General features: G+C 38.2%; 1 protein-coding gene, 1 long non-coding RNA gene and 1 pseudogene across 2 annotated transcripts; 2 read left to right on the forward strand and 1 right to left on the reverse strand.

Annotated features, from left to right (window-relative positions):
- Positions 1 to 31,380: 31,380 nt before the first annotated feature.
- Positions 31,381 to 123,231, reverse strand: PTPN12 (protein tyrosine phosphatase non-receptor type 12). Its single transcript, XM_090287305.1, has 18 exons — positions 123,065 to 123,231; positions 84,046 to 84,154; positions 75,476 to 75,552; positions 74,384 to 74,479; positions 73,326 to 73,364; positions 69,667 to 69,738; positions 65,864 to 65,923; positions 57,432 to 57,574; positions 54,798 to 54,864; positions 53,116 to 53,193; positions 52,933 to 53,031; positions 49,344 to 49,429; positions 41,579 to 42,561; positions 37,522 to 37,599; positions 36,173 to 36,240; positions 35,245 to 35,275; positions 32,248 to 32,346; positions 31,381 to 31,944 (listed from the first exon to the last, which is right to left on the reverse strand). Exons 1-18 carry the CDS (start codon positions 123,161 to 123,163, stop codon positions 31,883 to 31,885), a joined length of 2,346 nt encoding a protein of 781 aa, XP_090143431.1. The 5' UTR covers positions 123,164 to 123,231; the 3' UTR covers positions 31,381 to 31,882.
- On the forward strand, positions 37,672 to 37,806 carry LOC150001696 (small nucleolar RNA SNORA19; annotated as a pseudogene).
- Positions 123,232 to 123,824: 593 nt separating the features above from the next.
- On the forward strand, positions 123,825 to 217,545 carry LOC150001697 (uncharacterized). The gene is made up of 3 exons (XR_016512940.1): positions 123,825 to 123,921; positions 157,826 to 157,910; positions 217,323 to 217,545. It is a non-coding gene; the product is annotated as an uncharacterized LOC150001697 (long non-coding RNA).
- The last annotated feature ends 59,831 nt before the right edge of the window (positions 217,546 to 277,376 follow it).

Here is a 277,376-nt window from a genome sequence, read left to right on the forward strand (position 1 = left end):
TGGGCCATGTTTTTTTGTCTCCTCGTTTTGGCAGCCTCCCTGTGTTTGTTTCTATGTATTAGGTAGAGCTGCTAATACTCCCTCTCTTGGTAGTGTGGCCTAATGTAGTAGGTGTCCTGTAGGGTCCAGGGACACTGCCTCCTCTATTATCTTTCATGTGGACTGAGTATACCCTCTTGTAGTTTAGTCTTGATTGTTGTTGGAAGTTCAATGGGAGGGATTTACCCAGGCCAATCAGCTGCAAGGACTAGATGTGACCACTGACCACCAACCTCCAACCTGCAAGGGGGATCTGCTGTGCAGGGACAGGGTGGTGGTGCTTTGATGTGGTTTGTAGCTGTCCACTGGGTGCTCAAGCTCTGGGGTTTCCTGGATGGTGCATGCCCAGGTCAGCCCCAACCTGTGTTTTGTCCAGGGTCACTCTGTCTGGGCTATAGAACAATTTGAGATGTCTGTTACTTGTGCTGGGGTTTCCCAGGTGAAGCCAAGATGTGAATCAAGGCTGGCTGCAGCTAGTGCTGGGCCTGGGGCTACTTAGCAAGATGTACAGGGACTGGGAGCACAGTAAGGCCAGCTGTTGCTTCTGTGAGAGGATAGTAAGTTGTGAAGCCTAAGTAAAACCAGCCATTCATATGGAAAATCTGTTAACTGCTTTTGTGGGCCCCTAAGTAAGTAAGGTGGGACAGATTCTCACGATTGCCAAGGTGGGGCAAACATTGTTAGCCAGGTTGATGGAGGCTCAGATATGGCACCTGCCTGCCAGCTCTGTGGCTCTGTAAGGAGAGGGTTCTGAAAAGGGACAATGGCCTCTGCCCACCTTTCTGTGTGGGAGAAAGCTTTCCCCCAGTTCTTGTTTTGATGCCAGACATATCACTTCCTCCCTATATGCCACTGGTACCTTTCAAGCTGCTACCCTGTTGCCAGAGCTCAGAGGGAGGGAATCTGAGTATGTTTGTGTGTAGGTTCATTTTTTCTTTTAAGTGATTCTTTCTTTCTCTTTTTAGTATATTTAATTGAATACACTGTTACAGTTGTCCCCATTTCTTTTCTCTCTACTACCCTCAGCCCAGCACCCCGATCCCTCCAGCTATCCCACCCCGCTAGTTCATGTCCATGGGTCATTCATATAAGTTCTGTGGTTTACCCTCTCCTGTACTATTCTTAACATCCTCCTGTCTACTCTGCACCCACCAACTATGCTTCTTAATCCCTGCACCATTTCCCCCTTCTCCCTCTTCTCGCCCTTTCCCCTTGCCCCCTTCCAGATGACACCCCTCCAAATGCTCCCCATACTTATGATTCTGTTTCTGTGCTGGTTGTCTGCTTAGTTTCTTTTTGTTTTTGTTTTTGTTTTTATTCTTTTTTTTTGTCATTTTAATGTTCATAGTTTTGGTCTTTTTCAAAAAAATCCCTTTGACATTTCATATAATAATGGCTTGGTGATGCTGAACTCCTTTAGCTTTACCTTGTCTGGAAAGCACTTTATCTGCCCTTCCATTCTAAATGATAGCTTTGCTGGATAGTCATCTTGGTTGTAGGTCATTGCTTTTCATTACTTTGAATACTTCTTGCCAGTCCCTTCTTACTTGCAGTGTCTTTTGAGAAATCAGCTGATAGTCTTTTTTTTTTTTTTTTTAAGGTTTTATTTATTTTCAGAGAGGAGGGAGGGAGGGAGAGAGACAGAGAAACATTGATCGGTTGCCTCTCCCACACCCACAACCAGGGCCCCCAACCAGCGGCTCATCCCGCAGCCCAGGCATATGCCCTGACTAGAATGGAATTAGTGACCTTTTGATTCACGGGCCAGCACTCAGTCCACTGAGCCACATCAGCCAGGGCTCAGCTGATAGTCTTATAGGTACTCCTTTGTAGGTAACTCTCTTCTCTTGCGTCTTTAAGATTCTCTCTTTCTCTTTAACCTTTAGCATTTTAATTATGATGTCTTGGTGTGTTCCTCTTTGGGTCTAGCTTGTTTGGGACTCTCTGTGCTTCCTAGACTTGTATGTCTATTTCCTTTGCCAAATTAGAGAAGTTTCCTTTTATTCTTTTTTCACATAGGCTTTCAATTTCTTGCTCTTCCTTCTCTCTTTCTGGCACCCCTGTGATTCAGATGTTGGCATGTATAAAGTCCCAGAGGCTCCTAAGCCTCTCCTCTTTTTTTTCAGTTCTTGTTTCTTCTTTCTGTACTGGTTGACTATTTATTTCTTCCTTATGTTCCAATTCATTGAATTGAATACTGGTTTGATTCCTTTCACCATTGGTTTCATGTGAGTTTTCCTTCGTTTTACTTGGCATACCCTTCCTTTCTCCCCTAATGCATTTGTCATGCTTAATCACATCTGTCAAGTCTGTGAGCATCATTATCACCAGTGTTTTGAACTCTGCATCCATTAGATTAGCTATGTCCTCATTACTCAGTTCTCCCACTGGAACCTTGACCTGTCCCCCTTTTTGGGCCATACTTCTCTGTCTCCTCAACTTAGTAGCTTTCTGTGTTTGCCTCTGTGTCTTAGGTACAGCTGTCTCACCTGTTACGTTGTAAGGGGCGGAGCCTTTGGTATTCGTCAGTGTGGGGAAACCTGTTTCACCACGTTGTGGTGCTGTATGTGAGGGAGGAATCTGAGAGGGAACAGTGTCATTCGCCCAGCACTCTTCTCTTTTCCAGGCACTTAACCCACTTCTGGTACAAAACAAGCTAACTGTTGAAAGACCAGCATTTTCTTCCTCTGCCCCAACCCGCACTGGTTTTCATAGTCAGAAACGATGTGGCTCAATTTTTCCAGCGCCAGAACCATGAGCTGTGCGATCTGGTCTGGGGCTGGGATTGCTCCCCAGGTTTTCCTCCCTACTTTTAAAATGTATGAATATGCTTTTTGCCACAGCCACAGCCCCTGCGCCTCTGCCGCCACCACATCAAATACTCTCCACCTCTCCTGCCTGTCCGGCTCAGTATTTCTTCATTTCTTTGTTTGTTGAACTTCCATATAGTTTGATTTTCTGGAACTTCTGGTTGTTCATTTTAGTTTTGAGGTAGTTTTAAATTCCATCTTAGTTGTGCAGGAGACTCAGCATGTCTACCTATTCCTCCATCTTGGCTGGCCATGTGTGAGTTCTTTAAGAGGAACTGCTTGAGACTCAAGAAGTGTCTTCCACCAACTCAATCCCTGCTGGTTTTTGCAGCTAGAAGTTATTGGGACTTATCTTCTTGGCACTGGAATGCTGGGCTGGGTGGCCTTGTGGGGCTGGGACTCCTCACTCCCAAGATATCCCTCCAGAATATCCACCACACATGGATGTGCTCCATTTCTCCACCTCTCTTACGAATCTGGATGGATGTGGTTTCTTTAATCCGTAGGTGTCTGACTTCCATTCCACTTGATTTCTTATGGTTCTGAGTGATGGTTGTTGTATAATTTAGTTGTAATCTGATGTGCAAGGAGGAGAGCCATGTTTACCTATGCTGCCATCTTGACTGGAAGCCTAACAATTTCTTTACTAATTTAAATATGAGTGAAATGAGCAGAACATAGCACTGTCCATGTACACTCTAATAGGCTTAAAGGCAGTGGAAAAGGGAATGGGGTGGAGGAAGAAAAAGGAGAAAATCAGGAGGCTCTGACTTTCTCAGTCATGATGCAGAACTGAGCTGCGAGTCATGTGGGAGTAATTCAGTTCAAAGTTGAAGGCTCCTGAGCTTCATAGGGTCCCTCATCCTTCTTTGACCTTGAGGTAAGTTGTAATAAAGGACAGAGCAGCACCAAGCCCTGACACCAGGAGAGAATAATCATGTGGCCATATCACAAGCGAAGATGTTCATCTCTGGTATGATTCTGCCCAGCCTCCCTAGTCTCACCATGCCCATCAATTGTTCCTTCTTTTAAAGCCTAGGATGGAATGCTCAAAGTCCCCAGCAGAGGCAGAAATAGTTGGGTTTCCAATATTCATAAGTTAGAACAGTGATCCTCAAAAAATTTGTGTCTCTCTGGGAGAATTTGAAGCACTATGCATCTTATATAATTTGAAGTTAACATCCCAACATTTTTATCATGAATGTAAATATTTACTGGGAATGTAATTTCTTATGTAAATATTGATATTTAAAATAAAATTTACAGTTGAATGTATATTTTTAATCAGATAAATTCTATCCCACTTTGCTATGGAATTAGACTACAGAGGTACCACCAGACAGGGTTATTATTTAGCCTGCATTTTTTTCAGCAAAGTTTAAATATACTAAAGTATTTGAACAAGCACATAGTTGAGTCTCAATTGTTTGCCATGTCGTATGAATGAAATGATTTTTTCTGCATACTTTTAAAGGCTGCTATTATCTGATACTGGCTTGAACCATAAGGAAAAGTGCCAACCTGATCTCTGCACTCTCTTGTGCCTGCAGGAGATGTTAGCTGCACACTGCACCCCAGTCGTGCAGTGAATTAAACTGATTATATGTGGTTGTTTAGTAGTGTCCACTTAGAAATCAGATATCTAGTGTTGTGTAGCATCTTTTGTGAACACAAATATCCTGACTTTTTTTTTTTTTTCCTGAAATTTAAAATGTTCATGGCACAACAATGAAAAGTTTCTCCAGAAGGAAGGGAGGGAGGGAGGGAAGAAGGAAGGAAGGAAGGAAGGAACCTCTCCTATATCATCTTTTGGCTCTTTTTCATATCTTTTTAGTAAATTTAAAACAAGTTCCTTTGTCTCTAGAAAGATGGCTGCACAGGAAACTGATAGCACTAGTTGCCTCTAAGAAGGGGAACTGAGTGGCTGGGTCAATGTGAGAGAGAAACTTTTATTGTATAACCTCTTGTATCTATTGAATTTTAAGCCATCTGAATGCATTGCATATTCAATTTGAAAAAATAAGAGAGTTAACTAGTTAATTACGTAATAAAGAAAGACTCCTTGCCAGAATTTTAATAATATAGAGTTGTTTTGGCTTTCAGTCATTAAAACATTTCTCTAGTTCTTAAAGATTTATCCAATTAGCATACACAATAATAGCATAATTGCGACAAGGAAATTACCAGCAGGAAGACATCAAAATAGTATAATAAAGCCAGATTAGCAAAAATGGGGCCCAAACAAGAAACCAGACTCAGTGTATCCCAATTCTTTAAGAAATCTAAAGATTAGTACTCTGAACACCCAGAATGACACCTAGATTTCACAAGTTGAATATGTTACAAATATGCTATCATATTTGCTTTATCACTAATATTATTGGTTTTCAATAGGGGTCCAGCAGACCCCAATGTTATTATGAACTTGCTTTATCTTGTTAACAACTTCATCAGAATGTACTACCAGACTTATAAAACCCTATAGCATATTATTCTATGGCCAGAACTTCTGGTATAGTATCCTCAAAGATACAGCAGACCTGAGAATGCAAACTGCTTTTACAGTTTTGATCCAGGCCCTTTTATGGTGAATTAAAATCAAGAGAACTCAGCATTTACTGAATTGATCATTAACATTTGCCAGATGTATTGTAAGGAGGTGCTGTGGAACTGGCATAAGGGAAGGAAAAAATTTGGGCTCGTTGGAAGAGTTACATCTATTTATAATAAACCAGTAATCTAGTAAGTAAACTGTTTCTCTGAGTTCTGTGAGCCATCCTAGTAAATTAATTGAGCCCAAGGAGTGGGTTGTGGGAACCTCCAATGTATGTAGAGCCAGTTGGTCAGAAGTACAGGTGACTGGATCTGAAGTGGAGGAAAGTCTTGCAGGACTGAACCCTTAACTTCTTGGATCTGGTGCTGTCTCCAGGTAGGTAGTGTCAGAATTAAGCTGAATTGTAGGACACCCAGCTGTTCTCTGAGAATTGTTCATATGGAGAAGAACCCCACACACTGTAATTGGTGCCAGAATCATAATAAACAAGCAAATGGATGCAAGGTTCGGGTGCCAAAAAGAGGAATTAAGAATACTTAAATGAGATTTCTGTTAAAGTATATATGTCTAAATTAAAAACGAATTATTATCAGACTAATAGAAAAGCTTAAAAGTTAATGAAAGTAGTCAAACTTTGTGGTTTCATTTTTCTCCTTCTGCATTTAAGTGGTAAAGAGTATAAACTAGAGAATAAATATTTGTCTACATGCTTTGCATACAAAGATTTCCAAAAGGAGGATATACTTCAGAGAGGGAACTATGTTCACTGGACAAAGGAGGGAGAATATTTAATAGTTCATGACCATTCTGGAGAGAATCCTGTATCTCATGGTGGGGATTCATGGTGAATTCTCAGAGGCTAGAAAAGTTACTCACCATGCTTCCCCTATCCCCGACCCCTACACACACAGAATTGCCCTCATTCAGGAGACAAGAGACTTCACATCAGAACTCATTTCTGTTCTCACTAACTGGGTCCCAAAAAATACACCATTTTTTTCTCAAAAACATTCTTCATATTATACTGATCAAATGATTTTTACTTTTTAAATGCAGTCCATCAATACTTTCACTATTTTCAAAATTATTTCTATTTAAGTACAAAACTGAACTTGTTTTAATAATTATATATGTAGATTCCAGATTATAGGTGGCTCCACTCATAAATTCATTAAGAGGTTTTTAGTTCTCACAATAGGTAATTTCTACTTCCATAGTGCTAGTTTTTTGTGTTGTTTTGTGCTCTTAATCTCATGATTTAGCTTGTTTGTTTTAAACCTCAGACTTGAGAACCATCTCTTCACATACTTTTAGTTAATTGTTCATCTGCCTAAATGTCCTGCATTTGACAGAACATGCCCAGTTCTCTTAAGAACTTCTCATAGATCTAATTTTATAAACCTTTAATCAGTTGCTGTTCTCCTCTGAACAGTCTCCAAGTTTTTTCTCTTTATACATCCTGGCATGTAAGATTAAATATAATTTGTTCCAACTGAAGCCTGACCAATGCCAAACAAATCAAAAATAATTACTTCTCTCCTTTTTCACACATGCCTTAATACAATCCTATGAAGTATCTGTCTCTTATTTCAACATAGGGACTCATCCAGCTCAGCATCAACCTAATTGTCGGATTTTACCTGGCTTGGTTCAGGTATGGCTGTCTTAGCCAGTATTTCCATATTTGTTGCAATTCAGTAGCATATTAAAAATTAAATGTTAAGTCCATAAAAGGATTTTTCGCACATATTTTTCCTTTAAAGATTGTTTCATGAACAATTGGTATAAATGTGAACTTAGTGCTTGGGGACTCCAGAACTAAAGCTTGAATGATTCTGAGTATTTTTGTGATACAAACTGGAAAGGATTGAGATGGTTAGATACCAAGAGATTGCTGAAAACTATGGTATAAGCAGACTACCTTTGTTTCATCTTGTCACAGTTCAGTTGTAAGTGATTTCAGGTAACTTAAGCAAAGGGGAATTCATTAGAAAGATGTCAGAGGATATTCAGGTTAGATAACTATGCTTGGACACTAGCAAATACAAAGAGTACTCCAAAAAGCAGGAATCGCATTGGGACTGTTGCTAGTTAGTTCTAAACTGTGGACACTGATCTTAGGCACCGGGGAACAGGGGGATCCTAAAAGCAATAGACATAAGCAGCACCCTTCAGAACATTACAATCTAGGAGGGAAAGAAAGATACACAAATAATTAAATATAAAACCAAACGTTGACCTTACTATAAGGAAAAATGTTCTAAAAGCTGATTCCCAGTTGTCTCCTATTTATAGAGAAAATAGACATTCCCAATAACTCTCAGTATAAATTTGGTTGATGGTAAAGTGCATTTAGCCTATCTTTAACCAGTTCTCTTTCAACCTCTCCCCTCAGGTTCCATGATATTTCCAGTCTTGTAAATAACAAAATGAAAAGCACCAATCCTTAAAGATACAACACACAGCTTTACAAACATGATGGGCTATATAAAGCGCCCTTAATGCTTATTTCTTAGCCTTGCTCTAGGAAATTCTCACTTTCAGAGAATAACTCTTCTACATCACTCTTGGGTGTCCTCTCCTGCAGCACTCGCAACCTCTGTGAAATAATACAGTGGGGTGTCATATTTTGATATGAGGTGATCACAAGTAATTATTCAGAGTGGTGAGGGGGTTGTGTTATTAAAATGGATCTCAAGAACACAAAAATTATTCAAAATGGCAACAATGATAGGCTGTGGTTTATGTAGAACTCCTTGCATACCAGCTGTCATTTTACCCCTTTCTCTCTCAGGATATCATATTGGAATGCTAAACAGGTGTGTCTATGTACATGTACATACATATATAATTCAAAAAGGAAGAATGAATACTCAGAGGTTGTAGTATATGCCACATTACATGTTCTTTTTAAAATTATGGTAAAATGCCCATAACAAAATTTACCATTTTAACCATTTTTAAGTTTACAGTTCAGTGACATCAAGTACATTCACACTTTTGTGCAGCCATCACTAACATCTGCCTCCCAAACTTTTTCATCATCATCAGACTGAAACTCTTTATTTTATCAGTCAATTTTATTAACATCCCTTGAGAGAATTTGAGATACTTTGGGAGGCTGAAAATTGGAGAATACATGTTCTCTACCTGTCAATAGTTTTCTACTTGTTTATTTTCATGTCCAGAACCCACACAGGAAAAATGAATTTGTAGAAATATTATTTTATTTATTTATTGCATTATTTATTGCATTATAGAATCTTACTTTGGGGGAGAGTTGTTCACTGTCAAATTTCCAAAATGACTTTGGAAATTGACATCAAGTTTTTTATTAACATTTTTGCCATGGTAAGTACAATTTAAAAAAAAAAAAACCTATCATTTATCACCACTATTCTCAAAAAAGGACACCATTTTAAAAAAAATTTATTTACTTTTAGAGAGAAGGATAGGAAAGGAGAGAGGGAGAGAAACATCAATGTGTGACAGAAACATAAGTTGTCTGCCTCTCACATGCCCCAAACATGCACCTGGCCCTCAACCCAGGCATGTACCCTGACCAAGAATTGAACCAGCAACCTCTCGGTTTGTGGGACAATGCCCAAGCCACTGAGCCACACCAGTCAGAGCACAAAGAGTACATCTTAATACCAAATAAATAGGAAAGCAATAAAGATAGATAAAAAGGAAATTTACCTTTATAAAAATGTTGCTCACTGCATGTTTATTTATCTGAATGTACCAGTAAACTGGTGGAAACCAGGACATAGTGAAACATTCTGAGAAAGAGTAAATGAATACCTGGTCTCAGTCAACCACTTTCTACCAATATTCAATGCCTCTGATGGCTCATTTGGAAAGGTGCATTTTCTCTAGGTTACACTTATTTTTAAAAATTTTTTTCCTCACCTGACAACATTTTTTCATTGTTTTTATTTAGAGAGAGAGGAAGGGAGAGAGAGAAACATCAATTGGTTGCCTCCTGTACACACCCGGACAGGGGATCAAACATCTTGATTTTCATTGTTTTCTGAGACTCTGACCTAAAGAATTGCTACCTTCAATAGCATGAATCATTTGAGAAGAAGAGGGGTCAGTTTTTTTGTTTGTTTGTTTGTTTTTCTTTTACAATTAAAGTAGCTGTAAAAAAGATGAGTGGAGTTGTGAGGGTGAAGATGAAAGATGTGGCAGGCCTCTTGCTAGATTTCGTATTGAGTCTCTCACTCTAATTGATGCCATACTCCATGCAACTCCTTCCCTAGACCTTCCCCACTACATGACACTATAGACTAATGTACTTCCTAAGGCATTTTATGGCATTTTGAAGCCCTCCAGTGGCCAAATACTATACCTGAAAAAAAAAGTATTACACTGAATTGTTTAGGTGTGCATTGTACCCATCTTTGCAATGTACTTTGAAATGTGTCAGAAAATAAATGGATTAATGTGTGACTAGAGGGATGTGTAGTTGGTTACATATGTGATAAGACAAGTATAACAATGTTAAATGTAGAATTCAGGTGACAGGTGTGTGGGTCACAATATCATTTCAACTTCTCTGGGTTTGAACATCTATGTAATAAAATATTAAGTAAAAATCTCTGCTAGACTCTGATGATTTATACCTTGTAATTTTGTTAAGACAACATTTAAGCTATCTTTCAATAAAATTGTCTTCATTAATGGACATGGACTAATTTTTCTTAACATTAATTTTTAAATGTTTAAAAAGCACTTCTGTGTTTCTATTCAGAAAGTTTATACAACAGAAATATGAAATCACTGATTTGTTTAAAAAATGTTTATCTTCCTAGAACATCTATTTTACATACTCATAACTTGTTACCAAGTTAACTAGGTTCACTTTGTTTTTTTAAATCAGAGAGGCCATTGTTTGGCAATTGCTGACAATACTTTTTCTTAGAGGACATGCACTGACCGGAGTTGAATGCAGAGAACAAAATCCACCCTTACATAATTTAAGCCAAAAGGGATTTATTACATGGTATATTACAAATGGTTGGCAGGGATGAAGAAACAGCCCATAAGCTGAGCTTCAGGAATGACACAGATTCATGCCTTGTAGCTGGGCTGTCAAAGGACTGCTGCTCATGCCATGATCAGGAAGTCACTTGCTGAATGGGGAAGCAAGCCCACAGCCACGTCATCTTCAATATAAAACACCCCATCAGGAAGGATGCTTCATAACCTTCCTCTCTCCTCCACTCAATTTTGGATTCTTCACCATACTTGCTGTTACACATAAATGCCTCTAGTTGTAGAATTTAAATCACATCCATAATCCTAGCTGCAAAGAAGTTTGAAAATATGTTTTCAGCCATCCAGACACTAGAGCCCAGGAAGGTATGTTAAGAGAAGAATGGCATTAAATTGAAAGGCTGTTGGGAACTCTTAATGGACAGATCAGACTGACAATACCTGGATACACTCATCAACATTGCCACTGAGACTACTAGACATTATGACCCTAATGAAGGAGTGTAGTAGGAAGTAGATGGCAGCATCTATGAAGCATTTGTGCCCTGAACATCAAACTTGAATCTGAGGAAGCCTCCCAAATCAAATACCAAGTTTACAAGAAATAGAGGGATAGGGGCACATGTTAATACCACCACAGGGATGCAATTAGCAAAATCCAGAGCATGGGAAATTACAGAGCAAAGAACACAGTTTCTTCAAATAAATGGCAGAAACAAAAAAGGAGAGAAGAACCTAAAATTAGATTTAAGAGACCTATCAAGTAAATGCAGTGTGATCTTATATGGATTTTGATTCAAACAAATCAATTGTCAGAAATATTTTTGAGACTGTCAGGTAAATTTGAACATAACATGTACGTGAATAATTGATCATATTAAGTAATTACTGTTAATTTTTAGATGAGATAATGGTATTGTGATTATATCAACAATCATATCAGTCACAATAATCCCTTCAGATTGTTATACATTGTTTCTTTCATAATTTATGGCTCTGGATTTCATACTTGAGAGAAAGTTTATTGTGCTACACATTTTACAATGTTAAATAATGTAATCCTTGTAACAATTCCACATTAAAGATAAATTATAGTGTTCATTAGGGAAACACCGATTACAGCTTTTCTGAAAGTGGATAAAAACAAATGTCTCTTTTAAAGTACACTTGGTATGTCTAGGAAAGAACAAAGAGGCAGTCAGTCTTTCATGGAAGGAAGACCATCAGGCATCTTAGCTAATAAATAAGAAAAATTGTCAGATAATATGTCCTTTCAAGGAAGCAAATTTACATTTACTTTAGATTTAATAAAGTAAACATTAGATTCAATGTTCAAAGTGTTTTTAAAATGTTCCTTTGTCCTTGAAACAGCGAGAGGGCAGCTGTTGTCTCATTTCAAAGATAAGAAAAACCCACAGCACACCCCTAGCCAGAATGATATTAAGTGTGACAAGCACATTGAGTGGCATGATGTTACCAGACACACCCAAAGAGAGGACGCCTGGGCCCAAACTAGTTGGCCAAAATCTTAAATTTGCAGTTCTATGAATGGGCTTAGGATATGCGTTCTGAAATTTTGTTCTTGGGGGTGAAAAATATCTTAGATATTACAGTGGTTTGTGCTGCTCCAAGCCTAAACCCTATCCAGAAAAATCCTATTCCTTATTGCTGTCACGAGGGAGAATTTAAATGTAAAGTTTCCCCGTGTATATGTGGAGTGGGAGATGGATAATGAAAAAGTTTCAGAAACAGTAGCTTAGCCAAAGGATGTTTTATTTAGAATACAATGTTTTTGAATCATGTTTTCTCATTCTTGAAAATCATTACATTTACTTTTCAAATTAATTTTAACATTTTTTTTCTTAACCACATAGAGGTCATTTTTTTCCACCCAATTTCAAATGGCTTACAAAATCAAAATACTACCTTGTTTTTCTGAAAATGATCCACCAATGCCACTCTTTTCAAGGAAAATCATGGCATCTCTGTTTAAAACTGGTAATTAGTTGATTAAAGGGATGACTGGATAGCTCCCTTGGTGAACTGCAGCCCCAGTTGACTTAAGTTGTCTGTATCAAGTAAGCTTATTAACTGGTAACTGCTAGTCTCCACTAAACTTTGCACTTCATAAACAATATTTTTTAAATCCTCACCCAAGGGTATGTATTTTAAAATTGATTTTAGAGAAACATCAATGTACATGTCCCAACAGGGTATCAAACCCACAACCTTTCGGTGTATGGGACGACGCTCCAACCAACTAAGCCACCCAGCCAGGGCCTTCATACACTATCTTAAAACCTGTTTGTAAGTAACTATTTAGAATAATTGTCCTATACTTCTCAATACCATCCTCCTTGCTTATATGGAATTGCTGTAGGATTTTCTAGCTTGAACCTGACGATGTGAGATTATTATTTACCCTGAAACTGAACTCCCCTGAGACAATACCAGAAGTGCCACTTCTGCTTGTCTCTAAAGTTTATATGAAAGAAATTGAGTCTGAAAAATGTGCCTTCTTCACCCTTACTGAATGTTGCCTCTATTCAAATTATTTCGTTGCAACTAATGTCACCTAAGCCATGTTGTAAGCAGAACATTGGATCAGGCACTCAAGAAACTTGCAAACTAATGTGGAAGATACATTTTGTAAACAGTTAATTTCAAATGATGTGAAAAATTTGCTTAGAACACTAGAGCTAAGGAGATTTGATGGAAGGAACAATTGCTTCTGCCAGAAGTTAAGGGACTGGTGTATTGCAAAGTAGAAAGGCTTTATGAAGAAAGTACTACTGGCTAAAGGTCTTTGGAAGGTATGTAACTTCATATTTTTATATTTGAAGAAAGGGGTGAGAGCATTTCATGAAGTGATGGGTGTTGGGTGGGATCAAATGAACAAAGCACAAAGGTTAAAAATTCCAAGATGACCATAGCAGGGTAGTTCAATTGGTTAGTGTCATCCCCATACATAAAGGCTGTGGGTTCAGTCTCCACTCAGTACACATACAAGAAGCATGCAATGAATACATAAATAAATGGAACAACAAATCAATCTCTTCCTCTCTCTCACAAAAATCAAATTAAAAAAAATTTTTTTTTTTAATTAGAAATTCTGCCCTGACTGGTGTGGCTCAGTGGGTTAGGCATCATCCTGCAAAGTGGAAGGTCGCCAGTTCAATTCCTGGTCAAGGCACATGCCTGAGTTGTGGGCCAGGTCCCCAGTTAGGGGTGTGTGAGAGGCAACTGATGGGTGTTTCCTTTTTCTTTTTTTTTTTTTTTTTAAGTACAGTATTCCCTCACTTATCGCGGGTATTACTTATAGGTGAAAATCCGCGAAGTAGGAACTTACATTTACTTTAGTATTTATATATATTTTAAGGCTTTATAAACCCTTCCCACACACTTATAGTCAGTTCCCAGTCCCTTATTAACCTTTTTCACACTTTTATAAACACTACTTATGTTCTTAAACATATTCTACACTCTTAAACCTACATGACTTTAACAACATACGCATACAGTACCACAAAACCCCGTGATATAGCAAAAAATCTGTGATAAATAATTAAATATAATATCTTTAAAAATCGGGCAATACAGTGAGGCCGTGATAAGTGAACTGCGATATAGAGAGGGACTACTGTATATTCTATTGATTATGTTGTTACAGTAGTTCCAATTTTTTTCCCTTTTGCTCCCCTCTGCCCAGTACTCCCTTTTCCTCCAGCAATCCCATCCCTCTTAGTTCATATCCATGGGTTGTGCATATAAGTTCTTTGGCTTCACCCTTTCCTATATTATTTTTAACTTCCCCCTATTTTGTACCAACCGATTATGCTTCTTAGTCCCTGCACCATTTCCCCATTTCTCCCCCTTCCCTCTCCCATCTGATAACCCTCCAAATGGTCCCCATACCTATTATTCTGTTCTATTCTGGTTTGCTTAGTTGGATTTTGTTCTTATTTTTTAGATTCAGTTGTTGATACTTTTGAGTTTGTTGTCATTTTAGTGTTCATAGTTTTGATCTTCTTTTTCTTAAGTAAGTCCCTTTGACATTTCATATAATAATGGCTTGGTGATAATGAACTCCTTTAGCTTCACCTTGTCTGGGAAGCACTTCATCTGCCCTTCCATTCCAAATGATAGCTTTGCTGAATAGAGTAATCTTGGTTGTAGGTTGCTTTTCATCACATTGAATACTGCTTGCCAGTCCCGTCCTGCCTGCAAAGTGTCCTCTGAGAAATCAGCTGATAGTCCTATAGGTACCCCCACTGTAGGCAACTCTCTACCTCTCTCTTGCTGCCCCCAGGACTCTCTTTTTATCTTTCACCTTTGGCATCTCAATCATGATGCATCCTGGTGTGGGTCTCCTCTGGGTCCAGTTCACGCAGGACCCTCCGTGCTCCCCGGAACTGTATGTCCCATTTCTTTCACAAAATTTGGGAAGTTTTCCTCATTTTTTTAAATTCTTGCTTCCTCATTCTGCACTGGTTGACTGTTTTTTTCTTCCTTATGTTCCAAATCATTGATTTGAATCTTGGTTTCCTTCCCTTTACCATTGGTTTAGTGTGGATTTTCCTTCATTTCATTTAGCATAGCCTTCACTTCTTCTCTTGTGCGTTTGCCATACTCAAGCATATCTGTCAAGCCTGTGAGCATCTTTATCACCATTGTTTTGAATTCTGTGTCTGTTAGGTTGTCTATCTGCTCATCTGTTAGGTCGGCTATCTCCTTGTTGCTTAGTTCTTCCACTGGAACCTCGATCTGTTCCCCTTTTTGGGCCATACTTCTCTGTCTCCTCCTCCTGACAGGCTCCTGTGTTTGTTTGCCTTCGTGTTCCAGGTAGAGCTGTTGCTCCTGTTACGTTGTAAGGGGTGGTGCCTTAGGGATTCTTTAGTACAGGATGACCTGTTTCACCACCTTGTGGCGCTGTTTGTGGGGGAGGGGTTCGAGAGGGAACAATGCCGCCTGCCCAGCACTCGCCCCTTTTCCAGGCACCTCTCCCACTTCCGAACCAGACTGGCACCCCTCTAGCTGCTGCCCTGGCCAACGTTCCCAGAGTGGGTGGGTCTGCAGACACTGTAGGACCATGGGGGCCCTTTAAACAAGCAGACTCTGCTGAGACTGGAAGTTTCTGCCCCCACCCCAACCCCCACTGGTCTGCACAGTCAGAAGCAATGAGGCTTGATTTTCTCTGGTGCTGGGACCATGAACTGTGATGTCTGGTAAAGAGCTGAAAACACTCCCCAGGTGTCCCTCCTGACTTTAAAACGTGTGACTGCGCTCTCCGCCAGCCCGCTGCTGCCATCACCACCACACAGTGTCCTCTCCTCCACCCTGACTCCACTCCTCCTACCTGTCTTGATGAGTATTTCTTCTTTATATCTTTGTTTGCTGGACTTCCATGCAATTTGATTTTCTGTAACTTCTGATTGTTTCTAGTTTTGAGGTAGTTATATTCCTTCTTAGTTGTGTAGGGAGATGCAGCGTGTCTGTCTACGCCTCTATCTTGGCAGGAAGTTGGATATTTCTTTCCCTCCCTATTTCCCTCCCTTCCCTCTCTCTCTATAAGTAGATTTAAAAGATTAAAAATTTCAAGGTATATTTGGGGGCTACAGTTAAAGGTTAGGATAGAGGGCCCAGTGATAACACATGAGCTACACCTTGGATCTCAAAAACATCAAAGGCCTCCCTGGTTTCATGGTTACGTCCCTGGGAAGAATTACTTCAATGGAGCTGTTTTTTTAATTCATAATACCACCTAACCTCTCCACCCCCTTCGTCAGCAGAGAGGGATCAAAATTTCTTTGCATTGAAATCTTGGACAAGTTACTTAACCTCTCACTGTAGCCTGATTTTCTTATATATAAAATGGAGATTAAGTGAGCTACTTATATGGTCTTAGTATGAGTGTTTGTTACATAAACTTGTAGACAATGGATATGGCTCTATCAGAAATTCTCAATTGTTTTGAGGTGGGGAGAAAAAAAAAAGGAAGGAAGGATTTTAGATCTTTTTAGATCTGTGCTAACTCCCAACCATGGGCTTAGGACTTTTCACATTAAAAATTATGTATATCATTATAGCCTTAAAGAAGGTAAGTGCTAAAATGACTACTAGTATGCCCTTTTAATTTAGAGGTCAGGTAAATACTTTTCAGCCCTATGAGCTGTTTACAGAGTGTTATTAAATAAGTGAGTACATTTCTAATTATTTAAGGTTTGATGTAAGATTTTGGAAATTCTTTGACTTTTAGCTATAGCCTTCTCACATTTTCAGTGTTCATCACCAACTATATGTTATAAAAGGGAAAAGAGGGCACAGGGCCAGTTTTTATACTTGTGGACAATGGGAAAATGTAAGTAGAGGGGAAAAATGCAGAATCTACATTAAATATTTGTAGATTTAACTCACAATATTTTGTTCTCCATTATTGTATTTCAGTATTGCCACATAATAAACTACATGAAACAGAATGGCTTCCAAACAGCACTATTATTTCTCACAGTTCTGGGAATTAGGAGAAGCTGGATGCTTCTCTCCCACATGGTGTTGGCTGTTGCTGTCTCCATGTACTTTCTCCTCATTCTCTCATGTTCAGCAGTTTAGCCTGAGCTTCTTTACATTCGAGCAGGGTACCAGACAGAATCAGCCCAGAAACACATCTGCTGCATTTTACTGGTCAAAGCAAGGCCTGAGGCCAACTCACATATTAATGGTGGGAAAACAGATGCCACCTCCATCACAGGAGCTGCAAAATATTGTGGCCATGATTTCCAACCTACTAAAGTAGCTGACCAAGTTAACTGTAAAATTAACGTGACCCAAGTTGGAAAAATTCCAGATTTTGACTCTTTCCCACACAATGCTTTTCCATGTTCTTAGAAATTACCCTACTTACTGATGGATAGGGAGTAAACAGGGAGGAAAAGGATGCAGATGGCCTTCGTTTTCAAGCTGCGTGTTTTAAAGCCTGTGAATGACATTTCACTTATGTAGTCATTTAATGAGCACAAATTTCTTGCCTGCTAAAGCCTACTCACCTTGCTTCCCTGAAATCTAGAGGCATATAGTAGGGTCAGCACTTAAACACAAGGATTTTGGAATAGGAGCTAGGTTTGAATGGTGACTTTGCTACTTTGTGTGACTTTACCTAAAGTCTGGTGTGACTTTAAATTACCTAAAGTCTGTATTCCTCAGGTTCATCCATTAAACGGGAATATATATACCTGGCAAGGTTTTTGTGAAGCTTAAGTAAGATATGTGTTCAGAGATCAGCAGTGTCTGGTACATGGTAAACATTCAGCAAGGTTAATAATTTTCATTAGGACTTCTGGCCAAGAGGAGTTGTAGGTAGAAATGCTGTGTTTCCCTCCAAAACTACCTCAAAACTGGAGACAAACAGAAGTTCCAGAAAATCAAGCTGCAAAGATATAAAGAAGAAATACTCATCCAGAGAGATAGGAGGGATGGAGCCGGGGCAGAAAGGAAGTGGTGTGGTGGCGGCAGCAGCAGCAGTGGCAGTGGCAGGCTAGCAGAAAGCACAGTAACACATTTTTAAAAAGTAGGGAGGGACACTGGAAACTGCCAGTCTCTCAGCAGAGTCCATCTATTTAGACAAATAACTAAGGCTCCACTCCTAAGGCTCTGCCCCTTACAACATAACAGGTGCTACAACTCTACCTAAGACACAGAGGCAAACAAACACAGGAGCCTGTCAAGATGAGGAGACAGAGAAGTATAGCCCAAAAGGGAGAACAGATCAAGGTTCCAGTGGGAGAACTAAATGACGAGGAGAAAAACAAGGAAAACTTCCCAAATCTGGTGATGAAAATAGACATACAAGTTCAGGAAGCACAGACAGTGCCAAACAAGCAAGACCGAAAGAGGACCATACCGAGACATATCATAATTAAAATGCCAAAGGTTCAAGATAAAGAGAGAATCTTAAAAGCAGCAAGGGAAAAGAAGAGTTAGCTACAAAGGGGTTCCTATCAGATGATTTCTCAAAAGAAACTTTGCAGGCAAGAAGGGACTGTCAAAGAAGTATTCAAAGCGATGAAAAGCAGAGACCTACAACCAACATTACTCTATCCAGCAAAACTATCATTTAGAGTAGAAGAGCAGATAAAGTGCTTCCCAGACAAGGTAAAGCTAAATGAGTTCATCAACACCAAGCCATTATCATATGAAATGTTAAAGGAACTTATTTAGGGAAATGAAGATCAAAACTATGAACATTAAAATGACAACAAACTCACAACTATGAACAACAGAATCTAAAAAATAAGAACAAAAACAAACTAAGCAAACAACCAGAATAGGAACAGAATCATAGGTTTGGGTAGCATTTGGAGGGTTATCAGCTGGGAGGGGAAAGGGGGAGAAATGGGGAAATGGTGCAGGGATTAAGAAGCATAATTGGTAGGTACAAAATAGACAGGGGGGAGTTAAGAATAACATAGGAAAGGGTGAAGCCAAAGAACTTATATACACAACCCATGGATATGAACTAAGTGGCGTGGGATTGCTGGAAGGAAGTGGGGTACTGGGCAGAGGGGAGCCAAGGGAAAAGAAATTGGGACAACTATAACAGCATAATCAATAAAATGTACTTAAAAATGAATTATTTTTATTAAATAGATCTGAGTCTGTATGAAGATACATTGATGCCTTAAGATTTGATTCACTGATGCCTCCTGCAAATTGAGGTGCATAGAATTTGGGATGTTCACAAACACTCTCACAGTGAAGCCACCCAGGAAAGTTTCTGGGCTATTAGCTTTTTGAGTTTTCATGAAGACCTTTCTTGATTTTTTTTTTCCCATCAATTTCCTTGGTTTACTTTATACCCCCTTCTAGTAGAATGGGGAAGAGTTCAATAATGTTCCGGCCAGTACAACTGCAGAAATAAAAGCTATCATTATTTGCAATCCTTAAAGATTCCAACTTTCAAAAATTCTTGCTCCAAAATTCCAATGAATCCAAATGAAAGTAAAGCCAAAATGTAAAATTTTTATGTATAAATTTCAATTTGTTATTGAAATTAATATTAACAGAGGGAATAACATTAAAATGGACAACTCACTTTAGCTTGAAAAGATGCTAAGATAACTTTGTTATTCTGAATGGAACTAGGAAATTTCCTGTAAGCTGCATTTCACCTTTCTTGAACAAATGTGTCTCTATAATTTTTTTTAGATTTTTTTTTTGAGAAAGGAGAGGCAGGAAGGGAGAGTGGGAGAGAAGAAAGAGAAACATTAATTTGTTGTTCCACTTATTTATGTATTTATTGGCTGATTCTCTTATGTGCCCTGACCAGGATCGAACCCATAACCTTGGTATATCAGGACAATGTTCTAATGAACTGAGCTACCTGGCCATGGCCTAAAAATGTTTTTCTAATGTTAATCTCAGCTAAATCTCCACATCTTTCAAATTATGAGACATTATGTAATATCCATAGCTTGGTATTTAAAAATTTTTGCATAAAAGTTGCACAAAAATGTACTTTTGTACCTATTTTAAATACAATGAGAAATGCTAAATTCTTAGATTTTATACTTCATAATTACTTGAATTTATAGTATATAAAGCTAAAATTTACAAGGCATAGTAAAAATTCCCAGATGTATAAACTGTACATTTATGTACTTATTAAACATAATCCTACTGAAGAATTTTTTTAAATAATTTTTATTTTTTATCCTTACCTGAGGACATTTTTCATTGCTTTTAGAGGAAAGGAAGAGAGGAACATCGATTAGCTTGGTTGCCTCCCATGTGTCTGGACCGGTGATCAAACCCTCAATGTAGGTATGTGCCCTGACTGGGAATTAAACCCTAGATCTTTCAGTTACAGAAGAACACTCCAACGGAGCCACATCAGTCAGGGGTACTGAACAATTTTTTAAGAATTTTTATTTATTGATTTGAGAGAGAGGTCTATCTGTTGTTCCACTTAGTTGTGCATTCATTGGTGGCTTCTTGCATGTGCCCTGGGCAAAGTTCGAACCTGCAACCTTGGTTTAACAGGACATGCTCGAACCTACTGAATTATCTAGCCAAGGCTACTAAAGAATTTTTTATGAGAAAAACATAATATTGGGGGTGGGGATCCACAAAATGGGTGAAGAGGGTCAAAAAGTACAATCTTCCAGTTGTAAAATAAGTCATAGGGATGTAAAGCATGGTGAATATAATTAATATAATTAATAATACTGGATTGCATATTTAAAAGTTGCTGAAAGTGGATTTCTAAAGTTCTCATTGCAAAAAAAAAAAATCATTACTATGGAAAAAAATTTAATGTTGATTTAAAAAAGAAAAAACTATTTTAAGAAGAAATAGAACTTTTTAAATATTTGACTTTTTGGGAATACAATCTACGAGTAGGTAAAGAATATATTCTTGCTGAAATATTGGCAAGAGTTCTCAAGTTATAAATCTTATTATATTAGATCATAACAGTGCATATGCCATGTTATGTCTAAAAATGTAAAATGACTGGAATCTTTGGAATTCTCTTCCCCCACTAATTCAACAAAGCCCAGATATGTTATAGTTTAGAACACAGAGACACATCTTGAATTACCCAAGCATAGCTGCTTTTCACTGGGTAAACTGTTTTCGATCTACATATTGGTCATTTACATCTTACAAGATTTGTGCACCTCAAAGACAAATAGCAGAGAAAACAGATTACAGTAAATCTGTTAAGGGTACCATTTATATTCAAAACTAGATGTACTTTGCACTTTTAAGATACTACGCAGGGCTTCTTACTGAGTGAAGATGTGCCATAATCTAGGTTAAAAAGCCTTTGCAATTTTCTGTCTGCCTGAATGAAAATATGAGCTTATGGCCTTTGAGAGCTGTGTAACAAAGACCCAAAATTGGAGAACAGAGTATTTAAAAACTGAAATTCACACCTCATCATTTAAAAAGCTATTAATAGAATCTGAATCTTGGTATTTAAAATAACATCACTAAAAGCAGGTAATTAGGAGATAGCTGTGTAAGAAAAAAAATCAAGAACTTTCCCAAAACTAGCACAATGATTTATTTCATTTAATCCTGTAGTTAGGATTAATCTAGAATGATTTCATAGACTGAAATCCAGAATAACAAATACATATTTGAATAAAAATATTAGAATACATTTTAAGGACAAATATATAATTAAAATATCATTCTCCACTTGACTTTCTCTCAAAAACTTCAGATTGCAAATTGCATTTTTATTGTTCCTCTTCACATTTAGCACTAAATGGTCTCTTTTTAATTATGGAAAAGTTCTAAATATATATACATGGTAGATGTCTTCAGAACAGAGCCAAATATTCAGTTTGGAAACTATGGCTATATTCTTGGCAAAGTATCACAATTAATGGATGTTTTTGATATTCTGTGCTGTAAGCTGGCTCCAGGAGCAGCGACAAGTATAACAACCTATTAAGCTTAACTCCATGAGTGTATTTATGTGGGTACCTTAAAGCATGTCAAGAGGTATTGTTTGAAAATACAAACACTTAATAGAAGGATGGTTAGGAATACAGATCAAAATCAAGTATAGACTAGCTACCTTAACATGTGCTATAATCTTGACTTCTACTGACATTTACGTTCTACCGTGTCAGAGCCATGTTTAAGAAAATATTTATAATCATAATTCTACTTTGTACGTTTAGCTGCTTTTAAAAGTATACATATATATACCAATATTTTTTACTAAATAGCATGTTCACTTCTTTCAAAGGGGCAAGTGTAGTAGAGCAGAAAATTCAAGTGCATTGATAAATTTAAAGGGTACAGTATAGACACAAAGAGAGATTTGTTTGCTGACTTGATTGGAATCAGGACAAGTTCAAGGGTTTAATTGAAGAAATAACATTTGAACTAATTCTTGATAGATGTGTCAGGCTTACCAGGACAAAAGAGAAGAAGTGTTCAAGATAGATGATATAGTATGAGTAAGGTGAGGGGCTGAAGAAACTTTTAAATGGATACTTATGGCTGGAACACGGGTGTAAACGCAAAGGCTAGAGGTTAGCAGCAGACAGATCTTGGATGGCGGTCTTGTATGATCTAAGTTCAGACTTGCTCCTGTGGGTGTGGTTCTCCAATTTAAGTATGCACCAAAATCACCACCTATGGTACTTGTCCTTAACACATATTCCTCAGCCCCATTCTAAATCATGTCCACACAAGCACCCTAAATTTTAAGGATGCTCCTTAAATAATTCTAGTTCAGAACCTGGGCCACATTTTGAAGAAATATTACCACAGGCAATAAATAACCACAAACATTGTTTGGGAAGTAACAATTAGAAGTGATGAGCAGATCAGAAACTACTGTGCAGAACAAACCAATGACTGGCAAGGGCAATGAAAGGAAGATGATGCCATTTCCCAAGACAGGCCATAGTGCCCACGGTTAACCTATGCCATGATTTTACAAACAGAAATGTTAATTTTACCATATTACTGTAAAACCTCATTTAAATATCTCCTTGAGATTTTGGCACACTCACGGTTTCATTCTTGTCTGTATTAATGCTGTAATGTTGATCTCCAGTCTGGACGTTTCTTCTGAAATTCAAATCTACTGAGGACTGATCACCTCCTGAGTGCTGGGTGTACCAGGTATCTAAAACTCACCATATTCTCCAGCAAAGCAGAACTAAAGATCATAAGTGATCATTTGCTAGTTTTTTTGTGTTTATGCGAATGAACAGGATAAATTAAAAATGGACTTAATGCAGTTCCTTTAATGACAAGGAGAGTAATCTTAAGGAGAAAAATCATGGTTCAAGGAAAATCACAATGCTCAGTGGTAGACTATAAAGTAGTGCGGCCAACTGTCTTTAAAGTTTCTTTTCATTTAAAATTTGTTTTCATTTGAAAGTTAAACTATGTCTGTGGTATCATCAAAGATGTTTAATTTACAGGCAAGAAGAACGTCAAATGCCTTGCAACTGAATGTCTTTCCAATAAGACAGTCTTAAAGGTTTAAAGACTTGTTTGTTGGTTATGTTACATAAATTAACATGTGTTTTCTGTTTTCAAAGGGCATAAGCCTATGATCTCATTACCTGAGTGATTGTCTGTATGTATAGGCCTCACTTAATCCTATCTGCATTGCTGCATACTGACACTCAACAGTTTGGCTGAACTAAGTGGCTGGGTTGGTGAAGTATGGGGTGATCTGTGGGCTTCACTTTAAAACTGGTTTCTCTTTTCTATCCTAATTGCTTAAGACAGAAAGGTCCCAGAGGTCTGAGGTGGGGGAAAACCAAAAATATTTCCCTCAGCCCTAACTAAGTATAATGGGCAAAAGGGTTTTGGACAGGTGAGATGTGCCTAGTACACCTTCCTCCAAAGAAGCCCTTTTTTTCCCTAATGTGGGACATTGAGAAATTAATACCTGCCTTTTGTCATCTAGTGGTTATGGATTGAATGATGTCTTTTAACCCCACTGCTAAATCTGTTGCCCCCAGAATACAACAAGAATGCCAGCCTGTTCAATCAAGCACGCCGTTGTCTGGGAACAGCCAACTGACCTGGAGTCTGCACGATCCTTCCCCATGTGGGAAGGCCATCCTCCCCTCCACACCCTCACTCTTATTAAGGATTTCTGGACCCAAAGATAGGTAGGACGACGACCATGTCCAGCTTGAAGCAGGTAGAGGAGCTTGAGACCTTAACCCATTGTCCTTTATAAGATTATAAAGGGTCTTTTCTCTGAGAGGGAGGGGTTGTTATTTTTTATTGTTAAAATAATTAATTAATTATTTTTTAAAAAAGAAGAATATATGAAAGGGTAAAGCCAGAGAACTTGTATGTACTATCCATGGGCATAGACTTGGGGGGGGGGGTTGCTGGGGGAGGGGTAATGCTGGGCAGAGGGGAGCAAAGGGGAAAAAATTGGAACTATTGTAACAATATAATCAATAAAATATACTTAAAATAAAAAGTAAAAATAAAATAAAAATGGAGATCACAAAAAAAAAAAAAAGAAGTAAAACTCACCTTATTCAATATTGAGATTTCCCTTTCCAAGCCTGAATCCTGGAAACTAAGAGACCCTCCCTCTCTCTCATATCCATCTGCATACCTAAATAGGACCTATTATAATCAGTGTCAGAAGAAAAAAGATAAATTTGTAAGCAGTAAAACCCTTCACACTTAAGAATTTAACATTCAGGACTTCCGGCCAAGATGGAGGTGTAGACAGACACGCTGTGCCTCCCTTCACAACTAAGAAGGAATATAACTACCTCAAAACTAGAAACAACCAGAAGTTCCAAAAAATCCAACTACATGGAAGTCCAGCAAACAAAGATATAAAAGAAAAAATATTCAGACAGGAGGGGCAGAGATGGGACAGAGAGGACACAGTGTGGTCACTGTAGCAGCGGTGGGACAGCAGAAAGCAGTCACACGTTTTAAAAAGTCAGGGGGGACACCTGGGTAGCATTTCCAGCTCCTCACTGGACCTCGAAGCTCACTGTCCCAGCACTGGGGAAAATCAAGCCTCATTTCTTCTGACTGTACAGACCAGTGAGGGTTGGGGTGGAGTCAGAAACTGCCAGTCTCAGCAGAGTTCGCTTGTTTAAAGGGCCTCCACGGTCCTACAGTGTCTGCAGACCCACCCACCTTGGGAACGATGGTTTGAGCAGCAGCTAGAGGGGCACCAGTCCGGTACGGAAGTGGGAGAGGTGCCTAGAAAGGGGCAAGTGCTGGGCAGGTGGCATTGTTCCCTCTCAAACCCCTCCCCCACATACAGCGCCACAATGTGGTGAAACAGGCCACCCTGTACTAAAGAATCCCTAATTCTCCACCCCTTACAACGTAACAGGAGCAACAGCTCTACCTGGGAAGCTGAAGCAAACAAACACAGGAGCCTGTCAAAATGAGGAGACAAAGAAGTATGGCACAAAAGGGGGAACGGATCAAGGTTCCAGTGGAAGAACTAAGCAACAAGGAGATAGCTGACCTAACAGATGAGCAGATAGACAACCTAACAGACACAGAATTCAAAACAATGGTGATAAAAGATGCTCACAGGCTTGACAGATATGCTTGAGTATGGCAAACGCATAAGAGAAGTGAAAGCTATGCTAAGTGAAATAAAGGAAAATTCACACAAAACCAATGGCAAAGGGAAGGAAACCAGGGTTCAAATCAATGATTTGGAATATGAGGATGAAAAAAACAGTCAACCAGTGCAGAATGAGGAAACAAGAATTGTAAAAAATGAAGAAAACTTCCCAAATTTTGTGAAGGAGATGGATATACAGGTCCGGGAAGCACGGAGGGTCCCGCGCGAACTGGACCCAGAAAGGACCACACCAGGATGCATCATGATTGAGATGCCAAAGGTGAAAGATAAAAAGAGAGTCCTGGGGGCAGCAAAAGAGAGGTGGAGAGTTGCCTACAGGGGGGTGCCTATAGGACTATCAGCTGATTTCTCAGAGGACACTTTGCAGGCAGGACGGGACTGGCAAGCAGTATTCAATGTGATGAAAGGCAACCTCCAACCAGGATTACTGTATCCAGCAAAGCTATCATTTGGAATGGAAGGGCAGATGAAGTGCTTACCAGACAAGGTGAAGCTAAAGGAGTTCATCATCACCAAGCCATTATTATATGAAACGTCAAAGGGACTTAAGAAAAAGATCAAAATTATGGATATTAAAATGACAACAAACTCAAAAGTATCAACAACTGAATCTAAAAAATAAGAACAAAATCCAACTAAGCAAACCAGAATACGAACAGAATCATAGGTATGGGGATCATTTGGAGGGTTATCAGCTGGGAGGGGAAAGGGGGAGAAATGGGGAAATGGTGCAGGGACTAAGAAGCATAATCGGTTGGTACAAAATAGACGGGGGGATGTTAGGAATAATATAGGAAAGGGTGAAGCCAAAGAACTTATATGCACGACCCATGGACATGAACTAAGAGGGGTGGGATGGCTGGAGGGAAGTGGGGTACTGGGCAGAGGGGAGCCATGGGAAAAAAAAGTAGGACTACTGTAACAATATAATCAATAAAATATGCTTAAAAAACAAAAAAACGAATTTAACATTCAGTTTTAACAAGTGACCCTAGGGGTTCAGAACATATAGTGTGTAATCTCACTTAGGCAAAAATCATAACCACATACCCTATGAGGCTCTTATACGTGAACAAGTCACTTAGCTGTAACTGAGCCTAGCTCAGCACTGAAATTAAAGATGGCTTTATTGCTCTGTTTATCAATATATGGAAAAAAATGTCCATAAAGTGAAAAATACTTTAGTGAAAGTACTATTTGTGGAAAATTGCTTCCAAAAGAAAGCTAACTGGTATTATTATGATGGAAAAATTAAGATTTAAAGATCCTTAAAGCCTTACCTAAAAGGTAGAGGTTTTGGACAAAGTGGCAGGATGAATTTGGCAGCAGCGTATCTCGTATATGAATGAGCTTACTACATGCTTTTCATAAAAAAATAAAAATGAAGGACTTTTTGTTCCACTGTTCCAGGCAATATAAAAATTAATCATTGGGAGAAAGCTAAAGCTGGAAATAAGAATTTTAATATATCATAAAGATTAACAATGGAATAAAATTTAAAAATCTAGACAACTCACAAATCAATGGATACCTAAAATATAGACAACCTACATAACAAGTAGAGAAAACATTAGTCAAAGTAAAAAAAATCTTTAGATAAAAACAAAATTTTTTAAAGATTCTAGAAAATTGTAGAATATCTTTGTGACTTTGGATGAGAAGCCTTCTAAGAGAAGATACCAAAAAGCATTCATTATAAAAGACTGATAAATTGGACTAAGTTTAATATAGAAACTTATAAAAAAATAATAAAGCAGCATTAATAGCATTAAAATGAAAATCATAGGCAAACCCAAAAGGATTAAAATGTAGGATATGTAAATAACTCCAACAAATCACTAGGACAAAAAAACTGAAAAGAAAACCAAGTGCAAAACTGCCAGATTACATATGCATATTCAGTTTTAATAGATACTGCCACACAGTAGCTGCTTGAGACTTGAACTGGTAGTTCAGAAAAGAGAATATCCACATAGTCATAAGCACATTAAAATGTGCTCAACTTCAGTCATGAGGTAAATACATATTCAGATCTTAATGCCAGACCACTGTGTACACATTTGAATGGCTAACATGAAAATTGCAATACCAGTGTTAGAAAGGATATGTAACTGTCAGAACCACTTTAATCCAAAAATTCCACTCCCTGATACATACCAGACAAATCGATGAATATTAAGTGCACTGAATAGTTAACTAAGAATGTTCACAGAAGCATAATTTATAATATTCCCAAACCAGAATCCCAAATGTCTATTAATATCAGAGTGGACAAGTTGTGATATATTCATCCAATGCAAAGCTCCATAGCAATGAAAATCCAACTGCTGGACTTCCGGCCAAGATGGAAGCCTACTCTGACATGCTCCATCTCCCTCCACAACTAAGAAGGAATACAAGTACTGCAAAACCATAAATAACCAGGATTTCCAGAAAATAAAGCTACATGCTAGTCCAACGTGTGAAGTTACAAAGAAGTGGTGTTCATGTTGATGGGTAGGAGGGGCGAAGACAGGGCGGAGAGGTCAAGCTGTGCTGGCAGCGGTGACGGCGGTAAGCACAGACACCCGTATTTAAGGGGAGGCAAGAAGTGCATGGGGAGCACCCCCAGCTGCAGACCAAACCTGTCAACTTGCAATTCCAACACCGGGAAAGGCAGACCCCAGTTACCTTGGACTGTGAGGGCTGGAGGGGGTGGGGACAGAGGAGGAGGCTCCCATTCTCTCAGTGGAGAGTGAACGACAGGAATCCATCTTGGACCCCCACCCCCACACAAAACACCACAGCATGGTGAGAAGGGTTGCCCAGTAGCAACATGTGCACGGGGCCTCGCCCCCTATAGTATAGGAGGTGTGACAGCCCCACCCAGGAAGCAAAGGTAAATACAAAATTGTCAGAATGGCACAGATCATGGTAGAGATACCAGTGATGCAGTTGACCAGCCAGCAAATATCTAATCTAACGCATCAGCAGATAGGAAATCTTTCTGAGGCACTGTTCAGAGCTTTGGTTATATGAATACTTATAGACCTAACAGCTGATCTTAAACAAGACTGGTAAGGAATGAAGGTTAGTCCTGCTGAAATGAATGAAAACACATACGAAACTAGTGGTGAGGGAAAGGAAAAACCAGGGATCAAATCAACAAATCAGAACATAGGGAAGGAACAGTCAATCAGGGCAGAAAGAGGAAACGAAAAGTGAGAAAAATGAGGAGGCTCAGAAACCTATGGGAAAGCTATAAGCAGGCCAAGATCTGAATCATAGGGTTGCCAGAAGGTGAAGAGGAAGAACTAAAAATTGAAAAATTATGTGAAAAAATAATGAAGCAGAATTTCCCTAACTTGAAGAAGGAAATAAGACTTACAGGTCCAAGAAGCACAGAGAATTCCAAAAAAAACTGGACCCAGGGAGAACCATACCAAGACACATTATAATCAAAATGGCAAAAATTAAGGAAAAAGATCTTAAAAACAGCAAGAGAGAAGAGAATTACATACAAAGGGGTCCCAATAAGACTATCAGCTGATTTCTCAAAAGGAACTCTGCAGGCAAGAAGGGACTGGCAAGAAATATTTGAAGTAATGAAAAGTAAAAACCTACAACCACGATTACTCTATCCAGCAAAGCTGTCATTCAGAATAGAAGGACAGAGAAAGTGCTTACAAGACAAAGTAAAACTGAAGGAGTTCATCAAATCCAAACCACTATTATATGAAATGTTAAAGGGACTTGTCTAGGAGAAAAAGGGTCAAAACTATGAATATTAAAATGAAAACTGTATCAACAATCAACAACAGAATCTAGGGAATCAAAACAAAGGCAAACTAAGTAGGCAACAAGAGTGGGAAGAGAATTATAGGTATGGGGAACATTTGGGGGGAAGGTCAGCAGGGAGGGGGGAGAGGGCAAAGGGGAAAGGGAGGGAGATGGTGCAGGGAATTAAGCAGCATAGTAGGAGGGGACAGGAAGATGTTGAAAAGAACTATATGCACAACCAATGGGCATGGATTACTGGAGGGATGTGGGACCACTGGGTAGAGGGGAACAAAGGGAAAAGAATTGGGACACTAAGCAGTCAATAAAGCATGGTAAAAAAAAAAAAAGAAAATCAAATTAATATACATATAACAACAAATTTCAGAAGTCCAAGAGGGGACCTCACTAGTGACTCATTTGTTCCATTGCCTGACCTAGACGTTGATCACAAAGAGGCGTGTATATGTTGTCATGATTTTTGCACCCTTCTGTGTGGGGAACGGCTCTTTGTGGTTTAGGGAATTGTAGCCCCGGCCCGAGCTTAACGTGCCCTTTAAGTCTCAACAATGGGCGCATGGGAGACATACCCGAAAACCAGAGGGTTTCTGTGGAGATTGGATTCAAAGAATATTAATATGCTTTAGAACTTGCTCTGCTTTCCTTTATCTTATAATTAAGTATAAACAATCTCTAACGGAGTATTTGAAACCTTGTACCTAGTGCCAATGTGGGGTCGAAATGTTTAATAGACCCTAGCACAGATTATTTGTTGTACCTGCTGTACTGGAACTTGTAATCAGTTATTGTTAATTATGAATGTTGATCTTGTATCTCCCATGGTATCCTTCTCAATAAAAAGCATGAGGGACAAAGGTCTAGCTGCTGTTCTCCACTAGAGAGGCAATCACCTTCCTTCCCCCAGACATAAAGAAGTGTCCTGGGTAAAAGTTTGTTCCGCCATGGTCACGAAGCCTCTGCTGGACAGAGCAACTTCCAAATGAGCCTAGGGTGTGTGAGGCACCTCCGCCATACTTCTGAATACATTATACTTCAATAAAGGCATTCCAAAAGCAACCTGTTCCCAATAAAAATTCTTTACAAATGATTTTAGTATCATATTACACAAATTATCAAGTGTGTGAAGGGGCTACGTATTTTTCAGTTAATTTGTTTAAATTTTATTAGGAGAATGAATATGCTATTAAGGTGTTTTCTCTCTTGTGAATGTCCAAGGTCTGTTGTATTCACATTTCCTTATGACCAAAAATATGAAAAAAAATAGGTAATTTTAAGGGATCAACATGAGAACCATTTTGGCTTTAAAAATATATTGACATGAAATTGTATTTTCTCCTCCACAATGATCATCCTTCTACTCATGTAAGGTTTCTCTATCTCACTTTATTTAGTCTTGTCTTCCCCCTTTTGTATGCAGAAGGAAAATATAGATGTCCACTAACTTTAATCCATGATGTCACAATTCAAACTTGGTTCTTATGGATGGGACCTGTGTTTCAGTAGTGCGATGGAAAGAAACCAGTTTCCATTCCCTAACCTCACATCTGTTTGGTGTTTTACCAGTACCTTAGTAAGCGGTAATGCCCAGGGCTGACTCAATGATAAGCATTAAAATTAGTATTACAATAACAATGCCATGTGTTTGCAGAAGATGCTCCCTCTTCTTTAATTAACAGATTAAACCCCATTCACACTCATGACTTTAAGATAAGACTGAGCCAGCAGCAAAGCAGATAATAAGTCTAATTTCCTAGAAATAAGAAACTGAAAAACCAAGACAAGCAAGCACTGTAAAATTGTTTCTTTTTTTAATGGCTGGTCAAATATCCTGAAACATACATATATTTTGATAGTATTCTAATCCCAGTTGAGTTCAAATATTAAAGTAACACACACGAGCTAAGAGAATTCAATATTGTTCCAAGGCACTTACTGAATCTCCATGACTAGATGAAAACAAGGACAATTAGGATAGACAATTAGACAGTATATAATATAAAAATAACTTTTTGCTTACAATTTACAAAATGTATTATTATTACAATCTTTGATCTCTGATAACCTGCAATGCTGGCAGAATCCAGCAATTTTAAAATTCAGAAACTATTTTCTAAAACTTCAGGGCAAATAATTTACAAATAAGGTACACAAAGATTTAGACCATGCAGAAATTTCTTACACCTTCTGTTAATATTTTATGACTCCAACTTTATCAAATTATATACCTACTTGCCCTGCACATATACAAAATAATGCATACATGATAAAACATTAGCAAAAGAGTAGTCCTTAAACTCAGTTTATCATAAAAGTATTACTGTATTAACACGTCTACAAGCAGCGTGTAACAGGGTTAAGAGACATTAAGGCAATAATACTTGAAGTTACAAAAGAAACCATATGTAATACTTTATTGTAAGTGTAGTATAAGGCAGGTAGATGCTCCCAGCAAAAAATGGTAAGGTAACAATCTACACTGCTGTTAGTCCCACATTTTTAAGATGGAATACTATTAATCTGGCTTTCAGTGGCACTTAAATTTTCCAGTATAATTTGAAGCATTTTTGGCTCCCTGAATCATGTCCATTCTGAAGGTGGATCTCTTGGTCCTTTGGGTTTTCCACAGCGATTACCAAAGCCTATAATCAAAACACCACAATAATTGGTTAGTGTTCAGAAGTCTTTTTATATTGTAAAAACCATGTCAGACTCCTTATTTTCTATAACAAATAAACTTCCATATGGGAATTTAGAATTTAAATTAAACAAAACTATAAACACAAACCAATTTCAATGTTAGGAGGGGTAGCTCATTTAAGAAACTAAATAAATCACAGCACAAAGCTTGATAAACTTTGCCTTAAGAAAATCCTGGAATGATGGCAAATGACCTTTTCTCATTCTTGCCAGCATTAACTACATAATTCAAGTTCTGAATTTACCAGTATCTGTGGCTTTTGTTGGACTTTCTGGTATTTGATCTTTCTTGGTACTGGAAGAAGGTGGACATTCTGTACAAGTCTCTGTGTGAATACCTCCTGCTGGATGATACAAAATGCAAAACAAAGTCACTGTTAATTACCTTATTTGTAGCATCATATGTAGAATCCTCTAATTGTTTTAATGTGGACAGTAAGTTTTCTCCCTGGGGCATCATGATTTTAGAGGCTCAGATAAATATAAATGCTAGGGTAATGAGCACAGGAAATCATAAGGTGTTCTCGAGGGCACCTAGAAATTTGCAGTAAGTACTTCTGCAATGTAAAGATTCTCCTTATGCTCTTACTTTATTAATAATCCTTGATCTTGCCCTGACTGGTATGGCTCAGTGGGTTAGGCGTTGTCCCGCTAACCGAAAGGTCTCGCCAGTTCAATTCCCGGTTCAGTGCACATGCCTGGGTTGCAGGCTAGGTCCCTGGTTGGGGGCATGTGAGAGGCAACAGATCGATGTTTCTATCGCACATCGATGTTTCTCTCCCTCTTTTTGCCCTCCCTTCCCCTCTCTCTCTAAAAAAAAAAAAAATATATATATATATTTTTAAAAAAACTGCATCTCAGCATTTTTCCTTAACGTAGTTTTATACTGTGTGCTAATAATTGTAAGTGAAATGCCCTTATATGGAAATAAATGGCAAGCAAATTCATAGTTAAATAATGAACTATTTATCCCTAAAAGTTATAATTCTTTTCTTTTAAAGTTTTATGTTAATTTACATTCTTAATTACAATGTATACAATTAGTTAACAAAAGAAATTAACTGCTATAAATGCTTTCACAACCTTTATCACATCCCCTACACCTCTGTAATAAGCTTTTTTTGAAACTTGGAGTACAAGTCAAATGATATATATATATATTTTTTTATTTTGGTTTTCCAGTTACAGTTGTCCCCTTTTCAAATGATATTTTAATGTATGTTAACTCCTTTCAGGTTTCTCTTCCTTCTCTATTCAATCTAGATACCATCCTCCATCACTCTAGTCACACTCACAATTATCTTCAACTTTATGATCCTTGACCTTAGGTGCTTAGAATCTAGACAGAGGTCAACAAACTTTTCCTGTAAAAGGCTAGAGTAAATATTTTAGAGAGCAAGCTACACACAGTCCTGTCACATATTCTTCATTGATTTTTGTTTCTTTGTTTTGGTTTTTAAACAACTCTTTAAAAATGTTAAAATCATTTGTTCAGATCAAAGGCAGGACAAGAACAAAAGTCAATGGCATGATTAGGCCTATAGAATACAGTTTGCCAACCCCTGGACTAGTAGTAGGGGACCCAGAAAAGTACATGAATTATTATAGTACTATGGTAAGTTTTATAATAAAATTATATGTAGGATGCAGTAGGGACAGAGAAGAGAGGCATGTAGGTGAACTAGTGGTGGTGAGGTATTCAGGGCTGGCTTCTAGAAGAAAATGATGATTTAAAGGCCTCAATTTTCTCAGTAAAGTAAAGGTCATCTACAGAGTAAGTTAATGGGATTGATGATTTTAGAAATAAAGATTTGGACAATTCAGGTACCAACTAGAGCATATAAGATAACCAAGCAAAGCTGAGAGCCCAACTGTGAATGAAGACCCAGAATTATAGGCTCAGTCGATAAAACTGAGTGATGTTCCCAGCTGTACTCAGTGAGCTCAAGACATAAAATAAAATGCTATTGGAAAAAGGAACAAGAAAGTTGAGGATAATTGTGATGGAGGATGTTACCTAGATTAGACAAAGAAGGAACAGAAGCTAGAAAGGAGTTAACATATTAAGAAAATAAAAAATCCAGGGAACCAGCCAGAGCAGCAGTAGTAGTAATATAAAAAAGGTAGTAATAATAGCATTGCTACCATCTGAGTACCTATTATATGCCAGGCACAGTATCTGATACTCTATATATGTGATTCCATTTCAGAGAAGAAAAATGAGGGTCAAACAGATCAGGTAACTTGGGCAAAGCCACATAGTAAATAAAATGGCAAAATGGGATTCCAGTCCAGGTTTAAAGCTTTTGCTCTTTTACTCATAAAACGTTGTCTCCAAAAAGTAAATATAGAGTAATACTTGAAATGGAGCCCTATTAGGCAAAGATCCAGAGAGAGAAGCTGAAGCAGAATGGAGGATAAAGGCAGAGATGATAGATTAATTGAGGGAATTACGTAGGCTAGGATCTTTGATGAGCTGCTTACATGGTCACTGATTTATAAGCATTAACAATAATCTGACCTATTTTAGCATAATAGTAAAAGTAATGTGGTAGGAAAAAATTTTAACTTGGCATTATAACACTCGGTTGAGCTACATAATCTTATTGGTCATGACAAATGCGTAAGTCCTGCCCTGGCTGGTGTGGCTCAGTGGATTGAGCACCGGCCTGCGAACCAAAACATTACCAATTTGGTTCCCAATAAGGGGACAGCCTGGGTTGCAGGCCAGGTCCCCAGTTGGGGGCGTGTGAGAGGCAACCCATGGATGTTTCTCTCCCTTTCTCCCTGCTTTTCCCTCTAAAAAAAAAGAAAAGAAAAAAAAAATTTTCTAAAAAAATGTTTAAGTCCTAAAAGATTTCCAAGACAATCAATTTTTAGGGACACAATTCAATCACCTAGATTAATATGGGGCATTTATTCAGATCATTGTCAGATGTAGATTCTAAATGTTTTGATAAACAACGTAAGATAAAATACAGAGAAATACTTGTAAAATAATTTGTTTCCTACCAGCCAATAACTAATGATAATAAATGCTGTTATTTTCAAGATCAATAATAATCTCCAGAATAGTAATTAATTTGGAAGAATTATACTATATAATTCAGGTTCTAGAAGAGGTGTCCTATATATTTTCACATACAGAAAGAATGAAATAACTAGCATATACCATACGACATTCTAGTTTATGAAAATTAATTTATATAATCTATAGCAAAAAGGAACAAAATCTAACTTACCACATTTTTCCCTTCCAGAGGTTATCAAGCCCTATAAAAAAAAGACATTTAATAGCTTTATGAACAAATACAGAAAATTCTGTTTGAGTACAGACCACATGAAATCAAGATTTATCAAGATAGTGTCAAAGGAAAAGAAAACAATGATGTTTTCAACTAGACTTAAAATTTTTTAATGTATGGTATTTTATATCGTGAGTAAAAAGATTTAAAAAATCCCTTTTTCATTCTGGATAAAAACTGAAAATGCAGGAGCTACTACACAAAGAATATGCACACTTCTACATTTTGCCAGTCTTTCACCATATTTATCCAAGTATGATATCATGGATTATAAACATACCATAATTATAGGTTATCACTATTTTATGACAAAGTATACCAGTATTTTTTTAATCATTTGCAAGATGTACCCCAATTTCAGGGATATTAAAATATGGGAGAAATATGAATATTAATGTTGACAAAAAATGATTATTTTCCATGGCTAAAATACTTAGCTACCAACACATTTCCTGAATGTGAAAGGAAACCTTATGTGACCAGAAAAAACCGAAGAGAGATATTACATACGTACCGAGTATTATAATGGAAGGAGAAAAATCTAGGAAAGTACTACGATCCTGAAAAGTATAACTAGAGTTCCATTCATACCTCCAGAATGATTTGGAACATGGCATAATTTACAAATTTCAAAAGCAGCTTGGGAAAATAACATTCTTAAGTAATATCATGGTCATATGTAGACCATGCTGCCCTTTAAAAAAATTCCGATCTCACATTTCATCTGAAATGTAGCAGAAGAGATACTGATAAAAAATACATTTAATAGTCTTAAGCTAGCAGCTATTATAACAAACAACTGTAAGATAAATTAACAAAAGAGCAAATATATTAAACTCTAGCTATTCAATCCCAAAGGACTCACTTCATATTTTTTTTGTTCAGACTCTTCCTGACATTGAAGTTCACTCCATTCAGGTCTTACAGGTATACCTGAGAAAAAGGAAATCTTACAATTAAAATTAACATATTTACTTCTTGAAATTTCTTGCATTAGATAATATATAAGACATTCTATAGATTTTTAGAAACTATCCCTTTCATAACTTTTTTTATCAATTTAAGTATATTCCTTTAAGTTTCCTTTCTTAAACTTTAAAAAATTCAGTCATCAATTTATTATAAATTCACTATAATCTAGAGATCTGACAGACTTAGAATTTAATATAGTATATAGCTTCAATGTTTTTAACAATTCATTTTTTTAAGATTTTTAAAATTTTATTTTTAGAGGGGAAGGGAGGGAGGTAAGAAAGGGAGAGAAAACAGCGAAACATCAATCGGTTGCCTCTTGCACACCCCCACCTGGAGACCTGGCCCTAAACCTAGGCAAGTGTCCTGACCAAAAATCAAACCAGCGACCTTTCAGTTCGTTCGTAGGCCAGTACTTAATCCCTGAGCCACTCCAGTCAGGGTAACGTTCTTAAAATCAGTTAAAATAAATAAAATATTGGGGAAATTTAATTCAGATAAGAATAGTGATCACCTCCACAGAGCATGAGACACTGTAAATATATTAAAGCTGTTTCTGTACTCAGAGAAATATATTATCAGGGATTTGAATTATGATCCCCTTTCCCAGTTCTCACTGATATTCTTGTGGCCTTAAGTGTCCTTCAATAACAACACAAATTAAATGTTTACTTACCTGAACTAGCACAAAGTGAACCAATCAATGTCTTTTCATAATGGATAAAAGACATCAAACTGCAAATTCATTTGTAATTGCATTTAACTGCATTATAGCATCTAACATAAATGCAACTGTTTTAGTTATCTTAGGAAGTAACATAGAAGTAACAATACCCTTTTTAATTATTTATTTGTTGTTTTGTTTACTTATTTATTTTTAGAGAGAGGGGAAAGGAGAAAGAGAGGAAGAGAATCATCACTGTGTGGTTGCCTCTCACTTGCGCCCCCAACTGGGGGCCTGACGTGCAACCAAATCATGTGCCCTGACTGGGAATTGAACCAGCAACACACTTGGCTTGCAGGCCGACGCTCAATCCACTGAGCCACAGCAGCCAGGGCTTATAACAGTACCCTTTTTAGAAGTACTTTTCATACAAGGAATTAAAAACATTTGCCAATATCAATTCAAACCTGTTTTTAATTTAATTATGCAATTTAACAGCAACTAAATTAAAATCAGCCGTGTTTTTCAGTTTCAATTAGAGTATGAAGTATTTTTGTGAAAGTTGAAGAGATACTCACTATGTTCACTTGCTAATACAAAAGATTCAGGAGTTCTTTCAGGGAGAGGAGGAGGTAAATCTTCACTAACAGCAACATCTATATTAAATACATAAAACGTAGACAACTTATGAACTTGTTTAAAAATGCTGACTCATTAAAAACGATCTGGTGCTTTCATTGCCCTGCTTTCTCGTGTGTGTGAGCATATGTGAGCGGTGTTATTTCTTATGTGCTATACAAATAGCTGAAGGTTAATTAACAGCATGACTAAATAGTAATGTTGCCAGTCTCCTTCAAACAAATAATTTTATAAAAAGTGTTCAGATGCACTAGGTAGCAGGTCTTTTTCTGCAAATAAGTAATCAGTTTGAGGTTTTCTATTTTCTGAAACTATAAAAAGATGATGCTTTAAAAAAATAGTAGAAGTGATGGTTTAAAGCACAGGATTCGATGTTGAGAGCCTTGCAGTGGAATGCCAATTCCAGCAATGTACTGTCAACATAGATACTCTGAATTTCAACTTCTTTTCTTTGAAAAATGGGCAGTTTCTACTTCCCATGGTTGTATGAGACTACACGTAAAAATTGCTTAATAAATGAGTATTTAGTAAAAAAAAAAAAAAAAGATCCTGTTATCTAAACAAAATAAGAACTCTTTCTTGACATTCTAAAATTCACTGCCGTTATCTGAAAGTTTTTTTTAATGCAAAAAATAAACAAGAAATCCTCATCACTTGACTTGTCAAGAATGACTAGGCCTATTGAGCAAATGAAAATGAAATCCCTCACAGTGAGAAAATGACTCTCCCACACTTTCCCAACACTCAGCAAACATTATCACACTGTCCTCTGAGTCTGGGGGAAGTCTCCAGAAAAGCCAGCAAGTGACTTCTTTACTGGGTATGCTGATGATGTTTTGAGTCCACAAAGGAAAGCTTTGTCATTCAGTGTAAGCCAGTGTTTCCCAAACTAGAATCAAGTGCTTAACTCCTTTCATGAGTTTTGCCACACTTGGTACCATCTGTCCTCTTGACTTTTTAAATTCCACTTGTTTTTAAGTTAACTATGTAAAATTCAGTCGTTTTTTTAAAAAAATGACTAAAATAACAGACTTGAAGAACTAGCTATTTTTCTACTACACATAAAAATATTATGTTTTTTTGAATGTCCATTCATTTATTGACTAAAACCTTCTGAACAGTGGCACATGACTATGAGAATACTGACTGAAGCCATATAAAAGCTTTTCAATAAAACAAAATTAATTCTTAGGAAGCAGAATACATTAAGCCTCACCAACCCTATTATGGCATAGAGTGAATGAGTGTACTAGATCTTTTGAGGCTTCAATGGAAGGGTAGAGAAAGAAAAAAAGGATACAATTTCACGTGGGGACTCTTAGGACAGTGAAGATGAGGTAAAGAAGGGGAAATGTGAGGATTCTGTTATTATTTTGTCTCAGCCTTGGCAATTTTAAGAAAATCTTGCCATGATACTTCGCTATTTTACCACATCTGAGAGGCTATTAAAGGGAGTGAAAATAAAGTAAAGCATTTCCAATTTTCAAGCATGGGCCAGATATGATTGCTACTGTCCATTCAACACTTACTTAGCTGAAAATACAAGAAAATGAGAGTTCATCGTCCTGTTGAGAAAAAAGTTCCAGTCCAATACTTAGTTAACAGTTTGAGCCATCCTCCTCCTTTCCCTTGCCCTTTTGTAACTAACAGCTCACAGTGATGAAGAGATGGCTGTTAGAACGAAGGGATGCATAATCGTGGCATAGGGTGCCATTTCCTAATTAAGTGAATAAACCAGGAAGGGCACTCTTCTATGTTTTCATTATCAAGTATCTTTCAGAAACTTTATACCTATTCTCTCTTAAAGCCTTTTTTTATTTTAAAACCGTGGCCCTTGCTTTTAAACTGCATGCTTCTCCCTCGATTTCTCTGGATTGCCTTTCCTATGTTATAAACTTGTTTCAGAGGTTATTCAACCAAAGACACCACATTTTACATAGGCTTTTGCAAATCATACCTTATGGGGGCTTAGTGTAGCCAAGTTTAAGAAATTTTTCAGTACAGTCAGTTTTAAAATCAAAATCCATAGCCAGGAATTTCTGTCAGGCAGTAACTTATGTCAAAGGTTATTTTAGGTATCAAAACAAAATAAATATGTTTAACTTCCTAACAAAAACCTTTTCTTGAGCCAATGTCTCATCTAAAAGATAAATAATAATATTAAGAATAGAACTTGTAGTTCATTGCTGCACAGAACACTTACACAGGAAAACCTTCAGTTAACACCAAAGTCATTTAGCATAGTCAGGACAAGGTGAAAAGAAACAGAAATCACATTTACATTTATCTTTGCTTTCAAATACAAATAAAATAAAAAGCAGAAGTAAGCTGATAATACAGTAGGGTGCTTTCAACTATCCTTGTATAGTATGTGGCATTTTAAAGGAACTCAGTTTTTCTATTACCACCAAGACTGGACATGTGGCAATAAATTTAAGGAACACATAATATGCATCCTTCCTACTCTCACCAAATTCGATTTCTAGTAATCATTTTAAAAAATACTATTCCTAGGCCCAAGATTCATGCCTGATATGGGGGAGGCGGGGGCGGGGAGCCCAAATGAAAATTTCTTGTCTACCCATTTTTTTCTTCATTAGTTAAAATTTGAAAATTATTTTTAAAACTCTTAAGTGGAGAAAGAAAAAGATATTAACAATTTTAAATTGTGGCAAACTGATAAAGTAATATATTTATTGTGGTATCCATTATCTTCTGAAGATCCTTCAAACAAAACACAGGAGAATTAAGAATATAGAAAATCCTATAAATTTAGGAAACTAGCTTAGACTCTCATCCATTCATCAGATACGTTCTCAAAATAAAAAATGCAGTATGTATAAGTTAGGGAAAATGAAGGCACCACAGTATGGGTGGTATTTATTGAATCAGAAAAAGAAAACCACCTTTCAAGTTCACAGTACTTATTTGCCCACACATTATAAAAAACAGTCTACATGTGTTACTGGCAAAGTTCACTGACAAGTAAATGGCCACTGATAATCTATCAGTAAAGAGCTTTCATGTTTATGCATTTGCTCTCAGTTTTTTTGTCTGTTCAAGAAGGCAGCCAATGAGTATTTTTAGCAGATTAAAGATTTTCAAGTACCAATAATACATCTTAGGAACTGAGTGCATGCATTATCTTGAAATACTAAGACTGCTTAATTAAATAGCAGCAGTGATGACTAGATACAGAAATAGTCCACTCACTACTGATTGGATTAAAATTCACATAATTCTGCTGAGTAGTTGCAATATTACTTTTTGGTTAAACCCAGGATTGAAAGCAGCCTCTTCTTCAAGCACTTATGAATAAAATTAAAAAAAAAAAAAAATTTGTGGGGGGTGGGTAGTGAAAAGAGCATAAAAAAGATAACAAAATAAGTCTTTTTTATAAACATGAGTGGAATTAAACAGCCAATCAAGCCATTCTACCATATTTGTGCCACTGTTACTGCAAGCAATCATTCTTCTTAAATTATTTCTATTAGTGAGATGAAAAAAAAATTTTTTTTTAAAGAGTTTGTTTACTTTTTAGAGAGAGGAGAAGGGAGGAAGAGACTAAGAGAAACATCTATCAGTTGTTGTCTCTCACACGCCCCCAACTGGGGACTGGCCTTCAACCCAGGCAAATGCTCTGACTGGGAACCAGTGACATTTCAGTTCCCAGGTCAGTGCTCAACTCACTGAACCACACTAGCCAAAGCCAGTCAGATAAATTTCTGACCCATATAAAGTACTAAAGGCTATCCCATAGAAGAGAAATTTTGCAGTTACAACAAGTGAAACATTTTGAAAACAGAAAACCCAGCAACGCAAAGTGATCAAATTAAGGTAATAAGTTTACTTAAAAATTTTTTTAATCCAAAACAATGAAATTTTGCTGTAGGTTCTAAAGTACGGAATGAAACAGAATGAATTAATACAGCTAAAGTGCTTAAAACAGTGACTGGCACATAGGAAAAATAGATAAGTGTTAGATACAATTATTACCTTTTTCAGCACCTGAATGTATTGTTCCTGCTATATCATGCCTAGCAATGGACATTGGCAATACTTTCCTTGTGGAAATGCTTTCAGTACTAGTGGCAGCAGAAACTGTGGCACTTGCTGTTGAAATATTAGTTTTATTCTTGGGCACAGCATCATCACAGTTTCTTTCATCCGCGTCTGAGTCTGAGTCATCCGAGTGCAGAGGATTAGTAAAACTGAGGGGTGCTCCGAATACAGGTGAATTGCTATGATGATCCACAAGATCATGGCTTTCAACTTGTATTGTGGGGTTTGGTGTTAAATTCACAGTTTTCATTGTTTGACAGTGGGTATCTGAGGATTTTCCTTCAGATGAATCAGGCACAGGTAGGGTATTTTCAGGTCCATGAAATGACCACACTACGTTTCCTTTCTCATCAAGAGGCAAGCGGTCTGGCCTAGGAGGTGTGTCTGAATTCTTCTGTGATTCTCCTGATGGAATAACTGGAGCTTTATTTGACTGTGATCCACTGCAGTCCACACAAGAATTCTGAGAATTATCATCAACTTTTGGAGCCCCTGAATTCAATTCCTGTGACTTAGAGATTTTATCTGTTATACAAGGTGAAGCAGATTTAAGTTTAATTGCATGTCCCCTATTCAAGAGTGTGTTCCCATCAAAACTTTTTGGTCCCTCTTGGAGAGGGACCTTCTTAATTTCAAAACTTAAATTTCGCTCTAGTTTTTTATCTATCTGTTCAATAGTTGATTCATTTTTCCCTGGAAATTCTGTTGATTTATTATAATTTCTGTTGAGGTCTGTTGAATGTTGTTCTGATGAAACCATGTGCAACACTGGCTTTGGATGGTATCTGTCATTGTCCTGCCACACAGAAGTGACTGTTGGAAAAGCTGAAGGGGGAGAAGGTGTCAAGATGGGTGGCACTGGGTGAGGTTCTGGCGGCTGCAGTATTTCTTCCTTCGCATCCCCTTCTACAAGGCAACTGAAAAACAAAATTAACAAAAGGCTATTATATGAATGTTCATCCTTTAAAAAATAAGTTGATAGGTAACAATTATGTAGTTAAATATTATGTAGAGTCTGTGGTTATGAACAAAAATTATAATTTGTCAAACTAAAAAAAAAAAAAATGTTTAACAAGGTAACACATGTACACTGTTTAAAAAGTGAAATCCAAGAATTTTAATGCAAAACAGCAGCCCCTCACACAACCCTTCAGGTACCCAGACATCAACTTTTCAAGGTTTTTTAATAGCTATTTCTGAGATTTACCTTCATCTCAAAATATTTCAAAATGCATAAAATGTTTTATTGATCTAGTTCATACGTTCTCTATTGCCTTCCTACTATGTCTTCTCCATCTTCCCAACACTGTAATATTATTTTTGTTTAGTTCAATCTTACTAGTTATTACTCATACCAGTGATACCATCATTTTATATCTCCTATACAAGTTCTTGTTTTCCACTAATAATTGCTTTTTGTTTCTGAAGACTTGGTTCTCTATGTATCATCAGTAATTCAGCCCTTCTTATAACTTACCTGCAGATTTGTACACCTCCTCTCAATTAGTCAAGTTCACCAGATAACATCAACACCACAGGCATCCCTCTTAGAAACTTCAGGCCTCCTGCTCTAGTGTGGGATACTGACTCCTTAGGTCACCAGAGCTATTGTTCTCTCCTGTGACAGACTCCTCTTTCCCAGGTCCCATCTTCCTTTTTCTAGGTACAGTCCCTTGTTCTAGTGGGTTTTATCCTCTAGTTGCTTCTTAAGAACTCTATGTAGTCCCCAGTTGGTATGGCTCAGCTAGCTAGAGCATTGTCCAATACACCAAAAGGCTGGGGGCTCGATTCCATACCAGGGAATATACCTAGGTTGTAGAGAGTATGGGACAAACTGACAACCAATCAATGTTTCTATCCCTCCATCTTCCTGTCTCCCTAAAATCAATAAACAAAGAACTATATATAGAAGACAAATTTGTTGACTTTGTATATTTAAGTATTTGTTTTCAAGGTTATTCATTTTTTTTGAAAAGGTATATAATTCTAGATTAGAAATCATTTTCCTTCAGAATTTTATAATTCTGATTCCTGTTTCTTTGAATGTGCATTTGTGTTTTTCTCTTGGAGCTCTCAGGTTCTTCTTTTTTTATTCTTATGTTCTATAACCTCATGTAACTTTTTAAAAAATCCACTGCATTACAATTTTTAAATCCATTATATTGGGAACTTTCTATATTAAAATGTGTTTTATTACTAGAAAATTTTGTACCCTGGCTGGTTTGGCTCAGTGGATTGAGCGTCGGCCTGCGAGCTAAGTGTCGCTGGTTCGATCTTCCAGTCAGGGTACATCAGAGAAGGAAAACTCTGACTCCAAAAAACCTCCGCTGCCTTGCGGCATACCTCTTCAGGGGAAAGGCTAAGGGAGTAAACCCCGACAGAAAATCCGGAGCCGGAGTCCCTAAGGCGGTTTGACGTTGTAGTCAACACCGGCAACTCCTGCGGCGCACCTGAAGCCAAGCTGTATTGACTCCGTCTTTCCCTTGGACCCTTCAGCTGCGAAGAGAGGGGGGGTCTGCTGCATGGGCAACAGCAGACCCTCCATATCACCCTGCCCAGGCTCTGTAGCTTCAGCTTCACTGGAGAGGACACCCCAGCGTCATCGCAAGATGTCGATTCAACACGGGAGGAGACAGATACCGTGTCACTCCCGAGTCGGACTGCACAGCCATTCTCAGCGGTGCAGATAGACTCTTAAGAAGCTACACCATCGTCTCTCGAGACGGACGGCTGCCGACGACGACTAGAAAATTTTGTTATTTCTTTGCTAACTTTTTACCTCTGGTCTCCTTCCAGACTACTACTACTACTACTACTACTACTACTACTACTACTACTACTACTATTATTTAAGAGATCTACTGGTTTGATTCTTCCCTCTCCAATTTTATCTCTTTCTATTTGTTCATAGTCATGGGCAATTTCCTTATCTTCCAACTTTCGTTTTTTAAATTTATGCTATATTTTAAATTTCCAAAAGCTTATATTTTACTAACCTGTTCTTAGTTCATGGAATCATTATTTCCTAATGAATGAAAAAAATGGACATTTGTTCCCCCCATCTTTCTTCTACTGTGTATTGTCTCCATTTCCTCAAAGTTCCCTTTTCTTGCTTATCTGAGGTTGTCTTTCATGTTAAGGGGCTTTGTCAAATGTCTGATCATTCCTGGTTTGATTCACTCTGTCAAGTGCATGATGGCCTAACCACTATGCTATGCCTCTGAGGCTAATGCGGAACAGTGTATTACTGAAAAAAATGTACACACAAAAAATTAATCTCTTAAATTCCACCTTGAAAAAAGAATAAAATATTAAAAATAACTGGAAGATGTTGTATGTATGTATTAAGGGGGAGGGCTTGTGGCTTAGTGATCGTCTTATAGCATGGGAACTGAAGATAACAGCCCCTGCAATATCACCGATAGGCCACAACCATCAATAATAGCTTTCCTCTCTTGGGCTGGTTAGTTTTTTAAGAAGGGAATTCTGTGAACACCAGAAGTGGCTACCAGTATTCTGGAGGTGAAATAAAAGCTAGGAGAGCAAGGGGGCTAGAGGACCTCATCAGTCAGCATGCAGATTCCTGTTCTGAATAAGACCCCACCATCAGTTGGACCTGATGTCCTTGAACCTAGAGATTCCCTGGTTCAACCACTCCAAAGTAAATCCTTCCCACTGTGTGCCCAGGTATGGGAGAAGCAGTCATTTGTCTGCTCAATTTGATGGAAGGAATATGGGCTTCTAAATCCTCTTTATAAGAGACATTCAAGTACTTGTCTTGTTTTCAGTCCCATCCTACACAACAGCTTAGGGGGGACCTCCAATTTCTGGGCCCTTCTGGAAGGTTCTTTGAAGAGAATCATTTTGCTTTTTATTTGTTTTCCTACCTACAGGAAAGCAAGTTTCAGCTTTCTTTGTTCTGTTAGGTCCCTTTTTATTGATAATTGCGCTCTTTACTTTCCAATCTTTTGCCAATATCTCATTTGATGCCGTCTCTGTTCCAATTTTGTTTTTTCTTTAATCTTTGCATTTTTTACATTTCTTCACTATAATTTTAGGAAGTTTAGAAAGGAACCAGGTCAGTGATCATACTGCCTTATTTAACCAATGATCTTATAAATGCTTTTAGAAGCAGTAGTCTATGCATGATATTGATACGTACATAGTAAATATTCTTTACTACTTGCATTTTTAAATATAGCTTTATTGAAGTATAGTTGATATTTAAAAAATGACATACTTGATTTATATAATTTGATGAATTTGGACACATATACCCATAATATTATCACCATAATCAAGATTAAAAACATATCCATGACCTCCGAAAGTTTCCTTGTGTCCTTTGTAGCTACTCAAATTTGCTAATTATACTGACAGGTTATTTTCCTTTATCTTTCCTTATTTTAAGTTTGGTTTAAACAAGTCTTAGAACACTTTTATAGTACTTGTATGTGCACAAAAATAAGCCCAGTCACAAAAAATAATATGCTACCTACAGATTTACCACTATGTTATCTAACATTCATATTTTCACTAGATATTCTGATGTAAAAAAATTCCAGAGAAGAGATGCAATATTATTTGCATCATTCTGTTCTTAATTTCATCTGTTCTGAGGAAGGCATTATTCACTTCTCAAAAACAAAACAAAATACGCAGGACCTATTACATGATAAGCATTATATAAGTACCAGAAAAAGACAAAGCAGTGAACACAATAGTCTGGGTCCCTAAGGAGTACAGAGAAATATGAAAAATAAGGCTAAAAAGGTAGGATGAAGCCGTACTATAAAGGCCTAGAATTTGACAGTTAAGAAGTTTGGACTTTATAATAGAAAATTTATGTTTAATTTGTTTGACCAAGTCTTAAAACGAGTAACTCTGTAACTTTTGTTTCAAATTGTTTTATAGAAACTCATAAAATTACTTTCCTTTTAATAATATATGTTGGATTCCACATAGGATGGAAGGATTATGGCGGTGAAAGAAATGACAAGCAAAAATTTAGAACACTTCAAAACCAAAAAATGTATCCTTTCTTCCAGAGTAATACCATACAATAAAAACAAACAAAAAGAAGTACTGGACAATAAAAACAAACAAATAGAAGTATTGGACTGGAAGACAGATTTGTGTTTTCAGGTAACTCAGCCTATGCAGGCCAACTCTTTTGGGTCAGCTATATTAATATCCAATTAAGAAAGATGCTCTACTTGTGTTTAACCTTAATTTCTTCATTTTATTATGTATTCTGACCTCTACCAATACTTAAAATTACATCTGAGATCAAAGGTATTTTCTAATTATGAAAAGGAACAACACAAGAATTAAGAAAAGATTAAAGCACAAAAATTAAGAGAATGACAGTAAGCATGAATAAACATGCATTTTGCGCCAAAATCTATTCTTATGTATCTTAATGGAAGCCAGTTTAGAATAATTTAACTAGAACTTTAAAAATTGTAAGTAGTCAAATAAATCAATCTTGTCCTTTGTGGTTTCTTTTATCCTTTTATTATATCCCCATCTACAAGTTATTCAAACATTAAATTATACTGTTTTCAACGATACGACCTTTTGTATTTAATTTATTTAACTATATGAAACTTACTTTGGTATTTGGTGTGATAGAAGGATCTAAATATATTTTCTTCCAAATGATTAATATTATTATAATATGGCAATAACTAATCCCTTTATTTTTCCCTATTTAGTATACATTAAATTAATTCACAACAGTATCTATTCATTGTTTATTCAACTCCATCAACTGATATATTCTTATACCACTAACAAACTGTTTTAAATATTTATAATGTTTTATAATTTTTTAAAGGGTTGGTTCTCGCTCATAACTATTTTCATTCAATATTTTCTTTGGAATTTTTGCCTCTGTATTTATCCAAATCGACATGAACATTATACTTTCAAGTTCAGAAAAGATCTCCTTGGGATTCTGATGAGAACTGCATCAAATAAGAACTGATATTTTAAATATCATTGAAATAAACTAAATAACTTAACTTTTCCAACCAAAAACATTTACTTTTTCAGGAATGCAAATACATTTCAACTTCAAGTTATTTCCAGATACTTGATATTTTGAAAGGGATTGTTCTTTTAACCTTTTCTTCCCCTATCTAGCTGAACTACAGAACCATTGTTGTTGGAGGTAGAAAACCATACAAATCACAGATTTCAGTGTACAACTGGGAAACCTCTACATTGGCTAAATCACAAAAAACAAATTAGAAAATATTAGGGTAGCAAAATATTTCTTAATTTAATTTACAGCCAGTACAGTTTCTTTTAGGATTTCTATGTGGGACAAAATAGTTAAGAGAACAGTTTTAACTGACTATCTTCCATAAGAGATTAAAATTCCAATTTCAGTAGATACCATAGTGGAAATCAAACAGAAAAGAACTATTGGGAAGTGTTATTAACGCAGTTATTATCCTGAGCATTTTACATGCCGAGTATTAAACCCATCTACATAGGCTTCCTGATCTTCCTTAGAGAAGCACTACAGAGCATTGCAGAGACTGTAACAACTACATCTTGCCTTAGTTATTGAGGACAGCTGTAGTCTTTTTCTTTTTTAAAGAGGAATGGTCTTGTTAAGGTACAGTGACTCAATGCCACGGCCCAACCCTATTCACTCACCCAACCTAAGTCAACTTCTATCAAGTTTGTCAGGGGAAAGAACTGGTGAGTCCTATATAAAAGAAGTCTTATTCTGAGGAAAGGTCAATCAATTTGGGCAGGTATGTGCTCAAGATAAGACACTATATGAGTCATTCTCATAGTTTTATTATAGATCTCCTACTGTGCTTCCTTTAAAAAATTATTCAGTAACTTGATCGTAACTTCACATACTTTATTTCACTTAATCTGTAGGACAATACTTAAACAGAAAACCCCCAAGGATCAAATAAGCTAAGTGACTTACTCATGGCTTCAAAGCTAGCAAATGGCTGAAAAGGATTTGATACTAAATCTTTCTGATTATCTATACTACCACATAACTTACCTAGCAGTATATGCTGATTTTAACTATTATAAATGAACTTGGTAGTAACTATGTATGGTGCGAGGTGGGTAATACAATTTTCCAGGGAATCGGGGACCACTTCGCAAATTATATAAGTGTGTAACCACTATGCTGTACACCTGCAACTAATAATATTGAATACCAACTGTAACTGAAAAAAAAAGAGCTTAGTATTAAAGAAAATCTAGAGTAATAAACTCATCTTTGTTAGTAATGTTATGAAACATCTTCACATAACTTCTTCAATTTGGCAATCATACTATCTGTAGAGTCATTAAGAGAAATTGTAATCATTAGGATATTAAAAATTATAGTTGTATGACATACCAAAACATGAGCTATAGTCAATTCATGGTTACACTCACTGTTCTTATACAGTATACTACTGAAATTTTCTCAAAGTGAAACAAAATTTATGTAGCACACCAGTACAAATTAGTTGCCATCTAGGCCCATAACAGCCTGAAGGCGCCTGATCTCATCTGATCTCGGAAACAAATTAGTTGCCATACTTTTGCTATATCCTAAACAAAAGAATGATCAAAGTTATAAAGAAAATTTAGATATATTCAAAATTTGTTTTTTTAATTAGCAGTGAGTAAAAGAAAAGTATCCTTTCAAAGAAAGTACAACAGACAGTACCTGCGTGTCCTTGGTGGTTTTGGAGGAGGAGAATCTTGTTTGTCAGAATCTATGGAGCTGACCATATTTTCAGTGTTAATTTCATTCTGCCAAGAAAGAAAAAATACTTCTTTTAAGTGAGAAGAAAAATAATTTTCTTTCTGCATATTTTTAATAAATTGTTTCGGGGCTTTAGATTTTTTTCAAATAATACCAATTTTTGCCTAGTAACAAAGTAGGCCTTATATATTTTCTATATTATAGCCTGAGGAACTATCAAAACCCAGTCCATCTCCAGTTACTAAAAAATCAGTTGTGTACAACAGCATTTGAACATATTTCAAATGTAGATTTTCCTGGTTTCGGAGTATGCACGCGCACACATGAAGAAAAAAGGAACAGGTGGTGGAAAGGATGTGGAGCAAGGGGAACCTTTGTGCACTACTACTAGGAATATAGATTGGTGCAACCACTGGGGAAAGCAGTATGGAGGGTCCTCAAAAAATTCAAAATAGATATACCATATGATCTGGCAATTCTACTTCTTGGTATTTTACCCAAGGAAAGGATACACTAATTCAAAGATATATGCACTCCCATATTCACTGCATCCTCCTCTATAATAGCCAAGACAAAGAAGCAACCTATGTTGTTAATCACTGGATGGATAAAGTAAATGCGCTCTATACATACATTAGAATACTATTCAGCCATTAAAAAGAAATCTTGCTATTTGCAACAATATGGATGGATCCTGATGGAATTAATACTAAGTGAAACAAATCAGACAAAGAAAGACAAATACTATATGATTTCACTTACATGTGGAACCTAAAAACAAAAAGACAAAACCAACCTCAAAGATATAGAAAACGGATTGGCGATTGCCAGAGGCAGGGGTGCGAGGTAAGCAAAAGTGGGTGAAAGGGGTCAAAAGGTGAAAACTTCCAGTTATAAAAGTAAGTAATGGAATGGAATGTATACTTGGTGACTACAGTTAAAGATACTGTATTATATATTTGAAAGTTCTTAAGAATAAATCTTATAAGTTCTCATCAGCAGAGAAAAAAAATCTGTAACTATGTGGTAATGGATGTTTATTTACTAGACTTATTTGGTGATCATTTCACAACATATAAAAATATCAAATCACTATCTTGTACACCTGAAATACAATGTTATATGTAGATTATACATCCATAAAAAATTGAAAATAATTTTTATATGATTAAAAATGCAACGGTTAGAATATTTTTTACTTCTATATAGTAAGGAAACGAGAGTCTAGAACATCTATATTTCCAACCCTGACCAGTGTGGCTCTGTGGACTGGGCAAAGAAAAAGTAAAAGGTCACTGGTTCAATTCCTGATCAGGGCACATGCCCGGGTTGCAGGTTTGGTCCCCAGTGGGGATATAGCCAATCAATGTTTCCCTCTCACATCGATGTTTCTCTCTCTCTCTCTCCCTCCCTCCCTTCCCCTTGCTCTAAAAAATATATATAAATAAAATAAAAATTTTTTAAAACTTATATTTCTGAAGTACAAAAACCTTACTTTGGAATTAATATTGCATTTATGGGAAGAAAAAAAGGTACATTTTTCAATTAAAGTTTAAAGAAAAATGCACAGCCTACTTAGCTTTTGAAATAAATCTCAATTTAGGAAAGATTATGCACAATAATATATTAGCATTCTATAAAATATCTGGCTACATTCAGCACAGGTTTTAACAAGCTTTAAATAAAGTGAAGGGAAAAAGTAATGGCAGTGTATGAGGCCTAGCTGCATGATCATTCCTGTGTTAATAAAGGAAATAAGAATGAGTTCACATAAATGAATCTTAAAAATCTGAAATTATCACTTGGCTAATAAAGGAAATACACATTCCCTAATACTCATTGATCAATTTTAGACTGTCTTAACACATTGAAATCAGTATTTGATAACAAATCTCTCATTTGTAAAACTAAGAAATTTCAAGCAAATAGTATGGGAAATTGCCTAAACCATGTAAAGAAGGAAAAGAAAAACAAAGGTTACAAATTTTGCAACTAATTTCCTCATTTTACTTCAATTATTTGAACTAAGTTGATTTATCATGTAATAGTTGTCTTAGGTACAGTAATAAAGATATAAAGAAATTTAACTAATAATTAGTCCAATATCTTTAAGGACAAGGTGATTATATATAGAAAAGAAATATGAGAATTAGTTAGAAAACAGAGGCAGAAATGAGAATAATATAAGCATATACATTTTTATCAGGTCATAAGTTTGAATATTCAATAAAATCCCTTTTCCTAAAATTTTATCTTTAACTTATAGTTCACACATAATATATTAGTTTCAGGTATACAACATAATATTAAGACATTTAGATACCTTACAAAGTGATCGCCATAATAATTCTAATAACCATCTGTAACCACACAGTTATTACAATATTATTGACTATATTCCCTATGCTGCACATTACATCCCTGTGACACACTGTATAACTGACAGTCTGTACTTTTTAATCCCCCCCCTTCACCTTTCCACCCATCTCCCAACCCCCCTCCACCATCTTGATTCTATCCTTTCTCCAATAAGACCTTTTAAAGCTAAAATGACATTGAACTAAATTGTGCCAAAAGGGGACTTAATTGTGGCCCTACAGTTCTACTTAATTAATAAACATGTACAAAATAACTACAAAACTTTACATCATCATGACCAAGAACAAAATAAAATTCATGTAGAATAAATTTACAATTATTTAGGTGGAGGTGACAGGAAAAGGACAGAGAACTGTGAAGGAAAAGGGGGCTGGCTACCTGGCAGACCAGACAAGCTCAGGGGACACCTGGCAGGCCTAACAGACTCGTTAACTGAAGCTAACATGGGATGTTTTGATCATAAAAATTCTAACTGAATACGTTATAATGGGAAGTCGGGTAGTAGGCCTATGTGATACATTAATCTTAACTTGAACAAGCCTTACACATTGTTTTTGTGTATCTAGGATAACAAACTTAAAATGTCACAATGATCTCTTCTCTAGACTTCCAGAGAGAAATACACGGGGCAAGACAACCCCAACATTCCTTATTGTTATTTTTTTCTGCACACCTCTGTAAACTACATTTGCTGAATGTTAACTATCATGCACCCACCTATGTAAAAGAAATATGTACCTCTCCATTTTGCTTTTTATCCAATCCTGGAGATTTCCCTGCTTTACTTTCTCCCACCTCCTTAACCTACCACTCTCAGCCTTGGCTCAAATACTCTTTAAGCCTTTCTTTAGGTTTGGAAAAACTTTTCTGGAACAATGCAGCTAATTACACTTGAAATAATAAATAATAATATGATTTTTGACCTAAGAACTACTTTCCCAACTATATTTTATTTAGAATATGATTTAACTTGTATTGGAGTCATTAAATAACCATCCTAATTGAGTGTCAAATAGGTAAAAGGGAGTTAACAAAGTCAAGGTTAAATAAAAATAAGAACAACTACAGACAGTCTCATGTAGATAAAATACAAGATTACAATTAAAAAGCTAAATATTACATCTTGGTAAAAAGTAAAATTTTCTAAAATTAATAGGCCAAGAACACCTACCACTCCATCGGCAATTTTTTGGACCCCATGAATTTCATACAGTTGTAGCTGTTTTTCAAATAGTTGGGCGATAGCTCTATGAACAAGCTCATATTGCTCCTATTAGAGAGATGAAATAAGGTAAAACATTAAAAAAAGGCACTTATAAAAATATAGTTTATACAGTAAAACAAACAACTATACCTTAGTTTGTACCGCAGAATGCCTTTGTGTTCTCATTTCTTGTATTAAATTAAATACATTAAACTCCTCTGGTATTTTCTAGAACAAAGAATGTAATTCATGAACTCTGAATAATTGTTCAGAAAAACATTAAACAGTCTTTGAAATATACAGACTCTATAAACATAATAGTTTAAATTTATTCTATAGGCCTATGTTTCCTAGGTTGGCTACAAAAGGATGAGCTAAGAGAGATACGTAAAAATAATTAGGTATCTCAGCTACATCTCTGGAAACAGATTATCCTAGACAATTCTCTTGTACATCTGTAATTAGAACTACTTCAACAGGCAACCCTGACATGAGCAGACTTGAAATTCAGGCAACTTCTGTCACAGGGAAGAGGGCATTCTGAAAAGAAGAGAAACTGCCAGGGGTTTACTGGAGCAGTATAAAAAAATACAAAGGTAGAAACAGATTTCAATCATGTTTCTGAGGCAAAACTATTAGACTTTGGGGATCAATAAGAGTACTTTGGAGAGGTAAAGAAAATAAGAGTTAAGAACAATTCCCAGATTTATTGCTGGGGAGCCATTAAAAACATCAAAAGATTTTTAGATCAAGTCCTAACATAAGGCCCAAGACTATATATACTATATTAAGCCAAACTAAGTCAAATGGGGATTATGTTCAAAATACACAATGTTGAGACGATAAGATTATTTTGCTTGCTGGCATTTATTTAAGTGCCTCTTTCCACCTCAATTTTTATGTTATCATGTGATACTATCCTACTTGAATTTTACTCACTTAAAACTTTCAGTTGATTATTATGAGATGATTACAGTTTTGAGGAATACAAAAATAAAATCTAATCTCTGGGTTTCTGAGAAACTTCAAAATTTATTCCCTAGCAAAATAAAAAATAGCAAAAACGTAGGGGGAAAAATAATAGAGAAAAAAAAGACAAAAAAGAAACTAAGTATTTTTTTAATCCTATTTTATACGAGACATAAATTGACACATTCATAGGAACTATACAACTTTGAGGGATTAAGTTTCTCCGTAATGCACAGAAAATGAACACATTATAGAACCAACAAATGAACCAAATCTGGACACAATAAAGAGGATTGTGTTTTTCAAATCCTCCAGTACCAAACAATCTCTTTTAAAACAGTAGTGGTAACAGCAGCAATAGTAATAAAATCTAACACTGAACTGAGTACTTGCTACATGCCACACATAATTCTGAAGAACTTTACAATGGTTAACTTATTTAATTCTTATGAATTATTAGTATTATGAGATTAAGTAATTTGACCCAGATCCCACAGCTAGTAAAGGACAGAACCAAAATATTAATCTGGGCAGTTTAGCTCCAGAGCCAGCATTTAACCACTATACTATGTTTCTAGTTAGGCATAAACATTTACTGAATTGATTTGGAAAAGCCAATGCAGAATAGGTGTTCACCTAGAAAATAATGTGTGACAACATGTTTACCTTGCTGCCCAGTGCATTATTACAAGGTAATATGAATAATTTATACATTTTCACTAACTTGTATTATCTGATAGCAAACCTACTTCTAAAATAAGAACATATATAACAAAACATATGCTGCAATTTACTGAAATTGTTCATTATATTTGAAAATTACAAATCAGTTGGACATACTATTATATAAAAATTATTCTCACCCCAGCTTTTAGTAAATTCCACGTATAATCTATGGCACAAATGGCACCTGTTCTTCCACAGCCTGCACTATAAATACAAAGTTTAAAATTTTTTTTTTAATTTTTGTAATTAAAATACTATAAAATTAAACACATTAATATTTAGAAGCAAAAAAAAATTGACAAAATTCTACTTATTGTACTTAAGGTACTCTATGTACATGGCAAACATTCTTATCATTAGTATTCATATTTTGTTTTTAAATTTAAAGAATGTCCAACAGTAAGTGACTCATAGAATACCTAGGAGCCTTTACTGTGGAATGTCACTGATGCACCTCTTATCTCCTGAAGAACTAATAGAACCTGGCAAATGTACAATAAAATACCATCTGGAGAATGTACAGTAAAATACCACAAGTTTTTTTTATTTTAAAACATAACAAAAATATTTTAGAGCAACTGTTTCTCAATTAATTAGAAGGAGGCAATATGCACCTCAGGACTGAGAGTCACTATTAATTAAAAATGTTACTGACATCACTAGAATAAGTTTTTAGGCAGAGAGTAGTTGAGCATTTTTTTAATGTGTACTTTAAAATTTTAGAAGTACTGTAAACACATAATCTAGAAAGTCCTGATAAAATAATTATAAGAAAATTAGTATGACTTTTAAAAAGCTCTTAGTAATGACAAATAATATTAGTTTTAAACTGATAAATTTGTCAAATTCACACATTTCTAAAACATTTCTAGAATTTTAGAGTCAAGAACATCTAGAGGTAAATAATACTTAAAATTTGACACCTAAACGGGTGTCAGGGACAGGGAATGAGACAAATTCAATAGAAAGTTTAGAAACAGATCTGAGTATTTATTACACAATGGTGGATTCTCCAATCAAAGGGGAAAGACTAGACCACTCAAAGAAAGGGTGCAGGAAAGGAAGCTAACAACGGAGAGCAAAAATCAAATTTTTACCTCATTCCTTAATCATAAAAAATTACAAATGAATTTTAAAACATTACAAAAAAACCTATGAAGTGCTAAAAGTATACAGGTAAAACGTTAAGCACTGCTGTGTTAGGGAAGGACTTTCTACACATATCTCATAAATGAAGAGATTCATATCTCTGACTACCTAACAATTTAAAACTTAGACATCGCAAAACAAGCAGAATAAAAACCATGAAAAAAAAACCTTGACTATAAGTTAACATCCTCAATATATAAATAATTCATAATGTATAATTATTAAGATAAATGACTACAACTTATAAAATAATTGGCAACATCTATGAACAAGCAATTCACAAAAACATAAATGACACCCCCAAATAAGCTTGCCTGTCACAGACATTAAAACAAACAAAAAGTATTGGGGTGACTAGGGAAACAGGCAGCACCACAAACTGGCAGTGGTAGGACTAATTATAATGAACATGAACTTTATGAATAACATATATAAAAATATGTATTAAAAGCATTAAGAATTTAGCCCTGGCTGGTGTTGCTCAGTGGATTGAGTGCCAGGCTGCAAACTGAAAGGTCGCCAGTTCTATTCCCAGTCAGGGCACATGCCTGGGTTGACTGCCAGGAGGCATGTAAAAGGCAACCACACAGTGATGCTTCTTTCCCTCTTTCTCCTTCCCTTCCCCCTTTCTAAAAAAATTAATTAAAAACATCTTTTTTTTTTTTAAAAAAAGCATTAAAAATTTAGTATCATTTTAGATGTCAAAACTTCTGAAATAATTATAGATGTGTTCAAAGTTTTGCCAAAGATTGGCCACTGAACATTTAAACTGCTGTTTATAATTTCAACTAACTTGTAAAGTCAAATAATTCATTTATCTTTTAATTCTACAATGAAATATGGTTTTGCTTTTCAATCACTCAATTACTTCATTAAAAGTTCAACTAACCATGGAATTAACTAAAGGAAAATATTTTTTAAGTAACCAAGTTGTTAACTGGTTGTTTCCATCTCCATCAACAAGTCACCTTTTCTGGTCCATAAATAAAAAAGCAGCCCTTTCACTTCACTAATGTAGGCATTACAGCTAGATAAACTGAGTAAACTATCTTCGTGTTCCATCTCCACATTAAAAAAAAAAAAAAAATCTTTTAACTAGTGAATTAACCCATAAGTCTCCAAGTCACTTAAAGAGGCAAATTGATAGCAGTTTTATGAAGTAAGTACTATGAATATACATCTTTTAAAAAATCTGATGTAGCCCTGGCGGGGGTGGCTCAGATAGTTGGAACATCACTGTGTGAACTGAAGGATCATGGGTTCAATCCCCAGCTAGCAAGTGCAAGAGGCAACCGATTGGTGTTTCTCCCCCTCTCCTCTTCCCTACCCTTCTCTCTAAAATCAATCAGCATGTCCTCAGGTGAGGATTAAAAACAAACTCAAAAGCCCTCTGTCCAAGACCTAGCTTTATAAATATTTGCTTTAAAAAAAATCTATGTAAATTAAAGATTAAGAGAAGAAAAACTGCCTCAGGATTCAGGGAGCTTTAATGATGTGAAAACCCATATAATTACCTAATGAAAATATAAAAATTAGGTTTCAAAAAGCGATGTATCTATCATCCATATTCTAACACCAGCTATACTCCAAAGTATTTAAAAATATGGAAAATTCTTCTGTACCTGCAATGGATACAAATAGGAACATCTTCATGTTCTTGGTATTTCCTCATTAAGCTTATCATATCCAGAATAGAATCAAATGATGAGGGAACATCATGGTCTGGCCAGTTCACATAATGAAACTGATAAAGCCTCCGAGATTCCTTCAAGAGTAACAAAAATTCAATAATTATGAAAATACATTTGCAAATTTTAAACATATAAAAAAGCTGAATCTCACTTTACTGCTGTCTCTAAGAATAGTTATGTGGTATTCAGTATTACATTTTAAAAAATGATATTCCACATTTATTGATTCTCACATACCTAATATTGATCGAAGGGGTTCATTCATGTGTAACAATTTATTTTATCCCCATGTAAAGCCATAAGGAAGGTACTGTTTTAACTATCTTCATTTCGTAGGTAAGAAAACTGAGACAGAATGATTAAATAACTTACCTAATATTTCATAAAGAGACCAATAGAGGATCTGAACTCAGGCAATCTTACATTAAGAACATGCTCTTTAACCATTAAACTATATATACTATGAAATTAATCTACAGCATTAAATGGATGAGCAATATGCCATAAGCACTATGTTGGAATCTACTGTAATTAGAAGACTAATATAATAAACTGAAAAACAAAATTAGAAATGAACATGTCCAACCCCAAGCCTGTTCGTCTTATTTCAGATCAGTATGGTGTGGGGAACCCCATTACCTGACACTTTCAGGTGATCTGTGAGTTTTGTTTTGTTTGCCAACATTTATATTTTGCTTTTAAAAATTTATTTTTTTCCCTGGCTGCTGTGGCTCAGTGGATTGAGCATCGGCCTGCGAGCCAAGTGTTGCTGGTTCGATTCTGAGTCAGGGCACATTACTAGGTTGCATGTCACGTCCCCAGTTGGGGGCGTGAGTGAGAGGCAACCACACAGTGATGCTTCTCTCCCTCTCTTTCTCCTTTCCCCTCTCTCTAAAAATAAACAAATAAATTATAAAAAAAAGTCTTAAAAAAATAATAAAAATTTATTTTTTAAGTACATTTTATTGATTATGCTGTTAAAGTTGTCCCAATTTCTTTTCCCTTTGATACCTTCCACCCAGCACCCCCTTCCCTTTAGCAAAACCACCCCCTTAGTTCATGTCCATGGATCAGGCATATAAGTTCCTTGGTTTCACCCTTTCCTGTATTATTCTTAACACCCCCTGTCTATCTTGTACCAACCAATTATGCTTTTTAATCCCTGCACCATTTCCCCATTTCTTCCCTTTCCCCCTCCCAGCTGATAATACTCCAAATGATCCCCATACCTATGATTCTGTTCCTATTTCTTGGTTGTTTGCTTAGTTTATTTTAGTTTTTGGTGTTTTTTGTTGTGTTTTTTGTTCTGTTGTTGTTATTTGTGAATTTGTCATCATTTTAATATTCATAGTTTTCATCTTTTCTTAAATAAGGCCCTTTAACATTTCCTATAATATGGGCTTGGTGATGATGAACTCCTTTAGCTTTACCTCGTCTGGGAAGCACTTTACCTGTCCCTCCATTCTAAATGATAGCTTTGCTGGATAGAGTAATCTTGGTTGTAGGTCTGTGCTTTTCATCACTTTGAATACTTCTTGCCTGCAAAGTTTCTTTTGAGAAATCAGCTGATAGGAACCCCTTTGTAGGTAACTCTCTTCTTCTTCCTTGCTCCTTTTAAGATTCTCTCTTTATCCTGAACCTTTAGCATTTTAATTATGATGTGTTTGATGTGGTTGTCTTTGGGTCTAGCTTGTTTGGCACTGTCTGTGCTTCCTGAACTTGTATGTCTATTTCCGTCACCAAATTTGGAAAGTTTTCATTCATTTTTTTTTTCACAGAAGTTTTCAATTTCTTGCTCTTCCCCTTCTCCTCCTGGCACCCTTATGATTCAGATGTTGGCACATTTAAAGTTGTCCCAGAGGTTCCGAAGCCTCTCCTCCTCATTTTTTTCAATTTTTGTTTCCGCCATTTTGAATTTTTAAATTTTCTCCGTATGTTCCAAGTCATTGATTTGAACTCCGTTTTCCTTCCCTTCACCACTGGTTTTTTGTTGATTTTCCTTTGTTTCACTTAGCTTAGCCTTCATTTCTTCCCTTCTGTGTCTGCCATACTCAAGCATATCTATCACGTCTGTGAGCATCTTTATCACCAGCGTTTTGAACTCCGCATCTGTTAGGTTGGCTATTTCCTCGTTGCTTAGTTCTCCCACTGGAACCTTGATCTGTTCCCTCTTTTGGGTCATATTTTCTCTATCTCCTCATCCTGACAGCTTTCTTTGTTTGCCTCTGTGTCTTAGGCAGAGCTGTTGCACTTTGTACATTTTAAAGGGCGAGCCTTAGGTATTCGTCAGTATGGGATCTATGAGTTTTAAACTGTTTTCATCATAATACTAAGGTGTTATTTGCCTTTGTCCATCTCATTCCCTCGTATGTGTACAGAAGAGTCTTCCCAAGAGTATATGACATAATGACATCATCACTTGGACAACTAACAGAATATATGCTTATGTATTCCTGTTTTTAAAGAAAATGTTTCAGACTTTCAGTCAAGACGGTGGCATAGGTAAACATGGCTCGCTTCCTCACACAACCACATCAAAATTACAACCAAAATATAGAACCAACATCACTCAGAACCATCAGGAATTGAGTTGAAAGGAAGTATGACAACTACAGAATTTTAGAAACCACACCCATCCAGACTGGTAGGATGGGCAGAGGCGCAGAACAGGCTGGTAATCACATCCACTTGTGGTGGATAACAACTCGGGAGGGATATCTCAGGAGCGAGGAGTCCCGACCCCACACCAGGCACCCTCTAGCCCAGGGTTGCAGTGCCAAGAAGGTAAGTCCCCACAATTCTGACTGCAAAAACCAGTGGGGATTGAGCCCATGAAAGAAACTTCCAGAGTCCCAAGCAGTTCCTCTAAAGGAACCCACACACAGACTTACTTGGAGCTCCAGCATTGGGATATCAGTTTGAAAGGCACCAGTAGCATACAGGGAGAAACTGTAGTGTCTGGAATCAAGACAAGAGCTGGGGGATAGCATTCTACCAGACAGAAAGGTGGGCAGAGGCCACTGTTTCTTTTGTCTCTTTTCTGACCCTGCCTCCAGAGAGCCACAGAGCCAGCAGATTGGTGCCATAACTGAGACTCCAGTAACTTGGCTAACATTGTTTGCCCTGCCATGGAGATCCCCTGAGGCCCTGCCCAAGCCAACTTGGGACCCACGTAAGCCATTAACAGTGGCTTTTCCAGTTGGCTCATGCTTCGCAACTTCTTAAATCCTTTCAAGCAAGCAACAGTGAGCCCGTAGCCCACACACCTCTTGCTAAGGGGCCACAGGCCCAGCACTAGCAGTAGCCAGCCTGGATTCACAACTTGGCTTTGCTTGGGAAATGCCAAGTACAGCACAAGTAGCAGCTAACTGCAGCTTGCTTTGTAGCTCATGCAGGATGGCCCCAGGCAGAACAGATTGGAGCTGCCTTTGACCTGCTCCACCCAGGAAACCTCAGTCTGCACAACCAGTGGACAGCTACAGACCATGTTGGAGCATCCACTAACCTGCGCCTGCATAGAGGGCAGAGGTTGGTAGTCTGTGGTCATGTCCAGTCTTTGCAGCTGACTGGCCTGGGTAAATCCCTCTGATTGATCTCCCAACAGCAATCAAGGCTCAACTGCAAGAGAAGGGTGTACTTGGCCCCACAAAGGGGGTACCCCAAGTAGCCAGCTCGAGTAATAGGGGAGGCTGTGCCACAGAACCTTACAGGACACCTACTACATTAAGCCATGCTACTAAGACAGGAAGTCATGGCAGCCCTTCCTAATACCTAGAAACAAACACAGGGAGGCTGCCACAATGAGGAGAAAAAGAAATATGGTCCACATGAAAGAGCAGATCAAAACTCCAGGAAAAGAACTAAACAAGTTAAACAATCTATCAGATACAGAGTTCAAAACATTGGTTATAAGGATGCTCAGGATCTTAGTGAAGATCTTAACAGCATAAAAAGATCCAGTCAGAAACAAAGGATTCACTAATTGAAATAAAGAACAATTTATAGAGGAAAACAACAGCAGAGTGGATGAAGCTGAGAATCAAATCAATGATATGATATATAAGGAAGCAAAAACAACTACAGTAGTCTCTCTATATCGCGGCCTCACTGTATCGCAGGATTTTTAAAAATATTATGTTAATTTATCACAGGTTTTTTGATATATTGTGAAATTTTGTAGTACCGTATATGTATTTTGTTCAAGTTACATAGGTTTAAGAGTGTAGAATATGTTTAAGAATATAAGTAGTGTTTATAAAAGCGTGGAAAAGGTTAATAAAGGTGTGGGAAAGGTTAATAAGGGATTGGGAACGGTTTATAAGTGTGTGGGAATGGTTTATAAAGCCTTAAAATATATATAAATACTAAAACAAATGTAAGGTTCCTACTTCGCGGATTTTCATCTATTGCAGGGGGTGGGGGTGGTATCTAGAACATAATACCCGCAATAAGTGAGGGAATACTGTAATCAGAACAAGAAGAAGAGAAAAAAAATCCAAAAAAGCAAGGTCAGTGTAAGCAGCCTCTGGGACAACTACGAGCATTCCAACATTAGCATCATAGGGGTGCCAGAGAAGAGAAAGAGGAAAAAACAGAAAATCAATTTGAAAAAATAATGAATGAAGACTTTGCTAATTTGGTGATGGAAATAGACATGCAAGTCCAGCAGAGGCCCATTCCAAGACACATATAATAAAAATGCCAAAGGTTAAAAATAAAGAGAGAATCTTAAAAGCAGCAAGAGAAAAGCAGTTAGTGACCTAAAGGGAAGTCCCCATAAGACTGTCAGTTGATTTTTCAGAGGATACTTTACAGGAAATTAGGGATTGGCAAGAAGTATTCAAAATGATGAAAAGCAAGGACCTACAACCAAGATTGCTCTATCTAGCAAAGCTGTCATTTAGAATGGAAGGGCAGATAAACTGCTTTCCAGACAAGGTAAGGCTAAACGAGTTCATCACCAAATCATTATTATGAAATGTTGATGGGACTTATTTAAGAAAAAGATCAATACTATGAACATTAAAATGGCAATAGATATATAACTATCAACAACTGAATCTAAAAACAAACTAAACAAGCACAACAGAAACAGAATCATAGATACGGAGAACACTGGGATGGTGGTCAGTGGGGAGGGGCATCTGGGAGAATGGGGAAAAAGGTGAAGGTATTAAGAAGTACAAACTGATAGTTACAGAATAGGCAGGGGGATGGTAAGAGCAAGTATACAAAATGGAGTTGACAAAGAACTTACATGCATGACCCATGGACATGAACAAAGGAGGGGAGATGCATCGCCAGGAGTGGGGGGTGCTGGGTGGAGGAGGGCAAATTCAGAAAAATTGGAACAACTGTAATAGCATAATCAATAAAAATAAAATGAAATAATAATTTTTAAATAAAAATAAAGAAAATGTCTCTATAATAAACATCAAAATATATAATTCACATAGACAAAAGCTCTTTGGAATCCTCAATGATTTTTAAGAATGTAACAGTCCTGCTATCAAAATACTTAAAAGATTGGTTATTCTAGGTGTGTAACAGAAGGAGCTTCTGTTCTGAATCCAGGTTAAAACTGTATTTAAATTCTATTTCTGCCATTTACTGAGTAACTTTACGTAAGCTACTTAACTTCTTAAAGACTCTATATTTTCATCTATGTGCAATGAAGAAAACATCTACCACAATAAAGTTAGGAGAGTTGAAATGCCTGACACACTACTGAAATTTAATAACGTACCTATTATTATTACTGTAAGTTAAGAAATAGCAACCAAAGTATAATAAATGACAACTTGATTATTAGTCAAGTCAGGGGGTGCAGTAAGAGTACTGAAACCATGTCTTCTTATAAACAGTAAGGTAGAAGTTGCAAGTATGTTTACAAATGCACTAATAGGGGAAGAAGAATGAACTTCATGGACCAGTTAAATTACAGATAATAACATTAAAATACATTAAGATAATTAAAAGAATAGAAATTGAGGAAGAGGTTGACAAGCATTCTATAACGTCCATTAGGTTTTTCTTTTATTTCTTCCTAGACAAATTATCACTTTATATAGCTCTGAAACACTGAAATCAAGGGCTTCAAGTGAAATCAATATGTATCTGTAGAACTTCCGACCAAGAAGGAGGCCTAGAAAGACACGCTCCGTCTCACTCCACAACTAAGAAGGAATACGATTACTGCAAAACCATATATAATCACAAGTTCCAGAAAATAAAGCTACATGGAAGTCCAACGTATGAAGTTATAAAGAAGTGGTGCTCGTCCAGACGAGTAGGAGGGGCAAAACCAGGGCGGAGAGGCCAAGCTGTGCTGGTGGGGACAGCGGCGGGATGGCAATAAGCACAGATACCCGTATTTAAGGGGAAGTGACAAGTGCCTGGGGAGCACCCCCCCACCCCCAGCTGCAGAACAAACCCATCAGCTCACAATTCCAACGCTGGGGAAGGCAGACTCCCATTGCCTTAGTCTGTGAGGGCCGAAGGGGGTGAGGATGGAGGAGGAGGAGGCTCCCGGTCTCTCAGCGGAGAGTGAATGGCAAGAATCCATCTTGGACCCCCGCCCCCAAACAAAACACCACAGCGTGGTGAGAAGGTTCCCCCGTAGTGAGAAGTACACAGGGCTCCTCCCCCTGTAGCGTAGGAGGTGTGACAGCCCCTCCTAGGAAGCGAAGGTAAACACGAAACTGTCAGGATGGCACAGATCATGATAGAGATCCCGGTGATGCAGATGACCAGATAGCAAATATCTAATCTAACGGATCAGCAGATAGGAAATCTTTCTGAGGTACAGTTCAGAGCTTTGGTTATAGGAATGCTTACAGACCTAACAGCAGATCTTAACAAGATGGGGAAGAAATGAAGGCTAGTCCTGCTGAAATGAATGAAAACACATATGAAACTAGTGATGAGGGAAAGAAAACCAGGGATCAAATCAACAAATCAGAACATAGGGAAGGGACAGTCAACCAGTGCAGAAAGAGGAAACAATAAGTGAGGAAAATGAGAGGCTCAGAAACCTATGGGAAAGCTATAAGCAGGCCAAGATCTGAATCATACGGTTGCCAGAAGGTGAAGAGGAAGAACTAAAAATTGAAAAATTATGTGAAAAAATAATGAAGCAGAACTTCCCTAACTTGGGGAAGGAAATAGACTTACAGGTCCAGGAAGCACAGGGAGTTCCAAAAAACTGGACCCAGGGAGAACCACGCCGAGACACATTAGAATCAAAATGTCAAAAATTAAGGATAAAGAGAGAATCTTAAAAACAGCAAGAGAGAAGAGAATTACATACAAAGGGGTCCCAATAAGACTATCAGCTGATTTCTCAAAAGAGATTCTGCAGACAAGAAGGGACTGGCAAGAAATATTCAAAGTAATGAAAAGCAAAAAGCTACAACCACGATTACTCTATCCAGCAAAGTTGTCGTTCAGAATTGAAGGGCAGAGAAAGTGCTTCCAGGACAAAGTAAATCTGAAGGAATTCATCAGATCCAAACCACTGTTAATATGAAATGTTAAAGGTACTTGTCTAGGAGAAAGAGGGTCAAAACTATGAACATTAAAATGAAAATTATCACAACAACCAAGAACAGAAGCTAGGGAATCAAAACAAAGGCAAACCAAGTAGGTAACGAGAGTGGGTAAAGAATTATAAGTATGGGGGACATTTTGCGAGGAGGTCAGCAGAGAGGGGGAAGGGGGAAAAGGGAGGGAGATGGTGCAGGAATTAAGAAGCATAGTAGGAGGCAGCAGCGGAGCAACGGAGATAGGAAGATGTTGACAAGAACTACATGCACAACCAATGGCCAACTAAGTGGGGGGGGGGACAACGGGAGCGACGGGGTCACTTGGTGGAGGGGAACAAAGGGAAAAGAAATTGGGATAACTGTAACAGCATAATCAATAAAGCATATAAGAAAAAAAGAAAGAAATCAATATGTATCTAAATGACCTAGCTTTGATGGTAGTTATGTCCTTTCTACAATATTATAAACTGTGAAAGTGAGTAATAATCATCTAAACAATGCTATAATCTGCTATTGTAATATAAGAAGTGTTTGCAGCAAAGAAACCAACTATTCCAAATACAGTAAATTTAATTTCGAGACAGCTGTTCTAAGTTAAAATTTATATTACTATTATTTATATCACATTACCTAATTTGATAAACATAAGGCTCAAGATACTTAATGCTCAAGATACTAAAGGAAACATTATACTAATTTTCATTACTGTACATAACTAAAAAAATATAAGACTCTTTTTAACTACGTTAAGATAGTATACTATTTATGTCTTCTCTTTAAAAATTACCCTTAAAAATTATCTCAATGAAAAATACTTACACTGTGAAATTCAAGTAAGAGTGTCCTAATGAAGTAGTCTGTCCTTGCTTGTTCAGATTCCTAAATAAAGTGGAACACTTGTGAGCCAGTGACAACATTAAAACAAAAACAAATACAGTACACAGCAAAAACAAACAACAACTTCGTATTTAAAGTCCACAATATAAAATCAACATTTAAAATTCCTGGTGTACTTGGTAATTAAAAAAACAACCATTCTAAAATTCATGGATCTAGGTTTTATTTGTGTGTGTGTATTTTCTTACGTTTACTTTTTCACCTGTCAATGAAAGGGGAACTTTATTGAGTCCCCAGAAGGCCACTATGTGTGCTGAGGAGGTGACAGAGGGGCCTTATTTAACCTTCTTGAGGTGCAGGTCGGTGTGTTCACACTTTTTTTTGGTAGTTGACAGTGCAGGGGTATAGGCAAGTGTGACACATGCGGCAGATCATCTTGTTGCAGTTGCACTTCTGAGCAACCTGGCAGAGGAAAGGCTCAAATATGCCACACTGCAGAGTCCCACCAAATGCAGGGTGGACTCTTTCTGAATGTTATAGTCTGTAGCCATCCTCTAGCTTTGTGCCTGCAAAAATAAGATGCTGCTGGTCATGAGGGATGCCCTCTTTATCTTATATTTTAACTTTGGCATTCTCATTGGTATCACTGAACTCAACCACAAGGGTGATGGTCTTGTCAGTCTTCACAAAGATCTGCATCTCTATCTGCTGGGGATGCTGCTCTGCCGCCTCGTTGAAGAGAAAGTGGGTGGCAGTGTACACGTATCTTTAAACATAAGTGTCTTTTAACCAATTACTTAGCTAAGAGTCTATCATCCAATAAAAGTCACCATTATCACCAGAATCATGTAATAGAAATAATACAAACAAAATGTAACTTCTTAGTACCTACCACCACCTTCAACTACTTCATCTTTCCATAGAGCTCGATTTTCCCTATTTAACACTCAACTCTCAGTTAACTGGATGCCAAATGGAGAAGAAGATACACTCAAAAATTCCCAAACTGTTATTCTGATTAAGGATAACATAACCACTTTAAAAGTCTTTTACTGTCATTTGTCCAAGTACTAGTATAAAGCCTCTAGGTCACCTTGTGCCTGAGCAATCTATTCTTTACTTTAGTAGTTAAAACCGAAGATAGTCTAGGACAATGATTGTCAAGAACAACATACTGTTTTCTTAATTTAAAAAATCCAATATTTTTTGCTGCTTTAATTTTTAAAATCATGCTAATTTATTTTAAACTTCTCAAATAACATTAAGGGAAAAGTATGTTTTTTACTTTTATCCAAAATGAGTATGGATGAAAACATTGGCCCAAGACTTAATTTTCTCTTGCCTATAAAGAGTGAGCTAATATCTATTTTTGGATTTGCAGGCCATAAGTTTATCTACTCAAACTTTGCTGTTGTGATAGGCAAGTATGTAAATTAATGAGTCTGGTTGTATTCTAACAAAACGTTATTTAATAAAAAAGCAGTGGGCTCCTTACCCATGGATACTGTGCCATCATCCGTTCTAAGTGGTTTGCATGCAGCAACACAATTAACTGAGCTCTGGCTAGCCAGCCAGTCTCCCCACTTTAACAAACACTTTACCTTTCTCATCCCCAAACCAAGAGAGCACACCTCATGCTGTCCTCCTCAGTCTCAAACATTCCAATTGCCAAGTAACCAAATCATTTATTATGGTTTTTTCCACCAACTTGCTATTTCTAAATTTGATTTTTGTTTACACCAGTGTTGACAAATCCTAAGTTGTCTGAATCAACTACAAGACATACAAATTACCTTTCATTTTTAAATCGTGTAAAAAAATTTTGCTTCTTCAGTAAGAATCAATCCCAATGCTGACAAATAAAACCAGCTGTTATTAATCAAATCAAATCTCATCAAGAGGACTTCTTCATTATATTTTAGTTCAAATGAAAAACCACCCCCCCAGAAATAAATTTTTTTCAAATTATAAATTCTTTCTTTTCTCTATTCATTATTCTAAGTTGTTTACTATTCCTGATCTACTGTTCAAAAATTTCAAGTTTTGTTGAATGTTAACAAGCATTATGTATTTTCACTTGAGTTTTATCTTATCACATTTAAACCCGCAAATGTTTGAAACAACCACACCGCACAGAACTAGGTTTCCTGGAGCATCCTTTAATATTACAGAACACTTCTTAGGTTGGTTGAGGTCCCGGGAAGGTGTTCCCTCACAGAAGTAGACAATGAAATGCAGTGTGATTTTTTAAATGTTTATATTTAACCCACAAATAATTCGTTCTAACCAGGACTTTATACAGAGTATTAACTGCTTATTAAATCTAGGCAGTTGAACTCTGAATTACAGTTAATATTACAAAAACACACTGTATTCATAAAGGAGATTGTGTAACACAAGTTGAGTCCTTTTCTGTATCAAACAAGGAAGCACTAAGCTTTGAGTATGCATCAGAGGAATTCATAAATTTTAAGTACAAGTAAGTCATAAAATTATGGACTTCATTCACCAATGACAAGTAAAATCACAGAAATTGTTTTTCACTTAACCCATGGAAAACAAAACCAAAAACAATTCTGAGATGGAGAATGTGATGGTTAACTTTATGTGTCTTGGCTAGGCAACTGAGTAGTCAGTATCAAATGACTGATATTTGGTCAAACAGTATTCTTGATATTACTGTGAGGGTACTTTTGGGAAAGATTAATTGGATCAGTGGACTTTGAGTACAGCAGATTGCCCTCTACAATACAGGTGGACCATATCTAATTAGTCAAGGACTAAATAGGACGAAGGACCAGTGTCCCCCAAGTAAGAGAATTCTCCAGCCAACTGCTTCCATCTGCAACATCAATTCTTCCTGGTTCTACAACAGACTGTCTTTGAACTGGGACTGAGCATTAGCTTCTGGGTCTCTAACTTGCCCACCCACGCTGCAGATTTTGGACTTGCCAGCCTCATAATAATGTGAGCCAATTCCATATAATTAATCTGTTTCTCTCTACATATACACATACTATTGATTCTGTTTCTCTGGAAAACCTCAACTAACGTAGGTTATTTAATTGTTATGTCTGCTCAATCATGGGTCTTTTGGGTTGAGTAAATAAGAACATACATTTCCTTCAGGTGATTAAGAAAGATGCCATCATGTGTAACCCAAAGCAAACTGTGGTTTTTATTTTAAAGCTCACTTATATTTTACCTTTTGTTTTTCTTTCAGTTTTTGATATTTAACACATGTTTTCAAATTTGTGCTGGGAACTTCAATTTACAAGAGCTCATTAAATAATTATATATTTTAAGTTTCTTATCAAATTGTCTGCCATAAAAGATCAATCTTCACGCCTAGGATGGCAATTCTAAAAGCCTTCTTTGTACAATACACAATTTGAACATTCTGGAGAACATGACAGATATGAAAGATGAACATGATAAACTACACTTTAGTCATCAAGGCTTTCAAATATATTACTCAAAGCAGTTACTCCCTTTATGCATAAACTCTTACTATCAACTTATATACAAAGTCAAACACAATTAACATAATAAGGTACAAGTGATTTGTGTATTTATGAAGTCATTCTCAAAGCTTCTAATTTTTAAAGCAGCATGAAAGCAAACATTATTAATATTTGTTTAGTATAATTAAGTACAGATTTACAATGGAAACATTGAGTGTCTGGCTTATATAAAAAAGGGTTCATACCATATTATAATTTAATTACTCATCAGTCTAGCATGCCAATTTTCTGATTAAATAATGTACATAAAAAGTTACTTACACAAGAAATTTTAAATGGTGCAAATGTTATAGGGTCTTCTCCATACAAAGGCCAATAGCGCTCGCATTTTTTCTGTTGTCCAAAAAAAGTAAATAAAATAAGCAATTCATGGGATAGTTTTTCTTGAACTTTTATAAATATTCTGTGTCCTAGTGTTCAGCTTGTTGTTCCCTCCCAGAAAACAGAAAAATTGCCATCAGTAAGCAAGGATCTGAGAGAGCTCAAATTTATCCAATCATTCTTAAAGATGGGCTACTGTTTCCTCTCTAAGATTGATCATAAGAACATTATTAACAAATGCTTCTAGGAAAAACAAAAAGTGCCTGGTACAAGATCCATTTAGAATGAAACGTTGCCAGTTAAGTTTCAAAGCCTATAAAATGACAATCTCTATAATATCTGGCAGAATTCTCATTAAGTGTAAAATCTGTGGCAGAATGGAAAGAACATTCTATTTGGTACCAAAAGAATTTCACGAGAACTAATTTTCCTGTTTAACTGATCTTTAGTTCCTTTACCTGAAAAAAATGGAAATGTAATCCTTATCTTAACATGATTGTTGAGAGTACTAAATAACAGTATATTTCAAATATTCTATTGATGGTAAAAAATACCTCATCAATATAAGCATAATGTGTAATTTAAACTATCCATTTTTACTTGAAATTACAGAAAGTGTAACCAGCTTCCTGACTTATATGTCTATTTCCTTCACCAAATTGAATACGTTTTCTTTTATTATTCTGTCAAGTAAGTTTTCAATTTCTTGCTCTTCCCCTTCTCCTTCTAGCATCCCTATGATTCAGATGTTCGCACTTTTGGAGATGTCCCAGAGTCTTCTTATTCCCTCCTTGTTTTTTTTGAATTCTTGTTTCTTCATTCTATACTGGTTGTTTATTTCTTCCTATGTTCCAATCCATTGATTTGAACCCTGGCTTCTTTCCCTTCAGTATTGGTTCTGTGGGGATTTCTTTTTAGTTCAGTTAGTGTAGCCTTCACTTATTCCCTTATGTGTCTGCATACTCAATAATTTCTTGATTATCCTTATCACCAGTGTTTTGAACTATGCGTCGGATAGGTTGGCTATCTCCTTTTCACTTAGTTCCCTTTCTGGATTTTTGATCTGCTCCCTCACCTGGGCCACATTTCCCTGTCTCAACTTGACAGCCTCCCTGTGTTTGCCTAGAGGCACTACGAAGACCTGCCATAGTTACAGGGTAAGGGATGTATTCATGAGTGCAGGTCTACTCGTTCCATCATTTTGTGGCGCTGAATGTGGGGGAGGGGTCAGAGGGAACAATGCTGCTTGCTTGGCACTTGCCCTTTTCCAGTCACTTCACATACTTCCCCTATGCGACTGGCCCCTCTAGCTGCTGCCCTGGTGATGGTTCCCACAGTGGGTGGGATTGCGGACATTCTACGACAATGGGGGCCCTCTAAACAGACTCTCGGAAATAGGCAGTTTCTTCCTCCGCCCCTATCCTGCTGGTTTTCACAGCCAGAAGTTATGAGGCTTTACTTTCCCAGTGCTGGAACCGTGAGCTGCATGATCGAGCTGTTCCCCAGTTGTCTCTCCTGGCTTTTATCCCCGACATGTGAATGCGCGAGTGATTGTTTCGCAAGCTGAACCTGCTGCCCTGCCACTGCCATCTCATTTCTGCCACACCACGTCCTCTCCACCTTGGCTCCATCCCTCCTATCCGTTTGGATAAATATGTCTTCTCTAAATCTTTGGTTGTGGGACTTGATGCAGTTCAATTTTCTGGCAGTCATGGTTGTTTTTTGTTTTGTTTTTTTTCTGTTTTGAGACAGATGTAATCCTTATGTTGTGCAAGGAGGGAAAGCATGTCTACCAGTCTCCATCTTGGCAGCAAGTCTCAAATATAGTAAGCAGAATCTTTACCAATGGGCTGGATTAACCCTAAACTGGCAATCCCGCTCAGAAGGCAAGAAAGTGGAACTGTCTAGTGTGTTACTTTGGCTTAGTGCAATACTATTAATACTTTATAAGGCTTAAAACTACAAACCTCATCCTCCAGAAGTTTATAGAAAATAATAATTAAGTTATTTTTGAGGATTTTTTGGTCTTCTACCTGCTAAAGTTCTAACATCGTGAAACAGACAGAAATAAGTTATATAATTTAGTAAGAATTGAAGCTGTGTGATTAACATACTGCTGCAACTGAGTAAGGATTATATTAATATTTATAATCCAGTTATAAACTAATGGCTACTGATACAAAAAACTGTGTGTTAAACATCAATACATGCATAACCTATAATCACAGATCATTTATATTAGAGGTGAGTAAAATGGACAGTTCTCTGTACCAATGGTCAAAAATGCTACTACAGTTTAGGTTTGTTTGATTTCATTATTTATGCTCTTTCCACTATCCACTGGGTCACATTCTAAGTCAAGATTTAAGTCAAGGTTATCAAACAAATTAACAAGCCCCAACTCATCGACAACTTCTAACAAAACACTATCAGTCACAAAATCTTTAGTTTCAAAATATTCTGCACTCAATACAACTTAATTTTTCATCAAGTATAATCACTGATGTATAAGGGGAGCTTATTAACAGAATGAAAAGAAAAATAAGCCATAAACCTTAATAGTAACTTTAGAAACTGTCAGGAGAGTAAAATTTAAATTTCCTAAGATAATTGATTAATAATGGTACTGAACTATATACTAACAGCACTTAAACAGGTAAGTTAACAATTTCTGTCTATGTAATTTCTAATTTCAGAAAATGTTTATTTTCTGTCCAGTATTACTGAATACTTCCACTAATAGTTAAAAAAAAATTGGTTTGGGAGGAATTACAAAAACTACCAGTTAAAATAAGCTTTTCCACTGATTTATATATTATTACATCTCACATAACTGAAAGTGTACTACCTTGCTTTTGCAACACATTCTTTACTGAAAATATTTTTAATCAAAATTTTTACAACAAAATAATTTTTACCTTAATGAACATTAGTATAAGGAAACCTCAAATTCCCACGTAACTTGTTTTCAGAGTTTGATCTGTGCATCGCATTTATAGAAGACCACACATTAATTTTATTTAGTACCTATTCTATAAATATATTATCACCTCCAATAATGAAAACACAATAGTTGCCACAGGAGACCAAAAGGATTTGAAACTAATTTCACATGTACAGGGCATAAAAATACCATTATCAAAAATTTCAGATTAAAGGATTTCCTTTGAAGACTGCATAAACAAACAAAAAAATTTAGTGGTACTTCCAGGCAGAGAAATCAAAATATTCAAGTTATAAATTTATAATAATTAATCAAAATTATTTTATTTAACTCATGTTCATTGCTCAATTCTATTTCTATTTTTGAAATACCTCTCCACTTCAGTTCATAAACAGTATTTTACTTAAAGCACCATTAAATATTTGAAGACTACTAAAGAAGAATAAAAATTATTTTCAGTATATAATAAAATGTATTTATATTTTGTTCCTTTCATCCAGTAAAAGCAATAGAGAACACACACACAAATAAGAAGCATCTGCTTCAACTACAAGGGCTCAGAATATAATAAAAGACAAAGAATATATATCCTTAGAAATAAAGTGACAAAGTAAATACTCCATAAATATCTTTAACTGTTAATACACATACATACCCTTCCCATCTCAAATTCTCGACAGGCCATTACGATAATCTAAAAAGAAGTGGGGATGGGGTAAGAGTAAGAATTAAACACAATTTTATCTTTTTAATGAAATGCAGACTTCAAGAATTAATTTTTACTCAGAAAAACCAGTTGCCTCCTGTACATGGCCCAACCAGGCAACCAAAGTAGTTTTAATATGAAAAGCAGAAAGACTATACTTTCAGGGATCATTTATATAGTTTGTTAATATGAAAAATATGAATTAAAAGAAATTTTCAAAATCACACTTTCTAAACAAGGGCTATATAGCAACAAATTAAATTTTATGAATCTTACAGATTTACTTATGACTTGAAATTACATTTAATAAAATATAAAGGTTGAATGCATTTAACTTTTTTTTTTTAATCCTCACTCAAGATTATGTTTTTACTGATTTTTTTTGAGAGCCTAAGGGGTAGAAGGGAGAGGAAGGGAGGGAGACAGACAGAGACAGAGACACAGAGACAGAAAGAAAGAAACACAGATCTGGTGCCTCCTCTCCAGCCCTGACTGGGAATGGAAACCTCAAGCTATGTGCCCTGATCAGGGATCATATCCACAACCTTCTTCTTCTCTTTTTGCTGTACAGCATGATGCTTCAACCAACTAAGCCACCAGACCAGGGTCATTTAACTGTCTTTCAATATAAGGTTATTCCATTTGCTTCCCCACTCCAACATTTTTTAATATAATGCAAAGTTGTATAACTGCCATCTGTATTCTATTATTAGTATTTCACTATACTTAATTTATTACATAACTATCCCTCTATCCATCTATCAATCCATCTTGTTTGGTAGCTGTCTTACTAGTTACTGACAGAGGGCAAGATTTAAAGTGTTATCACACTCTCTTCTTAATTTAGTGAAACATCCTATAATCTATTTCTGACTTCTTAGTAAACATCAGCTATGATTAAGATATCATTATGGGTATGAAGTGTTTCCATTCCTTATTCACTAAAACATCCTATGTCATTACCTGTAATACCTGTCAAAATAGATTATGAAAAGTAAATTACTTACTACAACATTGTACTCCCATATCATCCTCCAAAAATCTATTACTGTGTTTGCTAAAGGTCCTTGGGTTGCCACGTATGCTTTTGGCCCATAAACACCCTAAAATGGTTAAAAGCAAATTTCATTATGATTACTAAAATATTTCCTTACATAAATGTTAAGGTTTCAGTTAAAAACTAGAACTTCAACAAATGTCCTTTTATAAACACTTAACTACATCTGAAAGAGGAAATCACCCATGTATTAGATTTTTTTTAACCTATTTGTTTTGGGTTTTGTAATAAAATTGACTTTGTCGGAAAAAAAATAGGTTTTTATTGGAAACCACTACTACTCAGTGTTGACATATAAAAAATTATTTTTACCACATAACTCTTACCACTCTAATACTTTTATCAACAAAATATTGTATTAAAATGTTTCTATACATACCATATATAACTAAAATTATACCGTCATATAGATTCAAAAACACAGAAGAGCTTAAAAGTCTTTTATTTAACCAAAAAGCAGTTTGAATTTCTTTCTATTGATAATCAGGTAAAAACTTAACTGCTTTTTGATCAAAGAGTATATTCAATCTTGAATTTTGAGTCGCTACTTGAAATGGTAACAATTGCCAAAGTTTTAAATATAAGTTTATGTTCTATAATTTTAAGTCAGTATTACACACTAATTCCAGCACTGCTAATTTATCCTATGAGATTTTTCAAAAGAATAACAATGTTCGCTGCAATATTACCATTAAGAAAAACTGGAAATAACCTGTATGATTTTAACAACAGGTAATGACCATGTATATCTATCTGTGTACATAAACTCAAAGGGACAACAGAAAAGATGATCTAGCAACAAGTGAAGTGTTAATGTTAAGTCTTCAACGTGGAAGAAGAAAACTATCTCCACCATCATGAAACTCTTTATGAATAAGGACACTGTAAGGGAAAGCACATAAAAATGTGTCAGGGCTATGATTCTATTTTTATTTCTTTTGCTGTTGGTATCATGTTTAGGAAATTTAAAATAATCTAATAAACTAGTATGTAGGAAGACATTAAGAATGGCAGAAAAACACCATTCAAAGTTAATACATACCTTAATAAAATTTGCATTGATATAGTCTGAATCTTGAGATGGAGTCTTCAGAGTCAACTTAACGCGGCTGTGATCAACTACAAGATAATAAAAACGGATTCCACAACTTATGTCCTGTTGGCAGACAGGTGTTTTCTAATGAACCATAAGTGAGATTAAATAAATAAAAAATGTTTACTTTGAAAAACAATAAAAATTGACCCTAGGTATCAGAAGGATATTTTCCAACATCATACTGACAGGAAGTCATTCTTTAAAAACAAAAATCTGATGATGTAAAGCTGCGTTTTAAAGATGCAATTAGTATAATCTCAGAAGCTCTTTGAACATACAAATTCCTGGGCTTCATCCCTTATTTACTAGACAAGAATCTGGGGTTTAAATCTCTGCAGTTTTTAACAAGCGTATAACATGGTGAGCACTAACTACTAATACACACGCCCATTCACAAAAATATTATTAGAAAATCTAACTTTCATATTACACAAAAAATTATAAAAATTAAGTAAATTGTGACAACGAATTAAGATGATATGTAAAGTGCATAATACTGCACTTGGCCAGTACTGTTTATTATTAGGTAATGTCTACATAGGAAAAAAATAATCTTACAGTAAAGTCCAAAAATATAAGAATTTTTCAGATTATGTATTTTATTTTTAAAATGAAAATAATGTGACTTCTTAAAATTAAATCTTAAAAGATATAAAATGAAAAATAATCTTCCCCTGTCCTTGAATTCTAGAGCTCTTTCCCAACAAAGATACTATATTAAGGTTCTTTTTTCCCCTTCCAACAGTAATTTTTACGCATATAGCTACATATTTTGGAAAACTGCAGAAATGCAATCGTAATACAAAAGTTGTTGTGTATCTGTCACTTTTTCAACCTCTAGTCAAAGTATCTCAAAGTCAGAGACTTTGCACAATAGTTGGTTCACCACTGGATCCTCAGTAAATGTTTCTGGGGATTGTGACCTAAATAATAACAGTGGCTCCCAAATGACAGTCAAGACTGGTGCTAGGCTGCTGCAAACAGACTGGGAATTTAAAAGAATTTTTATGATGGAAAATTTTAAGCATATGCAAACATATAATAATATAATGAATTCCTGTATATCCATTACCAGGCTTCAATAATTATTAATGTTTTTCCAGTCCTATTTCATCTACCTCTAATCATATAACAGCTGGGTGCTAGAGAAAGCAAACTAAAACACAAGATCCCTGAATCCCATACTGCAATAAGTTTGATTCAGCAACTTCAAGATGCAGCACAGAAGTGGCTTAAAAAAACAAAAAAACAAAAACCACTTCTGAAGCGCAGGCAGATTTTGTAGTCACTACTTTATATTTACAACCTTAGTATATTATTGGGAATTTGAAAATTAGTATTATGCTGCTTATATCACATATCATTATGTATATTTTAACATTCTTCACTGGTGCTCCTATTAGGCATAAAAATGAGTAGAGAGAAAATAAAGACTAAAAAGAAATGAAAACAATCATTTCTTTCCATACAGTTTTGCTGACTGCTTTACACTCCCAAGGGCACAACTCCAAATAGATAAAAATCAGTGCTGAATACCCAAGGGGCTCTTTAAAACTCCAAGTTTTTTTCTTTTTCAACAAATGTTAACAACCTATGACAACAAAAGGAAATAGATAAGATTGTTACCAAGGAAAGAAAAACCACCTGGTGACAGAATCCAGGTCTAAGAAATAAAAGGATCTCCATAATTAACATTAGATAAGCAGAGTACCCTGATCCATCACTCCTGAAAACTAGCCAGCTCAATTTTAGCTTTCTCAACACACAAAGCACAGGCATCCTTGACACAAGGAGTGCCTAGAAATTTCCTAATCCTGGTACTGAATTCAATGTTCTAGTAAAAAATAAATCAAACATCTAAGATAGGTCCAGAAAAAACTAATTGATCTTTGAAGAGTGAAGAAACTACTTTTAATTGATCAAAAGTAGGATGTCTGCTCTTGCCACTTCAACATTATACCAGAGGTTCTAGCCAGTGCAGTAAGGCAGAGACATTCACATTGAGAAGTAGCACAACTGTCATTATTTGCAGATTATCATGATTCTGTATGTAAAAAATTCTTAAGGATCCACAGAAAAATACTAAACTAATAAATGAGTTCAGGAAGATCTCTAGATTAAAAAAACAAAACAAAACACCAATATACAAATATAAATTGTATTTCTATACACACTTGACCCTTGAACACTAACTGCCCCCATACAGTCAAAACTTCATTTACAACTTTCGACTCCCCCAAAACTTAAGTTGTCCCTTGGTATCTGAGAGATTGATACCTGGACCCCAGCCTTGAGGTGACTACCAAAATCTGCAGATGCTCAAGAACCCTGACACAGAGCAGTGCATAGCTGGCCCTCTAAACCCATGAACTACTAACTTCAAATAGAAAATACTAGTTAATGACAAAATTCATGTATAATTGGACCTAAGTGATTCAAACTTGTGTCTTCAAGGGTGAACTTCACTAGTAAAAAAGAATTTGAAAATAAAATTAAAATAATTTCATTTACAATAGCTTAAGAATAAAAAAAAAAAGACTTCCGGTTAAGATGCAGGCCCAGGTAAACATGCTTTGCCTCCTCACAACTAGAGCAAAATTTACGACTAGACTACAAAACAACCATCACCCAAATTCATCAGAAAAATTGAGCTATATGGAAGTCCAACAACTAGGTATGTAAAGAAGCCACATTCATCCAGACAAGTAGGAGTGGTGGCAATGCAGAGAGGCACAGAGTGGTGTGGAGACATGGAACATGTGGTGGATAAAAATTGGGAGGGATACCTAAGGAGCGAGGGACCCTAGCCCCAGACCAGACCACCCAGCCCAGGGTTCTAGTTCCAGTGCCAGGAAGATAAGTCCCCATAACTTCTGGCTGTAAAAAAACAATAGGGGGCCCTGGCTGGTGTGACTCAAGAGGACTGAGCACTGGCCTGCAAATCAAAGGATCGCCTGTAAGATTCCCAGTCAGGACACATGCCTGGATTGCGGGCCAGTTCCCCAGTTGAGGGTGTAGGGGTTGCAGCAATAGAAGAAACTGCAGGATTCTCAGAAGCCTCCACTTAAAGGGCCCACAACAGATTTAAGACTTATGCAGACTCACTCTCTCTGGGCTACAGCCCAGAGAAGGCGGCAGCAAGAGGTGCACCAGTGGCATATGGAGAGAAACTGAAGTGTCTGGCTTCAAGGCAAGTGCTGGAGGATGGCTCCCTTCCAGATAAAACTCCAGAGGCTAGCAGTGATATTGTCCCCTTTCTCAGCCCTCCCCCACACAGAGCCACAGAGTGCTGACACCATATCAGAGACTCCATCGACCTCGTTCACACCGAGTTGCACCACCCTGGTGATTACCTAAGGCTCCACTCCAACCAACTTACTGCTGCCTCACTGGTGTGCTTTTCTACAACAGGCCACACTACTAAGACAGGTAGTCTAAGCAGCTCTACAGTAATACATAGAAACGGGGAGGCTGCCAAAATGAGGAGACAAAGAAATATGGCCCAACTGAAAGAACAGAACCAAACTCCAGAAAAAGAACTAAACAAAATGGAAATAAGCAATCTATCAGATGCGGAGTTCAAAACACTGATTATTAGGATGTTCAAGGAACTCATTGGGTACTTAACGACATGAAAAGGACCCAGGCAGAAATGAAAATTACACTAAGTGAAATAAAGATTGATTTACAGGGAACCAACAATGGAGTGGATGAAGCCGAGAATCAAATCAATGATTTGGAACATTGGAAAAAAAAATTCAATCAGAATAGCTAGAAGGAAAAAGAATTAAAATAAATGAGTTTAGGCTAAGGAGCCTCTGGAACAGCCTCAAATGTACCAACATTCGAATCATAGGGATGCCGGATGGAGAAGAGAAAAGCCAGAAATTGAAAAACGTAAGTATTTGAAAAAATAATGAAAGAAAATGTCCCTAATTCGCTGAAGGAAATAGACATACAAGCCCAGGAAGCACAGAGATTCCCAAACAAGATGGACACAAAAACCAACCAAGACACATCATAATTAAAAACGCCAGAAGTTAAAGATAGAATCTTGAAAGCAGCAAGAGAAAAGCAGGTGGTTAACTACAAAGGAGTTCCCATAAGTCTGTCAGCTGATTTCTCAAAGCACACCTTGTAAAGTAGAAGGGATTGGCAAGAAGTATTCAAAGTGATGAAAAGCAAGGACCTACAATCTAGATTACTCTATCCAGCGAAGTTATCATTTAGAATGGAGGGGCAGATAAAATGCTTCCCAGACAAGGTAAAGCTAAAGGAGTTCATCATCACCAAGCCATTATTATACGAAACGTTAAAGGGACTTATTTAAGAAAAAGACCAAACCAAGAACATTAAAATGGCAAAAAAATCATAACTATCAATAAATGAATCTAAAAACCAAACTAAGCAAACAAGCATAACAAGAACAGAATCATAGATAGGGAGATCATTTGGAGGGTCACCTGCTGGGAGGAGGAAGGAGGAGCACGGGAGAAAAGGTTCGGGGATTAAGGAGTACAAACTGATGGGTACAAAATAGATGGGGATCTTAAGAACGGTACAGGAAATGAAGTACCCGAAGAATTTATATGCATGACACATGGACATGAACTAAGGCGGGAGTGGGATTACTGGAGGGAATGGGGGTACTGGGTGGATGGGGGCAAAAGGGGAAGAACTCGGACAATTGTAACAGCATAATCAATAAAATATATCTAAAAAATAAAAAAAGTAATATGAGTTGTATACTGAAAATCATAAAACATTACTTAGAGAAATTAAAGAAAATCTTAAGAAATGAAGAGGCATTCCATGTTCATATCAGAGATTGAAAGAGTCAATATGCTCTAAGATGATACTTCCCAAATTGATCTATAAATTCCTACTGAGATTTTTGCAGAAATTGACAAGCTGATCCTACAATTTATACTGAGATGCGAAAGACTCAAAAGAACCAAACTAGTTTCAAAAAATAAGAACACAGATGGAGGACTTACATTTCTTGCTTAAAATTTACTATATAGCTTTATAGTAATCAAAACAGTGTAATACTGGTTTAAGAATAGGTCAACAGAATAGAATTTAATGTATGGCTCAAATGATATCCAACAAAGGCACCAAGGTGACTCAATGGAGAAACAATAGTCTTTTCAACAAATGATACTAGAACAATCCCACATGCACAGATTATTTCAGTCCCTGACTTCATACCATATTAAGGAAAAATGTTTTTACAAATCATTTATCTAAAAAAAAAAAATTTGTATCTAGGATATATAAACAACTTCTTCAACTCAATTGTATTAAAAAATCAAATTTTTAAAAAGTACTAATAATTTAAGACACTTCTCATCAAAAAAGATACACAAGTGCCTAAAAGAACATGAAAAGATGCTCAACATCATTAGTCATTAGAGAAAAGCAAATTAGAACCATAATGAGATACCTCTTACAAATCTACCACCAGAATAACTATAATCAAAAAGACAGTAACAAGTGTTGGCAGAGATGTAGAGAAACTGGAACTTTCATATATTGTTCATAGGAAAGTAAAATGGAACACAGCTACTTTGAAAATCAGTATATCAGTTTCTTAATCAAAAGCTTCTATAGACCCAAAAATTCCATTCCTGGGTACCTAGCCAAGAGAAACAAAACCATACGTGCATATAAAAATCTGTATGGAAATGTTTATAATAGCATTGTTCATAATGCTCTTCAACTGGCAAATGGTTAAACAAAATGTGATATAACCATGCAGGAATATTACTGTAAAATAAGAAGAAATGAGCTACTACTAATATATGTTAATGCTAAATGAAAAAGCCAGCCACAAGAAACTACATACTATGTAATTATATTTATATGAAATTTCCGGAAAAGAAAAAGCTATTGAGACATAAAGCAGAGTAGTGGCCGCCCGGGGCCAAAGATTTTAAGTTGGCATAAATGCTCTTTTGGGGTTGGTGAAAATGTTCTAAAATTGTATTATGTTGATAATTGCATAACTCTATAAATTTAGTAAAAATCATTGAATTGTGCACTTACAATGGGTAAGTTTTATGACATGTAAATTATATCTGAATACAGCTATTTAAAAAATACCGTATCTACAAGTACTGGACATGCTAAACATGCAAAAAGAATTGATGACTTAACATTATTCTTATGACAGTAAGTAAACACATATCTTTAAGTACAATTGCTTTTAATGTAATTTTCTAAATTAAAGTGACTTAGAAATTTATTGGAAACGGACTTATCAAATGTTACATAATTTAAAGGAAAAAAGGCACTGCCACTCTGACTATAGCATAGTGATTAGCTCAGGCTCTATGGCAAGGTTTCTCAACCCCAGCACTATTGACATTTTGGCCTCAGATAATTTTTTTTATGGGGAGGCTATGGCCTCTGTATTGTAAAGGAAGTAGAAGCATCCCTGCCCTCTACCCATAGATGCCAGTAGTAGTCTGCCTACTGCACATCCAGTTTTCACAACCAAAATGTCACCAGACGTTACTAAATGACCCTTCAATGGCAAAATCACACTAGTTGAGAACAATGTTATGGATACAAACTGCCTGTGTTTAAATTCTCATTCACTCTACTAGCTGTATGACAAGCTATTTAACTTCCCTGTCTCAGGTTCTCATCTGCAAACTGGCATATTATAGTATTTACCTCATAGTTTTGTTGTGATGATTATGGCCAATAATCCATTTACTAGAGAAATAGGCAAGCAATACAAAATCAGAACTTTTATTTTTCATAGGGCCTATTTAAAAACACACCACTGACATCCCTCTCTATTCAAAATCATGAAGCTTCCCCATTCCATTCTCAGCTTTTTCTATGCTCCTACTATATTTTATCAATATAGCACTGCCCTGGCTTCTGTGGCTCAATGGACTGAGCGTCGGCCTGCCAACCAAGTGTCACTGGTTCAATTCTGAGTCAGGGCACATGACTAGGTTGCACGTCAGGTCCCCAGTTGGGGGCGCCAAGTGAGAGGCAACTACACAGTGATGTTTCTCTCCCTCTCTTTCTCCTTTTCCCTAGCTCTAAAAATAAATAAATTATTTTTAAAAATTAAAAAAAAAAATAGCACTAATCACCATTTGACAGACCACGTATGTTATTTGTATTCATTATCCAACAATACCTTGACCCTTTCATTCCTTGTAACATTTTAATGAAACTTACAAAAAACATGCAAAAACCTTGACTTTTTAACAAAACTATACTTTTCCTGTGAATTCTAAGGAAGGGCACTCTTTCTCATTTAATGAAATTCTAAAGTGCTAGTTCTAATAGTCTCTTTGTCTTGCTAATTACCTTAGCTCAGAATGGGCAGGAGGTTTTGCCATTCTTTTTTCTGCAGTGTCCCCAGTGAATGGTACACAATCCAAGTATTTTGTAAAATCAGTTAATGAAACACAATTTATGAAAACAGAAACCTAGAGCTGTTTAAGATTTATTTCCCCAGATGACAGACAAAGGTGGAGAAACTGTCTTTATAAGACCTGACTATGTGTATTAATTCCAGAACACAGTAAGAGTATTTCAACATTATCTGGAAGGAAAGGGGAGTGAATTTCCCAAAAGTTTAATGAGTGGTTACTATGCTATTTAAGAATATAATTACATTACTATTACCAAAATATAATGCTATCTGTACAGTGAGGCAAAAGTAGGTTTATGGTGGTGAATATGAGAAACATGAGTTTACTCTTGTATTATTATTTGTTAATTATTGTTTTATTTTTCACAAACTGTAAGCCTACTTTTGTACCACCCTGTATAATGCATATTCTCAGAGAGAAATAAGTAGACTGCTGAGAACAGCAGACATACAGGAATGAATTTAGTGTTTAACAAATCAACAAAGGTTCTTATTGTGAACAGACAAAAGATAAAAGTTAATATTTATTTTACCATTTTAAAAAATGTATTTTGTTTTATCAAGTTATCTGTCTATATTATTTTATTTATTTATTTTTCAGAGAGCGGGAAAGAAAGGGAGAAGGAAAGGGAGAAAACCATCGATGTGTGAGAGAAACATTGATCGGTTGCCTCTCTTACGCCCCCAACTGGGGACCTGGTCTGCAACCTAGGCATATACCCTGACCTTGAATCAAACCAGAGATTTTAGCAACTTGGCACTCAACCCATTGAGCCACACCAGCCAGGGCTATATTATTTTATTTTAATAAAATAACTTTGAACAGAGAATCCAAAAAAAGACATTCTTACTTGGGTTTTTCTGTATTTCAACATAAGTTAATATCAGAGTAATTGTGATGCTTAAAGAAAAATTAAACAATAAAAAAACAACAAAAATTACTATCAGAAGGGAAAACAAGAGGCACAATTACAAATCATTAATTTACAGTGTACTTTTAAGAAGTTAATTACTACCTCCTTAACAAGCAAACTCATCAGAAAGACTAAAGCTAGTGTAGGCTACAAACTGCTGATTAGCATTTCCGTTTCAATGGAGGGCATTTCAAACTTACATGGCAGTATGTCCTTATATCGGTTCTTTTTAACGTTTTCTTCTTTTTCTCCAGTGGCTGTGGGATAAATCTTTTCTGTTCTATATTTGGTAGACAATCTTCTTAATCGCTTAAAATATTAAAAAAAGAAGAAAATTCAAGTTTAGAAAAATATTATTTTCAAAATTTTAATAATTTACAAATAGTTCTTCGTTAACTTCTGCTAAACCCAATTCCTCGCAACTCATTTTCCTGTTTTTCTAAACTCACAGTATCTCCCTTCCTTTTAAAAATTAACCCCAAGGATGATTTGCTTTTACTAAGTACAAACATAAGATTAATATTCCAAATAGCAGTGAAACAAAGACAACTAGAACAAAAAAAATTTTATTTAAAGAAATCACATAAACTGAGTCAGAATATTTAACTCAGTCCTTAAGTTGCTCAGGTAATTTTTGTGTTTTAACAAGGAGTCCCCAAAACCAAGTTTTAAAACCATGCTTAAAAGATTACGTAAATTTTCCTTATTGTCTTAAACCTTGAGCACCCATGATATGCCAAGCTCCTTCTAAAGCATAAGCTAAAAGACACCACAAAACAAAGTTCTTTCACATATTAAATTGGAAATGTCCAACAAAGACCAATTCTGCTTATTCACTGCATTACAGAAGTGGTTTGTGAGTTAGTGACAAATTCTTACCACATATGGCAGTAGGGATGTTCTTTGGGCTGGAATATTTCTGCATGTCTGTAATACACTTCCTGCTTTCAGAAGCACTGAAAGTCAGCATTGTGAATTGTTTTAATTCACTACTCAACTACATTGCTGAAATTTAATTTCAAAGGAGCCTACTTTCTTCAAGGCTTAAAGACACATTGAAGGCATTCTGGTTTAACTATTCAACAAATTAGTAAATACAAATGAAATGAAAAAGTAGTCTAGTAACCATTTAACTTTTTCACCATTTTTATTTTTGTTACCCATGATGCTGACATTTAAGCAACTAAAACTATTGTGTCTATATATTTTAAAAATCAGATAGAATTTTAATTGAAGATTCTTAACTTCTTATTATGATATACTTTTAACACATAGCACTTGAAATAATCTTACAAATAGAATATATAAAATACTGAGTCTTTTGGTTTTCTTTGAAAAACTAATTAAACTTAATCACCACAATCTTTGAGCCCTAAAACAAGAATACATGTTTTTTTCAAGATGAAAAGACTTACTATAAATCTTGTTCTACATTGGTACAATGCCAAATTAAATAAAATCCCCCACATTTACAATGCTACTTCCTGTGGTTAAGTTTTCAAAGTGTATTAAGGGGAAAAACTGTACTTAAAAAAGAAACAGACCACCGTGGCCCGTGGCCCGGTAGCTCAGTTGGTTACAGTATGGCCCTGATATGCCAAGGTTGCCGTGGTTCAATTTCCAGTCAGGGAATTTACAGGCATCAACCAATAAATTCATACATAATTGGAACAACAAACCGGTGTTTCTCTCACTCTCTTCCTCCCCCTGCACCTTTCAAATCAATAATTAAAATAAAATAAAAAATTTAAATACATGGACTATTAGTGACCACATGGGAAAACCAGAACTTCATTAAATGCCAGTAGAAAAGAAGATTTTAGCATAACCCCTAAGGAAGGTAATTTGGAGATTACAAATAAATGTAACTCCTAAATATACTTTTATAAAATTTGTCCTCTAGACAAATGGCGCACACACAATGATGTTTGCACAAAGTTACTTATTGCAACATTGTTTATAAAAGAAAAATGCAAACAAGCAAAAAAGTATCTATTACTAACTAATTTGTTTCATTCATACAACCAAATATGATATTGTTGAAAAGACAATGAAGAAGCTCTTTATATACGTATATGGAAATAACTCTAAAATGCATATTAAGTGTAAAACTCAGGAAACACTACAGTGTATATACTACTATTAGCGTTACAAAGAATAAAAATTTATTTGCATTTGCTTGTAGATGTGCATAAAATATCTGAAGAGAAACTATTAACAAAGGTTGTGGGTATGAGAAATGGGTAGCTATAGGAAATGGATGGGAAAGAAACATTACTGTATGTCCTTTCATACCTTTTGGATTATATAAATGTATTGTCTATTCAAAAAATTACATGTTAAAAAGATTTTCATTTTTCAGATACTTATAGTATCTTAAGGCATTACAGAACATTGTATGTGAATGTGACTTTATAAAGTATATCAATGTGAACAGTTGCAGGAACACAGGAGGTAAAGGAATGTAACTTAAGTAACTTATGAATAAAAGAAGCATATATGACTACAAAGGAAAAGGAAAGAAAAACTAGTTATAAAATGTGAATGTACTTCTGGAATACCTGTACTCACTCCAAGCCTTTCTTCTTTTACATGACAAATTATGTTAATTGAGAAATGTGCAAAAAAGTTTTTATGTAAAATGACTTTTCATTTCTCATATAATGAACACTCTGGTGCACAAGTATCTAATCTGAGTATAAATTGTTATATACCCGCTTTTTTAAAAAACCTAGCACAGAATGGAATGCTAGTCAAGCTTCTGATGAATGTTCTATTTTTTAAAAATTTACTTACGTACTTAGAATTTTTCATATCCATCAGATACTAATCTTTAATATAGTATAAATAAGATAAAGGTGGTCCATTAAACATAAAAATTTTGTACTTAAAAAACAATAATCATGACATAAAATTAATTCTTCCCAACTGTATTTAAAAAATATCCTCAAGTAGGGACTTATTTCCTAACAACAAAGTCAATTTTATAGTTAGCTGCTGAAGTTAACTAGTTCTGCCACTTTCTAGCTGTATGACTGACCATATTTAACTTGTGTCTCACCTTCTGTAATACAAAGATAATACCTATACCCCTATATTTAGCAAACAGCCTAGCACCAAAAAATGGGCACAATAAATGTTAGCTGTTATTACTAAATCAATTACTGAAACTTTTTAAATGTCATTTACCAGTACACATTTATTTTATTTCTTTAAAACCTTTCCTACTCAGAGATCAAAAAGAGTCACATATCCTGGGCTAATTTGTTTGCCTGGGAGTGTTAAGTATTTTAAAGCATGCTTCATTCATATTATCAAATTTGAGCATACTCCAGAATCACCTTGAGGGCTTGTTAAAGCTTAGATTTCAGGGCCCCCAACTCAAGTTTCTGATTTAGTAAGTTGGGGTACAGTCTGCGAATTTGTATTTTTTAAATAAGTTCCCGGGTGATACTGTTGTTGCTGTCTGAAAAACACACTTTCAGCACCAGTAGTATAAGGTATAGATTCAAGAGGAAGGATGTTGTAATTAGTTGCATGGAGGAAAGAAGGTTGATTTTCAACAATGTTTAGATTCCTCTGTATTTTATGTACAACCTGGCAGAATCAAATAATTTTGAAAAAATGACTAGGCGTTTTTCTCAGGAAGTGGAGAATGGATTAAGTATAAAGAAGGAAAATTAATTAACAACAAAATAAAGGACAGGGGAAGAGATTGTGGTTTGGCAGTGAGAGCAAAAAACAAAACAAACAACAACAACAAAAAAATGCACTACAAACAAAAAGATCATAAATAGAATAATTAAAAGGTTTTTCTAAGTCTCTTAAAACATCAGCATAATACAACACTGTATGGACCTGGTAGCACTGACACCAGCAACATGTAACTAAAACAAACAACATAAAAAGGTGCTTTCAAAATTCCACTTTAAAATTTCCCCACGATAATGATCTTTCAGTGTTTTTGTGTATGCTTTTTCTTTGTTGCTTAGTGGTCACTCTACTTACATACCCCCAAATCTTATCCATCTTTTTAAGTCTTAGCTTCTTTGGAATTTCTCATCCCACTGATGCAAAAATAAGCTTTCTCTTTTGAGTTCACTTTAGACTTTATATGAACTCTTAAAACACCAACTTATTCTATGTATTTATGATGTGAGACTATGTCTTTCTTCCCTTACTAATCTCTCAACTCTGTGATTACAATATTATTGTCAGGTTAATATTTATAATTCCCTGTACCCTGGAGCATATTAAATGCTTATATGTTAAATAAATTAATCTTAAAACAAGATTTTAATACTAGCCTATATAAAAACAGATGCATAGGTACAGTGAACAGAATGACAGTTTTCAGAGGAAAGGGAAGTTTAGGGGCCGGGTAAGAAATGTGAAGGGATTAAGAAGTACAAATTGGTAGTTACAGAATAGTCACAGAGATGTACATTACAGCACAGGAAATATAATCAATAACATCATGATAGCTATGCATGGGATCAGGAAGGTACTTGAAAGCAAAGGGAGGGACCATTCTATAAATTATTGGGTTAGCCAAAAGAGTCTGTTTAGTTTTTTCCATATAATAAAGGACACATTTTTCATTTTCACCAATAACTTTAGAGTATGGCAGCTATCTCCTGTGTGATATAACACCCAATTGTTCTCAATTAATGTTAACTTCATCTGGTTTACCCAACCATGGAGCATCATCCAGTGAGAAATCTCCAGCACAAAACTTCACAAACCACTTCTGACATGTTCAGTCAGTCCTAGTCACAGCACCTTTTCATACACTGTACAAATCATTCTTTTGCATTTCAGTTGCATTTTTACTTTTGAAATAATAAAGCATAATACACCAAAAATGTCGCATATTTTCTTCCATTTTCAATATTAAACTGGCTATAAAAAAATCCACCAATTTTCATGTTTTTTTAAAATGCACACTGATATGACAGTTGTCATAATACAATCTAACAAAACTGTTTCAAATGAAGTTAAAGACAATTAAGTACTACTAGAGCCATCTTACAGAAAAAACCAAATGAACTTTTTAGCCAACCCAATACATGATTTTCTAACCACCTTGCTTCATATCTGAAACTAATATAGAGTAACAGTGAATGTAAACTGTAATTGAAAATAAAAAAATTAAAGACATTTTGAATTCATTCTACCTTTAAAATCTTCAAAAAAAAAAAAATTACATAAACTCCTTAAATAATTTCATTCACATCTCAGAGTTTCTGTTCTAAAAGACAAGTATAATCATTTTTATTTTAGTCCCACAATGAAAAATCTTCAAATGGGTCTGTCACTCCAAGATAAACTACCAATTCCTTAGTTTAATTATAGCATATTTTGAATGCTGCCTGTCCAATTTCCTACCTTCTTTTTTTGTAACACTCTCTTACTTCACCCATTAGAATCACCACCACCACCACAAGAAACCCTTCAACCCTTTACACACCAGTTTCACAATTTTTACTCCTGTGGATGCATCAACAGTAGGACTCTGGCTAAAGTGTTATTTCCTTTCTGAAGCCTTTCTTGATCTGTCGCTGTTCCTTCTTAACCACTTCTCAGCCTCCAGCACTGAGTAATCAATAACAGATTGCTCTATTACCACTTGTGATAAGTATTTCAGTAATTATCTCACCCACTACACTATATAACCGAAGGCAAACTCTGGATTATCTTATTGGACTTTATAGATAAATATCTAATGCAATGCAAATCACACTAAAAATGGATAAATTCAAGAATTATTTGAGCCTTTTCAGGTAAAGTCATAGCCCCTATATTAGACAAGTCTCTAATATTAGAATTTTGATGCAAACAAAAATTGAGTTTAATATTCAGTTTTAAAACTCCAAGTTATTTTATTTTCACCATGTCTCTTAAAACAAGTTTTATTCCTCTAAATTCTAAATCAATAAGCAGGTTCTCAACGGCCTCTAAAAGTCACACACAACATGATGATCTTTAAGATACCCTTTGTCAGTCAAGATTTGAGTTCTTTAGAAGGGCAGAACAGTTTCACTGTTTATCTAAGGACCAAAGCTAAGGAGAACATGTGTGATGTGTGTTGAATCTCTCTAAATTGCTGTCTAACTTGTCCACTGGGTGTCTCATGGGCATCATAAATCTCCAAACAGTACCACTATTCAACAGTTATTCAAGTCTAAAAGCTGGGACTCATACTTGAGTCATTCCTTTAACTCCCCTCATCCCAGATATCTAATCCATCAGCAACCTGTGTTACTTCCACCAGTAAAATATATCTAATTCTCTTCACAGTCACTGAACAAACTTAGAATTCAGAATACATTTAGACAGGAACAAGTATTAAATTTAATTGTTGGCTAGATTTTAAATCAGAGTAATTAAGAAAACAAATGGATACAAAAAGTAATAGTGCTAAAATGGAAATTAAGCCAACTCAAATTCTTTTTGGAATAAAATGGGATATAAAGAAATTAAATATTGGAGCTCAAGACTCCTCATGCTGTTATTTTGTCCACACACCACTGCCCCAAATTCTTCAAAGTCAAAACATTTAAAAAACTGTATGAGTTTCCTAATACTTTTAGTAAATATGTACACAATATACAACTCCTAGAACTATAACTTAAAGTGAAATAAAAACATAATTACTTTAAGCTTAAAAGTTACACTCTAGCAAAATATAACAGTAACTAAACCATAAAATGGTACTGCTTTTGCTTCTGTTCTGAAAATTTTCTGAGGCAATCACTAACAAACTCGTCTGCAATTTTAAAAGGTAGGGGGTTTGGCACATAGTTGGCACTCAATAATAACTGTGAAATGAATAAATTAATCTGATTTGATACCTAAAATATGTACTTGTGTACTTGTCCTACATCACAAAAGCCATTCTAGCTAATACTAGTCAGTAAGTTAACCCTACCAAGTTGCATTACGTATCAAATAAAAATAAATTTTTAAAACCCAAATAAAAGTAAGAGCAGCAAGTAGTAAAATCAGAGTATAATTTCTACCAAAAGCATACTATCTCTAACTGGCTGTTCTTAAATCTTTACAAACATCTTTACATAAAAATACACATACCTCTAATAATGTTACAAGCAACTAAAACAGCCAAAGGGTCTCTCAACTATCCAATTGCAATGACCACCTTTAATTGCAAAATATGCAAACCTCCTTTCAAAATTTATCTTATCTTTGCTCACACCTTACCTACTTCTGCATGACAGACTAACTTGTCTGCCATTCTTTTTCAGAAATGCATAGTTATAAAGCTAAGTCAGGACTGATGTTAAAAGGACATAATTTGAAGTAAACAGAGGCCAGTATTATATTATAGGTCTGTGGGTACAAAACGATTTTATTCTTTGTTTACATTGATTTTGATGCTTCAGTTATTTTCCTAGTAGAGTGCCAAGCAAACTCTTTGCTTTCATCTAGCTCAATACAGAAATCATCTTGCTGAAACATTTCCTGACTAGTACTTATACCAACCACCCCCATCTTCCACTTCCTCAGAAACTGCTTCCTCATCCCTACCCACAGCTCTTCAAATAATCTCTAATCAAGGACATATCCCAATGTATTGAGTTGGCCAAAAAGTCCATTCCTTCTTCCATATGATGGCTCTAGTAGTGCTTAGTTGTCTTTGACTTTATTCAAAACAATTTTGTTAAGATTGTACTGTGACTCATATCAGAGTGCATTAAAAAGAAACTTAACAAAATTGGTGAATTTTTTGTGTAGCCATTTTAATACTGAAGATGGAATATTATGCTTTATTTTTGGCATATTATGCTTTATTATTTCAAGAAAGGTAAAAACTCAACTGAAATGCAAAAAAAAGATTTGTGCACTGCATGGAGAAGGTGCTATGACTAATCAAATGTGTCAAAAGTGGCTTGCGAAGTTTCTTGGTACTATTGACAACCTGGCAAAATAATTCTTTGCTGTGGGGCTGTCTTATGCATTGGAAGATGTTTAGCAGCACTCCTGGCCTCTACTCACTAGAAAACAATAGCAGGAAATAGCCAACCTACTCGATATATCCAAATCAATAGTTACTAATGAAGATAAAAAAATGTGTCTTATTTTACAGAAAAAACTAAACGGACTTTTTAGCCAACCCAATACAATAATTATTCATATATGCACATATACTATCCCTGACAGAACATGAATTCCCTGAAGATGCAGACCCTATCTTCTTTTTCTATCAATACCAGCTAGTGGCCAGCATAACCCATGACAAATAGTAGAGTGTATAACTGTTTACGTCTTCTCAGGTGTTAAATGTTCAGTTCAGAGAAAACAGATGCAAATGAGAACCAGTATACTTAAGAAATTATTTCCTCTCCCCTCTTATACTTCATTACTACTTCACAGTGGGACTGCTTTGAGTCAGAGAAGCTGGAGTTCAACTCCATCAATTACTTGAGAAGGAGATCTCAACAGAGCAATTTCATAACCCTCCCTGAAAGCCTGTAGCATTAGACCTTAATTTGGAGAATTTGTTTCTAAATAAAACTTTGTGCTACAGACTTTATATTAAAAAAATAAATATGGAGAAGCATAAAAATTAAAAGAAAAAGGGGTATTATACAAATTTCACAATAAGCTTTAATTGATTTTTTTTTTTTCAACAGCCTAGACAACAAGCAAATGCTTTATTTTTTTAAAGGAAAGGGCCCTATTTTCTGATTGGAAAAGAAAGTATTTCTGTATAGTGTTTTCTCAAGGTCAAAATAAGTTAGGAGGTGTAATCCAAGTTTATCTTCTCTACCTCCATGCTATATAATGGAAATAAAACAGAATCCCATATGAATTAAGAGAGCAATGAAAATGTTCTGTCATATATATTTATTTTAGTGAAATGAAGATATTTAATAGCAAAAAGAAGTGTTCCCAGGTTTGATTATTTCATTTGTTTCTACTCACAAAGCCATCACCTTTTCTTTCATCCATTTCTTCATCATCTTTATCTAATGCCCCTCTAACCACTTAACTAATGAAACCACTGGTTCTACATTTCCCAGGTCAATCCCAATACAGTAGTCCCTCTCTATATCACTCTTCACTTATCGCGGCCTCACTGTATCGCGGGCTATTTTTTTTTTTATTATATTTAATTATTTATCGCGGATTTTTCACTATAAGGTTAATAAGGGATTAGGAACAGTTTATAAGTGTGAGGGAAGGGTTTATAAAGCCTTAAAATATATATAAATACTAAAATATATCTAAGGTTCCTACTTCGCGGATTTTCACCTATCGCGGGGCGGTTTAGAACATAATACCCGTGGTAAGTGAGGGAATACTGTATTTTGTCCTGGTGTCCCCCCTGCAAATTGCTCAGAAATTCCAAAACCTGGGTATTAAAACACTGGCTCCTGGCTATGCCACCCTTCATCTGGTTTTGTGTCTTGACTTAAGAACACAAGATTTCTGTAGTCTGCTTTTAGTCTTCAGTCTCCATTGCCAAACCCAGACTCTCTAAGTATTCCAAAGCAATCCATTACTAATCTCATTCTGTAATGTTTAATATAAACACACAGTACAATTGAGAATACTGAGTTCCAGCTTTAACACATTAAGCTACAATAATATCAACTGTCCAACTACAAAAGAAAACAAAGACCCCCAACAGTATGAATGCATAATTCATATTTATCTTTGCAAAAACAAATACAGCACAAGAGTCACCTTTGCAGTTTAAGAGAGCTCAATGCATATATATTTTCCACTCTATGGAAATAACTTATCTATTACAAGGCCAAAATGCCACAAAGCTGTGGTCAACAGACCAAACTTTTAAAAAGTAACACTTCCTGGTGAACCATTAACTTCCAAACCCCCTGAAAATTTCATTCTGAAAGTACCTTTACGAAGTCGCCGCTAATCTCCAAAAGGCATGTAAATCTCAAAAACTTCAATTTGTTTATGGTTATTTTTATTCATACCGGTTTTTTATTTTTTTAAACACAGATGAGTACTTAACTCCTTTCTTAGATTCCATGAAACAACTGTCTCTTAACTCTTCTCTTACCTGCTAATGAGTCATTTCTGGTTCCTCTTCTTCCTAGCCTCTAAATGGATGTATTCTCTGGAACGGCTCTCAGATTTTTGTCCTTAAAAGTTTCTCTCCTCCCTGTTGTGCCTTTAACTATTACATTTCTGAATATCCCAAAATCTCTACTTCTAGTCCTGAATTTTCAGTTCCAGTTACATATTCAAACTGCTTACTGGACATATCAACAACAATTAAACCTAAATAGATAAAAATAAATACCTCATTTTTCAAATGCTTCTATGTCCCTTTTTATTTTCACGATACCTCTGCCCTCCTTATCCAATCAGGCTTAAAATCTCCTACAGTTTTGGACTTTCCCCCCTTATCTGTACACTTGCGAGTGTAGTTGAGTCCACTTCAGTAAACATCTCCCAAATCTGGCCCTTACATTTTAGTCCCACTGGCAAAGAATGAAGATCACAGGTAACAATTTTCTTTCCTGCAATAACATTGTTATTTGAATTACAAATAAAAAAAATTTAAGAAATGCTCTGAATGACGGAAAAAGGGGGGAAATTTGGTGGGCACAAGAAAAACAATACTATAAATTAATGAATGTATGTCAAGCAGTAGAGAGAAATGCATTTGTTCATTAAAACATGAATGTAAATACCCTACAAAACACCTAGCATAGAGCTTGCCTTTAAATATGTAAAAACTGAGATGACTATATAAGATTTATGAATAGCCCAGGCTGTTGAGTGCCGGCCTCCGAACAAAAGGGTCGTTGGTTCAATTCCCAGTCAGCGTACGTGCGTGGGCTGAGGGGTGCTCCCCAGTTGGGGGCGTGCAAGAGACAACGGCACATCAATGTTTCTCTCCCTCTCTTTTCCCCTCTCTCTAAAAATAAAATAAATGAAGTCTTAACAAAAGGTTTATGAATAGATGAGGAATTTTAAAAATTCTTTTCCAATTACACTTGACATACATTATATTACTTTTAGGTATACAACATACTGATTACATTTTATATACCTTACACAGTGAGGTATATAAAGCCTAGTACCCATCGGACACCATACATAGTTATAATGGTATTATTGATATATTCCTTATGTACAGATAGGAATGTAAGGGAAAATTTCAATTAGCTGCCTCAGATTAGCTGAATTGTTCTTGAAATTAAAAGATACCAAAATACATATGTACATTCAAATACCATGTAAATTTTTTGTTCTTAAAGACCATTAAAAAAAAAAAAAAAGGAACATTTTAATCTGTTTTGGTGTACCCTAAGATTTGATGCTATACCTGAGTAGGACACTTAAGATAACATCACTCATTACCAGCTCCAGTTCCTGTTTCAAAACTCAAACACCAATATTTAACTGTATATTGTAAGTCTATTTAGATTGCATTAGACAAAATAAATCACGGGCCAAATTCTAGAATGGTAAATTGTCATTAATGTCCTCCCTAACCTTTGCATTATCAATCTACACAGAGACCACATTTAAGTTTTGCTATATATCCAAAAGCTTGAAAGTTACTTAGCAAACCAGACTAACTTCATAGGCTATCTTTTTGTACCTTCCCATTCCAACTTCCCAAGTCTAGTAACACATAAGGCATTACAATTAAGGGATATGTTGTGCCATTTTTTCTATCAATGCATAAAAATGCTCTTTCTTTCTTTAATACAAGGTATTTATATCTTTAAGATTAAAAAAATAAAGGTAATAAAGAATCTACTTTAACACATTACCATTTTTCAAAAAGAAAGAGACCAAGCAGAGATAAAATCGAGTTAGGCTGCCAAACTTTTGTTTGCAGAAATAAGTTTTAAATTTTTATTAGAAACAGAATTTGGCAAGTCCTCAAAAGGTTAAATATAGTTACCACATAACCTAGCATTTCCATTCCTAGATATATATATATATATACCCAAGAGAACTGAAAATATATAGCCACCCAAAAACTTACACACAAATGTTCACAGCAGCATTATTCATTAAGAGCCAAAAAGCAGAAACAACTTAAGTGTCCATCAACTGATGAATGAATAAACAGAAGGTGATATATTCACATAATGGAATATTATTTGAATATATAAAATGAAATAAAGTACTAACACATACTCAACAGAATCTTGAAAACATTATGCTAAGTGAAAGAAGTCAAACACAAAAAGCACGTATTACGTGATTCCATTCATATGGAATATCCAGAACAGGCAAATCCATGGAGACAAAGTGATTTGCAGAGTGTTGGATAGAGGAGTAAATGAGATGTGACTGGTAAGGCGTACAAGACTTCTTTTGGAGGTTATAAAAATGTTCTGAATTAACATAGAGATGATAGATGCCAAACTTTGTAACTATCCAAAAAAAACCCAATGAGATGAATATTTTAAAGAGGTGAATATTATGGTATCTGAATTAATCTCAATAAATGTGAACTTATCTCAATATTTCTTAACATGTTGGGAGACATTGTTAATAGTATTCATTGACAGCTTCAGAACAGACCGATCAAGGCATATTAAGTCTCCAACCCTGTAATAAAGAATATCCATCCATCTCTAATTATTACTCAGCCTCTGATCCTTACTGTCAACCCACCCATTTGGACATTAATATCACAGAGCCAAACATAACAAAACTGGAGAATCTGATCTAAATAGGAATAACATGAGGAAATTACAAATGAACAGTTAGGTCTATTAGAAAATTTCCCCTGAACTTGACATATAACTTTAGCAGAAAAGGACAGGTAAGCATGATGAATAGGAAACATAAAAGTATATAGTTTTTAACATGAGGTGATGCCCAAACCACAGTAATAAAGCTAGACAACTAACTTGGAAGACTAGATATTTAAAAGAGGGAGACAATAGACAGAAAATGCAAGGGAAGGGATGAGGAGAAATAACTGATAAGTCATTGGCTTAAAGTTTAAATTCTGCAACCTCTATAACTCTAACACAAGACCAGGAGGGAAACTTAAAAATAAAAGAATTAAACGCAAACCTGGGTAATTAAGCAAATATGTGTTCTTAAAGTTTTAGTATATTTCTCTGAAGAAATGAATTGCAGGTTATTTTTGATAACAACCATTTAGATTCTTTGCAAAAATATATTTCATTCTAACAGTGTTGGACTTGGTCCTAAAAGGCTGGGTCACACTTCTACAAAGATACGTGCACCCCCAGTTACGAAGAGCATGATTTTGTCTTCAAATATCTCTTTGTAATAATGATAAGCAGTGCTCCTCTTTCTTACATGTAAAAATCAAGCAAACAAAAGCTCAAACCTCAATCATAATAAAAACTAGTACCTACTTGCCTATATACCATCAAGATTTGCACAATATTTTAAATGAAAACACAAACTTATGATAGAAGAAATACATAACTAAAAATAATGTATAAATATAATCTTGAATGGGTTTCTAAATTGTTTCTTAAAAGATAGTTTAAATCTGTCAATCAAAACAAGTGAAGATTTTAAATAAAAGATGTGGCATATTTTGACAACTTTCAAAGCCATGGTCAAACTCATTAAAGAGAATTTACCAATACTCTGTGCAGCAGAAACTTTACCGAGATACACAGAAGATAACGTCAATTTGTACAGCAACCTTGAAGGAAAAATTATAAGTAACTCACACTTCAGCTGATTGTGAGACCTACTAATTAAAATGGAATTATGAAGCCACATTAACTGTCCTAGAAGATGAGAGCATTTTACTTTGAAAATGAATCACAACTCTTGTTTTATCATGATTATTCAACTTTTATAAACTGGTACTTCTTTGTGTTAAAGATGGATATGTAGAAACACTGATATAAAGAACTACAACTCAACCACAACAAACAACAATTAAAAATGGGCAAAGCACTTGAGTAGATACTACTCCAGAGATATACAAATGGCCAACAAATATATGAAAAGATCATTAATAAACAGGGAAATCAAACCTATACAACAAAGTATCACCTGGCACTCATTACGATGGCTACTATTAAAAAGACAAAACAAAGCAAAAACAAAAACAAGTATTGGTGAGGATGTGGAGAAACTGGCGGACTGTGGGTGGAAATATAAAATGGTGCAGCCACTATGGAAAAATACTATGTCAGTTCCTGAAATATTAAAACTTGAATTATAATTCTATTTCTGGGTATATATGTAAAGAATCGAAAATAAGGTCTCCAACAGATAGATATGTATACACTCACATTCACAGCAACATTATTCACAATAGCCAAGAGGTGAAAGCAACTTAAGTGCCCATTGATGGACCAATGGAAAAACAAATGTGGTTTATATACAGTGTAATATTATTCAACCTTAAAAAGGAGGGAAATTTTGACACATGCTACAACATGGATGAACCTTGTTGAAATAAGCCAACCACAAAAAGACAAAGTGTATGATTCCACTTAAATGAAGTATCTAGAGTAGCCAGAGTCACAGAGATAACAAGTAGAATGGTGGTTGCCTGGAGCTGGGAAGAAGAGGGGAAGGGGACTTGTTTAATGGGTACAGAGTTTCAGTTCTGCAAGATGATAAGTTCTAGAGATTGGTTGTACAACAATGTACATAATATTGAACTGTATACTTATAAATGATTTAAGATGATTAAGCTTTGTTATACACATTTTACTGTTACAGAAACAGGGGAGTCCAAAAACAAACCCCAGAGTTTGCAGCTGGGAGATAGGGAAAAGGAAGCAGCTTTCAGGATGCCTTTGCGTGCCTGGAGCTGGTGGCTGGAAACTTTGTTGCACAAAGATCTGCTTTGAAACTTCTAAGGCTCATGAAGATGGGAGGAGTCTTGGACTGTGGGATGGTACGGAAGAAGCAGACAGAGCTGACAGAGCTTACAGAACTTAGGTAAGGTTCTGTGAATGGTCAGAAGTGTTTGCAACACCCACTGCGTCAGGGGACGTCAGGGGATGCAGTCAGGGATATATAAGCAGCTGCAGACATTTTAGCTCGCTGGCTCTCATGGGCTCCCTCCATGTGGCTTGGAGGAGGTCTCTCCAGGCTGCTTAAGAGGTTCTTTTTTTTTTTTTTTTTTTTTTTTTCAGATTTAATGTGTTTTATTGATTAAAATATTACATTTGTGCCACTTTCCCTTCCCTCTGCTCCCCTCCACCCGGTGGCCCCCTCCCTCCAGTTGTCCCCCCCTTTTAGATTATGTCCATTAGTTGTGCATACAGTTCCTCCCAACCTCTCTCCGTCTATTCCATTCCCTCCTACCATGATCCCCAATTCCTATATCATCTCCCTCCCTCTCCCCACTCCCCCTCCCTGTTGACCTCCCCCCACTATGCTTCCCTTACCCACAGTTCCTTTTCCACTCTCGTTGCCTGTTTCGTTTGCCTTTGTTTCATCTCCCTAGCTTCTGTTTTTTAGACCAGTCCCTTTAACTTCTCATATAACAGTGGTTTGGATCTAATGAACTCTTTCAGTTTTATTTTGTCCTGGAAACACTTTCTCTGTCCTTCTATTCTGAATGACAATTTCGCTGGATAGAGTATTCGTGGTTGTAGGTTTTGGATTTTCATTACTTTGAATATTTCTTGCCAGTCCCTTCTTGCTTGTAGGGTTTCCCTTGAGAAGTCAGCTGATAGTCTAATTGGGACCCCTTTGTACATAATTCTTTTCTTCTCTCTTGCTGCTTTTAAGATTCTCTCTTTATCTTTAATTTTTGACATTTTGATTATAATGTGTCTTGGAGTGGTTCTCCCTGGGTCCAGTCTCTTGGGAACTCTCCTTGCTTCCTGGACCTGCAAGTCTATTCCCTTCCCCAAGTCTGGGAAGTTCTCCTTTATTATATTTTCACTCAATTTTTCAAGTTCTAGTTCATCTTCCTCATTCTCTGGCAAACCAATGATTCTTATGTTGGGCCTTTTATAGCTGTCCCAGAGGTTTCTGATCCTCTCTTTGTTGCTTCCTATTTCCTCTCGTTGCATTGGTTGACTGCTTGTTCCTTCTCCATATTCCAGTTTGTTGAAATGAACTCTGGATTCCTCACCATCTGTCTCGTACGTGGTTTTGTTCCTTTCGTTATGAAAGTTTTTCGCTTCTTTCATATCTTTTTCCTGCTCTTTTGTGAATTCTGTAAGCCACCTGATAACAATGGCCCAGAACTGAGCCTCTGACAGGTTTCTTATCTGTTCATCTGTCAGGTTCTCTATCTGCTGCCTGGTGAGCTGCACCACCGGGATCTCTATATTTGTCTGCCACATTTTGACAGATGCGTTTTGTTTTCCTGGGCTGGCTGTCGGGGGCGGTGCCTGTGTAAGCGTCACAAATCAGCGACCTATTTCGCAGCCCTGTGGTGCTTTCTGTGGGGGCGGGGGTCCAAGATGGATTCACACAGTTATTCAGCTAGGAGACCGGGATCCGTCCTCCCGCCCCCCTGGGCCTCACTGTTCAAGGCGATGCTGCGGCTGCTCCCCAGCGCCGGAGTCGCGCACGCCAGGGGCTTGATTGGAGTCGAGCACGCCAGGGGCTTGATTGCCTCCGGGCTTTTTCGCTGCCCCGCCGCTCCGCAAACAGCTTTGCCTTCTTTAACTCTTACCTGCCCAAATGGCACCGCTGGTTTATAACTTCATATGTTGGGCTTCCGTGTAGCTTTATTTTCTGGAATGTCTAGTTATCCTTTGTTTTGAAGTAGTTGTATTCCTCTCTGGTTGTAGAGGGAGACCTAGCGTGTCCGTCTAAGCCTCCATCTTGGCCGGAAGTCCCTTAAGAGGTTCTTGCCATGCGGTTTTGAGAAGGAGAGGAGATCCACACAGTCTGCAGGAAGAGGGAGTTTACAAGGAGGCTGAGAATCCAGGCGGTTCTGCATTGAGAGCTGGAGGGCACCACAGCACAGAACGGACCTCCCCAATCAGAATTGAGTGATTGGCAGCTACTGGGGTAAAGCTGAACTGTGCCTAGGAAGTAGGGAAATGGTGTTTCTGACCTTCCTAAGACTGGCCAGATCTGGGAGGGGGAGGCAGAACTATGTGCAAATAAACAATTCTTTTTCTTTTCACCAAACTCTGGTATTGAGTTATAATTCTGGCAGCGGGCAATCGGCCCCTAACTAAACAGCCCGTGGGTTCTGTTTCAATCGGAGCAGCCCAGGGGTTCTGTTACATCACCAAATTAAAATTCCTTTTAAAAAAGAAAACTAAGGCCAGTGTAGTTGTTTATATAGAAATGAAATGTCTTGTCCAGTATAGTAAGAAAGGGAAACTAGCTGATTGTGAGTGCCATTAAAGTATCTCAGATTACCGGGCGACTCAATGTTCATACAAAATTATATAGCTCTTTTCTACTCAAGAATTAACGGGTTTTTTTTTTAAATCTACTTTTTCAGTTTGCTGACATCTGGGGTCCAGACATTTACAATAAAAGGAAAAAACTAAGATTGAATTATCTCCTTCATGAGGATGACTGATCTCATCACTTTCTCCTAAACTATCCTGTATGCCAGCTACTCTTTTTAGGTGCTACAAATATAGTGAACAGGACAAAATCCCTGTCTTCATGTAGCATACACCCCAAAAGCACATGCTAGTCATAAGTATTTTTCATTCCTACTTCTTATATCTTTTGTTTATACATTTTACCCTATCACTACTAGCACTGCTGCCACCGAAGATTATAATTCCTTGTCTGCCAAAGATAATCTTTTATATTTCTCTTTATTCCCCACAGTACTTAGTGTCTTCCATGCATCATACATTCAATAAAGCATGGCAAATCTTTTAGACATAATGGGCACTGATAGCCACATCCAGAACATCATAGTCAATGAATTGGCACCCTACAATCACATTTACAACACTCTCAATTCAATAAATTGAGATAATAGTTTGTATAACTGGAGAGTATGAACTTAAAATGCTACTTGAAATTTGATCTTTGTGGTTTACCAACATACTGACATATGTTTGAAACTGATAGTGAAGTAAATACTCCTTTTCCTAAATAACATAACTTTGGTTTTGATTCACTTCTTTATTTCCTGCAATGTCACCAAGGAAAGCTTTCAACTTTATCAGAGGAAAAAAGTGCTAAATAAATGAGTCAGATAATGCACACATTAATAAAAAATAAAATAAAAACCTTAGATATGAGGTATGTATGTGCCTATGTATACACACACACACAATTTAAACATAATGTTATTGATAAATGTTTTAAAATTTATTTAAGCAATGCATGCAGATGCTAAAAATGTTCAAACCACATCAAAAACTTGTGTATTGAATTCACAAGACTACTTTCAGGTTTGATGATTCAAGTGTAAGACTCACAGCACCAGACATATAGTCATATTCATGGCTATGATTATTACAGCTGAAGAACACAAAACAAAGGCAGCAAAGAGAAAGGTGCATGAGGCCAAGTCAGAAGAAACTAGGCACAAGCTTTCAAGAACCCTCTACTGGAGTCACATAGGACCCACTTAATTTCTCTAGCAATGAGTTACGACAACACCTGTGAATACTGTCTACAAGAAAGATCATTAGAGATTCAGTGTCCAGTTTTTTATTGGGGGTTGGTAACATCAGCACTCTCTGCCTAGAAAAATCAAAATTCTGGACTCCCAGAAGGAAGATAGGTTTTCTTCATAAACCATATTTGTACAGTCAAGGCACAGTGACTGACTCATATCAAACACCAGCCAAGGCCAATATTGCAAAAAGGCCTAAGGATAACAGTCCCAGGCTTGCTCTTTTCTGCACCCAATTGTACAATGAAAATAGTAACCCTCCTTCCATCCTCCTGTCCTTTAAAAGTAGTCATGCTGTTTCATAAAAATTGCTGCAATTAACACAGTTGGACATTCTACTTTTATGCACATATGCAAACATTTTAAAAGATACCTAGAAGTTGACATGCTAGATCAAAGAATATGCACATTATCAAGCCTATTTATTATAAGTGGCCAAACTGCCTTTCAAAAGACTTCACCAATTTACCTTCTATCAACAGATCGAAAACATGTTTTTTTTATACCCTTGCTAACATTTGCTATTATTAATTTCTAAATTGCCATGATTAACAACTTTTGAATTTTACCAAACTTGGTGGAATCAGGTAGACTCCACCAAAAGTTAATGATGGACCCAAAAATTAATGATGGTTATTTGTATTTGCATTTCTCTCATTATAGAAGAGGCTGGTGACTTTCCTTCCTGTATCTAGTAATTGCATTTTTCATACTTCTCTTTATCAGTCATACCATGTGCTCATTATTCTATTTGAGTGTTCTTTTTATCGATAAATAGAGGTTACCTACGTATTTTAGGCAGTAATCCTCCATCTGTTAAAGTGTGTTGAAAATATTTTATCTTAATCTACTGCTCATCTTTGCATTTCTTTGTATTACAGATTTTCATTATTAAGATCACATCTGATCTTTATTATGTTTGTGCTTTAAGTATGTCAGAAGAAAAAGCACTCTAATTCAGACTAACTTTGACCTCAGATGTTTCACCAGCCCCTTTATATTGGCATACTTTCTCCCTCTAGGCATCTATTTCATAAAAAAATTTACCCAAATATGTTGGCTATTTCTTTTTTGAACTTGTTTATTTTAAAATAAAATGAAGAAATCTTATGATTCGGCTACCATTTTATATTACAAAGAGAAGTCTTAGACAAGTGACATTCCCTTGCACCGCTTTGTGAAATGACAATTTTTAGGGACCTGCTAATTTATAATAAGATGAAGTCATTAGCATGACAATACTTGACTGTAAGCTTGGCTTCTTCCATACAACACTGCTTATTTTCTTAATACTTAATATGTAATGTGGGTTTATACTGGCAATCTCTATGATTATATTATTTTACAGCAGGTCCCCTATAAGCAAATAACATTAATTATTTAAATTATTCTACTGCCAGGAATATTTCATGTATGAGAAAGACCAAATCAACTTTTACCTGTGAAAAACTGACTTAGCATTTATTCTTGTTTATTGTCTTAATACTTATAAATTCACCAACAGCCCTACTATATTAGTTATTCCTATAAATATTCTTTTTGATGCTCTTGTTTAATTAATGCTACTACAAACTGCTGTTCCCTTCTGGGCTCATTTTGAAAGTCCATTCTTATGAAGCATTCCATGACTCCCATAACAGTATGTGAATTTTCCCTTTTAAGAATCTACATTGCACAACAATGTGAATGCACTTAATGTCACTGAACTGGACACTTAAAAGTGGTTAAAATGGTAAGTTTTGTTATGTACATTTTAGCACAATAAAGAAATTGCAACAACCAAAAGAAAAAGAATCCTCATGGAATTGTGTCCCATGGTATTGTGTTCAGTTTTGCATTTGTTATTTACCTGCATCTTTTATTTCTCCATCTCTACTGAAAATTCCCTCAAGAAAGGGGTCATATAAGCCCCACTGTCATGCAAATGGATTGAATTTACCATAAAACTCAGAATAACTCATTCTCTTTGAAATGAAGCAAACTCAGGATAATTCTATGTGTAAGAAATATAGGTGACCATTTAACATGTTTTTACAACTTTAGCAGATAAAAAAGGAGCCTGTACAAATTACTTTTACATACTAAATTAGTGCAAGTGTACTCAACAAAAGTCCCTGGCTGGTTTGGCTCAGTGGATTGAGCGTCGGCCTGCGAGCTAAGTGTCGCTGGTTCGATCTTCCAGTCAGGGTACATCAGAGAAGGAAAACTCTGACTCCAAAAAACCTCCGCTGCCTTGCGGCATACCTCTTCAGGGGAAAGGCTAGGGGAGTAAACCCCGACAGAAAATCCGGAGCCGGAGTCCCTAAGGCGGTTTGACGTTGTAGTCAACACCGGCAACTCCTGCAGCGCACCTGAAGCCAAGCTGTATTGACTCCGTCTTTCCCTTGGATCCTTCAGCTGCGAAGAGAGGGGGGGTCTGCTGCATGGGCAACAGCAGACCCTCCATATCACCCTGCCCAGGCTCTGTAGCTTCAGCTTCACTGGAGAGGACACTCCAGCGTCATCGCAAGATGTCGATTCAACACGGGAGGAGACAGATACCGTGTCACTCCCGAGTCGGACTGCACAGCCATTCTCGGCGGTGCAGGCTGTGCAGATAGACTCTTAAGAAGCTACACTCATCGTCTCTCGAGACGGACGGCTGCCGACGACGACGACTCAACAAAAAATTGGTGTTAAGTAACCACTTATTTCAACCATTTTCTCCCCAACAGCCCCTCCCACTCCTCAGCCCTGGTTAGGAATGATCATGCCACTGGTATCCATAATGACTGCACTGAAAGAGGTAGCAAAATATAATAGTTAATATCATCAGTTTTACAGTCACAATAGTTCTGCCAACTCAATACCAATGTGACCTTGGGTAAATTCAGTTTCCTAATCTGTAAAAACAGGACGTAGATTAATTAGTCTTTGGATCCAATGTAAAGGGACAGTTTTTACAGAGTTTATTATATAAACAAGGTATACAGTATTATACATACACGATTATTTGTGCTATCTGTTAAACATACTTTGTAAGCATATTACAATGATTAATTTATTTAACAAAATTTACAAAACACCTCTTATGTGGTCAACTGGCTATGTTCCAAAAATATAAAGACAAGACAGGCTACTGGACCTTTGTAAAGCCACTAAAGACCTTACAATCTAGTAATATAAATAGAAAATTATATATAGACAAGGTAAATATGTCATACCTTTACTCGGTCAAACCCAGTTTATTTTATCAATAGTTTTCATGTAATGATTACCACTCCCACCCTCCCCAAACTGGACCTTAAAAGGGAAGTTTTGTATGGTATTAACTGTTATAGGAGGTCTACCTTTCCCAATGCCCCCCACCAAGATGAAGGGGAACCTTGGCAACTGTTTCCTCATCTATAACATGGACACAATATCTTGCTCAACAGGTCGCAGTTGAAAGTACGAGAGTTCATTAGGCACAAACTAGCACCAACTCAACATTTGTACGGTTTTCTAATCGATTCCGTAATCTCAGGGCTTTAAGCCAGCTCCAGTAGCAGTGGAAGACAACGCTGCTTTAGAGGTAGAGGGCAAGGTAAACAGCAACACAAGGGTGGCACCACAGAGGGCAATAATGGGAGAAAGGATTCAAGGTTAAGAGAGAAGAAAATAATAAATCAAATTGATAGATTAGCTTATTGACCTGTCCTTACTCCCTTCCCCAACTTCTCTTTTCCATAAAATGACCATCGCACGTTTACTTTTCAGGACAAATCATATATACAATAGGATTTCATGCATAGTGGTAATTCTCCCACTGATTTAAAAAAATAAAATATATTCTTACCTACTTACTGCCTAAAACTCTTAGTATTTTCCATTAAAAAAAATGTATATATATATATATATATATAATCTAGTTATAGGTTAACCCTGGCTGGTTTGGCTCAGTGGATTGAGCGTCGGCCTGCGAGCTAAGTGTCGCTGGTTCGATCTTCCAGTCAGGGCACATCAGAGAAGGAAAACTCTGACTCCAAAAAACCTCCGCTGCCTTGCGGCATACCTCTTCAGGGGAAAGGCTAAGGGAGTAAACCCCGACAGAAAATCCGGAGCCGGAGTCCCTAAGGCGGTTTGACGTTGTAGTCAACACCGGCAACTCCTGCAGCGCACCTGAAGCCAAGCTGTATTGACTCCGTCTTTCCCTTGGACCCTTCAGCTGCGAAGAGAGGGGGGGGTCTGCTGCATGGGCAACAGCAGACCCTCCATATCACCCTGCCCAGGCTCTGTAGCTTCAGCTTCACTGGAGAGGACACTCCAGCGTCATCGCAAGATGTCGATTCAACACGGGAGGAGACAGATACCGTGTCACTCCCGAGTTGGACTGCACAGCCATTCTCGGCGGTGCAGATAGACTCTTAAGAAGCTACACCATCGTCTCTTGAGACGGACGGCTGCCGACGACGACGATATATATATATATATAGCAAATTTGTTCTATCACTTTCTCAGTGCTTTTGGCAAGGTCACTCATGATTTCCACTGTCAGATCCAGATTTAAATCCAAATTCTCTTTGAAATTCCTCAGTCTTCCTGGCCTCTATACTACTATCCAGGTTCTGCTCCCAATTCTCTAGCACTGAGTTTATCATCATCAAGCAGACACCTAAATGTCCCCAATATTCTATATTTCTCTGTTATTTTCAGTATATACTTCTCATTTCAGAAATTTCATTATTCATGAGTTCAATGATCACCTATACACAAAAAAGTTAAAGATCTTTAAAGCCAACATGACACGGGCCTGAAATCTAAACTCAATGCAAACTCAATAATCTAAAATTGAACTTAGTTACCCAATCTTCAAATCCATCTTTCCTCCTGTATTTCTTATTGTATTACTATGCTATCATTTAGTGTCCATGTTAGCTTGGATAAGTTTTTCTTCACCCTCCAATATCACCAAGCTTTGTGAATGCTACTTCAGAACTGCCTTTCAAATTCATCTTTTTTCTTCATATTCATTGTCCTTGTCTTTATTTCCTCCTGCTTTAACTACTGTGATATCTTTTTCTAAACAGTCTCTGCTTCTGTCCTTACCCCTCTACATTTTCTCCTCCAAACAGCAGCCAAGGTGATCCTGTTAAAATGTAAACTATCATTATACCTAAGAGTGAAACCCGAAAGGTTCTCATCTCACGCAAGAGTAAAAGCCAACGGAGAACCTAGATGGTCTGCCAGACCTCCCAACCCTACTGCAAATTTATTACATCCTCACCCATTCTGCTCAAGCACACTGGCTTCCTTGATATTCCTTCAACACACTCAACTCAGACCCTTGGGCGCTCATTACTCTTTGCATCAGGAATACCCTTCTTGCAGATAACTAACTATACGGCTCATCCCCTCATTATTTCAAGTCTTGGTTCAATGTCTTAACCATTCTATGTAAAATATCCCTTTTATCTGACATATGGTAGACTGACCACAATAAAGCACATATCACAATAAAGTGAGTCACAAGTTTTTTGGTTTCCGAGTGCATATAAGAGTTATATTATACTATAATGTCCCCTGGCTGGTTTGGCTCAGTGGATTGAGCGTCGGCCTGTGAGCTAAGTGTCGCTGGTTCGATCTTCCAGTCAGGGTACATCAGAGAAGGAAAACTCTGACTCCAAAAAACCTCCGCTGCCTTGCGGCATACCTCTTCAGGGGAAAGGCTAAGGGAGTAAACCCCGACAGAAAATCCGGAGCCGGAGTCCCTAAGGCGGTTCTACGTTGTAGTCAACACCGGCAACTCCTGCGGCGCACCTGAAGCCAAGCTGTATTGACTCCGTCTTTCCCTTGGACCCTTCAGCTGCGAAGAGAGGGGGGGTCTGCTGCATGGGCAACAGCAGACCCTCCATATCACCCTGCCCAGGCTCTGTAGCTTCAGCTTCACTGGAGAGGACACTCCAGTGTCATCACAAGATGTCGATTCAACACGGGAGGAGACAGATACCGTGTCACTCCCGAGTTGGACTGCACAGCCATTCTCGGCGGTGCAGATAGACTCTTAAGAAGCTACACCATCGTCTCTCGAGACGGACGGCTGCCGACGAGGACGAGGTAGACTGATCATATTAACAGCCTATTTTTCAACCTTCCTTATATTAAAACTACATGTGACTTTGCAGTTCTTCTGACTTAAAAGGTGGAATCTAGTTCCCCACCCCTTATAGTTGAGGTGATGTTATATCCTAGTTTAGCGAACAGAGTGTGACAGAAGTGATAGTATGCTGGTTCCAAGTTTTGACAGCCATTGCCTATTTTTCCTTCACTTGCATCTCTGCCATAGGCAGGAGAATGTGCCACATAGCCTATTGGGGAATTAGAAACGCATGGAACAGGGAGGGACAAGCAACCCAGTCTTCTCAGCTACAGCCAAGCTAGATGCACTGATAGCCAGCTGACCCCCAGAAACATGAATGAACTCAGTTAAGATCAGTAAAGCTACCTAGTTGAAACCAAAACACGTAGTAATATTTATTATTTTATGCCACTAAGGTTTTGTGGTTTTTATACATTACTATGGTAACAGATAACTGATACACTCTACTTTTTCTCCTTCCTGTTTTCTTGTTCTCCATAGCATTTAATATCTGACCTATTATATACTTACTTGTCTATAAGGTTATTCTCTGATTCTTGCCAATAGAATGTTAAGCTCCATGGGGAGTTGCAGTCTTCAGTGTCTAGGATAATGTTTGGCACACAGTAGGCATTCGATAAATAATAATGAGCATGATAACTTAGTAAATTATTTGAATCTATTCATCTGTGTTAGATATCTTTTTAATCTACAGAAGCCATTAAAACTCAGAACGATACTTTTGAATCACTACTTCTCAAAAGTGTTAAAATCAAGAATTTTATAAAATGTTACAATTTTACTAAACAAATATGCTTTATGTGCCATTAATTTTGTTTTAATTTAGGAATATTATTTACACAGGCTTTATCTTATCCTATTCTAATTTTGGTATGTTTTATAATAATAAATTTCAGCATGGTAGTACAAGTATATACATAATTTATAAATCAATGAAACTATACTGAAAAGGTCTATGCTCAAAAGTTTTTACTGTGACCAAAGGTTTGGAGATCACTGGTTTGGAGCATAAAGTCAAAACTCCCAAGTTACCATCAGTGATATCTTTATGTAATTAAATATACTACACACAATTATTTTTTTCTCTATCACCAAAGAGGTCCAAATGAGAAAAAGAGCAAGGAGCTGCCTTTCCCCCTCACATTTATTTTACTACTTAATAACCTCAATCACTCTTTCTTCCTATCATCTATTTAGAATAACACCTGACAATACAATATGTCCTTTATTCATGTTATTATTAATTCTCACATTGCAAAATACTCCTGTTTTATGGATGAGGAAACTAAGATTGAGAGTATCTTAAGTAACTTACTCAAAATTACAGGGATAAAGTAATGATGGATCTATTCCAGATATAATTGTTGTGATCTACATCAACTAAGGTATCCAATACATACTATGTTAAACCCTCAACTTGCCAAAATCAAATATATCATCATAAAGATATGCTAGTTCTCTCTGGTCCTCTTTCCTGCCACTTACACATTCCTTCCTTAACCTCCTATAATTAAGATTCCCTCCCACCAGCATCAAAGATCATTTCTCTTCCCCACTCTTAGCTAAAACATATCTTAAAGATAAAGTAGCGACAGTCTAGTCAAATCCATGTTCTATTTTAAATAAAACCTTTTAAAAAATGTATTTATAGAGGGAAGGGGAAGAGAAAGAGGGAGAAAAACATCAATCAGTTGCCTCTCCCACACCCTCAACTAGGGACCTGGGCCACAACCCAGGCATGTGCCCTGACTAGGAATGGAGCTGGCGTCTCTCTGGTTTGCGAGATGATACCCAACCCACTTATCCAAACTAGTCAGGGTTAAACCTTCTTAACCAAGAAAAATAATAAATGGAAAGATCATTTTGGAACATATTAGATATGGCATAAACAACATGGTTTATAAATAATACAAAAACTGGGACATAAAGCAACAATAGAAAACTCAATGTATCGGTTATATATATTCATCCTATACTCTACATTAAGGTGCATTTTAAAATACTTTAAAAATAGCCCTGGCTGGTGTGGTTCAGTGGATTAAGTGCCAGCATGTGAACTGAAAGGTCGCTGGTTTGATCCCTGGTCAGGACACATGCCTGGGAGACAGGCCAGGTCCCAGGTTGGGGGCATGTTTGAGAGGCAAACATTCAATGTTTCTCACATCAATGTTTTCCTCCCTTTCTTTACCTCTCTCTAAAGATAAATAAAATCTTTAAAATACCAAGAAAACAAACTGCCACCCATCACAAAAATTTACGGGATGAGAAAACATCAATATTTTATTATTCTTTGAAAATCTTAAGTAGCATTAGAATAATTCATGCCACTATAGTCAATTTTACAAGATGAGTAATATTATTTCTTATTTCTAAATAGTTAAGTATTCAATTATATTTCTCTTAGGATCTAAGAACATCAAAAATAAGAAAGTATGCTATAACTGAGCCAATAATATTGGAAAGAGACCACAAAATAGCTGATACACCATGTTTAATGATGTATCAACATCAAGGGAAGAAAGGACTTAAAAAAAAAAAAAAAAAATAGTCAACAAGCCCTAGCAAGGTAACTCAGTTGGTTAGAGCATCATCCACATACGCCAAAGTTGCAGGTTCGATCCTCAGTCAGGGCATGTACAAGAAGCAACCAATGAATGCATAAATAAGTTGAACAACAAATCAATGCCCCCCCACAATCAATAAACATCCTTAGTCAAGGATTAAAAAAAATAAAATTGAAATTAAAAAATAAAAAGATTCTTCATACCAACCAAACCATACATTGTTAAGATGAAAAACTATGCCACAGTAACACATCAAAACACTTCTCACCAAAACATTCAGGAATGTAGAAGTCAATTTCATATTCATCTCAGAGAAGTAAGTTTTTTGCCCTTAGGGAATGCCTTCCTACTATTTGGGTACATGGACTTTCCATATTTTATTAGTGCCACCTTGTTCCTCTCATCTAAAACCCACAGTTCTTAACTATGTCTGAAATGCCTTTTATCCTAGTCCACCTGGCAAACTCTTCAAGAAGTCAGTTCAAATGGGGCCTCTTTGCTAAAACTATTCATGGTTTTTCAGGCAGATTTATGCTTTCCTGCCTCTATGGTTTCCATCTTAAATACATTTCCATCAGAGTAATATGCTGACATCTTACCCCCAACTGGGGACCTGGCCTGCAACCCAGGCATGTGCTCTGACTGGGAATCAAACCAGTAACCCATTGGTTTGCAGGCTGGTACTCAATCCACTCAGAGAAGGAAAACTCTGACTCCAAAAAACCTCCGCTGCCTTGCGGCATACCTCTTCTGGGGAAAGGCTAAGGGAGTAAACCCCGACAGAAAATCCGGAGCTGGAGTCCCTAAGGCGGTTTGACGTTGTAGTCAACACCGGCAACTCCTGCGGCGCACCTGAAGCCAAGCTGTATTGACTCCGTCTTTCCCTTGGACCCTTCAGCTGCGAAGAGAGGGGGGGTCTGCTGCATGGGCAACAGCAGACCCTCCATATCACCTTGCCCAGGCTCTGTAGCTTCAGCTTCACTGGAGAGGACACTCCAGCGTCATCGCAAGATGTCGATTCAACACGGGAGGAGACAGATACCGTGTCACTCCCGAGTCGGACTGCACAACCATTCTCGGCGGTGCAGATAGACTCTTAAGAAGCTACACCATCATCTCTCGAGACGGACGGCTGCCGACAACGACGACTCAATCCACTGAGTCATACCAGCCAGGGCCACATACATATTATCTTGATCTTGGTCCTTCCTGATAGGTATTGTATCTCTAATTTCCCTAGATAATCTGCTTGTATCATAGCAGGGTCAAGATAGAAATTAATTCCTGTAAGGCTACAAATGTTCGTTGTCTTTCTACTAGCATAGAGGTTTCAAGGTTTTTGGAACCCAAGCCCCTTGAGAACCTGAGAGCTATGAATATTCTCCACTCCAACTGACCCCACCCTAATGGGTTTACTGAACACACAAAATATTATGGATAAATGGAGAGGATTCACAGGCCTCCTGAAGCCCACCCACTGACCCCAGGAAAACTTCTAGAGAAAATGACTGTCCTACTTTCAATTGCCCCCTGGCTGGTTTGGCTCAGTGGATTGAGCGTCGGCCTGCGAGCTAAGTGTCGCTGGTTCGATCTTCCAGTCAGGGCACATCAGAGAAGGAAAACTCTGACTCCAAAAAACCTCCACTGCCTTGCGGCATACCTCTTCAGGGGAAAGGTAAGGGGGTAAACCCCGAAAGAAAATCCGGAGCCGGAGTCCCTAAGGCGGTTTGACATTGTAGTCAACACCGGCAACTCCTGCGGCGCACCTGAAGCCAAGCTGTATTGACTCCGTCTTTCCCTTGGACCCTTCAGCTGCGAAGAGAGGGGGGGTCTGCTGCATGGGCAACAGCAGACCCCCCATATCACCCTGCCCAGGCTCTGTAGCTTCAGCTTCACTGGAGAGGACACTCCAGCGTCATCGCAAGATGTTGATTCAACACGGGAGGAGACAGATACCGTGTCACTCCCGAGTGGGACTGCACAGCCATTCTCGGCGGTGCAGATAGACTCTTAAGAAGCTACACCATCCTCTCTCCAGACGGACGGCTGCCGACGACTTTCAATTGCCAGTTCTGAACACAATGCCTAGGCCATAGTGGACACTGAATGAATTATCTTTTGTATGAATGGTGGATGGTAGGAACCAAGGAAAGATAACAAGGGCACATTTTTGCATTCCTTTGGAGCCTACCAGGGTAGCTACTCAAATGTTAAATAGATTTTCAAGTGCAGATTACATTTAAAAAAAGTTGTTACAGGAAATGTAGATATTAGCATACATCCCAAAGCCTGAGATTAACTGGATCCACATTCCACATTCTCTAGGGAAAACTTTTAGAGTAACTATGTATATCTGCCATAAACCAGTTAAGCCAGTTCAGACACTAAAATACTGTACAAATGGAAACAAGATTTTTGTGTGATTTCAGAGGAAAGTAGATAATTGTCAAGATGTGACTGCATAAACATAAAATATTTAAATACTACAGAAAATATAAAATAAACTGGATTAAAATATTTATCCAAGACAGTGAGAACTACATTTTTGCTTCTGAGTTCTTTGTGAACATGGTAAAGTCATTCTAAATTTTTAGTTTTCTGATCTTCAAAGAATCAGTCTATAAAATAGAAAAGGTATGTTCAACAAGTATAGCACAGATAAGCAAGATTTAATTCATTCAGCAGGAATGCTCAAGGACAAGAAATAGCTTATTCCAAAAGTTAAGAGGAGATACATATTGCAGAGTACAGGAATTTTAACACTAGAAAGGTAACGTGACACTATATTAAGAAGGCTCTGGAATGCCAGGCTAAGAAGTATAGACTTTATCCCTATTGGCCTGTGATTCTGAACTAGGGCAAAACTTACAAAATTGGGGGTACAGAATAAAGAGAAACTGGGAAGACTGACAGGCGTATGCAGTATTCCCTCACTTATCATGGGTATTACATTCTAGACCCCCCCCGCCCCCGAGATAGGCGAAAATCCACAAAGTAGGAACCTTACATTTATTTTAGTATTTATAATTTAAGGCTTTATAAACTCTTCCCACACACTTATAAACAGTTCCCAGTCCCTTATTAACCTTTCCCACTCCCTTAACCTTTTCCACACTTTATAAACACTACTTATGTTCTTAAACATTCTACACTCTTAAACATATGTAACTTTAACATACATATACAGTACTGCAAAATAGTGAAAAATCCGCGATAATTAAATATAGTATTTTTAAAAATCCCACGATACACTGAGGCTGCGATAAGTGAACTGCAATATAGAGAAGGACTACTGTAATTACAATTGGAAAAAAAAAAAAGAAGAGCTTAGATCTGCTGCTTTGAGTTGGCTTAGGCACTTAAAATTTCAATTTAATGGTCAAAGGGAGCCTTGATGAGTTTTTTTAACATAATTTTTTAAATAATAAAAATAAAACCATGTTTCCAATATGGTCCTATATAAATGTGTTAAAGAAACAGAACTAAGCAGCAACACTGGGACTCAAACCCACATCTCCTGACTTTTCAACGATTAAGTTTTCCTTTATCCCACTGATGCCAACACTTGAAAGCAGTATTTTAGGAAAGTGAGTATGGATTGGATGAGGCAAGAAACTAGAGGCAAGGATAAAACAGATATTGCTATAGTCACTCCCCAAACTCTCAAGATACCACTATTTCTGAAGAGATGCCAATGACATGATATCTGACTTTGATTAAAACAATCTAAAACTAAAAGTTAAAAGTGAACACAAAAAAAGTAGACACTTTGTTAAAATTAATATTCTAAGATAATGTCCCCACAGTGTGACTCATGGGGTGGAGGATACACAAGTAGTCATTCTTAAGTCGTTCCCTGAATCCTTTACACACACCAACCAATGACAGAAAAATATGTATTAAAGTATTTTTCATATTTACATACAAGATATAACAATTAATAAAATATATTTAGAGTTTTATTGAATTCGGTTTAGTACTTTATCTTGTATTTTCTTTTTCAATGGACATTGAAAATACAAATACAGCTGCACAAGCACACCTGTAGGCACATAAAGGGGAAAAGCAGTTCTCACACTGACCTGAGAGAAAAGCCCCATGGACCATTTGAAGAATCTGCCTGAAAAATAAATTTGTATCCCAGCATTAAGATCACTACAATTTCTGCTCATGCAATGACCATTAATGCCTATTAAATGCCAGGCACTATATTAAGCAGTGGGGACACAGATAATGAAGTCTCAGTCTCTAGCCTTGTAGGCTTTCAGTCTGGGGAGGTAAAAAAAAGTAAATGTTTATCAATCTAATGAACTGAGTGCTACAGAAACACAGTAGTGTTTAAACACAGGAACAAAAACATTAATCTATATAAATGTTAATATTTTACTTTCATTTTCAAACTTTCAAAAACCTTTTCTAAATTAAATTTCAAGTATTGAAGGAAAAAAACTAGCAATATTCTAAAAGTAAATACAGGGAAAAATTATTTAAAATTAACGCGAGGTAAAGTTTTAGTGGCTGTTTCAGTGAGCCATGTCTGGAAAGTTACTTAAAAATTCCCTTCCATTTGTGTAGTTAGTTAAAATATATATCTGTTTGGCTGGACACCCATCAAAGAATGTATAAGGAAATCTTAACTAACCCTGTAGAACTGGGAAAGCACTAAGATTAGCTCAAATGCAGAGACTGGAAAATATAACCTATCACTCAAGCTTTGAAAGACACATGAAACATATAGCACCATTTATATAAACTTACTGAGATATTTTACAAACCTACAAGCCAACAGCAAGATACCACCTCACACTCACTAGAATGACTATAATCAAAGGCAGATAGTAACAAGTGCTAGTGAAGATGTAGAGAAATTGGTAGGAATAAAAAATGTGCTTCCTGGTGAAAATGCAAAATGTACAGCAGCTTTGGATAACAGTCTGGCAGTTCCTCAAAATGATAAACATAGAGTTGTCATATTACTCAGTAATTCTACTGCTAGGTTTATACCCAAGATAACTGAAAACATATCCTAAACAAAACCTATACAATAAATGTTCACCATAGTATTATTCATAAAATACAAAAATATTACATTTTGTATATTATAGAATTACAAAATATTCCAAAGAGTATAAATAACTCAAATGTTCATCACCAGATAAATGGATAAACAAAATGTGGTATATCCATTACAATATTATTTAGTCTTAAAAAGGAATGAAGTATTTTTGATCCAACAACATGGGTAAACCTTGAAATGAAAGCATTAAGTCAAAGAAGTAAAGTCACAAAAGAGGCCATGTGGTATGATTCCATTTATATGTCTAGAAGAAGCAATCAATGGAGACAGAAATTACATTAGTGGTTGCCTAGGGCTGGGGACAGGAGAAAGGGAGGAATGACTGCCCATGGGTATGCGGTTTCTTTAGTGGGGGAGAGAGGGACTGATAAAAATTATGGTGATGGTTGCACAATTTTGTATATATACTAAAAAATATGAAATTGTACAGCTTAAATTTATGAATTTTATGGTGAGTTATATCTCAATAGAGCTGTTATTTTTTAAAACACCTACAAGCCACAATATTCATAAGATCTTAATTTAGTTATTTTAAATAGTATTTTTTAATATAATTTACTCTTATACCCCAGTTTAGCCTTAGAAAAATGTCCATAAATCCTCTCTTCCCAATGTTTCACAAATGTAAGTACTATAATCCACACCTCTGCTGCATCCTGTTTTTTAAATACTCCACTGAGCCCACTCATTAAAAGTTTTGTTTTCACCTTCATAAGTGGAGAGAAAACTGGTTGTTAAGCTGAAATGGCCATATTTACTCATACTTTACGTGACATCTTTTATGGTTTTTTTATATACAAGTGTCTAACGTACATTAGATAGCTCTTAACTATGATCAGAATAAATCTACCTGTTTTAGATTAGACATGATAAAGCTTTAAAAGGCAAAAGAAAATGGCTGAAAACTAAAGGCCACAAACCCCTTTCCTTCCATCTTTAGTTATCTATAACTAAACGTATACTGAATAGATTAACTATATGAGAATATAGAGACCTTACTGACACAATAATTTGTTAGATGATGACCCTATATTTCAGTCTCTTACTTCAGCCTTGTAAAGAAGGTACACTTTTCTTCTTTTAAATATGAGAGAACTCAGGTATTTCATTTTCTGTTAAGTGTCCTGCCCAAGGTCTGGTAGCTGGCTAATGGCAGAGAAGGGAGTAAAACCCAGATCCGTCAAACATGAAAGTACTCCACGATTCATTACTCATATGTCTGTTGTGATCATTGCCTGCCATCTTGGAAAGAATACTAAAAGCTGAAGTAGGTAATATCAGTCCTGGATTTGCCACAAATCATCTGTTTAACCTTCGACATGTAAATAATCATCTCAGCCCCCCAGTATACACCATCTGGATACCTTAGTTTTCTCCTCTTTAAGAAGGGGCCACAACAGGCATGGACACGAATACACAATTCATACAACAGTTAATGACACCCTCACTAGTCATCAAGAAATTCACATTAAAACACAAGAAATTCAAATTAAAATAACGCACCAGTTTTCAAACATCAGATGATAAAAGATCAAGATAATTATTATATAAGCACTCATACATTATTGACAGTTGTATAAACTGGTACTTCTTAAAATAGTTATAAACATATATTAAATGTTTACATCCTTCTACCTAGTACTTACACACCTAGAAATATCTTATGCAATAACCCAAAATAAAGAAGTTTTATGTATTAATGTTCATTACAGAACTATGATATATAATAGCAGAAAATAAATGACCTAAACATTCAATCACAAGGAAATTGTTAAGTTACAAAAGTCTCCAAGTGAAATATTAGGTAGCCACTTAAAACTATTTTTACAAATGAAAAACACTAATCAAAATGTTAAGTTAAAAAAAATAAAAACAAGAATATTAAATGGTATATGTAGTATGGTCAGAAAAGTGTTAAAACATTAACAGAAGATGGAGGCATAGACAGACTTGCTGCGTCTCCTTCCACAACTAAGAAGGAATACAACTACCTCAAAACTAGAAACAACCAGAAGTTCCAGAAAATCAAACTACATGGAAGTCCAGCCAACAAAGATACAAAGAATAAATACTCATCCAGACAGGTAGGAGGGGCAGAGCCAGGGCAGAGAGGATAATTGTGTGGTGGCAGCAATAGCAGCAGCACTGCCAGGCCAGCAGAAAGCTCTGTCATGCCTTTTAAAGTCAGGAGGACACCTGGGGAGCGAGCATTCCTAGCTCCTCACTGGACCTCGCAGCTCACCGTCCCAGCACGAGGGAAAACGAAGCCTCATTGCTTCTGACTGTGCAGACCAGTGCGGGCTGGGGCGGAAGAAGAAACTGCTGGTCTCTCAACAGTCTGCTTGTTTAAAGGGTCCCCACAGTCCTAGAACATCTGCAGACCAACCCACTCTGGGAACGACGGCCAAGGCAGTAACTAGAGGGGCGCCAGTCCAGTGCAGAAATGGGAGGTGCCTGGAAAAGGGGCGGGTGTAGGGCAGGCGGCATTGTTCCCTCACGGCCCCCTCCCCCACATCCAGTGCCACAATGTGGTGAAACAGGTCGCCCACCCTGTACTGACGAATCTCTAAGGCACCGCCCCTCAAAACGTAACAGGAGCAACAGCTCTACCTGGGACACAGAGGCAAACAAACACAGGAGCCTGTCAGAATGAAGAGGTAGAAAAGTATGGCCCAAAAGGGGGACCGGATCAAGGTTCCAGTGGGAGAACTAAGCAACGAGGAGATAGCCAACCTCCCAGATGAGGAGATAAGACAACCTAACAGATGAAGAATTCAAAACACTGGTGATAAAGATGCTCACAGGCTTGACAGATATGCTTGAGTATGGCAAACGCATAAGGGAAGAAGTGAAGGCTATGCTAAGTGAAACGAAGAAAAATGCACATAAAACCAATGGTGAAAGGAAGGAAACCAGGGTTCAAATCAATGATTTGGAACATAAGGAAGAAAATAACAGTCAACCAGTGCAGAATGAGGAAGCAAGAATTTTAAAAAAGGAGGAAAAGTTCCCAAATTTTGCAAAAGAGATGGACATACAGGTCTGGGAAACACAGAGAGTCCCGGGAGAGCTGGACCCAGAGGGGACCACACCAGGACACATCATGACTGAGATGCCTAAGGTGAAAGATAAAGACAGAGCCCTGGGAGCAGCAAGAGAGTGGTGGAGAGTTGCCTATAGGGGGGTGCCTATAGGCCTATCAGCTGATTTCTCAGAGGACACTTTGCAGGCAGGATGGGACTGGCAAGCAGTATTCAATGTGATGAAAGGCAACCTGCAACCAGGATTACTCTATCCAGCAAAGCTATCACTTGGAATGGGAGGGCAGATGAAGTGCTTCCCAGACAAGGTAAAGCTAAAGGAGTTCATCATCACCAAGCCATTAATATATGAAATGTCAAAGGGACTTACTTAAGAAAAAGATCAAAACTATGAACACTAAAATGACAACAAACTCACAAGTAACAACAACTAAATCTTAAAAAATAAAAACAAAATCCAACTAAGCAAACCAGAATAGGAACAGAATCACAGGTATGGGGATCATTTGGGGGGTTATTAGCTGGATGGGGGTGGGGGGAAAATGGGGAAATGGTGCAGGAATTACAAAGCATACTCGATTGGTACAAAATAGACAGGGGTAAGTTAAGAATAATATAGTAAAGGGTGAAGCCAAAGAACTTATATGCACAACCCATGGACATGAACTAAGGGGGCGTGGGACTGCTGGAGAGAAGGGGGGTACTGGGCAGAGGGGAGCAAAGGGGAAAAAAATTGGGACTACCGTAACAACATAATCAATAAAATATACTTAAGCAAACATTAACAGACTAATAATACATGCCAACTGTACTGTAATATTCTAAAAAGAACTACACTTAACTATACATGTTTATAGATTCATGTCCAAAGTAAGATTAAATGAGTATATACAGTTCAAGTCTCTCTGCATAAATAAAAATGTCATAAAGATAAAAAAGATTTAAAACACAGCCTTTGGGTGATGGGATTACAACAGTGATTTTCAACCAGTATGCCAGAAGAACTTTTAAAACATGCAATACCTGACTACTTAGAGACACTGACCTCTTTTGCCTCCGACTGTCAAAAAAAAAAAAAAAAAGGCAACAGCTAACACAACAATAGCCATCGGTGTGAATGAATCAAAATTATACCTTCTCACCAAAGGGTTGCTGGTTTGATTCCCAGTCAGAGCACATGCCTGGGTTACAGGCCAGGTCCCCAATTGGGGGTATGTGGGAGGCAACCACACATGGATGTTTCTCTCCCTTTTTCTCCCTCCCTCTCCCTCTCTCTAAAAATAAACTTAGAAAATCTTTTTAAAAATTATACCTATTTTTGTAAGATCAGCAAAAAATATTTTTGGTGTACCCCAGAATTTTAGTAATTAGTTTATGTGTGCCATTAGATGAAAAAGGCTGAAAATCAATGACTGTATAGGAAGACTGGATAGAACGATGGGAAGGTAACAGTTTAGATGCCCATCCTATTTTTCTAAGAGTAGGGCATTATTATTATTCTATAGTTTCCAAATTTAAAATGATGAGCATTACTTTGTAATTCAACAGGGTTATTTACCTAGATTATATCTAAAGTTCAGTTCTAAATTGCTAAGATTTAAAAATGTATTTAATCCACATCAGAATTGAAAAACAACAGAACAGTTAGCTGATCTATTCACTTTCTATGGCAGAAGGTAGTTTCCCTCCAATTTTCTAGTCAAGGGAAAAGCAGTTCTGACTAGCAGCCTTAATTTTAGCTATTGCTTATCCATCACGGAACTTAAAAAGCAAATACTATACAAGAACGACGTTAGTCATCAAATCTCAAATGCAGAATCACCTAGCTATCCCTAGCTATTATGAAAGAAAAAAGAAACTGATTCAAGTCCTTGAGTAATGAAATCTCCAATAGGAACCGCTGGCTCATCCCTAAAGCATAAACTCTAGGGCGACTTCCATTGTACAGGAGTTCAGAGACTGGGCACCTGTGCTGATGGCCTGCATCACCGAACAATGCTCTTCCTGACTAGATATGCCCAGGGATAACAAAATGACTAGCATGCAAAGAACTAGCCAGAGACCACACCACCTATCCTTCCATAACCAAAATAAGACTGCGAAAGACTAGTTTTACATGTTTTAAACATCCTCAGTAAATAGTTTCTTCTATTTTTGTTAAGAGTAGTAAAACGGGGTTTCTATCCAATTATTGACACTATTCAAAAATACCAACAATAAAAATTTGCATTAAGGAAAATCTTCATCTTTTCTTTACCCTTCTCAGATCAAAAAGTAATTTTTCAAAAATTCATAGATTAAATATCAAGAGAAAAGGCTCAAAATAAGGTACAGATTATTTAAAACTATATTTTCCCACCTTCAAAAAATACTAACAAAACCTTACTCCTACCTTCTATTAACTAGTCTAGAAAGGCGGGAATCACAAGGCTCAACAACACTGTGGATCTATGTTATAAGCTGTTCATTTTAACACTAGCTTTACTACACTGAAATCTCTTTAAAACGTGAAAAAGTATTACAGTACTAAAAGTCACTTCACCTGCACCTTGTAAACCAGTTGTATCTTGAGGGAAACATTAACAATGTTTGCTGCTCACTAATTTTACATACATTAACTGTGTATACTTTTCACAATACAGAAATTCCGGGTTAAATGATTATTGTTGGGGTGGACCTTGCCCAGGAGCAAAACGTCCCCTAGCTTATTTCCCATTCCCAAATCCCGCCAAGGCTAAAAAGCAACCCACTTCCCCAAATCCCACTTCCTTTTCCATTCCCCAGACCTCCAGGGTTTCCAACGCCCGTCTTGCGCAACATCCGTAGGAGCAGCCGCCGCAACCACCGCCTCCTAAGCCGGGAAACAACCCTAAAGGAACACTGTCCAGCAGAAAATAAGGGGGGCGGGGGGCAATGAAGGAAGTCTACTTCTGGTCCCACGCCTTCGGATCTGACCCCCTCAAAGTGACGTTTCTAGAGAATTTCACGAACTAGACTTTTAACCTCGTTTCCAGCGCGCCAGCACAAGCAGAGGGCGGAAAGGGGGGGAGGGGAGGCTGAGAAGGTTATCTCCCAGTTCAGGGCTTCGGCCCGCACCGTCGCCTCCGCCCCACCAGGACTATTGTTCCCAAGTTCCCCACCCCCACCCCGGATAGGAAGTGATAGTCACATCCCCTCCGCCTTCGGCAATATCCCCTAGGGAGTCTGAAGGAGGTTTCCTTCAGTATAACCCTCCCCCTTCCACACATACACACACCCTCAACCTAGTCACTTTAACCCCGAACACCTTCTCAAACCTGCGTCTCAGGAGACAAGAAACTGGGCGAAAGTAAATGGGAATTAGCCAAACCACGAGAAACCTTATAGACAACCCTCTCCCAGTCGTTTGAGGTAACTGCGAACCCAGGAACAGCAGAAGCCCTACCTTGCATACTTATCAGACCAGTTTAAGCAAAGGGACCCCACAATTTAATGCCAACCTCAACACCCCCGTTCCCTCTGTCAGCCGCGATCTGCTCTCCTCCCACGGCAGAAACGCTACCTCAACCCTCCGAGGAAGGGCAGATTGGATGAAGAGGTGAGCAGAGACCTCACTCGCCTCCGGATGCCGGTACTAGAAACAATGGGTGGTCGCCGGCCGCGGTGCTGAGTGCGGGCTCGGCTCGGTGGCCGCTCCCTTTGCGCCCAGAGCGCCCGCGAACGCAAGAGGGGATAGGAGGCCGAGAGGAGGAGGAGGAGGAGGTCTCACCGGATCCCGGGGATGGTGCGCGCCCCTCCGCCCCTCTCATCGGTGCTGCACACAAAGCGCTGGCGGCCCGGTAAGGCGGCGGTACGCTCCGGTGCCGGTGAGAGAAGGCGACAACCGGGGAAGGACTCACCATGAAGTCCCGGGCGAAGTTGTCCTCCCCATTGTGGTCCGGACTCTTCATGGCCTCGACCCTCTGGATGAATTTCTTCAGGATCTCCACTTGCTCCATCCTCCCAAGTCCGCCCGGCTGCGGTCGCTGGCCCCCCCGCCGCCGCCCGCCTGCCCGGCGCAGAGCCCGCTCCGTCTTCCCCAGCTCGCTCCCCCCGGTCGTCCCCTCCCTCCCGACCCCCGCTAACCTTCGCCGCTCGCTCCTCCTCCTCACCGCCCAAGGCGGCGGCACCGGCCCGGCTCCCAACCCTACAACTTCCAGGCGCTGCCGCCGCTCTCCCACAGTGCGCGGCGACCCGCTGAGCCTAGCGCCAACCCCCAGCTTGCTCCATCCTCCTTCCCCGCCCTCCTCCTCCTCCCCCGGAGACGGAGGCGCCGCCACCGCCTCAGGAACACTGCTCTCCGCTCGCCTTACTCGCCTTCCCCACCCTCCCCTTCCCGCTTGCTCCTTTCCTCCCGTTCCCCACCAGCAGCCGCAGCCGCCTCTCCCCACCGGCGCGCCCCCGGCCGCCACCTAGACGCGCGGCCCAGAGCTGCGGCTCCGCCCCAGGCGCTACGCCACGCCGACCCGCCCCCGCCCGCTCAGTCTCCGGGCCGCTCCCCTCAGACTGCTCCGCCCGCCCCTGTCCGTCTAGGAATGGATGGAAGGGGCCTCGGCTGTTGGCTGGAGGACCTGACTCAACTTCCGGGGCGGGTCCCGACCAGGAAGCTCTTAGGTCTGGGGAGAGCTGGGTGGTGGCAGTTCGACTCTGAGCACGGCAAACCCTAGTCAGTCGGAGTAAGAGTTTAGTTGGAACTTGAGGGCTCACTGCGGACTAGGTGGGAAAAGCATATTTCTAGAGTGCTTCTGCGACGCCGCCAGCTACGCGTAGGCTGGGACTAAAGTCTGGGCGGGCCGGAGCCCAAGAGTGGAGGCGAAAGAGGGCGGTGGTGGGAAGAGGGCGGTGGTGGGAAGAGAGGCATTCTGGGAGCTGTAGTGAGGTTAGCTCCGCGTTCACAAACGGTGAGTCTTCTTGTTACTATTGGCTTTGTGACAGGATGGCAATTAGACTTTTAGAATGGCTACGGCTAAGAAAAATGAACTGCCTTTTGAATGAAAGAGTTTTTCCTTTATTGCAAATCGCCCCTGGAAAGTGTGACCCTGAGATTTGAAGTGCGTCCTAGTACTATTGATACATCCCACGCTTATGGTGGGGGCCCAAGTGTTAGCTGAATTTAAGGGAGTTGGTCTTATTGCCTTTTTGATTAGCTGTACTTTGAAACTGAGTAGACTTTTCTCCGTGAAATGGATTTTATAAATCTTTATACATCTTTTTAAGCCTAGTAATCAGAGAATATTTTAGTCTAATAAACCATTTTACAAAGAAAGTGGTTTGTCCAAGGTCCCCCAGCGTATTCTTAGCAGAGCCAAACAGAACTCAAATCCTTTTGCTTTCACTACACCATATTGGCTTTCACTGAGGAACATGAACTTGTGCTTATGTGACAGTAGCGAAGGATTTAATTCATGGACTTAATATGTACAACCATTTTTTACAGATCAGATTGGTCAAGGAATTTTATTAAATAGGTAATAGCAGTGGTAGGCCCCTTTCTCCATATGAAGGTTTAGGAATAAACTGGGGACTGGACTCCGGTTACCATTGAATACCTACCTGGCTAAGAATGCGAATGTGATATTGTAGGCAATGGGAGTCACCAAAGGTTTCTGAGTATAGAAGTAAAATTAGAAAAATATTAACTTGTCACTTCTGGATAGATTGTGAGTTCTTAAGGGGAGGAATATAATGAGAGTTATTGGAAGCCAATACATGAAGCAGCAAAAGCTGAAACTAAGGTCATAGTACTGCAACTAGAAAGACACAGATGGAGGTGAGAAACACTGAAAGAAGTCACAGATCTAGGTAACTGACTTAGCAAGAAAGAAGGTAGAATTTAAAATGACTGAAAAATAAATTCATTCATTCGTTCATTCATTCATTTCAAAAATGACTGAATTTACTGCATTGACATAGATCAGAAAGTTTGACAGAACACAAGACTGTGCCCAGACTATGCAAACCGAACTGTGACCTGTTGATTCCAGTTCAGGGTGTGCCTAGGTTGCCGGTTTGGTCCTTGGCCTGGGAGCATTGGTGAGGCAATCAACTGATGTTTCTCTCCCTATCTTTCTCCCTCCTTCCTCTCTCTAAAAATAAATAAAATATTTTTTGTTTTTTAAGAGTATGGTATGGGCAAATGAGGGCATTCATACACAGATGGTAAGAAAAATTGATACAACATCTTTGGAGGATTTTGGCCATAAATGTATTAAAATGGAAAAGTCATGCATGCTTTGACTGAAAATTTTATAGGTAATATCTATAGCTCTGTACAAACATAAATGTTTATTGCAGCCTTATTTGTAATGGCAAGAATGTAAACAACATACCTGCCTATCAAAAGGGCACTGGTTAAAAAAACAAAATCACTTGCATATAATTAAGCTCTATGAAGCTGCTTTAAAAAAAAAAATATATATATATATATATGTGTGTGTGTGTGTGTGTTGCTATAGAATAAGCCACAAGATCTAACTATTAAATGAGGAAAGCTAGGCACACATGTGTTTATCGTTTTCTTCCATTTATGTAAAATGGACTGTGGATAAAATGCTTCAACATACATAGAGGAACTTGACAATCTTTGGTAGAAAGGAGACAACTTTTACCATTCGTTACTTTTCCAGCAAAATTAAATCAATTTAATTTTTAAAAGTTTTAGACTTTCAGTCTGGATAAGAAGTATGGTAGTATCGTTCATAGAAATGTGAATAAAGGAAAAAAGAACAGATCTTGTTTGGGAGATTTTTTTTAACGGCAAAGGCTAAATTTCAAAAATTTCCACCTACTTACACCACAGTTCTCAAGGAACTTGACTGTCCTGACCAGCCTCAGCCATAGCCAAGGGTTTGGGCACTTGACCCAAGTTAATCAATCCATGTAGGCTGGCCAGCAACCTGTTGGCTGGTGTAGGAACATGATCTGGGCCAATCAATTCTCACTGTTAGGAATCTGAAGTAGGACACCTAGACAGAGTAAGTCATTAAGCTGCAAGGGCAAAAGCTAAATGCCATGGGGTAGAGTTAGGGATTTGGCAGGTTGAAGCCTTGTGGGAGAGTAGAAAGTAAGAAGAATCTGGTTAGTCAAGAAAGGAGTGTTAAGCAGACATGCAGAGATATGTAGAGATGTCATGATATAACCCATGTGACTGTGGGAGAGATGGGGAGAATCCCTGGAACTACTTGACTTCCTCATGACTTTCAGGACAGGTTTGGTTGACGTTTATTCCATAAATAAATTCTGCTTTTATTGAAACAGAATAGGGTAGTAATAACATGGGCTTTCAAGTGAGAGACATGCAGGTTCAAAAACCCATTCTATTTCTTACTCAAAGTCACTTAATTTCTCTAAGCCTCGGTTTTGTCTTCTAGGAAAGCTGTATGGTGCTGTCTTAACAAGATGGGTTTCACAATTAGCGTACTGCACACAGCACTTGCTCACAGAAAGCACAAAATAAGAATTGGTTAAACAGGCAAAGAATGAATGATTTCCAGACCTATTACTTTTTTACCTTTTCTCTCTTTAGGCTCATTCCCTACTCACTATCCTCCTGCACTCTGGGTAAGTACAGAAGGGATAAGAAAGCCAAATACCATTTTCAAAAACCTCTCTTATTAGTATTTTGTGAAGGTTTGAGTGGGAGTTTAATAATCAAAAAGAGGTTTCAGAATTACCTACCTGTTTCATATTCACAATATTCCTTCTTCCTCTAGCTCAGGTGAAAGTAATGCTTAATAGAAAGAAAACTTTAGCAGAATTTTAACAACTATTCTTCCATGAAAGCTACCGTTCTTACAGTTTTCATGGCATTACAACTGTTTGTGAGTTGTGTGTGTGTGTGTGTGTGTGTGTGTTTTTAACAACCTTGGGGAGTCATTTGGCATCATTGTCCTCATTAATAGATGAAAAACTAAATAAAACAGGAGTGAACATGACTAGCTCACTTGTGAAAAACAAATGTTGGACTCATGGCCAGAACCCACAGGTCCTGAGTTTCCAGCTTGTTGCATAAACCACTGAGTCACAAGGCTTTTATACCTGGTGTGATTTAAGTGAAACTACAGATGAGGATTCAAGCCTGAGATTCTCTCAAAGTAGTACTTCTAATATTAACTTGTCTTTTTACTCTACATACTTAGTGTTCTCTATATACTTCCAAAATAAAGGACTCATAACTGGGAAGTTATGGGAAAGTGAATAAGAAAGAAGGGAGAGAAATTCTTCTGTAATTTATTCCTGGTATCCCTTACTCCCTCATTCCTAAATGTAGTCACAACAAAAAAGCTGTTGAAAAAAAGTTTAATTTGTTAGTTTGTTATTGAAACGTGTTATCCAATAGATAGGACTCGGGGAATAAAGGACCATAATTTGTTTTCCAGGGCAGCATAACATTAAACATTTTTCTTAATTTTATTTTTGATTTTAGAGATTGGGGAAGGGAGGGAGAGAAACATTGAGGTGAGAGAGAGAGAAACATCGATTGGCTGCCTTTTCTGTACACACCCCAACTGGGGACTGAACCTGCAACCCAGGCATGTGCCCTGATCAGGAATCTAACTGGTGTCCTTTTGGTTTACAAGACGATGCCCAACCAATGGAGCTACACTGACAGGGGCTTTTTAAACTTTTTTTTTTTTTTTTTAATTTTAAGCATAACATTTTTAGAAGAAAGGCATTAAAAGTGGAGAGAAGTTTGGAAAAGATTAAAGTTCTTTAATACTATATATATATATATATATATATATATATATATATATATATATTTCAATTTTTTTTAAGTCAAAAGTTTACTTCGTTCTCAAGTAAAAGAGGTCCAGAAGCAAGCTATACATGGCAGATATGTAGGCTCCACAAAAACCCAATACTCAGACTCCTTCCATCCTTCTGCTCCATGATCCTTGACTTTCAACCTCAAGGGCACCTCATGGTCCAAGATGGATGCTGCTAGAGCTCCAGTCATCACATCTGTATTCTTGGGATTATATTTCTAAAGCTAATATGTCAGAGCTTTGTCATATAATACTCTTTGTTTATTTTCGTAAGTCTTCCCTAAGGAATGCAGGCCAGGTATTGTTATCTCCACCTTTCTTTATGCATTAGAATTTTAGTGAGGATAATAATGCCTAAGCTTAGAGAAATTAAGAGATTGACCAACATTATACAGATGACAGAACTAGGACCAAAACCCAGGAGGTTCTCCGCTCAATGAAAACTTTAGAGTGTCACACAACAAAGGTTAATTATTGAGGCATAATAATAAATACTGCAGGAAAATGTAGTAATTAAATCCTTCCTCTTCTCTTAATTTTCTATCATATTTCTTATGCTATTTCAGTTAGCACTCAAAGGAAAAATTAATATTTTATAAATAACTTTAAAGTCAAGTACTATCCAAGTGTTTAATTAGTGATCCATCAACATGGTGACATTTAGTTTCTGTATTCTGGAATAGATAATTAACAGTGCCTGTGAAATATGATTACACCATATAATTCATCCAGTATATTAATTGAGCTCAGACTCAGTTATCAGCAAAAAAAACCCAGAACAAAACAAGTAAAAAATTTCTTTCATTCAGTGACTGCTAATATTTTAGATTAAAAATAAATTGTAGATAAAAACAGATAATGTATGATCTCAGAATCTCTTTTAAAAAAATATCTCAGAAAAAGAGATCAAACTTCCGGCCAAGATGGAGGTGTAGGTAGACATGCTTTACCTCCTCACACAACCATAAGAAGGATTACATTAACCTCAAAAAAAAAAAAAAAAAAAAAAAAAAAAACCCAAAAACACAGAACTGCCAGAAAATCAAACTGTATGGAAATCTGACAGCCAAGGAATTAAGAATAAATATTCATCCTGATGAGTTGGAAGGGCAGAGACAGGGAGTAGGGTGGAGAGAACTTGATGTGGTGGAGGCGAGGTGGTGGCAGCAAGGCAGCAGTGGCGCTGGCAGAACAGGCAGTCCTGGTCACATTCATGCGTGGTGGATAAAAACCGGGAAGGATATCTGGGGAGCAATCCCTGCCCCTGACTAGACTGCACAGTTCACAGTTTCAGCACTGGGAAAATAAAGCCTTACTGCTTCTGTCTGAAAACCAGTGGGATTTGGGGCAGCAGAAGAAACTGCCCATCTCTCAGGAGAGTTTGTTTAGAGAGTCCCCATGGTCCTAGAACATATGCAAACCCACCCATTCTGGGAACCATCACCAGGGCAACAGCTAGAGGGGCACCAGTCGCATACAGGAAGTGGGTGAAGTGACTGGAAAAGGGGCAAATGCCAAACAAGCAGCACTCTTCCCTCTCTGACCTCTCCTCCACATAGTGCCACAAGGCAGTGAGTCTTGTTGCCCCACACTGACGAATACCTAAGGCTCCATCTCTTACAATGTAACAGATGCAACAGCTCTACCTAAGGCACAGAAGCAAACTGGGGAAGCTGTCAAGTTGAGGCGACAAAGTATGGTCCAAATGAAAGAACAGATTAAAACCCCAGAAAGGAAACTAAATTAAAAGAAGATAGCTAGCCTATCAGATGCAGAGTGAAAACACTGGTGATCAGGATGCTTAGAGAAATGATTGAGTACAGCCACAAAATAAAAGTGAAGGTTATACAAAGTGAAATAAAAATATAAAGGGAACCAACAGTGATGGGAAGGAAGCCAGGACTCAAATCAATGATTTGGAACAAAAGGATGAAATAAACAGTCACCCGGAACAGAAAGGAGAAACAAGAATTGAAAAAAAATGAGATGATTAGGAACCTTTGGGACAACTTTAAACCCACCAACATTCAAATCGTAGGGATGCCAGAAGAAGAGGAATAGTAAGAAATTAAAAACATTTGAAAAAACAATGAAAGAAAATGTTCCTAATTTGGTGAAAGAAATAGACATACAGGCCAGGAAGCAGAGAGTTCCAAACAATTTGGACCCTATGAGGACCACACCAAAACACATAATTAAAATGCCAAAGGTTAAAGAAAGAATCTTAAAAGCAGCAAAAGAAGAGCAGAGAGCTTCCTACAAAGGGGTGCCTATAAGACTGTCAGCTGATTTCTCAAAAGGAACTTTGCAGGCAAGAAGGGACTGGTAAGAAGTATTCAAGGTGATGGAAAGCAAGGACTTAAAACCAAGATTACTCTATCTGCATGGGCAACAGCAGACCCTCCATATCACCCTGCCCAGGCTCTGTAGCTTCAGTTTCACTTGAGAGGACACTCCAGCGTCATCGCAAGATGTCGACTCAACACGGGAGGAGACAGATACCGGTTATAAGCTCATCCAATTGGCGAAGGAAACGAGCGCCAGGGGTCTCCTCTGACGGTGGGAGAGGTCATCGCACCTCACTGGACAGCTACCGTCTCGCCATGGCTCGCCTGCCCCACTGGGTGCGTGGGGATCAGAGAGGCGCCTCTCGAAAAGTGGGCCACAAAACACCCGCACCAGTTAATTCCAAGTAAACAACAAGAAAGAAGCCTCCGGCTCTTCGCCTCGCTAGCTGGAACATCAGGACCATGTGCCCCGGACTTACTGCAGACCTTCCGTGGATCAAGGGTGCCAGGAAAACCGCTGTCATCGATAGGGAACTGGCACGACTAAACATCGACATTGCGGCTCTACAGGAGACCCGGTTGGCCGACAATGGAACTATCAGAGAAACCAACTACACCTTCTACTGGCAAGGGAAGTCTCCGGACCAACCAAGACAGCACGGTGTTGGGTTCGCTGTGAAGAACACGCTTGTTAACTCCATAGAGCCACCCACAGGAGGCACAGAGAGATTACTTACCCTCCGATTGTCAACAACTTTCGGCCCAGTCAGCATTCTTAGCGTGTATGCCCCAACCCTCTGCGCCACCACCGAAGAGAAAGAACAGTTCTACCATGCACTGGACGAAGCGTTATCCAAGATTCCCAGAAGTAACGCTCTCTATCTCCTTGGAGACTTCAACTCAAGAGTAGGAGCCGACCACATGGCCTGGCCCACCTGCCTTGGAAACTTTGGGAGAGGAAAGATCAATGAGAATGGTCAGCGACTGCTTGAGCTTGTGTCACCACGGCCTGTGCGTGACAAACACATTCTTCAAGTGCAAAGAGATCCACCAGGTGTCATGGAGGCACCCCCGCTCCCGCCATTGGCACCAGCTTGACCTCGTCATCACCAGAAGAACGGATATTGGCAGCACCCTCCTCACCCGCAGCTACCACAGTGCAGACTGCGACACGGACCATGCCCTCGTGGTAAGCAAGGTGCGCATAATGCCGAAGAGGTTGCACCACTCCAAGATGAAGGGTCGCCCACGCATCAACACCAGTTGTGCCAGCAACCCAGTTAAGACCCAGCAATTCATCAACAAGATGGAAGATGCACTCGGCGAGGGAGTGGCGGCAGATGACATTATCGAATCCAATTGGCCACGTCTCCGCGACGCCATATACAACTCCGCCATTATTGCTTACGGGAAGAAAGAGCGGAAGAACGCTGACTGGTACGAGGCTCACTGGGAAGAAATGGAACCCGTGATCGAGGCTAAGAGGAAGGCCCTACTGGCTTACAAGGTCACGCCCACTCCCAGTACACTTCAAGCTCTACGGGCTGCCAGGAACAAAGTCCAGAAGACCGCCCGCCACTGTGCCAACACCTATTGGCTAAACCTGTGCAGAAGCATTCAGGAAGCCGCCGATATAGGCAACGCACGAGGAATGTATGAGGGTATCAAGAAGGCAACAGGCCCAATCCCCTCCAAGATCGCCCCCCTTAAGTCCAAGACAGGTGAGGTCATCACTGACCAGGAACAGCAAATGCGGCGGTGGACCGAGCACTACCTCGAGCTGTACGCAACGAAGAACACCGTAACAGACACTGCTCTTAACGCCATCCCAGACCTACCAGTCATGGAGGAGCTAGACACCCCACCTACTGCGGCAGAGCTCAGCAAAGCCATCGACCGCCTTGCTTGCGGGAAAGCACCAGGAAGCGACAGAATCCCTCCAGAAATCCTAAAGAGCGGGAAACCAGTCCTGCTACAGCCGCTCCACCATCTACTCTGTCTCTGCTGGAAGGAGGGTTACATCCCCCAGGATATGAGAGACGCCAACATTATCACCATGTACAAGAACAAAGGAGACCGCAACAACTGCAACAACTACCGGGGCATCTCTCTCCTCAGCGTCGTCGGCAAAGTATTCGCCCGGGTCGCTCTTGCCCGCCTGCAGACCCTTGCTTCCCGCGTCTACCCAGAGTCCCAGTGTGGCTTCAGAGCTGGCCGATCAACAGTGGACATGATCTTCTCCCTACGCCAGCTGCAGGAGAAGTGTCACGAGCAGCATAAACCACTCTACCTCGCCTTTATCGACCTCACGAAGGTGTTTGATCTGGTCAGTCGAAGCGGACTCTTCAGCTTGCTACGGAAGATTGGCTGTCCACCACATCTGCTTGCTGTGGTCATGTCCTTTCACGACAACATGCACAGCACGGTGTCCTACAACGGCGCAACCTCTGAGGCCTTCCCAGTCAGCAGTGGAGTAAAGCAGGGCTGCGTCCTCGCGCCTACGCTGTTCGGAATCTTCTTCTCCATGCTCCTCCAATACGCCTTTAAGGACTGCAGCGAGGGTGTCTTCATTCACACCAGATCCGATGGCAAGCTCTACAACCTGGCCCGTCTACGAGCCAAGACCAAAGTCAAAGAGGTGCTCATCCGTGAGATGCTCTTCGCCGACGACGCAGCTTTGACATCACACTCCGAAGAGGGACTCCAGCAGCTAGTCACTTGCCTTTCCCACGCATGCAAGGAGTTCGGACTAGCCATCAGCCTGACGAAGACGAATGTTATGGCTCAAGGCACGGGGACTCCCCCATGCATCACCATCGACGGATACACCCTGGAGGTTGTCAACGACTTCACTTACCTCGGGTCCACCATCTCGAGCTCTCTGTCAGTCGACTTGGAGGTCAACCGGAGAATCGCCAGGGCAGCCACAGTTATGGCCAGACTGAACCGGCGAGCGTGGAACAATTCCAGCCTCACTGAGAAAACCAGACTGCGCATCTACCAAGCCTGTGTACTCAGCACTCTCCTCTATGGCAGCGAGACGTGGACCACCTACGCAAGGCACGAAAGGAAACTCAACAGCTTCCACATGAGGTGCCTGCGACGCGTCCTGCATGTCGCCTGGCAGGATAAGGTCCCCAACACCGAGGTGCTGAAGCGAGCCAATATGAGCAGTTTGCATGCAGTTCTTAGAGAGAGACGCCTCAGGTGGCTCGGCCATGTCAAAAGAATGGATGCAGGCCGTATTCCCAAAGACCTCCTCTACGGCGAGCTAGCAGAAGGCAAGAGGATGACAGGGCGCCCAAAACTGCGGTTCAAAGACATCTGCAAAAAGGACATGACACAATGCTCCATCAATCTCAACACATGGGAAGTTCAAGCAGACGACCGCCTAGCCTGGAGGCTCGCGGTCAGGCAAGGTACGTCACGCGCGGAGGCTGCGCGCAACGAGGAGGCGGTCCAGAAAAGATCGAGGCGGAAGCAGCGTCAGCAGCAGCAACAACAGCCATCTGCCTTCACCTGTACCAAGTGCGGCAGGGATTGTCACTCCCGAATCGGACTGCACAGCCATTCTCGGCGGTGCAGATAGACTCTCAGGAAGCTACGCCATCGTCTCTCGAGACGGACGGCTGCCGACGACGACGACGACTCTATCCAGCAAAGCTCATTTAGAATGGAAGGGGCAGATGAAGTGCTTCCCAGACAAGGTAAAGCTAAAGGAGTTCATCATCACCAAGCTCTTATTTTATGAAATGTTACAAAATAGACAGGGGGATGTTAAGGATAGTAAAGGAAATGGAGAAGCCAAAGAACTTATATACACAACCCATGGATATAAACTAAGGGGGGAGGATTGCTGGAAAGAGGGTGGTACCAGGTGGAAGGGGGCAAAGCGGAAAAACTTGGGACAACTGTAATAACAATCAATGAAACAAATAAATATAAATAAAAATCAGTCTGGGTCACTTTATGAAAAGGATCAGGCTTGGAGTTATCAGAGGCAGAGCTGAAAAGGGGCAGAATTAGAGAAAGATGATTAAAAGGTACAAACTTCTAGTTATAGGATAAATGAGTACCGGATGTAATGTACAACATGATGACTATAATCAAGATTGCTATGATTTATAAGAAAGTTATTAAAAGAGTACATTTTTAAGGCCTCATTACAAGGAGAAACACTTTTCTTCCTTTTTTATTGTATCTTTTGGATGATGGATGTTAGCTGAACCTACAGGGTTAGGCAAAAATAGGTTTACAGTTGTGAGTATGTGAAACAGTTTATTCTTGTATTACTATGTATTGTTGTATTGCTTTCCATATGAACAACTGTAAACCTACTTTTCCTAACTGTACTGTGGTAATAATTTCATAATATATATAAATCAAACTGTCATGCTGTGCACCTTAAACTTATACAGTGATACGTGCCAATTATTTCTCAATAAAAATGGAGGGAAAATAAGATTGTGATTTCACCTATACAAAATATCTAAAGTAGTCAAGTTCATAGAAACAAAGTAGAATGGTGGTTACCGGGGCAGAGGGGATAGGGGGGGAAAAGGCAGTTATTGTTTAATGGGTATAGATTTTCAGTTTTGCAAGAGAGAAAAGTTTTGGAGATCTGTTTCATAACAATGTGATTATACTTAACTTTGTTGAACTGCAGACTTAAAAGTGGTTAAAAGGTAAATTTTATGTGTTTTTACCACAGTATAAATCATCAGTTCTCAACCTGTGGGTTGCGACCCCTTTGGGGGTCGAATGACCCTTTCACAGGGGTCACCTAAGACCATTGGAAAACACACATATAATTACATATTGTTTTTGTGATTAATCACTATGCTTTAGTTATGGTTGGGGGTCACCACATCATGAGGAACTGTATTAAAGGGTCGCGGCATTAGGAAGGTTGAGAACCACTGATATAAATAAATTATATTGCTTGGGATGATAAAAAAGTACCAGGGATACATAGAGATGATGGTTGTACCACAATGTGAATAGATTTAATGTCACCGAACTGTATAATTAAAAATTGTTAAAATGGTAGATTTTATGTTAGGCATATCTTACCACAGCTTAAAAAATTGTATTTAAAATACCAATGTGATTTTAACTTTTTATTCCATTCACTATTCTGTAAAAAAACAAAAACAAAAAAACTTCCCATGTTTCTGCATAGGCCACTATAAAGTTAAGATTTCTTTGAGTTTCTTAGTTATTTACTCTAAGTCAAACATAAATAATCAGTATTGTTAGGGAGACATTCAAGTCTGAACTAAAATCTATAGAGAGAAATTTTATTTTCAAGACTTATCACATTATGCAGAAATCTTTTAATGCCCTTGGAATTCCACAAGACATCTTACATTGCATATTATGTTTCATTCAGTGAAATCATTAGATGATTGCCATGCCTTGTCAACAGTGACTGTCACATTTCAAGATGCCCATTTTGTAGTCATATTCAAGTTCATCCTGTAGTTGAAAATTTGTTTAAAGACATTTACTGTGAATAGCTAGTTACTCATTTTTCTTAAATTTCAACTAAAAAGCATTCAAGTTTTAAAATTATTTTTGAATTTCCTTTTAATGTTCTCTACCAGTTACTCTTTAAAAGTAAACTTTAAAAATACTTTGTTTTAAACTTTAAGGCATATATTTCCTTCCTTTTCAAAGAAGTAAGCTACATAATTTATCAAGGCAATTATTATCTACCCTTTACCAGTTTTTAAGTAGTTACATTATTTCAAAATTCTAGTGAATTATTTACTTATGTCTTTCTTTAATAGTGACTTGTCTCCTAGAGATGTTTCTTTTTTCTTTTCCTAGTTGACTGTTTGCTATTTAATGTTTCTTCAGTAAATTTCAATTTGTTCTTTCTCCAATTATCCCTGACTGATCTTTCTGTAGCATGTTACATAAAGACTATTTTAAGTATATTCATAATATGTCAAGAATCCAGTATCATATGTCATACAGACGGTACTATGCAATAGTTTTATTTCTGATTATCTATTTCGGAGACAATATTAATTATGCAGTGCTTTTAACAAGCTTTTTTACTTGTGTATTTGTGGGGTGGAGGGACAGATTTATGATTTCCACAAAAGCCCTCAAAGTTGCCCAAGCTGCCCTTTTTATTCATTCTTGCTGAACTCCCATGGCTCCTCAAGCCCTGCACCCTGCTTCCACATTCCTAGAGAAAATAGGAGTTACCAAGTTTCAACTCAGTTGCTCCCCTCTCCGAGTGAAATTTGGAAATCACAAATTTATCTCTGTATTTATTTGTTCTCTCCAATATTAAAGATTCTTAATCCTTTCTAAGGCCAATCCCTCCCCTAGTGACCCTCTCTATCCTTCTTTATACCTTCCTAGTCTTGCTGTATAAATATCTCCTTTCCTTTATCTATCTGCAGTCTTTCCCCCTCCACTGACTCCTCTCATCCTGCAGAATGCTCAAGACTCCCACAAGCTACTGCACAGGCCCATCTATTGTAACCTGCAACAGTTGACTACTGGCACATTTCTTTCAAAAGGACCTTCTTGCCAGATCTAATGACCTCTTAGTTTATAATCTTCTCTACTTTTCTGTGGCATTTGATCCTTTTCAATAAATACCCTTTCTTCTTGAATTCTCCCCTTTCTTAGTTCTAGTTTTAAATTGATGAAATTGACATAACATAAAATTAACATTTTAAAGTGAACAATTCATTGGCATTTAGTGCATTCAAAATGTGCAACTACCATCTCTATCTAATTCTAAAACATTTTCATGACCCCAGAAGGAAAGCCAATACCCATTAAGCAGTTGCTCCCTAGTCCTCCATCCACCCAACCCCTGGAAACTACCAATGTGTCTCCTGTCTCTATGGATTTACCTCTTCTGGGTATTTCATATAAATGGAATAAAAAATATATGACCTCATGAGTCTGGCCTCTTTCAGTTAGTATAGTTTTGTTTAATTCAAATCCTAATTAGATTTTTAGTAACAAAATATTACAGAGAGAATTGTGATGCCTTCCCTCCCTCTTCAGAAATAACTATTATCTTGGATATAGAATTTTTATTGTTCATGGTCAGTAGTATGTTGAGTGATGTCTCTTCTTTTTTAAAAAGATTATGGTAAAAACATGTAACATAAAATTTATCTTCTCAACCATTTAAAATGTACAGTTCAGTAGTGTTAAGTATATTCACATTTTTGTGAAACAGATCTCCAGAAGTTTTTCATCTTGCAAAACTGAAAATCTATACCCATTAAACAACAACTGCCCTTTTCCCCTTCTTTTCAAGACCTGGTAACCACCATGCTACTTTCTGTTCTGATGCATTTGATTACTTTAAATAGTTAATATAAATGGAATCATTATCTGTCTTTTTGTGACTGCCTTATTCCACTTAGCATAATACCCTAAAGGTTCCTACATGTTGTAGCATGTGACAGGATTTTCCTTCCTTTTACAGCTGAATAATAGTCTATTGTATGCATATACCACTTTTGTTTATCCATTCATTGATGGACATTTGGGCTGTTTCCAGCTTTTGGCTCTTGTGAATAGTGCTTCTATGAACTTGTGTGTACATGTATTTGGAGCAATTATTGCTAGGTCATATTCTATGTTTAACTTGTTGAGGAACCACCAAACTGTTTCTCCACAGTGGCTGCACCATTTTATATTCTCACCAGCCTTGTACAGGCTTCCAATTTCTCCATACCCTTGCTATTTTCCTTATTTAAAAAAAAAAAATTTGCCTTCTTAGTGGGTGTGAAGTGGTACTTCATGATGGTTTTGATTTGCATTTTCCAAAAGACTAATAATGTTGGGCATCTTTTCAAATATTTGTTGGCCATTTATATATCTTTGGAGAAATGTCTATTGAAGTCCTTTGCCCATTTTTTAATTGTGTTCTTTGTCTTTTTGTAGTTGAGTTGTAAGAGTTCTTTATATATTCTGGATACCAGACCCCTATCAGATATATGATTTGCCTATGTTTTTTCCCATTCTGTAGGTTGTCTTCTTTCGACTTAAAACTTTACTCTCTGCTCTTTTCCCTCCTGTCTCTCTTTCAAGTAGTAAATTTATTCGATAGGATAATTATAACCACACAGTACATTGTTAGGCACTGTGTCAGGTACTGACTGTAAAAATACAAATATTATTTACTCTCTAACACCTTTTTATTTCTTTTCTGTCTCCTATTTTTTTAATGTCTTAAGGTGATCATTTGGGGGGAATTATGTTGCCTTCCCTACCTCTTTTTGTCCCAGAAAAAAACGTCTATTTAACTTTCAGGGCCCAATCTGAACATCAGTCCTCTGGGAAAGGTTCTGTGAGTTCACCAGGCAGAATCGGTCACTCCTTCTTTTCTCGTATAGCACTTTATACATTTAACACAATATTATAGCCCTTACATTGCTTTATAATTGTATACATATCTAGGATGTGAGCTCCTTCATGTAGAGACCTTATCCCGATAGCTAAAAAATCTCTCCCAAGTACCTAGTAAAATCCTACACATAGCAGTTATTCAACAAATATTGAATGAATTACCATTCCCTGGACTTTTTAAACTTGTTATTATGGAAAATGTTAAATATATAAAAGAGTAGTAAAGTGAATCACCAGTACTCACTAATCAGCTTTGGCAATTATAAAAATAAGGCCCATCTTATCTTGTTCCATCTAAATTTCTTATACTCCCTCTTCTCACTGGATTATTTTGAAGCAAACCTCAGAAATCATTTCATGCTTAAATAGTTTTCTGCCATCTTAAGGGAAAGATTGAACATTAAATATAAAACTTTAGTGTTCCTGGGGTCAACTAACCAGAACCCTCAATTAACTGTCTTCCAGTTTTAAGAGTGCAAGACAAATCACAAGAAATTATCTGTGATCTCTCTTTAAAATTTTAATTTAGTAGGCACTAATCTTAAAACAAATCCAGCATAATCTCCTAAATTTCTACACTTACATAGTCTCTCAAATGACAAACTGATGTTCGTTACACTGAGCTTCAAGTATTGTAAGACCTAAATTGTCAAAGAAATAGCCAAGATAAAATATTTTACTTAGGCAAGAAGTATACTTTTTGTGGTAAAGTTACTTTTTTATTTAAAGATTCTCTCTTTACTTTTTTTAGAAGAGAGAATCTATTTTTTAAGATTTTATTTATTTACTTTTAGAGAGAGGGGGAGAGAGAAAGAAAGAGGAAGAGAAACATCAATGAGTGAGAGATACATCAATCGGTTGCCTCTCACATGCCACCAACTGGGGACCAGCCTGCTATCCAGGCATGTACCCTGACTAGGAATCAAATTGGTGACCTTTTGGTTTGCAGGCCAGCACTCAATCAACTGAGCCACACCAGCCAGGGCTAAAGTTTAAAAAAAAATTTTTTTTTTTGTTGAATTTCATTTCACCAGAAAATAATGCTTTATCATATTTAGATATAAAAATGACATAACTAGACCCCCAAAGTGGTTTTTAATTGCATTGAATAATGAAGTGAAATATTTCATTATGTATTTTACAGTGTTTATGTCTGAACATTTACATATTAAAATAGATATTATTTATTATAAATTACTTTCACATATAGGTTCAGGATTACATTGGTTCTTTTGAAGTTACGTATGTAGATAGGTTGATTATTTGTAAGTTTAATATCAGGATAGTAAGCGCAAAGTACAAAATATTTGTTATAAAAAAGCATTGGGCTTATTTATTAGAGAAGCACTGCCCTAAATATTTGAATTCTGTCCCTCTTTTCCTCTAGATTACCTCTCTGATTGGGTCCACTGTTTACTATTTATTCTTCTTGGCATTCCACTGGCTTTCCTGCTGTTCCGTGAAAGTGCCAGGCATATGCCCACCTCTGGACCTTTGTCTTCAGTTGCTGTTTGCTTCCTGTGCTGGAATGCTCTTCTATTGACTAACTGAATGATTCATTCCCTCCCTTCCTTCAGCTCTTGGCTGAAATGCCACCTTCTTGCTGAGGCTTTCCCTGGCCACCCTATCTAAAATTGTACCTCTATCCTACAGCACTCTTCATGTCTCGTGTCTCTTCCCTATTTTACTTCTCTTATAGAACTTTCTATTATCTGGGCAGGCTTTATATTTTATTCATTTGTATTTTTTTTTTTTCGTTGTTGTTGTTGTCTATTGATGTGCCCTCTACTCTTTTCCACCCACCACCACATTAATATGTAAATTTCATGGGGACAGCTGTAAAATGTGGGTTCGTACTGGTAAAAAAAAAAAAAAAAAAAAGTCCAGTTACCCAGCAAAGTGGTATTTGTTTTGATATGCTATGTAGTCAGCCCTGGGATTCCTTCTTGTCTTCCAGCCTAGTATATTGTATTGATTTCCCCATTGTTTAATCCTCTTTATAAAGACAGCAGCATCCCTAGAGTTTAGCATAGTGCCTAGCACATAGTAGATACTCAATAAATATTTGTTGAATTTATGAATCTCTTTAGAACTAAAGAGAAGTGTTTTTATGTGATTTTATCCAAAAGTTTGAAGATTTCTTTTTTTTTAACTTTTATATTAATAGGCTTTTCAAGAGAGTAGTACAAAGTATATCACCTGCAGAAGTGCCATTTATACTCCCTTACACTATAAAAGGTGGTTGATTCATAATTGGTTCTTTCAAGGTCCTACTGTATTCTTTTTCTTTTCCTAGAGAGTAATTCTTTTTAATTTTGATTTATTTATTGTTTTTTTTTTTCAGATTTAATGTGTTTTATTGATTAAAATATTACATTTGTGCCACTTTCCCTTCCCTCTGCTCCCCTCCACCCGGTGGCCCCCTCCCTCCAGTTGTCCCCCCCTTTTAGATTATGTCCATTAGTTGTGCATACAGTTCCTCCCAACCTCTCTCCGTCTATTCCATTCCCTCCTACCATGATCCCCAATTCCTATATCATCTCCCTCCCTCTCCCCACTCCCCCTCCCTGTTGACCTCCCCCCACTATGCTTCCCTTACCCACAGTTCCTTTTCCACTCTCGTTGCCTGTTTCGTTTGCCTTTGTTTCATCTCCCTAGCTTCTGTTTTTTAAACCAGTCCCTTTAACATCTCATATAACAGTGGTTTGGATCTAATGAACTCTTTCAGTTTTATTTTGTCCTGGAAACACTTTCTCTGTCCTTCTATTCTGAATGACAATTTCGCTGGATAGAGTATTCATGGTTGTAGGTTTTGGATTTTCATTATTTTGAATATTTCTTGCCAGTCCCTTCTTGCTTGTAGGGTTTCCCTTGAGAAGTCAGCTGATAGTCTAATTGGGACCCCTTTGTACATAATTCTTTTCTTCTCTCTTGCTGCTTTTAAGATTCTCTCTTTATCTTTAATTTTTGACATTTTGATTATAATGTGTCTTGGAGTGGTTCTCCCTGGGTCCAGTCTCTTGGGAACTCTCCTTGCTTCCTGGACCTGCAAGTCTATTCCCTTCCCCAAGTCTGGGAAGTTCTCCTTTATTATATTTTCACTCAATTTTTCAAGTTCTAGTTCATCTTCCTCATTCTCTGGCAAACCAATGATTCTTATGTTGGGCCTTTTATAGCTGTCCCAGAGGTTTCTGATCCTCTCATTGTTGCTTGCCATTTCCTCTCGCTGCATTGGTTGACTGCTTGTTCCTTCTCCATATTCCAGTTTGTTGAAATGAACTCTGGATTCCTCACCATCTGTCTCGTACGTGGTTTTGTTCCTTTCGTTATGAAAGTTTTTCGCTTCTTTCATATCTTTTTCCTGCTCTTTTGTGAATTCTGTAAGCCACCTGATAACAATGGCCCAGAACTGAGCCTCTGACAGGTTTCTTATCTGTTCATCTGTCAGGTTCTCTATCTGCTGCCTGGTGAGCTGCACCACCGGGATCTCTATATTTGTCTGCCACATTTTGACAGATGCGTTTTGTTTTCCTGGGCTGGCTGTCGGGGGCGGTGCCTGTGTAAGCGTCACAAATCAGCGACCTGCCGGCGCCTGCCTGTCCGCGACCTATTTCGCAGCCCTGTGGTGCTTTCTGTGGGGGCGGGGGTCCAAGATGGATTCACACAGTTATTCAGCTAGGAGACTGGGATCCGTCCTCCCGCCCCCCTGGGCCTCACTGTTCAAGGCGATGCTGCAGCTGCTCCCCAGCGCCGGAGTCGCGCACGCCAGGGGCTTGATTGCCTCCGGGCTTTTTCGCCGCCCCGCCCCGCCGCTCCGCAAACAGCTTTGCCTTCTTTAACTCTTACCTGCCCAAATGGCACCGCTGGTTTATAACTTCATATGTTGGACTTCCGTGTAGCTTTATTTTCTGGAATTTCTAGTTATCCTTTGTTTTGAAGTAGTTGTATTCCTCTCTGGTTGTAGAGGGAGACCTAGCATGTCCGTCTAAGCCTCCATCTTGGCCGGAAGTTCTATTTATTGTTTTTCTATTACAGTTGTCCCACTTTCCCCCATTTCTACCCCCCACCAAGCCCACCCCTTCTCCCACAGTAAAACCCCACCTCATTGTACATGTCCATGGGTTATTTATACTAGTTCCTTTACTAAACCCTTCCCTTACTTACCCTCCTCCTTTCCCTCCCCCCTCCCCCCTGGTAACTGTTAGTCTGTTCCTTGCTTACATCCCTCTGGTTCAATTTTCCATGTTTGTTTGTGTTGTTCATTAGTTTCCTATATAGGTGATATCATATGGTATTTGTCTTTCGTTGCCTGGCTTATTTCGCTAAGATAATTTTCTCTAGTTCCATCCCTATTATTGCAAATGGCAGGAGTTCCTTTTTTCTTTCTCCTGCATAGTATTCCATTGTGTAAGTGTACCAGTTTTTTGATCCACTCATCTACAGAGGGGCACTTAGGCTGCTTCTACCACTTGGCTATTGTAAATAGCACTGCTATGAACATAGGGCTGCATAAGTTCTTTTGAATTGGGGTATCAGGATTCTTTGGGTATACTCCTAGCAATGGAATCACTGGTTCAAAAGGCAGTTCCATTTTTAGATTTTTGAGAAGTTTCATACTGTTTTCCATAGTGGCTGCACCAGTCTGCATTCCCACCAACAGTGCACTAGGGTTCCCTTTTCTCCACATCCTCTCCAGCACTTGTTGTTTGTTGATTTGTCGTTAACAGCCATTCTGACTGGTGTAAAGTGGTATCTCATTGTGGTTTTAATTTGCATCTCTCTGATGGCTAGTGATGTTGAGCATTCTTTCATATGCTTATGGACCCTCTGTATGTCCTCTTTGGAGAAGTGTTTGTTCAGGTCCTTTGCCCATTTTTTAATTGGGTTGTCTGTCTTCTTGGTGTTGAGAAGTATAAGTTCTTTATATATTTTGGAGATCAGTACCTTGTCCGATGTTATCATTGGCAAATATGTTTTCCCATATGATTGGTTCCCTTTTCATCTTGCTGAGCAGAAACTCTTTAGTTTGATGTAGTCCCATTTGTTTATTCTTTCCTTTATTTCCCTTGCCTTAGGAGATATATTGGTGAAAATATTGATATGTGGGATATCTGAAATTTTCTTGTCTATGTTTTCCTCTAGGACTTTTATGGTGTCACGGCTTACATTTAAGTCTTTGATCCATCTTGAATTTATTCTCGTGTGTGGTGTAAGTTGGTGATCTAGTTTCATTTCTTTGGATGTCCCTGTCCAGTTCTCTCAGCACCATTTGTTGAAGAGGCTCTTCTCATACCATTTTATGTTCCTTCCCCCTTTGTTGAATATTAGTTGACCATACAGACCTGGGTTTATTTCTGGGCTCTCTGTTCTGTTCCATTGATCTATATGTCTGTTCTTATGCTACTACCAGGCTGTTTTGATTACAGTGGCCTTGTAGTATAGTTTGATGTCAGGTACTGTGATTCCTCCTACTGTGTTCTGTCTCAAGATTGTTGTGGCTATTCAGGGTCTTTTTTGGTTCCATATAACTTTTTGAAGTATTTGTTCTAGGTCTGTGAAATATGTCACTGCTATTTTAATAGGGATTGTTTGAATCTATAAATTGCTTTGGGTAGTATGGACATTTTAATGATGTTAATTCTTCCCATCCGTGAACATGGTATATGCTTCCATTTTTTTCTATCTTCCTTAATTTCTTTCTTCAGTGTTATGTAGTTTTACAAGTACAGGTCTTTTATCTCTTTTTTTTTTAAGTATATTTTATTGATTATATTGTTATAGTAGTTCCAATTTTTTCCCCTTTGCTCCCATCTGCCCAGCACTCCCCTCCCCACCAGCAATCCCACCCCACTTAGTTCGTGGGTCGTGTATATAAGTTCTTTGACTTCACCCTTTATTATATTATCTTTAACGTCCCCCTATCTCTTTTGTACCAACCATTATGCGTCTTAATCCTTGCACCATTTTCTCCTTTCTCCCACTCCCCTAAACAGCTGATAACCCTCCAAATGATCCCCATACCTATGATTCTGTTTCTACTCTGGTTTGCTTAGTTGGATTTTGTTTTTCTTCTTTAGATTCAGTTGTTGATAGTTGTGAGTTTGTTATTATTTTAATGTTCATAGTTTTTATCTTCTTTTTCTTAAGTCCTTTTGACATTTCATATAATAATGGCTTGGTGATGATGAGCTCCTTTAGCTTCACCTTGTCTGGGAACACTTCATCTGCCCTTCCATTCCAAATGATAGCTTTGCTGGATAGAGTAATCTTGGTTGTAGGTTGCTTTCCATCACATTGAATACTGCTTGCCAGTCCCTTTCTGCATGCAAAGTGTCCTCTGAGAAATCAGCTGATAGGCCTATAGGCACCCCCCTGTAGGCAACTCTCCGCCTCTCTCTTGCTGCCCCAAGGACTCTGTCTTTATCTTTCACCTTTGGCATCTCAATCATGATGCATCCTGGTGTGGTCCCCTTTGGGTCCAGCTCGCTCAGGACCCTCCATGCTTCCCAAACCTGTAGGTCCATCTCCTTCGCAAAATTTGGGAAGTTTTTCACATTGTTTTCAATTCTTGCTTCCTCATTCTGCACTGGTTGACTGGTTGTTGTTTTTTTTGTTGTTGTTGTTGTTTTTTCCTTATGTTCCAAATCATTGATTTGAACCCTGGTTTCCTTTTCTTCACTACTGGTTTTGTGTGCATTTTCCTTTGTTTCACTTAGCATAGCTTTCACTTCTTCCCTTATGCGTTTGCCATACTCAAGCATATCTGTCAAGCCTGTGAGCATCTTTATCACCAGTGTTTTGAATTCTGCGTCTGTTAAGTTGTCTATCTCCTCATCTGTGAGGTTGGCTATCTCCTCGTTGCTTAGTTCTCCCACTGGAACCTTGATCCATTCCCCCTTTTGGGCCATACTTCTCTGTCTCCTCATTCTGACAGGCTCCTGTGTTTGTTTGCCTCCGCATCCCAGGCAGAGATGTTGCTCCCGTTATGTTGTAAGGGGGGAGCCTTGGGGATTCGTCAGTATAGGGCGACCTGTTTCACCATGTTGTGGTGCTGTATGTGAGGGAGGGGTCCAAGAGGGAACACTGTCACCTGCCCAGCACTCGCCCCTTTTCCAGGCACCTCGCCCACTTCCGCACCAGACTGGTGCCCCTCTAGCTGCTGCCCTGGCCGTCATTCCCAGAGTGCGTGGGTCTGCAGACGTTCTAGGACCGTGGGGGCCCTTTAAACAATCGGACTCCGCACAGACCGGCAGTTTCTGATTCCTCCCCAACCCCCACTGGTCTGCACAATCAGAAGCAATGAGGCTTGATTTTCCCCGGTGCTAAGACCATGAACTGTGAGATCCGGTGAGGAGCTGGGAACGCTCCCCAGGTGTCCCTCCTGACTTTTTAAAACGTGTGACTGCACTTTCTGCCGGCCTGCTGCTGCTGCTGCTGCTGCTGCTGCTTCTGCTGCCACCGCTGCCACCACCACCACACCGCATCCTCTCCACCTTGGTTTCACCCCTCCTACCTGTCTGGATGAGTATTTCTTCTTTATATCTTTGTTTGTTAGACTTCCATGCAGTTTGATTTTCTGGTTGTTTCTAGTTTTGAGGTAGTTGTATCCCTTCTTAGTTGTGGAGGGAGACGCAGTGTGTCTGTCTATGCCTCCATCTTGGCTGAAAGTCTCTTTTATCTCTTTGGCCATGTTTATTCCTAGGTACTTTATTTTTCTTGTTGCTATAGTAAATGGGATATTTTTCCTAGTTTTTATCTCTGATATTTTATTGTTGGTGTACAAAAATGCCTTCGATTTCTGAATATTGACTTTGTACCCTACTATTTTTCTAAATTCACTTATGTCGATTAGTTTTTTAGTGGAGTCTAAAAATCTAAAACTAAAACTTTTTTTCCAATTTGTATGCCTTTTATTTCTTTCTTTTGTCTGATTGCTGTGGCTAGAACTTCTAAGACTATGTTGAATAGGAGTGGAGAGAGTGGTCATCCTTGTCTTGTTCCTGGTATCAGGGGGAATGCTTTCTTTTTTGTCCATTGAGTATGATGTTGGCTTCAGGTTTCTCATATATGGCTTTTATTATGTTGAGGTGTGCTCCCTCTATTCCCATTTTGTTGAGTGTTTTCATCATAAATGTGTGTTGTACTTTATCAAATGCTTTTTCAGCATATATTGACGTGACCATGTGATTTTTATCTTTCATTTTGTTTATTGGTGTATTACATTTATTGATTTGCAAATATTAAACCATCCTTGCATCTCTGAGATGAATCCCACTTGATTGTGGTGTATGATCTCTTTAATGTGTTGCTGGATTTGGTTTGCCAGTATTTTGTTGAGTATGTTAGCATCTATGTTCATCAGCAATATTGGCCTGTAGTTTTCTTTCTTTGTTGTGTCTTGACCTGGTTTTGAAATTAGGGTAATACGTAGTGGCTTCATAGAAAGAGTTTGGGAGTCTTGCCTCTTCTTGGACTTTTTGGAATACTTTGAGAAGGGTAGGTGTTAGTTCTTCCCTAAATGTTTTGTAAAATTCACCTGTGAAGCCGTCCAGTCCATGGCTTTTGTGTGCCGGGAGTTTTTTTTATTACAGTTTCAGTTTCACTCTTTGTTATCAATCTGTTCAGGCTTTGTGCTTTTTCTTGACTCAGTTTTGGAAGATTATATGTTTTAAGAAATTTGTCCATTTCATGTAGGTTGTCAAGTTTCTTGCCATACAGTTGTTTATAGTAATTTCTTATAATCCTTTGTATTTCTGTGATATTGGTTGTAATTTCTTCTCAATCACTTCTGATTTTGTCCATTTGGGTCCTCTCTCTATTTTTCTTGATGAGCCTGGCTAAAGGCTTGTCAATTTTGTTTATTTTTTTCAAAGAACCAGCTCCTAGTTTCATTGGTCTTTTGAATTGTTTGTTTAGTCTCTATGTCACTTAATTCTGCTCTGATCCTGATGATTTCCTTCCTTCTACTCGCTCTGGGTTTTGTTTTTTGTTTTCTTCTAGTTCTTGTAGCTGTAGTGTTAGATTTTTTATTTGGGATTCTTCTCTCCTTTTTAGGTAGGCCTGTATTGCTATGAACTTTCCTCTCAGGACTGCTTTTGCTATGTCCCTTTCTCTGCTGTCCTCATCAGACAGGTCACTCCCAGATGGTCTTCTCTGAGCCAACAGCGCCAAGACTCAACTCCTGCCAGTATCCAGATGTTAACTGAGAAGCTCTGTCCACAATTAGCATAAACTACAGACAGGTCTCGGGAGCAAGCAAGTGTAGCCTCCCCTCATTCCTCTGCCGTTTTCGATCTTCTTTTTTTTAAAAAAAAATTTATTTGTTTCTCTGTTTATTTATTTTTAGAGAGAGGGGGAAGGAGAAAAAGAGGGAGAGAAACAACACTGTGTGGTTGCCTCTCACTTGCTCCCCCAACTGGGGACCTGACATGCAACCTAGTCATGTGCCCTGACCGGGGATCGAACCAGTGACACTTGGCTCGCAGGTCGACACTCAATCCACTGAGCCACAGCAGCCATGGCTTTTTTTTAAAGTATATTTTATTGATTATGTTGTTACGTACTCCCAATTTTTTTTCCCTTTGCTCCCCTCCACCCAGTGCCCCTCTTCCCCTCCAGCAACCCCACCCCTCTTAGTTCACGTTCGTGGGTTGTGCATATAAGTTCTTTGGCTTCACCAGTTCCTATATTATTCTTAACTTCCCCCTGTCTATTTTGTACCAACCAATTATGCTTCTTAATCCTTGCATCATTTCCCCATTTTTCCCCTTTCCCCTCCCAGCTGGTAATGCTTCAAATGATCCCCATATCTATGATTCTGTTCCTATTCTGGTTTGCTTAGTTGGATTTTGTTCTTATTTTTTAGATTCAGTTGTTGATAGTTGTGAGTTTGTTGTCATTTTAATGTTCATAATTTTTATCTTCTTTTTCTTAAGTAAGTCCCTTTGACATTTCATATAATAGCTTGGTGATGATGAGCTCCTTTAGCTTCACCTTGTCTGGGAAGCACTTCATCTGCCCTTCCATTCCAAATGATAGCTTTGCTGGATAGAGTAATCTTGGTTGTAAGTCCTTGCTTTTTATCACCTTGAATACTTCTTGCTAGTCCCTTCTTGCCTGCAAAGTTTCTTTTGAGAAATCAGCTGATAGTCTTACAGGATCACCTTTGTAGGTAACTCTCTTTTTTTTCTCTTGATGTTGTTAAGATTCTCTCTTAATCTTAACCTTTGGCATTTTAATATGATGTGTCTTGGTGTGGTCCTTTTTTGGTCTAGCTTCTTTGGGACTCTCTGTCAGAGTTTCCTGAACTTGTATGTCTATTTCCTTTGCATAATATGGGGAGTTTTCCTTCATTATTTTCTAACATAATTTTTTAATTTCTTGCTCTTCCTTTTCTTCTGGCACCCCTATAGTTTGGATGTTGGCATGTTTAAAGTTGTCCCAGAGGTTCCTAAGCTTCTCCTCATTTTTTTCAATTTTTGTTTCCTCATTCTGTATTGGTTGACTGTTGTTTTCCTCCTTACATTCCAAATCATTGATTTGAACCTTGTTTTCCTTCCCTTCACTGTTGGTTTTGTGTGGATTTTCCTTCGTTTCATTTAGCATAGCTTTCACTTCTTCCCTTATGCGTTTCCCGTACTTAAGCATATCTGTCAAGCCTGTTAGCATTCACCAGTGTTTTGAACTCTGCATCTGTTATGTTGTCTATCTCTTCATTCATTAGGTTTGCTCTCTCCTCGTTGCTTAGTTCTCCCACTGGAACTTTGATCCGTTCCCCCTTTTGGGCAATACTTCTCTGTCTGGTCATCTTGACAGGCTCCTGTGTTTGTTTACCTCTGTGTCTTAGGTAGAGCTGTTTTTCCTGTTACATTGTAAGGGGCGGTGCCTTAGGTTTTCTCGTCAGTACAGGGAGACCTGTTTCACCATGTTGTGTCACCGTATGTGGGGGAGGGGTCTGAGAGGGAACAATGTCGCTTGCTCAGCACTCACCTCTTTTCCAGGCACTTCTCCCACTTTGTATGGGACTGGCACCTCTCTAGTTGTTGCCCTGGCTGTCGTTCCCAAAGTGGGTGGGGCTGTGGATGTTCTGGGACCATGGGGGCCCTTTAAACAAGCAAACTCTGCTGAGAAACTGCCTGTTTCTTCCACCACCCCAACCCCTACTGGTTTGCACACTCAGAAGCAATGAGGCTTGATTTTCCCTGGCACTGGGACCGTGAGCTATGCGGCTCATCAGGAACTGGAAATGCTCCTGAGTTGTCCCTCCTGACTTTTTAAAATGTGTCTCTGCACCTTCCAGCAGCCTGTCACTGCCACCACTGCTGCCACCACCACACTGCGTCCTCTCCTCCCCATCTCCGTCCACCCCTCTACCTGTTTGGATGAGTATTTCTTCTTTATATTTTTGTTTGTTGGACTTCCATGCATCTCGATTATCTGGAACTTCTGGTTGTCTCTAGTTTTGAGGTAGTCGTGTTCCTTCTTAAGTGTGGAGGGAGATGCAACATGTCTGTCTAGGCCTCCATCTTGGCCGGAAGTACCTATTTCTTGTATTATTTTCCATATGAAAAACTGTAAACCTAGTTTTGCCCAACTCTGTATTTATATAATAATAATGGCAATTGCTGTTATTATAATTCATGAACTTAAATGTACAAGAAATAATACATTTCTTTCTGTATAAGTTTAAATTCTATTTTGTGCCTCCAACCCCACCAGCTTGAAAGAAAAATTAAAAGCAATCCTTTAAGCATTCTCTTCTCCTTCAATTATGGTAGATTCTGGTATCTTACACATTGCCAAGTTGTCAGGTATTGGCATCTTGTTCAGGTAATCCAGAAATGCTGCTTGCTGCTGACACAGTTACCACCCCAGTTCTCTTGTGTGGTAACCAGCTTCCAAGAAGAGCACCCAGTGATCAGTACCCCCTTAGTTTCATGCCCTTGTGTAGCCTCCTCCAACATCATACCAGGGTTGGTCTGTGTGACAAATAGAATCCTTGCGGAGTGATGGTGTATGACTACTGAGAATAGGTCAAAACAAGACATTACCACCTCTGATTTGCTCTCTTGGATATTTCACGTTGGTGAAACCAGTCACCATGCTGCCAGGATACTCAACAGCCCGATGAAGGGTCCACACAGTGAGGATCTGAGGCCTCCTGCCAAAAGCCAGCACCAACTTGCCAGCACTGAGAATGAGCCATCTCAGAAGTGGATTCTCTAGCTCCAGTCAATATTCCGATGACTGCACTGATGGCTAATATTTTTTATTACAACCTCATGAGAAACTCTGAACCAGAACCATTCAGCTAAGCTGTTCCTGAATTTCTTACCCACAGAAACTATGTGAGATAATAAATGTTTATTGTTTTAAGTCACTAAGGTTTGGAGTGGTGATATGTCATAGAACAATACATAACTAATACAGCATGGCTCATTCAGGTCTAAACATTGTCTTTTGCTTACATGACACGTCAGAAACATAGGAATTCTGCTATTTCATCAGATATTGGAGTATAGGAATTATTGTGCAGTTGTCTGTGACCCTTTCCCCCCCTCAACACACCATGCAAGTATTTCTTTGCTAGAATTGTACCTTCCTAGTTTCTCAGCTCAGGAAGCAAAGCCTAACTTCCCACTTTTCCTAGAAACATAGACCTATTTGCAGACCTGCTGTCCTTTATCTACAACCTTCATCTTATTTTTTGTTTCTGTCTGTGGAAATCCTCCTCTACCTTTATGACCATAATATTTTGTACTTCAATTTTCTCGCCCTACCCAGGACATTTAGAAATAAAAGTTAGAAAACTTTCAACCTTATCTTTTTTTCTATCATGTTATAATCCCTTCCTTGAGACAGTGAACACATGGCTATCTTCTTGAATTCTGGGTGGTGGGTAAGGAAAGAGGAAAATGGAGGAAAGAAAAATTATAGGTAAATATCTCAAAATGCTATCATACTACTACAGTTATCAGTATGTGTTGAGTATGAACTCTGCACCAAACACTATACTGAATGCTTTAAATATTTTATCTCACTCAAACCTTACAATAATTTATGAAGTAAGTACAATTATACCCATTTTACAAATAAGGAGGTCAGTTGGAGAGAAGGATTAACTTGCCTGAGGTCTGAAAGCTTATAGGTGGCAAAGCTGGGACTCAACCAGGTATGTTTCACTGGGGAGCCCAGGCTTTTGATCATTATCATGGAGTTTATTTCCATGTGGTTGGGAAGGGGACAGGGTAGATCTAATGATGCTCTTCTTTGGCTCCATTTGTTCACATAAATGAGTATGCCAATTATAGCTAAGATTTATTTGTTCATTAAAACATTTCTGACAGTAGCTTTTACTTGGCGACACTTCTCAGGCAAGTATACCTACTCTGTGCACCTGAAAATTTAAAAACAGCAGTTCTAAAAGACTGTCTAAATCAAACATTTTATTTAGTTAAGTAAGTTGTCCATCCATCCATCAAATGTTTTCCAAGCGCCTGTGTGTGATGCTGGAGATACCACAGTGAGCTATATGTGTGTTTGAATGGTACAGACAAATAAACTACTAATTATAGCAGTGAAATAAACTATGTATCTAAAAAGTATATGAATTACATTTTCTGGAGTGCAGAAGAGAAACACTAATCTTAGCTTAGGTATGACGGAAAAATTCCCAGTGGTAACATTTCAGCCTTCGAGGATGAATAGGAGTTCACCACTAGGGCATTCTGGATAGGGGAAGTGACATGGGCAAAGGTGCTTGGCAATTTTGGAGAGCTTCACATAGTTGAGAATAACTGAACAGCACCATGGTTGCTTGTAGGGACCAGATAACGAAGAAGTTTGTTATACAATACTCTGGAGTAAAAAAGATTAAAACTCTACACCATGGGTGGAATCTTGCCCTTCTTTGGCAGTTTTTTTTTTTAAGTATACTTTATTGATTATGTTACAGTAGTTCCAATTTATTTCCCCTTTGCTCACCTCTGCCCACTTCCCTCCATCAATCTCAGCCCCCTTAGTTCATGTCCATGGGTCGTGCATATAAGTTCTTTGGCTTCACCCTTTCCTATATTATTCTTAACTTCCCCCTGTCTATTTTGTACCAACCAATTATGCTTCTTAATCCTTGCACAATTTCCCCATTTTTTCCCCTTTCCCCTCTCAGCTGGTAACCCTCCAAATAATCCCCATACCTATGATTCTGTTCCTATTCTTGTTTGCTTAGTTGGATTTTGTTCTTATTTTTTAGATTCAGTTGTTTATAGTTGTGAGTTTGTTGTCATTTTAGTGTTCATAATTTTTATCTTCTTTTTCTTAAGTCCCTTTGACACTTCATATAATAATAGCTTGGTGATGATGAGCTCCTTTAGCTTTACCTTGTCTGGGAAGCACTTCATCTGCCCTTCCATTCCAAATGATAGCTTTGCTGGATAGAGTAATCCTGGTTGCAGGTTGCCTTTCATCACATTGAATACTGCTTGCCAGTTCCTTCCTGCCTGCAAAGTGTCCTCTGAGAAATCAGCTGATAGTCCTATAGGCACCCCCCTGTAGGCAACTCTCTGCCTCTCTCTTGCTGCCCCCAGGACTCTCTTTTTATCTTTCACCTTTGGCATCTCAATCATGATGCATCCTGGTGTGGTGTCCTCTGGGTCCCTCTCGCCCAGGACCCTCTGTGCTTCCTGAACCTGTATGTCCATCTCTTTTGCAAAATTTGGGAAGTCTTCCTTATTTTTTTGCAATTCTTGTTTCCTCATTCTGCACTGGTTCACTGCTTTTTTCTTTCTTATGTTCCAAGTCATTGATTTGAATCCTGGTTTCCTTCCCTTCACCATTGGTTTTGTGTGCGTTTTTCTTTGTTTCACTTAGCATAGCCTTCGCTTCTTCTCTTATGCGTCTGCCATACTCAAGCATATCTGTCAAGCCTGTGAGCATCTTTTATCACCAGTGTTTTGAATTCTTCGTTTGTTAGGTTGTCTATCTCCTCATCTGTGAGGTTGGCTACCTCCTTGTCACTTAGTTCTCCCACTGGAACCTTGATCCATTCCCCTTTTCGGGCTATACTTCTGTGTCTCCTCATTCTGACAGGCTCCTGTGTTTGTTTGCCTCCGAGTCTCAGATAGAGCTGTTGCTCCTGTTACATTGTAAGGGGTGGAGCCTTAAGGATTCGTCAGTACAGGGCGACCTGTTTCACCACATTGTGGCGCTGTATGTGGGGGAGGAGTCTGAGAGGGGACACTGTCACCTGCCCAGCACTCGCCCCTTTTCCAGGCACCTCGTCTACTTCTGCACCGGACTGGTGCCCCTCTAGCTGCTGCCCTGGCCGTCGTTCCCAGGGTGGGTGGGTCTGTGGACGTTCTAGTTTTGTGGGGGCCCTTTAAACAAGCGGACTCTGCTGAGAGATCGGCAGTTTCTGCCTCTAACCCAACCCCTACCCGTCTGCACAGCCAGAAGCAATGAGGCTGACTTTCCCTGGTACTGAGGAGCTGGGAATAGTCCCCAGGTGTCCCTTCTAACTTTTTTAATGTGTGACTGTGCTTTCCACTGGCCTGCTGCTGCTGCTGCTCCTGCTGCTGGCACCACCACACCGCGTCCTCTCCACCCTGGCTCCATCCCTCTTGCCTGTCAGGATGAATATTTCTTCTTTATATCTTTGTTTGCTGGACTTCCACGCAGCCTGATCTTCTGGAACTTCTGGCCATTTCCAGCCTTTAGGTAGTTGTATTCCTTCCTAGCCATGGAGAGAGATGCAGCATGTCTGTCTATGCCTCCATCTTGGCTGGAAGTCGTATTCTCTTTCTTCTTGAATCCTCTTTGACAGTTTTTAAAATGTGAATGCCTTTAACCAGATATCTGCAGTTTTCTGTCTCCTCAAGCTACATTTCAATATTATATTTAGGATTCCTATTTACCCCTGTAGACATTTGAGTTTACTTCTTCTGCTACAGCAATGAGAAGCCACTAAAGAGCATTTTTAAGCAAGATAGCATTTGCTCTTTTAGAAAAGATCATTCTGGCTTATTGTGAAGGATGAATGGTGAGGCCACAAGCTTAAGTACAAGATTAAGAGACTTATTGTATGAGTAGTCTGAAGGAGGCAGAAAAGTCACTATTCCCAGGTTTCCGCTGGATGAATTGTAGTGCCACTTACCCAAAATAGAGAAAATGGAATGTTTTATTCTGTATGTTATATACAGAAAAATTCCTTGGAAAGGATTGTGGAGCACTTGCTAGAGTCCATTTCACATCTGTCAGGAGTACATAGATGAAGTTCACCTGGAGGCCTTTCAGAAGTGACAAAAATGTGCCAATAAATATTGTGATATATTTACTATGTCATAAATCAGGATACATTTAAGACATGTTGGAATGAATAAGAATATTCTCTTATATTGATGATAAGAATGAGACATAATGTTTAAAATGGAGACTATTCAGGAAAATCTGAGGTATATGATCATTGGATATAAAAATTACTTTGTCATCTCATCTGGGCTCCCTTTAATCAAAGGTCTCTTTGAATAAAAATACTGTCATTAGAATGTACATGTTTAAAAAGAAAGAACAAAAGAAAGAAACAAAAGAATGTACATGTTTAAATAAACATGGCTCAGTGACACCTAATCAATCTATAGATATTTACTTATTTTCATCTTAAAATAATTATTTAAAACTCCTCCTTACCAAAATCTCGAATATTGCCTGCAGAATTTTTTTTTATCAGATATATCTCTCCAGGCAAGGGAAACAAAAGAAAAAATAAATGGGGCCACATCAAACTGAAAAGTTTTTGTACAGCAAAGGAGACCATCAACAAAATAAAAAGACAACCCACAGAATGGGAGAAAATTTTCACAACCAGTACATCTGATAAGAGGTTAACATCCAAAATTTATAAAATACTTAAAAAATTCAACACCAAAAAAACAGGCAACCCAATTAAAAAATGGGCAAAGGGCCTGAACAGACACTTCTCCAAAGAGGACATATGGATGGCCAATAGACATATGAAAAGATTCTCAATGTCACTAATCATCAGAGAAATGCAAATTAAAACCACACTGAGATACCATCTCACACCTGTCAGAATGGCTATCATCAATAAATCAACAAACAAGTGGTGGTGAAGATGTGGAGAAAAGGGAACACTTCTGCACTGTTGGTGGGAATGCACATTGGTGCAGCCACTGTGGGAAGCAGTGTGGAGATACCTCAAAAAATTAAAAATGGATCTGCCTTTCGACTGAGCAGTCCCACTTCTGGGAATATATCTGAAGGAACCCAAAATGCTAATTCAAGAGAACATAAGTACCCCTATGTTCATTTAAGTGTTATTCACATCACCAAGATATGGAAGAAGCCCAAGGGGCCATGAGTAGGTGAGTGGATAAAACAACAGTGGGACATTTACACAATGGGATTCTACTTGGCTGTAAAAAAGAAAATTTTAGCCTTTGTGGTGGTATGGATGGAGCTAGAAAACATTATGCCAAGTGATATAAGCCAGTCAAAGAAAGACAGGTACAATATGATTCCACTCATATGTGAAATTTAATGAACAAAGTGATCTAACAAGCAAAACAGAGACAGACTCATAGATGGAGAGCAGATGACAGCTAGTGGGGGTGGGGAGATTAGGAGGCAGAGACTGAGCAAAAAAGAAAAAGGACTCATGACATGGACAACAGTGTGGTGATTCCTGGGTGAGGGGCAGGGGGAAGGGCATATGAGGGGACCAAATGGTAATGAAAAAGAATACAATAAAGATTAAATTTTAAAGAAACAGTAATTAGTTACAGGACCATACTCAGTTGGTGAAGGTTGCTGAGAAATATAGTCTCTTCCCTGGACCACCAAGGGATAAGTGAAAATCGGCGTTTCTATAGTCATAGAGGGAGGGACAATAAATATAGAAACCAGCTAACCATCTTTTCTACAGCCTCTAAACTTAAGGAAGCCTTGTTAATGTCACTATCCAAAATAAATGTATACTAAGAAGCAAGAAGATGATGTCAGAAAATAAATAAATAAGCCATATAAGTAACTGGCAAAGTTGTGGGCTCAGTCTCTCTTTCCAAAGCATATTTGTAGCCATTTCAAATGCAGGTGTGTGTGGACTATGACTACCTGGAGATCCTTGCCCTAACTAAAGGGAGCAGCTGACATTTCTCAACTCCAGGAGACATTGCCATGTGGAGACACTGCCACAGTGTTGCCAAACCTTCTATATTTGAAACCTCACAATTTTTCAATATTGGCTTAGTATTTTAAAAATACAGTGTGGGCCAAACAAAATGTTTCTGTGGGCTAAATTGATCCAAGTTTGTGACTGCTTATTTAGAGGAATGGATTAATTTCCTACCCTTCAGATAATCTCTCAGGAACATGCTTCTCTCAGCACATAAACATGTTCTAGTTGTTCTAGGTCAGAGGTGTGATTGACTTCCTCTTGCAAGAACAGAGTTGCTTAAATGACATGGGTGCCAAAAAGGAAGAGAAAATACTTTGTCTTCTAAATTTTCACGAAATAATCCGATGATCAACAGAACATTAGTTTTAGAGCTGGCTTCTCCCATGGTACACTTGGAAATGACCCAGAAGAGGCCTAGCTTATCACACTGAGGCTAAAAATCATCCAGTGACAGCACCCAGTAGGCACTTCCTCCTCATTTTTGTTCTTGCATTTTTATTTCTCACCAGCGATAATAATGCTTGGTTTTCTCTTACTTATATGTAGCTAATTCATAGTTCATAGATAGCTAATGGTGACTGGAAGAAGTTTTCAGCCCTAATTTTATTAGACCTAAAGAGTACTACTGAAATGTCTGCATGTGGATACATGGGTTTTCCAGTTCTTACATAGGGACTTCCACAGCTAAGCCCTTTTGATGCCCTTAGTCACTAAGACTAATTCAAGGATAATGGTCTCATACAGTGATCTTTATCAGGGTCTTCTCAAGACCAAGTATGTATAAAATTCATAGCTCCTGGACTGCCATGGTTAATATTTCCAGGTAACTTCAAATATCCAGTTTATCAAAGTCAAAGAGGATTAAAAACTTCAGAGACCACACCCAGAAATATTGCAGACTTATTTTGTTGTGGACTATAAAACAGAAAATGATTGTTTTTTTTCAATCCTCACCCAAGGATATGTCTCTATTGATTTTAGAAAGAGAAGAGCGGGGAGAAAGAGAGAAACATCAACCAGTTGGCTTCTGAACATCCTCCAACCGGGGATCGAACTCTCAACGTAGGTATGTGCCCTGGCCAGGGATCAAACCCACAACCTTTTGGTGTATGGGACTACACTCCAACCAACTGAGCTGCATGGCCAGGGCTGTTTGAGAAATTTTTAAAACTTAGATATAAAGCCATATGATTTACAGTGTTAATTTTAAAAAGGTGTGTTTGGAGTACATGACATTATATTAACAGTGTATGTATTTCTATTTGGAGCTGTTTGACATTGTATTAACCATGTATACTGCCACTACAGTATGTCAGTAGATTATATATAAATAAACACATACGTACCCCTAGCATTTGCCTCTGGTGACAGAGTATTGTTTATCAAGGTCAAACTTAAGCTTTAATATTATGTGCCTCGACATAATGTTGGCTTTAATTATAATAATTGCTAAGTTAAGAAAGAATAATATTGTTTGACAATGTATATTATTTACATATGTTCTTTGTAAAAAGATTTGAAGTCATTTAAAATGAAGTACAGAGGCATTTTTTAAAAAATATAAGAGAAAAAGGACAAAACCAGTTTATGAACAAGGTGATGGGAGTGGAAAGTTTAGGTATGGTGAATAATTAATCTGAAAACTTAAAGATGACGATGCTAAAACTGAGTAGAAAACTTAACTCTGGACTTCTTATTAAAAAAAAGGAGCTGTAAGTTACATAGTTCTTACTAAACACTAAAATGGAACATACTAATTGATCAGAAGAAACAAATATTGCCTACCATTGAATTCAGAGAACATTGTTCTCATTATGAAGGACAGTGAACAAAGTGTCATAAAATTGCGAATTTATGAAAGATGCCAAAATATTTCTCATATGGTTATTTCAACATAGGCCTTTTGCAGAAGTCTAAGAACATAATGTTAATAGGTTTCTATGAAGGCTGAAGACACGTAGATTAATTTTTTAATTTTGGGGTGATGGTAAATAATTACTATGCCTCTTAGAGTGTCCACTTAGTAAACAATGAAAAAAATATTGAAGAGAACATGTTTTAAGACTTACAAACTTTCTGAGATTTTTTGTTTTCATTAATTTAGCAAGTATTTACCAAATTCACAACATATATGTTTGTTCTATTATATACCCTAGAATGTTCACAAATGTCTCATCTTTAGATGGTTCTTAAGTATTGATATATGATGTGTATATCCCCTTGGTTCTAAGGGAAAATTATACTTTCTACCGATTCACTCTCTGATATGTATACCTATTCTGTATCTAATTATAGTTTTCATGAAATATATAGATAGTTAATTTACTCCTATAGTAAGGTAAGGATATGCAGTTTAAAAGAAAACAACTTCAAGAAAAATATTTGTGGGTCTAGTTTGGGCAGAAGGTTTTAAATTGTTAATAAACAATTAAAATAATAATGGGAAAGAGATTGAAAATACCCCAAAGAGTTCCAGGCCCTCACAAACATTTGTCTTGCTATTTGATGTAGCCATTTGTATTTCTGACAAAAGCAAGTGTTTCTGGTTAAGTTCCTATACATTTATTTTAAGCTTTGACTTCAGTAATACAGACAGCTAATATGTATGCCAAATGATTTAATCATAATGGGTGGTAAAAGATGAAAAAATCTTGTAATGCAAAGCCTGTGTCAAACTTCAAAGCATAAACCTAACAATTTTCTCTCCTTCTGTGCTTTATATTCATGGGAAATTGTGTGTGACATTAGTTTGAAACAGGTGAGAAGCCTCTCCAAAGACAAAAGAAAGGATGGGTTTAACCACCAAAGAGGGACATTGTGGGGCATTATTTTAGGCAATTTTTGTAGGTATTATGCGCATATGTTCTTAAGTCCTGTCCATGTCATCTCACAATGAAAGAACAGACGTGGGTTAAATAGCTTGCCCAACAAAGTGTACCTAGTGAGGATTGTAATGATGGCAATAACCTGAGGAAGCTGGTTTCAAAGAGGGTTAGGTAACCTGCCAGAAGTCCCACACTAAGGAGGTGGCAGAGCCAGGCTCTGACACCAGTACACAAGCAGCACTCTCAGTTTGGAGAGACCACAGAAATCTATAGTTTTAGAATTGAAAGAGACTTCACAGATCCTCCAGGTAATTCAATGCCCTCTAGCACACCAATTTTATATGAGAGGAACCAGAGGTACGATGATATTAATGTCCTTTCAAATGAGGATAAGGTGTGCAATTATTAGATTAATTTAATTCTTTGCCAGTACATCAAAGTCATTCACATTTTAATAAGTAAACAAGAGAACACTGTGATAATAATTGTTAACTTTTTTTGTGTGGAGAGAATCATCAGTGAACTAAATGAACAAAATCCAGGTGCTTGAACTTTCCTGTGCTCTCCACCCATACTTCTCCCCACCCCCTGTTTTCCACTCATATGCTTATAAACTTGTTCAGGGGAACAAGGAGAATGTAGGAAAATCATAACAGCATATTTTATGTGCATGAAATTCCCCCAAATTAGTCTACCAGTTTCTAATTGGAAGTACTTTATTACCTAAATCAATTAGGAGAGGTGGACTATTATTTAAAAAAATCAGTAGTTCTGAAAATCTGAACTGTAAGATGCTCCGGATTATCTGCTTATTAGATCTCTTGCAGAATAAATTTTTTTGTAATGTAATAAGTATGTATTTTTGCTTCGGATAGAAATAAATACTTTATTCATGAAGTTGCATTTTAAAAAAGGTAACAACTCCTTTACTTCTCATTCAAGCCAACCTGTTCTCCCTCAGTCTTGCTAGTCATATCCTGTTAGGAGTATGTGGTCCACAGATTCTTTCTATTAGAGAACTTTTTCCCATGCGAAAGCAAATGTCTTTCAGGATGGAAATTCTACATAGTCCTTCTCTGAGCAGCAGATTCCAGTGTTCACTCATAATCAGGAAGTTCATCTTTGCATCTACCATGTATGATTCCTACCACGTTTCTCTGGCTCTGCCTGCTGTGCTGGCTGGGACAAGCTGGATGGAAATTCACTCACCTGGGAAACTTCCCACACGCTCAAGGAGATCGTCGGCAGCCGTCCGTCTCGAGAGACGATGGTGTAGCTTCTTAAGAGTCTATCTGCACCGCCGAGAATGGCTGTGCAGTCCGACTCGGGAGTGACATGGTATCTGTCTCCTCCCGTGTTGAATCGACATCTTGCGATGAAGCTACAGAGCCTGGGCAGGGTGATACGGAGGGTCTGCTGTTGCCCATGCAGCAGACCCCGCCTCTCTTCGCAGCTGAAGGGTCCAAGGGAAAGACGGAGTCAATACAGCTTGGCTTCAGGTGCGCCGCAGGAGTTGCCGGTGTTGACTACAACGTCAAACCGCCTTAGGGACTCCGGCTCCGGATTTTCTGTCGGGGTTTACTCCCTTAGCCTTTCCCCTGAAGAGGTATGCCGCAAGGCAGCGGAGGTTTTTTGGAGTCAGAGTTTTCCTTCTCTGATGTGCCCTGACTGGAAGATCGAACCAGCGACACTTAGCTCGCAGGCCAACGCTCAATCCACTGAGCTAAACCAGCCAGGGTTACGCTCAAGGAGATAATGCTCAGTGAAGTGGCTGTTACCATGTGAGGTGCAGAACAAATTGTAATGTGCCCACTATGACTTTTAAGTGATAGTAATCCTCTAAAGCTCACCTCAGAATGGTCACCCCATTAAATCTCTGTACCCCAAATTATTCTCTCCCTATCTCTCCCTTTCCTATCAAAACAGCTACTTATTAGATATTGAGTGGAACAAAGTGATTATCTGATAAAATATGTTTCACTTAAGTATGGATAATTAAAAAGACAGCAGGCATTTACTTTTTAAAATAAGCACCTATTGATTAAGGAATAAAATGCTTGTTGCTGAAAGATCAGAAATTGGATCTAATATTACTTCCTTTCAGGCCTATGTAAAACAGAAATAGTAATAATAAAGTACTTAGCAGGTTGTATCCATGAAGCAAATGGTGTCTATTGTTATTAGATCCTGTAGTCCACATAGTCTTTGATTCTATAAATAATATTTCCATGGCCCTCTCTGAAAACTGTTTTGCTTTAATACTGTCCATATTAACAGCTCTGAAATATAGAGTAGACTAATAATCTCAGTTTTTGAAAATTTCTTTCTAAGTCTGATTGTATATCTTTTAAAGCTTTTAGTTTTTTTTTTTTCTTGGAATCTCTAATTAATTTGTAATATAGCTATAAAATTTTACTTTTTCAGTATTTCTATAAGACACATACATTTTAAAATGTGAACAGCCAAGTAACAGATGGTTACTAGACTTATTGTGGTGATCACTTCAAAAGGTATAAATGTCTAATCACCATGCTGTACACCTGAGACTAATATAATATTGTAACATGTGAGCTATAATTTTAAAATAAATTTTAAAAAATGTAAACAGCCAAAATAGAAACATTACTGTAACTAAGACCTAAGCAATACTGAGAACAAAGGAAGGATAGCTTCATGGTTAGTAATTTTACAATGTTGCTCATATATAACAATATCAGACATATTTTCAAATGTACTACTTTCCTGACTTGTGTTTAGAATGGGAATCACTCTAGTCCTCTATTCTTTTCTATTATTTCCTGATATATTAATACTTGTATAAAGCCCAGCCTGTGTCACCTTGTGCTTGAGCAGATTGGTTTTCTTCCCTAAAATAATTACTGGTATCCTGTAAAGTATCTTCTGTTCCTGTCCATTCTTTTTCCTCTTTTGTTAGAAATTTTAGTTTTAATGTAATTTCCCTAGATTATAGCCACCTCACCCTATTTGGAATTACTATTAGTTATCATAATTTAAATGATTAATGGAAGTACTAAATGTAATAGGGTTCAGTACTAATCCTTTAAGATGACCTTCATTGCCCAAGTCCCAATTAGCTATGATAATGTGATGGAAAGAAGGAAACACTGAAAAGGTGGAAAAATATTTGGAAAGGGAAAGAGGCCAGAATCAGAAATAAAGATCCAGAGTTCCAAATATTCAGAAAGAAAGGTATAGAGAAATAACAAGGCTAAATGGAAGAATGTGGAAAAGAATATAAAAAGTTCATGATAAACAGGGAGATGTATGGTAAATAAAGGTTCAATAAGTAAATAAAAAGTACAATATATACACCAAGTCTTAAAGTTGTTACACCAGATGTCCATTAATTCCAGTGCCTATTTTGAAATGTACTCTTAAGATAATTGTTAACATTTACCATTAGTGTTTAAAAAGTTCTATTCAAAAGTTAATCTACTTTTTATATGGAGCAGAATTTATAACATTTATATTTGTTTTTTACTAACATAGAAACGGAGAATTTTTATTTAAAAGAATTACAGTATGATGTGATAGAATAAGCAGGGGTTTGAGATTTAGGTAGATTTGAGTTCAAATATTGTCTTTTTTACTTACTACCGCTTAACCCAACGAGAATCACTGAAGTCTCTTGCTTCAGTTTCCTCAAGTGCAAAATGGAGCTGATATTAAAATATTTCAGGCCTGTAATAAAGTTTAGAAATAATGTACATAAAGTGTTTACAGGTAGCATGAATAAACTAAATCAAAGTTGAGTGGCTTAAAAATCTATGGTACATTTACACAATGGAATACCATGCAGCAGAAAGAAAGAAGGAACTCCTGCCGTTTGCGATAACATGGATGGAACTAGAGAGAATTATGCTTAGCGAAATAAGCCAGGCAACGAAAGAAAAATACCATATGATATTACCTAATACAGGAGACTAATGAACAACACAAACAAATGAACAAAATTGAACCAGAGACATGTAAACAAGGAACAGAGTAACAGTTATCAGGGGGGAGGGCAAGAAAGGGGGTAAGTAGGGGAAGGGTTTAGTAAAGGAACTAGTATAAATAACCCCCAGACATGGACAACGGGGTGGGGATTGCCTGTGGGAGAAGGGTTGGGCTGGGTGGGGTGAGCAATGGGGAAAAAAGTGGGACAACTGTAATAGAAAAACAATAAAAATAAATTTAATAAAACAAATAAATAAAAGCTATTTTTATTAGATTATGTAGCCCAGTTAGTCATTGATACAATAATTAATATTTCCTGCCTGGATGCTTGGCATTTCATTTAACAGCAGAGCCTGTATATTTTCTTATTTTGTGTATTTGGTATTTTGTCATTAAAATACAAAATATTAATAGTTAGAAAACAACCCACACAAAATAACTCTAAAATTTTATCTAATTATTTTCTTTTTGCATCCAGCAATTTATCTTGTTTTGCTAATGGACAGCACCTTAATCAAGTGATCAAGTTAACATCACTAATGGCATGTCCACTGAGGACACATCACTTATTAAGCATTCTTTCCAAAAATGCATACTTTGACCTAAAAATGAGGAAACTGCAAAAAATCCAAATTGGAGGATATTCTATAAAAACAAATGTTCTGTAGTCTTTTAAAAATGTCAAGGTCATGAAAGATAGGGGAAGGCTGGGAAACTTTCCAAATTAAAATAGATTAGATATGACAATTAAGTGCAATGAGTGATCCTGAACTGGACCCTGGATTAGGGGAAATTTTGCCATAAAGATCATTATTGGGAAATTGGTGACATTTTAATATGGACATTATATTAGATAATAATACATACTGTATTAATGTTAAAATTCTGTATGAGAATATCAAATACAAATAGATAGATAGATAGATAGATACAGACATAGCAATCACTAAAACAAATGTGACAAACTGTTAAAAATTGATAAAACTGGGTGAAGAGTATCCAGGAATTCTATGTCCTATTTTGCAATTCTTCCATAAATTTGAAATCATTTAAAAGTAAAACATTCAAAAAGATTTTATATTGTTTTATAGAAAGCAACTGATTTTTTTTTTTGATGCAACTAATTGACTTTTTAAGTAGAATTTATTTTCAAGTCTTATAAACCCAAACCGGCCATGTCTTCCCTTAACAACCTACTTAGATTAATTTATCTCATCATTGATTTGATTCTCAGTTAGAGCACATGCCTGGGTTGTGGACCAGGTCTCCAGGTGGGGGTGTGTGAGAGGCAAACAATCGATGTCTCTCTTCCTCCCTTTCTCCCTCCTCTCCCCTCTCTCTAAAAATAAATAAAAATAAAATAAAATAAAATTAATTTATCTCAATTGATGCCTTATTCTTATAAACGTGCTTAAAAGAAGTAATGAGAGTAATGAATTCTCTCTTGTTCTTTTAATGGATGGTTCCCCCAGGCAAATACAATACAAAGTTATGGATAGATCTGCATGTAAAAGTTTGCATTATTTATGTGAGCAGAATTGATGGTTCACTAGAAAGCAACAATTACAATGAACAGTTCCGAATTTCCATATACAAAAGTTGGACCTGGCAAATAAAAATTAACCTTCTTTGGGAAAAATAAAATTTCAACTTAGCACATTGATCATCAGAGAAAACTCTTAATATATACATTTTGAAAAATAATTTACAATATTTTAGATTTGTTTCCTCTGAGAATTTAAGAATGTGTCCCTCATATAACTCTGAAATCTGGAAACAAGATTAAGTCTGATTACTTGGTATTTAATATTTCAAAAGATAAAAGGGGGTCATGAATGTTTTACTTTTCCCTCTTTACTAGGAATGTGAAATTCTTTGTATATAACAATCAAAATATGCTGTTATCAAACAACATAGAAGTGGTACTGTTATTTGGAATTGCATCATTTCTATATTCTCAGCTTTGAGTGCATGTATTCAGTTTAGACTATATTTTTGGATTGTTTTAAAAAAATAAAAACTAAATTTTCTTTATAAAACTAGCAAAAAACCAATTGCTAATTTATGTCATATAGTCTTCAGCTGAGCATGGTCACAGGCTCCAAGAGGCCATGTGTGTCATGAGGTGGATGAGATCATTTCTATGTTGTGGAGGCTGAAGTACTTTTGTAAGTCCCTGGGTGGTCTGGCCGGATTTCCGGGTTGAGCTAGACCAGTCTTTTATGTCATGGGATACCTTGCCCAGTTTGTGCAATGTAATCATTAAAACCCAGCAAACCTGTTGCTCAACTACTTCAATTCTGTTCCTTCTGTATCCAAATTAGGTGATATCCACACAAACATGGTGCAACAGAATATTTGCCAGCTGATAAGGACTGTAAAAATTTCTGTGAACTTAGTAAATTTTAAAAAAAGTTTGAAAATATGCTCTTAGCTAGATGGGGCTTGGAAAACAAACTTTATTATCTAGATAAAATTCTGGTTCAACAAAGAACAGGTGAAATCAGTTGCACTAGTTCTTTACAGGTGGCTCTCCTTTTCTCCTGCCTACCCACCTGGGCTACCCACAAACTCCTTTATTTCTCATCCTAGGACCATGGCACAGGTGTGGTGTATGAAAGGCCATAGTTGCAGGGTTGTTTTTTTTTTTTTTCTTTCTTCATTTGCACTTTTATAGTGAAAAAAGTGTGTATTATATAAAACCATATGAAATTGTTATTTTCATTTATTTTCACCTAATACTTTGTGACTAATTTATTTAAATGTTAGTTCTCACCCTGTTACTGAAGAATTTAAGTCTTCCTTTAGTAGGGAAAAAAAAGTTTGCAGTTAGGGCTTTTGGATGACAGAATTTATTAATTTATTTATTGTTTTTAGGCCTTCTAATATTTTTAAAGTATATTTTATTGATTATGCTGTTACAGTTGTCCCAATTTTTTTCCCCTTTGATCCCCTCTGCCCAGTACCTCCCTTCTCTCCAGTAATCCTCCCTTCCCTTAGTTCAAGTCCATGGGTTATGCATATAGGTTCTTTGGCTTCTCCATTTCCTTTACTATCCTTAATGTCCCCCTGTCTATTTTGTACCTACAATTATGCTTATTACTCCCTGCACCATTTCCACATTTCTCCCTCTTCCCCCTCCCAGCTGATAGTCCTCCAAATGATCTCCTCACCTATGATTCTGTTCCTCTTCTGGTTCTTTGTTTAGTTTGTTCTTGCTTTTTAGATTTATTTGTTGATAGTCGTGAGTTTGTTGTCATTTTAATGTTCATAGCTTTGATCTTCTTTTTCTTTAATAAGTCCCTTTAACATTTCATATAATAGCTTGGTAATGATGAACTTTAGCTTTACCTTGTCTGGGAAGCACTTTATCTCCTCTTCCATTCTAAATGGTAGCTTTGCTGGATAGAGTAGTCTTGGTTGTAGGTCCTTACTTTTTACCACTTTGAATATTTCTTACCAGTCCCTTCATGCCTGCAAAGTTTCTTTTGAGAAATCAGCTAACAGTCTTATGGAAACTCCTTTGTAGTTAACTCTCTTTTCTCTTGCTGCTTTTAAGATTTTCTCTTTATCTTTAACCTTTAACATTTTAATTATGATGTGTCTTGGTGTGGTTCTCTTTGGATCTAGCTTGTTTGGGACTCTCTGTGCTTCCCGACTTGTATGTTTATTTCCTTCACCAAATTAGGGAAGTTTTCCTTCATTATTGTTTCAGTTAACTTTACAATTTCTTGCTCTTCCTCTTCTCCTCTGGCATTTCTATAATTCAGATATTGGTATGTTTGAAGTTGTCCCAGAGGTTCCTAAGCTTGTCCTTGTTTTTTTTTTTTTGTTTGTTTGTTTCTTCATTCTGTACTGGTTGACTGTTTATTTCTTCCTTATGTTCCAAATCGTTCATTTGAGTGGCTTCCTTCCCTTCACTATTGGTTTAATGTTGATTTTTCTTTATTTCACTTTGTGTAGCCTTCACTTCTTCCCTTATGTGTTTGCTGTACTCAATCATTTCTGTGAGTATTGTTATCATTTGTGTTTTGAACTCTGCATCTCTTAGGTTGGCTATCTCCTCATTTAGTTCTCCTCTTTTGGGCCATACTTCTCTGTCTCCTCAACTTGGCATGCTCCTGTATTTACCTCTTTGTCTTAGGTAGAGCTGTCACAGCTGTTATGTTGTAAGGGGCGGAGCTTTAGGTATTAGTGTTGGGCGACCCATTTCAACTTCTTCATGGTGCAGTATGAGGGGGAGGGGTCAGAAAGGGAACAATGCTGTGTGGTCTGGCCTGGGGCAGGGATCATTCCCCAGTGCCCCTTCTGACTTTTATAATGTATGACTGCCCATCCTATCAGCTGGCCACAGCCACTGCCTTGCTGCCTCAGCCACCACCGCCACACCATGTCCTCTTTGCCCCAGCTCCCCATCTCCACTTCTCCTGCCTGTCTGGGTGAGTATTACTTCTTTATATCTTTGTATGTTAGACTTCCATGCAGTTCAATGTTTTGGTAGTTCTGGTTGTTTTTTGTTTGGAGATAGTGCTTCTTTTGTAATGCTTCTTATGGTTTTACAAGGAGGTGAAGCATGTCTACCTACAAGTCTCCATCTTGGCCGGTGGAAATTTTAATTTAAAAAGATGAAAATAAATCACTAACATTTCTTTGGGCGGTTCTGTGTTGTAACTTTCCACTGGGAACATCAAAATTTTCAGAATTTCTTTACGAAAACTGCTATTGCATAATATTTTTCTTTTCTGCTTTATTCTATAATGTTTCAAGTCCACAACTACTTTGTTGCATTATGACGATATTTCAGAGTCTAAGCCATGTAAAGTTATATAAGTTATTAACTGTATTATTAACTGTATATACTAAAAAGATGATTACTGAAAGCCTAATATGTACAAGTCACTGTGTATCAACCTAATTGAGGACATACATACATATCTGAATAATTATAAAGTAGCCCCAGACATGCTGAAAGAGATCTACAATGAAATAACTAATTGTGCCAAAGAGAGTCAAGGAATGTGGTAATGTTTTATCAAGGTCTTAAAGGATGACTAGAGATTCTTCCAATGGGTCTACCCAGTTACAGGGAACATTCCAATGGGCATTCCAATTACAGGGAACATTGTTTGTAAAAGCAGGGAGGCCTGAAATGCAAGATAAATCCTGAAAGCAGCCTGGAATCACTGGAATTTGGGTACAAATATTAATATAAGTTTCTTTCACTGCTTGGCTGGCTCTCTCAGCTGCCTCTCACATTCTCCTCTTAGTTTCACTCCTGCTTCAGCTCCCAGTACAACAGAGCTCTTTTTCTCCCCCAGCACCTCTGGTCATTGAGTAGGTAATTTCTCAGCTACTTTATAAGCATCAGACTCCTTTCATAAAAGGGACACACCTTGTGCCTCATACTACTTTCTTTAATGAAACCAGTCACACCCAATCTGATTACTCCCCCTATTTATTGGGGTTTATTTTCCCAAAGACTTTTTTGACTGTTTTCAAGTCAAGTCCGTCTTGGAAGAGTGAAGACTTATCATCATTTAGGATAATTAAGGAATATATAGCAAATTCCAAAAATAACCCTGGGAAGTATTCCAAAAATGTTTTGACCAATGCTAGCATCACTTATAGATTTTTAAAATGATTCTTTGAAAGAACACTCATTTGCATGTGCAAATTATAGCATATTGTAAAATAGTTATATATTGTTAATTTTTAGGTGTGATAATGATATTGTACTTATTTCTTACAGTCATTTTTTGAGATACATACTGGAATAATAAGGTGACACAGTGTGGGATTTGCTTTAAATATTCCACTGGTGAGAGGAAAGGGCAGTGTGGGGAATAGATGGAATAACATTAGTGGATAGACATATGAGGTTCGTTGTACTAGTCTATTTTTGCATGTTTAAAATTTTCAATAATGAAAAGTCACTTTACATTATAGTCACATTTCATCTTGTCCTTGTAGGCAAGAAAGGAATAATCATTTTTAGAAATATAAAGGCACATAGAACACTTTAATGTCATCAGGTTATTAGCCCTCCATAGGTTGAGAGAATCTGAGTTCTTTATAAAACCTCTAATACCTTTTGCTGTAAAGAAATTTATATGTAAACAAATAGTTTTTTAAGTAAGTAGGCAATTAAACATGCAAATCTAACAATATATACTAAAAATTCTACTCTTTACCCCAAAGAGTGTACCACTTCTTATTTTTTAGCTTGTCATTCTCTTTTATTTTACAACACACTGCACTATGAATACTAATGAATAAATATTATCCAGTGTAATTGTAGTTATTTTCCTCCTGTTGGAATGCATCAAGTTATATTGATTTGTCTTCTTTATAGTGACCTCCTCTACATACTTCAAAAGTTTTTAGAAGAACTCTAGTAATTTTGGAACAATAAAGATCTTGTTAAAATCATGTCTTTCTTTAATTCAAATTGATTAGCCTGTAGAGTAGTTTATAGAATGGGATATTTTCAGCCCCTCTTCACCATGTAAAATGTTTTGTTATAGGAATGGTAAAATGACTTAATGGGTCCTCTTCTTCCTTAAATGAGCACACAGACTTCAGAGGACAGGGCAAGCTCACCAGGCTCAACTCACATTTGGACCTCAGAGAGTTGTTGGAGATGAACAATTACCACAGACAAGGTTGTGCTCTTCTTGTTTAAATTAATTCCAGACTCATATTATGTGAATTTTGTAGTAGTTCTCCCTGCTCCAAATCCAGCTTAATCAACACACTTTTAATTCTTAACTTTTTCATTTTATAAATCACCTCTACAAATTTTATTTTATTTATTTTTTTTATTATCTTTTTTTTAAATATATTTTATTGATTATGCTGTTACAGTAGTTCCAATTTTTTCCCCTTTACTCCCCTCCACCCAGTATCTCCCTCCCCCAGCATCCCCCCCCAAGTCCATACCCATGGTTCGTAAAAAATAACTATCCCTCCCTCTCAGATATTAAGACCCTTTGTAATCTTGTAAAGGACAATGGGCGAAGGTCTCAAGCTCCTCTAGCTGCTTCAAGCTGGACATGGTCGTCGTCCTACCTACCCTTGGGTCCAGAAATCCCTAATAAGAGTGGGGGTGTGGAGGGGAGGGTGGCCTTCCCACATGGGGAAGGATCATGCAGACTCCAGGTCAGTTGGCTGTCTCCGGACAACGGCGTGCTTGGTTTAGCAGGCTGGCATCCTTGTTGTGTTCTGGGGGCAACAGATTTGGCAAAAAGGGTTAAAAAGCATCATTCAATCCATAACTACTAGGTGGCAAAAGGCAGGGATTAATTTTTCATTGTTCCACATTAGGAGAAAAAAAAAAAAAAAAAAAAAAGGGCTTCTTTGGAGGAAGGTGTGCTAGGCACATCTCTCCTGTCCAAAACCCTTTTGCCCATTTTATTTAGTTTGGGCTGAGGGAAATAGTTTATGTTTCCCCCCTCTCAGACCTCTGGGCCCTTTCTGTCCAAGCCATTAGGATAGAAAAGAGAATTCAGTTTTAAAGTGAAGCCCACAGACCACCCCATTCTTCACCAACTCAACCATTTAGTTCAGCCAAACTGTTGAGTCTCCGGAGGCAGCGCTGCAGAGAGGATTAAGTGAGGCTTATGCGTACAGACAATCACTCAGGTAATGCGGTCATAGGCTTATGCCCTTTGAAAACAGAAAACACATGTTAATTTATGTAACATAACCAACAAAAAAGTCTCTAAATCTGTAAGACTGTCTTATTGGGAAGACATACAGTTGCAAGGCACTTGACATTCTACTTGCCTGCAACTTGAATCTCTTTGGTGATATCACAGATATGGTTTTTTTCCAGTACACTTTTCTTTTAGGTGAGTATTTTCCAGAATGTAACCTAAGGGCCATTTCTGTCCAAATTGCCTGGGATGCAGTGCCCTACCACAGACATTCTAGGTCAGAATCTCTGGAGGTGAGTCCTAGGAATGGGGCTCCAGTGCACATTAATAACCGGCATCTAAGCTTAAGAGGAAGTTTTCATTTGGCTATGGAATGGCAGGACCAAGAACAGTAAACCACTACTCTTCTCCTGCCAATCCCCTTCTTTAGAAGTGTATTTCCTCAAGTTGTAAAATGTGCATTGGTTAAATGACAGCTTCTTGTGCAAAAAGAAATTCTACATTTTTGGTGACATTTTAGAAATATTAAATACAAAAATATTCATCAGTTCTAGAAATGGTGACATTACATATTTTTTGCTAGTTGTTGCACTTGACAAGTCACTTAAATAGTAAGCTCTTTCGAAATACAGATTTAACCATAAAACTCATAGAACACACAGACAGTAAAATCTCTAACATTTCTTACAGAAATATTTTTTTCTGATATTTCACCTTTGGGCAAGGGAAACAAAAAGAAAACTAAACAAATGGGACTACATCAAACTGAAAAGTTTTTGCCAACAAAGGAAACCATCAAAAAATAAATAAAAAGCCCACTGAATAGGATAAAATATTCACCAATGATACATCCTATAAGGGGTTAATATCCAAAATTTGTAAATAACTCATACAACTCAACACCAAATTAATAAACATCCTATTTAAAAATGGGCAGAGGACATTCAAATGGCCAATAGACATATGAAAAGATGCTCACCATTACTAATCATCAGACAAATGCAATTATAACCACAATGAGATATCACCTCATAACTGTCAGAATGGCTTATCATCAATAAATCAACAAACTGCAAGTGTTGGTGAGGATGTGGAGAAAAGAGAACCCTTGTGCAAATTGATGCAGCCACATGGAAAACATATGGAGTTTCCTCAAAAAACTAAAAATGGAACTGTTTTATGACCCAGCAATTCGATTGCTGGCTATATAATCAAAGAAACCCCAAACACTAGTACAAAAGAATGTATACACCTCTATATTCTTCGTAACTTTATTTACAATAGCCAACATATGGAAGCAACCAAAGTTCCTATCAGGGATGAGTGGATAAAAAAGGCAGTGGCACATATATACAATGGAATACTACTCAGCTAGTAAAAAAATGAAATCTTATCATTTGTGACAGCATTAATGCACCTAGAGGGCATTATGCTAAGTGAAATAAGTCAGTCAGAGAAAGACAAATATCATATGGTTTCACTTATATGTGAAATGTAAAGAACAAAATACATGAACAAACAAACTTGAAATAGACTCATAGATATAGAAAACAGACTGATGGTTGAGGATATAGAAAACAGATTGATAGTTGCCAAAGAGAAGAGAGTTTGGGGGGCTAGGTGAAAGAGGTGAAGGGATTAAGAAGCACAAATTGGTAGTTAGAAAATAGTCACAGGAATGTAAAGTACAGCATAGGGAGTATAGTCAGTAATACTGTAATAACTATATATGGTGCCAGGTGAGTACTAAAAATATTGGGGAGAAAGTATATGATTGTCTACTATGCTGTACACCTAATACAAAACAATATTGAATGTAAACTGTCATTGAAAAATAAAAAAATACAGTTTTAAATGGTTAGTCATTCTTATTCTTTTAAAATTTAAAAAAAATTTTGAGTATTTTATGTCAATGAGGAGATACTACTTAGGCAAGTTGTGCTGTTTTAAGTAGCAGTCTTCAAACTATACCTCTATGATGGTATAGGAAGACTTTACAAGAACTATGAAGGCCAAGAAAGACTCTTAAGGAATCAAGATTCTGGATACTCAACTTCCCTTTGCACTCCTTAAAACTATTCTGAAAAAATAATGTATGGAGAGAGTACAAGAGGGCAAAAGTGGAGGCTCCTCCTGAGTTCCCATTCTCCCTTGGATGTACTGATAGTACAGCTACATATGGAGCAGTTCCCTCTGAAACAGACCCAAACACTAGTTGAGCAACTCCTACACATCAGGCATAGAAAATACCCACATCAAAACAGGTAAGAAAGGCTGAGACACACTCTCCCCATAAACCTCACTTCCAGCACAGCACCATACAATAAGGAGGGAACCTTCTCCCTTAGGAGTGAAGGGTTTGGACTCTATATTTAGTGCCTCAGCTTTTAGAATTCCCACTAAAATACCTAGCTCTGAAATTCAATGGATCCTGCTTCCAAGAGACCCACAAGATCATAGCAAGCAAACACAATACTGTCAATAAATGGTGTTGGGAAAATTGGGCAACCACATGCAAAAGAAGGAAATTGGATATCTATCTTACACCATATGCAAAAACCACTCAATGTGGATTAAAGATTTGACTATAAGACCTGAAACTAAAACTCCTAGAAGAAAACATGTGGGGGAGGGGGCGAGGGGAGGGAGGCAGTGAGCTCTCTGATATTGGTCTTAGCAGTGATTTTTTTTAATTTGACACCAAAAACAAAGGCAACAAAGGAAAAAATAAACAATGGGACTTCACCAAACTAAAATGTTTCTGCCCAGCAAAGGAAACCATTAACAAAATGAAAAGGCAACCTATGGCATGGGAGAAAATATTTGCTAACCACATATCCAGTAAAAGGTTATTATATAAAATATGCAGGGAACTCTTGCAACTCAATAGCAAAAAAAGGAAATAAGCCAATTTAAAAATAGGCAAAGGATCTGAATAAACTTTTTTTTTTTCAAGGACATACAAATGACCAACAGGTACATGGAAAGGTGCTCAACATCACTAATCAGCACAGAAATGTAAATCTAAACCACAGTGAAATATTACCTCACAACTATTAGAATGACTGTGCTCTAAAAGACAAGAGGTGAATGTTGATAACGATGTGGAAAAAAGAGAAGTCTTGTACACTACCAGTGGAAATGTAAATTGATGCAGCCATTTTATGTAATGGTTCCTCAAAAAATGAAAACTAGAACTACCACATAATCTAGCAATTCCACTTTTGGGTATATATCTGAAGGAAACAAAATTACTATCTTGAAGAGATATCTGAATGCCCATGTTCACTGCAGCATTATTCACAATAGCCAAAGTGTGGAAATAACCTAAGTGTCCAAAATCAGGTGAATGGATCAAGAAAATATGATACCTAAACACACGCAAACACACACACAAAATGGAATATTATTCAGCCTTTAAAAAGAAGGAAATCTTGTCATTTGCAACAACATGGATGAACTTGCAGGGCATTATGCTAAGTGAAATAATCCAGACAGAAAAAAGAAAACACTGCAAGGTGTCACTTATATGTGGAATCTAAAAAAAAGTCAAACACATAGAAACAGTAGAAAATAGTTCCATTGGCTAGGGGGTGAGGCAAATACAGAGAGGTTGATAAAAGGATACAAACTCTCAGTTATAGGATGAATAAGGTCTGAGGATCTAATGTATGATATGGTGACTAGAGTTGACAATACTGTATTGTATAATTGATATTTGTGAAGAAAGTAGAACTTAAATGTTCTCACCACCCTCCCCCACCAAAAAAGTAAATATGTGAGGTGATGAATGTATTCATTAACTTGATAGGATGAATTCTTTCACAATGTATACTTATATCAGATTATCACATTATACACTTTAAATATTTTATAATTGTATTTGTCAGTTATACATTGATGAAGCTGAAAAATAACTTAAAAAACCTGATCTGCTTGAGGATACAAAATTTCCACCTTTCTTTCATGCACCTCTTCCCCTTTATGTCATATTTTAAAGAAGAAGGACCTCGTTTTATGCTGATCTTTATATAGTGTATATTACCTTGTGGTAGAAAAAGCTCTGTAACCCACAGGATGATTAGAAACACAGCATAGGTATATTGGTATTGGTGTTGAGAAAGGAGTCACTTTATAAATGAGTAACAATTCCATTTGCTATTAGATGGTTTTCTATTTTGCTTTCAAAGATCTATCAAGTTTTCAACTGATTGAGCATTAAATGCAAATTTCGGTGTTAGGTTTCTCCATGATTTTTGGCATATGATTCTGACAGCGTGTAAAGGGATCAAGCAAAAAGAAAAAAGGACTCATGGACATGGACAACAGTGTGGTGATTGCAGTGGGGAGGGAGCAAAAGGGGGATAAATGGTAATGGAAAAAATACAATTAAAAATTAAAAATTAAAGAACTGAGGGCATTACTGTAACAAAACTATTCCAACCTACTTATTTACATGAACAAATTTTGCTCAACGTTTACATTAATAATAAAACACAAAAGGTAGGGGAATAAAACTGAGGTTAAACAGTCTCAATTTAGCCATAAATAATAAATAATTATACAAAATTGATACTTGACCTAATTTTAGCAAAAATTACATACTTGACCTAATTTTAGCAAAACCAGTCTTCATTCAGCTCATTACGAGAAACATTAAAACAAAAATTTGGTTTTTCTGTTTAATAATTACTTATCAAAATTTATAATGTATTCATGTTGCTTTTATCAATAGTATACTAATAGTGATTGAAATAATAACTTAATACAGAGTAATTTTTAAACACAGCTTTATGATCACCAAAAACTTTTAAATGAAATTTCAATGTATATGCCTTTCATTGTGATAATTAAAATAATATTGATGACTTTCAAGAATAAAAATGTCATATTAGGATGAAATTCTTTGGTAAAGCAGAATAGGAATCTGAATGTAAAGAGAGACAAGGAAAGATGCAAAATCTCTGATTATTAAAAAACAGCTTGTCCATATATTTTTAGAAAGTAGATGACATAATGTTTAGATTCTATGCGATATATTTTTTAAAGACAATATATTACACTGGGAGTTACATTCTTTGTAACTTATAATTTGGGATGAAAAGTTCTACATGTCAGCTTAATAATGTGCAAGAGGATAAAAAGCTTTACAAAATTCTTTTGAAAGTATTTGCAAGTAAAAAGTTTGAAGACCACTATTTTAGGAAACCCAGTCAGAGCTCAGTGTGTGGGAGGGACTAGAATGGGGAAAAACTGGCAGGGCTCCAGTTAGGAGACAATTGATTTCTTCCAGGTACAAAGAATTTGAAATAAATTAAGTCCATAGTCATGAAAATAAAGAGAAACAGACTGAAAGCAAAAGCTACTAAGAAATGAGAACTGTTAGTGTCAGCCCCTGCTTTATTTCATATTAAGTTTTAAATATTGACAAAACAGAATTTCCCAGTCCCAATTTGGTCCTTCCCTCTCTTCTTTCCCTCTCTTCCTCCTTCTTTCCTTCCCCTGCTATTTATCATTTTGCTAAGTCCTGGGACTTCTGAAACAGTTAACATCAATCTGGTCTCTGGCACCTGATAGCTTCCAGCCTAGTAGAGAAGCTTAGCGCTGAATATTGTGCTGAAAGAGATATCACATGTAGCCCACATTACTCCACCTCACTCCCCTTGTAATATGCTAGAGGATAAGGAGCTGAGGCTTCCATTTCCCAGACTTCCTCAGGTTCCACATGTGGCCCAGCGTCTCTGCCAAAGCAGACATATGAATGTCATGTTTTGAAGACAGAAGTGAGACAGAGGTGGCACTTCTGCTGTTTCCACTAGCAAGCAACGATGTGGAGGCTTTGGTTTTTCTATGGCAATATAGTAGAGGCCTCAAGATCTGGTACCTACTTCTGTGGGTGCCAGGGACATCCATTTTGATGGCATGGATCTGGACTGAGGCAATGTGTCTGGAGCCAACAGTTGGGACTGTTATTTCCTTATTCCCTGACTTTGTGGTTATTCCCCAGTTTTCTGACCATGGCACAGGCAATAATAGCTATCTTGATTGGCACATCTGGCAATCATTCCTGGAAGCTCAGGCTGGAGCCTGTTTCTCCAGGTATCGTAGCACCTAATTCATTATATTAAATCCCTTTGAGTTTAAATTAGTTAGAATGGCTTCTGTTATGGGCAGCCAAACTCTGCCTGACACAGATGAAGCCCATCATTCCTCCCAACCTCTTGTGTTGTTCTTAGGTCACTTTATTGCCAAACAGCTGTTATCCTATAGGCCAATGATAACTTGAATAGTACAACCCTAGATACAGTCTCTGGAACGACTTGTTCTGGTTGGTTTTCTCTTCGGTGAACTGGGTCTCTCCTGCCCAATCCTGGTGAAGATTGTTCATGAATATATCTAAATGGTGGCTTCAGACTATTGAAACCTTATATACTGTTTACTCTGTTTTTGTGCCTCTATGTTTCACCCACTTGCCTTAACTCTATTACTTCTTGTGCCCTATGAACAGGGTGCCTTACTTACCTAGCTTCTCCAGTTTGTCTTTTCTGCAATTGGGACATCTCCTTTAGAGTTCTGTTTAGTTGGCCTAAGAAGTTCCCTGGAGAGCTCATTTAAATTGCAGACTCCCCACTCCATGCTGATTCAGTAGGTCTTTGGTGTGGCTGTAAATCTGCATTTTTAACAAATGCAACAGGGCATTCTGACACATTGGCCTTATACTATACCTTGGCAACTCTCTGATGTCAGTGGTTGGGACAGAGTAGGTCTTTGCTCCTTCCTTCTTCCCTGTACTGTGGAGGATGAACAAAGAGAAAAGTTAAAGGTAGCCCCTAGGTTGTAAGTTTGGATGACTAGGATTATGATTGTAGCACTGGTTCAAACAGGCAACTTAATAAGGTAAACCAGCTTGTTGAGGAAATAATGAATTCCATTTGAGATATGTTGGTTTTGACATCCAAAAGAAGGTGATATATTGTTGGCAGTTTATAATGGATTTATGACTCAGCCCTGGAGGTTGGTTAATGGGATGGATTCTCTGTTGAGTGGACTTCAGAGAAGCATTGCTGTAAATAAATTATTTCTTCAATGTGGTGCAACTGTGGTATGTCCGGAAGATGACATACATGTATTGGTATCATTTCCAATATGACATGGAGTCAAATATATTTTGTATAAGAAGAAAAGTGAGAAGATTCATGGTAGGATAATCAGTATTATAGGTTGCCTGGGAGATGCCTACGGCTCAGCTCTTTCCCTTAGATGTCTCCCTCCCCTCTCCCTCGATCCTTCCTTCCCTTTTCTCCAGCCCATGGTAAATTGCTGTGGAAGAAAAATTACAAAGAATAAATATAACAAAAGAGAATAAAAACTAAAACTACAAATATTATTGTACATGTTTTAGTTGGCCACAAACTAGGCAGGGTAAAATAATGCTGTACTGCAACTGTCTTACAGGTCTTTGTGTAAAAGAAAACTCTAGACTCTTATTTCAATCTATTGTAAAAGATCTGTTTCTTCTCCAAGACTTAAAGCCATTGTTTTAGAGAGGCTTTGAAGCTCTTTTTTTCAAGTGAAATCTCATGCAGAAATAATATTTCAGAAATGTAACTGCACTTGATTTAGTTCAAATGTATACCATTTATTCTAACATTGTTGTTTAGCTTCATGAGAACAATATGGTTATTTTTATGGAGATAAAAATTTAAAACCAGGGTATATGGACAATGTTGTATGTGGGCAATTTTCTTTCCAAATATATTGATGAAATTCTGATTTATTCAAAAAAATAGTTCAAATGGAATAATTTTTAACATGTTTTGCAATCTTGGGATACTGTAAATAAACAGATATGGTACCAGAACCCTAATTCTGAAATTTACACTATAATGATATAACTTTGTCAGTGGGTCAGTCATAAATATTTATTAAACATTTAGTGTGTTCTAGATACTGAAATTATGTTAGAGAAGACAGACACCTGGAATTTAGCAGGGAAGACAGACACTAAACAAATAATTGTAAGTAATTATAAGTGCAAAAATTACAAATTGAAAGAAATTTTAAGTATGCTAGGAATGTGTGGCAGGAGACCTAACTTGTATAAAAGTGGTCAAAGATGTTTTTCCTAAGGAAATGATGTTTAAATTAAGAGATGAAAAGTGAATCGGCAAAGGGAAGGACAATGAAAAGTATTCCAGGCAGATATGCAAAGACCCAATGTCGGAGAGTATGTGATTTATTTGAGAAACTAAAGTCAGCATGGCTTTTACGCAGTGAAGCTGGAGAGACTGATGAACTGTGTTTTTAATGCCAGTACTATATTTACCTTCAACCCTCCACCATTTGACCTATAAACCAAGAAGTATTCCACCAAGAGGTGGAGAGGATGTCACAAAGAAAACCAATAACAGAAACTTAAAATTTGGGGCTGTCATGTCTAAACAAACAAAAAGCGACAGGCTGGGAATTAGCAAAAATTGGGGATGTATGCTTGCTGAGTGAGAGTATTGTACCTGGCCTGCATAGGGGGCCTGAAAGAAGCACCTGGGCACAGTCTCACAGGTAAAGATGAACTCTAGTCAGCTGTACGGAGCAGCCAGATATTTTACAGCACAGCCAGAAAGTGACACTGAAAAGCAGGCTGACCAGGAGGGTGCTGGTGAGGCAATGTACACACTGAGGGCAGCAAGTGTCTAGAAAAGGAGGGACAAGGGATCAGTGTATATTGAGGTGGAATTGGAATTCATCAGTTAACATTTCTTGTATCATCCTGACATATATATGTTAGGTATTTGGGCCTTATTTAAAAGGTAATGGGACTTTTGGCCAAGATGGAGGTATAGGTAGACACACTGCATCTTCTTCACAACTAAGATGGAATTTACAACCACTTCAAAACTAAAAAAACCCAGAAGGTCCAGAAAATCAAACTACCTGAAGTTCAACAAAAAAAGAAATAAAGAAGACACATTCAGCCAGACAGGTAGGAGAGGCGGAGCCATGACCGAGAAATGAAGTGTGGTGCTGTGGCAGTGGCTGCAGGAAAGCGCTTGACGGATGCAACTGGTGGTGCGGCTAGCAGCAGCTGTGGCTGGCAGCAGTGTAAATGACACAGGGACTATAGCTGTAGGAAAAAGCACAGCCATACATTTTAAACCTGGGAAGTGATCCCAGCACTAGAACAGACCGCACAGCTCACAGTTCCAGCACCAGGGAAAACAAAGCCTCATTGCTTCTGACTGTGAAAACCAGTGGGGGTTGGGGCGGAGGAAGAAACTGCTGGTCTCTCAGCAGAGTCTGCCTGTTTAAAGGGGCCCCAAAGTCCTAGAACATCTACAGACCCATCCACTCTGGGAACCACGGCCAGGCCAACAGCTAGGGAGGCACCAGTTCCATACAAGAAGGGGGAGAAGTGCCTGGAAAATGGGCGAGTGCAGGGCAAGCAGCATTGTTCCCTCTCAGACCCTCCCCCACATACAGTGCCACAATGTGGTGAAATGGGTCACCAGCACTGATGAATACCTAAGGTTCTGCCCCTTACAACATAACAGGTACAACAACTCTACCTAAGTCACAGATGCAAACACAGAAAGTTGTCAAGATGAGGAGACAGAGAAGTACAGCCCAAAAGGGGAGGTAGATCAAGATCAAGGTTCCAGTAGGGGAACTGAGCAAAAAGGAGATAGCCAATTTAACAGATACACAGTTCAAAGCACTGGTGATAATGATGCTCACAGATGTGACAGAAAAGATTAAACATGACAGGGAAGAAATGAAGGCGATACTAAGAGAAATGAAGAAAATCCACATGAAACTACTGGTGAAGAAAAGGAAACCAGGGTTCAAATCAACAAATTGGAACATAAGGAAGAAATAAACAGTCAACCAGTACAGAATGAGGCAATAAAAATTTTTAAAAATAAGGAGAGGCTTAGAAGCCTTTGGGATAACTTCAAACAGGCCAACATCTGAATCACAGGGGTGCCAGAAAGAGAAGAGGAAGAGCAAGAAATTGAAAAATTATGAGAAAAAATAATGAAGGAAAACTTTTCTAATTTGGTGAAGGAAATAGACATACAGATCCAGGAAGCGCAGAGAGTCCCAAACAAACTAGACCCAAAGAGAACCACACCAAGACACATCATAATTAAAATGCCAAAGGTTAAGATTAAGAGAGAATCTTCAAAGCATCAAGAGAAAAAAAAGAAGAGTTACCTACAAAGGGGCTCCTATAAGACTATCAGTTGATTTCTGAAAGGAAACTTCATAGTCAAGAAGGGACTGGCAGGAAATCAAAGTGATGAGAGGCAAAGACCTAGAGTACTCTGTCCAGCAAAGCTACCATTTAGAATGGAATGGCAGATAAAGTGCTTCCCTGACAAGGTAAAGCTAAAGGAGTACATCATCACAAAGCCATTATACAGGGGAACAATTTTTAACATAATTCATGTTGAGTTTGATTTTTCAGCTTTTTTAGACTTAAATAGGCATGCTGATTTCAAAACTGCAGTTAGTTTTCTTCTATCACATCAAGTTTTTCTGTACAGCTTATCTTAATGCAACTACTCTAGGCTGTATCGAGCCTGGATCGACGGAAGCACTAGTATCCTCCTATTGGATGGGAGCAAACCTCCCCTGAGTGGGGAGGGGTGGGGGACAACCTCAGAGACCAATGGCAGGTTTGTACTTGTCTAGACTATTCAGTTACACATGAGACAGTGTGGTGAGAGGTTGTGTGCTGCTCTATATTGTGAATCATATTCCGAAGTGTAGTCTGAGTTCTTGTCTGTATACAAGGAGTTAACAGAATTTATTCTTTTATTTACATACATACTTACTTCCTTTCCTTCAGATCATGTCTGCCTCTGCTATTTCTCATCGTAAGTGCCTAAACAACCATGATTTGTTTTGTTATATCTGTGGCAGCTTCACCATTCCCAGTCAAAGGACAAACATCAGCGCATTTGTCAGGCAAGCCTATTTTGCATATTTTAAAGTAAAACTTGATGATCAAGATAAGTCTTGGGCCCCTCACAAGGTGCGTCGAGAGACTTTACAGAAGTGGACGAAGGGAACATGTGATAAATTGCCATTTGGTATACCTATAATTTGGCGAGAACCCAGAGATCATTCAAGTGACTATTACTTTTGTTTAGTGATAACATCAGGATATAATAAGAAAAATAAATGTAAAATAGAGTATCCTAGTCTACCATCAGCTATACACCCAGTGCCTCATTCATCTGAAATCCCAGTGCCAGTTTTCATTGAACTACCCTCTTTCAAAAAACAGGAGTATGGTGAAGAACTACGTGACAGCAACAATGAAGATTTTGAAATTGAAGATGACTCAGTTCGTTAGGAATTTGATCAGCATTAGTTGAATGATTTGGCATGAGATTTGGGACTATCCAAAAGGCTTCAGAACTCCTAACATCAAGACTGCAAGAGAAAAACTTCCTTGAAAAAGGAGCGAAGGCATCCTACTTTCGATCAAGAGAAAGTACATTTCTGCAGTACTTTCAAAGTGATGGTGGCTTTGTGTATTGCCATAACATACATGGTTCAATGGAGGAATTAGGGATTCCAATCTATAATGTAACTGAATGGTGATTGTTCATCGACAGCTCAAAGCAGAACTTGAAGTGTGCCCTCCTCCACAATGGCAATTTATTTGGTGCAGCCCCAATTGACCATTCAGTTTATTTTCATGAAGAATATGAAGACAAAAAGAGAGTCATTGATCTGTTGCAATATCACAAGCACAATTGGATCACCTGTGTTGACCTTAAAATGGTCTGCTTCCTTCTTGGTCAGCAAAGTGGATACACCAAATATCCCTGTTTTCTGTGTATGTGGGCAACAGAGCTCGTGAGAAGCATTGGGTGGAGTAGAATTGGCCTCCAAGATCTGACCTCAAATCTGGTGATCCAAACATTCTACATGAGCCACTTGTTGACAGAAAGAACATTATATTCCCACCTCTGCACATAAAACTGGGTCTCATGAAGCAATTTGTTAAAGCTTTGCCAACTGAAGAAAACTGTTTCAAATATCTCATTTTGGCATTTCCTAGCTTGTCATTTGAAAAGATAAAATACCTTAATATGTATGTTTGGTAGAGAACTTTACTACTTGTACACAGTTTGACTTACAGTAAGAATATATAGCATTTATATGAATAAAATAACTCTAAATAAACAGTATATTCAGGTAATTTTCATTTATTTTCCTTTGTATGTACATTTTGTATGATTTGGGGGACAAAGGGAGGGTATCCTATACCTTAAAAAGTTGACGTGGTAGGGAAAAACTAGGTCATTTTTGGATTCAGATGCCAAAGTTAGTCAAAAACAAGTGTCAGGTCCAACTCAATGAAAATTGTGCTCCCCACTGTTATTATATGAAATGTTAAAGGGACTTAAGAAAAAGAAGATCAAAACTATGAACATTAAAATGACAATAAACACAACTATCAACAACAGAATTTAAAAAATAAAAACAAACTAAACACACAACCAGAGTGGGAACAGAATAATAGTTATGGAGAGCATGTGGAGGGGTGTCAGCTGGCAGGGAGAAGGGGGGAGAAGGAGGGAAATGGTGCAGGAATTAAGAGACTTAGTAGGAGGGTACAGAATAGACGGGGATATTAAGAGTAGTACAGGAAAGAGTAAAGTCAAAGAATTTATATGCATGACCCATGGACATGAACTAAGGGGGGTGGGACTGCTGGAGAGAGGCAGGGTGCTGGGTGAAGAGGAGCAAAGGGAAAAGAAATTGGGACAACTGTAACATCATAATCAAAACATACAAAAAATTGTAATGGAAAGCTACTGAAGGATTTTAAATGAAAACCTGACTTAATGATATCCCTCTAGCTGGGCATAAAGAATGGTTTGAAGGAAGTGGGACTGATCTAGAGGGAAAGCTGCTAGAAAGATATTGCCCTTGTCTACACAAGAGATAGTGGTAGTCTGTATATGGATGGTAGCAGTGGAGATAAAACAAAATGGACAGTTAATAGATATCTGTTTTAGTCTGCTCGAGCTGCCATAATAAATTATATAATAAAGGCTGTGTGGCTTAAAAAGCAGAAATTTATTTTCTCACAGTTGTGGAAGCTGGAAGTCTCAGATCAAGGTCCACTAGGGTGGGTTTAGTGAAAAACTCTCTTCCTGGCTTGCCGATGGCCATATCACATGGCAGATCTCTCTCTGTCTCTCTTCCTCTTCTTAAAAGGTCACAGTGCTGTGGGTTTAAGGCCCCAAACTTATGACCTCATTTAACTTTAATTGCCTCCTAAATCCCCTGTTTCCAGTTGCAGTCACAAAAAGGGTTAGTGATTCAACATACAAATTTTAGGGAACACAATTAGGAAAACTGCTTGATTGGATGTAAGGATGAGGTGGTAGAGGGTAAGGGAGTCAAGGATGACACATTTTTTTTTAAAGATTTTATTTTTTAAAATTATATTTTATTGATTATGCTGTTACAGCTGTCCCAATTTTCTTCCCTTTGCTCCCCTCCACCCAGTACCTCCTTCCCTCCAGGAGTCCCACCCCGCTTAGTTCATATACATGGATCATGCCTGTATGTTCTTTGGCTTCTCCCTTTCCTATACTATTCTTAACATCCCCCTGTCTGTCTTGTACCTACCAATTATGCTTCTTAATTTCTGCACCACTTCTCCCTTTCTCCCCCTTCCCCCTCCCAGCTGATAACGTCCCAAATGATCCCCATACTTATGATTCTGTTCCCACTCTAGTAGTCAGCTTAGTTTTTTTTTTAATTTTTAGATTCAGTTGTTGATAGTTGTGAGTTATCACTTTATTGTTTATAGTTTTGATCTTCTTTTTCTTAAATAAGTCCCTTTAACAGTTTATATAATAATGACTTGGTGATGATGAACTCCTTTTGCTTTACCTTGCCTAGGAAGCATCTTATCTTCCCTTCCATTCTAAATGATAGCTTTGCTGGATAGAGTAATCTTGGTTGTGAGTCCTTGCTTTTCATCACTTTGAATACTTCTTGCCAGTCTCATCTTGCCTGAAAAGTTTGTTTTGAGAAATCATCTGATAGTCTTATAGGAGCCTATTTGTAGGTAACTCTTCTTTTATCTTGATGCTTTTAAGATTCTCTCTTTATCTTTAACATTTGGCATTTTAATTATGATGTGTCTTGATGTGGTCCTCTTTGGGTCTAGCTTGTTTGGGAATCTCTGTGCTTCCTGGCCTTGTATGTCTTTTTCCTTCTCCAAATTAGGAAAGTTTTCCTTTATTATTTTTTCACATAATTTTTCAATTTCTTGCTCTTCTCCTTCTGGCACCCCTATGATTCAGATGTTGGCACATTTAAAGTGGTCCCAGAGGTTCTTAAGGCCCTCCTCATTATTTTGAATTCTTATTTCTTTATTCTGCACTGGTTGACTGTTTATTTCTTCCTTCTGTTCCAAATCATTGATATGAACCCCGGCTTCCTTCCCTTCCATTGGTTTTATGTGGATTTTTCTTTATCTCACTTAGCTTAGCCTTCTTTCTTCCTGTATGCATTTGCCATACTCAAGCATGTCTGTCAAGTGTGTGAACATTGTTGTCACCAGTGTTTTAAACTCTGCATCTGTTAGGTTGGCTATCTCCTTGTTGCTTAGTTCTCCCACTGGGACCTTCATCTGCTCCCTCTTTTGGGCCATACTTCTCTATCTCCTCAACTTGACAGGCTCTTGTGTTTGCCTGTGTATCTTAGGTAGAGCTGTTGCACCCATTATATTGTAAGGGGAGAAGCAAGGTAATCGTCATTGCAGGGCAACCTGTTTCACCACGTCATGGTGCTATATGTGCAGGATGGGTCTGAGATGGAACAATACCTCTTGCTCAGTACTTGCCCTTTTCCAGACATTTCTCCCCCTTTGCATATGGGACTGACACCCCTCTAGCTGTTGGCCTCATTGTGGTTTCTAGAGTGGATGGGTCTGTGGATGTTGTAGGACTGTGGGGACCCTCTAAACAAACAGACTCTGCTGAGAGACTGGCAGTTTGTTCCTCTGTCCCAACCCCTACTAGTTTTCCCCGTCAGAAGCAATGAGACTTTGTTTTCCCTGGCACTGGAACTGTGAGCTGTGCAGTCTGGTCTGGGGCTGGGATCACTCCCCAGGTGTCCCTCCCAACTTTTATAATGTGCGATTGCACTTTCCGCTGGCTGGCCATAACCACTGCCTTGCTGCTGCCACCACCGCCACACTGCATTCTCTCTGCCCCTTCTTCTCTCTTCCTACCTGTCTGGATGAATATTTCTTCCTTGTATCTTTGTTTGTTGGACTTCTATGCAGTTAAGTTTTCTGGTAGTTCTGGTTGTTTTTAGTTTTTAGGTGGCTGTATTTCTTCTCATTGTTGTGGAGAGTGGCGAAGCGTGTCTACCTATGACTCCATGTTGGACAGAAGTCAACACTTACATTTCTGGCTTGAGTAGAAATGATGGTGCAATTAATGGAGCTTGGGACCATGGAAGGTAGAGAATATTTGGGGGTGGGGGGGAATATCTGAACCTAATGTTAAACATGTTTATTTTAAAGTATCTATGAAATATAAAAAAAGGAAATTCTAAGTGGGTAGTTGGTTGCATGTATTTGAAATTCAGAAAAGACATATTGGTTACAGATGTAGATTTAGATCTCATCTGCCTAGTGATGGCCATTAAGGCTTCGAGTAGGTGAGAGTCCCTAGGGCAGTGTTTCTCAAACTTAAATGTGTATCAGAATCCTTTGGGTATCTTGTCAAAATGGATTGCTTGGTCCCTCCCCCAGAATTTCTGATGTCACTGTACTTCCAGAGGGTTATTAATATTTTAAGGCTTTTAAAATATAGTGGTAAATTACTTTATAGAGAGCTCAGAGCAACTTATATTTTTATCATTACTATGGAAAGGCCATCTCATTGAACCCTTTACGGCACTGAATCTTTTAACTTTTTTAATATTAGAGGCAAAAAGTAAACTCATTAAGGTTTTATTTTGCATAACTTTGGTTATCAGTGGGATGGTGAACTTTTTTCACATTTTAAAATGCTGTTTGTATGTCTTTTGGATATGAATTTTTAAAAGCATTGTTTTTACATATTTATATGTTAACACATTTATTCTTTGGCACCTTCCATACACCATTGCCTTTTTGAGCAGCATATTTGGGAGAAAATTCGCACTGATAAAATGTACACTAATGTGTGTGAATCATCACAATTAGGCAGGTCTTTAAAATTCACCTTTGTAAATATGATGAAAATACTATTGCTACTTTTCCAAGATGATTAATATGCAAATGTAGCCTATATAGTGCTAGAGATAATTTCCATATCTATGTAGTGTAAGTAAAACCAAGACCTTGTCATTCTGATTGATTTTAGGTTGTCCTATGGCCTTTTATGGGGTCAGGGGCCCAAAAATTCTTCCTCTTTTTCTAAATGTAGAACACACTTGACTAGTTCTGGTAAATTGGCCATGACCTAATGTTCCATCTTACACAATCCTGTTGCATGGGAAAACTAGCCCACATGCTCAGTTAGAGAACAGTGAAACTGCTGATGGCAAAACCAGATCCTGCTGAAGCTCAGCTGTCTTGTCTCTGTAGCTCTTTCAGTCAGCAATGTTAGATGACTTGAAATTATACTTCACTGTACGCTTCACACTTTATGACTCTTCTCTGGCCTGCAGCCTCCTTGTTAATTTATCATAGCATCTGCCTTGGCCCCCTGTCATCACTTCTTTTGGCATCTGACAATCTCAATGCTGTGGAGCTGGGATTAGGTCTGGTTTGATGGCTGTGAAGCAAGTGTTCCCACAGTCATCATCAAATTGCATTTCTTAAACACCCACCCTAGAGTTAGTTAATCACAGAGATACTTTCTGGGCTCTTTGAAGTGAAGGATAGCTATTATATTTTGAAAAAAAAAAAATGCCCAGAGACATAATCTGGCATCAGAGCAAGGCCAACTCTCTTCATATACAAAGGACATTGAATTTTACAATATATGTTTACTCTGAATGGAGATTTTGGGATCATCTACCTCTTCTTAAATTGGGGAAAGAGCAGAGCATGGAGAAATGGACTTGAACTTTGAGATTAGACAGACCAGTCTTCTGGCTGTGTGACCTTGAGCGACTTTCTTCATTTCTCAGAATTTGTCATTTCACTTGTGAAATGAGGTAATACATTTCTTACAGGACTGTTGTGAGAATGTGGAAACATGTAAAACATGTGGTGCTCAAATGTCAGTTCCCTTCCCTATTGACTATGAGTAGCCATCACTTTATGAAAAGAGTTGTCGGTACATGACTAGGATTCAGAAAGTAAGTCCTTTAATGAATAACCTGATTCTCGAAGAATAATGGCAAGGGCTTGAGTAACTGTTTTATTGCTTTGAACTTCCTTTGGCACAGGGCCCCACCAGCCCATATGATAATAAATATCACTGAGCAGCTAAGTGTTCCTCAATTGTAAGCACTTTCAACACAAATTTTTAAAAGAGAATGTAATGGCCAGAAGTCAAATAACTACAATAAATATTGCATATAAAGATCAAGATTCACAATAAATCCAAGGGCTCTTATATGTTATATCCTTAACATGACTATCTTCCCATTTCTTTTTACGTTTCATGATGGATGATGTGAGGAGACAAGGAACTAGAGATAGAGAATGTTCCTGTTTGGGGCTCCATTGAGAGCTTCTGATGCAATTTCTTGCCAAGGCTTCACTTTCTCTTTGCTGGAGATGTTTCACAATTATAGTAACACTATAATTAGAACTTCTGAAAATCACAAATTAGATAGAGGCTGGCTTTGCTTTAGAACCCATTGATGTAGAATGAGATGGAACACGTGATATATGCTGATTACCTGTCATCCATATCCACTTAGTAAAACAGAATCTCTAATCACTAAGCAAGACATGGTCAGCTTGGTTTCATTGCTGTGTTTACTCCAAAGAAAAAAATTCTTCTAAATTTAAAGAAAATTTCACTCTTTTGACGTTTCAGGTTATGTGTACACACAACCTCCAACCCCTTCTAGTTCACATTTAACAGATGTAATTATTTGAATGTCTTTTCCTTTAAGAATACTGAATAGAGATATGAAAATCAGAATTTATATAAACTATAGTGTAATTTAGAGACTGGGTATCCACTTTATGAAAAAGAGTTCCTTCTCTAGTTGAAACTACTCTGGTTCAACTAAGTTGCAGATAAGATCATGGAAAAGCCAGGCAGGGATGCTTGGGAAGAGCTCTGGTCTGGATTCTAGGGCTGTTACCAACCATTTTTGTCTTGTTGGTTATATCACATAATTCTCTGGTCTTCAGTTCTTTAATATTAGAGATTTGAGCAAGATAATCTCCATGTTGTCTTCTGTAAATTCAAGTTACAAGAATTCATCTAGTATCTAAACCAAGGCCCAAATTTCTGTCTTGGATGTTCTGAGTCACTTAAGGAATTGTTAACGGAGTCAGAAATTTCCCAAACTCTATTCTTCATAATTTTTTAATTCTACCATTAAGTGCCACTGGTAATAGAGTTATAAATATTTTATTATAAAAACAGCAATTTAACATTAAATTCAAGAGTATACATAGAAAAAATGGTTCCAGTTGAAAGTATGCTAATATGTTTCATATAATAATGAGCTTATTCAAGAAGCTTGCAATATCTTCTTGCATAATACTAGTGCAGTATTATGTTTTACAGCTTATATCTATAAAGTCTATTGAGCAGTGCCTTTCTTATTTGATTCAAATTTTGCAAGTGAACATTAGTGAGTACACTTACCTTCATGTCAAACCTATCATATTACTAGACTTGAGTCCTAAACTTAAATTCATATTGTACAGACTTCTGGCCAAGATGGAACCATAGGTAGACATGCTTCAGCTCCTCGCGCAACCATAAAAAGGGTCTCAACTTGTTACAGATACATAGGCGAGATTGAACACTCTGAAGCAGTGTATAAAGTAAGCAAAGTTTTATTAGCCAGCTGTCGGGCAGAGAACTTGTCTCTAACACACTCCGACGTACAATGGGGTCTAAACGCTGGGTTATATACTGGTAAAGTCCCTTTGTTTCTTCTTTGGCAGGAAACAGCCTTATGAAGAGGGGGGCTGGACAGGACTGTAGGAATGTCTTGGCAGTAACAGGAACAGAAATTCGCAAGGCTATAAGGTTATCTCTGGTGGCAGCATAGCTTTCCAGCCAGGGACGAATTCTTTGCGAAGCAAATTATCTTCAAAGGGCTAGATATCCTGTAAAGTATAACTTTCACAAATGTATAAACAAGACACAAGCAAACAAATGGAAGGTGATAGAGGCTGAGGTGCTTTTAGCTTGTATAAACAAGACATAAGCAAGCAAATGGAAGGTGATAAAGGCTGAGGTGCTTTTAGCTTGTAAGTTACCAATTGCTACAACACTCCTCCCTACATTCCTTTCCCCAAGGTTTTTAGCAAGTCCTTGCTACTTCTTGAAAAGAACATTTGAAGCCCCTACATATTTACATATTTAGCAGACCTCTGAAACTTTTTACAGGGAATATTTGGTGCCCCTACAAACTAATCTCAAAACAGAAAACAATCAGTACTGCCAGAAAATCGAACTGTATGGAAGTCCAATAACCAAGAATTCAAAGAATAAATATTCATCCAGAAGGATACGAAGGACGAGGATGGGGAGTCAGGGCAGAGAGGATGTGGTGTGGCAGCAGCAAGGTGGCATCAGCAAAGCAGCAGCAGCAGCGGCAGTGGTGGTAGCTGGAAGAATGGCTGGTCCTACTTTCATGTGTGGCAGATAAAAGCCAGGAGGGACACCTGGAGAATGATCTCAACTTCAGGCCAGACTGCATAGCCCAGGGTTCCAGTCATGAGAAAATAAAGCTTCATAGCTTCTAGCTGTGAAAATCAGTGGGGGTTGGGGTGGTGGAAAAACTGCCTGAGTCTCAGGAGAGTCCCTTTAGAGGACCCTCATGATCCTAGAATGTATGCAAGCCTACCCACTCTGGTAACCACTACCAGGGCAGCAGCTAGAGGGGTACAAGTCACATGCAGGAAGTGGGTGAAGTGACTGGAAAAGGGGCAAGTGCTGAGTAAGCAGCATTGTTTCCTCTCTGACCCCTGTCTCACATACAGTACCACAAAGCAGTGAAATAGGTTGCCCCCACGGATGAATACCTAAGTTTCCCCTCCTTACAACATAGTACATGCACCTAAACAGAAAGCCAAACTATCTCTACCTAATACACAGAAAAAAACACAGGGAAACTGCCAAATTGAGGAGACAAAGAAATATGACCCAAATGAAAAAACAAACCAAAACTCCAGAAAAAGAACCAAGTGAAACAGAGATATCCAACCTATCAGATGCAGAGTTCAAAACACTAGTGATAAGTATGCTCAGATAACTCACTGAGTATGGCAATATAAATAAATAAAGGAAGAAATGAAGGTTACACAAAGTGAAATAAATAAAAATATATAGGGAACCAATAGTGAAGGGAAGGAAGCCAGGATTCAGATCAATGATTTGGAACAAAAAGAAGAAATATACATTCAACCAGAACAGAAAGAAGAAACAAGAATGTAAAAAACTGAGAGGCTTAGATACCTCTGGGACAGCTTTAAATGTTCCAACATCTGAATCATAGAGGTGGCAGAAGGAGAGGAGGAAGAGCAAGAAATTGAAAACTTATTTGAAAAAATAATGAAAGAAAACTTCCCAAACTTGGACTTCTGACCAAGATGGAGGCATAGACAGATATGCTGTGTCTCCCTCCATGGCTAGGAAGGAATACAACTACCTCAAGTCTGGAAATGGCCAGAAGTTCCAGAAGATCAGGCTGCGTGGAAATCCAGCAAAAAAAGATATAAAGAAGAACTACTCATCCAGACAGGTAGGAGGGGTGGAGCCGGGGCGGAGAGGACACTGTGTGGTGGCGGCAGCAGCAGCAGGCCAGCAGAAAGCACAGTCACACGTTTTAAAAAGTCAGGAGGGACACCTGGGGAGTGTTCCCAGCTCCTCATGGTATCTTGCAGCTCACAGTCCCAGCACTGGGAAAAACCAAACCTCATTGCTTCTGACTGTGCAGACCAGTAGGAGTTGGTGTGGAGGCAAAAATTGCCGGTCTCTCAGCAGAGTTTGCTTGTTTAAGGACGGTCCTAGAACGTCTGCAGACCCACCCACTCTGGGAACGACGGCCAGGGCAGCAGCTAGAGGGGCGCCAGTCCAGTGCGTAAGTGAGAGAGATGCCTGGAAAAGGGGTGAGTGCTGGGCAGGTGCCATTGTTTCCTCTCAGACCCCTCTCCCACATACAGCGCCACAACATGGTGAAACAGGTTGCCCCGTACTGATGAACCCCTAAGGCTCCGCCCCTTACAATGTAACAGGAGCGACAGTTCTACCTCAGACACAGGCAAACAAACACAGGAGCCTGTCAGAATGAGGAGATAGAGAAGTATGGCCCAAAAGGGGGAACAAATCAATGTTCCAGTGGGAGAACTAAGCTATGAGGAGACAGCCAACCTAACAAACAAGGAGATAGGCAACCTAACAGATATAGAATTCAAAACACTGGTGATAAAGATGCTCACAGGTTTGACAGATATGCTTGAGTATGGCAAACGCGTAAGAGAAGAAGTGAAGGCTATGCTAAGTGAAACAAAGGAAAATGCATACAAAACCAATGGTGAAGCGAAGGAAACCAGGATTCAAATCAATGATTTGGAACATAAGGAAGAAAAAGCAGTCAACCAGTGCAGAATGAGGAAACAAGAATTGCAGAAAATGAGGAAAACATCCAAAATTTTGGGAAAGAGATGGACATACAGGTCTGGGAAGCATGCAGGGTCCCAGGTGAGCTGGACCCAGAGGGGACCACACCAGGACGCATCATTATTGAGATGCCAAAGGTGAAAGATAAAAAGAGAGTCCTGGGGGCAGCAAGAGAGGCAGAGAGTTGCCTACAGGGGTGTGCCTATAGGACTATCAGCTGATTTCTCAGAGGACACTTTGCAGGCAGGAAGGAACTGGCAAGCAGTATTCAATGTGATGAAAGGCAACCTCCAACCAGGATTACTGTATCCAGCAAAGCTATCATTTAGAATGGAAGGGCAGATGTAGTGCTTCCCAGACAAGGTAAAGCTAAAGGAGTTCATCATCACCAAGCCATTATTATATGAAATGCCAAAGGGACTTCTTTAGGAAAAAGATCAAAACTATGAACACTCAAATGACAACAAACTCGCAAGTATCAACAACTGAACCTAAAAAATTAAAACAAAATCCAACTAAGCAAACCAGAATAGGAACAGAATCACAGGTATGGGGATCATTTGGAGGGTTATTAGCTGGGAAGGGGGAGGTGGAGGAATGGGGATATGGTGCAGAAATTAAGAAGCATAATTGGTTGGTACAAAATAGACAGGGGGAAGTTAAGAATAATATAGGAAAGGGTGAAGCCAAAGAATTTATATGCACGACCCATAGACATGAAATAAGGGGGTTGGGATTTTTGGAGGGAAGGAAAATACTGAGTGGAGGGGAGCAAAGGGGAAAAAAAATTGAAACTACTGTAACGACATAATCAATAAAATATACTTAAAAAAAAAAAGAAAACTCCCCAAATTTGGCAAAGGAAATAGACATACAAGTCCAGGAAGCACATTGTCCCAAACAAGCTAGACCCAAAGAGGACCACAGCAAGACACAGCATAATTAAAATGCCCTAGGAATAAAGATTAGGAGAATTTTAATAGCAGCAAGAGAAAATAAGAGAGTTATCTGTAAAGGAGTTCCCATTAGACTGTTAGCTGATTTCTCAAATGAAACTTTGCAAGCAAGAAGAGGCTGGCAAGAAGTGTTCAAAGTGATGAAAAGCAAGGACTTGCAACCAAGACTACTCTATCTAGCAAAGCTACCATTTAGAATGGAAGGGCAGATGAACTGCTTCCTAGACAAGGTAAAGCCAAAGTTCATAATCACCTAGCCATTATAAACTGTTAAAGGGACCTATTTAAGACAAAGAAAATAAAAACTATGAACATTAAAATGACAACCAACTCACAAGTATCAACAACTGAATCTAAAAAACAAAAACAAACTAGACAAATAACTAGATCAGGAACAGAATCATTGATATGGAGATCATATGGAGGATTACCAGTGTGGAAAGGGAAGGGCGAGAATCAGGGAAAAGGTACAGAGGTTTAGAAGCATGATTAGTAGGAACAAAATAGACAGGGGAATGTTAAGAAAAGTAAAGAAAATGGAGAAGCCAAAGAACTTATACACACCAACCATGGACATAAACTAAGGGGGGGGGGCGTGGATTCTGGAGGGAAGGTGTGTACCGGGTGGAGGGGGTCAAAGGGAAAAATAATTGGACAACTGTGATAGCATAGTCAATAAAATATACTTAAAAAATTTATATTGCATTACAATTCCCTTGCCTTCTGATATATTTTATAGAAGGTTAGTAGAATTAACTACATTTTTGGACATGTAGGATATCTCTCATTATTTAAAACAATTTGGGGACCAAAACTCTACTAATCATAAGAATGGCTTTAAAAGTGACTCACCCAATTTGGTGGTCAGCCTATTTTTTAAAAGTTAGGTTTGAACGGAAAATTAAGAAAGTAAAGTACTATTAATAATGACAGAAGGTAGGCGTATAAACAAGTGTAGTAGATTGTGGTGACAGAGATGTGAAATTGCTGCAGTTCTAAAGAACCACATCCCCATTTTTTTTTTATCACCTTCTCAGCAAATAGTGGTTTTATGATTCGGAAAAAGATGTACTTGAGATAGACAAGACCATCGGCATCTTTTTCCCTCAAGAGAGTGAAAAGATTTCAATGTAAAATTTTAGGGCTTGAAAATAAGAATGAGTATTATTTCTTTTAATCCAACTTTTATACTGATTAAACATTTTCATAAGCATTTATAACGATCACAACCAAAGTCCTTCCTTTCTTACATCCAGGAAGTTATCAGGTCTTACTGACTCTATATCTTATATATCTCCAGTTGCACCATCTTTTCTCTGTCACTACCTAGATTGACACCATTATCACTTCTTACCTTGTTGACTCTACCAGCTCCCTGCTTCTTGCCTTGCTTCCAACATTGACTCTCTGCCAACAAATTGACCTTTTAAAACACAAATCTCATCATGGCCCTTTTCTGTTTAAAAGCCTTCAATGCATTCCCATTGTCTTGAGAATAAAATTCAAATTTTTAGCATGACATACAAGACTCTTTATGGTCTGACATTTGCTCTTGTGTTCAGTCTTATCTGTCACTCTCTTCCTCTCTCCAACTTTACTTATTGGTCATTAACTAAATTTTAGTTCTCTGAATTCACATTGCTTTCTCAGCACTCTTCTCTGAACATTTTAATCCTCTTACTTGGAATGGCTTTCCTCATTTCTTCTAGGAAACCCTTACTCACCCTTTAAGACTCAGCCATCATCTCCTTTCTTCATCTTTAATCACACTTCCAGTTTGGTGTTACACCAGTTTGTCCCCAGGCACATCTCACTGCATATTTCACTCTACTCTAAATTGGACTTCATCATTGCACTTGTCCATGTTTCTCTACACTGAGATCTCCTGGAGGGAAAGGACTGTGTTTTATTCATCCTTTGCTTTCAGCATTTATCATGATGCCTGGCACAGAGTGGGCATTCTGTAAATGTATTTTAAATAACCAATGCATAAATAATCCAGGAAAGAAAAGTTCAACATCGAACAACTTTAAAATGGGATTAATTATGAAAGTTTTGGGTTCAAATTGTTTTTAATGCTATTGGAGCTGCTGCAACCTGCAACTGAAATGCTCAAAAGAGTACAAAAATTCACAGTAAACATGATTTTCTACTTGACTAAAAAAACCCACATTAAAACAACAACCACCTTTCCTGATACTCTTTTATTTTACTTGGACAGAAAAGGCAATCTCCCCACCCCATAATTTAATAAATTCACAGTTTCCCTTCTCTCAAGCCATAGCTATCATTGGCATCTTAAATTTCTGTAATATTTTCAACTTCAGTTAAAACAGAAAAGATAATCATTGTTTACACCTCTTCAAACATTTCTGTAAAGTTATGAGAAATTTTACTAATATATTCACAATGTAATTCTGTGAAAAATGGAAGTTCCAAAACAATCTACTTTCATAGGGAGAAACAACAGGCAAAGCAAGGATGAATCTCCCTAAACTTGGGCATCCAGGAAATATTTCCTTATTTTTATATATGCCTGTCATTCTGTGAACTTAATTTTTATATAAGTCCCAGTAGAAAGGCTAGAATGAAAGGTGACAGAAACTTAATTGCAGTCAATTTGGACTTCTCTTTCCTTCTTGAAGTTTAGGGGTTGATATGGTCCTTGGATGTGAGAGGGGTGGAAAGAAGGGGTGTTTGGTCTTTACTCTCATTAGCTAACCAGCTATATTTCAAGTGTTTTTGTAATACATACATGAACAAATGACAGGGTAAAATATAGGCCACACCTGTAAAATACAGGCCACAACAACAGGCCACACCTGAAAATTATCTGAAATCGGCTATCGTAGACATTTGAGATACTGAAAGCAAAAGTGACAGCATACTGCTCTCTACAAGAACCAAGTGATCTATTTTATTATCTAAGCTCCATGCATTTCACATGAGCTCTGAGAACCTCAAACCAGTCTCAAATAAGTTAAAAATGTTATACAAGGTTAAGGCTTGTGATGAGTTATACACATTATACACATTAAAATATTGCATAAGGTTCTATGCATGTAACATTAGATTGAACGATAAAGTTAAAAGGAGGTGATTCTGTAGTTTTAAACACAAAGGAAAATAATAATGACTTTGAAGTACACAACAATTACAAACCCACTCAAGTACATATGTGTCAGGGTAGCTTTGTATATAACAATAGAAAAATACATGTTGAGATATTAACACTGATTGTTTCAGCAAGATCACTGGTGACTTGATACATTTTTCTTTTATTTTTTTATTTGCTAATTTCTATAATATGTATTTTTTTTAGAATAAAAGTAATTAAATTGCATTTTTAAGTTTTGCTTTTGAGGGTCTTGTTACTAAGACAGCAGGGTTGCATGTGTGCATGTGTGAGCACCTGATAAGTGTGAAGGTAACATGAGTGTACTAGGGAGAAACTCAAGTGATGATGAAAATACAGAGGGCAGGCAAGTAGTGTAGTTGAAAGAAGGCAGATAAAGCATAAAGGGCACACCTAGTCTCAAGGACACAGTTATTACTTATTGCCAGTTGACTGTTGCAATATAAGACACAGCTCTATATCAATTTTTCATAAGAAGCCAGATATCTAGATCTTTATGTAAAATTTTTAAATGTTGCAAATAAATTAAATCATCAATACTGTAGCTGCTAAACCAAAGGTGACTGCAGGACAGATGTAGATTCCAGGCAGCATACTTGGACTCCTGCTCAGAGCTGTTGGTTCATACTTTGATAAATTAGTTTACAGTGCTTCCCAATGTATTTGACACCAGGGCACGCATAATAATACGATAATATTTGTACAGTACACTGAAAGATGCTTCGTGTTACCTAGGGATATCTGAACTGTGGTCTCCTAATGCTAAGGTCTCAGTCCTACCCCCTGAATTATTAAGGAGCTATCTTGGGCATCCCTGTAACCCATTGTAATCCTTTGGCAGCACCCACTATGACATGTCCCACTCTGCATTAGAAAGCATGGAATAATATCTGGAGGAAATGACATGAACATAGCTTTTGTCGTTGGTAGGATAGGGAACAAATATGTGAAGAGAAATCCCAGGACAGGGAGAAGTATTTGGTGGGAGGTATGAAGGGTGGCTGGCTGGGCTGGACCACCTCAGTGAAGAACCTAATAAGTCCTGATCAGCTGGTGTTAAGTTCCTTAAAGACAAGGAGTGTAAAGGTTTTGTATCCTTGGGGCCTGCCACCAAGGCTGACATAGAAAGTCTTAAAAAATGTTTGTTGAACGAAGGAATGAATGAAATACAATCCCAGGATGGTAAGTCAGGAAGGAGAGGCCTTACCTCAAGTTTCTACAACTTTCTGAGGTTGGAAGGTAGTAGTAGTCCCTTATCTACCCCACCCATGCATATCTACTGCTCCTTCTTCCTACCCACCCCAACCCTGTTCCCTGAAGAATTTTTATTATCCCTCAAAAATTACTCTCAGGTTTATATTTTCTTTCCTCTCCCCACAACCCCCATTGGGTATGATGAGAGAAAGAAAAGGTAGTTAGTTTAAATCAACTAAGGGTGCACAGAGATTTCTAAGGGGAAGAGGACCTAAAGATAGATTTATTGGGTAGATATAGTTTCTGGATCTTCTACTCCCTTCATTCTACTTCAAACTGATCTGAAAATACCCTTGCTGTGTGCTTTCTCCTTTCTCACCTCCCGTAACATAACCCCCCCCACTGCCCCCCCTATAATGAAAGGAAGACCTTCCTCCCTCTCAGATATTATAGCAGCACATTGCACTACGGTGGAAGAACCTCTGAAGTGCCAGACAAGAAGATAATTTAAATTAATGGTGTCATCCCCTCCCCTCTTCATCCATTGCCCCACAGCTCTCTTCCATCTGGCAACCATCAAAACACTCTGTATCCATGATTCTCTGTTCTTATTTGCTTCATTTTTTTTAGATTCCTACTTTGATAGATATGTGTTTATTGCCTTTAGTTTTTTTCTTGTCTGGGGATTTCTTTATCTGCCCTTTGATTCTAAATGATAACTGGGTAGAGCAATCTTGGCTGTAGGTCCCTGCTTTTATGACTTTGAATATTTCTTGCCAATCCCTTCTAGCCTGCAAAATTTCTTTTGAGAAATCAGCTGGCAGTCTTATGGGAACTCCCCTGTAGGTAACTAACTGCTTTTCCCTTGCTGCTTTTAAGATTCCCTCTTTATTTTTAACCTTTGACATGTTACAAATAGGTAGCTACATAATAGCCATGGGGATGTAAAATACGTAGAGGAAATGGAGTAGCCAAAGAACTTATATGCATGAACCATGCACATTAACAATGGTATGGGGATTGCCTGAGGGAGGGGGCTACTAGTGGAGGGCGCAAAGGAAGAAAAATTGGGACAACTGTAATAGCATAATCAATAAAATATAATAAAAAAAATCATGTCCAATAGGGGGAAAAATTAATGATATAGACAGTGAGAGAGGGGGAATAATTATAATAATCCTTTTGAAACTCAGAAGGTTTTCAATTTCTTACTCTCAACAAAATTAAAGGAGTTAATTAAGTGGTCAGTCGGGGACTCATTAATTTTTAATGGTACATTAATTAGTATGTGGCTTTAGTTGTATAACTCCAAGAGGTTCAAATAATTGCAAGCTGTTGCTATAATAAAATTTTTTTCAGCCCTATTTTTTCACTTATATGAATACGTTTATTCAGAACTTACATTTAAAAAAAAAGAATGAAATGTATGTCTAAATTCTGGCAGTAAGTAATATTAACCCATATGTAACAGAACCCCTGGGCTGCTCCAATTGAAACAGAACCCACGGGCTGTTTAGTTAGGGGCCCGGTTGCCCGCCACCAGAATTATAACTCTCAATACCAGAGTTTAGTGAAAAGAAAAATAACTGTTTATTTAACAGTTATATAGATTTAGATTATTTGCGGATTTCTGCCATTAAGTCTTATGTTCTTTAAAACACCCACAAACACATAGTTCTGCCTCCCCCTACCAAACCAGGCTAGTTTTAGAAAAGTTAGAAATACAGTTTCCCTACTTCCTAGACACAGTTCAGCTTTACCGGTAGCTGCCAATCAATTCTGATTGGGGAGGTCTTTCTGTGTTGTGGTGCCTGCCAGCTTTCAATGCAGAACTGCGTGGATTCTCAGCCTCCTTATAAACTGCCTTCTCAAAGCCGCATGACGTTTCCCTCTCAAAACAGCATGGAGAACTTAGCTTCTTTAATCCGCATGGGGGGAGAGAGTGCCTTCTTCATGCAAACCGTGTGGATCTCCTCTCCTTCTCAAAACCTCATGGCAAGAGCCCCCACTAAAATGTCTGCAGCTGCTTTTTAAATCCCTGACTGTGTCCTCTGACACCGTGGGCACGGCAACCAGTTCTGACCATTCACAGAACCCTACGCAGGCTCTGTCCGCTCTTTCAGTACCATCTCACTGTCCAAGACCCATCCCATCTTCCTGGGCCTTGGAAATTTTTAAAGCCATTTGTGCAACAAAGTTACCAGCCACTAGCCCCAGGCATGCAAAGGTGTCCTAAAAGCTGCTTTTCTTTCCCCATCCCCCAGTGGCAATCTCTGGCTCTGGGGGTGTTTTTGGACACCCCCATTCTGTAACTCACAGATACATAAACTAATTGAAAAGAGACCCTATTATTTCACTAAAAGATACATTTACAATTAAATTTTAATTTTCTAAACCTAACATTTATTTAAATATATCAATTATGTTGTTTGATCAATTTTTTTAACTTAATAACTGTGGTGGTAATTAAATTCCTGAAGAAAAAAATAACAGCATTATAGAACCAGAGAATATGTCAATTTTTACGCATATTTTTATTGCAAAGAATTATGATAATCAAATATTTTCAAGCATCAAAATGTGGCATATTAGCATAAAATCTTTGGGGGAAATGTAATTGAAATATGAGTTCAAGGAGAATAAGAAGTGTTGAGAAATTTCAGCCAGTTAAAAAAGAACCTGCCCATGTATATTTTTTAAATGGATGATTGTGGGAATAAAAACTCTGTGGCATTTACATTCCTTGATCATATTTGAGTGGTATAATAGTTTAATTTTAAACACATCAATAACAATAATACACCAGAAATTATATTTTTGTCACTATTTAAACATGTGATGAAAAGGTTTAGATGCAAATTTAAAAATGTGTGAGGGAATATAAAGTTATTATATATTTTATATAATTTTCAAAATTATGTTAGAGAGCATGCAAGCAGAGTCTAAAGACCACTCGTTTAGGATCTGGCCTAGGACCAAATAAAATCCTATTTTCTTTCTTTATTGGTAAGATAGACTCCATTTTTAGAACTGTAATAATTGGTCTTATCTTTCACTTCTTCAGTGGAGCAGAAACGAAAGAATGCAGCAAGAAAACCTCAGTAATTAGCCGTTCCTCTGTAATAAGGAGAAAACAGCCAGGGTAATTAGCTTTAAATGACTTCTAAATGCAGATGATTCACAAACATAATTCTAGCCCAGATCTCTCCTCTGTGTTCTATTTACATTTCCAGCTACTTGTGACAGATCCACATGGTATCTTTTATGGGCAGTTTGCCAGTATCATGTTCAGTAATCCAATTGTGATACCATGATTCCCTTCCCCCAACCCAAAACTGGCTTATTTTCTTAATAAATAGTTCCTTCCTCAGCATTTAGGCACTGTGGACTCTTGCTCCTGTTGCTGTGGTGGCTGCCACCACTGATATACTGCTGGCTTGCTGGAGGCTGGAGCAGGAAAGAAAGAAGGAAAGGGAGATGAAATAACACAACTAGGTGATTTCTTCTGTTTTTCTCTGAGTGTTAGGGACCTCTTTCTTGCTCCTTGGGCTGTAACTGAATCCTTCCTCTGGAGCACGTTCTGTCCAGGCCCAGTTTCCACTTTCAGTTTCAGTCTGTCCTGAGTCCAGGCCAGGAGATACTGGAGGGGAAAGAAAATGGGAAACTCCCTGCTAGTTCAGCAGGACTTCAGGTTCTCATCTTCTTTTCTTATCTGCCTGCTGCGATTTCATTTTAGAGTAGTCATGCTTTCTGTCCATTTTATATCTGCATTCAGTGGGAAAGACAGGATAGTCAGCTTATCCGAAACTGGAAAACTCTGTATTCTGTATCTTAACTTCTTATTATAGGATAAGCATTTCCCATTTTTAAAAAGTAGCTAATGGGTGCATACTACACTCTTGATTGGACATTTAGGTTGTTTCCAGTTTCTCCCTATTTAAATCAATGATGGGTAGGAGAAATCAGGAAAATCTCTTTCTTTCTGGGTCCTAGGCCTTCCAAGCAAATTCCTATTATAATGAGACTTTCTCCTTTTCACCATCAGACTCTCTCTTAAATTAGCTGAATCTAGTAGGTGTTAAAGTTATAAGCAAGATTGAACAACTCTATTACAGTACAATGGTTTGAATTTAGGGGCAAATGTTGTTTTTGACCTCTAAGACTGTGACTGGCTTATAGCATTGTAACTTGAGGGTGCATGGGTGGTCCATTCCATTCATGCCTGGCCATTGTTGACAGTATCTGTGACTATCTGGATAGTCCCATAAATGTCAGAACCCTTTGGCTTTCTGTCTCTTTGGGACAACCTGGAATAATAGGATACAGGTCAGTGTGATGTGTTACACTTGCCGGAACCATGCTCTTCTGCAGGAATGAGGCAGACCCTGTGATCCTGCAGACTCATAGGCATCCAGATCCTTCCAGTGCCCTCCACTGTCGGTGTGCTCTTACAGCTTCGCTGGAGTGGTGAGCACTATAACCCTTAGTCTCTCTTGGGTAAGAACCCTCATCTTTCCACCCTGCTGAGTCTGCAGAGTGCTGGAGGTGGCCCAAAGCTTACTTTTTGTTCTATCAAATATCATATCATGAGTCTATATTCTTCATGTAAGGCCTTACTTGATTTGAGGAAAAAAAGTGAGATTTTACCTCCAACTTGGGTAGTAGGAAATTACTCTGATTTTCTTCTGTCAGGATTAATCTCTATATGGTTAGATTTCTCTCCAGAAAGATGGTACCAGTTTACGTGTCCACTAAAAAGATATTTAAATGCCTATTTTGCCTTGGCTAGTGTGGCTCAGTGGATAGAGTGCAGGCCTGCAAACCAAAGGGTTGCTGGTTTGATTCCCTGGTTGGGCACACACCTGTGTTGTGGGCCAGGTCCCCAGTTGAGGATGTGTGAGAGGCAACCAAATGATGTTTCTTTTCTTCTCTTTCTCCCTGCCTTCCTCTCTCTAGAAATAAAAATAAAATCTAAAAATAAATAAATAAATGAATGCCTGTTTTACTACAGCCTTACCAATAATTCTAATTTTTAATATTAATTAATTTGACAGATGAAAGATGGTGGTTTTTTATTTTAAATGTTTATTTTTTTAATTACCTGTGAAATGAAACATTTTTTCATGTTGACTGCTAGTGAATTTCCTCTCTTGTGAATTTTCTGTTCTTGTTCATTGCCCAGGTATTTCCCCATAGTTCTTAAGTGTTACATATTTAAAGATTTAATACTTTATATTTATGATATAGTATATGATATCATGATATGATATATGATAGAAAAACCAGAATGAAAATATAAAGAAATATAATGAAATGTTATTTGCTGGTTCTGAAATTTTGCTGCATTGTTTATTCTAGGTCTATATAAGAAAATGGTGGCAAAGTTTTCATTAATAACTGAAATTTAGAAAGGCTCCAAAGCTTAAATTAAGTTTTGCTCTTCCAACTAACCTTTTGATCAAACAGGTTCCAATGCTGTTCCCCTGCCCCGTCTGCCCTCTGGTGGAGGTGCTGAAGAGCAGGCCAGGAGATCAGACAAGCCATAAAGAGGAGTAGTACAAAAAGACTTAAGGTTTGCCTAAATGGCAAGCCGACCCCCAAATAATTAACGAGCCAGGTTTGGCTTAACAAACCCTTGTTCCTTGTTCTTTCTAACATTAAATGGGGTCGACAGAATTTACCATAGTTCTATTATTCTCAAGCTAGTACCTTTCCATGGGTATGACTTGCCATCTTTTGGTCTTGCTCACCTGATTATTTTTGCACAGGAAAAAAAATTTTCCCATAATTCTGTATCTGGAAAAGAACACAGGTTGGTATAGTATAAAGAGCAATGGACTGGGAAGAGAGGATTCTTTTCCCAGTTCTGGTACTTGCTAATTAGTTGGGTGGCCTTGGATAATTTCCTTAATCACTCTGAGCCTGGGTTTCTTCATCTGCAAATTAATAACAGTGATATTAATAGGTCTATTGTGAAGCTCAAATGAGATAATGGTAGTGAAATATTTTGTAAACAATAAACCTCTACAGATCTAGGGCAGCAATTTTCAACCTTTTTCATCCCATGGGACACATAAACTAAACTACTAAAATTCTGCAGCACACCAAAAATGTATTTTTTGCTGATTTGATTTAAAAAATAGGTACAATTTTGATTCATTCACTCCAGATGGCTGTTGTCATTTTTTAACTTGTGCCTGTGACTAAATAGTCAGGTATTGCATGTTTTAAAAATTCTTACAGCACACTAACTAAAAATAGCTGATCTAGTTTAATATTAATACAGAATTGACAACTCTTTCTGAATCAGTATTTAACTTGTCAGTTGCCTTTGTATTTTAAAATAGAAATAATCAGTATATCCTTTTAATCTTTAGCAAATAAACAGAGCCTTTGGTCTTAGAGCCACAGAAAAAGCAAATTACATGTCCTGATGTGACTCAAATCTCTATGTGTACTGTCTAGATTTCACTTTCATTTTTGTTTTAATTATAGCACTGAAAGAGTAGAAGGTTTAAAATAGTACCTTTCAGAACTAGTCATTATTTAGTAACTCTCCATTTCAAAAATATCGCTCATGTCTTTATAATAAATTATCTGTTTTTTTATTGTTACCTTGGCCTAAATATAAATTTATTGACATGATAATGACAATGATTTTTAGTCTTTTTTTAAAAACATTTTCTATATGCTGTAATAACTTAGAAGATTTAATTATTTAAACACATTAAATGTTTAAGTTTAAATGTTTAAATTAAATTGCACATACATTTTGTTATGTGTGGCTGAACATAAATGTGAAAACACATGGAATTATATAACCAGAACAGTTGAGAGTTCTGTGTTCCTTACCCTAGTATATTCACAATCTTTACCCCTGCCTCCCATCTCTAGTACGATGTACTAGAAGAAAAACAAAAAAAAAGTAGCTATCTGAAAAGAGATAAAACTATCAAATGTATCTGGTCCAAGTCACCATTATTCTTGCCTAGATATTGACAATAGCCACTTATCTGGTTTTCCTATTACCATCTGTCTGTTCTTGAAAGAACAGCCAGAATGATTCTGTTAAAACTCAAGACAGAAAATGTCACTTACATACTCAGAAACTTCCAATGGTCTTTACTTCTTAGTCTTCTTTTCCTGCTCACCCCCTTACTCCCTCAGTCTAGCCACACAGCCTCCCTGACCAGGTCCACTAAAGCCTTGCCCTGGAATGTACTTCCCTCAGATATCAGCATGAGTGGCTTCCTCACCTCCCTCAGGTCTATTCATCATTCCAGTGGTATCTTCCCAGTCACCTCTTTTAAAATTACAGCTCCAAAACGACCCTTATATTCCTTCCTTCCATATTATTTATCTTTTGTTTATTATCTATCTCCCTCTCTGGAATGTGAGCCCCAGAAGGGCAAAGGGTTTTGTCTGTTTTGTGAATGACTGTATCCTCAACATCCAGAAGAGTGGCTGCTTGGCTCAGAGTAAGTGCTCAGTAAATGTTTGCTAAATGAATTAATGAATGAAAGGATGAATAAAACAAGGATAAGTCATTGTCTTATATGATTTGCAACACTGTAAAAATTACAAAATTTTCATCATAATTTTTCAAAGAGCCACAACACTTTCGTTATCGTCTAGTGATGAGACCTATTTCTATAACATTCAAGGTATTAGTGTTCTCTTCTTCCACCCTCTCCTCCAAATATTTTGGTCATTCTATGTCTTGAGAATTAAGATCTCTATTAATTCATCACTCTCCTGTTTAGTGTGAGTATAATTGTGTACACCACTACTAGTTTGACATGAAAGGAGGAAAGAATTGAATAATGATGAAACATCTGTCCTTTGCTTTTTGACACTTATAATCTTCTGATGATCTTAGTATTGACCACCCATTATCTGACTTCTCTTTCTCTCCTGTTTCCAAAATGTAGGTATTATTAAAAAGATCTTGTTTGTATTTCTTCTCTTACTCTGCATGCTCTTGTGGCTTCTATTACCTACTTTTCTTAGATTACTTTCAAATTTGTAAACCCAATCCTGACATTTCTTATTGACTCCCAGTTCTACACTTCCCAGGCTGAGCATATCCATCTAGCCATCTTTCAAGTTCTTTATTTATTTATTTATTTTTTGAGTTCAGTTGAGTTTATTCACTATTAGTTTGGTATTTTAGTAAATCAAACCATTTTTAAAAACAGAAGAAATTATTGAAATCTTGACACTATCACAGGAACAGCAGAGGTGATTGGAATAACCTGAGAAGACTTAAAAGCTGAAAGACAGAGGAATGGTGGCAAAGGAGGATTTATCTTAATATAATGAAAATAATGGGTTTATGGAATAGAAGTCCTGCATTCCAGATCTTGATATACTACTAACTTACTATGTAATTCCTTAAGGGTCTTCTGAAAGTAAAACTTGAGATACCAGCTTAGGAAATTAATTTGGGAAGAGTAAGTCAGTTAACCTATTAGAAAGGCAGTTTCAGCCCCTTTTAAAAGGAAGGTCTTGGATAATTACATGATCTCTAAGCTATCTTCCAGTTCTAAAATTCTGTTATACGAGGGGCACCCTTCATATGACTGGCAGACAGTTCCCATCTGCTTCTTGATTTGGTAGGATGGCTTACGTAGCCTTGTTTTTGGTCTAACACAATTTAGATGAATCCTATGATACTATCAGGGCAACAACTGGCAGAGGAGAGAATCTGCAAAAATACCCAATGACTTCTTCAGTTAGGAGAGTTTCCTAAAGTTAGCAGCTGATAAAACGTAAATATGTTGGTCCTTTATGCATCTGTGTTTCTTCTTTTTTTCTCTTCCTAGATATCTCAGGTTTCTGATCACCATTTACCATCTCTCCCTCGGTTTTATTTATATTCTCCTTTTCCCTCAAGGTAAGAGTTTCTACAACCTAGGTTGCAGGTTAAATCCCTGGTCAGGCGTGTACAGGAGAAATCCAATTGATTTTTCTCTCTCACATCAATGTTTATCTCTCTCTTCCTCCCTTCTTCTCTTTCCTTTCATACCCTTTTCCTCAGTCTCCTTTGTTTCTTGTGACATAGAATCTCATTTGTCTGCTGTGCGTCCTTTTCCTCTTGCTCTCAGTTTATGAACACACTGGCTTCATCTTTTGATGGCAGGTGGAAAACTTGTCAAAATCCCAAAAACAGTGGAATTACCAAATTTAAAAATGATGAAACACTGCACAGATCATCTCTTAAAGGATATACAAAAAACTGATAACTCTCAATCTTTGAGAAATGTTTGACTAGAGGACAGCTATTAGAGGCAAACCTTATGCTGTGTTTTTGCACATGTGTGTATATAATCTTGAATGACTTAAAAAATTATGTTTATGTATTTTAAAGTCATGATTACTAACAATGATGCCTATTAACAAAGACTTCTTGGTATTTTGTAGCTTGTGTGTGGCAGATGGTGCTCAGAGCCTTCGTCTCTGGTTGCATCTTAGCTTTGGCTTTCCTAGGAAAAGCTAGTTGATGGGAGGACATCTCAGTATCTGACTAGTAAAACACACCACCACTTATTTTTGTAAATATGGCCAAAGGATGCCATAGTCCATCATTCCACTTTCTAAATATTCTAAATGTTAGGTTTACACAGTAGTACCAACTCAACATCCACAGAGTATTCAATTTTGTGAATGCCACATCTAACTCGAGTAAATCAGTTCCTTGTAATAATTGTGTTAACATTTTATTCTGAGAACTTCCTCAGGAATATAGGCCACATTTTCAGTGTTGTTCATTTAAAAATATTTGACAAGGGGGAATGGACTATTAATTTAAAATAATCCTTTTATTTTTATTTAAGTTACTATTCTTGACAGTACATTTTATTTAAATAACTAATCAGCTACTCTCTTTCCCAGAGACCTATTTTAATTTTAACAAGTGATGATGTTGCAGTATTTAGGTTTGTTGGTTTGTCATGTGCCGATTGTAAACAGGTACATTTTTATTCCTTCACAGAAGGGCTTTCCATATGCAATCTGTCCAGATGAGCACCACTTCTTTATAACTTCATATGTTGGACTTCCAGTTATTTCTCGAACTTCTGGTTATTGCTGGTTTTGCAGTAGTTGTATTCCTTCTTAGTTGTGGAGGGAGATGGAGCATGTCAATCTAGGCCTCCATCTTGGCCGGAAGTCTCCTGTGTTTGTTTGCTTCTGTGTCCCAGGCAGAGCTGTCGCTCCTACTATGTTGTAAGGGGCGGAGCCTTAGGTATTCGTCAGTAACGGGTGACCTGGTTCACCACATTGTGGCGCTATATGTGGGGCAGGGGTCTGAGAAGGAACCATGCCACTTGCCCAGCACTCACCCTTTTCTAGGCACTTCTCCCACTTCTGCACCGGACTGGCGCCCCTCCAGCTGCTGCCCTGGCCATCGTTCCCAGAGTGGGTGAGTCTGCGAATGTTCTAGGTCCATGGGGGCCCTTTAAGCAAGCGGACTCTGTTGAGACACTGGCAGTTTCTGCCTCTGTCTCAACCCCCACTGGTTTGCACAGTCAAAAGCAATGAGGCTTGATTTTCTCCGGAGCTGGGACAGTGAGCTGCTCTGGTGAGGACCTGGGAACGCTCCCTGGGTGTCCTTCCTGACTTTTTAAAACATGTAACTGCACTTTCCGCCGGCCTGCTGCTGTTGCCACTGCTGCCACCACCACACCGTGTCCTCTCCACCTGGGCTCCACCCCTCCTACCTGTCTGGATGAGTATTTCTTTTTTATATCCTTGTTTGCAGGACTTCCATGCACTTTGATTTTCTGGAACTTCTGGTTGTTTCTAGTTTTGAGGTAGTTGTATTCCTTTTTAGTTGTGGAGGGAGGCGCAGCGTGTCTGTCTACGCCTCCATCTTGGCTGGAAGTATCTCAAGTTCTTAAACCTCATATGTTTAAAACCAAATTTATGTTTTTTCATTTAAACTTGATCCTGTTTTAGTAATCCATTTCTGTTAATGATCCTGTTTTCTTTCAAGTTTGGAAATGTTTCCAATGTTCATGACTTTTTTCATATTATCAATTGTCAAGGCTTGCTGCTTATTCTTCTAGCATATCTTTTGATTAATCTTCTTCTTTGCCGTCAGAAGATTGAGAATGAGGCCTGAGGTTCTGCATTTCTGATATGCTTCTGAGTCAAGCTGATGTTGCTGGTCTGTTGACCACACCTTGAGTAGCAAGAGCCTATTCTAGGCTAACAGTGGCCACCTGAACCTAGTCTTCCACATCCTGTTCCATGGCCATCTCTATGAAAACTCAATTCTCTTTCAAAATAGAGACCTGATATTGCCCAATCTTGCTTTAAATGAGAATAGGTCTTCTCTATGTCATAGAAGATTTGGAAAGTTTATAGTCAGGAGATAGAAAATTCTGATTAGCCATAATGGTCAATTCACAAGTAATCATTAACACTTTAATGTATATTCTTTTGGTCACTTTTTTCTTTGCATTTAAATATATATTCAGATTATATCTGTATTTTTAAACCACAAAGAGATCACTTGTGTCTTTCTTTTGTTTCAACACACTTCGCTAAGTGTGTTGAATCCTCTGTTTATCAAGTAGGTTCTGCCCTGTCTATGTGATAAAAACTCACTGCCTGTTTTCTCAACCTCCCTCACATCTGGGAACTGGGGACCTGGTGCAGCCAAGCAGGTGTATCCTCTCTAGACTTTGATTCAGGAGCTGGTGACTCAAAGCAGCAGGAATGACGCAGAATCCATTCTGGCCAGGGGACATACGATGGCAGCTGCATCCGGTTTCCAGTGGCAGCAGAGACAGCTGTTCCATGGCAGTGTGCAGTGTCTAGCATCTGAGGACTTTGCAGTACAAACCTTGGGATCAGTGCTTGGAAGCTGCAGTGGTGACTTCACAGAACCAGCTCTGTGGAATGTTTCCGGCATAGTTCTTGCCCAGTGTTTTGTCTTCCCACCTTTACTTCTTAAATTCACTTAAAAGTTGACTTAATTTACTGTTAAAAATTCTAACAGTATGTAACTTAGTGCTTACTATCTAAGATATGTGTCCGGCAAATTTCAGAGTGCTTTATGTATATTACCTCGTTTGATTATTACAACCCTATATATGCATACTGGTATTATCATCATTTTATAGATGTTAAAACTGAGTTACAGAGGAGTTAGATTATTCGATCATGGTCACGTGACTGTAAATGATAGCTCTGAAATTTAAATCTAGTCAGTCTGATATAGTTCTTAAGAACCTTTACTGACACACGTACTGTTTTATAACCTAATTTTTTTCTTATACCAAAATTTCATGAGCATATTCATCTAAATATTTCAAGTAGCTATACAATATTTACTTATAAAGGTAATTCATAATTTATTTAACCAACTTGATATTATGGACATTAAGAACATTCTGGTTCTGGCTGGTGTGGCTCAGTGGATTGAGTGCTGGCCTGTGAACCAAAGGGTTTCTGCTTCGATTCCAAGTCAAGGCACATGTCTGGGTTGTGGGTCAGGCCCCCAGTATGGAACAAGCAAGAGGCAACAGATCGATGTATCTCTCATACATCAATGTTTCTCTTGCTCTCTTTTTCCTCCCTTCCCCTCACTCTAAATAAATAAATAAAATGTTTTAACAAAAAAGAGTATCCTGGTGGCTAAACTTAAAAAAAAAAAAAAAAACAAAAAACGACTGTTTCCTTGGAATTAGTTCCTAGAAGAAAAGTGCTTGGTCAAAGGGTATTCAGATGCCTTCCAGAAAGATTTTTCCAGTTTAAGCACCCATAAATATACTAGAGCAGCCTGCTTTCCTGATTTCCTTATTAGTATTGATTATTATCATTAAATTTTTTTGTTAAACTGAAAAAAATTTTTTTTAACCTAAAGTTCTTTAGACATTTAAAAACATATGTATTGGACATTTGTCAAAAGTTTTTTTGTGAATTGACTTCTCTATCAGCTATGGGATAGAGTTGAAACTCAGGAGGCAATGCAAAGCTCTTCCTACTCATCCCAACTACTTTTCTAACTAATTCACCTACAAATCCTAAACATTCATCCTCCTCACCATGTTAATTAATTTCTATAAGATTGAACCATATGAATGTGCTATTTTTGCAGGCCAAAAAATAGTTGACTATAGGCAATTTCATAGGGTTACCCCCATCTCTCCCAAGATATCCAGACAACTCTGGCCTCTTCTTTCCTTCTTGTTCCTTAAGAAAGTCTGTGCTCAGGATTTTGCCCTTTGTAAGAGGGCTTCTCTAACCAGGGAACTGGTTCAATTTCAAGATCCAAAGATGTAGAAGATCTGTTTGAGATTTTTCAGATGGAGAGTGGAATGTTATAATAAAAAAGACTGATAATAACAACTACTGGCAAGAATGTGAAGAAATTAGAATCTTCATCCCATTCCCACACTGTTGGCAGGAATGGAAAATGGTACAACCACTTTGGAAAAAAGTCTGGCAGTTCTTCAAATACTTAAACATAAAATTACCATAGAATTCAGCAATTCCACTCCTAGGTATATACCCAAGAGAAGAGAAAACATGTTTCCACAAGAGTTTATTTGTGAATGTTCATTGCAACATTATTCATAATAGCCAAAGAGTAGAATGTCTACTAGCTGATAAATGGATAAATGAGTGCACCATGTCCATGGAAGGGAATATTATTTAGCAATTAAAAGGAACGAAGTGTTGATATATACTACAACATGGATGAACCTTGAAAACATGCTAAGTGAAAGAAACCAGTCACCAAAAAACCCCAGATTATTGTTTGAGTTTATTTATATGAAATGTCCAGATAGGCAAATCTATAGAGACAGAAAGTTAGATTAGTGGTGCCTACAGTAATGCTTTCTTTTTGATTTAATAAAAATGTTCTAAAATTTATTGTGGTGATGGATATTCTAAAAGCCATTGAATTATACATGTTAAATTGGCGAATTATACAGTATGTGAATTATATGTCAACAAAGCTGTGAAAAAGAAAAAAGTTTTTGTTTTTGTTTTTTTTTTCATTTAATTTTCTCTCCTAGTACTTTCTCTGATGAGCTGGACATTCCCATGCCTAATTTCAGACTTGCTTTGCCCTTTAATTCTGCTTGATAGTGTCTGGGTCTGAGGCTTCTTCTCTTTTTGGTTTTGCCATTCTTGAAGATATAAACTTTATTATTCACACTGCTGAAGATGGTTTACCACCGTACCAACTGGGTCACCATTGCAGCCAGTGGGAAAAGTAAAAAGGGAAGCAGAAGGCCTTATGAAGCCTGACATGGTTGTTAGAAAGGTAAATAAAAGAGAAAGAAACCTGACCGTGTCCAGTATGGTTTAAGAATAGATTTGAGAATTTAAACTCTCCCTTAGGCAATGCTATGTTTTTCTAGGAAAGAATGGTCACTCTCTAGGAGGCCCCCATCCATCCTGTTTCTCTCCTTAAGAAGATGCCCTGGTGTAAATGGAAGAGAGATGTGGTTTATGTGTCCTCATTGATGAGGGATGAATTGGGGAGATTTGAGCAGGCATCAGACATAGAGCTGATCTTTTTCTAGAGCACTACATGAAAATCAGGGACAAGGAATTCCTTTGCCTTTGGGATTACTTTCATTTATTCAAGACAGTACTTATTCTGTTGAGCTAGTCACCAATTTTAACACTTTGCTCATGTTATGTTTAAAAAATAAATAAATTTAAGGAAACCATTTTAAAATTTAAAAAAAAAAATGTGGTTCTCATTGGACCACAGCATCAGCATCACCTGGGAATTTGTGGGAAATGCAAATTATTGAGTTCTACCCGGATCTACTGCATCAGAAATTCTATGGGTAAAGCTAAGCAACTGTTTTAACAACGTTTCAGGTGATTTTAGGCATGTTAAGGTTTGAGAACCACAGACTTAATGCAATTTACTGAAATGGGAAATTAGAATACATATTTGACTCATCTTTTCTCCTGGTCTCTCTTTCTCTCTCTCTTTCTCTCTCTCTCTCTCTCTCTCTCTCTCTCTCTCTCTCTCTCTCTCTCTCTCTATATATATATATATATATATATATATCCACAATCCCCTGAGACTAAAAGGAGTAAGCTTTTCTTTTACTTTCCCTAATGTAATATCCTATTTCTATAAAGCATCAACTTTGATATCAACATCACATAACAAATAAGCAAACAGACAATAAGCAAAACCTATGTGAATTGGAATTGGCCCTTTGGAGCTGCTTGTGGAGAGGAGAGGGAATTTGTAACATAGCATGAATTGCTGCATGATTCTGTTATGAATGACAGGAACTGAGTTTTACTTTTGCTTTTATGATGTACTTAATTTCCAGCCCCTGCCCCTGAACTGGCCATGATGTGGGTCCTATTCTCACAGCAGTAAGAGAAGAACACATTATTTTTCAAAGTATTATTGTGTTACCCAGTTACACTTATTTGCTTTTGCCAGGAGTCTACACTTAATCTTGATGAGAATGATGAAGACTGGCTGCCTGCTCTGATATGCTCCACAGAATGAAATAGTACTGGGCAACAAAAACAGAAATAGTCAATCATGGAGAATGTCTAATTCTAGCTGTTTCTATCCCAGCACCCTCAGTAAAGTACATAGTTTCCCCTGATTATAAAATAGAGATAATGTTCTGATTGCAACATTGCATGAAAAGGCATTTATTTTTATTCCTTCCTCTGTGTTGGAATAGTAATTTGTCTTGATTCCCAATGTAAGTTAGAATTTATACTGTCTGAATAGAAAAGATTTCAGTTTTCATTCAGTTAACAATAGTATGTTTCCATGGGAGTTGCCTAGTAAACAAAAAATGTGTGGAATGTTAAACTTTATAATTATTTAAAAGAAATAACTCTAGCCCTGGCCTGTGTGGCTTAGCAGGTTGGAACGTTGTCCAGTAACCAAAGGCTTCTAGGTTTGATGCCCAGTCGGACACATGCCTAGGTTGTGGTCTGATCCGTGGTCTGGGTGGGTACAGGAGGCAACCAGTTGATGTTTCTCTCACACATCAACATTTCTCTCTATCTTCCTGTCTTTCTAAAAGCAATTTAAAATAATTGAGGGGGGAAAAAAAGAACTCTAAATATGCTACATTAATATGATTATAAATTGGAAGTTGTCACTTTTGTGTATGGGTAATTTATATAGAAACAGGCATGATTCTTGCCTCCACCTCACCCATTTTCCATATCTGACCTTTTGAATAATCATTTTTAAAATGTAAGTTGCCTCACTCCCCTCTGTTTGGACTTTCCATTGTATTCAGAGTTATCTTCAATCTCCAGGGCTCTACAGGCGCTGCCCTTGCATTCTTTCCCAGTGTCAGCTCAGGCTTTCCCCCCTTGCTTGTATTGGCTTTCTTTCCATTTCTTGAAGGAATCAAATTGTTTTCTATTCCAGAGCTTTGGGGCATCCCCTTTGCCAGCACTGTCCTTTCTCTAAAGCTTCACGAGCTAAATTTTCACTTATTCTTTTTTTTTAATTTAAAATACGTTTTATTGATTATGCTGTTACAATTGTCCCCATTTCTTTTCCCTCTGCTCCCCTCCACCCAGTGACCCTCCCTCCAGTTGCCCCCCACCTTAGTCCATGCCCATTGGTTGTGCATATAGTTCTTCTCAACTTCTTCCTGTCTACTCCATTCCCTCCTACTATGCTTCTTAATTCCTGAATCATCTCCCTCCCTTTTCCCCCTTCCCCCTCTCTGCTGACCTCCCCTCAATATGTTCCACATACCTATATTTCTTTTTCCACTCTCATTGCCTACTTAGTTTGCTTTTGTTTTGATTCCATAGCTTCTGTTGTTGGTTGTTGTGATACAGTTTTCATTTTACTGTTCATAGTTTTGATCCTCCTTCTTCTAAACAACTCCCTTTAACAACTCATATAACAGTGGTTTGGATCTGATGAACTCCTTCAGTTTTACTTTGTCCTGGAACCACTTTCTCTGCCCTTCTATTTTGAATGACAGCTTCGCTGGATAGAGTAATCGTGATTGTATGTTTTTGCTTTTTATTGCTTTGAATATTTCTTGCCAGTCCTTTTTTGCCTGCAGGATCTCCTTTGAGAAGTCAGCTGATAGTCTAATTGGGACCCCTTTGTACGTAATTCTCTTCTTCTCGCTTGCTGCTTTTAAGATTCTCTCTTTATCTTTAATTTTTGACATTTTGATTATAATGTGTCTTGGTGTGGTTCTCCCTGGTCCAGTTTATTTGGAACTCTCTGTGCTTCCTGGACCTATAAGTCTATTCCTTTCCCCAAGTTAGGGGAGTTCTGCTTCATTATTTTTTCGCATATGTTTTCAATTTCTAGTTGTTCGTCTTTACCTTCTAGCAACCCTATAATTTGGCTGTTCATTTGTTTATAGCTGTCCCATAGGTTTCTGAGCCACGCCTCATATTCCTTACTTTTCGTTTCCTCTTTCTGCCCTGGTTGACTGTTTGTTTCTTCCCTATGTTTCGATTTGTTGATTTGATCCCTGGTTTTCCTTTCCTCACCACTTGTCTCGTATGTGTTTTTGTTCATTTCAGCATGACTAGCCTTCATTCCTGCCCCATCTTGTTCAATACCTTTTGTTAATACTGTAAACTGCCTTATGACTATAGCTCTGAACTAAGCCTCAGAAAGATTATCTATTTGTTCATTGGTAAATTCATGTATTTGCTTTTCGGTCAGCTTCATGGTTGGTATTTCAATCATGATTCCTGCCATCCTGACAGTTTTGTGTTTACTTTTGCTTCCTGGTCAGGGCTGTCACACCTCCTATGCTAACGGGGGCAGAGCCCCATGCACTCATCACTACTGGGTGACCCTTCTCGCCACACTATGGTGCTTTGTGTGTGGGGTGGGGTCCAAGATGGATTCCTGCCATTACTCTCTGCTGAGAGACCAGGAGCCTCCTCCTCCGTCCCGGTACCCTCTGGGCCTCACAGTCTGAGGCAATGGGGGTCTGCCTTACCTGGAGTTGGAATCATGAGCTGATGGGTTTAGTCTGCAGCCGGGGGTGGTCCCCAGGCGCTTTTCTCTTCCCCTTCAATATGGGCGTCTGTGCTTACTGCGGTCCGTTGCTGCAGCTGCTGCCACCAGCACAGCTTGACCTCTGAGCCCCGGCTTTGCTCCTCCCACCCGTCCAGATGAACACCACTTGTTTATAACATCATACATTGGACTTCCATGTAGCTTTATTTTCTGGAACTTCTGATTATTTCTGGTTTTGCAGTAGTTGTAGTCCTTCTTAGTTGTGGAGGGAGACAGAGTGTGTCAGTCTGAGCCTCCATCTTGGCTGGAAGTTCATATAATCTCACTTATTCTTAATTCACAGTGAAAAGTCTCTTCCTCAGAAAAGCTTAGTGTGAATTTAGGAGTTTTTCTTACTAATCCTGATTGTCACAGTTTATATTATGTATTAATTTTGTGTTTATTATTTATTGTCTAAATTAGATTATAAAGCTCTAACATCAGAGATCACATCCATTTTGTTTACCTCCCTATAATCAGTGCCTAGCATAGTGCATAGTACGTAGTAGGTATTCAATAAATATTTGATGACTGGATTACCAAATATCTCTTGGCAAAATGGACACTGTGGTTTGATATATATGTGATGAATTATAACTTATAATTTTAACATTACAATATATTGCATGTGATTGTTTACAAATGAGTTGAATTCCCAAATTTTCAAACTGGTTATTTGCTACTCAGATTACATTTCTTCATAGAAAAACTGTCTTTTTTGGTCCCGGCCTGTGCCTGCTGAAAATAAAAATTACAGATCTGCAAACTGACTCCCATCCATATATTAACATCCTTAGACATGGATTTACAACTCAAGATTCCTAGTTTACAGCTTCCACATAATTTTTAAAGATTCTTTTTGTGAATTTAAGTTAGAAATGATGTTTTAAAAAGATGATTTTTAGTTTTTTTCTTTCCCAATATCTCTTTCAGGATCTGAATGTTTGAAGAGGAACATTGCTGTAAAGTTGTGCTCAGCATAAGGGGATGCCTTAGTGCTGGAAAAAGGAAAGCTTCCAATTATAGTTTGGATGAGGTCTGTCAGCACACTGTGGTAACTTCTAGTGCAGAAATGTGTGTGTATATGTGGGTCTAGGGTCGAGGAGAGGGAGATCCTGTTTGGAGGAGGGGAATGACCCTGGAATCAGTCCCTTGTACACTAGAGTGTTCCTTGCTGTTTAGTCACAGTGGCAGCTGTTCAGCCCCAATGATTGTTGGAATGCTAGCTCTCAAAGACCTCATCAACAGCACCCAAGTGGCCACCCACAAGTGCAGATATATTTCTTAAAGGGTCCAATATTAGTAGGGCATTATAAGAACTATTATTTATTGCTGTTCTCTCTCCTTGAGGCCTCAGATCATATTCAAGTTTGCTTTCAAGCTCCCAGACCTAGAGAAGCATATTAAGTGGATAAAAATTTTCTGTCCAGAACAGGAATTTCCACTACAACACCCTGACAGGTGTTCCTCCAGCCTTTGTTTGAACACTCACCTCCTCAAAAACCAGCCTACTTCAAATTTGGACAGGTCTCGTTGTTACATATTTCACTTCCTTATACTGTAATGAAATCTGCCTCCCTGGACTTTCACCCCATTTGTCTTTGTTCTGCCCTCTGGAGCTATTCAGAATATGTCTAATCCTTCAACATGATAGTTCTTCAGTCATTTGAAGACAGCTGTCATATCTTCCCTCCTAAATTTTCTCTTTCGTAGGTAAAATAGTCTCAGATCTTTCAACCATACCTTTTATAAATAATGTAATATGTGGAAAATGTATGAGCAATAGCTCAAGGCAGACCTGGATTCTGTTAATTTGTTTATTGAATTATTTCATCTTTTTGCATTTATTTCCACTATCAAGTAGAATAAATATGATAAATCCTGCAAAGGAAAAGTGCATGGTTCAATGAGTGCATACACTAGGGAGGGATTTGACCACAACCAGAGAAGTCAGCTAAGGCTCTCTTAGAAAGTCAGTGTTAAACTAAGCTGATGGATGGGTATTAATTAATAAGGTGAAGAAGAAAGGATGTACTTTCCAGGCAGAAGGAGCAATATATACAAAGACCCTGTGGTGTGAGGGGTGTGTGATGGAGGCATCCTTATCCAATTGATCTTTAATTTCTGCACTTATGCAAACCTGGATTATAATAACTTTTCCCTTACTAAAGATCTGCTCTGGCCCTGGCTGATGTGGCTCAGTGGATTGAGTGCTGGCCTGTGAACAGAAAGGTCACTGGTTTGATTCCAGTCGGGGCACATGCCAGGGTTTCAGGCCCCGTCCCCAGTTGGGGCGGTGCAAGAGGCAACTGATCAGTGTTTCTCTTGCACATTGATGTTTTTCTTTCTCTCTCTCTTTCCCCCTCCTTTCCCCTCTCTCTAAAAATAAATAAATAAATAAATAAAAAGATCTGCTCTGAGGATCTATGAGATGGAGATGAATGTGGTTTTAAGTACCAAAGTCCTATGTTATTATTGAAAACAGAATGATCCATTAACCCAGTCAGGCTTGTTCCCTCACTGTTACACCAACAGGCATTCCTGTTTCTGTCCTTTCACTCTGTTCTTCCCTTCCTGGACAGGTCTCACCTTTTCTCTCTGTTCATCCAATCCTCACAACCTTTATTAGCTATTTCCAGTCCTAATTCCTCTGGAGACGCCCTTAGGCCCTCATGCTCAGATTCATTTCTGTAGTGTAATGGTTAAATGTAGGGCTTTATAGTTCCTGGTTTAAGTCTGGGTTTGATTACAGACTACCTGGTGGCCTTAGGCAAATTGCTTGATTTCTCGGACATTCAATTTCCTTATTTGTGCAAAAGGGGTAACAACACTAACTACTTTATTAAAGTGGTTGTGAGGATGAAGTGAGATAAATATATATATGAATCAGAGCCCTTACTACTTACTTCCTGGTCTTATACCTCCTCTGTGCCCACATCAGATGGCTCAATAATTCTTTCTAAGGCCTACTCTAAGGACAGAAGAGTAGGGAGGAAGCTAGTTTTTTGCTCCCAGGTATTTGGAAGTGTCTGGTACCTGACTTTCTACTGCACATCGGGCAGAAGTGCCCACACAGTGAGCCCAAATGCCTACAGGACCTCTGAGCTGCTCCCCAGCTGACTCAATATCTTACGACTCCCCAGGCTCACTGTAGCCTGACCAGCCCAGATTAGTGAAACTGCAGAAGACAAGTTACATTCATGTTTTAAATGGCAAGTAAAATCATTTTTCAGACTGTCATGCCCAAGGCTTTTCTGAATTAACAACTCTTTTGCAGAATCCTATTTCATAAATATATCTTGACAATTTTTGTAACAGGAAAAACAAATTATTTAATTCCCAAATAAACATATTTTTAAAGTACTTACATTCAAATGAGGTTAACTAGGTGAAATTCTAGTATTATCTTTTAAAAGATTGCAACCTGTATGTCAAGATTACAGGCAAGGTTGTAGTGGCAGTATATTGAATTTACATCTCAAAAAAGGGATGAAAATGTGCTAAATTGATTCAGTCCATTGATTTAGGATTCTTTATGTTCACAGACTGCAGACAATTGTCATTCAATATTGCAAGCGATGTTATTCTTTGTAGAATTAAAAGAATCTGCAAAATAGAAACTAAATCAATGTTGCATTTGCAATATAGAATATAATCTCTTATGAGAACTCTGCATTTATTTCATACTTCAGATGCTTCTCATGCTCTGCTAGGTCAGGGGCCATAAAAGATATATTAATGCATGCCTAGTTCTGCAATCCATAAAGCAAATTTAAACTCTCCTTTAACAGGAAAGTAAATGATTCGTATTTAGCTCTGGGATTAAGAACTGAAAATAGGCCATTCTGCGACATTCTCAGAGACATAGCACAGTTTAGGGTTTAAAGCTCAAAGAAAATCTATTTTAAAACAAATATTTCATTATGGACAGGTGTGTCCCACTAATGATGTCTTTATTTTCAGTTCCTCTCTACTGCAGTATAACTTTTCTTTCCTCCACCAACCACAGTTTTATCAGCTGAATTTTTTTGCCCTTCCCTTTGTTTTTGAAATGGAGCCTCCAGTCATGTTTACCTTGATTACTGTTTTGACAGATATTAAAACCAAGATCAATGTGTTTATTTTCCTGTTGCAACCTTTTTGACTATAAGTATAAAGTGTCACTGAAGCTCTCAATTCAGAAGCTGAAAATGTGTGTACAAAACACCATGATTCTGAAGAATTCAAAATTGGCCATTTAGCTTTCTCATAAAATTGGCCATGGTATGTTTTGTTCTATTCATTAGTTTTTCCTTGTTCCCTTTAATTCACCTTTATTTCCTTTGTTTTTATTTGTAGTCTCTTCCACCCCTACACTGATTTTTATATTGCAGATCACTTGAATGATACATAATGACATCAGTGTCCACAGCTTTTGTTTTTTTTTTTTGTTTTTTTTTAAATTGATTCTAGAGAGGGGGAAAGGGATGGAGAAAGAAAGGGAGAGAAACATGGCTGTGAGAGAGAAACATTGCCTCTTGCATGTGCCCAACTGGGGACCAAACCCACAACCCAGGCATGTGCCCTGACCAGGAGTCAGAATTGCCACTTTTTGATTTGAAGGACAACGCCCAACAAATTGAGCCGTACCAGCTGTGACAGTGTCCACAGTTTTAATACCTTTATCAAATCTAATATCTTTCATAAAAATTCAGGTACACCTCAGGGAACCAGAAGCTTACTAAATATTAACCTCATTTTATGGCTAAATCCCTCTTTTTCTGTTGCTCTACAACTTATTTTTATAAATTGCTCTTATTTTCTCATCAAGCATCATGATAAGAAATACAATTGAAGTTCCATTGTTTTCTTTTCATTACCCAAGATTTTATTTTAATAAATTAGAAAGGTTGAAATATCTGTGTAGTGAATATCCATATACCCACCCATACATATTCTACTATAAACATTTTATCATATTTGCTTTGCTACCCAACTATGCATTTATTTATTCCTTCATCCACCCATCAGCTCATCTTTATTTTTGATGCAATAAGTTTCAGATATAAGTATACTTCATCTCTAAAGGCTTCAGCATAGGTATCATTAACTAGAGTTCTATATTGTTTATAGTTTTTTTTTCTTTCATGCAATGTACCAATCTTAAACTTACCATTTGCTGAGTTTTGACCAATGTATACATCTGTATAGCCTAAACCCCTATCAAGACAGAGAACATTACTACCATATTCCAGCAAGTTTCCTCCTGCCTTTCTCCAGTTGACCCTCACCCACCTTACTCCTACCCCAGATAATCAGTGTTTTAATTTTTTTCTATATTTCATATTAGTTTTTCCTGTTCCACAACTTTATACAGATGGAATCGTAAAATGTATATCTTCATTCAGCACAATGTTGAGATTTATCCATATTGTTGGTGCACCAATAGTTCTTTTCTATTGCTGAGTGGCATTCTACTATGTGACTATAGCACAGTTGGTTTGCCTATTCTTTTACTGATAAACATCTGAGTGTTTTCCAGGTTTTTGACTATGATGAATAAAGCTGTTATGAGCTTTTTTGTACAAGTGTTTTTATGAATATGTGTTTTGCTTTCTTTTTGGTATTGAGGAGTGGAATTCCTGGGTCATAAGGTAGGTGTGCACTTGATATTTAAGAAAGTACCAGGCCTGGATTTCCAGCCAAGATGAAAGCATGGGTAGGCAACTAAGAAGGAATACAACTACCTCAAAACTGGAGGCAACCAGAAATTCCAGAAAATCAAGCTGCATAGAAGTCCAACAAACAAAGATAGGAAGAAGAAATACTCATCCAGACAGGAAAGAAGAGAGGAGGAGGGGCAGAGGGAACGTGGTGTAGTAGGCGGTGGTTGTGTGGCAGTTGCAGTGGCTGTGGCCTGCCGGTGGAAAGCACAGTCACACATTCAAATAAGAAGGAAGGGACACCTGAGGAGTGCTCCCAGCACCACACCAGACCACTCAGCTCATGTTCCAGCGCTGGGGAAAATAAAGCCTCATTGCTTCTGACTGTGCAATCCAGTGGGGTTTGGGGCGGTGGAAGAAATGCCAGTCTCTTGGCAGAGTCTGTTATTTTAGAGGGCCCATCATCCTAGAACATCTGCAGACCCACCGACTCTGGGAACCATGGCCAGGGCAACACCTAGAGAAGCACCAGTCCCACATGGGAAATGGGAGAAGTGCCTGAAAAAGGGATGAGTGCTGAGCAAGTGATATTGGTCCCTCTCTGACCCCTTCCCTACCTACAGCACCACAATGTGGTAAAACCGGTTGCCCTATACTGATGAATACCTAAGGCTCTGCCCCTTACAATATACCAGGTGTGACAGTTCTACCTAAGACACAGTGGCAAACACAGGAACCTGTCAAGTTGAGGAGACATAGAAGAATGGCTGAAAAGAGGGAACAGATCAAGGTTCCAGTGGGAGAACTAAGCGACAAAGAGATAGCCAATTTAACATACATAGAGTTCAAAACACTGGTGAAAATGATGCTCACACACTTGACAGACATGCTTGAGTATGGCAAACACATAAGGGAAGAAGTGAAGGCTATGCTAAGTGAAATAAAGGAAAATCCACACGAAATCAATGATGAAGGGAAGGAAACCAGGGTTCATATCAATGATTTGAAACATAAGGAAGAAATAAAAAACCAGTATAGAATAAAGAAACAAGAATTAAAAAAACAAACAAACAAACAAAGAAAACAAGAAGAAGCTTAGGAACCTCTGGGACAACTTTAAATGTGCCACTATCCAAATCATAGGGTGCCAGAAGGAGAAGAGGAGGAGCAAGAAATTGAAAAATTATGTGAAAAAATAATGAAGAAAAACTTCCCTAATTTGGCAAAGGAAATAAACATTCTAATCCAGGAAGCACAGAGAGTGCCAAACAAGCTAGACCCAAAAAGGACCGCACCAACATACATAATAATTAAAATGCCAAAGGTTAAGGAGAGAAACTTAAAAGTACCAAGAGAAAAGAAGAGAGTTACCTACAAAAAGTTTCTATAAGACTCAGCTGATTTCTCAAAAGAAACTTTTTAGGCAAGAAGGGACTGGCAAGAAGTATTCAAAGTGATGAGAAGCAAGGACCTACAACCAAGATTACTCTATCCAGGAAAGCTACCATTTAGAATGGAAGGGCAGAGAAAGTGCTTCCCGGACAAGGTAAAGCTAAAGGAGTTCATCATCACCAAGCCCTTATTATGTCAAATCTTAAAGAGACTTCTTTTGGAAAAAGAAGATCAAAACTATGAACATTAAAATGACAACAAACTCAACGATCAACAACAGAACCTAAAAAACAAATAAACTAAGTAAACAACCATAATAGGAACACAATCATAGATATGAGGATCATTTGGAGGGTTATCAGCTGGGAGGAGATAGGGGGAGAAATGGGGAAATGGTGCAGGGATTAAGAAGCATAATTGGTAGGTACAAAATAGACAGAGGGAAGTTAAGAATATTGGAAAGGGTGAAGCCAAATACATTATATGCATGACCTATGGACATGAACTAGGGGGCATGGAATTGCTGGAGGGAAAGGGTGTACTGGGTGGAGGGGATCAAAGGGAAAAGAAATTGGGACAACTGTAACAGCATAATTAATAAAATATACTTTAAAAATTGATAATTTAAAAAAAAAGAATGTATCAGGCCTTTTCTAAAATAATTGTGCCATTTAACATTTCTGTCATTAATGTATGGATTTTGGTTGCTCCACATTTTTATCAATGTTTAGGATTGCCAGTTTTTTTTAGTTTTACCTATTATACATAATTGTATCTTACTGCAACATTCATTGGCATTTCCTGATGACTAATGTTCAGTACTTTGTATATGCCGTTGGCCATTCACAGGCCTTTCTTTGTGAAGACATCTGTTTAAATCGTCTTCCACTTTTTTATTAGGTGGTTTAGTTTTCAAGATTGAATTGTAGTTCTTTATATATCCTGAGTACCAGTTTGTTGGCAGATACATGTGCAGATATATGTTTGTGAACCCATTTCTTCTTTTAAAAAATTATTTATTTATTTATTTATTTATTATTTTCAGAGAAAGAGGAAGGAAGGGAGAAAGAGAGGGAGAGACACATCAATTAGTTGCCTCTTGGATGCCCCCCAACTGGGAACCTGGCCTTAAAACCAGACATGTGCCTTGACTGGGAATCGAATCCATGACCTTTCTGTTTGCAGGCTAGCACTCAATCTACTGAGCTACACCAGCCAAGATTTCATCAATCTTGGCCTCTCTTCTGTAGCATAATTGGACCAGGGTCAAGCATTGTCTACATATTTATCCAGAGACCCTTATAAGTTTGTAAGATAAATACCAGCTAAGTGGCATTTTTATTTAATAACATACAAAGACAATCATGGAGTCTCTGAAAACTTAAATATCAGGGACTGTTTTTCCTATTTGCCCTCTATAGTACAGTATCAGTGATTACTTTCAGAATTGAAATTAGTGCTCTCTTAGTTTACTTTAGAAAATAGTTTTGCCTAGCGTGTCTTTGTATTTGTAAAGTAATACAAATTGAAACAAAGTCAAGAAGAATTGTAAAAGAAAAACAAAAATAAAGAAAAAACACAATGTTTTAATGTTATTTTATTCATAGTTGTCTAGGGAAAACATAGCTAGTGCTATCTGTGATTGAAAGTAATAATAAAGATGATAATTTGCAAATATGTGAAGCTATAATTTTTTCAAAGTACTTTCACATTTTTTAATCTTTGGAATAAGTAAATAAACTTTAGACTTATCTTGATCTCTAAGAGAGAATTAACATTTCAATTAGTGTAACTGTTATGGCAAGTTATTGTATGCAGGATTTGTTTTTAAAACTAAAGTGTAACCTTGGCCAGTGTGACTCGGTTGGAGCATCATCTGAAAGGTCATGGGTTTGATTCCCAGTCAGGGCACATGCCTAGGTTCTGGGTTCCATCCTTGCTCAGGGCGCATTTGGGAGGAAACCGATTGATGTTTCTCTCATATGTCTGGCTGTCTGTCTCTCTGTCTGTCTCTCATATCAATGGATATGTCCTTAGGTGAAGATTTAAATAAGAAACTAAAGCGTAAGTGAAAAATCTAGATTTCAAGCACTTTTGTGTTGATTAATGCTACATTGTAATCCAAATGATTAGTAACAATTCAAGTGCCCACCAATAGGGGACCAGCTCAAATAAATTGTTTCAGTCATACACTAGAATATGTTCCCTTCTCTGCCTTCTTTTACTGAATATATCACTTATGTTTTATTTTTTTTTTCTTTCATGATTTCATAACCATAAGGTTTTACAGATGAAAGAAACTTTGGGGTTATCTTGTTCTATCACCTCATTTTACAAAGGAAGAAAAACTCTCAGTGAGATTAGATGATGTGTCTAAAAAAATAGAACTCACAATTTTGAGAGTTAAGATTAGACACAGATCTTCTGATTGAATATAGACTTTTGGTTTCATGTTTTTCCCTCTGTTGTCAAGCCCTGTGGATTTGTGCTTTAAGATGACACTTGAACTTATCCCTTCCTCTTTACTGAGTTTGCTGATGTGGTCTCTAGTTATATCAAAACTGGATGTCACTCAAACTAATCTTTTTCCTTTGGGCCCATCTTGCACTCTTATCTCACTGATTTTTCTAATATAGACCTTTCATCAGATATCCTTTTATTCCAGAAATGTCAGTGGTTTACATTGAATCAGGCCCTAAATTTTCAAGGGTCACAATACTCTAATCCCATTATGCCTCTTCAACCTCATTTCCCATTCTCCCCACCCTGCACCTGCTAACAGAATGGTCTCACTAAACCCTACCTCCATGCTAATTTTTGTTGTGGTTCCTCTGTTGGTTCCATATTATGGTATCCCTCCCACTCCACTCCTCTCCATTTAGCCACTTTCATACAGCTCATAGTTCAAAATCCAGCTCTAGCTTCACCTTTTCCATGAAACATTTTCTAATTTTTCTCACCCCTGAGTATACATAGCAATATTCCAAGTAACAACTGAAACTACCCTCGAAAACAGATAAAACCCCAAATATCAGTGGCTTAACATCATAGAAGTACACTTGTTGTTCACTGATAATAGTGTATAAGTATTGGTGCATTGGCAATGACAATGTTGGGGTGCTGTGCTTTTTGTAACCATTTAGTGACCCAGGGTGATAGAGGCTCTGCCATCTCTACCACAAATCTCCCAGAGTTGCCCAGGCACCAGAAGTCAGAGAAAGAGATGAGAAAGCACATCTTCTTCTTGACCCTCTCAGTCCAGTAGGGACATGTCATAGCACTTTTGCTCCAAGTCACTTTGTGCTAGAAAATGTACAAGGTGAGCATCTGCTCCCTAAAACTACCATATTCTCTGGAAAGAAAGCACAGATCTCTAGAAGGTAGTTAGCTAGTTTTGTTACAATGTTATCCTGCACTGGTTTCTAATTGCTTGGTCTTGTATCCTCCTGGTTTTATATTATAGCTAAAATTCCACAAATATATATATATATAAATAGCAAAATGCAAGTCTAGCACTTAGTGTATGCTCAATGAATGTTTCTTAAATAACAGAATAATTTAGATGGTCTTTTTAAAAGTTCTTAAGTCCTAAATTAAACAAGAAAGAAACAACAATTAACAAATGCCCAGTGGTTCTGTCTGTGTCTTTTTTTCAGAGAACATTTGCAATGTATTTTCATTTTATACACACAAAGTGAAATTTAGGTAGATTATCTTCGATTTCAAAAACTATTTCATCTTGTATAATTTGTTTCCCTTTCCCCCCTAAATCTTTTCCATTATAGAAAAATTGACACAAAAATAGATGGAATGTTATAATAAAGTCTCATGTACACATCACATGCCTTCACTGACTGACTCACGGCCAGTCTTGTTTCATCTATATGCCCCACTCCCCTCCCACACTAAATTTTTGAAACTAAACATAAATATAATATTATTTCATGTGTAAACACTTTCATTTTTATTGCTAATAGATAAGGCCTAAAAACCCACTATACTATAACTCATTTAAGTAATAACAATAATCCCTTATTATTGTTGTGGCTGCATAGGCAAGACAGAACACTCTGAAGCAGTGTATAAAGTAAGCAAAGTTTATTGCCCTTGGTCCCCTTGGTCGGGCTGAGACCTGAGCAGGTCTCTAACAAAGCTCCAACCTTGAATGGGTTTTAGGGCAGGGCTTATATAGTGCTTTGCTTCTTTGTTTCTTCTTTTGGCGGGAAGCAGGGGCTGGGCAGGTCTGTAGGAATGTCTTGGCAGTAACAGGAACAGAGATTTGCAAGGCCATTAGGTTATTTTTAGCTGCAGCTGCAGCCTTTTAGTCATGTGGAATTCTTTGTAAACCAATTATCTCTGCAAAAAGACTAGACATCCTGTAAGATATAACTTTACAAGAGTTATAAACAAGTCATAAGCAAATAGAAGAAGGTAAAAGCTGTGGAAAGAAGCTGAGCTGGGGTCTCCGAGCTTGTAAGTCACCGAGTGGCTGTAACATTATCACTAAATAATCAAGTTAGTATTCAAAGTCCCCCTATTGTTTTAAAAACAATTGGTTTGTTCAAATCAAGATCCGAAGTCTAGAAAATACATTTTATACATACCTCTTGAATATTTAAAAAATTGTAATTCTCCCTCTCCCCCCATATTCTGGAATTTATTTGCTGAAGAAACCAAATCATTTGTCTTATATGATACTCACCTTCTGGATTTGGCTGATTTCATCATTTGAGTTAACAGTCTAGTGTACCTCTGTCCCCAGCATTTACTAAAACCTTGAGTTAAGCTTACAATCTTGAGTAGATTCAGGCTTGCTTTTTTTATCATAAATGGGGTTAAATGCCTTCATGAAAGGACCCATATACCTGATTATCTCTCTTTTTGATGTTAACATTTCTCAGCAAGTTTAAGAGTAGTCACCCTGATCCACCCATTATAAAACAACATTTTCCCTCAGCTTTTTACCTGTGGTCTTGGCTGCCACTGATAATCGTTACCTAGATCCATTATTTCATTAAACACATCTTGTGTCTTTTTACAATATGGTCTTCTAAAGTTTTGAAATACCTTATTATTCATTTCCATCTTATTAAATATATTGAAGACATTAAAAGATTTCCCAGTCATAATAAGGGAAGTTAACTTGTTTGACACTTAACACTTTACAAAATATTTTGGTGAGGGGGTGGCCAGGCCAAATATCTGGAGAGCAGAGGGGGGAATCCCCAACCTGGCATGAGAGGATGCTCCCCACCTGGAAAAGGCTGGGGGCAGGGTGGTCTGCCTTCCTGGAGAAGGGAGGTAATGTTAAACAAGTCAGCATGCATTGCCTCATAACCAAGCAAAGAGAGGTTCAGGTAGAAGGTTACTGCCTCAGGCAACTGTAAACAGTGAGCCAGCAACTGAGCAGAGCAGTGAGCAGGAAGAGGGGCAGAGCTGTGCTCCCTGGAGGGAGACCTGAATTTGAGAGGGTTGAGGAGCACTGAAGGCAGCCTGGGATTGACACAGGAGCTGGGTAGGGCATGCTTCCATATCCTTGGGGCTACAGTAAACAATCAAACAATGCAGCTCATGACACAGGCTGCAAGCACCTGCGTGAGCTGTGGGGGCCAAATGCCCCCACCCCACTGACACCCAGGGCTCCTACATGTTCCTGTGTTATAGTCGAATGAGTAGCAGAGGAAGACACGTCTCACCCGCTAACTTAGCCGGCCTGGGCCTGGCCTGATAATATTGCCAGGTGTTCCAACACCACAAGAAAACACCATGCTAGCAGGGGAGGAGGGCAGTCCTTGAAAGTCTATGCATCCTTTCCACTATATGGGAAGGAAAGCCTTTGAAACTGTACTTTCACCCCAAGGCCTGAAAGGCCAGGAAAGGTCCACAGTGCCTAAAGGAAGAAGCCTATTAACACCTTCTGGTAGTCACTCCTCAGTCCTGGAAAGCTGGCACACCACCTTTATCTGTCAATCAATATGTAACTTCTTCACCCCCATCCTGTCAACTATGTAAGTCCTCAAAACAGAGGAATTGCTCTCTTAGCTCTCTTGGCTCTGGCCACCTGGCCTTTGGCTGCCCTTGCTTTTGCTCTCCCATTCATTAATAAATTTTGCATGCAAGCAAATAGGCTTGCTGATCTCTAATTCTTTACTGCATAGAGGAGAAGAACTAGGGTTTCTCCAATAACAACTGGAGAATTTGCCCCCTTATGGAATGGTGGCCAGAAGGGGGACAAAGACAAACATGGCCAACATGGCCCACATTGGTTGAAAAGCTGAACACTTCAACAGAACATAGGATTTTGGGAGGGGCTTTAAAACAGAACACAGGCAAAAGCTGTTTTCTCTTGCTTTTGCCCCACATGGGAGGGACAGCTAGGGGCTTAGGCCAGCTCGAAGAGGAAGAGTCCTGTCCTGAGCCTCAAATGGTGCCAACCCTTGGGCTCTTTCTGAGAGCAGCACACAGAGGGTGCAGACAGCTTCAGGCACCAGGGCCCATGGATGGAGCTTCCCCTGCATGACCATCTGGAGTGATCTGACATTGCACCAGGAGAGGGAGAGGGAGAGGGAGAAGGAGAAAGCTACTGTGAGGAGATGGTGATTCTGGCATCAAAGAGAGAGAACCTGGGGCTGGAGAGATGGAGACCTCCCATTTGAGTAACAACCTTGGGCTACAGATAAGCAATAATGGGGAACTTCTGGGTGTGGATTTGGAATTTAATCTTTTTGGGAACAAGGGAATTTTTGTACTTTGCAGATGGTGTTGGCTTGGAGCAGGGATGCTCCCAGCCCCCTCAAATTGGGAACCCTTTTAATAAAAACCTGTTCCTTCTCCAAAAATCTTTGTGTGGTGCTAATACAAGGTGGCTAGTGGCTGGACCCTGGCTGCCCAGTTACATTTTTACACACACTATTTCACAAATGTTATCTGATCTCAAAACACCTGAGAGGTAAACTGGCTCTGTGACCTTGAGCAAAGTTCTTCATCTTAGAGATGAGGGAAATCATAACCATCTCTAGGATTGTTATAAAAATTAAACAAGTTAAATACATGCAAACTTCTTAGAACAGCGCTCACCACATTATGGTAAAAAATAAGGACTTTACTACTGTTATTATTGTAGTTTTATTTTAACTAACATTTGATTGTTTTAGTTTTTATGGAAAATAATAGGAACAATTTAATTTCTATGTTTTTATATAATTTTATAATCGCCAGTCATAATCTTGATTAGCTTACATATGATATGAATTTAGCTTTTACTGTCACTTATTGCTAAGTATTATTTAAATACTCTTTTCTTTATTGATAGAAGATCAACTGAAAGTCATTTTCTACCAAAAAAAGTAAAGGAGATGATATTTAACTTAACACTTTAGGCTATATATACCATGTTCTTTGTGAGAAGAAAAAGTCAATATACTTTCACATATTTTATATAAGCTTTTAACATGTTTCAGAATAAACTTTAATGGAATTATGCAGTACTAGAGCTTAAAGGGTCTTGGGCAGCAGTCTTAACACTATATTTAGAGGTGAATAAACTGAGGACTCAACCCATTGTCCAACTTCACATGACTAGTCCATGACAAAGCCAATACTAATACCAAGATGTTAAATCAAAATCAGCCCAGGTTTCAACCTCTTCCCATTATAATGCATGATGCTAAATTATTTTCAATGTTCCTCCATTGATTCTCACAATACTACCCTAAAGACTATTTGGAGTTTTTGTACTATTTAAATTTTTTTAAATTAAGTTTATTGGTGTTATGTTGGTTAATAACATTATATAGGTTTCAAGTGTACAATTCTATGATACATGGAGTTAAAAGTGAGAAACATGAGCTGCATGCTTGAAGACACACAAATGTTAGTGAAGGCAAGCAGAGTGAAACCCAGGAACCTATCTCTGTTTAATGACAATTGAATGCCAACAGATAGTAACTCTATGTAAGACTAAATGTATATAATGTGTATATACATGAATGCCTATACATAAATAAAAATGACAGCTATTTTCCACTGACACAGTATCTCTAGTTGTACTTGTCTAGTCACACATAGTCACGTATGAAGGGTAGAATTACAAGGCAGACTTTATTTGTTGCTTTTTTTTCTTTTACTTTTAATTGTAAAGAATTTTAAGTATACACAAAAGTAGACAGAATGGTACAATAAATCCTTATTTACCTATTACTCAGCCCCAATATCCATTAACCTAAGGCCATTTCTCTCCCATGCCTTTTCTTATCTACTTTCCCTCCCATATTATTTTGAAGCAAACATTAGATATGAGATAATTTTATGTAATGATATTTGAAGCATATTTCTTGAGAAGACAAAAATACTTTCTAAATAACTACAAGATTAATGATTATGCCTAAATTTCCTTTACATGATTAAATAGGCAGTTGGTGTTCAATTTTCTCATTGTTTTATAAACATATATTTTTAGTTCCTTTTTTTCTGAATCAAGATCCAGTCCCCCACATTGTGATTATTTCTCCTTAATCTATGTTATTTCTCTCTTTGCTCTTTGTAATTTATTGTTAAAGAAAACAGATTTTCAACCTGTAGATTTCCCCCACAGTCTAGGTTTTGCTTGCTCATGTGCCTATGATATAGCTGTGCATATCAGAAAAGTGAGGAGTGCATGACTGTAATTTTAGGTATAACTGAATTCTACATGACACACAGACCATGGTTTCCAGCTGGGAATGGGAAAACATAAACCTGACAATTCATGATAATCATTTCCACATTGGAATTTTTTCTCTTGTGACAAAGCACCAAGTCAAATTCAATTCTTTCTTCCTCTTGTCTTCTCCCTGGGAAGACAAAACTAAAGTTCCTATGCCAGGATCATCCTATATATATGCTGCTCTTTAATCAGTCTTCTCTTTTAACAGAGATTGAGTCTATTTCTTCATCCTGCATTTGTCCCAATTTCATAAGCTTATTGTAAAAACTTCATGGCCAGTCAGTCCTTCAAAATGACAAGAAAGGGATATTCAGAGGAGGCAAGAGTTGGGTTCAGATGCTAATGGGTGCTGAGAAGCTGCCACTTGCACCCTGTCCCTTACTGGGGCAAAACCAAAGGAGATAATTGATTTACCTAGATAAACCTCAAGTTTGGAATAGCACCCAGACAACAGGACAACTTGGCCTCAAGGACTGAGGAAGTCCTAGCAGATGGACTGAGGGCAACATTATACAACCCTGCTTGTGCCATGATGGCATGGAGGAATTTGCTGAGAGGTTTTATGTTCCTAAGAAGTTTGAGGGTGGTGACAAAATACCAAGAGGTCCAGGGAAGCAGGAGGGACCAAGTATGTGAATCTTGAGGCTGAAGCAATAGCAGAGACCTTGTTCACCAGCAATGGATAGCATGTACAATTTGTGATCAACCGCACCTCAGGTGATGCATGTATATGACCCACCTATAACCACATGGACGACTGCACTATAGAAGCCCTTCATCCCCAATGCTGGAGGGTAGCTAAGGCTTCCTAGTTGGCTCAATCTCATGAGAAAGGAGAACAGAAGGAGGAAGAGAACTTTGAATCAAAATAAATATCTATTAGTTTTAAACAGAGGCAGATTAAGGTCAGTTGAGTTACCTGGGTGCAGAAAAAAATATTGGGCCCCTTGAAAAAAAGAGAGAGACAGGGAAAATAAAAATATGCACAGAATATTTATATGCACAGACAACTATTTTTAAAACTGTAAATAAAACAAGTACATATCCACAAACTAATGAACATCCCTGTGTATTTGCATATATTGTAAGTCTGCACTGCAGTAGAACCTTTGTAAGTACAAAGTAGCAAATATGATTCTATTGCTCCGATGAGCAGTAGCGCAGCCATGCAGGGCCTATGCACCATAGTATGTGTATAGTATGCAGCATAGTAATGAAATAATGAAAATAAGCGAGTATAAATATACTATCAGGTTTTACCGCTGATTGTAAACTTGTACATAATTAAAATTGCACATATGAAACCAAACTTGGTGTCATTAGAGAAAAGTGTAAAGTTGGGGTTTTGCAGGGCCCTTCAGAAGTCAGGCCCCAGGGCATATGCCTGGTGTGCCCACCTTTAAATCCGCCTCTGGTTTTAAACGGAAAGAGACTGGGTTATTTTCAAGTGGCAAGACTGAGTTAATTTTCCTTTCATCAGCAGAAAGGGGACTCAAGAGCGAAGTTTCCATCAGAAAAGATAAAAACACATTCCAGCACATCTGGATTGTGACTATAAATTTTCCAGCCTCTACATTACTCACATTTATGTTTATTTTTAAATGTCTATCTTCATTATATTATAAGTTTCAAGAATGCCCAGACCATCCCTTTTTACATTCTTAGCACCTAACTCAGTGCTTTGCATCATTCTGAAGAATTAATTGAATGAATATTATACCCACATATGAAAGCTCCTTCCATAGTACCTGATACAGAAATAGTACTCCATGGACTTTTGCTTCATGTGTTGTATTTCTTTGAGCACTGTCTGTCTTGCTGCTGAAAGCCAATTCTGTCTTGGATGGCTTTGAAGGTAAATCTGCTTTGGTTATTTTTATGAAAATTATTTAAGAAACTTAAGACAGTATTTGTCATCTCTGGCCTAATTTTGTAACCAAAGGGTATACTGAATACAGCAGTAGTCACAGCTGAAGTTGGAAGACGCTAAATACTCAGTAGAGGTTGCCCCACCACCAACATAGTTCTGGTCCCTCCCTTAAATCTGACACTCTCTCACCTTTTCCCTCCCAGCTTGGGATCCAAAGTCTTCTCATTCTCCTCTCCTTTTTCTCTGCCACTGCTCTGGTCTGCCCCTCCCCAATTACACCTCCAACCTTCACCTCTTTGCAGGGTAGAATCCTGGCCAGGCAAGGGCCACATGTTCAGAATGGTTCTCATTTCAGGGAGATTAATCTTCTTTGGAAAAACCAAAAAGGAATTTTATAAAATAGTCAAAATTTAATGTAATATCTATATTATTAAGCTATTTATTTGTATTACATGCCATTCCTAAAAGTATTTGAGGTAAGTATATCTTAATAAACCACTTGTAAATAAATTTACTACCCAGTAAAAAAATCTGTGTGCTCTGATTTTGACTTGGAAAACATGGATCCCATAGTACAGGCATACCTCAGAGATAGTGTGGGTTCAGTTCCAGATCACCACAATAAAGCAAATATTGAAATAAATCAAGTTGTAATCTTTTGGTTGGTGGAGGGTCTTGCCTTTAATTGGTTAAAAAAAAGTCTACAGCTGTGAAGCACAATAAAATAAAGTTCAATAAGATAAGGTATGCCTGTACAGTATTTTCCAAACTTGCCTGATAAGAATTACCTATGCCACTTGTGAAATACACAGATTTCCTCAGCACTTCCCCTGGAGATCCATTATGTGGACCTGAAGTCTTTTTTTTTTTTTCTTTAGGTAATTTTTTTCATTTGATAACTTTAAGAAAAATTGCCAAGGTACATAATAAGGACTGGGAGGATAAAGACACATGAGGAATAAGGACATAAGTTCCAGGAGGGGACAAAGAAATTTCTGAGTGAAAAGGAATTTGATCCAGCACTCTTTTTTCTTTTCCAGTATGAATCTATCTATGTGAATGCTGATAATCAAAGAAGTTTATGATTATGGAACACTGATAATATTTACCTTGGCAAAAGGTAAAAGTATTAAAGTAAAAATAAACACCTAAAAATGTTAGTCAAGCAGTGTCAAAAGTGCTACAGTCATTTCAATGACCTCAACTGTTGTATATTGCCACGCAGCATAGTGTTCGATTAACTAAGCTGTAAGTTTTATTTGATTAAAATATTATTCCTTCCTCTAAATATGTATTTATAGCTTCACATAATCAATCTTAATAGATAATTTTGTATGTAGCATGTTACCCTCTCAATAGTAAAGTGTTAGAAGGAATATTGCATAGATAAGGTCCTTTAGTTTTATTTTTTGAAATTTAAGGCAAACACCTTTTAGAATAGCAGGTTACCCACTTTATAATCTCTGCCTCTTCTGAGAATTTGTTTGTTTCTGTCCCATCCCCCTTGAATAGGGGAATTCTATACTTCAAAACTTATTGCACTTAGTAAAAAACAGTACTTACAGAAAAGAAAAATCCCAAACCTTTGTTCTTTGAGGCCTCCACCCTCTGAGGGCTTAGGGGCCTTTCATTCCCTGCAGTCTCAGGATCAGTGGGATGGAGGCATCTGAGAACACATGTGAGAAGCCAAAATAACAAGAGCCCTAAGGAGTGGGATGGCCTGTTGTTGCTGGAAGGACTTCGACATTGGGGATGTGGAGGAGCCTCATGGGAAGTCGGCAGCCTGGAGACTTCCAGGCTTCCTGGTTTGTGGCCCTGTCCTAGTGTCCACTGCTTAAAAGTAGAGATTATCAAAACCAATTATTCCTAAAGGATGCAGGTTTTGTAGTATGAATCTCTTCTTAACAAAACATGGCATGATATGAAAGAGGGTCTACAGTGCAGGTTTGGGGGTGGATGTATTCTCTCCCCAGACTCTAGGTTCTGCTTTTTTGTATTAGCCAGAGACATCGTATTTTGTAAGTCTGTTGCACTAAAAACTATTGTCACTCAGAAAAAACCCCAATTGCTTAGTACTTCCCAAATATTGGGTTCTTTTAGAAGTTTGCAGTGAAATAAGCCAGTCATAAAAAGACAAATACCATATGTATGGGAAGCCGGGGTACTTGGTGGTGGCAAACGTAGCTCAGCCTCAGAGTGGAAAACTACTGGGAGTGTGGTGGCACAAAAGACCCACTCCACACACTGGTTTTCCCCCTGGGAACCAGGCCTGCATTTATATAATAGTTAAAAAGCTTGCTTTCTGCTAAAGGACCCCCACATTCTGGGCTGAGAACAACAGATGTTCAGCGTGAAACCTTGAACCAGTCTCTTAGAGCCTATTCTGGGCCAATTTCTAAGAACAGGATGTGGCTAGACAAGTTATCCTTATCATCCATGCACATGTAACATTTTTTTCTCTAATATGTATAAGTAATAATCATATAAGACAATGATTGGCACTATGATTCACAATTTTCTTGGATGTAATCTACCTAAGAAATCAATAAAAACCTGTTAAGGCAGGGGCAAAATGCGCTTTCTCCTCTAGAAAGTGGCCAGTTCTGTCCCTTCTTCTTCATAGGATTCTTGCAGTCGCTGTGCATTTACTCCCTCATCCACAACGCCGTGGACTCTGCTGGTCAGAGGTCCGCGACATCCAGCGCCCGAGGACAGGGACAATCAGAGGTTAAGAACTTGCGTAGTGGACCATGTGTCAACCATGGGTCGGAGTGCATGCAATCAGCCCCAAGGTAAGGGCCAACAGCACCCAGCAATTGCCGGTAAGGTCGTAGGGCGGGTGAAGATAAGAGGGAGGGGTCATTTCCCAGACCACCTCTTGCGGCCCTTTCAATTTCTGTCTCTTTCCTCCGTTTGCCCATGTAAAGAAAGCACATAGTGAATGAGTGTTTCGGTCTTGACCGGACTCCGAAGATCACTTTCAGGACGCAATTAGTGTCAGTCATAGGGTTTATATGAGAGCACTTGGCACTTGCCAAGCTCCGAAAATAAAAGGCACTTGCTCCCCTCGGCTCGAGAAATCGGGTGCTCCCACATGAGTCGGAGCCTTGCGAGGGTGTCAGGGATCAACTCCCGAGACGGATAGCGGCCTTACAGGGACCCCAAAAACGATGTAGGATAACTTTTGGCTCGGCTGGTAATGCGCGATATAAAGATTGGTCATCTGGCGCATTCCAGACCCCCTCCCTCCGCCGCAGTTTTAACCGAGACCCATAAGCAGGGTCAGGGTACCTGGAATCTCCGGCAGCCCTCCCTGACTGTTTTGCATCAACAGTACTTCCTTGACCCACTACATTAAAATCCCTCAGTAACTAGTTAGTTAGGGCTCAGTGCAAGCAGAGGAAATCAAAGAGACTTAAATTGAAAGCAAAATAAACTCGTCATTTAAAATGGGCTCAGGTTTATCAAAGGAACAAGAAGTTTACCTACGCCTGTTGCAGCAGCTTCTGTGTACAGCAGGATGTAATGTAAGACAGCAGCATCTCATTCAGCTTTTACAGACTATTAAAGAATATTACCCTGTTTTTCCTGATAAAGGGACCTTGGATATTGAGATTTGGGAGAAGGCAGGAGATAAGCTAAAATTTCTACAGGATAGTAGTGTTTCTATTAAAGTTCATCTGATTAATTTACTACATATTGCTGTAGCTCAGAATGCTGTAATCTCAGAAAAACAAAGGGAAAGTAAGGAAAATAACTCAGGTTTAAAAGACACCGCAGCTGTGATAGAAGTAGGAGAGGGGGAGGAAGAAGGGAATATACAGAAATTTGCAATCTCTGTCAAGCGATCAGTTCCACTGGCCCCTTCCCCCTGGGATCCTGGAAAGCCACAATAGCTCTATATATTGTGATATATTATTCAAATACTTAACTAATGTTCAAAAATTCATGTCGCTCAATGCTAAGAACTGAATTTTTGTCAGTCTATATTAATAGTATATACCTCTTAATACCACTTTAAATAAAGTCAAATATCATTTTATAATATATATTCCTTGGTTGACAAAATTTCCAAGATTTAAAATTTACAGGACTTCCTTATACCCTTGAGGTATTTCAAAGGGCCCCTGAAATATCTCAAGGATTTATTATTTTATTCTTACCCAAAAGAAAAAAACTCTAGACCAATCAGGCTTAATACATTCTAAAATACATGGAAAGCTTTGTCAAATAAGGAAATTTTATAAAAATCTCCAAAAGTCTACAAAGTTCTAATTATTTATAATCCTAATAATTATTTTAGAATGTTATATTGCAAAATTACATATATTACAAAACATCTAATCACATTAGTCTTTAAAACAATAACTAAATTCTAAACCTAAAAACAATTTGCTAATACCTTTGCTCATTTATAGCAATCTATAGCCCAGGCAGGCTTACAAGTAACTCCTAAGAAAGCACAACAATCAGAGCCTTGGTGACCTCAAATGCTCCAAATCAATATCTCGGAAGCCTTTAACTCTCAGTAGTCTCCAACAATTGTCAGGCATTATCAATTAGCTAAGGCCTAGCCTTGGTACAACTACACACCAGTTTACTCAACTTTTTAACACCCTTAAGAGGGACCCAGATTTAAATCTGTCTCATACTTTATCTCCTCAGACTCCATAAAAAGAAAAAAAACCTAAATATTATAAACCAGCATATTAAAACTAGGCAAATAGAAAAATTAATCCTTCTTACCCCATCAGGCTTTTCTGCTTTCCTACGTTATGCTCCCCTACAGGACTTCTTAGACAGCTGCAACCGCAGCTCACTATGATTAAATAGATATTTCTTTCCCATCAACCTCAAAAAAAAAAAACTATAACTACTTATGTCTCCACCCTTCGCCACCTAATAATCAAAGGACAAGATAAAGTTCAGCAATTATTTGGCTATGATCTCGGGGTACTCACTTATCCCTAACTCAAGTTTATTTACAACAGCTTATTAGCCAGTCCCTAGATTTTCAAGGCGCAATAGCTAATTATGTTAAAAAACTTGAAATCAATCTTCCTTCAGATAAACTTCTACAAAATATTCCTCAATTAAATCTACATATTAAGAGCAAAATTAGTCCTACCCCAATATCTAAAGCAAAAAGTATGTTTATAAATAAATCAGGAAAAAAATGGAAAAAAATAAGAAAAAAAAGTAAACATATAAGTTTTTAAAACACTAAATTTTAGAACTAAAAACTACAGTCCCCAAAACAAACCGTGCCAACCTTGCTATCTCCCCTGTCTTCTCTAGCCTCTGTAAAACTGTCAAAATCATTAAATAATAAAAACAGGCCACTGTTAAACACACTAAAGGAATGCAGTAATCACCAAAAATAATAAAGTTTCTCTTTTTCTAGCAGAAACAGGAGAACACTCTATACTCCCAACTCCCTCCCAGGAAATAGCTGCCACTGTTTAACCCCTTAATTCTCCCCTGATATCTTACAGAAATAGGCTTGTCTCTACTTTACACACAAAAAGTCCTAGGTTTATAACATCATCAAAAATGAAGTATTATTCCAGCAAAGGCCCCATAACTGGGTATCTCCACAGTCTTAAAGACTCAAAGTCCAGTTTATGAGTTATAATGTAAATTAACCATTTTGCACAAGTTTGTTCATTACAGGCTTATCTATCCACCTAAGAAGTCTCTACACCTGCTCCAACCAGGGGACCAAATCTTACTGAAAGCCTGGAAGACTCAAGGCCCTGAATAGCTGCTGGCTAAACAACAGACTGGTTCCTGTGACATGCTATTGCAGACCTGTATTAATCAGGAAACCCCGGCCCAACTCTCAGCCACGGAATCGGCCATACTGTAGCTGGGAGAAGGACAGAATGCCCTGGTCATTAGACAACAACTCACCTGTAACCCCAGAGTTTCGAGACTATGTATCACCCCAACAGGTCTTATAGAACAACTATCACCCCATTTAGCTATGATAGAGTGGCTTTTTCTATCCCATCAGCCACAATGCACTCTTACTACCTATATAACTGCATTATGCCATTTTATTATAAAGGGATGTGAACGAACACAGCAGTTACTTGGATATAATCCTGCTTTTATTCACATCCTTTTAACTCAAATTTACTTGCAGCAATTAATAGCTCAGTCTCTAGAATTTCAGTGTACTATAGCTGATTTTGTAGGAGAATTAGGAATTAACTTACCCTCAAAACATTCCCTTCCTACAAATCAGGATAGCAGAAAAAATCAGCCCAATCCAAATAACTAGAGCAAAAACTATACTTCTTGATGGGTCCGGAAAAACAGGACCCGCTACCATTACCTAGAAGGAAGGCAAAGATTGGAAAACCTTTGTCTCCTCAGGACACCCCTCTACTCAAAGGGCTGAGTTTTTTGCTGCAATCATGGCCTTATGGCAATGGCCCCAAGAAGTTTTAAATCTTGTTCGTGATTCAGGATACACTGTATATACTATTTTACACTTAGGTCAGGCATTAATTAAAACTTCTATTGACTCTAATTTACTTAACCTATTCTTAACCTTACAGTTCCTCCTTGACAAAAGAGAACATCTTTTTGTCACTCACATCAGGTCTCATTTGGGTCTACCTGGCCCCTTAACAGAAGGCAACAATAGGGCAGATGCCTTAGTTAGTGTTCTCACTGCCTTTTAGCAGGCAACAGCTTCCCACCAGTTTTTTCATCAAAATAGCCAAGCACTTCGAAAGCAGTTTAATATTCCTCACCCTCAAGCTAAGCAAATTATTAAAGAATGTCCTGACTGTCAGGCTCTTACCAAAGTGCCTCCATCTACTGGAGTTAACCCTTGAGGACTAGGTTCTCAATCTGGCAAACAGATGTCACTCATTATTCTCCTTTTAGAAAATTTAAATATATCCATGTCTCTATTGATACTTATTCTGGTGCTTTACATGCATCTGCTCTAACAGGAGAATCTGCTAAAAATATTCAAGCCCATTGGCTTGAGGCCTTTAGTCATTTAGGATGGCCTCAGCAAATTACGGCCAACATAAAACAGGAATACCTTGTAATCCAACTGGTCAAGCAATTGTAGAACGAGCTCATCATACTTTTAAAAACCTTCTTAAAAAACAAAAACAGGGGAGCCAGGAGTCCTCCCCCCTAAATTTGACTATGCTAGCCATGTTTTCCTATAATTTTCTAAATTGTGGTGACTCACTTTGTACCCCAATTGAAAAACATTTTCAAATGCAAGAATCAAAACAGTCTTACCCTCAGGTTTTGTATTGAGATCCACTAGGAGATGGCTCTTGGCAGGGCCCTATAGACCTCTTAACATGGGGAAGAGGGTATGCCTGTGTTTCCACCCCTACAGGTCCTGTTTGGCTTCCAGCAAAGAGAGTAAAACCTTACCATGAGTGCAGTAAAAGCCAAGTATTGCTACCTAGAGGAGGAAACCAACCAGCTGACAGACCAGATGACCCAAATAATGCTGGACAACCAGAGGAACAGAAACTTACGGTGCTGCACACTGTTCTGGGCCTGCCAGCGGAGGGAGAGGGAGCCTGCCCCAGTGACTGAGGCTGCAGCCCAAATGCTTCCGGATAGAAATAATCTCGCAGAGGCTGCAGCCCCAAGGCCTCTGACTAAGGGCCACCCTATCCCAGCACCATGTTATATTTTCATTAAAAATGCCCCCACCACTTGGGGGAATATCAAGGCTCTTAACATTCAAGCTGAAAGAATTATTATTCAAACTAAAGTGGTAGATTCCCCTGAGAACAGATTTCTCACTTATCTAGTGGTCCTGTCAGCCAATTCGGCTAGAGCTGTACTCTTAATTGCCATCATACTCTGCTTAGGAGGGCAAGGCCTAGCCACTGAAGTTAATTCCCCTTATATCTATTGGGGTCACATCATTGATCCACCAATATTTAAGCTACATACCTGTTGGGATGTTGAGCCCCCTTTTTCCACTAACGATACTCAGTGGACCAGAGGAGTATAGATACCCACTAGCGGCTCTTTAGATGAAAACAAACACTGGATTTCGGTGCCAAATAATGCTGTTTATGTTACTGAATATTTACCAGCTTGCTTTTCTGTTCTTACAGACACTTTGTGCCTTCCTTTAAAAGAAAAACTCTACGCTGCAAACAAGGAGCAGTATAAGCATTTCTTTCAGCTTTCTATGGTAGCCACAATTGCTTTACAGACTTACAGGGGAGTTTATCGTACTCTCGACCCTCCCCCGGTTCCTCCTTGTACTCTAAATACTGTCCATAATAATTCCGTTTTTTGGTCTCTCTGCCGAGGACAGAATGCCACTATTGTTTTTCTCTCAGAAGGTCCTTAAATAGCAGAAAACTGGGGAGCTAATTGGAAAATATTAGCTGAAGTTGATTTCAGGGTAATTACAGCACAACGTCAATGACTACATACTAATATGCGGTGGGATGGACCTGGCAACCCTATAGGCTACCAAGGATGTTTCTATCAAAACGACCCTCCACAACAAGATTGGGTCATGGTTTGTACTTCCCATCCCTATCTGTTTCTAGCAACCCCAGGGACAGCCCAGGTTTATTATAATAATTCAGCCAAAATTTATTCTCTAGATGTCCCTAGAGGTTCTATATATGCTAGTTGTCTTACTCACCTTAATATTACTCAGTTAAATCTTACCACAGTCTATATGGTTAAAAGACAAACCCAAGTATGGGTGCCAGTTAATGTAACCAGGGAATAAAAGAATCCCAATGGCTTAGTAGCACTTAACAATCCATTGGCCTTCTTACGAGTCCGATGATTTGTCAGTTCTCTAATTACTTTTATTGTCTCTGCCATAATTGTAGCAGCTACTGCTGCCACGGCAACTGCTTCACTCATTGAATCCATTCAAACTGCTCATGCTGTTAATCTTCTCTTTACCAACACCACTTTAGAAATGCTCTAGCAGGCCCAGATTGATCAGAAAATCTTGACCCGCCTTCCTGCGGTAGAATCAGCACTCGACTGGATTGGCGACTGCCAGGATGCGCTAGTCACCCGCCAGCAGCTAACCTGTGATCCTGAATTCTCCAAGCTGTGTGTTACCCCACTCCAGTGGAATTCCAGCCAGCACTCCTGGAGTAATATCCAGCATCTTCTAAGAGGGGAAAAATGCACTTTCTCCTCCAGAAAGTGGCCAGTTCTGTCCCCTCTTCTCCACAGGATTCTTGTAATCACTGTGCATTTATTCCCTCATCCACAACGCCGTGGATTCTGCCGGTCAGAGGTCCGTGACAGCAGAGAACAGATGACAGCTGTCGAAGGGGACAGGGATTGGGGACTAGTTGAAAATGGGGAAGGGATTAAGAAAAAGAACCTCATAGACACAGACAACAATATGGTGCTTACCAGAAGAAAAGGAGGGTGGGAGTGGGTAGAAGAGAGTAAAGGGGGAAAAATGGTAATGGAAGGAGACTTGACTTGGGATGGTAAACACACAATACAATATACAGATGATGTATTATAGAATTTTACCCCTGAAACCTATTTCATTTTATTAACTAAGGTCAACCCAATAAAAAGTAAAATAAAAATTTCTTTATATTACGGAGATCCAAGATGGTGGAGGAGTATGTGGAAGCTACACTAACCTCCTCCCAGGACCAGTCTGGATTTACAACTTAATTTTGGAGAAGTCATCTGGAATAACCAACTGAACACTAGCTTGAGAGAAGTCTTATAACCACGGAGAGACAGAAAAGGCCACTACACCACAATGTGATTGGAAGGGAGTGTGGAGACGTGAAAGGGTTGGCTGGGCTCCCACGGGTGGCAGCAGAAGGGACTAAGAAAGAGCTCAGCAGCTGGGAGTTCCCCCTGAGAAGGGCAGGGTCTAAACCCCTAGCTGGGCTTCCCAGCCTACAGTAACAGAGCAGAAAGTGAAATAGTATCTAGCTGTGAAAAGCGAAAAGCCACAAGGTTTCTTGCTAGCTGGAGAGAAACAGGTGGAGAAAAAGAGCTCTTAAGCAGATCATGTATGAAAATATTTTGGCCCCCACTTACTCTGGGCTCAAGCAGAGGGAAGGCAGAGAGGACTAGAGATGCTTGGGGAGGATTTGGTGCGGTGGCTTTGAGGGAGAACCGGGGGTGCAGCCGACTGGGTCCCAGTGCTGACTCATTCCCAGAACTGCAGGCAGATCATTCCCCTCCAAGTGGTGTCAGCCTGAAGGGAAGCAAAAGCCCTGCCTACAGGAATTAAGCTGCCACACCTATGGTCCTTAAGCCTGATGGCCAATCATAGATTGAATAGATTAACAACTAAAGGAGACAGACAAAGGAAGTCTGGTAGTCTCCAACAGGCTGCCTAGGGCCAGACTGGTACATGATCTGACGCCACCAGGGGCAGATCCAGGAAGTGCAGATCAATCTAAGAAGCAGCAACAAACAAGAAGAGTCACAAAAATCGGGAGACAAAGAAACAACCCCCCATTGAAAGGAAAGGTAGAATCCCCAGAAAGAGTGCTAAATAAAATAAAGGGAAGCAAACTATCAGAAATGGAATTCAAAACATGGATTATGGGGAAGATCAATAAGCTCAGCGAGCTCAATGAAAACTACAAAGAACTCCAGGGAAACTACAAGGAACTCCAGGGGAACTACAAAGGACTTACTGAGAATTACACCAGCATTAAAAAGGACATAGAAGCTACCAATAAGAGCCAGGAGGAAATGAAGAATACAATTTCTGAATTGAAGAACACAGTAGAAGGAGTTAAAAGCAGGCTAGAGGAAGCAGAAAATTGGATCAGCGAGCTGGAGGACAACGTACACAAAAACTCCCACAGTGCAACAAAATGGAAAAAGACTGAACAAGAATGAAGAGGTTTTAAGACAGCTGCAGGACAACATGAAACATAATAATATCTGTATCATAGGAATTCCAGAAGGAGAGAAAGAAGAGCAGGGTATAGAAAACCTCTTGAAAAACTAATGACAGAAAACTTCCCTAACATGATGAAAGAAAAGTCATGCAAGTCCAGGAAGCACAGACGGTCCCAATGAAGATGAACCCCAACAGGCCCACTTCAAGACACATCATAATTAAAATGGCAATATTCAAAGACAAAAAGAGAATCCTAAAAGCAGCAAGAGAGAAACAACTAATAACATACAAGGGAGCTCCAATAAGGCTATCACCAGATTTCTCAGCAGAAACACTACAAGCCAGAAGGAAATGGCAAAAACTATTCCAAGCAATGAAAAACTAAGGCCTATAACCAAGAATACCCTACCCATCAAGGCTGTCATTCAAAATGGAAGATGAAATAAGGAGTTTCCAAGACAAAAGATGGCTAAAAGAATACATCTCCACCAAACCACCACTGAAAGAGATGCTGAAGGGTCTGCTTTAAGAAGAGGAAGAAACAGAGATACAGAGAAGAACACAAGTACAAAGGGGGAAAATGACAATGAATAAGTACCTATCAGCAATAATCTTAAATGTAAATGGATTAAGTGCTCCAATCAAAAGACATAGGGTAGCTGATGGGTTAGAAAGCATAACCCACATATATGCTGTCTGCAAGAGACCCACCTTAGAACAAAAGACCTACACAGACTGAAAGTGAAGGGATGGAAAAAGTATTTCAAGCAAATGGACATGATAAAAAAGCTGGGGTAGCAGCTTATATCAGACAGAACAGATTTCACAGCAAAGGCCATAAAAAGAGACAAAGAAGAACATTTCCTAATACTTAAGGAAAAATACATCAAGAAGATATAACCCTTGTAAACATACATGCACCCAACTTAGGAGCACCCAAATATATAAGGAAATTTTTGAAAGACTTCAGGAAGGATATAGACAGCAACACACTCATAGTAGGGGACTTTAACACCCTATTGTCAACAATGGACAGATCTTCGAAGCAAAGAAACACCAAAGATATTGAGGCATTGAACAACACTCTAGATCAAATGGACTTAGTCGATATATATAGAACTTTTCACCCCAAAGATGCAAAATATACATTCTTTTCAAGTGCACATGGAACATTTTCAGAGATAGACCACATGGTAGGACAAAAAACAAGCCTCAACAAATTCAAGAAAATTGAAATTATGTCAAGCATCTTCTCAGATCACAATGGCTTAAAATTGGAAATCAACCTCAAGGAAAAAACTCAAAACATTCAAACTCATGGAGAATGAATAACATGCTATTAACTAATGAATGGGTTAACAATGACATCAAGGAAGAAATCAAAAAAGTTTCTGGAAACTAATGATAATGAACACACAACAACCTAAAACCTATGGGATACAGCGAAAGCAATCCTGAGAGGAAAGTTCATAGCAATACGGGCCTACCTAAAAAAGATAGAAGAATCTCTAATAAAAAATTTAACCCTACAGCTGCAAGAACTAGAGGAACAACAACAAACAAAGCCCAGAGCAAGTAGAAGGAAGGAAATCATCAAAAGCAGAGCAGAATTAAATGACATAGAGACAAAACAAACAATTTAAAAGATCAAAATAACCAAGAGCTGGTTCTTTGAAAAGATAAGCAAAATTGACAACCCTTTAATGAGGCTCATCAAGACGAGAGAGGACCCAAATAAATAAAATCAGAAATGAAAGAGGAGAAATTACAACCAATACCACAGAAATACAAAAGAGTGTAAGAAATTATTACAAGCAACTGTATGGCAAGAAATTTGACAACCTAGATGAAATGGACAAATTTCTGGAAACATGTAATCTTCCAAAACTGAATCAAGAAGAAGCAGAAAGCCTGAACAGACCAATAACAACCAGTGAAATTGAAGCAGTAATAAAATAACTCCCAGCACACAAAAACCCTGGACTGGATGGCTTCAAAGGTGAATTTTACAGAACATTTAGGAAAGAACTAACTCCTATCCTCCTCAGACTATTCCAAAGAATCCAAGAAGAAGGAAGACTTCCAAACTTGTTCTGTGAAGACAGTATTACCCTAATTCCAAAACCAACTCAAGACACAACAAAGAAAGAAACTACAGGCCAATATCGCTGATGAACAAAGATGCTAAAATCCTCAACAAAATATTGGCAAACTGGATCCAGCAACACATTAGAAAGAGTATACCCTAACAACAAGAAAAATAAAGTACCTAGGAATAAAGTTAACCAAGGAGGTAAAATACCTGTACTCAGAAAACTACATAACACTGAAGAAAGAAATCAGGGAAGATACAAATAAATGGAAGCATATACCACGTTCATGGATGGTAAGAATCAACATCATTAAAATGTCCATACTACCCAAAGCAATTTATAGATTCAATGCAATCCCTATTAAAATACCAATGACATATTTCACAGACCTAGAAAAAATACTTCAAAAAGGTATATGGAACCAAAAAAGACACCGACTAGCCACAGCAATCTTGAGGAAGAAGAACACAGTAGGAGGAATCACGATACCTGATATCAAACTATACTACAAGGCCACCGTAATCAAAACAGCCTGGTACTGCCATAAGAACAGACATATAGATCAATGGAATGGAACAGAACAGAGAGCCCAGAAATAAACCCAGGTCTATATGGTCAACTAATATTTGACAAAGGGGGAAGGAACATCAAATGGAGTGAAAAGAGCCTCTTTAACAAATGGTGTTGGGAGAACTGGACAGGGACATGCAAGAAAATGAAACTAGACCACCAACTTACACCACACACCAGAATAAACTCAAGATGGATCAAACACTAAAATGTAAGCCGTGGCACCATAAAAGTCCTAGAGGAAAACATAAGCAGGAAAATTTCAGCTATTCCACGTAGCAATATTTTCACTGGTATATCTCCTAAGGCAAGGGAAATAAAGGAAAGAATAAACAGATGGGACTACATCAAACTAAAGAGTTTCTGCTCAGCAAAAGAAAACATCAGCAAGCTGAAAAGGGAACCAATCGTATGGAAAAATGTATTTGTCAATGATACCTCAGACAAGAGATTGATCTCCAAAATATATAAAGAACTTATACGAGTCAACACCAAGAAGACAGACAACCCAATTAAAAAATGGGCAAAGAACCTGAATAAACACTTCTCCAAAGAGGACATACAGAGGGTCCATAGACGTATGAAAGAATGCTCAACATCACTAGCCATCAGAGAGATGCAAACAAAAACCACAATGAGATGCCACCTTACACCAGTCAGAATGGCCATCATCAACAAATCAACAAACAAGTTGTGCTGGCAAGGATGCAGAGAAATGGGAACCCTGGTGCATTGCTGGTGGGAATGCAGACTGGTGCAGCCACTATGGAAAACAGTTTGGGATTTCATCAAAAAACTAAAAATGGAACTGTCTTTCGAACCAACAATTCCATTGCCAGGATTATATCTGAAAAATCCTGAAACACCAATTCAAAAGAACCTATGCACCCCTATGTTCATAGCAGCACTATTTTTTTAAAAATATGTTTTATGGATTGTGCTGTTATAGTTGTCCCAATTTCCTTTCCCTCTGCTCCCCTCTACCCGGTGGCCCCCCTCCCTCCAGTTGTCCCCCCCTTTTAGTCCATGTCCACTGGTTGCGCATATAGTTGTCAACATCTTCCTGTCTATTCCATTCCCTCCTACTATGCTTCTTAATTCCTATACCATCTCCCTCCCTCTCCCCCTCCCCCCTCCCTGATGACCTTCCCCCAGTATGTTCCCCATACCTATAGTTCTTTTTCCACTCTCATTGCCTATTTAGTTTGCCTTTGTTTGGATTCCCTAGCTTCTGTTGTTGGTTCTTGTGATGCAGTTTTCACTTTAATGTTCATAGTTTTGATCCTCCTTCTTCTAACCCAGTCCCTTTAACATCTCATATAATAGTGGTTTGGATCTAATGAACTCCTTTAGTTTTACTTTGTCCTGGAAGCATTTTCTCTGCCCTTCTATTCTGAATGACAATTTCACTGGGTAGAGTATTCGTGGCTGTAGGTTTTTGATTTCATTATTTTGAATATTTCTTGCCAGTCTCTTCTTGCCTGCAGGGTCTCCCTTGAGAAGTCAGCTGATAGTCTAATTGGGACCCCTTTGTACATGATTCTTTTCTTCTCGCTGCTTTTAAGATTCTCTCTTTATCTTTAATTTTTGACAATTTAATTATAATGTATCTTGCAGTGGTTCTCACTGGATCCAGTTTTTCTGGAACTCTCTGTGCTTCCTGGACCTGTAAGTCTATTTTCTTCGCTAAGTTTGGGAAGTTCTGCTTCATTATTTTTTTCACATAATTTTTCAATTTCTAGTTCTTCTTCTTTGCCCTCTGGCAATCCTATAATCTGAATGTTCAATCTCTTATAGCTGTTCCAGAGGTTTCTGATCCTCTCCTCAGTTTTCTTACTTTTCTTTTCCTCTTTCTGCATTGGTTGACTGTTTATTCCTTCTCCATGTTCCGGTTTGTTGATTTGATCTCTGGATTTTATTTCCTCACCACTTGTCTCGTATGTGTTTTCGTTTGCTTCAGTATGAGTGGCTTTCTTTCCTTCCCTGTCTTGTTCCAAATCTTTTGTTAATTCTGTAAGCCACCTTATAACAAAAGCTCTGAACTAAGCCTCTGAAAGGTTTCTTATTTGTTCATCTGTTAGGTTCTTCATCTGCTGCCTGGTGAGCTGCATCACCAGGATTTGAATCATTCTCTGCTTCATTTTGACAGATTTGTGTTTTGCTTTGCTTCCTGGGCAGGCTGTGGGGGGTGGAACCCCATGTACTCGTCACTACCCGGTGACTGGCAGCGATCCTGACCTACTTCGCCCCGCTGTGGTGCTTTGTGTGGGGGCGGGGGTTCAAGATAGATTCCTGCCATTATTCTGCGCTGGGATACCGGGATCCATTCTCCCGCCCTCTGGGCCTCAGTGTCTGATGCAATGGGGGGGCTGCCTTTCCCCGCGTTGGGGTCGTGAGCTGCCGGGGCTCGACTGCAGCTGGGATTGCTCCCTCTGCTGCTCTCTCCACTGCTACTGCAAACAGCACCGTCTGACCTTTCTGTTCCTGTTCCCATTTCGCCCCTCCGACCCATCCAGGTGAACACCGCTGGTTTATAACCTCAACGTTGGGCTTCCATGTAGTTTTATTTTCTGGGATTTCTGGTTATCTTTTGTTTTGAGGTAGTTGTATTCCTTTCTAGTTGTAGAGGGAGTCCGAGCGTGTTCGTCTAAGCCTTCATCTTGGCCGGAAGTGTCCATAGTAGCACTATTTACAATAGCCAAGTGCTGGAAACAACCTAAGTGCCCATCTGTAGATGAGTGGATCAAAAAACTGTGGTACATTTACACAATGGAGTACTATGTAGCAGAAAGAAAGAAGGAACTTCTACCATTTGCAGCAACATGGATGGAACTAGAGAGAATTATGCTTAGCGAAATAAGCCAGGCAATGAAAGAAAAATACCTTATGCTATCACCTATTACAGGTGATGAACAAGACAAATGAGCAAAATTGAACCAGAGGTATGTAAACAAGGAATAGACTAACAGTAACAAGTGGGGAGGGGGGAATGAGAGAAGGGGGTAAGAAGGGGAGGGGTCTAGTCAAAGAACATGTATAAATGACCCATGTATATGGACATTTGGGTGGGGAATGACTGGGAGAAGGGGTGGACAGGGTGCGGGGAAGCAAGAGGGAAAAAAAGTGGTACAACTATAATGGAAAAACAAACAAAAAATCTTTTAGTGGGGGGGGAATGAAAATATAAAGAATAAAAATGCAATTTCAGTGAATATTAGAAGGACAAGGATTTTCCTTCACATTGTATATTTTTCTCCCTACCTGATCCCTCCAGAATTTGCTATTCTGAAGAAGTAATTAATGACATAAGGTTCTTTGCATAAAACTAATAAGACCACTTGTTAATAGAGGTTTTTTGACCAAGACTTTGACTGGAATGTCATTCCTAAAGAAGACATGCTTGGGTTCTGGTTGTTACCAAAAAGCCCTGAGGAACTAGGACTGACCTTCAAAGGTAATAAAAGCCCACGAAATAAAAGGCCTGGTACCTTAGTTGGTTGTGCGGTCCATGGAAATCTTTCCAGGGAAGGAATGAAGGTTGTTTTCCTGAAAAAATGGCTAGAAAGGACCTTAAGGCACAATGGAAAACCAGAAGTACTTGGAAAAGACAGGTGTTTACAGGCAAGGCTGAACGGCAGGTATGTGGCTCAGCTTCTGTGCCCTGAAGGGCAGACTGAAGGCTACCCTGAATGTTCCTTGTGTAAGTTCCAGCAAAGCAGAACTAAAGATCATAAGTGATCATTTACTGCTCTTGTTGTGTTTATGCAAATGAACATGATAAATTAAAAATGGACTTAATACAGCCCCTTTAATGACAAGGAGGGTAATCTTAAGGAGAAAAATCATGATTCAAGAAAAATCACAATGCTCAGTGGTAGACTATGAAGTAGAGCAGCTAACCATCTTTAAAGTTTGTTTTCACTTAAAATTTGTTTTCATTTGAAAGTTAAACTATGTCTGTGGTATCATAGAAGATGTTTAATTTACAAGCAAGAAGAATGTCAAATGCCTTACAACTGGATGTCTTTTCAATAAGACAGTCTTACAGATTTAGAGACTTGTTTGTGGGTTAAGTTACATGAATTAACATGTGTTTTATGTTTTCAAAGGGCATAAGCCTATGATTTCATTACCTGATGAATTGTATGTATAGGCCTCACTTAATCCTGTCTGCATCGCTGCCTCCTGAGACTCAATGGTTTGGCTGAACTAAATGGCAGGGTTGGTAAAGAATGAGGTGGTCTGTGGGCTTCACTTTAAAACTGGTTTCTCTTTTCTATCCTAATGGCTTGGACAGAAAGGTCCCAGAGGCCTGAGAGGGGGAAACCTAAAATATTCCCCTCAGCCAAAACTAAGTATAATGGGCAAAAGGGTTTTGGACAGGTGAGATGTGCCTGGCACACCTTCCTCCAAAGAAGCTCTTTTTTTCCCTAATGTGGCACAATGAAAAATTAATACCTGCTTTTTGTCATCTAGTGGTTATGGATTAAATGATGTCTTTTAACCCTGTTGCCAAATCTGTTGCCCCCAGAATACAACAAGGATGCCAGCCTGTTAAATCAAGCATGCTGTTGTCCGGGGACAGCCGAGTGACCTGGAGTCTGCACGATCCTTCCCCATGTGGGAAGGCCAACCCCCTTCACACCCCAACTCTAATTAGGGATTTCTGGACCCAAGGGTAGGTAGGATGATGACCATGTCCAGCTTGAAGCAGCTAGAGGAGTTCAGACCTTCGCCCATTGTCCTTTATAAGATTACAAAGGGTCTTAAGTCTGAGAGGGAGGGATTGTTATTTTTCATTGTTAAAAAATTAATTAATTAATTATCTAAAAAAACAAAGAATAATATATGAAAGGGTGAAGCCAGAGAACTTGTATGTACGACCCATGGACATGGACGAGCTGGGGGGGGGCGGTGTGGGGTTGCTGGGGAGGGGTGGTGCTGGGAAGAGGGGAGCAAAGGGGAGAAAATCGAAACTATTATAACACTATAATCAATAAAATATACTTAATAACTTTTTTATATTAAATACTCTTTCTACAAAAATATTTTTTCTTTGTAAAATGATGGTAACAAGTGATTATACAATCTCACTTCTAGCAAAGGGGAAATGTTAATCTCTTTCAGGTTACTGCCCTCAGAATAATATTTCTACATAGAATAAAAATAGCATAAAAATAAAGAAGGAATACAGTGTCTTTAGAGTTTCCCACAACATATTTTTATGAATCAAAGGAAAATGGTATTGATCATAGAGGCAGATTGTATTAGAATTATTTGGACTCCTAGCTGGGTTTACTTTCTGGCTCATTCAGTCCACTTCTTTGTGTCTGCCCGTCCATCTGTGGAAAGGGGATAATTACAACTGTTCCTCATTTGCCTTAGAGGGATGTTACAGAGATTCATTTTAAAAGTCTGTAAAGATTTTTGAACATGAAAAAGTATAATTTCAGGAAAATAAATTGTCATTTCAGTGGTTCTCGCAAACCTTAATTCCAGTCATCAATATATTGATGAATATGCATTATTCTACTTTATTAATAAAAGTTAGTTCTCCATGCTTTGTGAGTTATTCCCAATGTTTGTATGTCTAAGAGAAGGGAGTTTGGAGAGTAAATAATCAGCCGCAAATGTAGGTTTTAAATCATCCATTCTCTTTTAAGTAAGTTGTGTTCAGACTTGAAGCTAAAGGAGATGCGCTACAGAAATGACACAAAGTAAGCAGCAGGCCTGAGCTGCACTGTGCAGACGCTAATATTTCTCAGGATTCTGATCAAAAGTGATCGCTTGAATTAGAAAGATTTCTTCAGTTCAAAAATGCTTGTTTCTGTTTTTTAAAAAATAGTTTTTGATTAAATCTTGGCAAGTCACCTGAATCTTTTTTGACCAGTTTTCCTAAAGATTTGAAAGAAATATCAAAAGTCAATTTACATGAGCTCTGTAATGTCTACTGTCAATTATGGAAGAGACAAGGCTATCACAGATACATCAGAAACAGTAGTTTCTTCCAAAATATCATTTTTCCTATTATTAAATCTTCATTGTCTTTCAAGGAGGAAAGCAATAGTTGTTTCCTGATAATTGTTAAAATTTTATTAACAGTGCTAAAATTACATCAACAACATGGGAAGCTGAGTGAGGAAAATTACAACAAATACATAGAAACCCCAAAGTCCAGAATGAAATGATTCCTATTTTCTTTTGTTTCATAGCATGCATTTCTGACCTCTCATGACAATGAACAACCAATGTTCCTCAAATGGCTGCAATGTGCTAGAATAATGGTTCTTAAGTATGGTTGCCCAGACCAGTGACATCAGCATCACCCGACAACTTGTTAGATATGTAATTCAGAAACTCTGGGGGTGGAGCCCAGCAATCTGTATTTTAACAAGCCCTCCTGGAAGTTCCCTTACATACTAAAGTGTACCTCTTACAACTGGAATTTCACAGGGTCACAGGGAGGTGAGGACAAGGCTGGGCATCCTGTGGGCAGTGTGGTCAGTGGCTGAGCTCATCCCTCTCACTCATTAGGGTGTTCTCTTCTGCTTTGGGATGGGAATTATCCTCCTCTGGGATTCAGATCTCATTTTGGATAAATGTTCTAATGGAAGGTATTTTGACTTGTGGTTAATACTGTATGCCACGAAGACAAAACCTTTCTCTATTGCTTTTATAACATTCCTTTACAGAGCTGGATGAGGGGTCCAAGATACAGAGAAAAGGGACAAGAGGGCCTGAAACAGCTTTGATCACTCCCATTACCATCTCTTATTTCTAACTACCCCCTCCCACTATTCTTTTCCCTTTTTTCTCTTAGACCTGCCTGTGTCCAGCATGCTCTCCAGTGAAACTGGGAGAGGTGACATAGTGAAGGTGACATATGTGCTAGAGGTGGCTCAGAAGGAGGATACCCTGGGCCAATCCCTGACCTCACCCATTAGCCTGTAACATTCTGACACCAGCCATAATTTTAATTGCATCTTAGCTAAATGTAACTATCCTGTATTCAGCCCCACTCCATTCTCCCTCCCCTCATGTTACAGAAACAGGGGAGTCCAAAAATCCCCGGTGTTTGTGGCTGGGGGATGGGGAGAAGGAAGCAGCTTTCAGAATGCCTCCACTTGCCTGAGGCTGATGGCCGGTGTCTTTCATTATGTAAATTGCTTTAATGCATCCAAAGCCTCAGGTGGATGGGAGGAGTCTTGAACCAGGTGATGGTATGGAAAGCACACAGAGCCTACGTGGGGTTCTGCCAATGGTCAGAACTATTGGCAACAACCACTGTGTCAGAGGATGCAGTCAGGGATATATAGGCAGCTGCGAACACTTTAGGGGGGGCACGCTCGGGGGCACGCTCTGGGGCTGTCCCCTCACTGGTGAGTGTCCACTGAGGTGCTCTGGAGAAGGAGAGGAGATCCATGCGGTTTACAGAAAGAAGACAGTTCACAAGGAGGCTGAGAATCCAGGTGGTCCTGCATTGAGAGCTGGAGGACACCACAGCACAGAAAGGATCTGGCCAATCAGATTGAGTGATTGGTAGCTGCTGGTAAAGCTGAACTGTGCCTAGGAAGTAGGGAAATGGTGTTTCTGACCCCCCCTAAAACTGGTTAGGTTTGGTAGAGGGGATGCAAGGATATGTGTAACTGTTAAATAAACAATTTTTCTTTCCACTCAAATATAATATTCAGAGTTGTAATTTTTGGCAGCGGGCAATCGGACCCCTAACTAAAGAGCCCGTGGGTTTGTTTTCAATTGGAGCAGCCCAAGGGTTCTGTAACACTCAGACAAAAAGTAATTCCTGGACATAGAAGTTGCCTTTCACTTAAACAGATGTTACTATGATGTACATCCCAATTTCAGCTGTTGGTGACCTGGCTTCCAAATGGACCCTGATCCCCACTGTTGGAGAGTGCATAACAGTGTGACCAGCTTCCTCATGCCCACAGAGCATTACAGTCCTGCTCACACAGTCTTAGCAGTCAGATTTGGGGACTAATATGTGAAATCAGTACTCCCTGCAAGAAACCTTCCCTTAGAAAACTTTTGATCTTTGCAACATCAAAGAGAAACTGAGAGAGAGAGCAGGCTTTAATTTTCACCTGTGATTTAAAATTAATATGTAAAATATATGAAAGAGAGAGAGGAAACTAAGCGGACTCAGCCATCTGAGACATCTGGGTCTTTGTTTATTCTAATATTAATCTTTTTATGAGCTAATTATTTAGCAGTGCACACCAAAAGAGACTTCTGACTTATGGACAGAGGAAAGAAGTGTTGGTTTATTTGGAGTCCTTATAATCAATAAGCAGGAAGTTAGCATTTTTCCAACACTGAAAGAAACCACAACTAAGGCATCTTAAAGCAAAAATTAGCAACACTGCTTGAATCTTATAAGGTTTAACTACCCCCAAAGAACTTTCAGTAGTCTGTGGGTAAATTTACAGTTTGCTTTTTGAGGTAGAATTGGAGAGTAGAACTGAACTGCTATTTTTTAAAACTCCCTAATATTCCTTTATCCTTAATTTCATTTTCTTGGGTTGCTTTGTAGAATGTGCCTTATCCTACTGCTACAGGAGGATGAGCAGCAGAGGGAAACAGGCCTCACCTGCTAATGCAGCAGTCCTGGGCCTGGTCTGACAATATTGCCAGGTGTTCCAACATCACAAGAAATACTATGTTAGCACGGGAGGAGAGAAGTCCTAGGAAGTATATGTGTCATTTCCACTATCTGGGAAGAAAACCTTTGAAACTGTGTTTACATCCCAAGGCAGGAAAGGGCTGCATAGAGCCTGAAGAAATAAGCCCATTAACATTAGTATTCATGTCCCAGTCCTGGAAAGCTAGCACCACTTTTACCTGCCAATCAATATGTAACTTTTTCACCTTCCACCATTCACCTTCCCCCAGCCCGCCAACTATATAAGTCCTCAGAACAAAGGACTCACTGGCTGGCCACCAGACCTCTGGCTACTCCCCAGCCTTTGGCCACCCTTGCTTTTGCTCTCCCATTCACTAATAAATTTTGTGTGCACGTTAATGGACTCATTGATCTTTTATTCTTTACTGCATCAGTGGGAAGAACCAGGTCTTCTCCAATAACACTACCACACGGGTATGTTTCCATGGATACTAGATTTGCAATATTTCCCCTAAGCCTTTCTCCATTTATGGACTTGGTTACAGGGGTTGATGAGTGGATATCTTTTTAGATGATCTTATTGCTACTATAGTTAAGAATTATACAAGTGTTTATAACTAAAAGGGACTTTGGGGGTCGTAGTGCAACTCCTTTCATTTTACAGACAAGAACCCAAGTCTGGAAAGTTTGCGTGGCTTGCCCAAGGTCACAGGACAATTTGATGCGAGGGTTGTGACAAGAATTCAAGCTTCTTAACTCTCAGTCAAGTACTGAATACAGCACCCTTTTGCTTTGCTAGCTTTCTTAAAAAAACAAAAAACAAACTTGAAATTCTTTACTCTCTTGAGACTGAGCTGAGCAGGTGGCCAACCTGGTGTAGATATCAGGCTTTTTCTTAAGCGATGTGCTTTTGATACTATCAAAGAACATCCATATGGGAAACTGTACTATCTGCTCCCAGGGGTGGACACAGATTAGATGGACATTTGGAAAGCTGAAGGCCCTGAAGAGAAAAGTGACACATTACAGGTGTCAGGCTGCCATTAATACTAAGCATTCTGCATTCTGATAGTATTTTGATGACACTCAGGAGAGAGAGAGAGGTCTCTTTCCAATTGTCTCTAATTTACCTTCGTAGTCCTTCTTTCAGCAGATCCAGGACCAGTCTTGACTAAAATGACATAGATACAGATCATCTTTTTAAATTCTATCATGGAGGTGGTGAGCTCAAAATTTGGAAAAGGTTTGGATTTTTGAGAATGAAGGTTTAAATTAAATACTTCAAAAAGTTAAATGAATATAAGGGGAACATCAATGGAAGCCTCAATAATATTTTAAAAAATCATGTACAAATCTCAAGACTTCCACAAGTTAAATTATTTCCAAAAAATAATGGGTATTAAGAGGACTGATATTCTGCTGAATAATTGCTTAGATCCTCTTTTGTTTTTAAAAAAATTTTAGTTACAGTTGACATTCAATATATTAGTCACAAGTGTACAGTTTAGTGGTTAGACATTTATATAACTTAGAAAGAGATCCCCCCACCATAATTCTAGTACCAACCTGGCACCATATATTGTTATTACAATATTATTGACTATATTCCCTCTGATGTGTTTTACATCCCTGTAACCATTTTATGCTATTAGATCCTTTATGGAATGTGCTGGGCTGGTTTCCATTTCTCTGAAGTAGACTACATTATTAGAATGCACACAAAGGAAAGTTCAGAAGCTTTGTTTTTTTTCTTTTTTGGCACAGTAAAATCTTTTTCAAAACAATTTTATATGATCTGTTTTGTTTTGTTTTTTTTTAATACCTCAGGTCAAATCACATTCCCTTTGTATATCGTGATTCATGGTAAGACTTAAAAACTAAAATAAACCACCACCAAATTTTAAAAAGAAGCTACTTAAGGAAGAAGATCTTAAGTAGCTAATGAGTCAGTGAATATTCATAGAACTTCATCACTGCTTGCAGGGACTATTTTATGTGAGAACAAAGACACCAAAGAGATAGGGCCACTGGGAGGACACTGGAGGGGGCAGAGAAGGCTGCCCTGGAACACAGAAATCAGGAAATTTCCAGCCCTAATTACCAAAGCTAAGTGAAAGAGAGGGCCACTGGAAAAAAATTAGAATCAAAAACAGGTGAAAAAGGCAGGAAATGAAATATTCTTAGCAAGGAGGAACATCTTTCATTTTAAATCACCTATGACAAATTTTAAATGTAAAATCTTATCCAAGAAAAGAGTTTCCTCTAATTCAACAGCTGAAGGGAAGCCTGTCATTTTGCTCCCTCCCACAATTGACACTCACAGGAGGGACACCAGAATCCCCTGAATTGGAACATTACATCATACAACAAAATATTCATTTTAATCCAATGTGTTTTCCCAGGAGCATTCAGAACAGCACAAGTAACTGGTGCTTTCGAGATGGTAATTTATTTGCATAGTTTATGTTATTCAAGAACCTAGATTAGCTGACGAGTCCCTCCAGGAATTGCCCTTCCAGAGGCCATGACAATAGGTCTTCTGTGAAGGGAACTGCTGGGAAAGCGGTCAGCTTCAGTAAAGGCAGCTTTCAGGGGAAGCAAGAGCTGAAGGCCCCGCTGCCAAGGTTTTAATGAATTGCTTCAGATATTCTCTCTTGTGGCTTCCACTGTGTTTAGAAATCTGAAAGAAAAAAAATCATCTATGTACAGAACACATGGCAGCTGGACATTAAAAATCTGCTACTTACACAAATATCTGTTATAGGTTTCTTTTTAAATAGCTAAGTGCTGTTTATGAAATTCACAAACAAAATCCATAAAGTTAATGTGTGCATTTTTAATGAAAATATTTGTTATAAGTATTATTTATTCCTTGCCATCGTTTTTCCTATGAAGTAAAGACATGTGATAGCTCTGAAAAAATGTATTAGTAATTTTTCCCCCTCTAAGGCCAGTTAAGAGAAGATTCTTGTTAAGGAAAAAAGCTAGTCACTGAAAGGTGAAAATATATTTTCCATCATGCTTCTCCTTTTATTTTCAGTCAGTTTTGGAAATTTACTTCATAAGGCACAAAGTTAATAAGTTTAGAAACTTTATAAGTTTGCAGTAGAGGAGAAAAATGCAATCTAAATTAAAGCTCTTGTATCTTCTGATAATTCAGTATTTTATTTATTTATTTAAAAATTTTAAATATGTTTATTGGTTTTAGAGAGAGAGAGGAAGGGGCAGACAGAGAGTGAGAGAGAGAGAGAGAGAGAGAGAGAGAGAGAGAGAGAGAGAGAGAAACTGATTGATTGTCTCCTACAGGCACCCCAACTGGGGATTGAACCCATGGCCTAGATATTTGGTTGACCCAAAATCGAACTCCCAACCTTTTGGTATACAGGACGACACTCCAACCAACAGAGCCACACTGGCCAAGGCTGATCATTCAGGGTTATAAATCAAACCCACCCATGTCACTATTTAAAGTTTCTTTTTAGCAGGATAGGAGATGATAGTTCCTTTTATGGGGGAAATTTTTCCTGAGGCTTCTGAAAGACCACTCATTCTGAAACAGAACCCATGGGCTGTTCGGTTATGAGGAGCTCAATTGCCTGCTGCAAGAAAGCGTGACTCCCAATACCAGAGTTTGGTGAAAAGGGAAAGAATTGTTTATTTAAAGGTTATACAGATTTAGATTAATGGCAGGTTTCTGCCATTAAGACTTACTTTCTTGGGACTTCTGGCCAAGATGGAGGCCTTGACTGACATGCTCTGTCTCCTTCCACAACTAAGAAGGAATACATCTACCACAAAACTAGAAATAACCAGAAGTTCCAGAAAATAAAGCTACATGGAAGACCAATGTATGACGTTATAAAGAAGTGGTACTAGTCTGGACAGGTAGGAGGGGCAAAGCTGGGGCAGAGAGGTCAAGCTGTGCTGGTGGCAGCAGCTGCGGCAACGGCAGCAGCTGCGACAACAGCAGCAGGAGGACGGTGGTAAGCACAGACACCCATGTTTAAGGAGAGACGAGAAGTGCCTGGGGAGCACCTCTGGCTGCAGACCAAACCGATCAGCTCTCGATTCCAATGCTGGGGAAGGCGGACCCCCATTGCCTTTAACTGTGAAGGCCAGACAGGGTGGGGACAGAGGAGGAGGGGGCTCCCGATCTCTCAGCAAAGAGTGAATACCAGGAATCCATCTTGGACCCCCGTCCGCACACAAAAAACAACAGCGTGGTGAGAGGGGTCACCAGTTGTGACGAATACGCGGGGCTCCACCCCCTATAGCGTAGGAGGTGTGACAGTCCTGCCAGGAAGCAAAGGTAAACACAAAACTTCAGGATGGCACAGATCATGATAGAGATCCCGGTGACTCAGCTGACCAGACAGCAAAAATCTGATCTAAAGAAGCAGCATATAGGAAATCTTTTTGTGGCACAGTTCAGAGCTTTGGTTATAAAAATGCTTACAGACCTAACAGCAGATCTTAAACAAGACGAGGAAGGAATGAAGGCTAGTCCTGCTGAAATGAGTGAGAACACATATGAAACTAGTGGTGAGGGAAAGAAAACTAGGGATCAAATCAACAAATCGGAACATAGGGAAGGAACAAACAGTCAACCAGTGCAGAAAGAGGAAACAAAGAGTGAGAAAAATGAGGAGAGGATCAGAAAACTATGGGACAGCTATAAGCGAGCCAACATCTGAATCATAGGGTTGCCAAAAGGTGAGGAAGAAGAACTAGAAATTGAAAAATTATGTGGAAAAATAATGAAGCAGCTTCCCTAACTTGGGGAAGGAAATAAACTTACAGGTCCAGGAAGCACAGAAAGTTCCGAGAAAACTGGACCAAGGGAGAACCACACCAAGACACATTATAATCAAAATGTCAAAAATTAAGGATAAAGAGAGGATCTTTAAAAACAGCAACAGAGAAGAAGAGAATTATGTACAAAGGGGTCCCAGGAAGACTATCAGCTGATTTCTCAAAAGGAACTCTGCAGGCAAGAAGGGACTGGCAAGAAATATTCCAAGTAATGAAAAGCAAAAACCTACAACCATGATTACTCTATGCAGCAAAGCTGTCATTCAGAATAGAAGGGCAGAGAAAGTGCTTCCAGGACAAAGTAAAACTGAAGGAGTTCATCAGCTCCAAACCACTGTTATATGAAATGTTAAAGGGACTTGTCTACAAGAAAGAGGATCAAAACTATGAACATTAAAATGAAAACTGTATCTCAACCACCACCAACAGAAGCTAGGGGATTGAAACAAAGGCAAACTAAGTAGGCAACGAGAGTGGGAAAAGAATCATAGGTATGGGGAACATTTTGGGGGGAGGTCAGTGGGGAGAGGGGAAAGGTAGGGAGATGGTACAGGAATTAAGAAGCATAATAGGAAGGAGTGGAGTAGATAGGAAGATGTTGAGAAGAACTATATGCACAACCAATGGGCATGGACTAAGGTGGGGGGACAACTGGAGGGAGGGGGGTCACTGGGTGGAGGGGAACAAAAGGAAAAAGAAATTGGACAACTGTAACAGCATAATCAATAAAGTATATTTAAAAACAAAACAAAACCTCTAACAAATGCCATATTTCACTTCTGGAAAAGCCATTTAACAATTGGTGAATTTCACAGCTTAACTTTAAAAGCACTCTTTTTGCCCTGACTGGTTGCTTGGTGTCATCCTGCAAAACGAAAGGTTGACAGTTCAATTCCTGGTCAGGGCACATACCTGGGTTGCAGGCCAGGTCCCCAGTTGGGGGTGTGTGAGAGGCAACCTCACATTGATGTCCCTCTCCCTCTGTTTCTCCCTCTCCTCCTTTCTCTCTAAAAAAAAAAAAAAAAAAAAAAAAAAAAAAGACTTTCTTTAAAACATCCAAAAACACATAGTTCTGCCTCCCCATGCCAAACCAGGCTAGTTTTAGAAGAGAAAAGTTAGAGATACCGTTCCTTTCTAGGAAAATAGAAGTCCTTGGCTTTGTATTTCCCAGACACAATTTAGCTTTACTGGCATCTCCCAATCATTCGTGCCTGATTGGGGAAGTTTTGCCTGTGTTATGGTGTTTTTCAGCTCTTAATCCAGAACCATGTGGCACCTTCTTACCTACCAGACCTTATGGCTGTTTGGTGAGGTGCTTCTGCACTCTTTCAAACTGCATGACTCTCTCTTCTGCTTAATGGCTGCCACCTTATTTTTAAATCCCTAACTGTGGCCTGTGTCATAGTGGGTAAAGTGACCAGCTGTGGTCACTTGTAGAATTTTGCGCAGGCCCCATAAGCTTTTTGTCACCATTTTCCCATCTCCTTGGCACATGAAATGACCAAAGCTATTTGCATATTAAGAAATTAGGTATGTCTCAGGAAAATGGCTGTGTTCCACCGAGTCCCATTCCCCAAATTTTGGGGCTTCTGCCTCTATCTTACAATTCTGATAACAATTATGTTTTTTAAAATATTTTTCATCTTGAAATAATCACAAACTTACAGAAAAGTTGGGAGTACTATGTAAATAACTTTTTTCTGAATCATTTGAGAGTAATTGCTTATCTGATGTCCCATTACCCCCCCAATACTTCAGAATGTATTTTCTATAAACAAGAACATTCTCCTATATAACCACAAGAAAACAAGCGAAATCAGGAAATTAACCTTAATATATCACTATCACCTAATCTTCAGACCCACTCAAGTTTATTCAGTTTACCCAATAATGGATTTTACAGCAAACTTATCTAGGTGATGATCACACGGAGCATTTTTCTGTCATGTTCCTTTCTTCCTTTCTTCCTTCCTTCCTTTCTCTAAAAGATTTTATTTATTTATTTTCAGAGAGATGGGAAGGGAGGGAAAAAGAGAGGGAAAGAAACATCAATGTGTGGTTGCCTCTTGCACGCCCCCAACTGGGAACCTAGCCTATAACCCAGGCATGTGCCCTGACTGGGAATTAAACCAGCGACCCTTCAGTTTGCAGGCCAGCACTCAATTCACTGAGCCACACTAGGCAGGGTATCACATTTTTTAGTCTCCTTCTGTCTGGAACACTTTCCCAGTCATTCAGTGGCTTTTATGACCTCAATGCTTTCAAAGATAACAATCCAGTGATTTTGTACAATACCGTTTAACTGGTTTTGTCTGATGTCTCCTCATTCTTAGGTTAAGGTTATTATTTTTGGAAGTGATTGCATCCTAAAATTTCCATTGGTCCCTTACTGGTAACATTCACTTTGATCCCCTGATTTAGGTGGTATATACTAGGCTTAATAAGCATTTTGTGGGGAAGCATTTGGAGACTATTTAGATATCCTGCTCTGTATTGAAATTTCTATATATATATTCCTATGGTTTTCTGTTTCATTTAATAGATTTGTTAAATTAATTAAACAGCCCTGACTGGGGTGGCTCAGTGGGTTGAGTGCTGGCCTGAGAACCAAAGGGTTGCTGGTTCAATTCCCAGTCAGGACACATGCCTGGGCTGCAGGCCAGGTCCCCGGTCGGGGGCAAGTGAGAGGCAAACACACATTGATGTTTCTCTGCCTCTCTGCATCCCTTCCCCTCTCTATAAAAATTAATAAATAAAATCTTTAAAACAAATTAATTAAACAATAAGGCCATTAGACTGAGGTGGCCCTGATGCCCAGGCATCTTACTAAGCAAAGCAAAATCTAAACCCATAAATATGTTACCGTGTAAACTGGGGCTTGGCCACTTGGCATCTTCAATCTACACGACTCAACAATTAATGTTGAAAGAAACAGGTTTTTATTAACAGGGTTCCAACCTTTCAGTGGCTGAGAGCACTCTTGCTCAAAGCTTTCCTTTCCTATGAGATCCAGAACTTCCTTGCTTCCCAAAAGGCTACAAGCCAAAACCATACCGAGGAGTTCCCCATATTTTTTTCTGTCCATTAGCCAGTCACACAAACATATCTTCGTCCTTTCTGAAATGTGCACTTGTGGGTTTCAGTTGCTGTTCTTTTGCAGCAGTTCTCTTTTTTTAGGATTTGTGGTTCACTGTTCTCAGTCTCCAAGTAGCAGTTCAGGAAACCATGTGTCATGTTACACTGGATTATGGTGTCTCAGAGGCTGGATTCCAGGGAGGCACACATCCCTGTGTGGGGCCCTGTCTTCAGGAGTGGGTTCCAGCCCATGTTGGGTCTAAGTACCTAGTAGGCCCAGCATCTTTTGGTCCCACAAGTGCTCCTGTCCATGCAGAGAGTAAGGCCAAGAGCCCAGAATGTCCAAATGCTGAATACCTAGAGGGAGAGAGAGCCAACCTCAAGCTTTAATGCCCCAGGTGAAGGTCTATTAATCTTCTGGAGTACTTCCTGCTGGTGATGGTTGTAGTCTTTCCTACCCCTGGGCCCAGAGATCCCTAAAATAATGGGGGTCTAGAGTGGAGTATGGCCTTCATGTGCAGGGAAGGAACTTGCAGCATCCACGTCAGTCCCTGGAGAGTGGCATGCTCGATGTCCAAAGGTTGTACTGCTGGACAAGTTGGCATCCTTGTCATATTCTAGAAGCAACAAGCTTGGCTAGAGGGCTAGAAGGCACAATTAAAACCATAACCACTAAATAACAAAGGTAGAGACTAGTTCTGTAATGTTCCACATTAAGAAAAGAGTGGCTTCTCTGGAGGAAGGTGTGCAAGGTGTGTTACATCTGTCCAAAGTGCTTTTGCCCACTATTCTTAGTTTGGGCTGAGTGGGTAGTCTAGGATTCCCCCCTCCTTTAAAACCTCTGGGCCCTTTTTGTCCAAGCCATTAGGACAGAAAAGCAAACCAGTTTTAAAGTGAGGCCCATAGACTGCCTCATACTTCACGACCCAACACTTAGTCCAGCCAAACTGTGGAATCTTAGGAGGCAGTGATGCAGATGGGCTTCTCAAGTGAGGCCTATATTGTATAAATAAATACCCAGATAATGAGGTCATAGGCTTATGCCCTATGCAAACAAAAGGAAGAACACACGGGTCAATTCATACAACAACCCGCAGATCAGTCTTTGAGTCCACAAGACTGTCTTTTTGGGAAGAAATCCAGTTGCAAGGCCTTTGCTTGAATGACATTATGCAGTGGCAATTTGATAGATTCTTCTTGCTTGTAAATTGAGCATTTTTGATGATGTCACAAACCCAGTTTTAACTTACAAATGAAAACAAACTTTGAAGACATTTAGCTGCACTAAATCAATGTCTACCACTGAGCATTGTGACTTTCCTTGAGCCATGATTTTTCTCCTTAACATTACCCTCATTGTAATCAAAGGGCCTGCATTAAGTCCAGTTTAATTTCTGCCTGTTCATTTGCATAAATACAACAAGAGCAGCAATGGATTACATAGGATTTTAAAATTTATTTTGCTGGAACTTATATAAGGAACCCTTCGATTGACCCTAGTCTGCCCTTCAGGGCACAGAAGCCAAGCCACATACCTGCCATTTGGCTTTGCTTGCAGCACTTGCTTCCCTTAAGTCCTTGAGATTCCCATTGTGTCTTAGGATTTCTTCTTGCCTTCTTTCAGGAAAGTAACCTTTTTCTCTTCCTTGGAAAGACTGCCACAAACCATATGATCAAACAAGGTAGCAGGCCTTTTTCCAGTGGGCTTTTGCTAGCTTTGAAAGTCAATTTCAGTTTCTCAAGGCTTTCTGGTTAACAGCCAGAACCCAGTCCCACCCCCTTCAGGCATGATATTCCAGTCCAAGTCTTGGTTAACAAAACCACCATTGGAAACTTGTCTTACTGGTTTTATGCAAAGAAACCCTATGTCATCACTCACTTTTTCAGAATGCCATATTCTGGAGGGATCAGGTAGGGAGAAAAATATTAAACATGAAGGAAAGCCTTTGACTTTCTAATATTCACTAAAATTAAATTTCCATGCTTTATTCTTTTCATTGTTCACTTTCCCACTTAGTGTGAAGTTTTAACTTTTCCTGGAAAACCTCAGTTTTCTTCCAGAACAGAAGCAAAGTAAAAAACAAAGCAAAGACAGAGTTCCAAAAGAAGAGGGATTAGAACTAGCCTTAGAATCTTGTCTCATTTCCTATCATTTCCACTAACTGGTCATCCTGGCGACCTTTCCTAGGTCCCGCATGGCCCAGATCCTCAATGGTAGAGGTACTCTTTTGCCTACCAGTTTCTTCACTTATCTCTTGGCAAAGACATGCCCTCTCACCATCCAGCTGGTACACCAACAAATATTCCATGGCACTAAGCCTCAATGGTAGAGGCACTTTTTTTGCCTACCAGTGTGACCACAGATCCTTTAGCAGAGACATGCCCCCTTACCCTCACCAGGTGCACCGACCAGCATTACATGGCACAAAGCCTCAATGGCAGAGGCACTTTCTTGCTTATTAGCGCATCCACTTGTCTCCTGGCAGAGACATGCCCTTTCATCACGCAGTCTTATGGCAGGGATGTGCTCTCTTGCCCCAAGCTGGATTCCACCAGCACCACATGACCCTTCCTAGGTCTCACATGGCAAATGCATTCTCTCCAACCAGTTTCACATGTGACCTGTCCTTGGTCTTACTGGCTAAAAAGCAGAGACATAGGATCCCTGATGTACCCAAAACAGCAAAGTTCAAACCATGTACCCATAAGATCAGAAAACAAGCAAACAAAGAATAACCACATCCAAGAGCTGAGGTTTCCTTTCCTTTATGTTTAAAACTTTCACAACCTTTTTATATACATTTACTTATTCAAATTTAGTTATAATCCACTTTTAATCCTTGTTTATTTTCCACACTGGGAAGGACCATACTCAAACTCAGTATTTGACAGCTAAAATCCCTAGATTTACAAGTGCATGAATAAAGGAAAAGAAACATTTTCACTCTGTGTTGGGGGTTACTGTCCTCTTCCAGAAGAGGAACTTTAAATCTCCTTCAGGAGTGCAGGTCAAGCTTTCCTTTTCAGCATCAACCACAGCAGTGTGTGTGTGTGTGTGTGTGTCTGCGTCCATCTCAGGTGGTGCCTGTTTTATTCGTGTGTGGTGGATCAAGGGCTTGATTCCCACCAGCTTTAGAGAAGAATGTGTTGTCAATGGGACATCATAGGGACCAGTTCATTATTTGGCTAGCTGCTATTTATGGCCTTGAGTCTTTCAGGTCTTTATTAAGACATGGTCCGTTGGCTGAAATGGGTGCAGGGGCTCATCAGATGGCTAAGCAAACCTGTAATGAGCAATCTTGTGCAAAATGGTTAGTGTTTGCCCTAAATATTACATATTGCTTAATTCTTGCCTCTTCCTCCAAATTCAAAGGGGAAATTCCTAAACCAGAGATTTGGAGGGGTCGCCCATAAACTTTCAAAAGGGCTTAATTTAAGTCCACTTCTGGGTGCCACCCTAATTTGGAGGAAAGCAATGGGGAGCAACTGGTCCCACTTTAAATGTATTTCTTGGCATATTTTTGCCTGTTTTTTTTTTTTTTATTGTGAGATTCATTTTCTTCGTCTTTTCCATAATTGAGGTCTTCAGATGCATGTCATTTCCATTGTATTTTTAGTGCCTCTCCAATCTTCTGAGATCGTCAAAGTGAGTGATGGTCTGTTTTCACTTCGAATGCTGCAAGGAAATCCAAACTTAGGAATTATTTCTTTAAATAAGAATTTTGTCACCTTAGCTGCCTTTTCAGTTGTAGTGGGGTATGCTTCTACCCATCCAGAAAAACTGTCCACAAATACTAACAAAAAGTTGAAATCCCCCCCACTGGTTTTAGGCATCTGTGTGAAGTCCCCCTGCCAGTCTTCAATGAACACAACCCTTTATGTTGTACTCCCTTCTCCATTGGGGCACGTTTTGTTTTAGCATTGTTCTTGACACATATTTGGCAGGCTTGGGTGATCCTCTGAATAGTCCTTTGCAAACAAGGACTTTTCAAATGTGGCCTAATAAGTCCATCAAAGAATCCCTTTAATAATGGGTCCCTTCATGTAGGTGTTTGAAGGTGGTATACACTAGAGCTGCAGGGAATAAGATCCTATCATTGACATTGATTTCCCACTAAAACTCCCTAGATTTTCAGGGATATCTACAGCTTTTTGAAGCTTAGACCTTGCAAGCATCCTATTGTGTAATGGTCTGAATGCCCTGACCTATAGGGTCTGGTCCCACTTTTCAAACTGTAGGCAACAGAGTTCCAACTTCATGATGGTATTGAAGTCTAGCAAACCATACACAGGCCATTTCCCCCATAGTCTAAAGTGAATATAGGCCAAGTAGTGTTGCAATAGAAATCCAGTTCCCCCTTATTCATTGGAGAATGTCTGTACCGACTTCGGTCCACTAGAATTCTGTCTATAGGGTCCCCCTACGAGCCAACACAGATAGCTTCTTTTGTACTGAAAGTATTACAGGCCTAAGACAGTGAACAGAGATATCCAGGCAATTTGGGAACATACAAACAAAACTTGAATCCTCAATTCTTCTTACAAGCAGACTTTGGGGTCTTATCTTCTGCCAACCTGTGCTGCGAATTGTGGTCCTTAAACTGTGACCCCTCAGAACTCTGATGCTACCTAACCAGTCCTAGCTTCATGGCCTTCCTGGGGACCAACATGTGCAGCCAGAGGACTAAACAGCAACCTCTGAGTAATGTCTCCCAAGGCTTAGGTGATCCTCACCCACTTTTGGAGTCTGTCTCTTTTCCAGACCTGTTTCCTTAGTGGCTCCCTTAAGCTCAGATAATTCTTGCCCAGAGCCCTGTTAATGGCTTTCAGAGCAGTCCCCATTGGATGCTGGATCATGGCATATAGAGTTTAAATGGTTAGGCAATCTTAGACCCTAGTGGGTGGCCCTCAGAACCAGGGCTGTCCCCATTGGACATCAGATTATGCCTCAGGACCAGAGCTATCCCTGTCAGAACCCAGTTGCACAGAGAACCCAACTGGTACAGGGTACAGTACCCATGGAGCACATAACCTGAATGGTGTGCACATCCTACCACATTGTCTGGATCCAAGATGACGGAGCACTCATGTGCCACTCACAAGATGGCGGCGTGTTCACATGACTTATCCTCCATGGTAAAGCGCTCAAGAGACACACCCAAAATGGCAGCATGGGCATGCTGCCCAGTGTTCTAACCCCAACATGCATGTGGGTACAGCTTACTGAGTCCTGGTGTTCCCTTCTTCCCCAAACCTATTTCCTTCCACCATTCTGACATTTCTGGTGACTGGTATCTTGAGCTGGATTGCAGGATAGTTCTCTAAGACTGGGAAGTCCCCACAGCTATACTACAGGGGTCGGTCTGTCCCAAGTGGCTAGGACCTGACTATATGTTCCCTCAGTGCCATCTGGGTCACCAAACCTGTTACCATGTAACTCGGGGCTTGGCCACTTGGCACCTTTAATCAACAATTAGCATTGGAGGAAACAGGTTTTTATTAACAGGGTTCCAACCTTGGGGGAGGGGGTGGCGGCTGAGAGCACTCCTGCTCAGAGCACTCCTGTTCAGAGCCCTCCTCTCCCACAAGACCCAGAATTTCCCTTGCTTCCCAAAACGTTATAAGCCAAAACCATGCCTAGAAGTTCCTCATATTTTTATCTGTCCATTAGCTGGTCATGCAAACAGATCTTCATCCCTTCTGGAATGAGCACTTGTGGGTTTCAGAGTCTCTATTCTTTTATAGCAGCTCTCTCTTTTAAGGATTTGAAGTGCACTGTTCTCAGCCTCCAAGTAGCAGTTCAGGAAGCCATGTACCATGTTACACTGGATTATGGTGCCTCAGAGGCTGAAGCCCAAGGAGGCAAACATCCCTGCATGGGACCCTCTCTTTAGGAGTGGGCTTCCACTCTAGTGGGCCCAGCATCTCCTGGTCTCACGAGTGCTCCTGTCCATGCAGGCAGCAGAGCCAGGAGCCCAGAATATCCAAATGCTGAAACCCAGATGGAGAGAGAGCTTATAGCAAACTTTAAGGTCCCATACCAAAAGTCCCCGTGTCAAAAGAGTCTTCTCTGTACATTCTTCAGGGAAGCAGAAGTTTTCAACTTAGCATTTCTGGACACAGTTCAGCTCCAAGCACCTCTTATGTATCTGTGTTTGGCCTTAGAAATGGAATGTTTTCTGACTGAGATAGAATATAATATTTAACCCCATGCTTATTATAAGTAACACCAAAAGCCATGTATTACAGATGATAGCCCATCTTTCTCATGATTATATATTTTTGGATGATCTTTTCATACTTTGTACATTCCATTTTTCTTCATATTTGAGATATAGTAATTCCACACAGTTAATAATATTCACTCATTAGCTAAACTTTGAAAGGAACTTGGTGAAGCATTCAGGCATAATTCCTTTAGAATTGATTTAAACTATTGTCTACTCCATCTTGTTAAATGGCAATCCTTTATCTCTTTCTAAATCATAGGACTATTATTCATTAGAACATCTCCTTAAAAGATCTATGTCAGTCATCTTTTCAATAAATTACAGGGAGCATGCTCTCCTACTAACATAAATGATAAGCAAGCAGATTTAAACAGTTATTCCATCAATCACTGCTAAACAGAGTGTCAGCTCTCAAGAAAAACATATAAAAACAATATACTATGTCCCTTGATATTCAGACATCTCTGCAATTACAGAGAACAAAAATTGGCACAACTTGTCAGGCAGAGGGCCCCTTAAGATTTGAACAATAACTTATTACCAATGCCAGAGTGAAGACAAATTTTAAAAAAATTAAAGCTAGTTTTTAAAATTAAAAAAGATTAACATGCCCCTAAGGGTTAATACAAAACTTCATATAGTTACATTTCAAGATATAGCTATTGTTAACAGTTAAGACAGTGTTTGGAATCCCATGTGTAACTGGTAAGAAATAGGACTATATCTTCTATTTTTAAACATACCTAAATAAAATTCCTTTCTTAGCTGAATAAATTGTGTAGGATGTCAATAAGTTTCATTTTCATTTTTTAAAACAGAATTTAAAAATACTAAAAATAACTGCAAAAACATCCTATCATAAGAGAACTTGGAACTGGTGATTTAGGGACATATAGATGATCTATCTTGAACATCTTGTAGATTTAAAAAAATTCTCTAGAAAGGCCACATCTTTACATCTCCTATTGTATAGATTTCTAATATTGTTGGCTGGAGTCATGTGAAGTAAAACACTGAAAAGTTTGAACATACATGAAGAAGGTCTTAATTTAGAATGCCCATTTATTTTATTGAGATCATTGTGTTGTGATGTGCAAAAAGTAGGTGTACTTTGGAGGACTCTTGTTCTCCTGCCCCCTTGCCGCTTGCATCTTGGGCGGAGTCTCTCTGCTCCGCACCAAATCAACACAGGTCTGAAACTCAGTAACTCAGGCACAAAGAAAAGAAAGAAAACACAGGGTAGCTAGAACAATGCTTCTCAAACTTCACAGTGCACATGACTCATCCAGGGATCTTGTGGAAGTGCAAATTCTGATGCACTGCTTTGCTTCACCTCTTTTCTTGTCTTCGCATCTCTCCCAGAAGTGTCTGTATTTTAATCTTTACCCAGACTTTGCTTTCTAGAAGTGCTGGGATAAGAGCCTTTTCTTTTTTCCTAAAATCTCCTCCCTTCAGCTCCTATTTTTCTATGGTCTGCTATTAGAACCTGTGGCCTACCAGCTGGTTCTCACCTATGGAACCAGTGCTCATCCCCATTTTAGATTTCTCTCTGGACCTAGACTGTCAGCTCTGACTATCTCCACAGCTAGCCCATTCAAGCCAATCCCCATGTGGCCCTCTCTGTGACAAAAGATAGCAATGTGCAGGTGGAAATATCCTGGCATTAAGTAGCAGAACTTTGCTAGTCAAAGCCTCATCTACAAACTAGCAGCATAAGTATCACTTAAGAACTTTTTAGAATGTAGATCCTGCCTGCAGAATCAGAATCTATTCAGTTTAACAAGATCCTCAGGTGATTTGCATGCTCATTAAAGTTTGAGAATCCCAGATTTGGGGTGTATTTAACAGAAGTAACTGAAAATTCAACTCAAACTGGCTTACATAATAAAAGAAATGTATTGGCTCATGTAAGTGTGCTGATAGAATGAGTTTCAGGTGTGATGTAATCTAGAGGTTCTTCAGTGATTGGGGCTCAGGAACTACTTTTGTTTATCTGGGCTCTTTGTCCCCAAGCCTACTCCCTTAATGTTATTTTATTTTATGTTTACAAGAACAATACAGAAATATAGAGCAAGTGACATGGTTTTCTAACCATGTTGCTGTATAACTGAAACTAATACACAGAGTAATATTGAATGTAAAATGTAATGGAAAAAAAACTATTATAATCAATCACTCTTTGGTGGGAGTTACCAACATCTTGAAGTGATAGCCCCTTAAAATTGAGACAATTGGCTGCAAGTAAAATAAAACTGACTCACTCTTGTTTGAATAGTAGAGGAGTTTGTTATTTCTAATATTGAAAAGGCCAGAGGTATGGTTGGCAACAAGACTTGACAGGCTGGGCTACCTTTCTCTGCAGTTCTCTGGACTCTGCCCAGCTCCATTTGTTCACTCCATCTTCATACTGGTAGCAAGACTGGTGAAGTTCCAGGAATCATATCTGGGCCTTGAGATATAAAATGGCTGAAAGGACTTTCTTTTCTTATGTCTCCTTTATTAGAAATAGAGAAATATTTCCTGCAAATACCATAGCATAGGTTCATTAGAACCTGTTGTTCAGAATTGGGTTTTAGGCCACGACAGAGACCTCTAGTTGCTTCTGAATATTCATTCCTCCCACTTTCTGTAGTAATATTATCTGGACACATGGCTAGCCAAATTAAAGCCTATATTCCCTTGCTTCCATTGTATCTATATTTTATAATATGACTAAGTTCTAGTCAATGAAATATGAGTAAAAATGTTATGTCAAGCTTCCAGGAAGTACACTTAAAAGGAAGGCAGAATCCTCTTATTTGTCTTCTTTCAATCTGATTTCTGAAATGCAAACATGATGGTTGAAGCTTTCACAGTCATCTTGGACCATGAGGGCAAGGATGTACTCAAAGAGCTAGTGGAATAAAAAACTGAAAGAAGCCTGGCTTCATGATGACTTCAGAGACCTGCCCTTATAAGCAATGTACTGCCTACCTCCACATATGTGAGAAAATAAAAGCTTGTGTACTTAATTCAATATTAATTTGGGTTTTCATTAACTTCTGGTGAAATTAACCATGACTGATACACATGCCCATTCCTAAATCAATCACTGGCAAGAGGAAATGTTACCACCTGACTGGGGACAAATGGGTTTGGGGAAGTCATAATGATTACTGCATTCAGTATTTATTTACTTAAAAGCATATTAAATGTTTCTACTAAAAACAGGTTATTATAGTGAAGCAGCATTCTTAATATCTACATAGGAAGCTACCTGATTATAAGTACTTCAGCAGCATTTAAAATAAATTATAATTTCCTGGAAGTGCAAAGGAACATTACTTTTGTACCATTTCTATTCTAATGGGTTTTCTGGAAACCTCTATTACTTCATGAAAATTTTTGTATCTTTGCTTTCAAAAAAATTAACTTCCAAAATTCAATGTTTGGTGTTTAGTTGATTTACTTATACTTAATTTTAGCACATATGAGTTTATTTTTTTATTTTTAAGTATATTTTATTGATTATATTGTTACAATAGTTCCAATTTTTTCCCCTTTGCTCCCCTCCGCCCAGCACCTCCCTCCCCCAACAAGCCTCCTCCCAGTCCATGCCCATGGGTCGTACATACAAGCTCTCCTGCCTCACCCTTTCATATATTCTTCTTCTTCTTTTTTTAAATGATTAATTAATTAATTAATTATTTTAACAATAAAAAATAACATTTCCTCCCTCTCAGACTTAAGACCCTTTATAATCTTATAAAGGACAATGGGCGAAGGTCTTGAGCTCCTCTAGCTCCTTCAAGCTGGACATGGTCGTTGTCCTACCTACCCTTGGGTCCAGAAATCCCTAATAAGAGTGAGGGTGTGGAGGGGAGGGTGGCCTTTCCACATGGGGAAGGATCGTGTAGACTCCAGGTCAGCTGGCTGTCCCCGGACAATGGCATGCTTTATTTAACAGGCTGGCATCCTTGTTGTATTCTGGAGGCAACAGATTTGGCAACAGGGTTAAAGGACATCATTCAATCCATAACCACTAGATGACAAAAGACAGGTATTAATTTTTCAATGTTCCACATTAGGGAAAAGAAGGGCTTCTTTGGAGGAAGGTGTGCCAGGTACATCTCACCTGTCCAAAATCCTTTTGCCCATTATACTTAGTTTTGACTGAGGGAAATATTTTAGGTTTCCCCCTCTCAGGCCTCTGGGCTCTTTCTGTCCAAGCCATTAGGACAGAAAAGAGAAAGCAGTTTTAAAGTGAAGCCCATAGACCACCCCATTCTTCACCAACCCAGCCACTTAGTTCAGCCAAACCATTGAGTCTCAGGAGGCAGCGATGCAGACAGGATTAAGTGAGGCCTATATGTACAGACAATCACTCAGGCAATGAGATCATAGGCTTATGCCCTTTGAAAACAGAAAACACATGTTAATTTATGTAACATCGTTGGCAGCCGTCCGTCTCGAGAGACGATGGTGTAGCTTCTTAAGAGTCTATCTGCACCGCCGAGAATGGCTGTGCAGTCCAACTCGGGAGTGACACGGTATCTGTCTCCTCCCGTGTTGAATCGACATCTTGCGATGAAGCTACAGAGCCTGGGCAGGGTGATATGGAGGGTCTGCTGTTGCCCATGCAGCAGACCCCCCCTCTCTTCGCAGCTGAAGGATCCAAGGGAAAGACGGAGTCAATACAGCTTGGCTTCAGGTGCGCCGCAGGAGTTGCCGGTGTTGACTACAACGTCAAACCGCCTTAGGGACTCCGGCTCCGGATTTTCTGTCGGGGTTTACTCCCTTAGCCTTTCCCCTGAAGAGGTATGCCGCAAGGCAGCGGAGGTTTTTTGGAATCAGAGTTTTCCTTCTCTGATGTGCCCTGACTGGAAGATCGAACCAGCGACACTTAGCTTGCAGGCCGACGCTCAATCCACTGAGCCAAACCAGCCAGTTTATGTAACATAACCCACATACAAGTCTCTAAATCTGTAGGACTGTCTTATCAGAAAGACATTCAGTTGCAAGGCAATTGACATTCTTCTTGTCTGTAAATTAAACATCCTTGATAATGCCAGAGACATAGTTTAACTTTCAAATGAAAACAAATTTTAAATGAAAAGAAACCTTGAAGTTGGTTAGCTGCACTACTTTATAGTCCACCACTGAGCATTGTGATTTTCCTTGAATCGTGATTTTTCTCCCTAGGATTACCCTCCTTGTCATTAAAGGGACTGCATTAAGTCGATTTTTAATTTATCCTCTTCATTTGCATAAACACAAGAGCAGCAAATGATCACTTATGATCTTTACTTCCGCTTTGCTGGAACTTACGCAAGGAACATTTAGGGTGACCTTCAGTCTGCCCTTCAAGGCCCAGAAGCAGAACCACATACCTGGCATTCAGCCTTGCCTGTAAACAGCTGTCCTTTCCAAGTCTTTCTGGTTTTTCATTGTGCCTTAAGGTCCCATCTAGCCATCTTTCAGGAAAACAACCTTCATTTCTTCCCTGGAAAGATTGCCATGGACCGCGCATCCATCCAAGGTACCAGGCCTTTTATCTCGTGGACTTTTATTACCTTTGAAAGTCAATTCTAGTTCCTCAGGGCTTTTTGGTAACAACCAAAGCCCAAGCACATCTCCTTCAGGCATGACATTCCAGTCAAAGTCTTAGTTAAAAAAAACAAAACAAAACCTCTATTAACAACTGGTCTTATTAGTTTTATGCAAAGAAACCTATGTCTTTACTTACTTCTCTAGAATGACAAACTCTGGAGGGATCTGATAGGGAGAAAAATATACAGTGTGAAGGAAAATCCTTGTCCTTATAATATTCACTGAACTTGCATTTCCATTCTTTATATTTTCATTTTTTCCCCCACTAAAAATTTTTTTCCATTACAGTTGTCCCACTTTTTTCCCCCTCTTGCATCCCTGCCCCCTGCCCCCACTTCTCCCACATTCAGTCCCCACCCAGTTGTCCATGTCCATGGGTCATTTATACATGTTCTTTGACTAGACCCTTCCCCTTCTTACCCCCTTCTCTCCCTCCCATCTCCCCCTTTGTTACTGTTAGTTTATTCTTTGTTTACATACCTCTGGTTCAATTTTTCTCATTTGTTTGTGTTGTTCATTAGTTTCCAGTAATAGATGATAGCATAAGGTATTTTTCTTTCGTTGCCTGGCTTATTTTGCTAAGCATAATTCTCTCTAGTTCCATCCATGTTGTTGCAAATGGTAGAAGTTCCTTCTTTCTTTCAGTACTTATTCATTGTCATTTTCCCTCTTTGTACTCGTGTCCCTCTCTCTTTCTTCATCTTCTTAAAGTAGACCCTTTAGCATCTCTTGCAATGCTGGTTTGGTGGAGATGTATTCTTTTAGCCTTCTTTTGTCTTGGAAACTCCTTATTTCACCTTCCATTTTGAATGAGAGCCTTGCTGGGTAGAGTATTCTTGGTTGTAGGCCTTTGTTTTTCATTGCTTGGAATATTTTTTGCTATTCCCTTCTGGCTTGTAGTGTTTCTGCTGAGAAATCTGGTGATAGCCTTATTGGAGCTCCCTTGTATGTTATTAGTTTCTCTCTTGCTGCTTTTAGGATTCTCTCTTTGTCTTTCAATGTTGTCATTTTAATTATGATGTGTCTTGAAGTGGGCCTGTTGGGGTTCATCTTCATTGGGACCGTCTGTGCTTCCTGGACTTGTGTGACTCTTCCCCTCCTCATGTTGGGGAAGTTTTCTGTCATTAGTTTTTCAAAGAGGTTTTCTATCCCTTGCTCTTCTTCTTCTCCTTCTGGAATTCCTATGATATGAATATTATTACGTTTTATGTTATCCTGCAGCTATCTTAGAGCCTGTTCAGTCTTGTTCAGTCTTTTTCCATTTTGTTGCATTGTCTGGGAGTTTTTGTCTAAGTTGTCCTCCAGCTCGCTGATCCGATCTTCTGCTTCCTCTAGCCTGCTTTTAATTCCTTCTACTGTGTTCTTCAATTCAGAGATCATATTCTTCATTTCCTCCTGGCTCTTATTGATAGCTTCCATGTCCTGTTTCATGCTGGTGTAATTCTCAGTAAGTTCCTTGTAATTTTTCTGGAGTTCTTTGTAGTTTCCACTGAGCT

This window comes from Furipterus horrens, unplaced genomic scaffold (genome assembly GCF_987537825.1).
Source record: "Furipterus horrens unplaced genomic scaffold, mFurHor1.1.pri manual_scaffold_9, whole genome shotgun sequence".
NCBI classification, from domain to species: domain Eukaryota; kingdom Metazoa; phylum Chordata; class Mammalia; order Chiroptera; family Furipteridae; genus Furipterus; species Furipterus horrens.

Bases quoted from the DNA above. Each gene is read 5' to 3' on its own strand.
- PTPN12 (XM_090287305.1), bottom strand. From the start codon at position 123,163: ATGGAGCAAGTGGAGATCCTGAAGAAATTCATCCAGAGGGTCGAGGCC. The intron at 65,924-69,666 runs GTAAGTAACTTT...CACTTTATTTAG, and splicing joins CACCATTTAAAATTTCTTGT to GAATCTGAACAAGCAAGGAC. The intron at 49,430-52,932 runs GTAGGTGTTCTT...CTTTCTTGGCAG, and splicing joins AAAAAATTGCCGATGGAGTG to AATGAAATTAACACTGAAAA.